The sequence below is a fragment of the Nyctibius grandis genome, chromosome 6, assembly GCF_013368605.1.
Source record: "Nyctibius grandis isolate bNycGra1 chromosome 6, bNycGra1.pri, whole genome shotgun sequence".
Taxonomy (NCBI): domain Eukaryota; kingdom Metazoa; phylum Chordata; class Aves; order Nyctibiiformes; family Nyctibiidae; genus Nyctibius; species Nyctibius grandis.
Window position 1 is genome coordinate 2,200,760 of NC_090663.1, and position 273,612 is coordinate 2,474,371.

The following is a 273,612-nucleotide window of genomic DNA, read 5'->3' on the forward strand; positions in this document are numbered from 1 at the left end:
CACCACCTCCAGAGATGGTGACTCTACCACCTCCCTGGGCAGCCCCTTCCAATGGCTAATGACCCTTGCTGAGAAGAAATGCTTCCTAATGTCCAACCTGAACCTCCCCTGGCGAAGCTTGAGGCTGTGTCCTCTTGTCCTATCGCTAGTTGCCTGGGAGAAGAGGCCGACTCCCACTCTGCTACAACCTCCCTTCAGGTAGTTGTAGACTGCAATAACGTCATCTCTGAGCCTCCTCTTCTCCAGGCTAAACACCCCCAGCTCCCTCAGCCATTCCTCACAGGTCAGACCCTCCAGACCCTTCACCAGCTTGGTCGCCCTCCTCTGGACTCGCTCCAACACCTACAGCAGCAAAGGATTTTGCAAGCATGTTCCCTTCTGTAAACACCACCAGTGTGCTATTACATCCCTTTTTGCCCTGAATATCTGTGCTAATCTGTCCCATTTTGCGCTCTCACTCCATCAGGTCACGCTACGCAGAGTTCCAGTTCAACTGCCAGCCGTCCCTGCAGGCTGCCAGCGGGTGCCGGAGGGACAGCTACGCTGCCTGTCTGCTGGCGTACACAGGGATCATAGGTAAGAGGGTGCATCCTTCGGCTGGTCCCTCTCCCGCTCTCTGGGTGGGAAATATCTCCTCTGGGTGGGAAACATCTCCTCTTAAGCTGGCCAGATAAAAGCTATGAGGACAGTAAGGTGGAGAGCTGAGACTGGGATGTCAGGGAGATGCTGGGCTTTCTCTCTGCAGTGACTAGAGAAGGAGCCTAAGCCATGAGCATGGGGTAACTTTAGGATCTATGCAGTGGAGGGAGAAAAACCATGCACGATGGGCTGCTGCAAGATCCCAGCTTCTCTCTCAGGTGGAAACAAATGGACTGTGCCAGGGCATCTGCTCTGTCAGGGGTTCCCTAATGCCATCACCAATGATGCCACTGGAAATCACCATCCACTGCCACGTTGTTGACTTCAGAGGATGTCAAATTGGGTTTTCAGATGCTGCAGAGACCCAGGTGGCAGTTGTTAGCAAAAGCACATAGAGAGTCCAAAGGGAAGTGCCCAATGGCCATTGGACTTAGTCCATCCTGACGGATGGGATAGATTGACAGCTTTTTGGGTCAAGATTTCATTCTGGTTTAATCCTTCCTTTGTTGTCTATGATGATTCTGGAGATTGAGTTTGGCTTTATCTTTGACTGTGTGGAAACCTTTATGCACATTTGCATATAGTTTTTGAATGTTATTAAGGAAGGAATGTTATTGTAGGAAGCATTTCTTCTCAGCAAGGATCATTAGACATTGGAATGGGCTGCCCAGGGAGGTGGTGGAGTCACCATCTCTGGAGGTGCTTAAGAAAAGACTGGACATCGCACTTAGTGCCATGGTCTAGTTGACATGGTGGTGTCAGGGCAATGGTTGGACTTGATGATCCCAGATGTCTCTTCCAACCTAATTGATTCTGTGATTCTGTGGTTCTGTGAACCTGAGTTCCCAGGAGCTGCCCATTCCTTGGGCTGATAGCACGTTGTAATTGACTGAAGGCTTTGTTGGTGGTGGGGTGAACAAAAGGGTTGTGGCTGCCCCTCTTCTCCTCCCTGGGAGCAAAACAGACTTGTGACACCAGCACTTAAAAGGTACCATCATGGTGGGGCTCAGCTGAGGCTGTAAGCAGAGCAACCCAGGAGAGCTGCAAGGAGGGAATCACTGTTCCTTCTTGAAGTATCAGCCTTGTGGTAACACTTCTCCATCCTTGCTGGCAGGCAGCCCCATCACACCCAACTACATCGACAACTCAACTTCCAGCATAGCTCCCTGGTGCACGTGCAACGCCAGTGGCAACCGGCAGGAAGAGTGTGAGAGCTTTCTGCATCTCTTCACCGACAACATCTGTCTCCGTAAGTATCGCCCAGCCCATTGCTGCTCCAGCAGCACTGACCACAAGCCAGTGAGGCTTCTTCTAAGTGAGGGTATGAAGATGCCCTGGTCTTCAAGAGCCTGTAGGTGTCCAGCTCCCTGTGTTTTCAACAAAGGAGCTCTGAAGGCCCTCAGGCATGCGTTTGGGTGATGCAGTCAAAGGAGGCTGGAGAAGGGATGTGTGAGCTCTCCCTTGGAAATACCACCCTGACAACACTTTTCTCCATCTCTTTCCCACACAAAGAAAATGCCATTCTGGCCTTTGGCAATGGGACCTACCTGAATGCAGCTGTGGCCCCATCCATCCCCCCCACCACACAGATGTACAAGCAGGAGAGAAACACCAACAGAGCCGTGGCGACCCTCAGAGAGAACATCTTCGAGCACCTCCAGCCCACCAAGGTAGGAGAGGGCTGACCTGGCCCTAAGAGATGCTTGGCCATGTCTATACCTCCTCCATCCTTCCAGCCCTCCTCACCTCAGCTCCCACTTCCATCTGTGTCATTTCAGCTACGTGCAGACATCCAACCTCCCCTCCACCTCCTGGAGTCCCTGATTCACCCTCTTCTTCATGCCCTGACTTATTCTTTCCCAACAACAAGCACAGGGCTACATGCTCCTATCCCTGACTCAGCCCTCCTGCCTGTTGGTCACCTTCTCTTTTCTTTCATGGGTGCTACAGAGAGATATGGATTTTCTAGAAGTACTGGGAAACCCATGGGCTTTTCAGGAATGCAGAAGGGCAGCCAGGGCCACTGGTTTGGCTCCTCACCCTCCTGCAGGGCAGCCCCACAGCTTCAGACAAGCATTTCAGCTGCCTGGGATGCAGGTTCTTCCCTTGTTAGGTGAGGATCCTGGAGGTCATAACATTGAGGCTTAACTGACCAAGGTCTGCTAAGCACTGGAAAATTTCATCTGAAAGGTTCTAGTCATCAGCAGATTGTTAGTATCACGGTAATATTAAATTGAAATTATTTTAAAACAAATAACAGTTTAGTTTACTGATGATGGCAGTAGTAGGCATTAAATATTTTATTTTTAAATAAAAAGCAATGACCTTGATTTGCCACTCACCAAGGTAATTTTCAGATTGAATTATTTTACTATTGAATAATTAATAGTGACCCTGATTTGCTGAACATTCAGGTAACAGAAGCTGTCAGTTAACTAGACTCCAGGGACTGAGCGTGGGCTTTGCACTGGGCTAGCCAATACCTTCAGAGAACTTCCACACACAGGTTTTTTTAAAGCCTTTTCCCTGTTTCTTTTGCTGGGAAAACATCCAGATGACCTCCCTCCACTCTGTTTTCACAGAGCAGCAGGTCTGGAGGTGCAGAAATGTGGCCTCAGCTTCCCTCACTGCTTTTCGGGGCATTGGTGACCATGCACAGCACAGGCATACTTTCATCAGGCCATAAACTTTGCACCCAGGAGATCTGGAGGATTTGCCGGTGCTCCCCAGACCTTAGTACAATCCAAGTAGTGGTCTGAGGTCCAGACCTTGCAGTGAGAACTCTTTATCCTGGAAGTGATGGAGAAGCTGTGAACCTCCCTCATCACTGACAGTCCAGCCCTGATAGCCAACTGCTGCTGCCACCAGCAAGTGGGAAGCTGGAGGAAGCAACTGCAGTCAAGGATTGCCCTACCACATCGCCAACCTCCACGTGACACCAGCACACACCCCTCTGCTGAAGCAGGAGTGCTGTTGGACCATGGGCCCTGATGACACTGCAAGGGAAACTGGGGAGTTGGGGCTTGACTTTGGACTCAACTCCAAACCTAGACCCTGTTCAATGTTTAATGAGGTTGGTGCCCCTGGACCCGAGAAGGAAAGCTACGATGGACCAATTAGTTCATCTGCTTCCCATCTTCATGGCAGTGCGGAGCCTTGGCTCTAAATTATCTCAGTTATCAACTAATGCAAATACAAGTCTCTAGTAAAGCAAATTTTTGGCCACAGATGTCAATGCACTGTTAAAGGAGAAGGGTGCAGTTTGTCTGCAGGTTGTAGGCACTCAGGGTAGGACTCAGTCGCGTAAACACATGCACTGTATTTTGGAGTAACCTACCTGGCTCCCAGCTGCTGTTTGGTGAAATATCTGCCATCCCCATGGAGATGTCTTCAATACCCAAGGGACATCTCCACCTGGAGAGGCCACTGGGTCAAGCCACTGGCCAGCAGTGGCTCCATGGGCTGCATGGATCTCCATTGACTGGTGTGAGCATCCAGGCACAACCCGCCTCACACAATGACACCTCCAACCAGTGTCCAAACTTGTGGGCTGCAAGCCCAGTGCTGTGCCCATGAGATGACCTTGCTGTATGCCATGGCACTTACCACCACCTTCACCACCATGTCCAACAGAGATAAGGTGACCTCCAGACTAGAGCTGGGGTGTTGAGATGGGCCCTGTATCCCTCTGCACATGCACACACATAGGAAGGCTGCATGGTCCCCAAGCCCTAAATCCTCAGAGGGACCAAGGTGGGGAACAACCACACCACTCACCCTGTGCCGCCTCCTTTCTCTTGCAGGTGGCCGGAGAGGAGAGGCTCCTGCGGGGCTCCAATCGTCTGTCATCAGGGACCTCCAGCCCAGCAGCTCCCTCCTGCTGGGCAGCCTCTCTGCTGCAGATGTGGTTTCTCCTCACTCTTGCTGCGCTGAGCCTCTCTGAGATGTGAAGCTGGGCAGGCATATGCCAGGCAGAGACTCTCTTCCTGTTTGTTTCTTTACAAAACAACCAGACCAGTAACTTTTTCCGGGTGAGGGAGGGGAGGAGGGAGGGGATGAGAAGGAGAGGTGACCGTGTGGGCATCCCTTCCTCCTCCTCATCCACCTGCCAATTTATTTGATTTTATACAATCGGCATTGTCGACAACCAGCTCATTCTTGGTCCTGGCCACCTTTCCACCCCACAGTTTGTTTGTTGTCTCTCCAACTCTCTGTGGACAGTGTTGGAGCTATGGACCATTCCCTTGGAAAAGGTGACAGAGAGAGTCGAGCCAAGAAATGAGAGCTGCAAAGGAAAAGCTTTTGCCTGCCCCAGCCAAGAAGGGAAAGACTTTTGATGGATGAGCTGTCAGTAAGTTTCCTGAAGCCCTGACTTATGTTGAGGGGCTCTTGACAGGACATGTCAAAGGATGTGGAGTTCTGACTGTCTCCAGGGTTGCTCAGGACCCAAAGGACAACCCGCCTGATTCAGACTGAAGAAACCAGAGCACTGGCAAGAAGGTGGTTGGTTTTGTTCAACGGAGAGGATCCTGAAGCACCTCTGGGGTGGACCAAGTAACCATGCTATGAACTGGCTCGCAGGGATTATCCACCCACTTGAACCTGTGGCCAGCGTGCAACCAGTGTGTGTCTCCAAGCTCTCAGCTACCCCTCGAGCCCTCCTTTTTAGAGAAACATGTGTCATGTATTGATGGTGTTCAGGAAGAAACACATGTTGCGTTTTGTTTACAGCTGGCTTGCGTCGTGTCCCAACCCTAGCATCAATATTCACGGTCCTGTAAAGTGTTTGGAGTAGGTATTTTTTTTGTCACATCCAAACAACCAGAGGCCAACTTTGTCCCACTCCAAGCTAACCTTCCTCCATGAGGGATGAAGGCGTGAGCCCGTGGGCAGGACTCAATGACAGCCCAATGCAACCCCTTCCCACATGTTACTTGAGCATCTGCTGGTCTCGCAGAAAGGTAGAGGGTCTTCAATCAGGGGGTTTCATTAGTTATGCAAGGAAAAGATAGGATAGAAAAGGTTTGCTAGATACCACCCTGGGAACATAAATATCCAGCCAATTTTTGGAAAGGCTGAGTCAGGTATCATGTCATAGGAAGGGAGTAGATTGCTGACATTCCCCTCCTGGAAAAGCTGGTGGAGGCAATTGCCTGTGTCCAGATTAGCATGTGAAGGACATTGTCTCCTGCCAAGTGCTAATTACTCAGCTGAGAGGTGGTTTAAGCAAAGGCTGGTGAAGTGACCCACTCTACTGAGCTGCAGCCAGAGCCCAGCTGGAGGGTGAGAGCAAATGACTCTCTGGTCTCTCGGGGCACAGGAAGGCAGGTGCGTGACCTTGGACTACCTGAGCGTTCAGAGGTCTTCCCTTGAGGAGGTAAGCTAAAGACTCCCAGCGCTTTCTTCGGGGGGGCTGAACCCCTAGTTAGGTCAAGCCAAGAAAGAAGATGGTAAGGAAGAGTGAGAAGGTTTCCAAGGATAAATGCTTACCGAGATTGACCACCACAGGAGGCACAGGAATAGCTCCAGATTCTCCCTGAGTATTCAGGCCTTGGCTTTGCAGCAGCCTATTTATTCCTTGGTTTGTGCTCCTTCAAGGAACATTGCTAGTTCCTAGCATTTGGATGCACAGAAAGGCTTAGCAGCAGCTGATCCAGGGCTTTTCATTCACATTCCCTGCAGAACACCTTTCATTGCTTTGTTGCTCCAGATGTTGCTGAGAAATGGCAGCAACTTTCTTGGGTTTTGGTCCAATATGAAACCGCTCTTGTTTTCAAATGTACACCTGTGGATGTGTAAGACATGCACAGAAATCCTCCTGGCTGCCTCCTATCCAAAGTTCCGCTCCTTGAGGTCCTCAGGGCTGTAGCACCTGGTTGTCTTAATCCAGCGCTGTGCAACGGAACATGCCAAGATCCAAGTCTTGTGTTCAGGGGGCCAAGTCACACCCTAAACTGAGACTTGCATGTGAAATCTTCACTGCCAAGAGGCTCACCCAGATCAGAAAAGCAGGCAAGGAGGTAGCACTACAGTCAGGAAAGTCCCTCACCTCCCTTCAAAGTGCCATAGCGATGCACTGAGCTGCTGTGAACATCTCCCCTTTATGTCTCTCAGAGGACACATTGGTGTCCTCTGAGAGACCACGGAGCCATCTGTGCACCAAGTGACACTACTAGCTGCAACTCTGCAAAACTTGTGTCCTCTGAGCCACAGGTGAGAAAGGGATTAAACCCTGACGCTCAGCTCTTCAAAGGCAAGGAACTACCTCAACATCATGAGGTCATGCTGTGAATTGCCTTCTGCTGCTTTCCTTTCAAGTCCTGTAGTCATGCTTTATTCTTCTACACAACTGGCTCCAGCAAGCCAGGTCTCCACCGGCCTTTAATCTTCTTGCATGGGCTGAGCCTCTGTGTAGGATGGGCATGCACGTGGCAGCTGCTTTCCAGGAGTACCCACTCCTGCAGTCTCTCATGGGTCCACTCCTGTGTCTCTTACAACTCACTAGTGGTGTTGTTGAAATGCCACTTTTTGACGTTTCCTTCTGTGATTGACAGCCAGCAGAGACAGACTTTTTCTAGGTGGTCAGGATGATGGCCAACCCCGCACTACCTATCCTTAGGACTGGTATGATGTGAAAAATAGATGTGGAGTATCCTACTCATAGACTACCAGAGATGGAGGAACCTCCAGAGGTTACCTAGTCCATTAGCATGTCCCACATCAGGACCAATGGTCTGTTTACACTTTCTGGCAGATTTATCTTAAATAAAAAAAAAAAAAATCCAAATAAGAGACATCATCACATCCCCTAGATTTATATCTTGCTTTAAAGACTCCTTAGGATGTTAGCTGTCCATAAGCATCACAGGTCAACGAGACCCTCGATTCCCATTGCAGTGTCTTCTCAAGTCCTCAGTTTTGTGAGGATGGCAAACCAACAGCTCAAAGTGCCCTGAGGCTATGAAAGGTGCCAGCCAGCTACCATGGGTCATGTCACAGAGGCATTGCATGAGAAGCTCAAAAAACATGGCAATGATCTGCTGGGATCCCTGGAAAAAAAATCACACAGTGAGTTAGTGTAAATGGGTGTCTGCTAGAGGGGTTTTCTCCTCGTGCCCTTCATTGAGGGACTTCATCTGTGGAGCTGAGGTTGCAGGTCTGAAAATGCGCTCTCTGTCCTCAGCCTTTGTCCTGTGCTGTGAGCTTGGATACAGCATCCTTCAAGCGCTGTCCCAGGCCAGGTCCTGCACTCCCGAGGGTTCCCCGTGGTCTGGGGATGCTTCAAAATTAAGAGAAGAAGGCACGGAGCAACCAGCTTCCTGCCCAGCAGGGCAGAGCCGGCGGGTGGGATGGGCAGTCGTGTTGCGTGGAATTTAAAAAAAAAAAACCATCCAAAAACCTGCATGACTTTTTCCTGATCATTTCACCCTTTTTGTCAATATTTAATGTCAATTCTCCCTCCAAGCCTGTTCACAAATCAAACTTTGCAAAAAAAAGGCTGGCTTCTGAGCAGTCCTTTTGGAGGCAGGAAACCCAATTACATTCCCCCCTCCCCGAACACATGAGTGCACAGGTCATTTCTTTTCCCTTATGAAAAGTCAGTAATATTTTTAGATGAAGTTTCATCTCTGTTGAACTCTAAGTGAACCACGGATCTTCATTTTTAAGCCTCTTGACTAACCACCAAAGCCGTAGCAGCTGCTTGTGAAGGCAAAGGAATGAGCGAGCCAAGAAGGAGAAAGGGACACAATTTTTTTAGGAATTACTCCATACCTGGGGACTTCCATAAGCACAAAGAAGAGCCATGGGAAAAAAAAAAAAAGAAAAAAAGAACCAGCCAAACCTTTCTGTAGCCACCGAACTTGATTTTTTCAGCTGCTCAGCACCGTTCCCAGTGGCTCGGCAGCCCTGAAAGTCCTTGAAATATTGTGTATGTACAAATACTGCATCGTTGTCAAAGCAAGAGCATCAGCAGGGATGGAGGCACCGCGGCAGGGAGCCAGTGTTGGAGCAATAACCCTGGAGGTAGCAGGGTGGTGGTAAAGGCTGTGTGCGTATGTGTGCGTGCACGTAGGGGAGGGTGGTCGATGTCTGCCTATACTACTGGGCTACAACCTGTACTTATCTCTTCTGTACATGTCAATATTCAAACATATCCATGAATAAAGCACACATGCATTTTCCTGACCCCCTTGCTCCTGTCTGTGATGCCAGCCTGTCTGTGACCACACATCCAGGCTGGTGGACATCTGCCCAGCTCACTGGTCCCACACCATAAGGGCAGCTGGAAGAAATGGGGGTTGTTTTTTGGGGGGTTGGCAGAGCGATGGGGCCCAGATGCCCCGTGCTTGGGTGGAAATCCAACTCTGATCTACTGCCTACCAGCAAGGAGGGGCAGCTGGTGACAAACCACCTCTGCTGAGATGGAGAGACATCAATGCCGCCTGGGAAGGGGACATGGACCCACACGAGTCCCGGGGCTGCACATGGTGGTGACGCACACAAAGCTTTGGGAACAATTTGGGGAAGATTTAGCTCAAAGCTGATGTCAGCGCAGGAGGAGGGAGGCATTGCAAGACGTAGCAGGGATGGGAATAATTGCACCCGCAATTAGCGGCACGTGGAGCCACTAACGCTGAGATGCCGCCGCGTAACCCGGGTGGGTGGAAATAACTGGGGGCGGCTGGTGCTGCACCGTCCCGCAGGGCACAGGAGGAGGGAGGATGGAGGAGGAGGGAGGGTGGCAGTTCATACCAGCCAGGGAGACTTCTGTTCATGCCACGAACATCTGTGAGTTATTTTTGGCAACTTAAAAAAAAAAAAAAAGAAATCACAGGAAAATTGATTAGAGGCAAATTGAATGTTTTCTTGCCAATTTTGTGTGGAAAAAATAATTCTAGAAAACAAAGACATATAAAATTTATACAAAGATAGTGAGTGAAATTCAAGTCGGTTCCCAAACACAAGGTAAGTTCAAGGTTGAACCCAGAAACGTTGCACTTTTTCTGTCCCAAAATCCTGGTTGTCTTCATGCACGCACGAAGCAGCTGAGGATGCAGAGGGGGAGTAAAGCCTGAGGGTTAGGGCCAGCCTCGGGACGCTCATCAGAGCCATTTCCTTCCCCACAACGCCAGGCTGTTTCAGCTGCTGAGGTTTTTGCCGACACAAAGAAAATTTCCTGGGGAAGTTCCAGCCGGTTGAACATGAAATGTGCTGTGAAAACGCTGCGGGTCTGATGTATTTTCCCTGCTTCTTGGCAGGCGGCCGCTGGCCCAAGGTCAGCACCTGAAGAGATGGTGGGGGACGGTCCAGGGCCAGACGGCGATGGGGGGTGCCAGCAGCCGCTGAGTTTCTGGGGGGACCTGGCCTTGAAGGACACCACGGGACTCCCGTGGTCGCAGGGTCTGTCCTTGCTCCAGCATGTGCTGGCTTGATCGATACCAGTCTACAACTACCTGAAGGGAGGTTGTAGTGGAGTGGGAGTCGGCCTCTTCTCCCAGCAAACTGGTGACAGGACAAGAGGACACAGCCTCAAGCTTCACCAGGGGAGGTTCAGGTTGGACATTAGGAAGCATTTCTTCTCAGCAAGGGTCATTAGCCATTGGAAGGGGCTGCCCAGGGAGGTGGTGGAGTCACCATCTCTGGATGTGTTTAAGAAAAGACTGGACGTGGCACTTAGTGCCATGGTCTAGTTGCCATGGTGGTGTCGGGGCAATGGTTGGACTCGATGATCCCAGAGGTCTCTTCCAACCTGATTGATTCTGTGATGCGGGGTGAAGGGCTGGTTAGGACATCTTTGCTTTGGGTCATAGCAACTGGCTTCAGGCAAGCCTGGAAATCACCCTAAATTTAGGGTGACGAGATTTTGGCGCAGGAACACCACTAATAGCTAGAGAGGGCTTTGTTTGTCCCTCACTTCTATCACATCTCCAGGTCTGGGTATGGTTTTCTGGGGCACAGGCTGTGCCCACAACTAAACTGAGCCCCTCGCCCTCTTCCAACCAGGGACATCAGTCAGGGACAAACACTGAAGCAAAAGAAGGTGAAGTGACTTTCCCGAGTTCCCAGAGAAAAAGTCCTACAACCTCTGCAGCCCCCAGGGCAAACATGAGCCCGGGGCATCTCTGGAGGTTCAGAGGAGAGACCAGCAGACAGGACCCGATGGGGACCAACAATCCCCTGTCGCGCTGTGACTGCAGACGCAGCACGAGCACAACCCTGCAGCTGATGTACAACCGCTGAGAGGGGCCGTTTAGAGCAGAAACAACAATTCACTATCCATTATCTCCATGCAAACGGTGCTAATGTGCTGATAGGGGTGGGTGCATCTCGCTTCGGTTATTAAAACGTTGTCTTTCCTCGCCGAGCGCGGGTGTTAGCCAAAGGGAAGCGCTGCAGAATTAGCTCTGACATGAAAAATGTTCAAAGCACTGCTTTTTTTTTTTCTCCTAAGAAGAAGTGGAAATGATTTCTGGTGGGAGCAGGGATCCCAGGGGACGTGTCAACGGAAATACTGCCAGTCACGCTGTCGGAGGCACATTGTGGCTGCAGACTGCAAAGCAGAGCTGATAAAACAGTCAGCGAGCTGCCGGTGGGACGGATGGAGAACCGTGGACACCAGAGTTATCTCCAGACTCTGCTTTAATCCCCCATCATGACGATGCTTCGGGATCAGCTGCCACAACTCAGACCTCCCCGCTAAACCTCTGCTTCCAAACTAAATTCAGGGGTCAGTGCAAGGACCAGGAGAGATTAAATCCCACCCTCCCACTGGTCACCACCGGTGGGGTGAGATCAGAATCAGCCCTGGTCCCGCAGGCTGTGTGCATGAAGAGCTGCACCCTGGGCTTCTCGCCAGCGGCAGGATAATAAAAGAGGAGCAAGTTGGTATCCTCCCTGTTAGAGACAGACTTTTGGCAGTGTTTTTTGGCTAAATTCCCTGCAGATGTGGCTTCTGGGAGGTGAATGAGAAGGTCTGAGTGGGGACCCAGGATCACACGGAAGCAGAGGGGGAAGGAAGGCTCCAAAGGGGCATCTTTAGATAGTATGAACTGTTGGATCTTGCTCTTCTGTTTGGGGGCAGATCTTCCCCTAAGACATCCCTACTGCAAATCCCATAACCCAAGCTTGTCATCAGGTCTCTGGAGTCACTGAGGACACAGCCCTCCAAAGGCATCATGGACCTGACCTCAGTGTTGGCCACAGAGTGATGACTGATGTCCAAAATTGTGTGACGGAGGGTGTTGGGGCTACCTATGCTACAGACACAGCTTGGGGAGATGTTGCTCTTCCCAGCCACCTCTGCAATAAGGAATGCTGGAAGCTCAACCTACCTCTAACTGATGGTTCTGAAGCACCACCACCAGCCTGTAAACTCATCAGCAGGTCCCATCAGTCATCTTATTAAAAGATCTCCCCTCGCCTATTTTACCTTATGCCTTTGAAAATGTCGCTGAGTTTTCATTTTGTTGCTCTGTCCCCTGCTTCGTTGCTACTTAATTAGTTCAGAACCCAAAACCCCCAAGGAGAAACACAAAAAGCTTCTGCAAATTGCTTTTGCCAAAACAGTAAGCTGTGCTAGCTGTGGAGCTCTGCTCATTTGTGCACCTCTCTTTCCTCCCCTTTTCCAATTAATGGGGGAAAAAAGCAAGCATTTGTGCTTCCACCATACCAATAGATGGTTTTACTACCAACCAGTGATGTGTAACCCATCCAACACCACCTTTTACTTGGGTAAGGAGAAACACCACCCAACCTCCAGTCTAGGCTTTCTGTAGGGTGGTTGAGTTACATTGGTTGCTTTGTAAAAAGACTCAAAATTGCCTCCCCTCCTTCTGCAGATGATGGATATTTAAGTCTTGTGGAAAGAAAAGCTGCGTGGCAAACAGCTCTCTGGCTCGTTATCCAACTACATTCACTAATGACAGGTGACAGCAAAGAGTGTCATCCTGAAGGTACACAGAGCCTTGGAGAGCCTCCACACTCTCTCCCATTCCCTCCCTGCAAACCTCTTTTCTTTACTACAAGAACAAAAATCAGAGCAGGGATGAAATACGGCCCCATACCTCTACATTTTACCCTGCTGTCCAAAACGAGCTTCAACTAGCTTTAAAACCACCACCCCCTGCCCAGTCCATTTCAAGTCTGGACACACCACGCTGTGCTTTCAGACTGGCCACGCTCTGCTCAGCCCAGCAGCAATTTCTGAGAATTGGGCTCCTGCATCCAAGTTTAACGCCATGGGATGAGGTAGCACAACAGTCTTAGAAGACGGCGGTGACTGAAACCTTCATGGCTCATAAATGTCAGGTTCAAGTCTGCTTCATCTCAGCAGTGCTTAATTTCAAAGCTGAAGAGCGACATAAAAATAAATGGAGAACAACGGATTGCGTCTCAGCAGGAATCTGTTTCTGCATGCGGGGTGTGCTGCATGAGGGCTTCCATGGGGTGGGAGAGGAGAGGTCACCTCCGACTTCGCTCTCCTGGCTTTTGTGTGCATCTGAAACACCAGCTGGCACCAACATTTGGTAAGGTTGCAAAACTATTAGCAAAACTCTTTGGTGATACAGTCTCCAGGGATGTCAGATTTTTCTCTTCCAATTCAAAGGAAGGTGAGGTTTAGCGGAAAAGTCAGCAGTGAGAGTAAGAAAGGGAAGAGGCTGAGATTTTGTGTTTCTGCTGGGCTTACTTAAACCCTGAATGCAGAAGCCCTGAGCTTTGGGACAGTAATACAGTTGCCAAACTAAATAAATACCAGCTGTATCACGACAGCAAGGACTCATGATCCCAGCACTGAGGAGGTTGGAGCAAATAAATTCCCTCTTCAGCCCTGACCATCCCAGGTGACCTGTATGGAGGATGAGTCCCTTTTTCTCTACAATGAAGACTTTCACATCTCTTTATGATGCTCCTCCCTTTCCACCACGCTTCAGAGATGGTTGTGGAGAAGATCAACGACCAAGAGCTTCCCTAAGGCATCTTAGGGAAGATGATAGAATCACAGAATCGTTTTGGTTGGGAAGGACCTTTAAGATCATCGAGTCCAACTGTTAACCCAGCACTGCCAAGCCCACCACTAACCCATGTCCCTCAGCACCACATCTACACGGCTTTTAAATCCCCCCAGGGATGGGGACTCCACCACTGCCCTGGGCAGCCTGTTCCAGTCCTTGACAACCCTTTTGGGGAAGAAATTGTTCCTGATCTCCAATCTAGATGTAGGTGAGGGTGATGGGTTTGGGGATTGGAGGCAGTGTGCGGACACAGCGGTTACCTCCATACTTTAGTGGAGGACACGTTGTCTTTTTCCCCCTCTCAAATCCAATACCTGGCACAGGGTGAACACAGCCTGCTCAGGGAGCCACGAACACCTTGAGATCCACCACCGCCGTAGGAAAAACTCACCCTCACCCCAGCCAGGAGTCTAAAAACATCTTGAGTTATTTCTTCCCCCTATGGTAAGAAAGGAGGGAGAAAAGGAAGAAGAAAAAGCGGAGGAAAAAAATTTTAACCAGATCATCTACTTTTTATTTCAGAGGAAAGATTTGCATTATTTACTTTTATTTATATACAGGTACTTCACATTTGTATTTAAAATGCACAGACCTCCTGATAATTTTCTCGTTCCTGCTTTAAATTAGCTGTTATTTTACAATACAAAAAATTATACCAAAAACTGCAGTCCTAAATGTGTGTATGTATAACACCCACAACCCCCAGCAATGAAATAGTTTACAATACTTGCTCATATTTACATATGAATGCAATAAATGCTAAATTATACATATTAACAAACTAAGCTCAAGTCTGAACACAGATAAGAATCGGAAATAATTACAGAATAAAGAAAAATCCAGAATACAATTAATTCAAGGATCCTAGTGTAAAGAACATTTATTGTGCACAAATTTCAGAGTAATATAAAACTCTATTTTTATTTTCTTTTTCCTTTTAAAAAAAAAATAAAAATGGACTGACATACGTTACACTCCTCCACAATTTTTTTTTCCTTCTTTTTTTCTGGTGAGGTTTGTGGAGTCAATGACAAATGTAGAGGACACGTCTAAAGAACTATAGTACCTGGAAGACGCACAAAAATAGTCCATGTGTAGTGTTAGAACAAAGCAATAAACTGAACAAAACCTGCCCTGATGATGCAAAAGCAGAAAAAATCAGCGTATACACATCATTGAGTATTCCTAGCATGGGGAACTAACCTAATCTAAGCAGCAATCAACAGAAAAGAGTGTGAATTTGACTAAAATTGCCAAGAACACGTCTGAAAATGAGAAACACACACCCACCCCTCCCTCCCCTTGGCTCCCGCGTCCCCAGGCGCTCGCGGGTGCATCTTCCAGTGGCACTTTCCATCTCCTTCTCCCAACTGGTTCTTGCACCTTAGCTCAGAAGGCTCCAAAAACCCAACCCCCCCTTCCCCTGGGGTATTCCCAAATGAAGACAGAAGGGAAATGGGGAATGAAGAGACACCTGCAGCTCACTGTGAGGTGGGTGGATGAGTTGAAACATCACTCCTGGCATGTAGGGTTCGTTCTTTGCTTTCTCACAAGCTCAGTGCCCAAATCCCTGGTTGCAGGAAAAAAGGGGTTTTTTTTACAGGTTCAGAGATGCAGCTGATGCTCTGTCCCTAACTCAGGGTCTCGGGGAAAATAAAGAGCAGCTGCTGACACGGGGAGCAGTTAAGGATGGAGGATCAGCCTCATCTTTGTGGCACTGGACTTTCCACGGGTTCTGGGAAAAGCCTAAAGTTTTCTTTCAGCCTCTCGAGTGAGGGTATTTCATCAAAAGCTCGTTTCAGCTAATTGAGGGCCAAGCAAGCTGAGCTGCAATTTTAAAACCATACTATAAACCCAGTGACTACGTATTTTGGTAAACATTTACCGCAGAGAAAATCATGTTTCTGAGCAATATTTAGGATACAAACCACCCCTAAGGAAGCGTGTACCTGCCAAGAGGGGCCGTCATGCTTTTACAGTACCATATCATCACATTTTGGTACATTATATGCTATGACTTTATGCTAATCACAGGCATTACCCCATCATGTACAGCTTTATTTTGGCAATTTCAATACAGCGCATTTTAAGCCCAGGGAGAGTGGCAATAACTCACAAGTTGTGTCCCATAAACCTTCTTGTGTTCAACATATTGACCCATGCCGTGGCAGGGTCTCCTGTCACTCATGCTACAACAGTCCAGAAAAAATCCTGGGCTAAAAAGAATGGTGAACCAAAAAAATGGATGTTATTTGGAGATCTAATGGCACTGTTGCTTTCTAGAATAAAAGGGCTACAATATTTCTGATTTTCTCTTAATTTTTTTTAAAAGGCTACTTTCAAAGAATAAAGATGTTCTGAGGCTTGAGACCTTGAATGCTGAATTTCAGCCAGTTATAAACGCTTGAAACTAGTGACTTTGAATGGAAATCATCGGCACAATCTTAATGGTAGAGGCTTAAACTGCTGACTTAATCCTCCAAGTAATGACAACTATTAAGTACATTTACTACCTGCCTTCAAGCTGGTTTTTTTTTCCCCTTTCAAATGGAAGAGCCGTGTTTTACTTTGCTTATACACTTAAGTGAAATGCATCTGAATACATAAAAGTCAACTTATGCCTCCCTGCTTTATACTGCTAGATATCACGAATATAATTTGATGTTTCTTTAAAGCTCTGAAAAGTTATCTAATACTCATCATATGAAGAAGTTATTAAGACAAAACTCATACATCATTTAAAATGCATCAAAAATACATTCAATATTTTTCTGGTTTATATACACTTTAAATCTTTCAATGTTCTGCACGCTACTGTATAGTTTATGTACAAGTGCAAAATCGGTGTGTTATTTTTCATTTATTTACAGATTCTCCCATGAAACAAGGTTGCTCTTTCCCCCTGTCACCTCCAAAAGAAATGAACCCACAAATCCTTCACTTGTGGTATTGGCCTGGTGATAAACCACCAGCAATTCTTCTTCCCCCCATCCATTCCCACCTTCGTCTCTATTTTACCTTTAAGCTGGGATGAAACTGTTTGCAGCAGAGATATGTATGAGAGTTCTCTTTTTCCCTCATCAGTATGGAGAGAAGATGCAGAGCAGAGCTACATCCTAAAGGAGCTGTTTCGTTTTATTTATATAAATAAGTCTCGTTCCTCTATTTACATTTTTTGGTTCTGCTAAACCTCAAAGTTTGATCAGCTTTGCTCATCTTTCCAATACCCAACGCCCAACTTTGTGGTTACTCTTCAGGGGACACTCCACCATAAGCTTTTGAGACCAGACAACCCAGCTCTCCAGGGGGGAAAAAAACCCCATTTATGTCTTTTTGTTAATGTAAAAATATACCAGCCCTCCAGGCCTACTGTTCTGAAAGCTGTTTCTGTTCAGGAAAACCTAAGCAACAACTTTAAGCACCTGCTTAAGCGCTGTCCTAAATACGGAGACTTAAGCACAAGAGCTTTCTCAATTTGGGTTGGCAGTTCTTCTCCCAAAAAAGCATCGGAGAAGAAAGAAGATGACATCTCTGAACATGAGGATGTGCATCACAACGAGAAAGATGTAAAGCAATAACAAGGGAGGGATTTTAGTCCACTATTATTTCTCTAGTTCAGGTTAGCCCTACACACATAGGAAGTTAGGAAATACTTTCAGGAGATGAATCTGTCTGAGGTAATCTGTGCATCAGTTAAAACTTAAATTGCCTAAACCCCTTCATTCTAAAAGACAAAGCTCACCCCTTTCCCTCCCATAATTTCTTTTCCCCAGAGGGCATTTAAACTTCTAGTTCAGAAACAGATGCATTTTATATATATATATATATACACACACACACACATATATATATAAAATGCATTTTTTCCACAATATTTCTTCTGCAGTCCTGTTATATTTGTTAAATGACACATTAAATCAGAATTATAATCCACCACAGTCTTCAAACCAGCAGCCTGTCCCCCATCGTTGCTGTCTGGACATGCACAGTAATTCACGTCTTTACTGCGATGCCGTCGTGCTCCGAAGAGCTTCTTCAAAAAAAAAAAAGAACAAGAGGCTGATACATGATCAATCATCAAAATGTGCATAAAAAAGATGCAGTTACTTGGATTTCATTTGGGAAAAGGGTGCTACCTGGCCAGAAGATTCAAGAGCACTTTCCTTCACCCCCCTCGATTCGTTACTTGTCCATTTCATGAATACTAGATGTCCTCATCAGAAACCAGCGACCTGGCGACCTGAGTGAAACCACACTTACTGTGATTAAGCAACAATTACACGCCTCGTTTGGCGCCTTCACGTAACATCTTCCTACCAGCTTCAACACCACTACTTCGCGTGGCCCCGGCACTGCGCCACATTCCAGAGTCAAGGGAGACACTGGGCACCAGCATGCACAGACTGATGGGGTAAGTCCAACCTTGAACCTCAAAATGTAATCCCAACTAGTCAGAGGACTTCAGATGGGTTTGACACGCCCCCAAAAGCCAAGTCTTCTCTTTGGTGTTTGCAGGTCCCTTCCTTTCACCAACAAGCCACCTCCTCCAACATCTAAGAGAGTTCAACCCCAAGGGGAAATATCAGTAACTGATCATGTACAAGTCAAACCTGTGGCCAAACGACGCTGCTCTGCTTGCTTTTTATTTAAAGTTCTTTTTTTTCCTTCATCCTCAAATGATCTGGCACCCGGAGTGTTGCTTTTTACACCCTGTAAGGAGATGGAGCAAATCTTACTGGTGAGGAGCGATGCCTCTGAGCCCCAGCACAGCTCAGCTCTCGTCCAGAAGAATGGTAGGAGAGAAGGGGGAGGGAAAGAGGCCAAATGGGCAGAGAAAATCAGAAGAAACATAATGTATCTGACCTGGAACACAAACTGCTTCTATTAAAAGCGCTGGTGAAACCAGGAGTTTTCTTATGAGATACTGAAACTGTACTTTCCCTCCAGATATTTCCATCTGGTTGAGTAGTCTGTTGGTCAGGAAAATGCCATTTTCCCCTGACTGCATGTGATAAAATTACAAAGAACACAGACTGCCTTGAGTGACTATATATATGTGTGTGTATGCATATATTTAAAAGGAATATAATTATGTTAAGAAGAAACGTGTGTAGCAGTCTCCTCACTCCCTAGATCTGTTCAAGTCTAGGCACTTGTGTGTGGTGTACTCCAAGCAGATTAAGACTATGTAAACACTGAGTCCTTCAAAAGTAAGATTCAACTCCTCCAGGTACTGGATGTAGTCTGAGCAACACGCGACATCAACCTTTAAACCATCCCAGCTTCTGCGTTCCTGATGTTCTGGACCATGATGACTACAAAAACGCTGTATCTGGAAGAGAGTTCTACTTAAATAATGAGGGAATAAACACATAATAGTAAAGAAAACAAAGGATGAAGATGCTTTGAAGATTAATAGTAGTGTTTATGTGTTGAGAGCTGACACCTGTAAACACTGCATCTTTTTCTTTTTGTACAGTTTGATAAATACATGAAACTACAAAGCACTTTCCATGTATAAACCTGAGTGTCATTCATATTGGACTACTGTTCTATTTACACTGACCATGAACGGCGGCGATCGGATGTTACTGGACCAGCAATAAAATTATTTTACTTTAGACTTGAAGAAAACAAAGGAGCAATCTGAAGCCACGTGTCAGTAAAACTTAAGTGGAGCAGTTGTCAAATAAAGCCAACTATCACGTAGATGAGAGAAAAAGTTGGGTTCAAGGAAGTCGTGTTTTTCTGAGTGCTTCTAGTCTCTTGTGACACAACTTGGAAATCTTTCTCCTCCTTTTCCTCTTCCTCAGTATTACTTTTCCATTTTGTTTAAAACCCTATACAGTTTCTGATGTCCATGCATCAAATACAGGTTCCTGGCTGTGCAGGGGGTTGCTGTTTCCGATTTCGTATCGCACCCGATTTCTCTTTGTAGGCAATTGGCATCTGTTGTGAAATGTCCACCAGCGCGCTGGCCACTGCAAGACCTGAGGCAATAAAACACAACAGTCACGGAAAACAATGGTCACAGAAACAGAATCACAGAATCAACCAGGTTGGAAGAGCCCTCTGGGATCATTGAGTCCAACCGTTACCCTGACACCACCCTGTCGACTAGACCATGGCACTAAGTGCCATGTCCAGTCTTTAAAAACAAACCCTTCCGCCACAGCTGAGAAAAACCCTCCATGCCACAAAAGGAACATTATTTTCTGAGTTCTTCTTAAAAGAAGCAAACCAGGGAAGCATTGTGGCTTAAGAGATTAAACTCTAGTGGCTATTCTGAAACAAGCTTTTAAATACTGCATGTTTTATTGAAAGCAACTGCAGTAGAAAAAGCTGGCAAGAAGAAGTGTTGGCATTAATGGACGTGAAACCTGTAACACTGAAGGGAGGTGTCTTTCTCTGCACCAGCAGATGTGCTAGAAGAAATCCTGAAAGCACACGTGAAGGGAGGTTTTGCTGCACTTCCCGGACATCCGTCATCTCTGCGACCTCCTCCCGGCAGATCCACAGACAAACCACCCTTGGCCATCTGGGATTCAGCTCAATACAGCTCACAACCAAACCATCCCATCTCAAACCCAGCTAATACTCTTTCAAGATTCTGTGCTTCACCATGCTCGCTGGGCACTGGAGAAACTCCAGTTAAATCACAAACTGCCCAGGAGATTATGGCTCGGTGCCCTGCAAGCAGGTTTAAGTGAGAAGGGGCTGGGAACAAGGAAACCTTAAGCTGGATGGAGAAAACTTCTCTGTCCAGAGCTGCTAAAAGGAGGACAGGGACGCTTTGAAAGGACTTGATGTCTCTTTACAAATCACAGAATCACAGAATCAATCAGGTTGGAAGAGCCCTCTGAGATCATCAAGTCCAACCATTGCCCTCACACCACCATGGCAACTAGACCATGGCACTAAGTGCCATGTCCAGTCTTTTCTTAAACACATCCAGAGATGGTGACTCCACCACCTCCCTGGGCAGCCCCTTCCAATGGCTAATGACCCTTGCTGAGAAGAAATGCTTCCTAATGTCTAACCTGAACCTTCCCTAGCGAAGCTTGAGGCTATAATGGCGCTGGGAATGGAGGGAATAGGCTGGGAGACAAGTTACTTTCATAAGTAACAACTGCAAACCTGTCTGTACCAGATCCCCCTTTTTCCCCAGCCATAAATTAAAGTGTAATCCAAATACCAAATATTCATCCATCAACTGACCCAAGAAATTGAAAGGAACCTCAGGTCAGAAGCTAGCAGGGCCCAAGCTAGCTAGCTTAAAATAACCCGAGCACGTCCTCAGCCGTGGTGTGGGTACAGCAATTACTGCAGGATCAAGTCTGAAACTGTAAAGTGAATCTGTAGGGTTGGGGAAGGAGCACAGAGTTAATACCAAGCCAACTGGAATGGTTTTAAACTGAAACAGGGTAGGTTTAGATCAGATATTAGGAAGAAATTCTTCCCTGTGAGGGTGCCGAGACACTGGCCCAGGTTGCCCAGAGAAGCTGTGGCTGCCCCCTCCCTGGCAGTGTTCAAGGCCAGGTTGGATGGGGCTTGGAGCAACCTGGTCTAGTGGAAGGTGTCCCTGCCCATGGCAGGGGGGTTGGAACTGGATGATCTTTAAGGTCCCTTGCAACCCCAACCATTCTGTGATTCTATCTATGATTCTATGAACTGAGACAGCCACGTTCCTCACCTGACTGTCCTGGTGGTGGTATACCCCCATGTCCTCGAGGCAACCTCACGAATACAGAGAGAACGGCTGCTTTGTTCCCAAAGCAGGGCTCCAGCGCTATCGGCTTCGGTACAGTCTGCAGCGAGGGAAGGAAGAGGAGAAAACAAATGTCACACAGTGTGTTACACCCTCCCTCTTCTCTCAGCATCGTCTTTTTCCCTGATCGTACAAGCTCCAGGGCATGGACCATGTTTCTGCGCTTGGCCAATGTCCAGCACGTAGCTATCAAAGCTAAAACCAACGGTAGCAACAATCAAAACCCTAATCATCAGGAAAAAACAGATTTACTTAATAAAATCTAGCTATTACAAAGTGAAGTACTGCACAAGGCTTGTATTTCTCCCTAAATTCAATAACAAAGGAGCAGCTCATGCTGAACAACAGGACTGAGATTTTTTTTCCTTCCAACCCATCAGCAGCATATCATGAAGACCGGCACGGCTGACCCCTGCGATTTGGTGGTTCAACTTCTATTTCCAGAGTTTAACGCCCCATAACACCTTCACAGCACTGTATGCATTAACACGGCAAGGAACATTCACCCCCCAACCCTTCTCTATTTCACTGCTGTTTGCTTTAAGCTGTGCTCCCCCAATTTTGTCTTTCATTTCTGTTCTTTCCCAAGGGGTTGTGTTCATTTTCCAGTGACCAGACCATTTCCATTTTCTAGACCACTGTGGACTATGTTCTTAGGTAGCTGGTTGCTCTGGGAGCTGGAAGTGCTTTAGAAAGTCTATTGGATTGTACTGTAATTTTTTAAACTGCAAAGCAGGGGGTTCAGTAGAGCAGAGGAGCTGTTTGTGATCCTGTCTCTGGATCTCATTTCAGTGATCTGTCGTATCACAGAATCACAGAATCAATCAGGTTGGAAGAGACCTCTGGGATCATCGAGTCCAACCATTGCCCTGACACCACCATGGCAACTAGACCAGGGCACTAAGTGCCATGTCCAGGCTTTTCTTAAACACATCCAGAGATGGTGACTCCACCACCTCCCTGGACAGCCCCTTCCAATGGCTAATGACCCTTGCTGAGAAGAAATGCTTCCAAATGTCCAACCTGAACCTTCCCTGGCGAAGCTTGAGGCTGTGTCCTCTTGTCCTATCGCTAGTTGCCTGGGAGAAGAGGCCGACTCCCACCCCGCTACAACCTCCCTTCACGTAGTTGTAGACTGCAATAAGGTCACCTCTGAGCCTCCTCTTCTCCAGGCTAAACACCCCCAGCTCCCTCAGCCATTCCTCATAGGTCAGACCCTCCAGACCCTTCCCCAGCTTGGTTGCCCTCCTCTGGACTCGCTCCAACACCTCAACATCTATGATGGACTACTCTTAACATGCTTTACTGAAGCCTCTTTACTTTGAAGATGAATATTTCACACTTACATCACGAACATTGACATGAAATAATGTTTTCAGATAAAATGTGAATTGATAACTGTGAAGATATAACGGGCAGCCAGCTTTCTCCCACCCTAGAGGAGCAGGGGACTGAATCCCTTGCTGACCCTCTGTGCCTCTGAACATCACCCTCCCACTGTACTCTTGAAAAAATTTTATTTGAATGATCAACAGCTAATTTCAAGATGTCATTAGAAAACCAAAACGGAACAGCACAGCCCAGAAACTAAAATATGTTCTTACCTGAGCCGGGCCCCAATCCCACACACAACTACACACGATCAGCATTATTGTGGGATGGCACAACAGTAAGATGAGGATGCGAGTCTACGTCTATGAGTACAGGTACAAGAGAGTGCCTTCTTTTGGTCCACATAAGCAAAAAAAGCTGAGAAACACTATTTTACCTGATAAGCTCAGTGCCTTCTGATTTCTTGTTTAGTATGGACAAATTCTACCCTGGTATTAATGAAATAATTATTGCTTTTTTCATTAGGCATAAAATTGTACTACTGTACTTAAATGTTCAAGAGAAACTCAATACAATGCAAGATACTGAAAAAAACTCGAACAGGAGTCAAACAATGCTATTAAATTACTGCTGCTCAATAAAAAAGAAAAAAAAAGAGATGACAGCAAGCAAAATGAAACTTAAAATTGTTTTCATATCTCATATTTACTGTAATGATCGCAACAACAATTTGTTAGTCTGTGCAAGGTACATAAATACGTATTCTACAGCCTGTAACGACGTGAGCTGCTGTCTGTCTGGTTTATGACTGCAGATTTCTTCATCTTCTCCCCACCCCCCAACAAAGGGATCAAACTCCAAATAATGCTTTTCCTGCAAAGCACCCAAGCATACCCTGGTGCTATAGCCCACCGGCGACTCAATTACCAGAGGTAATGGAGAGAGCACAGAGAAGGCAACTGCAGAAATACAGCCCACGGCCTTCTGGCGTGTGAGTGGGAGCAGGCACCGAGCACAAGGTTTATTTTCTTTTGGAGAGAACCAAGTACCTTAGATATCCCACTGCTAATAAAACAGTCCTGCTGAATAAGAAGGACATGAAGCTTGTGGAACGAGTCCAAAGGAGGCCAAGAAGATGCTCAGAGGGCTGGAGCACCTCTGCTCTGGAGACAGGCTGAGAGAGTTGGGGCTGTTCAGCCTGGAGAAGAGAAGGCTCCGTGGAGACCTTCTAGCACCTTCCAGTACCTGAAGGGGCTACAGGAAAGCGGGAGAGGGGCTTTTTACAAGGGCATGGAGTGACAGGATGAGGGGGAACGGTTTTAAACTGAAAGAAGGTAGATTTTGATTAGATATTAGGAAGAAATTCCTCCCTGTGAGGGTGGTGAGACCCTGGCCCAGGTTGCCCAGAGAAGCTGTGGCTGCCCCCTCCCTGGCAGTGTTCAAGGCCAGGCTGGATGGGGCTTGGAGCAACCTGGTCTAGTGGAAGGTGTCCCTGCGTGTGGCAGGGGGATTGGAACTGGATGGTCTTTAAGGTCCCTTCCAACCCAAACCATTCTGTGATTCTATGAATCCCAGAGGTTGGAGCACGACGCTTGATGTTACAGCGAGCACACACGCTTATCCTCAGCATCGAGCAAAGTGAGCAGCAAGGACTGAGCAGAGAAGAAGTAGTGGGGGGGAAGAGAAGGGTGAAGAAGCAACTGAACAAGCCAAGAAGAGATTATCTTTTCTAATACCTTTTTATTGTATTTGCTTTTAACTCCTACTGGATTAATGGCCACAAAGATGCTCAGAGGGCTGGAGCACCTCTGCTGTGAGGAAAGGCTGAGAGAGTTGGGGCTGTTCAGCCTGGAGAAGAGAAGGCTCCAGGGAGACCTTATTGCAGCCTTTCAGTACTTAAAGGGGGCTTATAAGAAAGATAAGGACAGACATTTAGCAGGGCCTGTTACGATAGAACAAGGAGTAATGGTTTTAAACCAAAAGAGGGTAGATTCAGACTAGACATAAGGAAGAAATTTTTTACCATGAGGATGGTGAGACACTGGCACAGGTTGCCCAGAGAGCTGGTAGATGCCCCATCCCTGGAAACATTAAAGGCCAGGTTGGTCGGGGCTCTGAGCAACCTGGTCTAGTGGAAGGTGTCCCTGCTCACTGCAGCGGGGGTTGGACTAGATGACCTTTAAAGGTCCCTTCCAACCCAAACCAGTCTGTGATTCTACGATTCTAATCAAAACGCTTCTGCAACTCTGTTTCTTCCCCAGCATAAATTGTTCAGTGCAATTCTACTCCAACATGCTTTGTAATGCCTTGGGGATGCTCAGCAGCACGCTCATCATCCTCCAGCCAATCGACAGAAACAGGAGGCTGGAAAATCCTTCTCACGGTCACCGAATCCAGCTCTTCACTAACGCAGGTGATTGCACAGAAAAGTGCAGTGCTCTGCTTTAAATGCTGTTACACTTTCAGCCTTTGCCATCACCTCTGTGAGACCTTTCCAGAGGTTCCCTGCTCCTGGATCTCACTGCTCTTGACACCAGAAACTTTCTTCTAACCTCATTTCTTTCCCACCTAAATTTATTCATCTATCTGACATTCTTCTGTGCCTTAACCCTCGCCCTGTGCTTTACCCTGCTGTACATTTTGGCCTTCATTTGTCTCATGCGAATGAACAATGCTCTGAATTTCTTCTCTGAAGACACACGCGACCTTCTCCAGCTCTCCTAACAGTCCCTCTCTGCACCTCGTCTGCTGCTGTGGACCATGGGTGACCTGAGAGGTGTTTCAGGCTTTGACAGAGCCTCTGTAAAGGTACCAAAACCACCTTGATTCTCCTGCACATCATAAAAAGGTAAGGAAGAGAAAAAGTTCATTATAGAGCTCTCAGTCACAGAGCTGAAGGGACTTTGAGGGTAATTTAGCTCATCTCTCAGCCCCAAGCAGGACCCTTTCTCCTCCTCTGCCCTTTCCAACTAACGAACCCTGAGTGTGCAGCAGAAACTCTCATTATGAGTCCCTGGGGGAACGACCTTTCCCTTTCCATCAGATTTTTATTTCGTTCCTCAAGGTCACACATCTTCCTCCTCTCTGCTCTCCTGATCCCACCCTGAACCATGAGCAGCTCCTACGCAGGTGTCACTGGCGCTGAAAGAGCCCCAAACAGGCAGCCAGTGAATTTTGTAATCTACCTGATGCACCACGGATAGTTGGGGGCAGAGGACATACCTCTGAGCCTCCTTCCTTCCCTTGTCATCCTGCGCAGAAAAGCTGAGCATTAGTAAAAAATCGTTAACATTTCAACACATGCGGAACTTTGTTTCTATTAACCACGCAAAGGAAGTTTACTTTCTATAACGATGCATCTAAATCTGTCAGGCAGTTGCAAGCTAATTTGGAAGGAATAGATTAAGCACAAGATCATCTTGCTGCAGCTAATCCCGATCTTAAATCTAAAAGGGGGAAAAAATGGCCTCTTGTCCGTCAAAACCAGCCGCCTTCTTGAGACAAGCTGCAGTTAATAACAGCAAAAACCAGCATAAAGAATGAAGTCCTGCAAATTTTTGACAGCACCAGTTCAGGCACCTGCTTTTTGAACTGTGACTCACGCCGCATCTCATCTCCAAGCGCGCGCTCGCCGGGCCAAGAGAGAAAGCGCAGCCTGATGAAATGACTCACACGGCGAGTGACGAGAATGGTGAGTTTGATGCAAGCAGGAGGGCAGCTGGGAGTGAAGGGCAGATTGTGCCCTCTGTGAGACATAGAGCAACCCAGTGGTGGAGCCTGGGGACCATATTCTGCAGACACGGAGGAAAACATGTGGGTAATTCAAACAGCAACTTAATGGCTATCTTGCTGGCTTTGCCATGGGCCTGCTGGTCTTTTGACGTGACCTATGTAGGTGCCTCAGGGGTCGGGATTGGGACTGGTCCTGTTCAACATCTTTGTCGTCGACATGGACAGTGGGATTGATGTGCCCTCAGCAAGTTTGGGGATGACACCGAGCTGTGTGGTGTGGTGACACGCTGGAGGGAAGGGATGGCATCCAGAGGGACCTGGACAGGCTGGAGAACTGGGCCTGTGCAAACCGCATGAAGTTCAACAAGGCCAAGTGCAAGGTCCTGCCCGTGGGTCGGGGCAATCCCAAGCACAAACACAGGCTGGGTGGAGAATGGATTGAGAGCAGCCCTGAGGAGAAGGACTTGGGGGTGATGGGTGACGAGAAGCTCACCATGAGCCGGCAACGTGCGCTGGCAGCCCAGAAAGCCAACGGTGTCCTGGGCTGCATCCCCAGCAGCGTGACCAGCAGGGCGAGGGAGGGGATTCTGCCCCTCTGCTCCGCTCTCGGGAGACCCCCCCTGCAGTGCTGCGTCCAGCTCTGGGGCCCCCAACATCAGAAGGACATGGAGCTGCTGGAGCGAGTTCAGAGGAGGCCACGAAGATGCTCAGAGGGCTGGAGCACCTCTGCTATGGAGACAGGCTGAGAGAGTTCGGGCTGTTCAGCCTGGAGAAGAGAAGGCTCCGGGGAGACCTTCTAGCACCTTCCAGTACCTGAAGGGGCTACAGGAAAGTGGGAGAGGGGCTTTTTACAAGGGCGTGGAGTGACAGGATGAGGGGGAATGGTTTTAAACTGAAAGAGGGGAGATTTAGATGAGATCTTAGGAAGAAATTCTTTGCTGTGAGGGTGGTGAGACACTGGCGCAGGTTGCCCAGAGAAGCTATGGCTGCCCCCTCCCTGGCAGTGTTCAAGGCCAGGCTGGATGGGGCTTGGAGCAACCTGGTCTAGTGGAAGGTGTCCCTGCCTGTGGCAGGGGGTTGGAACTAGATGGTCTTTAAGGTCCCTTCCAACCCAAACCATTCTGTGATTCTGTGATTCTACCACAGCACAAAGCAGCTAAAAAGAAGTTGGCTGGCTCCATCAAGTTTAATTTTCACGGGTAGATCTAAGAGGAGCTCACATGTCCTTTCCTTCCCCACTTCTGCCTCCTGCATGGTTTCTGAATGCTCTTGTTGCAGATCCAAGCTGGTTTTCTGCAAGAAGGTTTGGAGTGGACATGGGAACCAGAGATCAGGTCATTCTAAATGCGTGTCTGACAGGTGGCTTTTAATGGCCCACTTAAAAAAAATCAAAACCCACAAAACATGTAGATCTCCAAACTTTGTAACACCTTTCATCAGATGGTTAAAACCAGCCTCTGCCAGAGACTTTCATTTAGAGTGTTTTGATAAACCCATTGTTGAATTATAGAAGCAATTCTTTTTTATTGAAGGCTTAATGGCACAATAAAGTAGGCATTATTCAAATCTATGCAAATAAGGTGCATCCCTCACACACTTGGCACATGATCACTGCTTTGCGTGGTGCCTGAACAGCACAGTCCCACACCAGGAAGGGGGCACAGAGGGGAGAGCAGAGCCCAGCCGCTGGAGGGCATGGAGGAAGACCACGATTAACGGTGGTGGGTCAACCCATACAAGCCAAATTGCCCTCCAACAGCCCATCAGGCAGGAGCCGTGCCCTTGACAAACACAGAGCACGCTTGCACGTAGCCAACATTTCTTCACTGAAAGGGTTGTCAAGCATTGGAACAGGCTGCCCAGGGCAGTGGTGGAGTCCCCATTCCTGGAGGGATTTAAAAGATGAGTAGATGGGACATGGGTTAGTGGTGGGCTTGGCAGTGCTGGGTTAATGGTTGGACTCGATGATCGTAAAGGTCCTTTCCAACCCAAATGATTCTGTGATTCTATAACACGCACAGCAGCAGTAAGAAACACGTAGCCAGAAGAATATCTCCCTGCTGGTTGTAAGCAGGATGGAGGTCAGCGAAGGGGACGCTGTGCTCTGTGCTACGAACAGACAACGCAGCTGGTGACCCGCCAGGCACCCTTCCCTAAAGCTACTCCTTGTCCTCAAAGAAACATTCTGAGTGAGCTGGAGTGACAACTTCACAGAGCTGATAGCCTGAACCTTTCTTCTGCAACGGTCTTTGACTGCTCATCTACACCAGCAAAGTGACGATCAACGGGAACGGTGGAAAGAAACCAACAACTGGGAATCAGGATAGTGCAAACGTCAAACAAGGACCAAAAAAAGCCAGCAGAGACCTCCCAGCCCGGCACACAGATTTAAACACGCTTTACTGGGCAATGTGCAGCGTCAGGAAGGGGCACTGCAGCATTTCATTTTTAACCGTTCTGTGTTAGGCAGTGCTTGGAAACAGCGACGACCCTTTTTTGGATGAAAAGATAAAGTTAATGGTATTTTACTAAGCGGTGACACAATCCCATTGTTCCTGGAGGCAGAGAAATGTGTTCTCAGCTATTTCCCGTAGATGACTTTACTGGCCAAAACCAGCACTAAAAAGCCAAGCAATGTCAGCTGTTTATGAGTTTTGATACACAATATGTGTAAAGCTTAAACAATTATAGAAGTTAAAAGCAGTAAGAGATCTAGCAGGTTATCTAATTCATCCACCTTCTCCAGGAGGAGTTTCTACACAAACAGGTCATTTTCCAGGACTTTGTCTAAGCTACTTCTAGGTGACCCAGGTGGGGAATGCACCACCAGTTCCCTTGGGACACAATTTCACAGCCAAACGCTTTCTGCAATCAAGTTGCACGGCGTGATGTTCAACCTGAACATTTCTTTTTTATTTCATCTCGTTATTTCTATTTACGCTGCTTATATACGACAAATTCTAAAGGTTAATAATGTGTCACATAAAACTAATGGCTAGAACAATAAATATTCTGTGTAATTTAAAAAACACAGCATCAATTTTATGTAGGTTCTGTAATATACTGCCAGCATATTGCTTTTCAAAATGTATTAAAAAAAATACTGTAGAGAATTTTTTTTCCTTAACAAGAAAACATATTTCTGTGGTTTGATCAAATAACTCTCACGTGGTTTTCAATTTCCAGTAAGGAAATTAAAATAAGGCAAAAATCTTACGGTGGGGGAAGAGAAGAGGAACGTTACTGAAACAGTTCAACTTTATTATTTGATTCCACTTCTTCAGATGATTTCACTCTGTAGAAAAAGGGTCAAATTCCATTTGCAAGTTTTTAAATTTGCCGTTAAAAGCTGACTGAACATTTGTAAAATAAGTTACAGGTAATTTTCTATAAAAAATAGAGTATTAAGTTTTAAAAATCATATTCTCAGGGTAATATGTATGTCCTCCAAGACAGAGATGAATGAACTTCCAGCAATAATGTGCAGTAAATGAGTCTAGATTAAAAATTTAGATTTACCTTGTCTCTGATTATCTACCTTGGAAGTGACAGAGGGGCTGGGGAATGAATTACAGAATCACAGAATCAACCAGGTTGGAAGAGCCCTCTGGGATCATCGAGTCCAACCATTGCCCTGACACCACCATGGCAACTAGACCATGGCACTAAGTGCCATGTCCAGTCTTTTCTTAAACCCCTCCAGAGATGGTGACTCCACCACCTCCCTGGGCAGCCCCTTCCAATGGCTAATGACCCTTGCTGAGAAGAAATGCTTCCTAATGTCCAACCTGAACCTCCCCTGGCGAAGCTTGAGGCTGTGTCCTCTTGTCCTATTGCTAGTTGCCTGGGAGAAGAGGCCGACTCGTCCCCAACACTGGGTTCAGGCCTGTGAGGAACTAAATAAAGAATCATATTCAAGCTTTTAGATGAATGCTAACAGTCTGAAATTGAAAACACAGATCCGAGCACCCTGAGTTACCACTAACTGGGAGCACATACACAAACCACCGAGTTCGCTCCCAACACATTTAGCAACTGCTTTCTATTTTAAAATGCGTGTTGTCGATCCAGCAAGACACAGGCACAAGCTCTCGGTGAAGGAAAGGATTTCGCTAGGCAAGTTTGTGTTTCAAAAGCAGTCACCCTGAAATGACAAAATCTCACGTCACGCCTTTGAGCATCGCCGCTCACATAAGCCAACGCTCGCCCTTCTTTTTCAATTCTCTGCTGATGCCCTGGGGAGGCGATGGGATGGACGAGGCCATGGGTAGCAAATCTGGGCAAAATCTATACAGCCAACAGTGGATATCTATTTTGATTTTATACGAACGAAAAAGCAGGATTTTTCTGGTTCTTTTTTGACCACTTGGTTGGTTTTTGCACATGAAAAAGTATAAGTAAAAAAACCCCAATGAAATAGGACAGTTGGATGAAGACTGCAAACACAAGACACACAAAACAACGACTTGGCATAAAGGAATGCAAATAGGTCCCCTATAATGTTTTTGAGAAGCTGCGGGTGTTATTAGTCCTTCAATCACAAGAGACACTTGTTTGCACTAGAGGGATAAAAGAGCTTAGAAAACCCTCTCCTGTGGGAAGCTTCGCGCTCCTTCCTCTCCCTCCAGCAAATTCTTCCTTATCAGCTGAAATCAGGGTCCATCCTGCTGAAAAATTTAGTCTTCAAATCTAAAACTAGTTAAATCTCAATTATCAACCAAATATTCCCTAAATACAAGGCAGGCTTAACAGATGTCTCTGTTGATCTCGTGGGAGCTCCCTTCCAAATATTTATATTCCATATTATATTATGGAAGTGGCAAAAGTTTCCCCCCGAGTCCTTAATTTTGCAACAGAAATCGAAACAAGATACCCGGTACTAGTTAACTGGAAATAATTCATTAGGTGAAGGTTTTATCACGTATTTTTGTTGTTGCTTTCGCAGTACGGATCACAGCCAGACTACATGCAATTCTAGTGCGGCTAATCCCCGCACTTCAAGAAAGACGTTGAGGTGTTGGAGTGAGTCCAGAGGAGGGCGACCAAGCTGGTGAAGGGTCTGGAGGGTCTGACCTCCGAGGAACGGCTGAGGGAGCTGGGGGTGTTTAGCCTGGAGAAGAGGAGGCTCAGAGGTGGCCCTACTGCAGCCATGGTGATCAAGGCCCTCAGCAGTTAAATGCAGGGCAGCTGACCCAGGCTGGCCCACAGGTGTATTCTGTATCATTGACATCAAGTTCACTACAAAAGAGAGGGTTTGCTAGGAAGAGGGGGGGGTTCTTCCTGCTCTCTTTGCCTCTCCTTCCTTCTCCCTCGTCCTCCTTGTGATTCCTGGAGCAACTTGCTGGTGCTCTGTAGATCAGTATAGTTTTGTGTTGTCATTTCTATTGATTTCTTCATTTCATTAAATCTGTTCAACTTCAGCCTACAGGTCTTCCCTCCTTTTCCCAATTCCCTTCCTCATTTGGGGAAGGGACATTGGGTGAGACAAAAACTGTTTATTGTTTAGCCCCGGGCACGGGCTAAATGTGGACAAAATGGCATTTGTAGTTATCTAAACCAAGAGGAGAACAAGTTACTCCTTATATATTTGTGACTTCTATAAACGGCTAGACACAGGAAAAAAATTCTGGAGCTACAGTTTGACATGAGGAAGAAAACCAGCCATCCCCTATACAATTTAAATCATAGAATCACTTTGTTTGGCAAAGACCAGTTCTGGGCCCTGCACTTCAAGAAAGATGTTGAGGTGTTGGAGTGAGTCCAGAGGAGGGCGACCAAGCTGGGGAAGGGTCTGGAAGGTCTGACCTACGAGGAACGGCTGAGGGAGCTGGGGTTGTCTAGCCTGGAGAAGAGGAGGCTCAGAGGTGACCTTATTGCAGTCTACAACTACGTGAAGGGAGGTTGTAGCGGAGTGGGAGTCGGCCTCTTCTCCCAGGCAACTAGCGATAGGACAAGAGGACACAGCCTCAAGCTTGGCCAGGGGAGGTTCAGGTTGGACATTAGGAAGCATTTCTTCTCAGAAAGGGTCATTGGAAGGGGCTGCCCATGGAGGTGGTGGAGTCACCATCTCTGGAGGTGTTTAAGAAAAGACTGGACATGGCACTTAGTGCCATGGTCTAGTTGCCATGGTGGTGTCAGGGCAATGGTTGGACTTGATGATCCCAGAGGTCTCTTCCAACCTGACTGATTCAGTGATTCTGTGATCCATTTTACACTCCTCGGTTGCCCAGATAACGCTCCCTCCTTACCACTGGCAACTCCTTCAAAGGGGATCATACACTTGTCCATGAATTAGAAAGTGGGCCAGCACAAGCAGAATTAATACCAAATATAAAGTACAAGCTGGGATGCTGCTTCTCGTTGTGTGTCCCTCGTCACCCTGATGCCACGGGAGGGCTCCTGCCACGCGCTCACGCACACGGACCGAGTCTAATGAGAGGAAGTGCTTTTGCTAAAGACAAGGAGACAGCTACACGCTGACATGCTTTGAGCGCCTTAGCTTTAATGCAGGGAAAAGCTCCTAGAAGCAGCAAATTCTAGAAACCCCAGAAATAATACATTAGAAATTAAATTGCATTTCAAAAGGCGAGCTAACAAGCCCGAGCAGCCTGCCTTTGACAGGTCAGGCGAAATAAAACCAGACTTTCTGGCCTCGAAGGCTGCGCGTGAACCATCTCCAGCAACTGCCACATCACATTAAGATTATTCAGTTTATGTTTTCCCCCCTCTGTTTCATCCCCTTCTTCCAACTATAATGCTTTTGAGGATAATGAATGACTGTCCCTTCCAGCTTATTTATACCACCCTTGAAAAACCCTACCCTGCTCTGTCCCCCCTCAATGCATCTTGATAGCGTGGCCATTTCTACTTAAGACTACTTTTATGTATCACAGCTCAAGCCTGCCATCCTTCCAACTCTGCCTGCTTGCACAAGGACCCTCAGTTTCAGCTCGGTGGCACGGTGAAGTGGGAGACTTTGTGCTCGCCGTGCTTACGCTAACCTGGCTCATTGTCAGCGAAGTGGGTTGGAAAGGGGTCACGGAAGCTGGTCCATCAGCAAATTTGATGGACTAATAATAGGTCAATAACACGTGAACTAAGGGGGAAATGAGTCACCAAGAGTGACAAGCAGAACAGGATAACAGCCCTAAAACCAATCGGTTTCTTGGCTGTTAGTTGTTCTTCACTTAACTTCTCTCATCGCATTCAACAGCCCAACATAGAGCTACACGTGAAAATGAAGATGAAGTCATGCTGTAGAAATGCTGGAGCTGGATGATGTTCACTTCAAACCATTCCTCACCGCAGTGGTACCCCCGCAGCTTTCCCAAACCCATCACCCTCTGGCACAGGACTTCTGACTACTCACTTCTCTGCTCATTACTGATGGTTCCGACTTCATTGCAACGTAAAAGGAATTTAACAAGGTCACCACTTACATGTGAAATACAAGTTGACTGAAAATACAAATGTGTGGAATCCCTTGCCCACTCCTCAATCAGCCCACCACTTCATCCCTGTACTTCTTGAACAGATGGGACCTTCTAGCAGTCTTTAAACCACTCAACAGCACTTTCTTCCATAACAAAGCAAACTAATTACTGAAGTAAGATGCTATTTTCCATCGATTTTTCTGCTATTTTTAAGGAATCAGACAGCTTGGTGAGCTGGTGTCTGATTAAGGATTTGCAGCGAAGCTATTTTGCCCTCAGAAGCCTAACACAGCAGAATTAAATGCACATCGGCATGAAGGTACAGAACACGCTAAATGAACTTCACAAGGATTTTGCTCACCAAATACTTCTCTCACTCCATTGAGGCAACTATAGATGTGGACAGCCTGTCAATCACAGATGCAAAAATCATCACCTCTTAGCACGGGCTTCACACGTTGGATCCCTAAACACAGCACAGCAAAGGCAGCTCGACGGACCAGCTCAGCTAGGCAAATGTTTTACAAGTGTGTTTATCAAATCCTTTAACAGCTTCCAAGACAATTTTTTTTCCAACTCAAGGATAAATTTTTCTAATGCAACAATTTTCTTGTTGATCCTGTAGGTGTTTTGCTCAAGCTGAGCATTTGCTTGCTGTGTATGTGTTTCTCCCAAGAATCTACAAGCCTTAGCTTCATGCTTATACCAGCTTCAAGATACCTGGAAATCAATGTCAAAATTAAAAACTTTCCGAATTCTTTCAGGAAAGCTTCTTCTAAGAATCATTGCAAAGGGCTACACGACTTAGATTAATTACATAACAAGACCTCAAAAAGCCTGAGTTACACTAGTACCAGTTCAGACACTTGGATGAGTCCCAGATACCCAGAGACAGTAAATACTCTTCGAAAAAAAATTGCAATAGGCAGCACCTCAGAACACACAAAAAGCTGCAGAGAAAAGCCAATGGATTTTGTAATAACTAAGCAAATTTAGTGGTAGATTTGTGATCCACTGGGTATTTGTTGTGTGGAAAATAAACCAAAGCAGCTAGTTACGTGTTGCCTAGCTGCAGACTGTAATATGAACAGTTTCCCTGCAGGTAAATCACTTTCTATTACTTCTAAGTACCCCAGGAAAAATACTAATTGAAAACACTGTTCTAATACTGTCCAGCTGGAAAACATTAGCTTAGGATGAACTAGCCTGACACTGGTTGCCAATTGGCTATGCACAATGGAAAAGGAAATTAATCTCTTGCAGACAAGACGTCCCATTTTCCTCTTCTCCTTTAGTAACCCTCAAATAAACTCGTTATTAACCATAGGCTTTGATTCACATGGGGAAAGAAAAACATCAATGTATTTAGGATAACTCAAGTCTGGATTTTTTGCATTAAAACGAACGCTCTCAAATTTTGATACAGCAAAAAGCAGAGTAGCTGGAGGATGGCTTACAGTCCAACAACCTAGCAACACTTCTCCTCACTCTTGGCTAATAATTAAAGAACAGACAAAACACACAGAAAAATGCAATTCCACATTTCTGTGTCATCTCAACCCATCTTCCTGCAGCTCCCTCCTGCTCAGAGCTTTTCTCCCATGCAGGTGCAAAAGGGATAAGGAGAAAACCCAAAGCTGACACCATAGATATTGAGACTGCTTTTTCACTTCTATTTAAATTAATTTATATACAGTATCCAACAGGCCAGACTTTCTCAGAAGGGTCATTCTCCAAGTTGCTCACAACCCACAAGCTTCCTGAGTCTCAGGTGATTTCAAGTTTCCTGAAACACTCCAGACTTTTATGCATACTTTTATCCCCCCTCCAAATTCTCCAAGACGATAAAAAATTATATAAAACCCTCCAAAATTTAGTGACTCTCCTTGTCATGGAAAAGTATCCTTGTTCTGCACCCAGATCCTCCAGCAGATGAAGTTGCCTGCTGGCACAATCATCCATGTCCACGTTCCCTACTTGGCTTCAGGTTCCTGTACAAGGTTTGTGCTATTTGCCTGAATCAGACCTTCTCATTTATGCTTGAAGTGGATTAAGAAACATTTGTATGAGTTATCAGCACAAAGGGCAATTAGCAGTTGGTAACGATTTCTGGGCCTGAAAAAGGACATCTGCCCACAGTCTTCTTGTGTTTAAAGCCAGCTTCTCCATCCATTCTTGAGTAACCCAAGGAGGCCAGACAATGAGATGTGGAAGATGACTCCATTCCTGAGTAACCCAAGGAGGTCAGATAAGTGAGATATGGAAGATGATGACAGACATGGGAAAGCAAGGAGGCTTAGCTGCAAGTGAGAGAAATATGAAATCCTTTCTGGGGTGCTGTCTACGGAAGCACTTCAAAAGAGAAGAGTTCAACATTCCTATAATCAAAGAAGAAACTGAGAAGAAAACAAAAAGCAGAGAGGTATGGAGGAGAGAGCGAACAACAAAGCCCAAATGAAGAAGGTCAAAGCACTGCCAGCTGAACAAGAGGAGAAATAACACACTAATCAGAACATGAGAGATCCAAAGTTTACTGTCTTCTCTGTAGTTTTTGAGTGTAGACAAACTTGTCAGAGAGATCAAAAAGTTTGGGACAGCTTTGTTCTGGCCTGATCCTAGAGGAGAGGTGCTTTTAGTTAGCTTATTTCCAGAAAATGGAAAGAGGGGAAGGGAATTGCCCCCAGACAGACAGATTGCAACCCAAAACCATCAGCAGCCAGGCTACAGCCTCACAAATCCACCTCCAGCCCGATGGGAACATCCATGCACATCCCATGGCTTCTTCGATGAAGCAATGAAAAAAAGGCTCGTTCTAATTTGTTGAGTGACAATCCAATTTTACAAGCATATATTTCCAAGTCTTGGTGAGCTATTAGCAGCTAATGACTGCCAGTGCCTACCGTCCTTGTAATGGAAGTAGAGAAATTATAAAAACTCAGAAAAATTGAATGATCTGGAGTCAAATCGAAGTGAATGGGGAGTAGAACCACTCAGAGCCTCCAAGGAGAGGTCCCAGAGACAGGGCAGCTTACCAGTCGCTCAATTACCCCGAATTACTGAGTCCCTTTGCAAATTTTACTTTATTTTCACTACTTTCCAAGGTTCATCTCTGCAAAACAGGGACAGTCATCCCTGACTTCAGAGAAAGGTAACAATTAAGTCATTGTTGCACTCAATTAATTCATTGAAGCACTCAAATGTGGGGCAATCACAGGAATCATTTAAGCTTGGGACTAAAGGTTTGGATGGAACACCGTAAATAACCAGAACAAATAATTAAACTAAGACTATATATTGAAAAGCTGCTTCTACATAGGGTCCACCCAGAACATGGTGCAGGACACCAGTCAGGTGGAAAAAGTACTACAACTTGCCATGAAAGACCATATTCACACATAAATAAGGAAGAGCTAAAGCTACACAGGCAACCTTAATTGTGGCATTTCCTGATACTAAGGCCAAGACTCAAATATTATTACTCACCAAACAGAAGTTCTGGGGGCAGATTGTTTTCATGTGCTTTACAATAATTAAAATACACACTTTTTTTATAGAAAAGCATAACTTGCTTTCTTGTCACAGTAACAGAAGGCGAGAAACTTAGTGCCTGGACTAATGAGGAAGACTTCCAAAAAACTTAAGTCTAAATAAAATAAAAAAGCCAACTACCTTAGACAGGAAACAAAAATAATCACTGTTCTCAGGTTCTTAATTTCTTCTTTTTTATATATAGGTCTGCTAGTCAAAGCATCACATCAAAAAGATCTTTTAATACATTAACCTCCTTTTAAATATGCTTTCCCTAAAAATATGCGTTGTGTCTAAGAACATGCCAGCCTGGTGCAAGACAATGATTTCTTCACACTCCTATTTGCTCATCACAAGATGTATTTGAACATATATTTATGATCAGAAATGTGTTAACGCAGTTACAGTACATACACACGATTATATTTCTGTTTGCTTTGAGAGATAACAGAAAAATGGTTTCTATTTGCAGCACCTACAGCTATTTCTAGCCAAATGTTCTACCATGTAAAGCTCTATTACAAGGCATAAAAACTAACAAGGCAAACATAAAATCTCATACCCTACAAACAGTGTAACTTTTATCTAAACCAGCCCAAAAGTTGTACATGTGTACCTGAAAGGGATAAAAGCAAATGAAAACGATCTCTGTTGGCTCTCCTGGACTTATGGTTTCTTGCAGGTATACAACCAAGAGAGGATTTGGGATTATTGCGTTAACCACAGTTTAAAACAAGCATCCCTGATTAACTGTGGGAAGGACCACAACCTGGTCTGGTGGAAGGTGTTCCTGCCCGTGGCAAGGGGGTTGGAACTAGATGGTCTTCAAGGTCCCTTCCAACCCAAACCATTCTATGATTCTATTCCACGACCACCCTAAAGCTCCAGCTCTCACCTTTATGCTTCCCCCAATGAGATCTGGCGGCTCTTCATCTGTTTCTAAGGCAACGTTGATGGAGGCGAAGGGGCGACTGGCCATCTGTTGCATCTCACGGAGTAGTTGCTAATTTAATAAACAGAAAAATATTGTTATCATATTGTTCCAACAGAAAGATGAAAAAAAACATGTATCTGAGAGGTTTTATCCAATAAGAAGGGATACCAATGAATATGGAAAAATAACCTCCTGGTGTTTTAACGGGCTTAAGGGTACAGACAGATAACTGTAAATATTCACATTACTACAACTTAACGAGTTATTGCAACTAAAGCTACATGCACAGCCTTAGCCTGACTCGTTTGTGAGGGAAAACGCATCTGCTCACGTCTCCATAAAGCAGTTATTTGCTTTTTAAGCCGTTATACCCCAGTTGTTTGTCAACACCTGTCTGGGGCATGACAGGACTCCATAGGATTTGTGGGAACCATTTTAGAACTAAAGTAGCAGCAGTACGTAACTACCATGAGAAAGAATTTCGTATTTTTTATAACAGCACTAGCAAAATGCTGTCAGGCATCTATTGAATAATCCCTTTTATTGTTTGTTTCCTTTCCGAACACAGCAAATGTATCAAATGGCAAGCATGCCCTTGTTGCAATATGTTTTATTAAAATAGAAAACCTTTTCCTGGGTAAATCTCTGCAAGCCTTCATGACACAAGACATCTTTTGATTGTATTCTTAAGCACTTTTATGCGTTATGATGCAGCTCCCTTTTTTTTTAACACAAAAAAAAGACACTTCCTATACGCTTGGGTTGGAAACAGCATTTTGATTTTAGCTGAGCTGGGGACACGCTTCTTTTTGGCTTCAGTGGCTGATCTCTAATACTAACAGCAAGCTACACAACCTGTAAGTGGATGCAGAAGCCATAACCCTAATTCCCAGAAGCAATGGGTCTGATGTGACTCGGTGCCCCTATTTAATAAGGCAAGCAGCGTATACTTTGTATAGCTTGTTAAAAACCCAGCAGTCTTACCCTTAAGTGCAGCAACTTGTTGTACACAGCTTTACACAGAATCAACCAGGTTGGAAGAGCCCTCTGGGATCATCGAGTCCAACCATTGCCCTGACACCACCATGGCAACTAGACCATGGCACTAAGTGCCATGTCCAGGCTTTTTTTAAACACATCCAGAGATGGTGACTCCACCACCTCCCTGGGCAGTCCATTCCAATGTCTAATAAACCCTTCTGAGAAGCAGAAGCATCACTACTTAGCTGCAGCAATACTAGTTATACTCTTATTTTTAAGCTAGATTGAGGCACCCCCAAATGCCCTCTATACTTCCCACCATCATCACCCGCATTTCCCCACTAATTCTGGGCAATTTGACACTCCAAGCCCTAAGTGATCATTTACAGCACTCAAAAAGAGCTAAAGAAAACACCACAAAAAGCATCGTGCCCTAAATAACCCCCATCCAGCCCAGCAGAAGGGGACACAGCACACAGGTAAAAGGAAGATGCTGCTATCCAGCATGCAACTCGTTTGGACAAAGCTAATTTTCTTCTCAGCAAGGGTCATTAGACATTGGAAGGGGCTGCCCAGGGAGGTGGTGGAGTCACCATCTCTGGAGGTCTTTCAGAAAAGACTGGACATGGCACTTAGTGCCATGGTCTAGTTGCCATGGTGGTGTCAGGGCAATGGTTGGACTCGATGATCCCAGAGGGCTCTTCCAACCTGGTTGATTCTGTGATTCTGTAATTACATCACCATTTTCCTAAACTCTTAAACCTTCTATGGTCTTTTATTTGTCAAGCCATCTTTTGGGTTTGTTTGGGGTTTTTTTTGGTGCAGAAAACTGTCTCTGCAAGCCTGGCGTTCAGGCAAGGTGGCAAGAAGGTACGATGAGGTCGATGAAACTAAGCTTGAGGTGGGTATTATAAGCCTGTATGGTTCTAATGAAAAAAAAAAAAATTTCACTGCCATAAAAGGCACGTGGCAAAAAAGCATTTCAGAGCAGATTGTAGATACTGTCACAAAGCAAAAAACCCAACGAATTCACACAAACGGAGCTGTACTAAGCATCTGCAAGCAAACTTGTGTGCAACTCACACTTGGGTAAAAGAACGCGAGGGGTTTTCGAATATTTAAAGCGCACCAGCAGATTGCAGGCTAAGGCAAGTGTGAAACAGATTGCTGGGTTGTTGTTCCTGCAATTGTCCCCCTCAGCTATCATAAAGCGCTTTGTTTAATGGCTATAAAATCAAGGAACAAGCTGTCCTGATGAAGATGTCCAAGAGACTTACGAACTACAAGCTATTAGCTCTTTGAAGGAAGTTTAGTTTATTAAAGAAAATGTGCAATTTGGCAACACGACTCCTCGTGAAGCCAATAGTAGCTTCAAGAAATAAACCCCCGAGCAGCGCTGCGAAGGCAGAGATGCCTCTGAGTGCTACTACACGAGCAGTGGGAAAAGCAATGCTGACAGCAATGTTATTGCCTTCGCTTTCTGAACTGGCCAAGGAAAGCCATCGCCTTTGGGGTTGTCCCAAAGCCAGCCAACACTCAGCACAACAGTGGCCAAGCCAGGTAAAACCGAAGGTCCAAGCTACAACCAAAGTAGCAAATGCCTAAGGGAGAACTTCCTTGTCCAAAAGTCTGGTGTAGCACAAGTCATGCCACAAAATCAATTCCCCCCCAAAATTAAGAATAAATTTGAGAAAGAACTGTTCTGTAACTAGAATGCCACTCTTTCCCCCAAGGCACGCACTGTGCATGTTTAACCTGTGCACGTATATATCCTTTGATATTTGTTTGGCGTGCCAAAATTTTAATTAAACGATTTTATTATGTTGTAAGGGAGAAATTGTGGCATTTCCCTAGCCATGACATTGAGCATGTCATTAGAAATCAGCAGCAGTTAAGATCAAGATACCCCAGAACCTGGCTTACCCTCATTCTGACTGACTGGCTCTCTGAGATTTAAAATAATGAACCTCAACGCTCTTTCAAGCAAACCTTTGGTTTCTACATCACACAACTAATAGGACAACCTGGGAATATTTTAGACCATGTAGGTCTGAAGAAGATCTTAAAAACGTTTGACAGGCTTACAATAAAAACACATCAAAAAGCATGTACTGGAACACACCACTGGCCTTTAATATTTAAGTAATCACAAACTGTGAGAAGCTGAACAACTTTCACTTGCATTGGGTTTTTTTCTTCCCCTACTATCAGTAGAAAAACTCCTTCCAAAAAAAGTCACAAGTTCAAGCAATCACAGAATGGGAAGTGTTGAAACAATGCCTGGAGGTTCTGGTGCAACCAGACACTAAGAGAACCTGACAATAGAACTCAAGAGATGGTCTATGGTGGAGGAGAAAAACAGCCAGGAGGATGGGGGGACCTTCGAGGTTGCTCTTCTCATAGCGCCCAGGACTAGAGACGCAGATCCAGGAGCGAACAGTGCAGAAATGCAGTGTTTCATACCAATGATTCTTTAAATTCATACACGTTGAGTAATGGATAATCCAAAATGAATAGTGTGCTGCTGACGGGAGAAAAACCGCCAGAGGAGTTGAGGAAAACCTTTCCACACAGTAGCACGGGCTCTCACGCAAAAGAAAAACAGCTCTTCAGGTTACCAGGTTAATTGACTAATATAACCTGTGCTGTGTTTTCTGACAAGAAAAGCCCCAACATTTTATTCACGATAATAAAGCAGTCACCAGTCTCTGTCTAACCATCCTGCTACCATCCATCTCAGCAATTGCCCCCTGCAGAGTCTCTTTTATGAGTACAGGGCTACAGTACCTTTTGTGATCGGGCTCTGGTATTTTCAGCTATGAAAGGATGACAAATTTTCCAGAAGAAAGCCACATGTTTTGGATTTTATTTGCTCCTTATAAAGAACGGCTTTAAAACAAAGCTAACCAAAACAGCTCTCTAGAACTTGCAATGAACTCAACTTTTACACGACTATTTCATCTCAATTTTCAACAGAGATGAGAAGGAAAAAGTAGAAGCTCAAGGAGGGAAAAAACCACGGGTGTGCTAAGCAAACAACGGGCATGGATGAGCTTTCATTTCATAAAAACAAAGCAAGCAGGACCCCACAGGAAAGGGAGCAAAGGATTTCCAGCAGACAGGACGTATTCAGGCAGGGTATCAGCAGGAATGTCTGGTACCATCACATCAGTCTACAGTCGAAGGAGGTGAACTTGAAAAAGGGGAGCCAGAAAAGAGCAATAGTCTCCTCAACATTTTTTTTTTTCCAGGAAATTTGTAGATCTAGTCCTTCAGAGTATTTCTGAAATTCGGATCCTTCTGGCCCTAGAGCTTGTTTTATCCTCAGGAGATAACGCTTTGGGTTTAGAGGAACTTTTGCTGAAGATATTTCAACAGAGCAAGCTACATGTTCCTTTACTTTGATGAGACAAGCGCAATTAAAGGTCATCCTTTGAGAATTCATATTACAACCTTCAAGGTTGCAATGACTTTGGGACGGTGCTCCAAAGCTAAGGCTACAATCAACCTCCTGCTGAACTGTGTCTCTACTGCCTTTTTCTGTATCCCCATGGAAAAATCAAGCTCCACTCTCTTATGAATGAGCAAAATCACCAGCTGTGTTCTCCATGCTGTCCAGAGTCAACTTTAAAGATCAGGATACTCTGAAATCAGCTGTGTGTTTTGAACCACTACCCTGGTTGTATTGCAAAGAAAAACTGGTCCAATGGGCCAAAACTCAGAGAACTCACAAAACAACAGGGAGTCTAAAGAAAGTAACAGCTCCAGTGTCATGGAAAGAGAAGAAAGATAAAGATGACAAGGAAACAAACCAATTTGTACTCTTGTTGTTTAAGACATTTGGAAAAAGAAAAGATTTTGGGGCAGAATGGAATATTTGGGATTTTTCCATATCACTCTACCACGCAGAGTGTAAAGATGCTATTCTCCAGCGTGGATTCAGCAGCTCTGGTTGCTGTTCATCCCCCCTAACAGAAGTTAACAGAGGGTGATAAGGAAACAGAACAAAGTTGTCTCCTTCTTCCTGACCAGTCTTGTAAACAGCATCAGTTCTGCGAAGTTATTCAAGTGTGTCAGGCCCCTTAAGTGCTCCCTCCAAGGCTCTGCACAACATATAAAACACACAATCCAATCAAATACCTAAAGGTCTCACTGCGTACACTGAACAAAAGGTAACAAAATTCTCCCAGCAAGGCTTATTAGCTCTGACTTGGCCACTCGCTAACTGAAGTCACAGCAATTTTGTTGAGGTCAGCGGATGGAGAGCACTCCTGTCCTTCCAAAACGTACTGGGTAGAGTCATTGTGCTGGTAGACAGGCATTTTGAGCTTAATCCTGCACATCCTGGATTGTTCACAGAATCACAGAATCGTTTGGGTTGGAAAGGACCTTTAAGATCATCAAGTCCAACCCTTAACCCAGCACTGCCAAGGCCATCACTAACCCATGTCCCTCAGCACCACATCTACACGGCTTTTAAATCCCTCCAGGGATGGGGACTCCACCACTGCCCTGGGCAGCCTGTGCCAGTGCTTGACAACCCTTTCAGGGAAGAAATTGTCCCTGATCTCCAACCTAAACCTCCCCCGGCACAACTTGAGGCCGTTTTCTCTCATCCTCTCACTTGTTGCCTGGGAGAAGAGACCGACCCCCCCTCACTACACCCTCCTTTCAGGCACTTGTAGAGAGCGAGAAGGTCTCCTCCCCTCAGCCTCCTTTTCTCCAGACTAAACACCCCCAAGTCCCTCAGCCGCTCCTCATCACACTTGTGCTCCAGCCCCTTCACCAGCTCCGTTGCCCTTCTCTGGACTTGCTCCAGCACCTCAACGTCTTTCTCATAGTGAGGGGCCCAAAACTGCACCCAGGATTTGAGATGCGGCCTCACCAGTGCCGAACACAGGGCGACGATCCCTGCCCTAGTCCTGCTGGCCACACTAGTGCTGATACAAGCCAGGATGCTGGTGGCCTTCTTGGCCACCTGGGCACACTGCTGGCTCATATTCAGCCGCCATCGACAAACACTCCCAGGTCCTTTTCCACCAGGCAGCTTTCAGGCCACTCTTCCCTCAGCCTGTAGCGGTGTGTGGGGTTGTTATGCCCCAAGCCTGTAGCGGTGCATGGGGTTGCTCTAAGGGCTTCATTTGAATTCAGAAGTGGTTCATTCCTTTTGTGCACAAATACATATTTGCATATGCACATAAACTATCAACTACCTATTTCCAGGCACCGCTGCACAACTAACTTAGAAAACCTTGTCTTGAGAACTCGTCCCAGAACTCTCCTGTAATGACATCTGCCAAAACTGCAGCTCACAGGCTGCTGACAGCCAGCATGGGAAGGAGACACCACCCTCCTGGGGTTCCCAAGGGCCTTTGGAGAAGGTGCCCTTCCTGGTGGCGGTGGCAATGGCAGCTAGACTAGCTGCATGTCTACATGGCCAGCACTGATGGGTGCTCAGGCATCTCTGGGCATTACTTTGAAGGAACACATATATCCTGGTGTGGGAACCTTTGCTTTATATTACAGTTACCTGGTGACCTTGGGGGAAAGGGGAGAAGTCAATGGAATTACCTACTCCAAAATAAAAAGGGCATCAGCAAAGAAACAAACATGCAAAATATAAATATTCCACAAAGATGAGCCACGTTGTCTCAGAAATAAGTGATTTAAAGCATTTAGCTCCAATTACATTAACTATCATGTAAGTCAACAAACAAACAATTTTCTCTGACACTTCCATCATCATTGAAAATTAAGTTTTTAAGCCCCTAGAGCAGTGCACATATTAATGTTAGCTAATTCGTCTTGTAACTGACTTTGCAGGCTGTGTTGAAAGAGAGAGGAGGAGAGAATTAATATTCAAATGCTTCTCAACAGGCATTTCCACACTTCAAAACTACAACAAACCAGAAAGCAAAGCTGCTGGGAAGTTGCCTCATGCTGAAATGACAGAAGATATTTAATTCAGGGCTGATTAAGATAAGTAAGTTATTCATCATAATCATACCCAGTAGGAGGGCACAGAAAACTTGACCTTTAATAAGAAGAATAAGATATAATTTCTTTTTAAAAGACTATAAATATATAGTCCATCCAGACTAAAATACACACCAATACCAGATAATTACACAATAGCAGACCGCAGCTTTGATTGACTAGAGCTCTTCTAGAGTAATTACACAACGCTGCTTCTCTCCCTGATTCTTCCAAATAGCTAAATTAGATACCTGTACCACTGATTCCTATCATCAGAGAGAGACCCAGGAGTCTGAAATGACAACAGCTTCAATATACATACAGTTGTGGCCTTCTTTAAACGAGGCTGAACTCTCCTAGAGCCAGACTTGGTAGTCTAGCTTCATCATCCCAAATATTGGCCAACAGCTCTTTTTTGGGATATACTAAAACCAACTTAATTCTCTAGCGGCAACGCCACTAAAGACCATGTGAGAAGAGCTCAGCTAGATGCCAACACTGTGTATGTGACTGCCAACTTGATCTGATGGTGTCCTACATGGACACATTAAAGCTACGAATGGTCAGCTGTAACTGGCCATCTGCAAGTTCAACCAGAGATGAGTTCAATGAGGAACAGAAGTGACAGTAGCATGTTCAAACAAAAATGGACCATCAGTTTCTGCCTGAGCTGGAATCTCTTGTCAACGTTAATATTTTGGGATGTTTTTCCTCTTCAGGGTATCTCTTATTCCTGCTATGATTTCCTTCAGTTGGTGACCAAAGCCACACAGATCACTACAGAGAGCACATAGCGTTTGTATTTTGGAAAAAGCCTCCAGGCACTATGAGTTGGTTCCCATTCATAGATTTTAAATTTAGGGGTAGCAGAAAAAGTTACAATTATTTGATCTGACCTCTCGCACAATACGAACCACTGAACTGCACCATGTGATTTCCCCAAGCATGTGACTTGGATTGACCTAGAAAAGATCCTTCCAAAAACACTCAAATTCTGATCTGAGAGCCATGTTTCTAAAAAATAATGTTGGCATTGCTCCTGTCACCATTAAAAAGCAGAGAAAAACAAAACAGTCTGACTTTTTTACCCCTAGTTGCAGACGCTGGGTGTTATGCCTTTGGCTGATCATTTAGGAGACCCTCATCCTATCATGAATCTTGTACGATTCCTTTTCACAGACACTGACTCACATCATCAAATCTCAATATGTTCTTCCTTGGATAAAATGAGTAATTTGTGACGCTTTAGTCTCTCGCTTATCTTCCAGATAACAAATTAATCCTGCAGTTTTGTTCTGTACCATCTGCAACACCCAAGACACTGCTGAGCCCAGAGTGGACACAGTACTCCAATAACCGGTTACACACAATACTAACACTATGCTCCTATTTTATTACTCTACTTACAAACACAGGAACTGGGAATTTACATACAGTTATTAATTCACCACGGCCACCACCATTTCAGTCTATTTTCCAGGGAACAGGTATTCTGGGAACTAAACCCACCCTAACTGTTTAAAAAAATACATACACAGACTTATGTTTCACCCTGTAATGAGATAACCGAGCGTGCTGACCCTGTAATCTAGACCTCCATAGAAGTCATCTGCTCGCCGTGATTTCTCACTCCTCCAATTCGTGTTTCCTCTACAAATTACATGAACAGCAAGTTAATATTTTCTCCTTGGCTGACAGACACTGAATAGCACTGTCGGTGCTATCGACCAAGAAGGTCTACATGCCAAACGACTGCTGGGAGTTTGAAGAAAACAGCAGCGAAGCTCGGCACCAGCACATCTCATTCTGGGACAGGAATTAGCAGGGCTCATTCGGAGAGCTTTAAACTAGATTCGAAGGGGGATGGGGTGGTAGCTGGGCTTGCACCACTGGGGCAACGCTCTAGTGTTGAGGTAGACCAGGAGGCCCCCCATCCCCCTGGGGTGAAATCAGGGGGTGAATCTGGGATGAAATCGGTGTGTCCAGCTCGCTCCCTGAAATGCCTGTACACCAATGCACGCAGCATGGGGAATAAGCAGGAGGAGTTAGAAATCCGTGTTCGGTCGGGGGGCTGTGATCTAGTGGCAATTACAGAGACTTGGTGGGACGCCTCGCATGACTGGAATGTGGTCATGGATGGCTATGTCCTGTTCAGGAAAGACAGGCCGCTAAGGAGAGGTGGTGGAGTTGCTCTTTATGTGAGTGAGCAGCTAGAATGTATTGAGTTCTGTCCAGAGGCGGATCAGGAGCGAGTTGAGAGTTTGTGGGTGCGAATTAAGGGGCAGGCTGGCAGGGGTGATACTGTTGTGGGTGTCTATTACAGGCCACCGGATCAGGATGAGGATGGTGATGAGGCCTTCTACAGGCAGCTGAGAGCAGTCTCGCAATTACAGGGCCTGGTTGTTGTGGGGGATTTCAACTACCCTGATATTTGCTGGGAGGCCTACTCAGCCAGCCATCCCCAGTCCAGGAGGTTCCTCCAGTGCGTTGATGATAACTTTCTGATGCAAATGGTGGATGAGCCAACTAGGAGAGGAGCGCTGCTGGATCTGATCCTCACTAACAAGGAGGGTCTGGTTGAAGAGGTGAAGGTTGAGGGCAGCCTTGGTTGTAGCGACCATGAGATGGTAGAGTTCAGGATCTCATGTGGCAGGAACAGAATAGCTAGCAGAATCGCAACCCTGAACTTCAGGAGGGCCAACTTTGGCCTTTTCAAGCAATTGCTAGGGGAAATCCCATGGGACAGGGTACTAGAAGGTAAGGGGGCCCAAGATAGCTGGTTAGCATTCAAGGACTGCTTCTTCCGAGCTCAAGATCAGAACATCCCAACAGGTAGGAAGTCAAGGAAGGGGACCAGGAGATCTGCATGGTTGAACAGTGAACTGCTGGGCAAACTCAAGTGGAAGAAGAGGGTGTACAGATCGTGGAAGGAGGGGCTGGGCACTTGGGAGGAATATAAGTCTGTTGTCAGAGGATGTAGGGAGGCAACTAGGAAAGCTAAGGCCTCCTTGGAATTAAACCTTGCAAGAGAGGTCAAGGACAACAGAAAGGGCTTCTTCAAATACATTGCAGGTAAAGCCAACACTAGAGGCAATGTAGGCCCACTGATGAATGAGGTGGGGGTCCTGGAGACAGAGGATAAAAAGAAGGCAGAGTTACTGAATGCCTTCTTTGCCTCTGTCTATACTGTTGGAGGCTGTCCTGAGGAGCCCCGGACCCCTGAGGCCTCAGAAGAAGTCAGGATAGAGGAGGAATCTGTCTTGGTTGATGAGGGCTGGGTCAGGGACCAATTAAGCAACCTGGACGTCCATAAATCCATGGGCCCTGATGGGATGCACCCGCGGGTGCTGAGGGAGCTGGCGGAAGTCATTGCTAGGCCACTCTCCATCATCTTTGCTAAGTCGTGGGCAACGGGAGAGGTGCCTGAGGACTGGAGGAAAGCGAATGTCCCTCCAGTCTTCAAAAAGGGCAGGAAGGAGGACCCGGGTAACTATAGACCGGTCAGCCTCACCTCCATCCCCGGAAAGGTGATGGAGCAACTTGTTCTTGGTGCTGTCTCTAAGCACATCAAGGATAGGGGGATCATTAGGGGCACTCAGCATGGCTTCACCAACGGGAAGTCTTGCTCAACCAACTTGATAGCCTTTTATGAGGATGTTACCCGGTGGACAGATGATGGTAAAGCTGTGGATGTGGTCTATCTCGATTTCAGTAAAGCGTTTGACACGGTCTCCCACAGCATCCTCGCAGCTAAACTGGGGAAGTGTGGTCTGGATGATCGGGTAGTGAGGTGGATTGTGAACTGGCTGAAGGAAAGAAGCCAGAGAGTAGTGGTCAGCGGGACAGAGTCCAGTTGGAGGTCTGTGTCTAGCGGAGTTCCGCAAGGGTCGGTTCTGGGACCAGTTCTATTCAATATATTCATTAATGACTTGGATGAGGGATTAGAGTGTGCTGTCAGCAAGTTCGCTGATGACACAAAACTGGGAGGAGTGGCTGATGTGCCGAAAGGCTGCGCAGCCATTCAGAGAGACCTGGACAGGCTGGAGAGTTGGGCGGGGAGAAATTTAATGAAATATAACAAGGGCAAGTGTAGAGTCCTGCATCTGGGCAAGAACAACCCCATGTACCAGTACAAGTTGGGGACAGAGCTGTTGGAGACCAGCGTAGGGGAAAGGGACCTGGGGGTCCTAGTGGACAACAGGATGACCATGAGCCAGCAGTGTGCGCTTGTGGCCAAGAAGGCCAATGGCATCCTGGGGTGTATTAGAAGGGGTGTGGTCAGCAGGTCGAGAGAGGTTCTCCTCCCCCTCTACTCTGCCCTGGTGAGGCCACATCTGGAGTATTGTGTCCAGTTCTGGGCCCCTCAGTTCAAGAAGGACAGGGAACTGCTAGAGAGAGTCCAGCGCAGAGCCACGAAGATGATTAAGGGAGTGGAACATCTCCCTTCTGAGGAGAGGCTGAGGGAGCTGGGTCTCTTTAGCTTAGAGAAGAGGAGACTGAGGGGTGACCTCATTAATGTTTATAAATATGTAAAGGGTAAGTGTCAAGAGGATGGAGCCAGGCTCTTCTCAGTGACATCCCTTGACAGGACAAGGGGCAATGGGTGCAAGCTGGAGCACAGGAGGTTCCACTTAAATTTGAGGAAAAACTTCTTTACGGTGAGGGTGACCGAACACTGGCACAGGCTGCCCGGAGAGGTTGTGGAGTCTCCTTCTCTGGAGACATTCAAAACCCGCCTGGACGCGTTCCTGTGTGATATGGTCTAGGCAATCCTGCTCCGGCAGGGGGATTGGACTAGATGATCTTTCGAGGTCCCTTCCAATCCCTAACATTCTGTGATTCTGTGATTCTGTGATTCCTTAGAAGCCTTCCAAAGCACCTGGGACTGCCCAAATCTAGGGACATTTGTAGCCTAATTTTTTAATGTTCTTGCATAAGGCCAATACCAGATCCTTCCAAGACACCGCTGGAGACTCTAGGCAGTGATAAAGATACTGATTTACAGTTACAGCTTGAAAATATTCCAATCCTGAATCCTTTTCTTTGACAAAGGATACCCTAAATCACAGTCTAACAGAGAAGATACAAGAGATCACAGAATCAATCAGGTTGGAAGAGACCTCTGGGATCATCGAGTCCAACCATTGCCCTGACACCACCATGGCAACTAGACCATGGCACTAAGTCCCACGTCCAGTCTTTTCTTAAACACCTCCAGAGATGGTGACTCCACCACCTCCCTGGGCAGCCCATTCCAATGGCTAATGACCCTTGCTGAGAAGAAATGCTTCCTAATGTCCAACCTGAACCTCCCCTGGCGAAGCTTGAGGCTGTGTCCTCTTGTCCTATCGCTAGTTGCCTGGGAGAAGAGGCCGACTCCCACTTCACTACAACCTCCCTTCAGGTAGTTGTAGACTGCAATAAAAGATGAATGAAATACTAACAGGTGAGAGCAGGAAGAGGAAGAAAACGAAGGCAGGGCAATAAATAACACACAGCACACATCCCTTGGAAAGGCTTTGCTGTAAAAACGAACACAGAAAACCGCCTGCCGAAATGGTATTCAGTGTTCATGGATGTTACAGCAGACAATGCCAGCGAAAAAAAGAAGCGCTGCTCCATTTTGAATACACTTGGGAGGGAAAAAGGTTTCAGCAATGAGGTCAAGAAGGAGAAGGATAATCCCTGCAGTAAATCAATACCCAAAACCCATCCTGAATAAGTTGGGCAGTGCACAGAGTAAAAATGTTCAGTCCTGGATAGTCTTGGCAAGAAAGGAGGCAAAATGTTGACGATTTTATGCATGTTAAGGGTGCAGCTGAGCTCTAGACACGCAAATTTAGTTATCTCTGTACGTGCTTGGCGTCATGCTCCCAGCACATCCTGGTGGGGCACAGAGAGCGATCCAGCTGACCCTCACTCAGACGGTTACACTGGGTCGGCCAAATCACCATCCACGCTCCATTTGCTGGCAAGGTTTAGAGGAACTATTTCTCACTCAAAGTGGAGGAGACGAAGCAGACTGAGGGTGACGAGAATAGGAGTTGGATGCTAAAATAAAACAAAAGGACAGAAAATTCGCGACAGCAGATGAGCAGATTAAATTTCTAATGCCACCCTCGTATTTTGTGCATTATTCTCTATTACCACCTTGATACATTTAAAGTGTCATTTTCTACAGACAAGACAGAAAGGTTTCCCAGCCCTATTTCCTAATGTCATTCACCTCATTCTAAGCCTCCTATAAAAGCTGCCTTTTTATTTCCATTTTTGCGCTTTAAGATGTCTGAAGATACTTAAACTTGGTGCTCACTGGAGAGGGAATAAACACACAATTTACAGTCCCATCTCCTCCATGCCTGACATGACACAAATTGTTCTCACTTTTACTTCAGGTCAAGTTTTACACTCTGCAAGGCCTGAACTTCTGCTCAGTGCTCCAAACTCATTTCCCTACACCTATACATTTGCTACGCCGTGTTTGCACACCCAAAGGACTCTTTAGCCTTAAGGCTGAGGAACATCAGCACTGACATGTGCAAGTAGCCGGTCAAAGAGGATTAGCTGCAGAAAGGGAGGGGAAAAAAAGTCATGAGAATCTTATATATAATTTAGTTTCAATCAAATGATGCTGCTCTGTTCCATTAACCTGACACACCAAGCACAGCTGTACAACTTCTCCCAGCACATTTTCCAAGCAATACTGTCTGAATAATTTTGACTACTAGACCTTTCAACACACTCCCTTTTCTGTCCTATACGTATCGCAGATTAAGCTTCAGCTATCTGCTTTTCACTCCGCTGCGATAAGAAGTTAGGCACTTGCAAGGCTTATCCTGGAAGCAGAAGTGATTGATAGCTGGGAATTACCTGCAGATTGCATTATATTTTACTTACTTTTGGGTTAAGATTAGAGAATAAGCGCAGAATTACTACAGCACAGCCCATGGGAGGCAGGCGACTGTAACTTGACTAATTCTAAAAATACAGCCCCAAGCAGAGAAATATCTTCCTCCAGGGCTGCAGCATATATTAATTTAAAGTTTACAATATGCTGTCTGAACTGGGTGTCCTGCTGCTGCTGCTGCTTAATCACCTTTCCTGTCACCCTGCCTCTAAACTGTAATATGGTGGGAGGAGGTGGAAAAGGTGAGTCTCCATCAACTGTGTCAGTAGCTTAGAGAGGGAAAAAAAAAGTGATAAAACAAAATCCATTTTTCCCAGTCCAGCCTGAAAACTCTGTGACCCAAGACTCCTGTAAGGGTTATGGAGAAAACCAAAGAGAAGGAAGAATGGCAAATCTAAAAATCACACGCTTCAAAAACAGAGGGGTAAACTCGTGTACACTTAAAACTTGCAGTGTAGCAAATTGCTATTAATCATAATTTTAATTACTAATGTTTAAAGGGAGCCTTGACAGGATTTATTAAGAGTCCATACAAAAAAAATCCTGAAAGCTATAAAATCATCTTAGATAACAGCAAAAAAGTCAAAGAATTTTTGGGCAGACTGTTTCTGGAGACAGTCTTTTATTAATATAATTAATATTGGCACGGCAAAGATTTAAAACAGTTTCCTCAAGTTTTACAAGTATTTCTAACAAAAGAATAATGGAAGAGCAGAGGTCTATGAACTACAAGATAAGAATCACTAGATATAAAGAAGAAGCAAGACAAATAACAGCAAAAGACAGGAATCTGCCAGGAAAAGAACACACTGATGAATTGCCCGTCAAATAGCCACACAGGTAAACAGAACTTAGACTAAACCACACAAATATATGTTGTTAGTGCTCCAGCTTTTTTCCTCAAAACATGCATCAGACTGAAAGTAACTTAATTTATAGAGACATTTTTAATTTAGGCCACTGCTAAAATATTTTCACTGAGCTCCAAAGCACGGTATTTACTTCTCAGTCTGTGTTCCTTATACATTCCTAGATAACATTTAACCCCAGGAGCCAACAGGGAATATTATGCTGACTCTAGCTTACTTTCTTGCCAAGAAAGTGAGAAGGAAAAAACCAGCCACCCTAGTAAAAATTTATCTACCTTCAGAGAATACAGAAAACCTCAAAGACTTAAATTATTTCAAAGATTAAGGGTTATCTGTTTGAAAATGACTGATTATATTATGCATTTGAGCTCACTAGTAAGAGCAAAAACTTCTGAAGCAGAAAGAAGAAGATGAGGAAAAGAGTTATCAGACACCATCCTACTTTGTTATAAGAAAGGAGATCCTCAGATTGAATAAATTTATATTATTCCCACTACTGCGCTGGAAAGTACAACCAGATACAGATTTTTGAAGATATGCAAGAAATGGGCACTTGCACAGAATTCTAGCACTGTACAAATTAATCCCCAGAATATTCTTGATCAACTACTACGTATGAATAAAATGCCCTTGAATAGAACAGTGACATGTCTGGGTGCCTGCAGCTGCCAACAGCTTCGTCACAGCAGGACAGCTGGGAGGAAAATTGGGCTCAGTCTTGGGTTCTGTTCAATATCTTTATCAATGATCTGGACGAGGGGATCGAGTGCACCCTCAGTCAGATCACAGATGACACCAAGCTGGGTGGGAGTGTTGATGTGCTGGAGGGCAGGAAGGCTCTGCAGAGGGGTCTGGACAGGCTGGATCGATGGGCCAAGGCCACTGTGTGAGGGTCAACAAGGCCAAGTGTTGGGTCCTGCACTTAGGGCACAACAACCCCACACACTGCTACAGGCTGGGGGAAGAGTGGCTGGAAAGTGCCTGGTGGGAAAGGACGTGGGGGTGTTGGTCGATGGCAGCTGGATATGAGCCAGCAGTGTGCCCAGGTGGCCAAGAAGGACAATGGCATTCTGGCTTGTATCAGCACTAGTATGGGCAGCAGGACTAGGGCAGGGACTGTCCCCCTGTGCTCGGCACTGGTGAGGCCACACCTCGAATCCTGGGTGCACTTTTGGGCCCCTCACTACAAGAAAGACCTTGAGGTGCTGGAGCGAGTCCAGAGAAGGGCAACAGAGCTGGTGAAGGGGCTGGAGCACAAGTGTGATGAGGAGCGGCTGAGGGAACTGGGGTTGTTTAGTTTGCAGAAGAGGAGGCTGAGGGGAGACCTCTACAACTACCTGACAGGAGGGTGTAGCGAGGTGGGGGTCGGTCTCTTCTCCTGGGTAACCAGAGATAGGACAAGAGGAAATGGCCTCAAGTTACATCAGGGGAGGTTCAGACTGGATCTTAGGAAGATTTTCTTCACTGAAAGAGTCATTAGGCATTGGAACAGGCTGCCCAGGGAGGTGGTGGAGTCACCATCCCTGGAGGTGTTCAAAAAACGTCTAGATGTGGCGCTTCAGGACCTGGTTTAGCGGGCACGGTGGCATTGGGTCGATGGTTGGACTTGATGATCTTTTAGGTCTTTTCCAACCTTAACAATTCTATGACTCTATAAAAATCTATGGGAATGGGCAGATTTCACCCTAAAAACGAACAGCAGGGGAGAAACACACCACGCTCTTTAGGAAAAGATACCTGCTCTTGGGTGATGACATATAGATGCATATGGGAAGTATACATGGATTGACTTGAATGAAGTCTGGCTTCTCTCATTTTTGCATACAAGCAAACAGACTGCACAAACCAAAGCTCCTAAAAATAATCCCAGGCGCAGCCCAGCCTAACCTCTGCTTAGCTGTACATTACAGAGAGCTCTGCCTACCGTGGTTTTAGCACTTACCACAGCAGGAAACCCCCAGGAACATGTGGTTGGGGCACACAGGACTTGCTTCTCTACAAACACAGCTCTGCTATATATTTAAACATTTGTGCTTAAAAATGAGAAATAAGGACACATTCTGTATGCTACTGAATGACGATATGTTGGCCATGTCACCTCGGTCACCCTCAGTGCTTTGGGTGCAACATGAAATTAGCTTCAGTTGAGAAGCAGGAAAAAAGGGTGGTGAAAAAAAATCACCAAATGCATCAGGGATAAACAAGGAGGAACCATATTTTGGGGGTGTAAAGCACTTATTTTTTTTACACGCTGCAAATAAGTTGGGAACCTGGTATGGTCCATGGCTGGGTGAGGAGGAGAAAGCTCTGGCACTAAAAGTTGCCTTTTTAAGTAGTACACGACAGATTTCCAAACTGTGTGTGGCTTTTCCCACCTTTCTATTACGTTCCAGGGGAAAAAAAAAATAACAGCAAAAAACCCAACCCCAGAACATTTAGATAAGCTTTGAATTTGAAAATGGGGATTAGCGTTTTTTTTTTAACAGATTAAAGTGGGAGCTAATGTGGCTCAGAGCTTCAGCACAAAAACTTCCTCTTTAGAAACAGATATAAAAAATCTCCTAATTTGCGGTGGTTTTGTATTTATGCTGTTTAAAACCCGAGTTCTGGGAAGGCAGGACATTCACCCCTGTTTTTTGTGCTTCACAGAAACTGCAGCATCAGGATACTAAAATAGCATCATTTGTCACTGAAACTGTAATCGAAAGTACACTCTTAGAAATCCCTAAACAGAAGCATTTATAGATTAGTGGAGCTTATCCTTAACTGAAGGTTAATGCTATGCACATGTGAATAAATACAAGAGAGAAGAACTATAAAAAAGTCATTTAAGAGATAGCATTCAATTTTGTCATTTCAACCTCTCTTCGTCGTGACGCCCAGCAACTTTGTTTAATCTTCCAAACCACAGCTGCCACCAGGAGCAAAGACAGGAAACAACTGTAAAGGGAAAAACAAACAAACAAAAATCTTATTGTCTTTGTTCATAACATAACGGCGGCTGAAAAACTCAAATCAAAACAACTAGACTGAAAGTTCATATAATACTTGGATGAAAGATAATACAGCAGTGCAAAATGTTTTGCCCAGTTCAGTGCTCATGATGCCTGGTGAGGAATGATGTACACCTATTTTCAGAGAAAACCGTTGTTCCAAAGTTACCTATTTGACCTCCTTATGCGACATCCACCAATTTTCACTAGGGAATCACAGAATCACAGAATGTCAGGGATTGGAAGGGACCTCGAAAGATCATCTAGTCCAATCCCCTGCCGGGGCAGGATTGCCTAGACCATATCACACAGGAACGCGTCCAGGCGGGTTTTGAATGTCTCCAGAGAAGGAGACTCCACAACCTCTCTGGGAAGCCTGTGCCAGTGTTCGGTCACCCTCACTGGAAAGAAGTTTTTCCTCATATTTATGTGGAACCTCCTGTGTTCCAGCTTGCACCCATTGCCCCTTGTCCTGTCAATGGATGTCACTGAGAAGAGCCTGGCTCCATCCTCATGACACTTGCCCTTTACATATTTATAAACATTAATGAGGTCACCCCTCAGTCTCCTCTTCTCCAAGCTCCAGCTCCCTCAGCCTCTCCTCATAAGGGAGATGTTCCACCCCCTTAACCATCTTCATGGCTCTGCGCTGGACTCTCTCTAGCAGTTCCCTGTCCTTCTTGAACTGAGGGGCCCAGAACTAGACACAATATTCCAGGTGTGGCCTCACCAGGGCTGTGTAGAGGGGGAGGAGAACCTCTCTTGACCTACTAACCACACCCCTTCTAATACACCCCAGGATGCCATTGGCCTTCTTGGCCACAAGGGCCCATTGCTGGCTCATGGTCATCCTGCTGTCCACCAGGACCCCCAGGTCCCTTTCCCCTATGCTGCTCTCCAACAGGTCTGCCCCCAACTTGTACTCATACATGGGGTTGTTGAAATGGTAAGGTCAAAAGATTTACTCAAATTGGAAAAGCCAGCAGTGACTATATTTGGTGATATTTAAAGTGAGAGGAAAACCCAAAAAAGAAAAGCCTTGAAAGAAGCAGAGAAAATTGATTTTTTTTTCTTTTCCAAATTACAAAAATAAGATAAAGTGTACAGTAGTTGGATTCTTTTTAACTGGCTGTTGCAGAACTATAGGCATTTCTTGATTTCCCCAAATCTATATTGCTTTTCTTAAATCTAAAGAGGAGAAAAGGATGAATAGATTTATCAGCTTCTAGGGAAAATGCAAAGCAGCAGACACAACAAAAAGCAGTTATAATAATAATAAGAATAATAATAAAAGCTGATTTTATTGACAGTTACGATCTTATCACACTGAATACTTAATGAGCAACTTCAAGGCACACAAGCTTTCTAACATGAAAATTTTTCCTTTTGTGCATCTGAACCCCAGCGAACACCTCTCTTCTCAAGTACCACGTTGATGGGTAAGAGAAAACTTCTCCAAACCCCCTTTCCCCACGCTCTAGCGTGTGTTTAAAGAGAGTGCTTAAAGAAGATTAACCAGAATAGATGACGTAGGTCCTGAAGTGCACGATTTACACTGACTGCTGTGCTCTGCACGCTTGAACAGGGATTTCTGTTGAAGGGGGAACCTGCATGCCCCTATCCCTGCCTCTGGTCACGGCTCGGTTCTCGTCGTTCCGGGGCTCCCAATGGAGACCCACAGCCACGAAGGAAAGACTATGGTGGGAAGAAAGACCCAATGCTCCCTGCCTTTGAAAACAAACTCAACTCTGCTTCCAAAAGTCGATCCTTTTTGCAGATCCCCAAATCCCCTGTTTCCAAACAACGCTGTGGTTTGCGCTGTGCTCTCCCACCCTTACTCATACAAATGTCCATGACCCCAATGACTTCTTCTACTCGGACGTGAAGCCACAGTTGCACTGCTAATGGAAAAAACACAGCTTATGATGATGGATGGCATCTCATCCCACCAGCTCCCTCTTGTCCCCTCCATAAATGCCGTGCCATTTGCCTTGTATGATCTGTGAGGGACCGCGCATTTTCTCCTTCAAGCACTACTTCAGCAACTGGGAGTCCTACTCTGCAACGGCAAATTCTTCAGCAGAGAGCAGTGAAAAGACTTGGAAATATTTATCATTAAAAAGATGCTCAGAGGGCTGGAGCACCTCTCCTATGAAGAGAGGCTGAGAGAGTTGGGGCTGTTCAGCCTGGAGAAGAGAAGGCTCCAGGGAGACCTTAGAGCACCTTCCAGTACCTGAAGGGGCTACAGGAAAGCAGGAGAGGGACTTTTTACAAGAGCAAGTAGTGACAGGATGAGGGGGAATGGTTTTAAACTGAAAGTGGGCAGATTTAGTTTAGATATTAGGAAGAAATTCCTTCCTGTGAGGGTGGTGAGACCCTGGCCCAGGTTGCCCAGAGAAGCTGTGGCTGCCCCCTCCCTGGCAGTGTTCAAGGCCAGGTTGGATGGGGCTTGGAGCAACCTGGTCTAGTGGAAGGTGTCCCTGCCCGTGGCAGGGTGGTTGGAACTAGATGGTCTTTAAGGTCCCTTCCAACCCAAACCATTCTGTGATTCTATGAAAAAAAGGATAGAGAGCAGGAACCACTCCCTGAGATGAAGAAGGAGGAGGGCCTGTTCCTGATGACTTATCCCTATCCACAGCCTATATATTATAAAAACTGCGTGTGATCGGGCACCAAACACACAAGGGGCAGCCAGTAGGCAACGTGATTATATTTTTCAAGTTTAGATATGTAAGAAATAAATGTTTAACTATCATATAGTATATGACATTAAAAAAATGGCACTTGTGTGACTTCAGCATTAAAACACCTGCACGGCTTTTAAAGACTCCTACGGTGCCTATTTCTTTATAAGTTTAATCAGGATCATGAAGAGATTTGTTTGGCCTTTTTCATTTTAAGAGGTATGCATTCCAAATCACTTCCCCCACATTTTCTCTTTCACTGTAAAAGCCTGGCCATTTTCCTGCAAACACAAGGAGTTTAGACAAGCCCTTTTAATGGCTAATTTATTTTCCTTTTTGAGAGGTACTGGATTACTACTGACTTTTGCAGCAGAAAACAATGTGCCCCCATTAACTAGTAGTGAGTATATATTAAATCTTTAATTGCTATTTTGGTAAAGAAGGTAACACGCATTACAGAATCACAGAATCAATCAGGTTGGAAGAGACCTCTGGGATCATCGAGTCCAACCATTGCCCTGACACCACCCTGTCAACTAGACCATGGCACTAAGTGCCATGTCCAGTCTTTTCTTAAACACCTCCAGAGATGGGGACTCCACCACCTCCCTGGGCAGCCCCTTCCAGTGTCTAATGACCCTTGCTGAGAAGAAATGCTTCCTAATGTCCAACCTGAATCTCCCCTGGCGAAGCTTGAGGCTGTGTCCTCTTGTCCTAGCGCTAGTTGCCCAGGAGAAAAGGCCGACTCCCACTGCACTACAACTTCCCTTCAGGTAGTTGTAGACTGCACTAAGGTCACCTCTGAGCCTCCTCTTCTCCAGGCTAAACAACCCCAGCTCCCTCAGCCGTTCCTCGGAGGTCAGACCATCCAGACCCTTCACGAGCTTGGTCGCCCTCCTCTGGACTCGCTCCAACACCTCAACGTCTTTCTTGAAATCATTATTGATGATTGAGGACTTCATACCTTCAGCTTTCCCTTTCTTTCCCAGAGCTCCCTGCCAGTGTATTTAGTGCGAGAGCAGACTATCCATCTCACCTGGAAACAGTATTTCTCTCCTGGACAAGGTCACGTTTGGACTAGATGGATTTTCACTTATGTCACACTCGAACAACCACAAGTGAATGATGGACTAGCAAAATTTTTGAGTGCCCGCATTTGTCTTGGGACTCCTGTTAGCTCCCCACGGTATGAATTTGACTAGATGATCTCCAGAGGTCCCTTCCAACCTGAACCACTCCGTGATTCTGTGAATGCCACCACACTTACTCAAGGGCTTTGGTAAGCTTTTTTCTTCCTTTAAGCTCCCTTTTCATCAAAGAAACCTAAAGTCTTTCTAAAGTGCAATGTTTGCTTTATCTCTGAGGCCCAAAGAGGACAGTGCTCCCTGAAGAGCAAAAATCCAAAATGTATCCAAGCAAAACCAGCACAGCAAAGACCACGAGCTAAATTTTCAGCCTGCTTTGTTTTCAGTATCATTTTAACATAATTGTACAAATTGAGGGTGGAAATAAAACAAAATCTTCAAGGCAGCGGGGAAAAGTGTTCCTGGCTCCACACTGAAGTCCTGGCTCCATGAAAACAACAACATTCAAAACATCTGCAGGAGTCCCCAGGACAGGCTGCCAAAGCACAACGCCTGCCAGGCAATCGCGTTCACGTCGGGACTCCAGCAAGAAGTTTCAGCTCAGGATAAACCATTTTAGATGCAGCTTATGGGCAACAGCTACTGCCATGGCTTATCCAGGTCTACCTCCTTGATGCCCCTTTATTTGGGGAAAGGAGATGGAAGTCCGAAGGGCAGAGGGAAAGGGCCAGATGCTTCGTCAACCTCCAGCACCTCTGTGTCATAAAGACCCATTTCAGAGAGATTTACGTTCAGGAGGAGTTTCTCGGGAGGTCAAGCATACAGATGAACCTGTGTTGTGCCATGCACAGCCAGGAAAGTCAATGAGATCTCCACCTTTCTGTAGGTGACCCTTACAAGATGTATGTGCTCCATTCACTTGTATCTATCAGACAGCACCAGGGACATACACACTGAACTGAAGAAACACGTCAAAAAATAGAATCACAGAATGGTTTGGGTTGGAAGGGACCTTAAAGACAATCTAGTTCCAACCCCCCTGCCATGGACAGGGACACCTTCCACTAGACCAGGTTGCTCCAAGCCCCATCCAACCTGGCCTTCACCCCTTCCAGGGAGGGGGCAGCCACAACTTCGCTGGGTAACATGCTGAACTCCTATAAGGATGGCTCCTCTTTAGGAGAAATTTGACCTCAGCGAGTTGTAAACGTCAGGTACGGACTTCTTATTTTTGGTTGATTTGAACAACCACGTCTCCCTACATACTCATTTAGTCCCTTGAAGAAGAAAGCTAGAGTGGAGAACTAAGAAGATCACCTTTATCCTTATATTAAATCCCTTTTCCGAAATGGAACATGGCACAAAATTGTATGTGCCAGAGTCTTTCATGGGTTTCTCCTTCCTGCCTCGCTTCTGGCACCACAGCCAAGACTTTCTGAAGAAAAGCACAGAGAGGAATTAACAATTAAAGAATAATAAAAACTCTTTCTAAAACGCTCACCATGGTACCCTGTATTTCAAAAGAACAGCACCATACATCTTTGTACCGTCACAAGGAGGCAGCAAACACCCACAAAAGCTATAAAGCCACTTAGGAAATACATTTTCCCTCTTGCACTACCTCCCCTTGGCAGCTCTCAGGGAGGAAGAAAAGGCAGCGCCTGCTTGCTGGGCTGCAGTCCATCACCTGCTGGAAGAGCCCCGGGGTTAGAGTGAAGTCAAGATCTATCTGCTGGGATTACTCAGCCTAAAACTTCATGAAATACGTTAAATAGACCTGTCCTCACGTCAGCACCTTCAGAGAAGCTTTTTTTCCCCCCATACCTTCTCTTGGAAAGCAACTCTGTAAATATGGAAGCAGTGGAAAGAAACAGTCATGTGGAATGAGAGACGTGTTGGAAAATGATTTGGAGTGAAAGCCTACGGTTGACAGAGTCCTGGTCAAACGCCGTGCTCTGCCCTGCTTTCTTCTAAACAGCCTCAGTGATCTCTCTGCCAGCTACAAACATCCACCCATTTCCAAATGGCTTTAGAAATAAACTTTTGCTGCAGGACTTGCTTTACCTTCACCTTCTGTTTCTTTCTCCTCCAAAAATAACAGCCCGTCAAGAGCCTCATTCATCCCTGAAACCCACTGTTCATTCAAGTCTTCTCTCTACACCTCCTCCCATCTCGAACACTTTTGTATCATTTCTCCTCATCCGTCTTCTGAAAAGAAGGTAAAGGGGACAGAAATGTCCTTGGGCTCGTAACATCCCAGAGCAGTATGTACGCAGGCCTGCAAATGTCACGTACAGGAGAAGCAGCACATCCAGTAGCTGTACCTGAACTATCAGTGGTTGCATTTGTTTTCCTAAGGCCAATAATTTGTCCAGTTTGAGAGCAGGTCAATTTTTCGTGTAGAAAAAGAGGAAACCAGAAAACTGCGATGTGAAACCAGACTGGAAGGAAGAAGAGCCACCTAGAGACATCTAACACCTCTGAAGAGTTTTTCATCTGATGGAAATTTGAACATGACTCCTCATTTGGGTCAGGTTCTACCAAATGCAGCTTTCATTGGCCTATACAAGTTACAAAAGTTTATGCTTATGCAGCATAAATATTGCAGTACCAGAAGTTACATTTACATTTTATGGACAACATGCTATTTGACAAATAGCTTAATTAAGTAATTCTTAATTATTTATTACAAATAAACAAATGAGCAACACAGTTATAAGTAACCTCCCCTCAGCTGGCCTCAACACATTCATTAATCGTTGGTTGATAAGCCTTCAGCGACCTTTATACCACAGGGTATTCCTACCCTGACACAAAAATCTGAACTTAGACACCCTGCCTGTTTTTTTTCTGGACTCTAAGCTCCTTTTCATAGCAGAGAGGATATTCTCTCTACTCCAGGTATCCCTAAAGCTGTTCAAACAAGTACACTTTCATTTTTAAATGGCTGGAAAACTGCCTCTTCTCCCAGGCAACTAGTGATAGGACAAGAGGACACAGCCTCAAGCTTCGCCAGGGGAGGTTCAGGTTGGACATTAGGAAGCATTTCTTCTCAGCAAGGGTCATTAGCCATTGGAAGGGGCTGTCCAGGGAGGTGGTGGAGTCACCATCTCTGGAGGTGTTTAAGAAAAGACTGGACGTGGCACTTAGTGCCATGGTCTAGTTGACATGGTGGTGTCAGGGCAATGGTTGGACTCGATGATCCCAGAGGGCTCTTCCAACCTCATTGATTCTGTGATTCTGTGATCAGCACTTTGATATGATGCATTCTCACAAGGAGAGAAGAAAATGCGTCTGGTGCATCAGGGCCCAAGTATTAAAGTCTCCTACAATGTTTATCAACATCAGAATTGCTGGCAAAAAAAATGGCAGTTTTAAATGCCAAAATATACAGCAGCTTCAATACTAATATGCTTTAACATATATTGGTCACTTAATAATTTCAGAAAGCACTGCAATGATTACTAGAAACACATCCCAAATTATTTTGATGAATTGGAAGGTATTTAAGCGCTATTTAAAATTAAATTTTAATATGCTGGAGAGTTATAGGACACATTTTTAAGCACTCGATGCATTAAACCTTGAAATAATTGGAACAAGCACATAATGCAGAAGGAGCGCACAGGGTTTACACACTTGGCCTTTGCCAAACAGCTATCGGCAGCCAACAGCAACCCAACAGATCTGATCTACAGATTAATGACCTTATCTTTCTGCTGAAGGCGGCACCAAGGCTTAACGAGCCACAACCCGCCTTATTTGCACCAGGTGATATTATTTTTCTTTCATGTCAATTTTAAGAGTCTACTCACTTGCTAGCACAACCAATCTGACACCCTGTAAAATCGTGAAAGCTTCCATAAACACAAGATCAGTCTAACTAGAGGTTTGAGGTCTTTTGGGAAGGCAGGTATTAATATTTGTCTGTTTCTTTTGTGTTTTTTTGTTTTTTTTTTTTTTGTTTGTTTGTTTTTTTAATTTGTTTTTGTTTTGCTTTTTAGGGTTCAGATTTGCAAGTCCTTCTATGCTATCACAGAATCACAGACTGGTTTGGGTTGGAAGGGACCTTAAAGATCATCTAGTTCCAACCCTCCTGCCATGGGCAGAGACACCTTCCACCAGACCAGGTTGCTCCAAGCCCCATCCAACCTGGCCTTGAACACTGCCAGGGAGGGGGCAGCCACAGCTTCTCTGGGCAACCTGGGCCAGTGTCTCACAAAGGGTATAACATTAAATAAAGGGAAAAAGTAATCTTACAGGTCTAGAAGATGGAGCTTTAAGTAAACACACCAAAAATCGTGGGACACATGATGATACTGGAATGAGAATCAGTGTTATTTTGACCTATATTTTGAAGGTTTTTCCCTCATACTATTTTCAGGCATGAGAACAAGCTACTTTGAAGGCAGGGACGTCTGAGCAGGCTGTAGGTACAAGTGGGACGGGGGACCAAGCATGGCGTTGGCCCTGTAGACTCCTTCCATTCTCAGTTCTCTTCTGTAGTCTCTGCACTAACCTGGTCATCTTGTCAACTCAACTCATGAGAAATACCCAAACAAATTACAGTTAGTGGTCCGTAGAGAGCTATGTGGCTCACTCTAAAGTGGACACCTATGTCTGGTAGCTGAAGTGCTCTTTGGTGTCCATCACCTGCACTGACTAGAAGAGCAGCTTCACCACAACACACACAGAAACCTAAATTAAGGTGTCAAAGTATAAACTAAATCCCCCTCAATAAAGGTTTAAAAACCCAAAGTGCTTGTATCATACCCCAAAACCACCATGCTGTCACAGGAGACTTCAGAGGCCAAAAGCACAAATGGGCACAGATAATGATGGGACTAATTAATGGAGGAGAGACCAAATGGCCTCACTGCTCTGGTCCACATGTGACCATTGTGGAGGACAAAGTAAAGAGTGATGAGGACAACATGGAAAGAAGTAAGTCATGGATGCTGAACTGTTAAATTTCTTCATCTTCTTAGAAATAATGTGAAGATATTCTCAAGCTCTTCCTTTTTCTTGGAAAAAAAAGTGGTGGTTCAGACTGTATTTTAGGCACATATTTAGTAATGCCATTTCTGCTGCAGTAAGAAATTATTTAATAAGCAAAAAAGTAAATATCTGCAGCACAACTCCAGATTTGAATTATTGCAACAGGCCATTCCCACTTATTGAAAACACCGGGCAAATGTTTACAGCCAGGAAAACCAATACACAGCACATTAAACCATCTGTCTGACTGTTGTATAGAGACAAACACCGCTCCCTCTGAAGTTTTTCTGAGTCCAATTATTTGCACCAAAGTAAAACTCCACTATTTGATATTCAGACCTGAGCAGAGGCACGTGAGGTTTCATGAACCACCATGAAAACTGGCAACTTTTGTTCCATTTGTGAAATATACCCACTTCTCTAATAATCATGGTAAGACTACGATGGTACTAGAGAGAGTCAGTATTGACCACCTCTAGAAGGACGTTTCAAGGGCAGATATAAAAAACGAGACATCCAGATGCCGAGCCATGGGGTGAACTGTGTACATGAGGACACAGAACAGAAGTGCAGTAGAAGACACCAGAGGCCTACGGTAAATCAATGTAACAAAGTTCAGGATGAGATGATAGAATAGAATCATAGAATGGTTTGGGTGGGAAGGAACCTTTAAAGGTCATCTAGTCCAAGGCCCTGCAATGAGCAGGGACATCTTCAACAGATCAGGTTTCTCAGAGCCCCATCCAACCTGACCTTGAATGTTTCCAGGGATGGGGCATCTACCACCTCTCTGGGCAACCTGGTTCAGTGCTTCATCACCCTCAGAGTAAAACATTTATTCCTTATCTCTAGTCCGAATGTGCCCTCTTTTAGTTTAAAACCAGGACCGTAACAGGCCCTGCTAAAAAGTTTGTCCCCATCTTTCTCATAGGTTCTCTTTAAGTATTGAAAGGCCACATAAGGTCTCCCCAGAGCCTTCTCCAGGCTGTGATTATATTTAACAAAACCTCAGGGAAAAATCAGTTATACTCATTCACACTCTCACACCCACAAATGCCAAATGTATTGGCCAGCTGGTCTGATCAACATCACTTGTGTCCAACACTGCCCTGGGCAGCCTGTGCCAGTGCTTGACAACCCTTTTGGGAAAGAAATTGTCCCTGATCTCCAATCTAAACCTCCCCTGGCACAACTTGAGGCCATTTCCTCTCGTCCTATCGCGTGTTACCTGGGAGAAGAGACTAGAACCCTCCTCGCTACACCCTCCTTTCAGGCAGTTGTATACAGCAATAAGGTCTCCCCTCAGCCTCCTTTTCTCCAGGCTAAACAACCCCAGTTCCCTCAGCCAGGAGCAAGACAAGCTGGAGGGTTACCAGCATGATCCTCGACTGCTTTACAGCCAGCTGTGCCCCCAGTTAGAATACAAGCCATGCTTCCAACTCTTGTTCTCCTGTTTCTTCTGGTGCTTACACATCCTTATTCCATTCAAACCATTCTTAATGCTCCTCTTATAAATCTCTACAGAACTGGCCAATAAAGCAAAGAAGCACAGAAGAAATACAGATGTACTTTTTTTTTAAAATAAAAGGAAGAAAAAGGATCATTGGTGAGCAATATGAGGTCAGAAGGCCAAATATTCAAATTAATAAATATTTTCACGTCTTCTGTATGCAAAAGTACACTGGTGAGAAATACATATGATGGATAGGTGTGGTGGCATACATAGATTTTTTGGAAGACAAGGAGGCACAGATACTAATAAAAATATTTACTAGAGACTGTCAAAATAGCTCAAACTATCTTTGCAAATTAAAGAACGATGTTAAGGAAAGCAGAGGAGGAAACAGAAAAAACACAGTTTGCTTGTTGTTCATTTAGCTTTGCAAAGGTTAACAACGGTTAGAATATCATTTCTCCTGCGGCTCCAATTATAATGCAACATTAAAGACCCTGTAACTTCATGGTTCTACCCAACCTTTATCCACTGACATTTTCTTAGCTTAAAATAAAACGTTAACATGTTGCAAAAAATAACGGTAATGTACAGCCCTGCATCTGACTTTGTGATGAACACTGACTCCAGAAGGAGCTCCAAGAGTCTAGCAGCACCTCTACATATGAGGCACGCTCCCTCTCACCCAAAGAAGCTCAGACCTTAAATGAAATGGAAATCAAATTCAGCAGTCACATTTTGTTCTGCCCCACAGGGCCTGATGTTGTTTAAATGCATGGCCAGGCTCGTGGCTTCTCTGTAACTCTGGGTGGCTCATAGAGGGGCCATCCAGAGGGACCTTGACAGGCTTGAGAGGTGGGCCTGTGCGAACCGCATGAAGTTCAACAAGGCCAAGGGCAAGGTCCTGCACATGGGTCAGGGCAATCCCAAGAACAAATACAGGCTGGGTGGAGAATGGATTGAGAGCAGCCCTGAGGAGAAGGACTTGGGGATGATGGGTGAAGAGAAGCTCACCATGAGCCGGCAACGTGCGCTGGCAGCCCAGAAAGCCAACCGTGTGCTGGGCTGCATCCCCAGCAGTGTGGCCAGCAGGGCGAGGGAGGGGATTCTGCCCCTCTGCTCCAACTCTCGTGAGACTTCCCCTGCAGTGCTGCGTCCAGCTCTGGGGCCCCCAACATCAGAAGGACATGGAGCTGTTGGAGCGAGTCCAGAGGAGGCCACGAAGATGCTCAGAGGGCTGGAGCACCTCTGCTATGGAGACAGGCTAAGAGAGTTCGGGCTGTTCAGCCTGGAGAAGAGAAGGATCTGGGGAGACCTTCTAGCACCTTCCAGTACCTGAAGGGGCTACAGGAAAGCGGGAGAGGGACTTTTTACAAGGGCATGGAGTGACAGGACAAGGGGGAATGGTTTTAAACTGAAAGAGGGGAGATTTAGATGAGATCTTAGGAAGAAATTCTTTGCTGTGAGGGTGGTGAGACCCTGGCCCAGGTTGCCCAGAGAAGCTGTGGCTGCCCCCTCCCTGGCAGTGTTCAAGGCCAGGTTGGATGGGGCTTGGAGCAACCTGGTCTGGTGGAAGGTGTCCCTGCCCGTGGCAGGGGGGTTGGAACTAGATGATCTTTAAGGTTGCTTCCAACCCAAACCATTCTATGATTCTATGATAGAAAATCGGTCCAGCCAGTTCCTGCAATACTGCATAAATTAAGCCGCGCTGGCGTTTAGCAATCCAGCTTGCACTCCAGTGCGCGTTGAAGGGACTTACTTGATCTAAATCATCACAAACATCAGCAATGAAACTGAGAATCCAAACCCCCCATTCCCCTGTATGGTTCCCCACGCAGCTCAAGGCTCACCTGTTTCTTCCAGTAGCACAGCAGAAGAGCATGTTTAGGATGGGGTTACAACAAAGTGGAAAGAGCAATTTAGAATCACAGAATCGTTTTGGTTGGAAAGGACCTTTAAGGTCATCGAGTCCAACCATTAACCTAACACTACCAAGCCCACCACTAACCCATGCCCCTCAGCACCACATCTACACAGCTTTTAAATCCCTCCAGGGATGGGGACTCCACCACTGCCCTGGGCAGCCTGTTCCACTGCTTGACTACCCTTTCGGGGAAGAAATTGTCCCTGATCTCCAATCTAAACCTGCCCTGGCACAACTTGAGGCTGTTTCCTCTCATCCTATCGCTTGTTACTTGGGAGAAGAGACCGACCCCCACCTCGCTACACCCTCCTTTCAGGTAGTTGTAGAGAGTGATAAGGTCTCACCCTGAGCCTCTTTTTCTCCAGACTAAAACACCCCCAGTTCCCTCAGCCGCTCCTAAGACTTGTGCTCCAGACCCTTCACCAGCTTCACTGCCCTTCTTTGGACTCGATGGACCCAAACTTCTAGAAGATGGAAGTGTGCTACATCACCAACACAGAAAATTTTTCAAAATTTCCCACAGAATGGCAAAATGAGGCAAGACTCTTGAAGGTAATAAGATAAAGTTATTCTAAACATCCATTTTCCAGAACAACGTCTCTTCTTGTGTCCGTTGCACTCAAAGAGACATATCTCCATTTTCGACTTCGAGGTGGCCTGTATCAAAAAGGTGGTTTTACCAACTGTTTTTAGGCTTTGCAGAAAGTATTTTCATTGCCTCTACTTAGTGTGCAAATTTTCAGCCAGCTCTATCTCATTAACATCACAGAGGGCTATCAGATATTACTTATTTATGGTCTAACTCGGATTCAACTGTAATTATGAAATGCACCCTAGAGCATTAAAAATGCAAGTGTTTCAATAGTTTCCCCTACAAACAGCAGAGATGAATCATGCTGTTCTAATACACTGGTTATTTAGTGAGTTATAGGGACTGTAAAATAAAATACTGGGAGAGGAACTCAGCAGTAGTTACAGTTAAAGAATCGAAGAATTTTTAACGCATCATAAATGCTTGGTGGGAAAACACCAATAAACTGTCTTCTCCCAAATACACACGTTCTTATTCCGCTGGCATCTTAGGATGTTAAATAATATTGCAACATTATTTCTCAAGGAGACCCATGTGATAGCAGCGAGGGAGGGAAGGAAAAATCACTGTTGACTATCTTTAATCTGCCTAACTTTTGGACATGTATTTTCTGCTGCATGTGCTCATTGAGATATATAATGCACATATCTTCTGCTTCAAACTGTGATTATCTTCCAGTAATGGAACTGGAATCACTCATATTGAAGAATTTCAAACTCTCATATGCAGGTGGACCTGGGTCTGTAAAGAACTAAGGAATAGTTTTTAAAGTGCGGATTGATCTTATGCCATTAAAAAGCAACTGAGGAACCAACTTCTCCCCTATTCATTCTCCTTATTCATGGCCACTTAGTGCCATGGTCTAGTTGACACGGTGGTGTCAGGGCAATGGTTGGACTCGATGAGCCCAGAGGTCTCTTCCAACCTGATTGATTCTGTGATTATTATAAGTAATTACCCTGTCACAAAGATTTTTAGGGAAGACCTTGACTGTGATGGACTCAGCAAAACAAATGCTTAAGTCTGATCCAGGAGTAAACACGTACTCCGTATCAAGGTGGTGGTTTGAGCCTGCTGTTTACCTGGGACTGTATTAAAGCACACTCTACTCCGTAAAAGCTACATACTAAAAAAAAAAAATTGATATAAACCACTTGTCTGAAGGACTCATCTGGAGCTCCGTGCTTTAATTAAATTTAGCATGGAACCTAAAGCAAGATATTATTCCCACTGCTCATCTTGAAATAGGCATAATTTTGCCTGCTGTAGAACAGGTTGTAAGACCTGGTCTACTGTTTACTCCATGTACATCCCTCCCAAGGGAGCTCTCCTTATTGATCAAGTATTGGTTTATATTTGTGGAGTATTAACAGTTCCTAAAATAGAGGCTAACACATTAGATTTTGAAACTTAAAGAGATGGCCTGCTAGGCTTCAGGAGACATTTAACCTCCTTGTTAGAACTTTACTTTTTTGGAGGATGGAAGAGGAAACAAGTATTGAAATTGCTTCTGTTGGTTCCAACTCCTAGGGAATCATCAGTCTGCTTCACACGAAGAAATGAACTTTACCAAGCAGTTCATGAATGACAGAAGGGTATTTGGCTTCAATTGCGTTCAAACGTATGTTTCTATTTAACTTGACATGTTTTCAGAGTTCACTTTAAAATCAAAAGGTGCTACCTAAAGAGTTTGAAATTAGTCCATGCTTAACTCTTTGCAAAATCACTTCCTTAATTTATGATTTCTGTCTGATGCTGTGTGAATACCTGCAATTTCTCTAAGCCATATCTTATTTGTATGATGAGGCAACTCAAAAGATGTCTTCTATACCATCTTAAAAGTAACTTCTCCAGTTCAAAACGCCTTCCCCCCACCAACCTCCCTTTCCCTGCAGGCACAGGACAAGAGACATTTGGAAAGATGGGGAGACAATTTTCTTAACATATTACATAGAATCATATAATGCTTCTATAAAATATGTTAAGAAAATTGTCTCCCCATCTTTGCAAATGCATCTTGTTTAATTATTTCCTAATGAAACACTTTAAACATAGTAGGGATTGCCATTTTCTAGGACTGGATGGATGCTTTAATTAAATGATGTTTAATTAAAAAAACCCAAAACAACAAAAAATCAAACACTCTACTGAAAAACAAAACCCAAAGATCTTCCCTAAGGAAGAAACATTTAGCTGTCTTCAATTAAAAGTACCTGAAAAATGTCACAAAGAACTGTACCAGGTCCATAAAGTTGCTGTGTTGTGAGAAGGCAATCTGCAAAAGAAAAGCAAATTATTTCTATTACTTGCTGAAAAGAAAATTCATATTTAAGATGCATTGTTGCTGGGGTGAAAAAATTGCTATGAAATACATCTTTACTTAAGTCAATTAACATTTTTGAACACTGTTTTCAAAAAGCACTGAAATATTCTGAGGGAAAAGAAAACAAACTATAACTTCACATCATTTTGAAACTCATATATCCATATATCATATAATCCATATATAATATATCCATATATCATATATCCATATATCATATAATCAATATATCATATATCTATATATCATATATCCAAAAAAAGGAACCTAAACAAGTAACATCTCTCTCTCCCAGCAATGTTCAAGGAATAGTCTTCAGTCTCCAACTACCTTGGAGAAAACACTAGTTCAAAAAATTAGAGCACAGAAGTTTTAAAGAGCTAAAGGAGAGCGTTTTTAATTATTGTACACACAGCAACCCAAAGTACACCATTAAAAAGTTTAAAAAAACGCATGCTCCTATTCAAACAATATTGTTACATCAAAATCTCCTCGAATAAGTAACTTACACCAAGAGCAGCAAAAAGGCATGAAATACAGAAGATAATAGATACTGTAAAAACAGCTGTGGCATTCATCTTAACTCACTGCCCTGCGAGCCAGGCAAATTGCAAAGCAAAGTGAAAAACAAGCGAATATTTTGGACAAAAAACAGAGGGAAGAAGCGAACAGGAAACTGGGAGGTGGTTAGAGGCAAAGGGAAAGATTAGGGAGCCTGGTTAAAACTAACAAAGCAGAGGGGAGGGAAGCCAACAGAAAGGCAACTTGGGCAATATTAGGAATCAGAAGTTCTTTCCAGGTACCTCCTATTTCCTCTGACTATCAATCTCAGCACCACACCAGGATATTAACTCTTTCAGGAAGCAACCGAATTTATTTCAAAAATAAAACTCAAATCTGCACTTCTGTTACAAAAGCTTTCCATCAATATTAAATTCACTTAAGGATTCATTTGTTGGTTTTTTTTTTCCTTAATAAACTGTATGTTGTGATACCATTACCATAAATACCAACCTCTCCTCCCAGCAATAGTCACATTCAAAAAACCATAAGTATATGCAAAATGAGTTATTTTCTGGACTCCTGTTGCTCAAGAACACCTTCTATTATCATACTTGCTTTAAATATCCGTTGCAACTTGGTATAGAAGCTGAATAAAATTATTTTCTTATGATTATATTGAAATGCTCTTAAGTTGAAAGCCCCTTTACGGTGCATAACTTCTGTTTCGCTGGAAAACTAACCCAAAACCTGCAGACCAGATGCTTGTGACCTCAATAGTACTGCCCACAAAAGACAAGAAAACACATAGTTTCTTGCTGATTTTTTCCTTATAAAGTCCTTCCCAATAGCTTTCTGATGAGAAGAGGGTCAGCATGATTTCACTTTTTATTTTAAACCTCAGTGCATGGTAGCTGAGGTGGTTTTATATTTGCACAACTACTCTGGCAGTTCTTTAAGGCAAAGATTTTTTTGTACTAAAATATCCCATCCCAAAATACAAACATGTAATATACGCAGTATTTCGGTCTGAGAATAACTACGATGCTGACAGACGCATTTCAAAACAAAGACCTTCTTATGTATCAACAGCTTATATTTAAAAATCCTTTTGTAGAAAAAGAAAATTAAAAGCACAAAGAAATCATCAACGGGACAGTTGCAGATGATCATTAGGAGCAGTTTCAGTGATGGAAACCAAAGCTTGCTCCAATGAGAAGAAACAAGTATCTGCTAATTTTAAAAAAAGGACAGATTGTATGAAAGATTAATGAGACTGCGAACTCATCACTAAACTGTTACCAGAGATTTTTTCTCATTTTTTGGTGATACAAGTGGAGGAAAGAAATGAAACAGAGAAGAAAAATTTGGATTTATTTCACGCAGAAGCACTACAAATGCTTTACCAGTGGTGGTTCCTTTGCCTGCCTGTTGGAGCTCTTCTCTTGCAAAGACCAACTGAGGATCTGTACCTCACACACAGATTAAAAAAACACCCTAGGTTGGTTTCTGCAATTTCCTTCTCACAAGCTGAAAACACTTCATGCTATTAAACCTGATCAATCTGTGTCACAGGCAATTTGGTATCATAATTGTTAATGGTTTGCTTATTTAGAGCTCAATTTCCCCTAATGTAATCTGTTCCTAGGACTTACTTAATTCAGTTACATAGAAAGTTTGGTTAGAAATAGCTGTTAAAAGAAGACTCTTCATTCTGAATATAGGAAAAAATATGGCACAAATTTCTTAGCGGTACGGATTTTTAATTAAGTTTAAATGACAGTAGAAGATTCATTTATCCATTCTCAAAAATCCTAATTTTGTACCAAAGGAATAAGCAGCGTAACTGCAGGAAAACACCGCCTATCTTGCGCTGGGGACCGGGAGAGCCTCCTCCAGGTGCTGAGCAGAAGTTCAGCTCAGATGCAAAATCAAACCACCATTTTCATAACATAGGCGTCCTTCAAAGATCTTTTCTACTATGTTCTTAGGAATAATGCAGTATCCTTAAATAGTTAAGATCAAAACAGATCAGAAAATTAATGACGCTAATTCCAGAGAATGTTATAAAGCTGGCATTATCTGATCTGAAAAGGTACCTGAAAAAGCACACCAGCCTATCATAGAATCACAGAATGGTTAAGGGTTGGAAGAGACCTCTGGAGATCATCCAGTCCAACCCCCTGCCAAAGCAGGGTCACCCACAGCATGTTGCACAGGGTCGTGTCCAGGTGCGTTTGAATATCTCCAGAGAAGGAGACTCCCCACCCTCCCTGGGCAGCCTGTGCCAGGGCTCTGGCACCCTCACAGTAAAGAAGTTCCTCCTCATATTCAGATGGAACTTCCCGTGTTTCAGCTTGTGCCCGTTGCCCCTTGTCCTGTCACTGGGCACCACCGAGAAGAGTCTGGCCCCTCCTCTTGACACCCACCCCTAAGGTATTTGTAAGTGTTGATAAGATCCCCTCTCAGTCTGCTCTTCTCCAAGCTGAACAGACCCAGCTCTCTCAGCCTCTCCTCATAAGAGAGATGCTCCAGTCCTCTGATCATCTTTGTAGCCCTTCGCTGGACTCTCTCCAGTAATTCCTTATCTTTCCTGAACTTTCTTATCTTCACGCTTTTCTAATGCCACATCATTTCAAATATTAAAAAAATTTGGCTGCTTTCCAGATGAATAAATATAATTGGCTATATGGACCGATAAAAATGTATAATTAAGAGCTTTACTTTCTTTACCATTTGATTAGCATAAAATATTAAGCCAAGGAGAAACATTGGCTACCTTTAACTACTCAACAAGATCTAGAGAAGTGCAATAGTTTTGAAATCAGGACGCACATATTTCAAAGGAGTTAATGGAAAAGTACTTGGCCACAAAATATTTTGTGCAAAGGAAAAGCAATTTGAACCCAACTGACATTTCAGTAACAGTTGGTATTTCAAACTCAAAATACTTCTGGAGTTAAACTACAGCCTGTGACTGATATAAATTTTGACAAACAAATTAGGATGATTACATACCAGGAATTGGTTTGCATTAGTACCCCAGTTTGTGCTCCAAGAGAAAAGAAACTGGAGAACAATTTCAAGAGAATAATTTTGTGCAAAAATGGGTCCAGCTGACTCTTAGTCAACTTCTTATTTTGAAACAAGTTCACCTCAAGCCTGGAAGTGCAACCACAGCTAAAGTGATTTAACCCTCCATTCTTTTGATTTACAAGCGCTTTGAACTCATTAAAAAGTACTTGAATTTCACATACCACTAAGAAAAATTAGTATCACCGAACCAATGAGAAATTCTATAGAAATATTTTTTGGTTAAATATAGCAAGAAACAAATTTGAGTAACTCCCCTCCCTTACCTGTAATAAACAGATTTACAGATAAACCACCACAACACAACTCCTTCCACTTGTGCTGGAAGTTATTGCTTATTTTGACAAATAGAAGCCAAACTATTAGCTACAGTAGGGATGGGGCAAAACTCTCTCCAGACCCAAATAATTTCTTACATTATACATAACCCGTTTAGACTAGGAGTACTAATATTAACTGAAGAACTGCTACTGTAATGAAGAACATTTCCAGTATGGCATTTTCACAGAATCACAGAATCAATCAGGTTGGAAGAGACCTCTGGGATCATCGAGTCCAACCATTGCCCTGACACCACCATGGCAAATAGACCATGGCACTAAGTGCCATGGCCAGTCTTTTCTTAAACACCTCCAGAGATGGTGACTCCCCCACCTCCATGGGCAGCCCCTTCCAATGGCTAATGACCCTTGCTGAGAAGAAATGCTTCCTAATGTCCAACCTGACCCTCCCCTGGCCAAGCTTGAGGCTGTGTCCTCTTGTCCTATCACTAGTTGCCTGGGAGAAGAGGCCGACTCCCACTCCACTACAACCTCCCTTCAGGTACTTGTAGACTGCACTAAGGTCACATAATTTGGAGCATTTTGGGTATCTAATGCTTAAGAAAACACAAATGAACACAGAAAACGTTGTTTCTGTAACTTTCTTTCCCTGCTAACAATTCAGGATTATTTACACGCCGTATTTTTGCCTTTCTCCACTATTGTTTAAAGTGACTCAACTCCCATCAATGCTGCCTTTCTTTTCAACCCTACTTCATATTAGGGATAAGAAAAAGGGAAATTGGAAATGATATCATGAACAGGACACACTCCCAGAATCGAATTGTAAAGGAGAGAAAAATAAAATCTAATTAACTCATGAAACTGGAGAAGTACAACAGAGAAGGAGCAACGTGAAGCAGGCTACTGGAGTTTGGGGCTTGCTGTGAATTCAGAAGATATCAAAAGGGTCCCTACTGCTAGATCCATTAACCTCACCTAGCAGGTGGAAGAACACTACAGCACTCGTGTTTTGAAAGTCTACAGCACTGAAAATGAGGGAAATTCAGAGATTTCATGCTGCTTTGCTTTTTATTTAAATATAGTCCCAGCATCAAAGTTAACGAACAAAAAAGCCGCATGTAAGACTGAAAGGCTGGGAGCTCCAAGGGCTTCCAAAGAGATAAAGCCAACAGCCAAACAAGCTGCAGGTGACATTTATGTACGTCTTCCTCTATTTCTTCCTCAGCACCTCCATTTTCTCTTCTTCTTTTTTTTTTTTTTTATGGTTAGAGGCAAGGATTCAATCTGACCTTGGAGAACACAGACAACAGTTAACAGGCGGCCGTGGCCTGAATGCTGAGTGCCTGCGCTTCTGTCAAAGGACCAGCTGAAAAACAAATGGTTTTTAAGTATTCTTGAGTGATGCCAAAGTCATCAAAACATTCCTTTTGTCCTCTGTGATAGCAATGGCGGGGAAGAGTGCTCTTCTGCTCAAGAGAAACATCGTTCCTGGTTGCAGTTCTCCTTTAAACACAAATACAACGTGCCCTAGTGAAATACATGGCAGAAAACCACATGTTGTTGGTACTCTTCACTCTCAGGAGCAGCGAGCCAACTCCAACAGCCTTGCGGTGAGGTTCTGGGAAAAACCGAGCCAATCTAGCAATCCAGCTCCACCACCTAAAAGGTGGCTCCGGCTCTGCCACATGCTGCTGCTGCTGTTTCACGTGGTCTGTGAACATCTTTAATGAGCCAAGGCAAGTTGTTAAGCCAGCAGAGAGCTAACCATAGGAATGCAGGGCTTTTTACTGGTATTTTTGAGCTGACCCAGCTCACTGAGGGATGAGGCAAACTCAGCAGCAACCCAAGGGAGGAGCAGGGCAACATGAGCCCTTTTGGGCAGCTGGCTCTTAAATCGTCTTGGCAATGTTAGCTCCCAGGACAACTTTTCAGAAGGAAGCATCTGTTCACCTCTGCAGATGAGATTTATGGGATTCAGACACAGATTAGGACATCTAAATATAGGAACGCAGAGGTATATGCCTATTGTCCCTTTACACTCAAGGGGAACCTCATCTGTGATTCAGTTGGCCAGTGCAGGAGTCTAGTACAGGATTACCTGAACATTTCCAGATCTAAGACTCCATCTATAACGGGACCTTAAACACCTGAGGCACATGAAGACATCTATTTGTAGACCCCTACATTTAGATGGTTTACCAAGTGCATCCTTGCCCTTGGTTTCATGGATGCACGAGAAGCTCCATTCATTGCCTAGGTAGGGGCAACCTATTGCCGTTCATCTGGTCCTATGACATCTCACCTGGCCTCCAGCTGCTGCTCCAGAAGGGCATGAGCCTCATAGGTCTTATGTCCTATCTGCCATCCTCATGGCACTACAAGCCCATGTTTAGGCATTGAATATCACCACACTGCTGGACTGAATGCAGCTACAATTGTGGTCAGACATACAGAAATTGGACCAGATGTTGAACAACAAAAAGGAAGCGGCTGCTGATTTAATGAATCTGCTTTCAGTATCAAGAAGCACAGAGAGACTGGAAACTGGGTCAGCACATCCCAGTGTTAAAAGCTTAGATGATTCAATGAAAATGATGGAAGAACTTCACTGAGTGGAAGAAGAACTCAAATCCAAGATTTGAGCTTACAAGAACCACTTTGCAAAACTCTCTGATGTGGTGGTAAGCTTTAGAAGTAGCCCTTAATTTTTCTAAGTCTGATCCAGAGTGGCAAAGCATAGGAAAAGCTCACGCTAGAAGCCTGATAAGCAGGTTAAACAGCCTGCATCCCAGTTCTCCCCATCCTAAAATACAAATCCGCAAACTTGACTAAGTTGAATCAGATAAATTCACAGAATCACAGAATCACAGAATCAATCAGGTTGGAAGAGCCCTCTGGGATCATCGAGTCCAACCATTGCCCTGACACCACCATGGCAACTAGACCAGGGCACTAAGTTCCATGTCCAGGCTTTTCTTAAACACCTCCAGAGATGGTGACTCCACCACCTCCCTGGGCAGCCCCTTCCAATGGCTAATGACCCTTGCTGAGAAGAAATGCTTCCTAATGTCCAACCTGAACCTGCCCTGGCGAAGCTTGAGGCTGTGTCCTCTTGTCCTATCACTAGTTGCCTGGGAGAAGAGGCCTATTCCCATTTCACTACCACCTCCCTTCAGGTAGTTGTAGACTGCAATAAGGTCACCTCTGAGTCTCCTCTTCTCCAAAATATTTGCATCTCTAAGGGAATGAAGCAAAGCTTGTTATAGACCACAATTTCACCACCATTTTAACCCTTCCGTAAGTGCTGCTGGTGCCCAAGTGTGCATCCACACCCTCCCTTTAACCACTTGTTCCCATATTTCCCATTTCCCAGCAAGAGCATACAGTGCATTTGCAGCTGTATAGTAAACCAGATCACACAACTCACTGCAGCTGAAAACTAATCTTTGCTGAGCCAGCTTTCAGGTGGATTCATACCCTGGTCACAGTCACTGCACCAATGGGCAATGTGGTGCCACACCACAGAAGCATGGATCTATTTTAAATGAACAACAAAGCTACATCCCAAATTTCGAGGTTACAAAGAAAATTTAAGCTGACTTGACCCCTGTGAGTCTTCAAAAGCTGCAAGAACCTGTTCGACAGGGAAAGATTTTCTAGACAGAAAAGTTAAGCCATAAGTTTGAGAGAAGGAAGGGTCTTACAGGAATTAATTGTAACTTGAAAAACTCCGACACACAACAAGTTAAAGTGGAGCATGATTTGGAGGTGGGATATCCCAGAGAGTTTGTAATGCATCTGGTGGTGTAGGTGTGAACATCAGAAGGAGGACTTGTGATGCTCAATTGAAAGCTGACAGATTTAGAGTAGGGGATAACCATCCATAGCTGCAACACCAGCTAAAGGTCCAGGACAGGTGGATCACAGAGAAGCAGAGGAGTCCCAGACGTAAGTCCAGATTGATCTGTTCCTGCTTGCATTAAAAGAATTACTCATTGATCATCAGAAGCTCAAAAACCAATTTGCATCCAAGCACACTCAGACTGCTGCTTTATATTTTGTAGAAGAAAAACTTCTGGCCAACTTGGTGCAGCTGAAGAGGTTCACGTGCTCAGATTTACGTTCTACAACAAGTAAAAATAAAATCTCCACTAAAATTTGATTTTCACACCGATTACTACAAGCCACATTGCTCCTGTGTAAAGGACCAATGAAAGAGATAAACGACTTACTCCTCACTTGCTGCAACACTAACTAAGCCATTGAGCTTTACGGCACAAACACTTGATACTGTGCAAATATAAAAACTAGTTCACTTCTGAACTTACACCGATGTGGAAATCGATTTATATTCCAATACTGCGCCGCCTTACTGCAGTAGTCACAAATCGTCACTTTTCAGCTAATTGGCTGCAGTCAGCAGTTGGCTCAGAAATGCCAATTACACATGCTTTGTCTCCCCATGTGAGCTCTCAGATTGCTGTGCAGAGCAAACACGGGCAGAGCTGCCTCTCAATTAAAAATAGTGCTTAAGATTTAGTCCCCCGTTTCTCCGCACCAGAAAAATTACTACACAAAGCTGACAAACGGGAAGTATTTGTTCAATAAACAGCCAGGTGTTGAATAGCGATGCTCATCTAAAATTAAGTGCACTAGCAAACAATGTTCTGGAAAGTCTCATAATTGGAACAGCAATCTCAGATCAGACTCCACACACCTACTAATTACACTAACGCAATACCAAGTGTCATGAGAAACCTGAGGCAGGGCCAGAAAATACTCAGCTCTTCCAAATGTCAGGCAAATACCTTAAAACTAAAGATCATCCGTTCCCATAGATGTCTGCCACATCCATTCTCTATCCTGTCTGCACCCTGGAGGTGGCAATGGTCATGCAAGAGAATCACAGAATCATTTTGGTTGGAAAGGACCTTTAAGATCATCGAGTCCAACCATTAACCCAGCACTGCCAAGGCCACCACTAAACCATATCCCTAAGCACCACATAGAATCACAGAGTCACAGAATCAATCAGGTTGGAAGAGACCTCAGGGATCATCGAATCCAACCATTGCCCTGACACCACCATGTCAACTAGACTATGGCACTAAGTGCCATGTCCAGTCTTTTCTTAAACACCTCCAGAGATGGTGACTCCACCACCTCCCTGGGCAGCCCATTCCAATGTCTACATCTATCCATCTCGATAAGGTAACTGGAAGCTATTGTAGCAATTTTGCAGGAAAGAAAAAAATAGAGATAAAGACAAAAATAGAAATAAAGACAAACCAAAACAAGCTCTTGCTTTCAAAGCTATTGCAGTAAGAAGGAGTAGCTGAAGTACCAGCAAAAGCAGGGCTGCGGTGGTGGTGAATCTCATGGGTTCTGCAGGCACTGGCGGTGGTGTCAGGCTGCAGGATAATACAGGCAGGAATTTACAGCCTTGTAAACTCTCTTTTGACACTGGAGTTTGGGGGCAGTTGCTGGATGCTCCTTCCTGCGAGCTCCTGCTCTGTGGCTGCTGCCAACAACAGCGGCACGCTTGTGGGTGGCATTAAAGAATTGTGGAAGATGATTGCTGACAAACCTCGCTGCAATGGGTTAAGAGGTTCTGTCCCAACTCTTCTCTCAACCAGGAATTAAGTAGACGCCAAGGAGGGTTAGAGAAGGAATTCACACCTATAATTCTGCCCCAGAAATGCAAAGTACAACTTCTCAGGTTGATCTTCCAGATGGTGGCTTTCCACCAAAGTCCTGTGTGCTACGTTGCAGCAATGTGGCCGTCCTTGCAGGTGACTCCATAGGCCCAGCAGCCGAGGTGAAACTGCAGATTCAGGTAGCAACTTCTAAAATAACTTCAGCAAAAACCCCTGTTGGCTTTGTAAAGTTTGAGAGAACATTCAGTGAAGAGGCATGAAGAGTAGATCCAACCAAGGAGTAAATCCATTCAGGAGGATGAGAAGTAGATCCAACAAGCTGAGATGGCCAAGTTATAATTAAAAACTTAGTGAGGTGGATTTCCGTGGGAAGAGGACCTCTATGGTGCATTTCAATGGTATGAACCCTCCCCAAAGCAGAGAGCACAACGCACAAAGAATTCTGCTTCATTTGGGTTCTTGGTTGTTCTTGGTTGTGAACTGGTTGTTCAGTTGTTGCAACTTGTTGAATTCTGGTGAATTTTTACATAATAACTCACTCTTAAGACTGAAGTTAAAAATAGTGTGTTTCATGATAACGGCAATTAAGTTCAGGCAAATTACTATTATCAACTGGAGACAAAGACTAACAACATTAATCACTTCTAGCAGTAAACAGCACCTCAGACTTCAGTTATAGAACAGAAATTCCTTTAAACTGTTTTAAGGGTTTGCAAACAGAATTGAACGGTCAAAACTCTCCCAACCTCACATACTGCTTGCAGAGAAAAATCTTTACTTACCGCTGACCTCTCAAAATCTAGGTACTGGTAAGTTTGTCCAGCTGCATACCTTTGGATGCAAATTTTATGCTTGGAATTCAAAAGGAAATGGTATAAAAAAAAATACAGAAGAGATGTCACATTGCTCCTGCCCCCAAACAACTCCCTTCCAAAGTGCTTCCTTTTGTCCCAGAAGGGATTTCTTGTTTCTTAAAAACTCTTGTCCACGCCTAACCTTGAACACCGACCTACAGGTTTGGTAGAAGTCATCTGAGAAGGATTCTTGGAGCAATCCTGTATGTTGCCTGTTTTAATCCTACAGCCTCTAAGCAACACCTCTAAGTACCTTCGCAAGCACCGCACAAAAACTTCATGCCATTTCTACTTTAAATGTTTAACTAGAGAAAAAGAAAACTTATTTGCTCAAAGGTCTTGCTTATTAAATGGAACGCAGGTAAGGAATTCACTGCTTTAAGAGGAATTCAGCTGAGAAAACCAATGGAAAAAAATCCCTCATTTAAAAAAAAAAAATGCACATTTTCCACTGCTCGGTTTAAAAGCAACAAGTTCAAAAATAGGAGACTTCTTAAAAACCTATATAAAATACCAGACCTTACACTGGACCTCAGATGTGTTTATGCTGCAAAGCTGTTTTGAGTTATCTTGAACTTGGCAGTAGGGATCCGGCGCTCGTGTGTGAGCCCGAAGGGTCCTGCTAGCTGAGCCCCAAGCCCCCAGACAAGTCCCAACAGCAACACTCGGCTGCCTCACAAGAAAAGAGGTTATAATCTGCAGCTGAGAATAATATTTTGGTTCTAGAGTGAGTTTTCTTGCCACCATATGAGTCTTTTAAGAGAAAAATGTTCATGTATTCCTTATTTTAAATGGATTTGTGTTCATATGCACTGCAATAATTATTCTGGAGACGAGGCAGTTTTGAGCTACTTTGAAAAAAAAATTGTTAAAAATTAAAATGCCAAAACTAGACACAGAAAGTGAACCTCCAGCATTAAAACACTCCGCTCTTCCCAAGTCCTCAAGTACCTCCCTCCAGTATCAGATGCTGCTGCGTGGATGCGTTTGTGAAGGGTCCCGTTGGCTGGATTTGTGCTGAGCAGAGCCCTGACACGATCTGTGTGCAGGGCAAGTTACGTTCGTCAGCAAACCAACTATTTATGGAGAGTTTCAGCATGGAAAAAATTAAAACTTCAGCACATAACAGCTCAAACACTCTCTGAGACCCCATAAGTCCAGCAAAAAGATGAGCTTTATGGTCTACAACTACTGTGCCAAAAGCTTAAAAGGAATAAAAGTTGTTTTCCTAAAGAGCTTGCAATGCAAGTACACAAGAGGGAATCGGGAACAGAAAGAAGAGTAAAGCAGCTAAATATGTATTAGCAATTTTTTTTTAGGCTGCAAAATAGCTGACAGATGGAAATGGGCAAAACCTTCTGCCTTGCATCATTTCTGCCCAGACAAAACACTGGCAGTAACACAAGCCAGAGCTCGGTGGTGCAGTGGTATTAGTGGAAAAAAAGCTCTGTCTCCCTCTCCGAGGAAGCTGTGATTTCTAAGGATCACATGGGATGAGGGATTGAAAATGTTTAGCAATCTCTATCACAAAGGTTTGCAATATGCCAGCCGCAGAGGTCTCTACAGAAATTCTAAGGATTTTACATCTTTAATAAAGTAGTAAAATAATTATATATATTTATATATATTATATATATCACAGAATCAACCAGGTTGGAAGAGCCCTCTGGGATCATCGAGTCCAACCATTGCCCTGACACCACCATGGCAACTAGACCAGGGCACTAAGTGCCATGTCCAGTCTTTTCTTAAACCCCTCCAGAGATGGTGACTCCACCACCTCCCTGGGCAGCCCCTTCCAATGGCTAATGACCCTTGCTGAAAATAAATTCTTCAGAATATATATAGTTCAAATATATAGTTCAAAGTAAAATCAGTATATAGTTACATAAATAACCAACTAAATACCTTTTAGTGACAACATTTCTCACATTACTACACAATACCAAAGCCACATGTCTTTTCAAACCTGGTGTCATACCACTACATGATGTGGCAGTAATAAAAAAACTCCACAAGCTTACTTTCAACAAGCTACCTATTTGCAGGAAGAAAAAAAAACAAGACAGAATAACAAAAAATTCATGCAATAATTGAAAGTTCAACCTATCTTAGGATTTTTTAAATGATGCACTTGCGTGGTTATTAAATAAAACGTTGGGAACTTTAACAAATGTATTTTTCTCCACTGCATCCCCATGAGCTGGAGAACTGGCAGCCTGATCTGTGTTTCCAACATAAATCCTGAGGAAAAACATCAGGTAATTTGGAAGGAAACTTTATGCTGTGGAGCACAGGGTAGGCGAGCTCCTGTAAGGGCTGATCAAAGGGCTGCAGCATCAGTACCAGCTCTGAAAGAGCTCTGAAGTCAGAAATCAGAGGCTGGGCTGTTCTACTCATCCAGGTTTTATTTGTTGAGAGCCTCGGCTGTGATTTTGTGTTAAAGAAATGTTAACAGGAAAAAAAAATAACACTGCTGGCTAGGGAAAAATGAACAACCTATATATATAAGCTCTTATATTAGCATTTAAAAAGGATGGGTAGTTACTACCTAGCACTAAAGGCTTTCTAGAACATGTATTGCACCATTTTGTCGTGAAAAACTTCCCAGTAAAAAACTGAATGACAAATTCTTGTATTGTGATTTATTTCAATCCCCGTAGTCAAAATATTCATGTAATTTAAAGATACTTTGGGTCCAGGTGTAGGAACCAGGATGGTGCTAGTTGTGCATGGAAAACAGACTGTTTTAAGAAATAACTATACATGACACTCATAATTAAGGAAAAAAAAAAAGAAAAAAGAAACTAATTTAGAAAAAAAACACAACAAAACCCTCCAATCATCCCAGAAATTTATTATTATACAGGACTGTGATAGTACTACACCTCCCTGACCCCAACTCTCCACGTTGCTTGCCAACACTGCTGCGAGCAAGATTTGCCAATACGATTAAAAAAAAAATTCTTAATAATACAAAGTCAGGAAACTAAGTTGTAGTGCCATTCCAGGAATGGTTTGTTTTTAACAAAAGCAGAGCCGCAGAGCCACCTGAGAGCTGTTATTCCAGTGCTGGTGGCTCTGCCTTCATGTCAGTTAGCTAAATAAGCCAGGGGCTTTCTGGTTTTGTCACCCTGTGTTAGTACAGGATATATTTCCCCCCCGTGGTTTAGCTGCGCTGTATCTACTGTTGCATTGGACTATCCTGGCTTCTTATATTTTATTGGCAGTGCACTTTTCTCCTCTTCATTAACTCTGCTTACTATTCTTTGACTCTTTAAATAAGCTTTCGTACAAGGAAATATATCTAGCTCTTCTGGTAGCTGTAAAAGCTTCCCAGCAATAGCCCACATCGCTCGTTTTTGGAAATATATTTAAATTGAGGTTTACATTTACATTCAGTGGTAGCACACTGTATATTCAAGAGCTGTTCAGCATAGAAGTGCAGCAACTGCAAGCAACCAGCACAACACCACCCTGGGCCTCACCCAGAGGAAATTAATTGCTTCATGCGGTCTTTGCTTCCATAGAAAATTAATTCTGCATTTTTTTTTTGATATTATGCTTTCCAGCCCTGCATCATAAAGAAAAAAAAAAGCAGTTTCCTTAAAATAAGACAATCCACACATATCTTACTGTCATAACAAAAATCCCCCTCATCCTAAGAAATCCTCCTGGTATTATTAAATCTGAATCTCAGTCTGTGTCTCTCCATTCTCCTATAACTTTTCTTATTTATGCAGTTCAAGTTTTGGAACAGCCACACGAGCAGATTTCCAGTGCTATATGAACATCTCACAATAAACCTCACAAAGAATCGGGAGTTACTACTGTTCATCCCAAGCACAGTTCAGGTTGTAGATATAAAACCCCACGACTTCAGTGGTTGGGTAAAAAGATAAAAACTCCATTCAACAATACAGCCCTTGGGGAGAATTTAGTGTGAGCAATTTTCCAGGTTGCTGAAGCCACCACCTCCAGTAAAAAGGTACTGATGTTGCAACACATCCTAGCAAGGGTTAACTGCCTTTGAGAGAAACCTTAGCTTTTAAGGATTTTTTTAAATTACTTTTTTAAGATTTAAGAAGCTGCTAACAAAAACACTACTTAATATCACAGAATCACAGAATCAACCAGGTTGGAAGAGACCTCAGGGATCATCGAGTCCAACTGTTGCCCTGACACCACCATGTCAACTAGACCATGGCACTAAGTGCCATGTCCAGTCTTCTCTTAAGCACCTCCAGAGGTGGTGACTCCACCACCTCCCTGAGCAGCCCCTGCCAATGGCTAATGACCCTTGCTGAGAAGAAATGCTTCCTAATGTCCAACCTGAACCTCCCCTGGTGAAGCTTGAGGCTGTGTCCTCTTGTCCTATTGCTGGTTGCCTGGGAGAAGAGGGCGACTCCCACTGCGCTACAACCTCCCTTCAGGTAGTTGTAGACTGCACTAAGGTCATCTCTGAGCCTCCTCTTCTCCAGGCTAAACACCCCCAGCTCCCTCAGCCGTTCCTTGGAGGTCAGACCCTCCAGACCCTTCACCAGCTTGGTCACCCTCCTCTGCACTCGCTCCAACACCTCAACATCTTTCTTGAAGTGCGGGGCCCAGAACTGGACACAGGATTCAAGGTGCGGCCTCACCAGTGCCGAGTACAGAATATGAAAAGGAACAACTTCTAAAAGGAGAAAAATGTCATTGGTTGATGCCAAAAATAAGGCAGCAGGAGCAGATAAAAAGGAAGCAGCTGTTTCGTGTTTTAAAGTATCATTTCACTGCTCTGTTTCAAATCTTTCCGTCCCCAGCAAAAGATGTCGGTTTGCCTGTTCTGAAAAATCAGCATGTAATCGCTTGTCTCCAAAAGTAATTACATTCGACAGCAAATTTCATCAGATTAACAAATTGCTTCACGTTTCGTTGTTCAGTTTGAAGCAAACCCCTCACCACAGCGAGAGAGATGCAGCGAAAGAGGCTCGGAAGCACCTGCAGTTACATCGAAGCAAAGGCAAAGGACATCATTAGCAAATAACTTTGGCATTCCAGTGCTTTCAGAAGCAAAAGCAAAAGAACATTTTTTGGAACAGAAGGGTCCCAGAGAGCTATAGATGATCATATCTCTGCATCTCCATCTATTCCTAATTAAAGGTGCATGAGGCACACTGAGGACCTGGCAGAAAAGCTATCAAGATCCCCATCCTCAGTACGGTTTCAAGCCTACATAATTATTTAATCAAAGCAATCACTACCTATCTACATGCATTTTATTCTCTTTAGCCAACAATAAAGACATCTTTTCTTTCCCTTTACCCTTACCGAGAGCTTTCATTCGACTAGCCTGTGCCTTTGATTACGGAACGACATTAATTTGGAGAAAGGCTGGAAACCTCCACGGGCCACGTCCAGTCCTCAGGGATATATATGCCCTGTATCAAATGCCTAATGTTTCCTCCAGAGACAAATCAGGGTATTAGAGTCAGTTACAGACTCTGCTTTTGAACTGCGGTACGGTTTCTTCACTCTACCTTATTACGTGCATTATCAAAGCCTTTTAGTTCGGCTGTAAACCTCAAAGATGTAACCCTAGAGAGCATCACTGCTGGCAATATTCACGTCACCTTAAAAAGGTCGAGAGCCTGAGATAAAAGGAAGGTGGAAACGTCGGATCTGACATTCCTCCAGCTCCGTTTTTAAGCAGAGGGGTACTGTCTTCCTCACCTGGCAGGAGCTCAGGGTACCCAAAGCTTTCCTTGGCTGTAGCAAAGTGTCATCCATCACTTAGCTCTGCAAGAAAACAAATGCTTCCCGGATCACATTAAACACTGAATGGCAAGGAAAATGAAAGCTTAATTGAAACTGGTATTAAGATTCATGCTAATGGAGACCACCTGTTTAATGAGTAACACTGCCAATAAAAATAGCAGGATGGGGAAAGAGGATCAGAAGAAGAAATTTAACCCAGAACTGCTTTAATGAAGGAGATTTCCTTTGAAAAATGAGAACTTGGGAAGATTTCAGTATTTGCATATACTGCTGGACACAAGAACCATGAAAACATTAAAATAATGATGATAAAGATCAGAGTAAGAGCTTTGTCTGAGGATTGTGAAGACCTTTTAGGAATGTAATTCCTGGCACTTTATAAAATACTGGCTACTATTTCCCACTTAAATAGCCATGTTCAGCATAAGAGAAAACGAGCCTGTTTTAATGAGCCAGAGAGCCATCCTTTAGAAGAATCTCAGTCTAGTTTATAATTCATCTCTACACTGAAATACAGCTGACACCAGCAGCATATGGCTCCACATGAACCGTGCCTACACACTAACACACAAAATATCTACTGGCTTAAGAAAAAGACATATTTACAACACTATGGCCAGCTCTGCAAAGCCAAACAGACGTGAAGGGACCCTGCTTTTTTATGTTCCTACGTACATTTAAGAAAAGACTGGACATGGCACTTAGTGCCATGGTCTAGTTGACAGGGTGGTGTCAGGGCAATGGTTGGACTCGATGATCCCAGAGGTCTCTTCCAACCTGGTTGATTCTGTGATTCTGTGACATTTTCAGCATATCATTGTAAACCAGCGGGAAGTGATTTACAGGTCAAAGGAGGCCATCAGTGAAAATAATACAATCCCAGAGCAAACCCTTTGGTTGCAATGAGAGGCAGAGCAGAAAACTTTAGATGCATGGGAATAAACAGAGCTTAGGCTGCTCCCTTAGACTAACAACTAAGGAAAGAAGAAAAGGTCACAAAAACGTATCAAAATTAGCAGTCGCAGGTCTAATATACAAAGCACTCGAATCCAAGGAAGTGTCATTTCTGAAAGCTTTATTCAGAGCAGAATCATACTCCCACATCTAGTTTGGACATCGATTTGGACACTTTTAAGATTCAGCTGGACACAGTGCTGGGCCATCTTGCCTAGACCGTGCTTTTGCCAAGAAACATTGGACCAGATGATCCTTGAGGTCCCATCCAACCTGGTACTCTATGATTACAGGACCTGTTTGAAATCTTATTCAATCATAGCAGTGCAGCTCTTAACTGGAGCGCTAAAATGTGTATTTTCCTTCACAACTTGGATGCAGTCATCCTGGCAACATCTGTGCCAACGGTAAGTTAGCAAAAGCAACAGCAGGCAGTGACAGGAGGGCCCCAAAGGAAGGTAGTTCATTAAAAAGTACATCATCCAAGAGGTTTGCACGTAACGGTTTACATTTCATTCCCTGGGACAGCAACCCGGTCCATCACTGAAAGAAAGCGCTGCAAACGAAAGGCTGGTTTAATTACAGCACGTTTGAGGCTGTCCTCAATTTTCAGGTCTCCCATTTGTCCCAGTCGCTGTGCTTGAACTTCTGGGAGCTCGTCGAAAACCAGCGATCGGTTTAAGGGAGATGAATTGTTTCCACCTTTCGGTTTACCATTCACCATTTCAGCAGATGAAGGAGACAGCAATTCAACGGTTTGAGTGGGTTCACAAATATTTTCCTATCACGGTAAACAGCATCTTTTGATACATCTAGAATAATTAGGACAACACATTATGTGACTGAGTTAAGCTTTCCACAGAGCATTAACTTTCTGTGTAGAAAGGAATAAAGCTTCAGAAGAGACTACACAGACCCACAGTCCTGAGATAAATCAACTGAAGGAATCCAGAAAAAAGCTTCAACAGCCCACGCAGACATTTGAGAAACTAAAAAAATGTAGATAGCAGAGGCAATTTTAGCTATATTTCCACTACAGCCTTTATGAAATCAGAGTGGAAGGCAACAATTTAAGTGACTTGAAAATTTCCCACCGGTTATCAAATACTTCCAGTCCTCAAACAGCGTTAAGACGTCTAACGCTGTTGCAGAACTCCACCAAGCAGCACGTGTGGCGATGCTACGTAGTCAGGGTGGCACTTTTTTGAAGCCCAGCACGACAATGAATTACCCAGCAAACAACGTATAGCGAGGTTTTGCAAATGGTATATTTTGTATGCAAGAGGCTGCAAAATCCATTCGCCTCTTTTTGTTCCTTGAAGCATTTGGCTCATAATTAACGTTTAAGCGCATTCAAATTAAAATACTTCAACCAACGCGAGGGAAAGAGAGGAGGCAATTGCCAGTTAATGATACAATTACGAGCTGTGTTTTTTCCTTAATCAGATCCTAGGCGTCTTATATATACTCAGAAAGCAGAGATCAATTCAAAAAGGCTTCGTAGTGAGGGCTCTGAATCTGGGAGAAAGATATCTAAAATCAAATGGGACAGAATGTTAATGAAAACAATAGTTTGGGTACGAAACAAGCCAAGAACACAAGTTTATATCGAGTGGTAGCAAACACCATCAACAGAAAGGTGTAAGGGAGCAGAAAGCTTACAGCCATTCAAAAGGGGTTGAAGTAGGAGCAACGTTAATTTTCACCCCCTGTGCACTCAGGAGAGGGACTCACTCGCTGCAATCCGCTCCAGGTAAATACACGTTAGTTTAAATGTTGTTAAAAACAGCTGACATTTACACAAGTTTCATATTCTCACCATTAACTACTTGTCAGCTCCAGAACTGAAGTTTCACCTCCGAGCGAGCTGACTTTTGTCCGGACTCAAACCCATGAGAAGAAGCCCTCTGCAAGTTTCTGCATTGAATTTCCTTGCTTCTTATTGCAATATTCTATAGCTGATTATTTGTATTTTATAGCTCTTTTCTAATCTGAGATATAATTTGAATGAGTAACAAAGCAAACTTACAACAAAGATTAAAACCAGAAAAAATAGGAAGGGAAAAGATCACGTTACATTTACACGACTACAGAAAAACAACCCCAACAATATTCACTGACGTCCTTTTCTAAAGATAAGGAAAACTTAGGGCAGCTCTTTCCAAGCCAAAGAGAGCAAGGTGAACAGATGGGGTTTGCACGACGCTTCTGAAGTTACTGTGGCTGTGCCAGAGCAAGTGTGTGAGCAGAGAGGAGCCGCAAAGCAGAGAGAGTGGAAATATCGAGGCGTTTCTGACAAGACCTTACCTGGGTTTTCAGGACAGCTTGGCAAGCTCAAGTTCTAAGTGAACTCCGCAACGTAGTTTTCATACTCAGAGACCACTCAGACAGGGGTTAAGCAGCAGATTGTTTTGAAGGTTTGCTGCATTTTGCAGTATTAATTCTTTTACAAAATAACCACGCCATGAAAGCAGGCAGGGAAAGACATGCTAAACCAATATACTTAACAAAAAAAAAACAACCCTGAACTGAAGTGGTTTGGAAGAGAGGTGGAGCAAGAAGGGGGGGAAAAAAAGCCAGAATTCAGCGCTGGCAGGGACACAGCTATCTCCAACACAAAAGAGCATTTATACTCTCCAAGTCCAGATTTTAACATGCAAGAAGACAGGGAAAGAGGCAGATTTCAATCAAGCCCTTCAGAATAAAGTTTCTAATATTTAAAATAAAATTAATGTGGATTGTAGATTAATTGCTCTGCAGTGAAGACTCTGCCTTTGTGAAGTTTTCTGTTGCAAGATTTTGTATCTACATAAAAATTCCTGTTTAGAGAAGTCTACTGTATCTAAATTGAAAATAAGCCAGGATAAGAGAGTGTACATACAATGACTGTTTATTATGATATGCAAAAAATAAAATTAAAAAAAAAATACCAGTTGGAAATGCTGCAGTGCCCAGGACCAGCCCAAACACATGCGTAAGCTGCGAGGTGACGCACACGAGGAGCGAATATTTTCCAGCAGTTTGGCACTAGCAGAGTTTACTGACTTCATCATAGTTCTTCTATTAAAAACATTCTCATTTCAAAAGGGAAATTGAAACATGTTCTGTAGCTGCAGAAAGTTTAATAGCACAGCTGTGATGAGGGGAACTGTAGGAGGCAGTCTCAGAGACAAGAAAACCAATCAATCAATCAGTCAGGTTGGAAGAGCCCTCTGGGATCATCGAGTCCAACCGTTGCCCTGACACCACCCTGTCACCTAGACCAGGGCACTAAGTGCCATGTCCAGTCTTTTCTTAAACACCTCCAAAGATGGTGACTCCACCACCTCCCTGGGCAGCCCCTTCCAAAAACCAGTTTGCATCCTGGCCATAGTGCAACATGTCGTTTTAATTAACAAGTCAGCTTGCCCTGAAGGACTAAACCCAATCGCTTAGGAACTTTGATGCAGTGAAATAAGGGATGACCACTTAGAAAAAGAAAGAAGGGAGGGAATATGGGAAAGGTCTGAATAAAAACTATTCCTGTGAATATGGGAGCACGGGGGGAGTGCTGAAGGAGCAGCTGGGAAAGCAGAGAGGTCAACAAGTGAGACGTCACTCCATGGCTCTATTTTAAATCTTGTAGTGAACTCCAGTCAAGGATCAGAAGGCTGGAGCATCTCTCCTATGAAGACAGGCTGAGAGAGTTGGGGCTGTTCTGCCTGGAGAAGAGAAGGCTCTGGGGAGACCTTCTAGCACCTTCCAGTGCCTGAAGGGGCTACAGGAAAGCAGGAGAGGGACTTTTTACAAGAGCAAGTAGTGACAGGACAAGGGGGGAACGGTTTTAAACTGAAATAGGGCAGATTTAGATGAGATCTGAGGAAGAAATTCCTTCCTGTGAGGGTGGTGAGACCCTGGCCCAGGTTGCCCAGAGAAGCTGTGGCTGCCCCCTCCCTGGCAGTGTTCAAGGCCAGGTTGGATGGGGCTTGGAGCAACATGGTCTAGTGGAAGGTGTCCCTGCCCGTGGCAGGGGGGTTGGAACTAGATGATCTTTAAGGTCGCTTCCAACTCAAACCATGCTGTGATTCTATGATCAATTGCTAGAAAGCCTTCATGCCAAAAATCCGTAGCTTAAGTTACCTTCTATTTTATCTTATTGAAGATAAACTTCTACAGAGAGTCAAGACTTTACAAAAAAGGGAAAAATAGGGAAAGGAAATAGGAAAGAGGTACAGAAAGGACAGGTAGGAACACAGACTGCAATTAAGGGCAATTGAGGGCAGCTCAATCCACCACGGAAGATTGCACAAGAGCTGAAAGGACACAGGGAGTCCTGGAGACAAATCATACTTTTTTACTGGCTTTTCTCTAGTTTTTCTCTATAGAACCATTACTTTTTGTAATACCATCTCCTACTCATCAACTGCTCTGAAAAAAAATTATCAAGACGGTGAGGAGGGAAAAGAAATGTTAGAGTAAAGCAGCACCCCTGGGTGGTGTGAGCAGCACAGTGTCAAACTGTAGAGTGTCTTAGCATCCACTGTGAAAAAGCTTCCATGTGGCATCAAATCTGACAGCACACTTAACACCAGATGGAGAATGGACTGAAAGTAAAGCCAAAAGCAGATCTATACGGCTACAGGCTCTTTGTGAAGGAGACATGACATCCCTCACAAGGGCAGACCTAGCAAATATGGGCTAAGATTAGGACATAGTGAGGTGGGTTGAAAACTGGCCAAATGGTCGGGCCCAGGGGGTGGTGAACAGTGGCATGAAGTCTAGTTGGAGGCCAGTAACTAGCAGTGTATCCCAGAGGTCAACATTGGGTCTGATCCTATTTAATAACATCTTCATTAATGATCTGGATGATGGGGCAGAATGTACTCTCAGAAAGCTTGCTGACAACACCAAAGTGAAAGGAGTGGCTGATAAGCCAGAGGGTCGTGCTGCCATCCAGAAGGACCTTGACAGGCTGGAGAAAGGAACCTCAAGAAGGTCAGCAAAGGGAAGTGCAAAGTCCTGCCCCTGGGGAGGAACAACCCCAAGCACCAATATATGCTGGCAGCCATGCAGCTGGAAAGCAGCTTGGCAGGAAAGGACCTTGGGGTCCTGGTGGACATCAAAACGAATGTGAGCCAGCAATGTGCCCTTGCTGCAAAGGCGGCCAATGGTATTTGCTTACCATGCCATGGCTGCATAAGACAAAGTATTGGCAGCAGGCTGAAGGAGGTGATCCTTCCCCATCTAGTCAGCACTCCCACACCTGGAGTCCTGGGTACAGTTCTGGGCTCCTCAGTACGAGACAGACATGGACATACAGGAGAGAGTCCAATGAATAGCCACAAAGATGATGAAGGGACTGAAGCATCTCTCCTATGAAAAAAGGCTGAGAGAGCTGGGACTGTTCAGCCTGGAGAAGGCTCGGGGTGGAACTCAATGTATGTGAAAGAAGGGTGCAAAGAGGACAGAGCCAGGCTCTTGCCAGTGCTGCCCATGACAGGACCAGAGGCAACGGGCACAAACTGAAACACAAGAGAGTCTGTCTGGACACCAGGAAACACTTTTTGACTGCGAGGGTGACCAAGCACTGGCACAGGTTGTCCAGGAAGGTTGTGGAATCTTCATCCTTGGAGATATTCAAAAGCTGCTTGGACATGGTGCTGGGCTACTTGCTCTCGGTGGCCCTCTTTGAGCAAAAGGTTGGACCAGATAACCTCCAGAGGTCCCTTCCAACCTCAACCACTTCAGGATTCTGTGAAGAAGATCACGCTGTTTGTTGAATTTAGGAATGCAAAACGCAGTCTGAAGTCTCCAACGGTTGTTAAAGGATGCAGAAGAAAACTGGTTTTATCTCACACTCAGATGAGCAATGCTGCTGGGTTGCTGCGAGAAAGGAGGGAGGAATGCTATGTTGAGCTACGATGGGATCTCCAGTGAAAGGAGATGCAGATGGGCTTCCTGGAGAAGGACGACAAAGTCATAGCAAAGTAATGAAGAATTGCTATTGCAAACATGAGAAAGGACTGACACATTCAACACCAATGGGTATTCGGAGAAAGATGACAGAAAAACATCAATTTGGGGAAAAAAGTTTCTTAGCTATGAATTGAAGAGCAAGCTAATAGAAATCGTAAGGACCACATATATCTGGATGTGACATCGCTGCCAGACTTCTTCACAAAAAGGGTCTCTCAACCAATAAGAGATGATGCTATTTTAGACTTTGTTTTGGCAAGTAACAAGGACATCAAGAAGAGCTGGTGATATAAGATCACCTTGGATTGAGTGCACACAAATTCATATTAAATTAAGGATAAAATGAGGTAAGTGTTGTAAAAGAATCAAAGTTCATTCTTTTTAACTATGAGAAATTACTGTGTCCAGTTCTGGGCCCCGCACTTCAAGAAAGATGTTGAGGTGTTGGAGTGAGTCCAGAGGAGGGCGACCAAGCTGGTGAAGGGTCTGGAGGGTCTGACCTACAAGGAGCAGCTGAGGGAGCTGGCGGTGTTTAGCCTGGAGAAGAGGAGGCTCAGAGGTGACCTTATTGCAGTCTACAACTACCTGAAGGGAGGTTGTAGTGGAGTGGGAGTCAGCCTCTTCTCCCAGGCAACTAGCGATAGGACAAGAGGACACAGCCGCAAGCTTCGCCAGGGGAGGTTCAGGTTGGACATTAGGAAGCATTTCTTCTCAGCAAGGGTCATTAGCCTTTGGAAGGGGCTGCCCAGGGAGGCGGTGGAGTCACCATCTCTGGAGGTGTTTAAGAAAAGACTGGACATGGCACTTAGTGCCATGGTGTAGTTGCCATGGTGGTGTCAGGGCAATGGTTGGACTCGATGAGCCCAGAGGGCTCTTCCAACCTGATTGATTCTGTGATTCTGTGAAATTAAATAAGACAGTAAAATCAAGTGGACTAAGGAGATAAGGAATGGGAAAGCAGCTATCTAAGTATTTCTCTCAGGTCAAAGATGCAAGACTATTCAAAAACTGTATCCTCAGAACTAACCTCAAAAAGGACATTAGCAACAATTGAAGAATCTACGTATTATGGAGAGGGGAAGGATTCATTAGCAAGAAACCAGCAAGTAGTACAGAGATAAAATAAGAACTGCCAAATGTCAAGCTGTGCTAGACCTCAGCAAATGGTAAACAAAATAACAAGAGATGTTTCAGCCATACAAGTAAAGGAGACCAGAAATGGAAAGGGAAGAGGGTATGCTGTAAGGATAGGGAAGAGATTAAAACCAATCAACTGCATACCTAAAACTAAATTAGTTTTCATTAAGTACAATGACACTGAACATTGGTGCAAGACAAAGACCCTGTGGCAGGGGGGTTGGAACTAGATGATCTTTAAGGTTCCTTCCAACCAAAACCATTCTATGATTCTATAATGGGAATGAGGTTATAAAAAGCTACACAACCAAGGTGGAGAAAAATGCAAATGTTTCCATGCGTTCAAAGCCAGTGAAAGCAGAGAGCATGCACCCCAGCGCTCCAGAAGAAATGGCACACGAAATAACCCCTCTGGTAGCAAGGCTGTTAGAGCCATCTCCCAGCTGAGCGTGGCACTATGGAAAATTTAAAACTTGGATTTAGAGGAGGAGGGAGAATCTAGAAATTCATGCTCCCAAGACCTCAATAGTATGCAAAGTTTCAGGACAAGTTTTGAATAAAAGAACTGAAGTGGTATGAAAAACTGAATTCAACATGCAATAGAGCTGTCGACGGTAAACTGTGATACCCCAGCCCACTATTTCCTTCTCTAAAAATAATTAGACATTGGAAGGGGCTGCCCAGGGAGGTGGTGGAGTCACCATCTCTGGAGGTGTTTAAGAACAGACTGGACATGGCACTTAGTGCCATGGTCTAGTTGACAGGGTGGTGTCAGGGCAATGGTTGGACTCGATGATCCCAGAGGGCTTTTCCAACCTGGTTGATTCTGTGATTCTGTGGTTCTGTGTAATTAATTGTATAGACCTAGGAAATACAGCTGAGCTAATGCAAACTTCATTACAGATTTCAACACATTGGAAATTCCTGGGCAAGATAAAGATGGTGAGGATTATTTCAAGAATCATAGCTGTTAAGGGGGAAAGAAGTTAGTTCAAGGGTGGCACTTGGACAGACTTTGACTGATATCTTCATTAATGATGCAGATCCAGAAAGAAAGTGCGCTTAACTGCACAATCTGCTGACAAAGTCGAAGTAGATCATCAATAAAAACACGGAAAAGAACCACACAGAAGAACAACTAGATGATCTTCAGGACTTGCAATATTACCCAGTAACAGCAGCAGGATAGCATTTTATGATGCTATTAGGGACTGAGAAGAATGTTTGCTATCAAGACTGCGAGTTCATTAGTTGGAAACCAAGGATGTGAAAGAACAGGGTGCATTAGTCCATATTAAAATGAATAAAGACTATTAATTGCTGCAGCCATGAGAATGAGCAAAGCAAAATACTGCCATAAAAGGACCTAGAAAGGTCCATAAAGAACCTAGAGATACCGCTGTACAAAGCAGTGGTGAGACCTGATCTCCATCACCTTATACATGGCTGATCAAAACTGGTGGTCAATGGGACAGAGTCCAGTTGGAGGTCTGTGTCTAGCAGAGTCCCTCAAGGGTCGGTACTGGGACCAGTACTATTCAATATATTCATTAATGACTTGGATGAGGGAATAAGAGTGCACTGTCAGCAAGTTCGCTGATGACACAAAACTGGGAGGAGTGGCTGACACACGGGAAGGCTGCGCAGCCATTCAGAGACCTGGACAGGCTGGAGAGTTGGGCGGGGAGAAATTTAATGAAATATAACAAGGGCAAGTGTAGAGTCCTGCATCTGGGCAAGAACAACCCCATGTACCAGTACAAGTTGGGGGCAGACCTGTTGGAGACCAGCGTAGGGGAAAGGGACCTGGGGGTCCTAGTGGACAACAGGATGACCATGAGCCAGCAGTGTGCCCTTGTGGCCAAGAAGGCCAATGGCATCCTGGGGTGTATTAGAAGGGGTGTGGTTAGTAGGTCAAGAGAGGTTCTCCTCCCCCTCTACTCTGCCCTGGTGAGGCCGCATCTGGAATATTGTGTCCAGTTCTGGGCCCCTCAGTTCAAGAAGGACAGGGAACTGCTAGAGAGAGTCCAGCGCAGAGCCACGAAGATGATTAAGGGAGTGGAACATCTCCCTTCTGAGGAGAGGCTGAGGGAGCTGGGTCTCTTTAGCTTGGAGAAGAGGAGACTGAGGGGTGATCTCATTAATGTTTATAAATATGTAAAGGGCAAGTGTCAAGAGGATGGAGCCAGGCTCTTCTCAGTGACATCCCTTGACAGGACAAGGGGCAATGGGTGCAAGCTGGAACACAGGAGGTTCCACTTAAATATGAGGAAAAACTTCTTTACGGTGAGGGTGACCGAACACTGGCACAGGCTGCTCAGAGAGGTTGTGGAGTCTCCTTCTCTGGAGACATTCAAAACCCGCCTGGACGCGTTCCTGTGTGATATGGTGTAGGTAATCCTGCTCCGGCAGGGGATTGGACTAGATGGTCTTTCGAGGTCCCTTCCAATCCCTAACATTCTGTGATTCTGTGATTCTGTACAAGTGAGATTAATACAAGCGAGCACAGTGGAAAAACAAATGAGGCAACTGAACCTGAATAACCTGTTTCACAGGACCAGATGATGAGGGTTTGTCTTGCTTAAGCCAACAAAAAACCCACTAAAGGCTGAGAGAGGATATGACCTGTCCAAATGCATCCAGGGAAAGCGGGAGACCCAGGTGCCAAACGAGAAGATGGAGGGGACATTTAAGCTGAATGACAACAGTGGCATAGGAAAAGCTAGCAGAAATTCACCATAAGCACAGGTATGGAGACCGGAGCAAACACAGGAGAGCTTAAGGGACAGGAGACAGCACTGATCTTAAACATCTACAAAGTCCTAACACACAGTTCTGCATCAAGAAATAGCAAATAAATAAATCAGAGTAAGGTGCAGTCCAGCATTGATTACAGAAAGTAAATTACAAGCCAACATAATGTGTAACTTAAATAAAATATGATATTTTTCTGACTCTTGTAATTACCAATTTGATAAAAGAGAAGCCTGAATATTTAAATAAATCCTTACGCAAGTACCCACCTTTGTACACAGGATGTTACTTTCTCTACTGAAAGCCATACGTATCTTAAATGAAAATAATGAGGCTTAATACTTGTCATTGTAGCCAATGACATAAAGGTTCTACCTTTCAGCTCTTGCAAACTCCTCCATATCTAAAAATTAGGACTTGACAGTAAACTAAGACTTTATCAATTGGTAAAGTAAAAACCCTCCAGCTGGAAAATTATTACCAATATTGTAAGTGATATTAAAAAGAACCAAAATGCAGTCCAAAGTCACTCTATCAAATCTATAAGTCTGCAATCAACAAGACAAAGTTTCCCGAGTACTTAAAACCCACTGTCTTTACCAGAAGGTGATGGTAAAGTACTCACAAGTATTCCTAGTATTTTTTTAAAAGGAAATACCTTGAAAAATATCACTAGAGTTTAAGGACCTTTTTTCCAGGTGGACCTCATTTCCTTGCTGAATATTATCATGTGCATTGTCTTTGTTGGAGGTGACCCCTACAGGGAGTTTGCGTGACCGATATGTTTGAAATATCAAGTAAATTAATGTGAAGTTGTCAGCTTTCACATAATAATTGGTTGAATAAGGGTGAAGATGGAAGGATTTAGGTTCCCACGTTTGACCAAGCTTCTTAATAAAGGCTGAATTCAAATACACAGGGCCTCATTTGAGATCTCTGTTCCAAACCTAGAAGTCCTTTTGTCCTTCAAAGTGCACCCGTAACACCGAGTACACTGCGGGCTGATACTTGACTTAGCCCAGAGCAAGAAGGTGGCCAAGGTTTCTCTGTATTATTGGCTGCCGCAGCAGTTGCAAAGTCTCTGTGATTGCAGTCTCTGATCTAGGAGTGTTTTCATGATCCACCAGGCTTTATCTGCTGCTTCTTCAGCACTGGTCTTATCATCACAGTCAGTCGGACACCTGGGGCAACGTGTGTGTTAACTGACTGCACTGAATTACAGGAGAGAATGAGCTTTGTCTCATCCTGCAGGTACCACCAGCCTTGGGCAGCACAAGGAGAAAGGAGGATGGCCCTCGAGCTCTGCCTTTTGAGAACAGGACATTAAAAAGAGACACTAAGAACATCTCCTCTGTTTTCTCATTCCAGGCTTGTTTTTTTTGCCTGAGTCTTTTTCTTCAACATCAATATCTACACATTTAAAGTCAGAGACCTCATTAGTACAGAGCCCTGTTAATAAGCAAGCGTCCTGCTTTATTTCACAGCACATTTTCAGATCCACCGGGCTGAGGCAACATCAGAAGATGACACACCTTTTAATCAGGAACATCAAACCCTTTGTCTGCTGCAGGATTACACTGAGAACGGATTCAGCTTGGACAACCCAAATCACACTGAATTGCCACATCGCTTGAGAGAAAGAAAAAAGCACTTTTAAATAATTCTACGTGCTTTAAGAGCTCCTACCTGTATTTTTATCGGCCAGGTGAAGTTGCTGACGTAAACGAAGAAAGTGATGTTTGGATTGTTGCGGAAATCAAATTTCTCATGGGAGAAACTGTCCTTGTATTCTTTTACATTGGTTCTTGAAACAACTGGAATCTCCTCCCCAGCCTGCGTGCCAGCTGTTTTCAAATGTTAAAAAGCAGCAAGAAAAGATGTTTCAATGAACATTTGAAGTGGCAAACGAAAAGGGTGAAGCATCCTGAATTTCAGTGTTATAAAACTGACTATTCACCTGAACACTACTATTTTAAGCTGCATTTCATTATCAAAATCACTGTATGCCAAAATACTGCAGTGCTAAAAGTGAAATCTGCACCTCTGTTGTTTTCAAAATACACTATTAAGATGGAAAAACAGTTCTTTTTAACATTTTACCTCTGCCACCAGGCCGAACACTTTAGAAAACTACATCACAAGTTCACAGGTTAAAAAAAAAATGTTGCCTCAATTACATTTGCATTTGTCAGAAACTGATAACTGAAACAAGCTACCAAGCAACTTAGATCATGGTCATTTTACCTGCAAAACTTGTGGACCAAGTAATGTTGAGGTTGAAGTTTTTAGATGCATTGATAAACATGTCCAGGTCTCTGTTTTGCTAGTGGGGGAGAAAAAAAAAAATTTCAATTAATTTTTAGGACAAACAATTTTACTGTACTGTTTCCCAGAAAATCGTCACTGAAAAAATATCTTGGAATTTGTTATTTACATGAAGCAAATACATCAAGCACAAAACTACTGACATTTCCTGAAAGCAGTTATCTCCTCCCCAAGGAAAGCATGATAAAGAACAAACCAAGTCACGTGCACAGAATAAAACAGGAAGAACAGAGACACAAGGTATGGGGTGAACAACAAGCAAAACTAGAGTTCCTCAGCAGTTCAAACAACTGTAAAGAATCAACTGTGGTTTCTTATGAAATTTTACCATGAAGATTTGAAACTGCATGGCCAAGCCAAGCTCAAAAAGTTCTGGTTGCTTTGTGGATGTTGAGGTGTTGGAGCGAGTCCAGAGGAGGGCGACCAAGCTGGGGAAGGGTCTGGAGGGTCTGACCTACGAGGAGCAGCTGAGGGAGCTGGGGGTGTTTAGCCTGGAGAAGAGGAGGCTCAGAGGTGACCTTATTGCAGTCTACAACTGCCTGAAGGGAGGTTGTAGTGAAGTGGGAGTCGGCCTCTTCTCCCAGGCAACGAGCGATAGGACAAGAGGACACAGCCTCAAGCTTCGCCAGGGGAGGTTCAGGTTGGACATTGGGAAGCATTTCTTCTCAGAAAGGGTCATTAGACATTGGAATGGGCTGCCCAGGGAGGTGGTGGAGTCACCATCTCTGGAGGTGTTTAAGAAAAGACTGGACATGGCACTTAGTGGCCTGGTCTAGTTGCCATGGTGGTGTCAGGGCAATGGTTGGACTCGATGATCCCAGAGGGCTCTTCCAACCTGATTGATTCTGGGATTCTGTGGAGCTGGATACACACACCTCATTAAGAGATTATACCCGGAGACCCGCAGAACTGTAACAATTCATCATCTCCACAGCCAAGAGATGACAAACATCTACCTAAAAGACGAAGTTTAAAGGGCAAATAGAAAATTTACCTCTTCGGGCGTTGCTACAAAGTTGATTGCTGTGTAATAGCGATCATCCTCTTGAGAAAGGCTGAAGGTGAACTGATAGTCAATGAGTAGAGTATCTGTAAGGAACACATGGAGAAAGTTACCCCACATCTTGGAATGAAACAAACTTCTGCAAAGCAAGGCATGACGTCACTGAAGCGTTTCTTGCACCGAGAGCACAACTAGGAGTCACCACGCTGTTACAAATGACTCCAACCTATGTATGATCCCACACAAAAGGGACAAAAAACTCTAAGTTGAGTCTAGAGGGGAAAAAGATTCTGCTTACATTTTCCAGGCAATAGCCTCCAGTCTTTACCTAAATGACTATTCGTACCTATACACTGTAAAAAAACATGCCAAGACATTTAATTTTTAAATACTGCAATACCTCCACGAGCTAAGGGAATACCAGCAAAATAAAATAGACTGTATCATCCCCACTTGGGAGGGGACTAAGTTCCACGCCTGGTATATTTCTGTACCTCAGTGGACTGTACAGGGAGGATTTCTATGGAGCAGCTACTTGTCAATGGACCCAGCTGCCATCCAACTCTGAATCACATCATGCCCGGGCATGCCAGGACCATTTTTTGGTTTACCTGTATGCCCTCCTATGCTCCTGTCTGACTAGGGCTGGGGTATCACCTCTCTGTTAAGCGACAGTGCACAGCCAAGTTTGGCGATACACCCACCAGCCTCGGTATCCTTTTAGTAAAACGCAGTGTCATGGCTTGTACATATTACTGAGATAGTCCCAGCAATAATAAATATGAAGCTATACAGAAGGTGTTAATTTTCTCCTATCAGGAATAACCCCATGCACCGGTACAGGATGGGGGCTGATCTACTGGAGAGCAGCTCTGCAGAGAAGGACCTGGGTGTTCTGGTGGACAAGTTCACCACGAGCCAGCAATGTGCCCTTGTGGCCAGGAATGCCAATGGTATCCTGGGGTGCATTAGGAAGAGTGTGGCCAACAGGTCAAGGGAGGTTATCCTGCCCCTCTACATGGCTCTGGTGAGGCCACATCTGGAGTAACTGTGTGCAGTTCTGGGCTCCCCAGTTCAAGAAAGATAAGGAATTACTGGAGAGAGTCCAGCGAAGGGCTACAAAGATGATCAGAGGACTGGAGCATCCCCCTTATGAGGAAAGGCTGAGAGAGCTGGGGCTGTTCAGCTTGGAGAAGAGAAGACTAAGGGGGGACCTTATCAACACTTACAAATACCTTAGGGGTGGGTGTCAAGAGGATGGGGCCAGACTCTTCTCAGTGGTGTCCAGTGACAGGACAAGGGGCAATGGGCACAAGCTGAAACATGGGAAGTTCCATCTGAATATGAGGAGGAACTTCTTTACTGTGAGGGTGCCAGAGCCCTGGCACAGGCTGCCCAGGGAGGGTGGGGAGTCTCCTTCTCTGGAGATATTCAAACCCGCCTGGACACGACCCTGTGCAACATGCTCTGGGTGACCCTGCTTTGGCAGGGGTTGGACTAGATGATCTCCAGAGGTCCCTTCCAACCTTTAACCATTCTGTGATTCTGTGAACCCTTGTTGGACAGACACGAGCTAGACAACCTACAACTCCTATGATGTACTAAGACAGAAATTTTCAAGGCAGAAAAAAAACAAGTGAGCCTGAATCTGCACAGCACAAGGTTGCTCCTGTAAGAGTTGAAAAGTTCTTCTTTTCCCCCTTTTTTGCCCACTTTACCACCCCTGCCATTGGCAGCAATGAATTAGGTCATCCTTGCAAAGAGACTGCCATGAGGAGCCATCAGTGCCCTTGTTGGGCTACACAAGCAGAAGTCAAATTTGCTAAAAAGCACGTTGATAATTTCTGTGTTGCGCAAAAACACTATTTGAGACTTGCACCTTTATGTAATTTAAGATCACATCTATCCATGCCTGCCAGTGCGCTGATTGCTAATATTTGCAAATAGAAGCTGGAGAGTTTCCATTAAGTAATGTGAATCTTGGCAAAGGATCTTCTCGAATTGCATGGGAATCCAACTGTTTATTTCAGAGGAAGTGTGACAATTTTGAAACCTCACCCATTCTAACATGGAACAGATTTTTTTAAAAAAAACAGTATTTTGCACTTACAAAAATTGTAAAGATATGCTTTGGTTTTGACTTATTAGGTATATATTTTAAGAGTATTCTCCAGAAGACCACATTTCATTTCGAAGTCACGTGAAAAATATTCAAAACCTTGTTCTGAAAGATCCAATCATCACACAGACCTTATCAAGAAGAGTATTTTCCTTCTCTTTAAACAATACTTTTGTGAAAACTGAAGTTTTTTTAAACTACTTTTCAGTCCTACCAATAGTCCCCTCTATTTTAAACAGATGCTGAAGCAACGAAAACTAGTTCTAAATAAGATATTTTAAACTACAAACACATTTTTTATCTCCAAACAAAATCCCAGAGTACTCACAATAACATGTTCCTTTAAGTGGATTTCCCTGATATCTGTTTTCGACTTCACACCTGAAAAGAATACATATTATTTAATAAATGGATTTTTTTTTCAGTTCTATTTATTCCCAGCCACTAAAAAATCAGAAAACATCACATGTGATGATAACTGTACACAATTAAAAATAAAAGATGCATGCCTGAGCTATACTGGGCTGCTGAAGAAATTCCACGATCCCTGCAAATGAAACTAGTATGCAGTAAAAATGAAATATAAAATTCTGGATATTAACCTTCTGCATTCACTTGGAATGTATTTATTAGCTCTTCACAATGCATGGAACTGGATTACTACAGTTGAAAACTAAAGTTTCCATTTACATTTATGGCTGTTCCAGGATCTAGTCCTACAAACGTTTATTCATGTGTGCAACACTTCAAAAATAAACCTGGCAATGAAATTATTTGGAATGAAATTATTTCCACTAACATTACACTAAAAGCATTTCTGTTGCATTACAGAGGAACCTCCAGCAAATTTGTTGCTCTGAAACTGCTCCATTAAAATGCTTGAATGTCAAAGTCTTATTTCAGATATATTTACACTCCCCCAGAACAGCAGAGTGCACAGATAGTAAAAATCTACCAATTAAATAGAAACTATTGAGGGATAAAGCCAAGTGGTATGTACAGTTTGGGGGGTGAGGGCATTATTTTTTCAGCCCATCCCTTCTGCGTGCCATTCCCAGTTGATATTCTTAAACAACATCATCTTTATGTTCTTAAAGATGGAAATCTTCAGGAGATAATTTTGTTCACATTTCCCCCCAGGGGAAGCACGGCTGGCTGCACCGTCACCAAGTTAGTCAACTGTCAGCAGTAAGAGATGAGCAGAGCCATCACAAATACAGTCATTAAAAAATGTAGGGGTTCCACACCAGTATGTGCACGGCCTTTTGATTTCAAATAACAAAGTGAAACGAACTCACAGTTGACATTCGTCTCCTTTTATTCCCTTGGTGGTGCAGAAACATTTCCCCGTGTTTGTGTTGCAGACAGACGCGTGGCCGTTGCACTTGCAAGCTGTTGAGCAGAGGGGGAAAAAGATGCAATGTTGAATGAAGCAAGAGAAACAGATTCGACAGCAATTAAGTCCTTTAGTTGCCAAATTGAGATACATCAACAATTAAAGCGTATATGAAAACCCATTTGGTACTCCTTGGTTTCTCTGTGACACAGAAGGCAGCCAAAAATAGAACCATGCATCAAAATGGAGTGAGCGTGGGCTCCAGGACTGATGTTTTGTATGAAATCATGATCAGATTGTGCTTTTTAGCCTCAAAAGTTTATTTAACGTCCTCTCTTGTTGTTAGATAGCACTAGGGATGTCATATCTGGTAAGAAAAAGACAATATTTGGAATAGTTTTGGGCTTGCTAACACATTTCAGTCAAACCCCAAACTTGAGAGAGAAGACTTATTTTTGCAGATAAAGCAAAGCTCGCAGTGCTTTTAGGGCTTTTTCTAGAAATAAATAGTCCTTTGAGAAAATAATGTCGTTATCAACAACGTCAGCGTATCTGCAGTGTAAAAATGGCTGGTGCTAAGAATACAATGCCCATGTTGTAAGTGGTTTGGGGCACGTGCCCTGGTATGATTTACAATACCTTTAGCCTGGTCTCATGAGCTGAGGGCCACTGAGTCGTGGTTGAAGCAAACCAGCATGCCCCTAGACTACATCAGGTTTGTTCATGCCCCAAACAGACCAGCTCATATACTCTGAGCCTGCTCGAGATGCAAACCAAGGTATGACAGTGGGGACGTATGGGAGATTTGCTTCAGAAGAACGCTCTTGATTCAAATTAAAATGTCAACGCTGACACACTTCGAGACCTTTATTCATAAACTAGAGGAGGTACATACAAAAAACCACCAAAACCAAAAGAACAACCAACAACAAAACCAACACAAGCAGTTGTCTTTGATATAATGTTCACAGAATGGATATAATAACTTTTCCCAGAAGGCACGTTCCTTTTAGAAGTTCTTCTACCAATGAACTGGAAGGTCTATTCATCTAGAGCTGTGCATGGGAGAGTGTAGAATATAAGAAGGGAAAAAGTATCCAGAGAAGATTTTTTTCAGTCCCTGAGCCTGTTGGAAATAGTACGCTTTAAAGGCTGGTGCCTCCTCATTAAGATGTATGCCTTCTCATTAAGAATGTCCCAATGTACCAGGAGATCTGTTTAACATCGTTGTTGGTGACACGGATAGTGGGACTGATGCACCCTCAGCAAGTTTGGGGATGACACCGAGCTGTGCGGTGTGGTCGACATGCTGGAGGGAAGGGATGGCATCCAGAGGGACCTGGACAGGCTGGAGAGTTGGGCCTGTGCAAACCTCATGCAGTTCAACAAGGCCAAGTGCAAGGTCCTGCATGTGGGTCGGGGCAATCCCAAGCACAAACACAGGCTGGGCGGAGAATGGATTGAGAGCAGCCCTGAGGAGAAGGGCTTGGGGGTGATGGGTGATGAGAAGCTCAGCATGAGCCAGCAACGTGCGCTGGCAGCCCAGAAGCCAACGGTGTCCTGGGCTGCATCCCCAGCAGCGTGGCCAGCAGGGCGAGGGAGGGGATTCTGCCCCTCTGCTCCGCTCTCATGAGACTCCACCTGCAGTGCTGGGTCCAGCTCTGGGGCCCCCAACAGAAGGACACGGAGCTGTTGGAGCGAGTCCAGAGGAGGCCACGAAGATGCTCAGAGGGCTGGAGCACCTCTGCTATAAAGACAGGCTGAGAGAGTTGGGGCTGTTCAGCCTGGAGAAGAGAAGGCTCCAGGGAGACCTTCTAGCACCTTCCAGTGCCTGAAGGGGCTACAAGAAAGCTGGAGAGGGACTTTTTACAAGGGCGTGGAGTGACAGGACAAGGGGGAATGGTTTTAAACTGAAAGAGGGGAGATTTAGATGAGATATGAGGAAGAAATTCTTTTCTGTGAGGGTGGTGAGACACTGGCCCAGGTTGCCCAGAGAAGCTGTGGCTGCCCCCTCCCTGGCAGTGTTCAAGGCCAGGCTGGATGGGGCTTGGAGCAACCTGGTCTAGTGGAAGGTGTCCCTGCCCGTGGCAGGGGGGTTGGAACTAGAGGATCTTTAAAGTCCCTTCCAACCCAAACCATGCTGTGATTCTATGAGTCTCAGACATGAGGTTCCCATTCTGAATATCGTTGCCAACCTTGGACCTTATTTTATGAATCCTTTTGATATCTTCTTTATATTGGCACGTAATGGAAGCTATACTGTATTGTGCTTCTCAGATGTGGATGAGTGGTTTCCTAGCAGCAACACGAAACAAAATATGAAGGAGTATAAAGGCCTACTGTGGGAGTAAGTCGACTGAATGAAGATTGGACAAAATAGTTGTATTTTTGTGAAACAAACACACTTCTCATTAGTGGAAATTAAAAAAAGATAATACTTAATATTAGTGAGGATGCCTTGTACTGCCTTCCTTAAGCTTTGCAAAAGGTACGCAAAGTGAAACTCAATCAATAATCAACACTAATGTACATAAAAATTAGGAGAAATTTCAAGTTTCCTGTTGTTTAGATGCAATCACAGTATCTTGAGTGCTAACATTAAAGCTTCCTCACCCTGCTCTTTAGCCACATGCTGATCAAGAAGACTGAACACTCAAACATCTTTATTTAAAACAACAGTCTTATTTATTTATCCATTTTCCTACGAGCCCCGTAACTGCAGATCGTTCACTAAAGGACTGGAACATGCACAAAGAAAAGAAATTTTCTCATGGCTTTTCAGACAACTGTGAAGTTCGGAAACAAACTCTTGAAAAACTGTGCTAGACACCCTTGCTGGAGTCTAAAGCTTCCCTCCAGAGTCTGATGCTACAGCAGAAAGTCAAAATTATTGGAAATGGCTTTTTGACTGTGAAGCATGGAAACAGTGTGATGATGAACCACCTCGCAGCAAGTCTCACTGAATCACAGAATGTCAGGGATTGGAAGGGACCTTGAAAGATCATCCAGTCCAATCCCCTGCCGGAGCAGGATCACCTAGATCATGTCACACAGGAACGCGTCCAGGCGGGTTTTGAATGTCTCCAGAGAAGGAGACTCCACAACCTCTCTGGGCAGCCTGTGCCAGTGTTCAGTCACCCTCACTGCAAAGAAGTTTTTCCTCATATTTATGTGGAACCTCCTGTGTTCCAGCTTGCACCCGTTGCCCCTTGTCCTGTCAAGGGATGGCACTGAGAAGAGCCTGGCTCCATCCTCATGACACTTGCCCTTTACATATTTATAAACATTAATGAGGTCACCCCTCAGCCTCCTCTACTCCAAGCTAAAGAGACCCAGCTCCCTCAGCCTCTCCTCAGAAGGGAGATGTTCCACCCCCTTAATCATCTTCGTGGCTCTGCGCTGGACTCTCTCTAGCAGTTCCCTGTCCTTCTTGAACTGACGGGCCCAGAACTGGACACAATATTCCAGGTGTGGCCTCACCAGGGCAGAGTAGAGGGGGAGGAGAACCTCTCTCGACCTGCTAACCACACCCCTTCTAATACACCCCAGGATGCCATTGGCCTTCTTGGTCACAAGGGCACACTGCTGGCTCATGGTCATCCTGCTGTCCACTAGGACCCCCAGGTCCCTTTCCCCTACGCTGCTCTCCAACAGGTCTGCCCCCAACTTGTACTCATACATGGGGTTGTTCTTGCCCAGATGCAGGACTCTACACTTGCCCTTGTTATATTTCATTAAATTTCTCCCTGCCCAACTCTCCTTCCCCCTTTTTCACAAACCATGGGTCACAGACTCATTCAGAGATGGTCATGGGGATCACCACTCCTCTTCCTACATTCGCGATGGGCCAGCATGCCAATGGCCACTGCATCACCCACCTGCCCAACAGCATTTTTCCATGCCAAGTGCTTTAGCCGTCCTCCAAGGCCCCCGTGCAGCCCTGGGAGGGGGGAGCAGGCAGGACCATGGTACCAGCAGCTCATCGTGGGCCACCAGCAAACGTTCCATGGAGGCGTCCAGAAGCGCTGCCGCAGCAGCAATCTGATTTCAGGCATAATAACGCCTTCCGTTCTCTTGCAAATAACTTCCTTATCTACCGCTAGCATATTTTCATGTGAAACTTTAATCAGAAAATTCAAAAAATCCTGAATGCAGAGAAATCACCTTGCAGCTATTTTTACATTTGATGTGCTGCATTTCCTGCCCTTCCCGATTAACACTCGTCTGTGTTGGACACTTCCTAAAAGCAACCGCTGAGGAGTGATTTACCTACCATTTAGTGATTATCTGCCCAGCTCTGCAAACACCAGTGCCTATGAAGATACGCAAACAATTCTTTCACAGAAATAACTGCAGTTTGTTCAAAATTTCTCAACACAAGCGATATAGCAACGTTCACCTGCCCTGGTGGCACAGAGCAGCAGGAAAAGGCATCTCAGTCCATCCGCTCTTTTTATTCCTCCCTGGCTTTTGAACCCCATCGCCACCACTTCCAGCTCTGCATAGTCTTACCTGTTTGAAAGGCTACTGCTGCCCCAACAGTGTGGCTCAAACTCCTGATAGCTCAGCAGAATGGGAAATACTGAACACTAACACTTCTTCCAGCACTGAATATTTGCCATTTTGAGAATATTTATGGTCCCCATGCTGCTGGGACCATTGGGCTAAAGCTACAGATCTGCACATCAAAGCACAAGGCCTCTTCTCCCAGGCAAATAGCAATAGGACAAGAGGACACAGCCTCAAGCTTCGCCAGGGGAGGTTCAGGTTGGACATTAGGAAGCATTTCTTCTCACAAAGGGTCATTAGACATTGGAAGGGGCTGCCCAGGGAGGTGGTGGAGTCACCATCTCTGGAGGTGTTTAAGAAAAGACTGGACATGGCACTTAGTGCCATGGTCTAGTTGCCATGGTGGTGTCAGGGCAATGGTTGGACTCGATGATCCCAGAGGGCTCTTCCAACCTGACTGATTCTGTGACTCTGTGACTCACACTAGGCACTAAATGTGCAAACAAACGGCTGCTTGTGCATCAGGATGGAGTGCACCAACAACCATCTCCAGCACAGATGGGACCGCGGGCTCTAAAAACAGAGTGGCACACAACATTGCACACAAATGTACAAAAAGAGTGGAATCAGCGCATCAGTAATGGGAAAGGAAGGAGGGACCATGGCTCAGAGGAGGGAAAAAGCCGGAGCTGGCTCTGTTGCCCGTCAGCCAACCCTTATCTGAAGAATTCCCCTCTGGAAACCTTTTCACCGAGCAAAAATTACTAATGGCCAGCAGTTGCTCTGGCTGCATCAGATAGGATGATTTCTTTTCGCTTTCCCTCTTCCCGTCCACCTCGGTCTTTCTGCCCAGCGTCCTGCTTCCCTCATTCTTTCGCCTTCACAGTAAGTAGCGTTAAATCACAGCAAATTAAAAACCTGGGCCCAAAGCACTTGAGAGCAAAGCACTTTTGACACGAGCTACTAGTTTCATCAGATAACGAATGAATGCTGTTCCACAGTCTCTCAACACTTTTTCTAATTTCTTTTTCAGGCGTCTGGATGACTTTAGTCTATCATTCATTATTTCAACAACAAACTATATTTGGTCAAGAAAGAGTCCAAAGTAACTTACTCTCAATTTCCACACGCATAGAAAAGCAACAAATATCAGAAGGCACGTTGAGATCCAATGATTAAACCTGATTGCTCAGAGTAGAATTATACATTTTCTCAGGCCAACTCAATTTATTCATTCCTGCACTTCAAATTATCTTCACACAAGATGAGTTTAAGACTATCAGTTGTATTTAATCTCGCAGATAATGTTCTTAAATAAAGTGTCAGAGATGCACCTTTTCCTTTGTACCCGTGCTGTTGTGCTGTCTGTTGTAATTTCATATCCCAGCTACCACAACACCCTTTTCTCTAAGTAAATCAGCCTTGTCCCTGTCTGTGATCTTTTTACACCCTTCCTTGAATCTGTCTGCTGGGAGGTTCTTATTCGTAGCCTCAAACCTCACCTACTTGCTCTTGCTTTAGGAAACAGGACATTCATGCTCCACCTACTGACTCTCATCTTCATCCAAAAGGTCGATGCTACTTCCAGTAAGCACACTAAATGAATTTCCAAGTATTTTCTTGGGGAAAAAGAAAATTTGTGGTTGTTCAGCCTGGAGAAGAGAAGGCTCCTGGGAGACCTTCAAGAAGCCTTCGAGTGCCTGAAGGGGGCCTACAAGAAAGCTGGAGAGGGACTTTTTACAAGGGCATGTAGCAATAGGACGAGGGGGAACGGTTTTAAACTGAAAGAGGGGAGATTTAGATGAGATCTTAGGAAGAAATTCTTCCCTGTGAGGGTGGTGAGACACTGGCCCAGGTTGCCCAGAGAAGCTGTGGCTGCCCCCTCCCTGGCAGTGTTCAAGGTCAGGTTGGATGGGGCTTGGAGAAACCTGGTCTGGTGGAAGGTGTCCCTGCCCGTGGCAGGGGCGTCGGAACTAGATGGTCTTTAAGGTCCCTTCCAACCCAAAGCATTCTAGATTCTATGATTCTACTGGATTGCCTCCACACTTAGGAGGAGAAACTCAGTCTTCAATGTCCCCTCATTAATCACCTTCACGTATTTCTTCCAGGGTGCCTACAAACCACCCACACTCATTTCATGGAAGTACTGATACCACTCTGACACCAATATTTGTATTCTACCTTTTCCATCACTGTACCTAATGGTATCACTCCACCTAAATATATTCCATCAAAGCTCTTCAGAGCAAGAAACACCTTCCCTTACATCCGCATATCAGCTATCACGGCTGGATTCTGGTTTACAACTAGAAATGTACAACTAGAATCACTAGTCTCCCCATGCTGCACTACAAAATTCACCCTAATTCAGAATAATGTTGCAAGGTTTAAGGTCAAAACCTCACATCTTACATGTTCATTTCTCAGTATTACCCATATTGGTCCTTCAAGAAAGATTTTTCTCCCAGTTTTTAACTGGATCTTGCACAACTGAAAAATGTTCTTTGTGCCAAAGAGTCTCAAAGCACTTTACAAACTTAAAATGCAATTTTAACAGGGATCATCTAATCCTCAGCTGAAATCCAGCCAACTCCTCAGTGAAATATGGCAAGCCTTTTATGAAGCAGACAATTGTAACAATAAACGCACAACACATTAACCAAATGTAATAGAAGGTAGAATTTAGATAAGCAGAAATTTGTTCAAGACATTGGGATTAACACTGTTTCTTTTCAAATCAGGACTGTCAAACACTAACACGAACACATTTTTCACTGTGGTCATTTAAAGTTTACAAAGGAGGGTAAAAAATCATTTTTATCTTCCGCAATGAAAGTCGAAGAATTTCATCAAGCAGTTTCTGTATCTTTGATTTGAAGAAACAAAGATTGTGCCTTGCTTGCAGGAAAGAAAAACATGTATTATAGGGATATAATTTCAGTTAAGACAGCAGAGGAATGAGTAAAGAGTGAAAAACAGCAAAATGCGTCAGCACAGGAAGATTTAAGGCATCACTTACGCTGACATGTTCCTCCGTTAGTAGGATCACCGTAGTAGCCCGAGATACAAGTTTCACAGTGTTTGCCAGTTGTCAGATTTTCACACTTCTCACAGATGCTTTCATTTACACACTTACTGTGCCCGTTACACTGGCAGGCTGAAGAAAACAGAAAAGGATGAGTATTTGTGCCCAGATATAGCACTTCACAGAGAGCGTCAGCAGCCTGTGCTCTGCAGAGGCTGAATGACACCATTTCATTCACCTTCCAAAGAGGTTCTTCCAGTCTTGCTAGCAATACATGAACTCAAAGAGAAGTGCATATTGAAAACCTAAAATTTAAAGCAACACACGGAAAACTGAACTCCAAAATGTTACATGTGTATTGGACAGACAGGACTGGAAGCAGCTGGTGTGACAGATTTACAAGGAGCAATGGGGATGAAAGGGTTTAGCAGCAGTCCAAGTAATTTTATTCTACATGTTTGGTGTCAAAAACATTATTTCAGAATCACTCTGAGCATTACTGACGGTTAAATCAACCTTCAAAGAAATAATTGTCTTTCTTTTAAACAAGCCTAAACCAAATAAATAAACAAAAGTTAAAAACTTGGCAAAGGTTTGTAGGGAAAGGAAAAATGTCTCTAGAGTAATGCATAGGCAAGTCTTCATGCAGCAAATCTCTGCAGCTCACTTAGAGATACCTACAGAACTCCTTCCATCTCAAAATGGACATTTTGATTGGACATTAGGAAGAATTTCTTCTCACAAAGGGTCATTAGACATTGGAAGGGGCTGCCCAGGGAGGTGGTGGAGTCACCATCTCTGGAGGTGTTTAAGAAAAGACTGGACATGGCACTCAGTGCCATGGTCTAGTTGACATGGTGGTGTCAGGGCAATGGTTGGACTCGATGATCCCAGAGGGCTCTTCCAACCTGATTGATTCTGTGATTCTGTGATTTCTCGTTTGTCTTCCAAGCTCTTTTCCTCTCTCCATTAACAGGAGGGAACACAGACATCACTACAGCCTTAAAAAGTCTCTCCCTTTGCACTTAACCGTTGCTACCATCAAAATGTTCGAACAATTAAACGCTGCTCATTTACCTGGGCACTGAATAAAGGACCAGTTATAGTTGTTCTCCACAGGACACATGCTGACATTAAGGACGGGCTCCAAGCTGTGTTTCCCTGTTGAGGACGGGGTTGGCATCTTGACTGGACCTCTGTAAGAGCCTTCGATGCACTTCCCCTTGCCGGTGTTGCTGGGATCGGTGCACCAGCCGCAGCCGGGCTGCTCCAAACAGTGAGCACACGTGCAGTAGCCTGAACAGTTTTCAGCTATAAAAAAACAACCAAACAAACAACAAATTGTGGAATAAATCAGTGTCCCGAAACACAGGCGACAATGAATGCAGAAACCCTTGTATGGTTTTTGTGACCTTAAGTGGTTATGCCACCAAATCTGTAAATATTCTGATATTCATGGTAACACATATATATATATTCCCTCCTATCAGCATATTTATTCTAGAATCTAAGATAACTATTAACACAAAGGTTGAATTAATCAGTGAGTTATGAAACAACGCAATACACAACGTTTTTTTAACCATTAAACACCGCCCACTACAATCAGAGGTCAATGTTCCCAGCTACAAAAGATTTACAACAGATCAGCTTACAAAATGAGCCATCTGGAAGCAAAGGCTAAAACACAGTTTGTTTACTCGCTTTTGAGTCTCTTCTTACCACACGTTTTAATATCACACACTACTATTTCGAGTATTTATCTGAGCCAAAAAGCCCAGAATACAAATAGAGAATGGAATTTGTCTTCTTAGGATGCTCAGAGTGCCACATGCAGATCCCCCGGGCCCAGCAATCAACTAAATCAGGGAAAAGCCATCGCCATCCTTTAACTGTTCCTTTCTCCAATGGGATTGTATTTCAAACAAACTCTTTATATTTAGGAAAGTTTTTCTATTCCTTTCCAAATACCATCTTAAAAAATATTTTGTAGCTTCTTGGTGTTCTAAGATGAGCAGACTTTCTATCTTGAAATTTAAATTGACAATATTTGACTTAAAAAAGTAGTAGAAAAACATTGTTTTCCATTATTTCAGCTTACTCATCTCCTGCCTGATGCTTCCTCCAACTTTTGACCTCCGGCAACACGGGAAGTTCACACTCTCATGTTTGAAAGTTACCTAAAACTAATTTTCTCCATCTCTTATTTTGCAACACTCAGAGCTACCCAGGCTTATTCTCATCAGCTTCCAAAAGTTCCTGGTGCAACTGCAGCAACTTAAACTGCCCAACTTCCCTCCTGTGGAACAGATGTACTTCTCTCCTTCTGCTACCCTGAGAGCTCTGGCTTTCCTGACGGCCCTGCCCACACTCAGCTCCTAAAGAATTCAACAGAAATAAAAATAATTTCTAAAACCATTTGAACACTTTTTGAATTTCTAGACTATTTCATCCCAGTTTGAAAACAAAAAGCAATATTCCAAAGCACCATAAATCTTTTGCTCTTTGCTCATATCTACATAACAAAATCATTTATTTAAAGTAAGTCAGAAATTCCTACTGTGGGCTATACATAGAGAAGATGAAGACTTCAGAACAAAACACTCGTGTAAACCCTAATTTGAATTTGAAAAAAGATAATCTAATATTAAATTACATGGCTCCATAAATGAATAAAAGAGATACAGAAGAGACACAAGCAGAAGTTAATCACATGAAATTAATCACATGAAATTATGTAACAATTAATCTGAAGGGCAGGAACTCAAATAATGAAACAAGTACTTCTCTGTCTGAAAAAAAAGTGGAGATTTCATCATCTCACTTGAAAGCCTTCACTATCTGCCATTTAGTTTAATTGATAGTTCCCGTAACCAGGACCTAATTCTGTTTAACGCTTCGCTGAGACCAACGGCATGAGGTTCAACAAGAACAAGTGCCGGGTCTTACACTTGGGCCACAACAACCCCACGCAGCGCTACAGGCTGAGGGAAGAGTGGTTAGAAAGCGGCCCGGTGGAAAGAGACCTGGGGGTGCTGATCGACAGCCGGCTGAACATGAGCCAGCAGTGTGCCCAGGTGGCCAAGAAGGCCAATGGCATCCTGGCCTCTATTAGGAATAGTGTAGCCAGCCGGTCTAGGGAAGTGATCGTCCCTCTCTACTCGGCACTGGTGAGGCCGCACCTTGAGTACTGTGTCCAGTTCTGGGCCCCGCACTTCAAGGAAGATGTTGAGGTGTTGGAGCGAGTCCAGAGGAGGGCAACCAAGCTGGGGAAGGGTCTGGAGGGTCTGACCTACGAGGAACAGCTGAGGGAGCTGGGGTTGTTTAGCCTGGAGAAGAGGAGGCCCAGAGGTGACCTTAGTGCAGTCTATAACTACCTGAAGGGAGGTTGTGGCGGAGTAGGAGTCGGCCTCTTCTCCTAGGCAACTAGCGATAGGACAAGAGGACACAGCCTCAAGCTTCGCCAGGGGAGGTTCAGGTTGGACATTAGGAAGCATTTCTTCTCATAAAGGGTCATTAGCCATTGGAAGGGGCTGCCCAGGGAGGTGGTGGAGTCACCATCTCTGGAGGGGTTTAAGAAAAGACTGGACATGGCACTCAGTGCCATGGTCTAGTTGACATGGTGGTGTCAGGGCAATGGTTGGACTTGATGATCCCAGAGGTCTCTTCCAACCTGATTGATTGATTGATTGATTGACATGACGCAGGACAGAGCTGCACACAGCAAGCTCCTGGGGTCAGGCACTTCTTTTTTTTTTTTAAAATCCCCTGGAGAGCATGACCGATGTGCAGAGTTTGATGGCTTTTGCTAGAGAACGTCCCCAAACACAAGACTCCAGCCCACCCGTCAAGACGCAGAAGCAATTACTCACGCGGACAACTGCTCATGGTGTACCACTCCATGCACTGCCCGTAGGGGAAAGAGGCCACGTAAGCGTTGGAGTCCACGCACTGCTTCATGTTGCTGCACCACATGCACTCGGAGCTGCCGCTCGTGCACTCCCCACACATGGTCCGCAGGGCGCAGGGCGTGCGGCACTGCTTGGCGCTGTGATTCGCTGTGGGCGGGAGGACAAGAGTCAGCTTTCCTCACGAAAGAAACAGGTAATGAGCCCCGAGATAGAAAGGCAGAAGATAAAAAGCCCTGTCTATTATTCAGGTTGAAAACCAGTTCGATCTCACAGACTTGAAACACTTCGTTTGGGGTGTGGTGTTGCTGGATGGAGCTGGAGATACGTGATACCACGGTGAACATGAGGAATGCAGTAAGTACTGTAAAATCATTTCTCTTATTATGTATCCTCAATGAGTGTTAATGCTTTTTAAGGTATCCACCTTAAAAATAATTTAAATGGGGTTATGAATGGGGTTATGGGGGAGGTTCAGGTTGGACATCAGGAAGCATTTCTTCTCAGCAAGGGTCATTAGACATTGGAATGGGCGGCCCCGGGAGGTGGTGGAGTCACCATCTCTGGAGGGGTTTAAGAAAAGACTGGACATGGCACTTAGTGCCATGGTCTAGTTGCCATGGTGGTGTCAGGGCAATGGTCGGACTTGATGATCCCAGAGGGCTTTTCCAGCCTGGTTGATTCTGTGATTCTGTGAATGTGGCCTTTATCTTTCTGCAGGTCTGTTGATGTGTTCCTTAGCTATTCTCCCAACCGAAGTGTTGGGAAGAAACCTCATGTTTTATGTGGGGGATGTATTTTAAGTTGTTCAATCAGTTCCACACATGAAATGAGTATTGAAAGCACAACTAACTCAGGATTTCTGGTGTGCCCCAGTGCTTTATCATCTATTTCAAGTAACTATTCTCCGACCATAAAAAACAAGTTAAAGGTTAAACCAATTCAAAGTGCTGCAAGTTAAAATATACAAAATTTTGAGTTCAGGTTCCACGTTTGTGATCTGCATCCTGCACTTCCTCAAAGAATGATTCAAAGTGGTGAGGCTTACTTAGAAATTTTATGTAATCGGCCAACGTTCTTAAAACTTAAAGAGTCAATAATTGGTATTCAGAAATAATCAGCTATAATGGAGAGTTAACAGACCAAGCCATTTGAAAAGACATGCAGCTCCAACAAAGGTAGAAGAGTTTTCCCAAAAGCCCACAGCTTCTTTTTCAAAGTTCTCCTATCTCCAAAGTGTCTTGCCCAATTAATTTCAAACTTTGATAAAATCCTCCTCTGGCTACGGAGCAGAGGAGGGGAGAAAGGGGAGTTCAGTTGGAAAGTAGCTTTTATTTAATTTATTTTTTTTTAAACAGGAGATTGCTCCATACCATAATTAACCTAAATGTCACATTCAGGTATGCAATTTAGAGAAAAATAATTAAACTACAATGTACTTCAAACATTTTTACAGTTAACAGCGTAAATGTAGAGCTATTTTTAAAATCTCCGATTCCTGTATGAAATACCTCCACAAGACACTTTTTCAGAACTATTTTTCTTCGGCAAAGTCATGATGCAGCTAGTTTTAAATGTCATGATGATCCTCTTTACTCTCTAGGAAATATAAATATTTATTAGTCCACCCGCTCCCCATGAGAGACACAAGTCAGCTACCGTTACCTGGCCTTTCGCAGACACTGCCGTTGACTTCGTTGATACACGTCGCTGCCTTCAGTCCCTGCTGGAAAGGCTCGGCTAAATAACCACAAAATCCAGCATCGCTCGGTTCGTCGGGGAGCCACTGGAGCAGGGTGTTGGTGAAGGGAGACATGTCTTCCCAGCACCAATACGAGATGTTGATTTTCCTCAGTCCAACCCACGGAGTCAAAGTTTTGGGCTAGAAACAGAGGGAAATGGTAGATTTAATAGCCAGTTTTATTACCTCAGGTATTAAAAGAAAATACACATCACCATGTAGTGCTCATAACAACTTTGCCAGGTTACGTGTTGCAAAGATGTAATAAGGGAAATATTTGTTTCTCAGTGCTATCACAATTAAATGCCACGGAGATAGAGAAATCCTGCAGGAAGCACCAATACTTTTTTTTTTTAAACATGTCCTGGTTTCATTGGGATTTGGTTTCAGTTTGGGGCCAGCCATGGTGATCAAGGCCCTTGGCGGTTAAATGCAGGGCAGCTGACCCAGGCTGGCCCACAGGTGTATTCTGTATCATTGACATCAAGTTCACTATGAAAGAGAGGGTTTGCTAGGAAAAGGGGGGACTCTTCTTGCTCTCTTTGCCTCTCCTTCCTTCTCCCTCTTCCTCCTTGTGATTCCTGGAGCAAATTGCCAGTGCTCTGCAGATAAGTATAGTTTTGTGTTGTCATTTATATTGATTTCTTCATTTCACTAAATCTGTTCAACTTCAACCTACAGGTCGTCCCTCCTTTTCCCAATTCCCTTCCTCATTTGGTGAAGGGACATTGGGTGAGACAAAAACTGTTTATTGTTTAGCCCCGGGCACAGGCTAAATGTGGACAAAACGGCATTTGTAGTTATCTAAACCAGGAGAGGAACAAGTTGCTCTTTATATATTTGTGACTTCTCTAAATGGCTAGACACAGGAAAAAAAATTCTGGAGCTACAGTTTGACATGAGGAAGAAAACCAGCCGTCCCCTATACAATTTAAATCATAGAATCATTTTGGTTGGCAAAGACCAGTTCTGGGCCCCGCACTTCAAGAAAGATGTTGAGGTGTTGGAGCGAGTCCAGAGGAGGGCGACCAAGCTGGTGAAGGGTGTGGAGGGTCTGACCTCCGAGGAACGGCTGAGGGAGCTGGGGGTGTTTAGCCTGGAGAAGAGGAGGCTCAGAGGTGACCTTAGTGCAGTCTACAACTACCTGAAGGGAGGTTGTAGCGCAGTGGGAGTCGGCCTCTTCTCCCAGGCAAGTAGCGATAGGACAAGAGGACACAGCCTCAAGCTTCATCAGGGGAGGTTCAGGTTGGACATTAGGAAGCATTTCTTCTCAGCAAGGGTCATTAGACATTGGAAGGGGCTGCCCAGGGAGGTGGTGGAGTCACCATCTCTGGAGGTGTTTAAGAAAAGACTGGACTTAGTGCCCTGGTCTAGTTGCCATGGTGGTGTCAGGACAATGGTTGGACTCGATGATCCCAGAGGTCTCTTCCAACCTGATTGATTCTGTGTGACCTTTAAGATCATCAAGCCCAACCGTTAACCTAACACTCTACCTACTCTACAGTCTGGCTAGAAGAGCTCTGCTCTTCAAGAGTGTGTATATACAGAGGGGTGCAGAGACAGTAGGTTAAATCTAAGTTAGTGTTGCTGGCAATAAAATTCTCAACATGAAGAATCCTTAACACAACTATTCCTCCTGGCAATTTATTTTTTGGCCCACTTTTATTTTGGGGAGAGGCATTTTAACTGTATTGGTAGGATATGTTATTTTACTGTTAAAATCTTTTCTCCACCAAAACACTTTGGTGGCACAGCTGTCCTAGGAAGGCTTTAGACCATATGTCCTCCCTTACTGCTATATATAACCATCACCTACTTCAAACTGATTTTATGCACTCTTAAACCTTAGAGCTGCAACTTCTAACAGCAACAGGGTTACACAGCACTATGTGCCAACACCACCATGTTTTCTTATTATTACAAAACATCTACACACAGCTGACTTAAAAAAGGAGTAACTGCAAAATACAGCCTCCCCAGCACAGCAGCAAAAATTCAAGCACCAGATACACGATGGCTTTTTAGCAAAGGCATTTTTCCACGTTACAAGCAGTCAATACTACTATCCACTAAAAAGGGCCAATAGTTTCTTTAGATTTCTAAGGCTCGCTTTCTAAATGATAATGAAAAAAAAAACAACCCACAAATTAACAATTTTTTTCACCCCAGTGTAAGGGTTCAAGCACTATGAGGGAAGGGTTGCCATGTGTCTTTAGGAATTTACACTAAACTACCACGATATCCAGAACCACCTGGAGTTGTTCAAACCACGTACTTTTACAGTATCCCGGGCTTGGCTTCCTCTCTTTACAAAAGACTTAACAATCAGTCTCATCTGAATTGCACCTTACCTCATCTTGGCTAAACTGAATCCCCTCTGAGACCCCGTAATTTTTGAAATGCCACTTAAAAATTACAAAGGGAATCAAAGCAGGAAATGTTCTCGTTTCAACAGGGGAATATTTCTCTTTAGTACTGAAGTACATTCTCCTCTGAAAAGTAGCAATCCTACTGTCTCCAGTCTCATTTTTCACAGAATCACAGAATGTTAGGGATTGGAAGGGACCTCGAAAGATCATCTAGTCCAATCCCCTGCCGGAGCAGGATTACCTAGATCATGTCACACAGGAACGCGTCCAGGCGGGTTTTGAATTTCTCCAGAGAAGGAGACTCCACAACCTCTCTGGGAAGCCTGTTCCAGTGCTCAGTTACCCTCACTGGAAAGAGGTTTTTCCTCATATTTATGTGGAACCTTCTGTGTTCCAGCTTGCACCCATTGCGCCTTGTCCTGTCAATGGATGTCACTGAGAAGAGCCTGGCTCCATCCTCATGACACTTGCCCTTTACATATTTATAAACATTAATGAGGTCACCCCTCAGTCTCCTCTTCTCTAAGCTAAAGAGACCCAGCTCCCTCAGCCTCTCCTCAGAAGGGAGATGTTCCACTCCCTTAATCATCTTCGTGGCTCTGCGCTGGACTCTCTCTAGCAGTTCCCTGTCCTTCTTGAACTGAGGGGCCCAGAACTGGACACAATATTCCAGATGTGGCCTCAGCAGGGCAGAGTAGAGGGGGAGGAGAACCTCTCTTGACCTACTAACCACACCCCTTCCAATACACCCCAGGATGCCATTGGTCTTCTTGGCCACAAGGGCACACTGCTGGCTCATCGTCATCCTGCTGTCCACTAGGGCCCCCAGGTCCCTTTCCCCTACGCCCAGGTCCTTTTCCCCTATTTTTCCTACATAAAACTCTTCCCAACCGCCAGCCCTGCCCACAGTGGCCTCTGGGACCCAAGAGAAGTTACTCTCATGTGCTGTCAAGCCACAGCACCTCTGCAGCCCAAACCAGGATTTCAGCAAAGCTGTACAGAGTCATTCTTTGTTAGGGCTTTAGCACCACCTACACAACCTGCTCTGAATACCTCCACACTTGTGCCAGGGACTGGGAAAAAAAAATGTATTTATTTTATTGGGGCATGAAGAAGGACAGATTCCAATTGACTTCTCACCAGCTCTGCCACTAAATCAAACATAAATAACTCCAAATAAGCCAAGCAGCTCTATGGAGTAAGAAGCCGACGTTTTAAACAGCTGCTTTTCTGAGTGGAATAAATAACTTTAAATGCTTTACATTAAGCACCTCCGGTGCCCCTACGAGACCTTTATTTATAAAATATTGTGTACAAGTCACGAGAGGACTCCTGCCGCAGTCATGTATCCCACAAGAGAAATGCGTGTGTGATTTCATTACAGAAAGCGATACCTTTGAGGCACCGTGTGTGTTTATGTTTATCTTTCCCATTTACATTCTCTACAATTTCAGTTCAAAAGCACCCATAGGGTATGTTGAATTTCAAAAGAAAAATCAGTCCTTTTCAGTTAAGAGGCATGTCTGTTCTGCACAGAACAGACAATACCACAGCAAGGACTTTTCCACAGTCAGGGCTTAATTACTCAGGGGACATAAAAGAGAAGCACTCACCGAAGACTGCATCTTTTGCAGCTCCTTTAGAACAAATTCTACCTTTTTCTGGGTCGTGAGGGAAGCCAGCAAAGCACCGTTGGATCTGCAGGACAGTTTGGCATGATCATAGTTCTCCTTCGCGTTTGTAATTTTCAAGCAGGAGTTGCCAACCAAATGCCAGCTTGTTCCGCAGATATTCTCTGGGGGGAAAAAAAAAGAAATAAATCCAGAGATGTGAGCGACCTTCACAACGTTTAAAGTAGTGAAAGAGCCAAAATAAACCAAATTAAACCCTACAGCCCCATCCCAAACCAGCATGACTTATCAGCATGCTCAGAAGTATCTTTGTATAATAGTACCAGAGGAAAAGGAAAGCTGTTTAGGGGAGCTGAAGTGCGATGTCAGCACTTAGTTATCTGCAGCAGGTAGTAAAAGCACTTACTACAACGTCAAACAGTAAAATCATTGTAGAAGAAAGAGCAAAGGGAAGCAAATGAGTATTTTGATGATGGCTTAAAGCCACTTCTTCAACCACAGTTGCTAGGATCCCCTTCGACAGAAGAGGGTGGTTGTGCTAATCTTGTCCACAGCACCGAACTTGCAGGATTAATCCCTGTTTCATCTTGAGCACAGCCATGCCCACTACTGAAGAACTCTTTCTACTTTGTGGTTAATTGTTTCCCTCGCTCATAATTACCCTTACACAAAAACCTGATGGACATTTTCAGCGTGAATTTCTGCAGAGCTGATGTCTGGTTGCAACGTCTTGGTTTAGATTTATCCAACAGATTGAGAAGCTCTCAAGTGGCAATTTTTCAGGTGGGCTTTTTACACATATGATCAAGTCACCCCCTTTTCTACAACAAATCAAACAGACCAAGATCTTTATCTATCTCATTAAAAGATGTTTTTCTTGCTCTAATAGCTCTTCTCCAAAGTCTCTTCATTTTTTCACTCTTCCAGACCAGCAAATTTCAGACATGGACACGTCCAGACCTATCAGAGTTACTAGGGGAAGGCTTCCATGCCCAGTAAAAGGTCCTGTCTATGTTGGTTTTTTCCCTTTCTCTTTATTTTATGAACTGCAAATGTTAACCACTAAAGATGCTGTATTTTTCTCCCAGCCACTGGGGAAAAAAAAATGTTACTACAGGAGGACTAATAATCAACTCCTATGAGCTCCCACTGGAAACACTCTAATAAGAGAATTTTCCTTATACACTTCAGGTGTTATTTGCCTAATTTGTCCAGTATGTGCAATTACGCTTTTGCATATTCTAGTTTCTAAAATTAAATAGCATGCCTTATTGAATCTAATATCTTGCAGAAGCCTATTATATCAACAGTACTGCTTTTATCAAATGGAAAGAGAGAGATGAAATACAGCCTAATAATTATACAAATGATCATACTCCTCTTTGGACAATTGGGACTGAAAAATATTCCATCAGACTTTCTGAATTTACTAGAAATAAAGTTTCATACCAAAGCTGGTATGATTAAACAACATCATTTACTCCACTAAAAGATTACAGATTTGAGGGTAAAAAACCAAAACAAACCAAACCAACCCCCCCATAACTTTTGGACTGGGTGAATTTGGGTTTTTTTTTCTTAAACAAATACAAGCAATACCTACCTGGTAAAGCGATGCACTCCTGATTTCTAGGTTCCCACTGACAGTTTTGATCCATGGCACAGCTTTTACAACTTGTCTTTTTGTTACAGTAATAGGCAGGGTTATCCTTAGGACAATTGTCATATAAAGTAATAGGAACCTAAAATAAATAGCACAGATGAGGTTTTTTCCCATCCAACCAATGTCGGTTTATAACAGCCATGACCACCACCCTAAACTTCACAGCTCAGACCTACAAAGCAACCTAAATATTCAAAAGCTGTGACACTGGACGTAGCCTGTACTGTGCAATATTCCCCCAAGCCACCATCTGACACATTTTCCTTACTAGAGCTTTTACAAAAGGGTTTGGGTTTTTTTCTAGGGGAAGGCTCTATTGCTAGCAACCCAAATGGCTACGTGCCTTACTGAACAATCACACCATCGGGAAACCTTCACCTCTTCCCCTGCCCACAGCCATCCTCCTAACCTAAGTGGCAAGTCCCATGAAAAGCCCTTGGACCAACTTAAAAAATTCAAGCATGTCAGCAGTTTAGAGCTAGACATGCACTGGAAATAACGAAACAACAGGGGTCAGAATATTGACAGATGAAGGCATCTGGATATTTGATATTTCAAAGGCTAAATTCAAACTACAGAAGTATTAGAGAGACTTTACCTGGTCCTCTGTGCAGTTGTTATGCATTGAGATACACTGGTCAGTGCACCATTGACAGTTGTTTGTATTTGCTGTACAGCTATAGCAGTCTGTAATCTGATCACATTTTTCATTGTCTACAACTATTAAAGAAAAAAACCTGCATGACCAAAAACAGGCATTTCCTGACAGAGCTCTAAGAACTTGATTATATATAGCAAAAGATATAACCAAATAGTAGTGCCTGTAGATTTTCCATTATTGACTACTTAGTAAATCAGATACTTTCATGTGATTGAACTGACAGAAAACGGCATTCATTTGCTGCATCAATTATTTTTTAGTGCCCAAGGAGCCGTTAAACACACCACCAGAAAATGTACCAAGACATGGAGGCACATGAACTAAGACTGGGCATGCACGTTCAGTCAACGCCCGTGCAAATGCTGCCAGAGGACATTCCACAAGGACACTGAACATCTCCCACCGCAGGCCCATTTTGCTGCAAGCCCGGCCTTCAATTACACGAGGCATTTTCATGCAAAGCTTGAACTTTCCACTTCATTTTTCCAATTGCTTATCGCCTGTGTTTTGCGAAAATTTATTGTACATTGAGAGCCCATCAAAGCAATGTCCCTTTACATCAATTTCTTTTAAATAATTAAAGGCTGCCATCTATTACAGAATCAAGGTTCGTATAATTCAATTCAGAGCAACGAATGCATCGGGATAAAGCGCTGAAAAGTTGCTTAAAAATTATCATAAGTGAGAACACAGGAATCAGACCTTAAAATAAACGTTCTTTTTATAAGCCCCTATCCATATAATGCTGTAGAAGGGCGAAATAAAGTGTTTTAAGATGACACTCTTCCTGCTGTCTCTCTTGAAGAGCACAGGATAACACCACAGGGCCCAGATCCCCGTCCCTTGCCCTGTGGTGCTCATCAACGAATTGCTGGCTCTCACAAGGTCAGTTCTTGGAGCAAACATCTACAGAGCAATGGTCCAGGCCTGATTCCTGACTGGTGATGTCTGTTTGGGATAGGAAAGTACATACAAGCAGTACAGTAGGAAAAAAATCTAATGAGCAAGCAGCTTCAGGGGGAAGGAGAGGTGGAAACATCTCCAAGCCGCTGCAGACACTTGGTCAGAGGAAGGTCTCCCAGGGCACATATGGAAGCAGAACTACAGGCCCTCCATCTTAAACTTGATCTGACAATGGCATACAACTAGCGCAAGGCAGAATTTGGAAAACAAAAAGACCCTACACGCCCTTTGGAAAGGGAAACGGAAAGAACGTGACACATACCTGGCTTGGGAGGACAGTCTTCAAAGACCTTTTGCTGCTGCTCTACCGTCGCCATTTCCCAGGGGACGCAGCGAGGAGGGCTGGCAGCCCACACGCACCTGACGCCAGGGCCTGCTCGCAAGCAGGCCGTCTCGTTGTCAAAAGCTTCACATCTCTCGGGTGTGTACTTCAGTATGTCACTCAGGAGGAGGCTGTTGAAGCCTCCAAATACATACATGGTGCTAGACAAAATGTAACCAAACAGAGAAATATTTGTGCCTGTGTTTATAGACCACGCACCACTGCAAGTCAAGGTGTGAGCAAGGTGTTTTATTACATTCCAGCACGTATAAATCCAAATAAATAGCTCTCGGTTAACGAAGGCACTAAAGAAAAGGTCAGTCACTGTTTCAGAGAAGCCAGAGCGTCTCAACACGTGGGTGTTGAGATGGAGTCAAACCATTCCAAGGTCATGGACCGACCTTCCCCTTCAGCCAAAATTCTGATCCATGTGACTACACGTGAAATGCTGCAGAAATGTGGGATCCTCCCGTAAAGAAGAGTGGCAAGAGAGGAAGGAAGGCTAAAAATTTGGGACATGGTATCACACCATTAAACTGGTGTTCAGATGTTATGACAAGACAATTCAGTGTTGTCACATCTTCCCACACCGCTGTGAAAAACCCACAGTTGTTTTCATGGCTGTTAGCAACTGAGCAGAGAGTCATTGTGTCAACTAAAAAAAAAACCCGAAACAAAATAATATTTTGAGGGGGGTAAAAAAAAAAAGGTGTTTTTTATAAACCTTTAGTATCACAACTGCTTCAGGCAAAACATCAAATTTCATTAGTTACCCAAAAAACCCTGTGCAACCATGTTTGTAAAGGTACATTTAATAAGACAGTGAAGAAGAGTCAATGCAACTGAATAAAAGTTTTGGTTGAATAAGAAGTATTTTTAATATGATTTTCATCCTAATTTAGGAAAGAACTAAAGTCTAGGCTTAATTGTCCTTCATGGGAGCCAACGCATAGCAGGTATTCAGTATACACTGAAACAGATAGTGAGGGAGATTTTAGAGACAAAAAAGTATCTAGAAGCACACCTGCCTTTTCAAGGCAGTGACAGTTATCTGCCTGGCTTAAACTGAGCTTTAAATAATGTTACTGATTTACAGAAAGTATCCTCAAAGGATAAAGGAACCAGAACAAAAGACTCCTAAGAAATATCACTTCTCGAACGCAGTTCTGCAGACTCAAATACAATAACAGATGCTCACCTGAGAGCACGGATATTTTTACAGCGATATAATGCTTAACAGCAGAAAACCCACCTATGATTTCACCTAAATACTGTACATCACGTGAATGGTAAAGAAGAGCCACACAGCATAAGCTATGCAAACTGAAACACGGACACATTTAGAAACCATGAGGGAAAGTATGATTTGGATACAAAAGTTGTCAGTGCAGCTAAATAAGAAATAGAAAGATATATATAAATGAGAAAAAAGAATAGAAATATGAAAAAATAAAATTTTTGAAAGACCTAAATGAGCTGAGACAGTTTAGTCCAGTGAAGAAGGGCTGACAGGAAGAGGTAGATACTGAAGACATGACAAGAGTGAAGATCTGAGAACTTCGAGAGGTTTGCAACAGATCCTCAACCCTGGTCTCAGTGTTACTGATCTACATGTATCAACACACACGTGCACTGATACACAGAGGTGTAGAAGGCCATTAGGGTATGAAAAATGCCAACATCGCCCCCCCCAGTTTGTTTGTAGCCTTACCTGTTGTAGAGCACGGCAGAATGTCCAAACCTGTTCACGTCGTGATGGAGACCAGGGCGAGGAAGAACAGACCACTGATCGCAAGCTAGGATCAAGGAAAGCTCATTTCAGAAAAGTTCCTCAGTACAATTAATGACTCAACTTACATAGCACATTTCTTCCTGAGAGATCCCCAAGTACTTTAATAACTATGGAGAGACCACTCCACCCACCACCAAAATTTTTGGCTCTAGATGGCTAAGATTGGATGTGGCCAGATTGGATGATGGTCTGGTGGAAGGTGTCCCTGCCCATGGCAGGGCGTTGGAACTAGATGGTCTTTAAGGTCCCTTCCAACCCAAACCATGCTGTGATTCTATGAAAATGCAAATCTTGAGTGAATCAGGACAGTTTACAAAAGCGCTGTGTTATCTTCTTGTGCAAGACAGAAGACTTAGTCTTCACCCCAGCTGCCACGGTATGACGAGAAAGGAAAGGAAGGATGTAAAGGCTCTGCTCCACCATTGAAACAGTTCATGAAAAAGGAAAGTTGCCAGGCATTGTGTCGAAGGGGTTATCAGCTTTTTGGCAGTCATGTGTAATTAAATGGCAGTGGCTTGAGTTGCTGTTTCTCCTTTACTAGTGGTTTTTTTCACTGCATAACAAGTTCAGTTTTTATCTGTTTATGTGCGAATTATTTGCAGTTTTGCCTCAAACCAGTATCACTGAGAACAGAGACTTATCTTTTTTTCTTTTTTTTTTTTTTTTCATTGCAATTATGTTCCTAGAGGGTAGATATCCATGTTTTTAAAAGTATTTTTCACTCATCATAGCTTAAGGATTTGTGGTTGTTTTTCTCTTTTAATATAATGTGAGATTATTCCATCTTTTTCTATTAGCATAACATTTATAAGTTCTGCTTCATTTTTTACTCGGTTTCTCAGGTAATTTCTTCCTTTAGGCAGCATGAAAAAAAAAATCTAAGAAACATATGACCCACTGAGCAATCAAAGGAACAAAAGCAGGAAAAGTCAGTCCAATTCATATCGCTTAAACAGAATCACAGAATCCCAGAATCAATCAGGTTGGAAGAGCCCTCTGGGATCATCGAGTCCAACCATTGCCCTGACACCACCATGGCAACTAGACCATGGCACTAAGTGCCATGTCCAGTCTTTTCTTAAACACCTCCAGAGATGGTGACTCCACCAACTCCTCAAAGTGAATGCGATCACCTTGGGGCTAATGTCCCGGAGGCAGTTGGATGCAATTTATGCAATTAAGACAGAAAAGTCAATCTGCTGTAAAGACCTACAGAGCCCTCAAATACTTGCAGATTCTTTAATACAAGATAAAACTGTTGTGCCATGGACTGAGAATGAAAAAAAAGGCCACAAACCCAAACTAGCATGTAAATAAACTGAGAGGAAAAAGAAAAACCACCTTATTAATTCTTTACCAAATTTAATTGGAGAATTGTTGGGTAAAACAACTGATCCTAACCTCTGCTCCAGCAGAAACTTTTATTGAAGAGTGTTGATAAATAAAAGACATAGGACCCAGTTGGTTAGATTTAATACTTTGACAAATCTTGATTTTGAAGTTTATTTTTAAACGTCATTTGCTCAATTTTCAAAGAATTTAACCTATCCCAGCATCGCTCTTGAGACAAGCACGCATGGTTCAAATTTTTAGCAGGAGACTTCAGCAAAATTGGAGAGTAATTTGCCATTTTTTACCCAGCAAGTCGTGAGTTATGTGAGGCCAAGAAACATATTTTTCTAGATTAATAGAAGGCCTGGAATGTTTTGCTTTCTAAGCTTCTTTTCCATCTTTAACTGAAGATCAAGTATTGGAAAAAACGAATGATTCTGAAAATACAAAGAATCCTCTCCTTCCTGACTTAGGAGTTAAGCCAAGCCTAAAAATTAAAACGCACAGGATTTATTAAATATCCTATTCAAACAGAACACACATGCTATGAAAACATCCAGCCTCTTTCTATGTTTGTCATCAGTGCTGAATTTTTGATGGGGTAAATAAAAGAGTTTTAATTTCTCTCCTGTGGGGAGAAAAGATCATTATATGAGGATAGTCTTCATATGAATATTTCATGCTGATTTTCAAAAAAAATTAAGAGTTAAAACTTATTTAGAAATTAAAAAGAAAGCACAACCCTTCCTGTTGCACTCCTGGAGATGAACACACAGCAATGGAAGGGCTGCAACTCACACGTGGCTCCTTTGCTGCTATGAACCGGGAGAAGGAGGTAGAGGATTCAAGCGAGGCATTTGTCCACCCAGAGACAAAACTGCTTCAGAGCAGGAAACACTTCTATAGAGGCCAGAGACACAGTTTTGGGTATAGTAAGTGCTAACTAGTCCTTGTAGTGTGCAAAACATAGGAAAAATACTGTGAGACTGCTCTACCCGAGTGCTCACCCAACCTCAACGCCACCAGAATCCAGAAGTTTGTCCTGAGAAGCAACAAGAAATGCACACGCACACAGACAGCTGGATTGCTGTCCTGAACCCTTCCAAAACTGGGCATTACCTGGACAATTTGAACTGAATAAGCTCCAACCTGGTCAAGTGGAGGATAAAAGGATGAGAAGCATTAATGCATTCTCAGATCTACCTAATCTGTGAAACCTCCAGAGAATCTCAGCACACATCTCAGTGACATCTGTTTGCATCCTACTCACACACAAAAAAAAAGAAGATAATATGTCCTCACAACACTCAATGCATGTAGTCTGATTACTTCAAAATTTGAGGAGAGAAAAGCAGAAAAATTTGACTAGGTAAACAGAACAAGTTACTGCAGAAATAAGTTTTAATGGCAAAGGCTAAAGAGAAGACCTGGTTTTGAAGCCTTTATTTTAGACTGCATTTTAATCTCAGTTTTCTCCAGTCTTCCAACCATCACTATGATCATTAAGATACTACCTTCACCAACAAGATGTTAAAAATGAGCAAATTAGCCAGATACTCCCTAGTTTTATAGTATGCTAAGACAGCCAATTACTAAGCCTCTCCTCTGAAGGCACTCAGTAACAATTGACCTTGCTGCTTGGTCTTCTCCTGGGTACCTTGAGCCTTGGAAGCATCAAGGGATAGATAACAAACACTTAAGCATGTTAATATTAAAGATGTGGCACGGCCACAATGGTCTTTGATATTCACAATGCTTCCCCAGAGACCAACATGAACATGATCAATATAATTTCTGCAGAGATTGTGCATGAAGAAGCACCAAGTAGGTGTTTCTGCTATGACACTAATGATCAGCCAGCACCCTAACACATTCCTGGTAGTGCTCATGGTCCAATGGATAAGGCAAATCATGCATAAGGTGTCCTGGCATGAAAAGAATGGAAAAAGTGGACTTTTTTCTGAAAAAAAACCCTGCTCTTTCCAGCCTGGGAGTCTCTGCCCTAAGGAATCAGGGTACCCAAGAGCACCAGAACACCTCTCATCATTGTCATGTGAAGTATAATCAACGCAAGCTCTAAGTGTAAAACTGGTAAGGACTGGGCAAGTTGAGCACAACGCTTATTTCATGTAACAGGAACCTGCCTGTTAACTAAACCGCATCAAAATGAACATCATTATTGGCGTATTTTGTCAAATTAATGCAATTTGTGGTTTACACCTAATAGACAGTTCAATGGGTCAGGGAAAATAACAAAATGTAGCAAGAAAAATCTATCATTATTGCTATCAAAGTTAAAAAAAATTACTCTGTCTGTGACTGTCAAAATATCTTGTTTTAATTCTTCAAGAAATAACTCAAAATAAAGCTAGCTAGGCACACACAATAAATTCCACAGGGATATGGCCTGAAATCACAGGGAGCAGAAGGGAATGATCCCTGTATCAGACAACGAAACAGCCCACTGACGCCAAACCCTGCTGCTGAAAGCAATCCATTCGCTTGCATATTCCTTTCACAAACCTGCAGTGACATCTCAGTGGACAGTCACTCCGCGAATTCAGGTTTACGTGATTATTTCATGGAATCAACCACGAGAGCCCACATTTAAGGAATTCTGAGAGCAGAAGGCAGAATGCGATATGAGTACAGGATGGTGGTTTTCTCCAGTGTGAATTATCTGGATGTGCATGCACCTTCTTTTATATAATTTCATCTTTTTCTTTTCTTCTTCTCAAATGCACCATCTCCGGACTCCAAATTCACAAATAAATGCTGCCCTCTTCTGACTATTCAAACACATCAAAACCCAATCCTTCCAAATAAAATCTAATCGTTTGGCTTTACTGTTAAATAGTGCTTATGGGGACATTTATGCTTATAAAGTGTACACATAAACAAACCAACATTACAAACAGCACAGCAAGACAAGTCAGCCAGTCTGTGGTTAAAACAAGAGCGTGCAACACCCAAGTCGAGCTTCAGCAGGGGCCAGTGCTTGTAACACTCCTAACAGCCTGTATTTTTATACATCATAGATTAAAACACGCTCAAAATAGAATCATAGAATGGTTTGGGTTGGAAAGGACTTTAAAGATCATCTAGGGACACCTTCCACTAGTCCAGGTTGCTCCAAGCCCCATCCAACCTGGCCTTGAACACTGCCAGGGAGGGGGCAGCCACAGCTTCTCTGGGCATCCTGGGCCACTGTCTCACCACCCTCACAGCAAAGAATTTCTTCCTAAGATCTCATCTAAATCTCCCCTCTTTCAGTTTAAAACCGTTCCCCCTCATCCTATCACTCCATGCCCTTGTAAAAAGCCCCTCTCCAAACAGTAGGATAGCTTTATGCCTGAGATGGTAGAACAATATGCTTTCTAAGAAATAATTTTTAATGCCCAGGTTGTGTATAAACTGTTGACCAAATAACCACTGCTGTATTTGCCTAGAAATCACTGCACCAGCTCATTTGCTTGGTAAATGAGCCTCTCCTGATTACACATTCTTCCGCAGTACGCATTTGGTATAATATACGCAGCATGTAAATCAGTTGTTCTGAAGACAGCTCTTTTTGAATATCCAAGAATTGTTTTATTGTTATTTCTGCAGGAACTTACCAATATCATACGCCATAAAATCTGAAGAAAAGCACTTGGCGCCGTGGCTCATGGAGGTGTCATTGTGTGTGTTTCCTCCAAACACCAGCATAGTTCCACTCGTTATCACAGCCGTGTGCAAATAGCGAAAGAATCGACTGTCTTTAAGAATAGTCCTTCAGAAATAAAAATAGAGGTCTTAATGAAACTGATTAGTACCTGGCAAAGACAAAACAATCCATAAATCCAAGTTGAAGAAGATTTCGGGGGTGTGGGGAGGAGGAGAGGGGATAGTATTTAACTACTTTTCCTAATGAGATATTTAACAACTTCCTTTCCAGACCACAGAATCACCGAATTCCAGAATCAATGAGGTTGGAAGAGACCTCTGGGATCATCGAGTCCAACCATTGCCCTGACACCACCATCTCAACTAGACCATGGCACTAAGGGCCATGTCCAGTCTTTTCTTAAACACATACAGAGATGGTGACTCCACCACCTCTGTTCAATTCCTCCTATAATTTCATTCTCTCATCTTTCCATCTGCTTGCCAGTCTATAGGAGAAATATATCAATGAAAGCCTCTTTCCAAGGCTATGGAGCTTAGAATTATCAATTCCTTCCCTAGGGATTATCAAGTTTTCACACTAACTGGGCTTTTGAGGTGTTGGAGAGAGTGCAGAGGAGGGTGACCAAGCTGGGGAAGGGTCTGGAGGGTCTGACCTATGAGGAATGGCTGAAGGAGCTGGGGGTGTTTAGCCTGGAGAAGAGGAGGCTCAGAGGTGACCTTATTGCAGTCTACAACTACCTGAAGGGGGGTTGTAGTGAAGTGGGAGTCGGCCTCTTCTACCGGGCAACTAGCGATAGGACAAGAGGACACAGCCTCAAGCTTCACCAGGGAAGGTTCAGGTTGGCCATTAGGAAGCATTTCTTCTCAGCAAGGGTCATTAGCCATTGGAAGGGGCTGCCCAGGGAGGTGGTGGAGTCACCATCTCTGGAGGGGTTTAAGAAAAGACTGGACATGGCACTTAGTGCCATGGTCTAGTTGACATGGTGGTGTCAGGGCAACAGTTGGACTCGATGATCCCAGAGGTCTCTTCCAACCTGGTTCATTCTGTGATTCTGTGATATGGACACTGCCTGGGAGGGCTCCAATATTCTCTAGTAACCTAAAGAATTCTTTCAAACTGGGCATCACCTGTTGCTCAAAACTAAAAAACAACCCTATTTCAAGGAAATCTATGCAGCTGTCGATGATGAAGCCTTGCAGCTTAACTCTTGCAAAACTCATCCATGGGACGCATTAATCAAACTCACCACTGACCTCACTTTTAATCAGCGTGATTAACAGCACAGCCGGATTTGCCCACTCCGCGGCTGAAGTGGAGGATCAAATGAACCACAAAAGGAAGCGTGGTTATTACTGCATGTACAAGGGAGCAGGAAGGAAGGGTTTGGAAATTAGTCCCTAGTTACTTTACTCACCAGTGGAGACTCACAAACAGTTGCTGCAGAAATACACCTATTTTAATCTCTGAAAAAAAAGGCTCAAATTGTCACCAAAATGGTGACTTAAATTTACATGTGTTAATTCAAAAGATCAGTCTCCTTTTTGTCAGGAGCCTTTAAAAAAATCTTTAAGAAAAACACAAAATTGAGGGAAATGTATTTCACCTCTGCAGCTCAAAGTTGTGAAGTTTTGCTATAGCTTTTTAATAAAACTCACCTTTGGGCAGAAACAAATCACAGAAGATTTCAGCTTAAGAACTGAACGTTTCAAGCAGTTACAGAGCCAGAAGAAAATGGGGTTATAATAGAAATTCTTCTGCGGTCTTAACTGCAGAATGAATTATCACTCACTCGACTGCAGTAACTGCACTCATATGCACAGTCTGTACTGCTGGCAAGAAAATCTCATCAAATATTTTTCTTTTGAGCTTTAATACAACAATAGATTAAAATGGATTTCTTGGCTCGTCCGCAGCCTTGATTATATGTGATTATATGATTCTCTATTCAGAAAGGCACATAAAAATCACAGATACAAGAGCACATCTATCCTGAATGCAGGTAACTACGTACAACCGTACCCTTATCAAATACCCCATCCTTTTGTCCACTACAAACAATAACGATGGGGTGGTACGCAGGAGGAAGAGCTACTTACCACATACGGGAATCAACTTCATACTTGTACAAGTCATCTGCCAGCCTGTATTTGTTGGCACTGAATGCTTTGTAACCTCCATGGATATAAATCGATCTTGTATTTGGATCATAAACACTACTGTGACCGTACCCTCCTTGCACCAAAGCTCCGCTCGTCTGTAAAATGCTCCATGTATTTGTGGCTGAGAAATGAAAAATGTGAGTGACAGAACACGGTTAATTTATCTCCATTAATAACTTATCAACAAATCTGGTGGTGAAACAAATTGGGTTTCCCCTGACTCAGATCTAGACACTGTCTCTATCACTTCACATCCAAAAACACTCTCCTTTATTAGTTTATTGTCAAGGAGGATTGTCAAGTTTTTTTAATTAGACCAGAAACAACTCTTCTACAGTCATTTATTACATTTTGCAGACAAGCTAAGTAAATGAGAGATAACAAGTACAGAAATAATATATTGCATTTCAATGACATTAAAATGCCAGCACCATGGCTCAATTTGGAATGGTACCCAAGGGCACTTTTATTTTATATATATATAAAGTCAGACAGCACTGAAACCAAGTCTAGTCTGACTGTGAAGAACACTGCAGCTAAAAACTGGTATGTGATTAATGGTCCTATGTCTCACTCACTACAATAACATTGGTTTGAAGCACTCTAGACATAATACAAAGGCAACTGAAACAAAAATTCCAAATTACACATCAAATCTCTGTAGCAAGTGCAGAATGAAACCCTACACAGGCTTCCTAACTCCAGGGCAGAGCAGGCACACAAAAGGCAAAGGAAGTGAATAGTCTGTGTCCTGGTTGGGCCTAAACCAGGCCAATTTTCCTTTCAGTGATTTTTACTCTCAGCTAAGTCTCTTCTAAGTAACTGCACTTTCTGAAACTAACTGCATGTTTTGCAGACAGTGTCTGCTTCCAGGACTGATAACACTCAAAGTTTGTAGTTATCGCTGAGGCACCGGTAGGGATGTTGTGCAGAAAGGCTCTTGCTGTACTTAGTCTTAGAGAAACCAAGGTCACTGCTAAATTCCTCACTGCTTACGAGTGAAGAGCCGCAGGGGGGTCGCACCTGCAGGGAGGAGCGGACAGGGCAGGTGACCAAAAATTGACCAGCGGAGGTATTCCATCCCATACACGTCATTCTCAGTGTAAAGCAGGGGGATCACGGGGGTCTCGGCCCCTTCCTCCCTTCCTCTCCTGCTGTTTTTGTGTGCTTCTGCTGCTTTGGGCTGCTTCTGCAGCTTGAGCCTTTGGCCAGTGTCCAAGGAGGATTCTGTCCATTTTCCTGCTGCCCCCGATCCCGATCTGTGCATCCCTGAATCCAGCTCTCGACCGTCGCTAGGCCCAGCCTGGGCCTTCCTGGAGCCTGCCCTGCAGTGCCGGGGGTGACATGGCCAACACCGGGGGAGCTAGATCTTGGGTTTGTATATATTTGTATATATTTGATTATTCCAATATTATTATTATACTCTTTTTCATTATTATAGTTTATTAAAACTGTTTTAACTTTCCAACCTGTAAGTCTCTCTCCCTTTTCCCTTTCCCTTTGGGTGGCAGCGGGGGAGGGTTAACAGAGAGCATCTGCCACAGGTTTAACAGCCGGCCCAGCTTTAAACCATGACATCTGCAAGATCACATGTGGGAAAACCAGAACAGTGAAAAACAAATCACTGCCCCACACATCCTGGTTTTCTCTAGCTTTCTCCTGAAGGAAGGAAGCTTGCTCATGTGGACACCAGCGAACAAGAGCAGGCTCCAGTAGATCCTCTGGATCAGGATGACTGAAGGACAAGGACAACAGGTTGAAAGTGCAGATAGGGCCACTATTTCTGACAATAACCAGCACATTCACATCGTGAACTTCCTGTGCTTAACCACGTTCTCCACCCGGTCAGTGGAGCAAGGCACATGCCTCCAGAGAGCCATTTCAGAGCAGTTTAAGTTAGGCAGCAGTTCAGTTCAACTGGAGAGCTTCCTACGCTTTTCCACTGATGATACTGGAAATCTCTGGATCTTAAAGTCAGAGTCTGGACTATTCCCAGAGATATGGGGCAAATGGAAGGTCAGAAAGGCCAGAAAGGCCAGTTCCCCTACGCATTCGCTAATCACCACTCCTGGAGACAGGGGTATCAGGTTAAGTGGCTACTTGGTTTGAATTGTTACAGCCATTCTTGTATTTGCAGGATACAAAAATAATTTCAAAAGCGTGAGAGGAAAATTAATTTAAGTTGTTCCACAGTCATCCTGCTTTGTCCCTCAATTACAGCTTTTTTGTCTTTGGGACCTAACGAGCTGTATAAAGCTGGAGGCACATGGCTGCACTGGAAGTTAGACTGAACCTCTTGTAGATACAAATAGAAGGAGAAGAACGTATCTATCTTTGTTTTGCTATGTGAATAGGGATGATTTAAATAATTTTCAAACTAATTGTTAAAATTGAAGCAAATGGTAGGCAGGGCCCCACTCACCCAGGTTGTACTCCTGGACGTTGCTGATATACCCATAAAGAGGGCAGTGCCCGAAGATGACGAGCATGACCGCGCTGCCGTCTCGCAGGGTGACGATGTGAGCCGAGTGGCCAACAACAGCGTACTGCTCCTTGGCTTTCGGCGTCACCTGAGCCCAGGTCTGGGTGGGAATGTGGAACACCCACAGCTGGCTGGTCACGTTCCCCGTCGCATCTATTTTTCCACCATACATGTATATATTATCCTGAAAGAAGTCAGATTTAAAATGAGGCCAACGAGTTTGGCATTTAGGAAACTGCTAATATGTAAATAATGAAGTTATTATATTTTAACTTCTCTAAGTTTTTCTCCTCTCTCAAGGAGAAACATATCTCCTTCACCAGTCATATTTGACATGAAAGCAACCACGACTGCCCGAGTTTGTACACAAGTCCGTATGTCAGAATACCTTCAACACACACAATTCACCCTACATCAGGGTACAGAAGGGTAGGGGTGCATGGGGCAGGACTGACCTTCAGATGACAAACATCAAAATTTAGGTGCCTGTATGCTAGCTGAGAGTCTAAGCATCCACTGTAAAATATAGTGGAGCCTGGAGAACAATTCAACTGACCAAAAGCAGGAAAGGTGTGTCGACTTTTGGGTGAGCTCACTTGCTTTCCAGATTTCATTACCTGTACTGCCTAGGTCTGTTTTCACTATGAACTGAGCTCAGAGGCTCCCAAAGGCACCCACAGTTGGGCACCTGAAGTTAGGTGATTTAATAAGCAAGGTGAATCGCTCCCATATCTTGCAAACACAAACAGCAGAAGATAACTGGCAAGAAAGGCAGTTAAGATGGAAACTCCTCTGTGTCTGTACACTAAAAGCTTTGTCTTCCAAGTTAATGCACTGACAAAAAATGAGGATCTTTTGGAAAGAAGGGAGCCAAGATAGTCAGACAGGGGTTTATTAATCATCCTGTAAGAGCTAAATTCCAAAACTCCATCCAGTTTCCTTTGTGGGTTTCTCCAGGCATCTCAAAGTCAGCCACAAATCTACCAAAGTGTGTAGTGGAGCCCTGTTTCCCTTCTGACACGATGGTAACCTTGGAAAGAGAAATTCTCTACTATAGCTGGTGGTTCTTGGGAAATTCCTGAGAACCACTGCCTGTCACTGATGGGAAACCCACTTATCATACCCTGCTTTTGAACAGTTATTTGCAGAATGTGCATCGAGTCCTCACAGGTAGGAATTTCCATCCTTCTCAGGTTCTTCAATCGTTCTGTTTGTGAACAGTGCTGCGTGGAGTTTTTTAAGCGTTTGTAATTATGTTTTATAGAGGTTTGCACTGGGATGAGCTAATTAACATTCCAAAACCAAAGGTCAGTAAAGGATTAACTCCTTTCCTTTTCAAAGACTTTGCCATTCTGCTCTCACATGGCCTGCACCCACAGCAAGGCATGCAGGTGAGAAATGAGGTAAGAAACAGCCAAATCCACTTGTTATTTCAGATGTTGGAAGAACAGATTCACAGGTCTAATGCAGAAGCAGAGCTGGTTCCAAAAATTCTTAATTCACCAGCTCTGCTTTGGTGCCCTGGACAACGGAGCTCATAAAAATATTTATGTGGTCTACATAAAAGGTAATTGGGGAAGCAGATGAAGTCCAGCAAACTCTAGCCATCAGGCATGTCTAGCAAGCACAGACAATAAGAAGAAAATAATGGACTCGCTGACCTCAGTCAGTCTTAAAATCTCTCAGAAAAGGGCAAAGGAGGAACACATAAGTAAAGGCACTACAGACTTAGAATCATTTTGGTTGGAAAGGACCTTTAAGATCATCGAGTCCAACCATTAACCCAGCACTGCCAAGCCCACCACTAAAGAACTTCCAAGGCTACCAGTCCAAGGACTCCCTGGGTACAAGTACACAGACTGGGATATCTATGGAGAAGCCTTTGAAGAAGAAATCCTTCTCCTAAAGCAAGGCTGATTTGTGGAAAGGGGTGGGCGTAGGGGGAGAAAAGGGGGAAATCAGCTGGGAGATGAGTCTGCAGCACTGAACTTACCTTATGTAATGCCAACGAATGACCATATCTCATCTCTACGGAGTTCACAGTGTTGTCCAGGGGAAGCCACTCTTCAGAAATAAGATCATACCTGTATAATAAAAATTGAATTAATTATCTGAGAAGGTAGATAATAAAGTCGAGAAAATTACTGCTCATCCTTTCCAGGATTTGTGGGAAATTATGTTATTTAACAAAAGTCTTACTGCGATTTCAGCATGCACAAAGCACTCAGACTACTCATGGAGTAAAAAATCCAGTCGAGCCTGCTCTGTTACTTAACGTCCTCGTATTGATTTGCTTTACCCTGAGTTTTCTTTCCCAAAGAAACCAAGAGCTTGCAATACCAAGAACTAATGCACTGTCTACTAAGCCATGATAACTTATACCACATGATCCACCCAAAAGAGCAGAAAAAGTTTACACTGAGCTCTGATAAGTTCCAACTATTTGATAAAAATGCCTGCCAGTGTTTAAAAGGCACTTTTTAATTATGTCTTTGTCATTCAAGTGTATTTTTTTCTGTGAATTTGAAACAAGATAAACCCTCCGCCCTGAAAATGGTCTGTGGTTTTTCAGATAAAAGAATGACCTACACTTGCCAGGCTTAGAGCCTTACACGATAAAATCATCTCTGAGAAAGTGTTCAACGAAGCCACAGGGTATCTGTTGAAAAATCAGGCATGATGAAGAAGAAATTGTGGATGTAATCAGCAACTATTCTACAACTAAGTGTGCATTTTCAGCTCTTCGTTAACTTCCCCTACATGAATTATTACCTCTGGACATGAGTGCAGAACACCCAGCTCTCGTTTAGGTCCATAAAAGCAAGGTATGTGGGTATCCCTGCGAAAAAATCCAGCTTTTGCCTAGATCTGCCCAAATACTAATCAAGCTCAAGAGGAAGCTTGAAATCTTTTTTAGGGGCGGTTTCCATGAGGTACACAATTAGTATTTGATATCTTAGTTACTGTTAAATCTTCTCAACTAACTGCATAAATGTCATCATCCTAAATGCCACTCCCTGTTTGGTACCCCAGCCATTATGTATAAACATCCACAGTAAGCAGTATGTATTAATTAAGGAGCCAATTAGCCCAAGGAAGGGCTACAGAATCACAGAATCAATGAGGTTGGAAGAGCCCTCTGGGATCATTGAGTCCAACCATTGCCCTGACACCACCATGGCAACTAGACCATGGCACTAAGGGCCATGTCCAGGCTTTTCTTAAACACCTCCAGAGATGGTGACTCCACCACCTCCCTGGGCAGCCCCTTCCAATGGCTAATGACCCTTGCTGAGAAGAAATGCTTCCTAATGTCCAACCTGAACCTCCGCTGGCAAAGCTTGTGGCTGTGTCCTCTTGTCCTATTGCTGGCTGCCCGGGAGAAGAGGCCCACTCCCACTTCACTACAACCTCCCTTCAGGTAGTTGTAGACTGCAATAAGGTCACCTCTGAGCCTCCTCTTCTCCAGGCTAAACACCCCCAGCTCCCTCAGCTGTTCCTTGTAGGTCAGACCCTCCAGACCCTTCACCAGCTTGGTCACCCTCCTAATAACACAGAAGCAAAACTACCCTCTTTGAACACGAGGCCAGATATAATTTAGAAGCTAGCCTAGGAATATATAGTGAATAGTTAAATGCTGCCAGAACCAGATGAATCAAAAATTCACTGAACATCAGGAACCTCACACTTTTACTTTTCCAAAATTAGCATCCCTTAGCAGCGTTTTCCCACATCTCAAATGTGAGTCTAAGTTTTTATTACTGCTGTTTTCCCCTGGAGATGAAGCGTAGGCCAAAGCACAGCACGTCAGATGGCATTTTCTAAAAATAATTCTCAAATTTAAGTTCCTCTGCTTAGACTTTATTATCTAGGTTTCTACTCACGCTAAAACCTTCTGCGAGTCAGAATGATTGAAGACATAGCCTCCAACAATCCACATTTTATTGTCATGGATTACGGTTTTGTGAGATGCTCTAGGAAGTTTTGGAAGAGAATATTCCTCACGGGTCCAAAACGACTGGTTTGCAGGAACAGGAATTGAACAGCCAGGACCTGGGAAAATAAGGTTTAAAAATTAAGTTGATTTTTTTCCAAAGCCTGTAGTTCAGCTAGAGGTCAATATCCTGCACCACAGGTGACAAAGATGGTGCATAGAGAGGTAACAGGTGAAAGCTGTGATCTTTGTTTCCTTGCCCACACCAGCAATCTGTGATGGACCTGGTGTGTGATCTCCCAACCTTAAACACATACTTCAAATTTTAAATTTTTTTCAGAAGTAAAAAGCAATTCCCGACTAGAGGAATTAGTGATGCAGCAAAGCAGACACTTTGCTCTATTCTCCCCAACTGTGATTATAGGGGGCAACGGTGAAGACCTCTTCCCACTCCACACCAAGAGGGTACCTTCCAGCACTTATCTAGCTACCACATGCCCACGGAAGCCCCAACACAACCTGAGAAAGCCTCAGGAGACCTGCTCAGCAGCATGCTATAAAAAAACAAGGACCTACGGCTATCTTTCCATCTTTTCATTCCTCTCCTCCTCAGCAAAACTTCTTTGCGATTTCATAGAATCACAGAGTGGTTTGGGTTGGGAGGGACCTTAAAGACCATCTAGTTCCAACCCCCCTGCCACGGGCAGGGACACCTTCCACTACATCAGGTTGCTCCAAGCCCCATCCAACCTGGCCTTGAACACTGCCAGGGAGGGGGCAGCCACAGCTTCTCTGGGCAACCTGGGCCAGGGTCTCACACCCGCACAGTAAAGAATTTCTTCCTCATATCTCATCTCAATCTCCCCTCTTTCAGTTTAAAACCGTTCCCCCTCGTCCTATCACTCCATGCCCTTGTAAAAAGCCCCTCTCCAGCTTTCCTGTAGCCCCTTCAGGTACTGGAAGGTGCTAGAAGGTCTCCCTGGAGCCTTCTCTTCTCTAGGCTGAACAGTCCCAACTCTCTCAGCCTGTCTCCAGAGCAGAGGGGCTCCAGCCCTCTGAGCATCTTCATGGCCTCCTCTGGACTCGCTCCAACAGCTCCGTGTCCTTCTAACATGTGATTCTAACATGTATGTTTGGTCCAAACCGTTGCTAAGACTGACATGGCTGACGAGCATACCTGGACATGAGAACAAGGCATTTTGTGTGTTCAAACAGGCTAACTACTGCCACCAGGCTCCAATTTGCTTTAGGTGCACAGGAACGAAGTTTAGAGTTTTTATCTGTTGCCTGCACACAACAGGTTGGTACTGCTTTGTACGGCACCTTTTAAAAGCATTTGTTAGAAATGAAGTATGATCTTTTGATATGAAAATCTAGATACTCTGTTCCTAGTCAAAATGCTAACACTTGTCAAGCAGAACATTCACAAATATTCCTGATTAAACTGTAAGAGCCAAACATAGAAAAGGCATCCAAGAGCTTCTCCATATTAATCAGGAGACTTACCTTGCCAGCCTGCAGAGCACAAACATGCCTTAGTGTCATTAAAGTTGCAATGCCCTCTCTCGGGCGCCCCACAATCGTCTGTGCAGTAGGGAATATCACAAGCTTCTCCCTTCCAGTATTTGGCACATTCACATTCAAGGGCATCGCTGCTGTTATTGAGCTTGCACTCTCCTCGGCCGGAGCAATTATTGGGACACATATTGAAACTGCGAACATCAGGGAAAGAAGGTTTGTCAGTAAGGAAAGAGCCTCCCAGGCTGTACCTCTCGTTAACGAATGCAAGAGCGATGTTGAACACAAGTTGATACAGCTGTTTGTTAACACACAGAATCACAGAATCACAGAATCACAGAATCACAGAATCAACCAGGTTGGAAGAGACCTCTGGGCTCATCGAGTCCAACCGTTGCCCTGACACCACCATCTCAACTAGACCATGGCACTAAGGGCCATGTCCAGGCTTTTCTTAAACACCTCCAGAGATGCTGACTCCACCACCTCCCTGGGCAGCCCCTTCCAATGGCTAATGACCCTTGCTGAGAAGAAATGCTTCCTAATGTCCAACCTGAACCTCCCCTGGCGAAGCTTGAGGCTGTGTCCTCTTGTCCTAGCGCTAGTTGCCTTGGAGAAGAGGCCAACTCCCACTTCACTACAACCTCCCTTCAGGTAGTTGTAGACTGCAAACCAACGAGATACGCTCATCTAGAACCTGACGTGATGGACCTGTAGAGATTGGTTCTCTATCATCTACAGAGCTGCCACACTTAATGAGTTAAACTCGCAGCTCCTCTGAAAAATTACCAATATGATTTTTAGCCATTTTGTAATGCAAATGAATTGCCTTAAAACACTCAACAGTAAGTGAAGAATTTCATCAGCCCATAAGGCTTTTGTGGTGTCTGTGCAATTTATACTTAAACTACTCACAATTAGGTGCTATTCTGGGATCTGCTTACCAAGGGAACACACTTGAGATGAATCCCAAGCCAAAGATGTGCCCGTTTTGAATCATTTCTCATTTTATAATATCTGTAACATAGTTGAGGCAAAACCAGACACATCCTTGGTGAAGACCCACATCCAGAGACCCTATTCATTTCCAAATGCCAGTTTTTGCCAGTGTATCAACCAGTATAACTCACAGATAGGGATTACTACCCAATATTCTCACTGTCATGAGACAGGTGGAGTCGTTGGCTCCAAGACCATAATTTCACAAGTGTTTATCGAGTACTTATGTCCAGTAGTAAGTATAGAATCACATAATCACAGAATCACAGAATCAATCAGGTTGGAAGAGACCTCTGGGATCATTGAGTCCAACCATTGCCCTGACACCACCATGGCAACTAGACCAGGGCACTAAGTGCCATGTCCAGGCTTTTCTTGAACCCCTCCAGAGATGGTGACTCCACCACCTCCCTGGACAGCCCCTTCCAATGGCTAATGACCCTTTCCATGAAGAAATGCTTCCTAATGTCCAACCTGAACCTCCCCTGGTGAAACTTGAGGCTGTGTCCTCTTGTCCTATTGCTGTCTGCCCGGGAGAAGAGGCCCACTCCCACTTCACTACACCCTCCCTTCAGGTAGTTGTAGACTGCAATAAGGTCACCTCTGAGCCTCCTCTTCTCCAGGCTAAACACCCCCAGCTCCCTCAGCCGTTCCTCGTAGGTCAGACCCTCCAGACCCTTCACCAGCTTGGTCGCCCTCCTCTGGACTCGCTCCAACACCTCAACATCTTTCTTGAAGTGCGGGGCCCACAACTGGACACATAAACACTGTTAAACTGAAAAGAAATAAACATACCCTTTTATCTATTCTCTGCAAAAATCTTAGGAGGAAACCTAACGACCAGAACACACGGAAGAAACAAAACACAAAACAGTACTTGAAAATTGTTTGAAATGATCAAGGAAGTGAAGAGTCAAAGAAATATTAAAATATCTTAAAGGAACTTAAAAAAGGCAGGTTAATTCTTTAAGAGAATTCTCTGTTGTACTGCAATGATGCAACACCAACAGCTGGCAGTAGATGGTGTCATGGTTTATGGTATCAACCAGACTTTCAAAACGCTACTGCTTCAGCTGCTGTGTTTCAAGTAACTTTGCAAAGGCTCCTCATTTTCTTCCAGAGCTTTCAAGGGGTGCTGAATGTTCCGCATTTTTCAAAGAATCCGCTGTATATTTAAGTGCTTCATAAGCACCAAGATGGGTATTCAAAAAACTAAGCACCTCATTTTAAGAAAAACTCAATTTTTGAAAAAAAGTCAGTTGTGACCAAGGATTTTGCAGCTGATTTTTATGAGAGAGGTGAGAACTTCTGCAAGTTACACCCAAATTAAAATCTCCCAGTGCAGCACAAACATAATTTGTACCTGTAGGAGCAAAAAATTCACAGCCCATGATCCCCATAAGAAGCAAGAAATTCCATCTCTGTTAATATGTCCACATTGAGAACATTTGCTTCAAAACAAAACCTTACCAAAAGAAGCCGATGAGTTAGGGAGCACACTGGAATTATTTTTTAAAAGCTTACCAAGGAGGACTAAATACATGTTAGTGAACAGAAAGCCCCCACCTATAATATTTAAAATACGAACCACAGAACATAACAAAATCATCCCAGACTAAAAAGGAGCCAGATTAAACAATTTGATCCAAGGACTGAAATAAAAAGAATATCCAAAAGAAAACTGCTTGAGGACCCTGAACAGCAGGTACAGTTCAGTAGCCCAAGCAAAACATGTCTGCTTATGCAAAAGCATGTTTGTGCAGAAGTATCTCTGCGGAATGGGTAAGAACACACACACGCAAAAAACACATCAATCCTGGTTGACTGAATATGATCAAATATGACTGAATTTGATCGTCCCTCTGTACTCGGCACTGGTGAGGCCGCACCTTGAATCCTGTGTCCACTTCTGCGCCCCGCACTGCAAGAAAGATGTTGAGGTGTTGGAGCGAGTCCAGAGGAGGGCGACCAAGCTGGGGAAGGGTCTGGAGGGTCTGACCTATGAGGAACGGCTGAGGGAGCTGGGGGTGTTTAGCCTGGAGAAGAGGAGGCTCAGAGGTGACCTTAGTGCAGTCTACAACTACTGAAGGAAGGTTATAGCGGAGTGGGAGTCGGCCTCTTCTCCCAGGCAACTAGTGATAGGACAAGAGGACACAGCCTCAAGCTTCGCCAGGGGAGGGTCAGGTTGGACATTAGGAAGCATTTCTTCTCAGCAAGGGTCATTAGCCATTGGAAGGGGCTGCCCAGGGAGGTGGTGGAGTCACCATCTCTGGAGGTGTTTAAGAAAAGCCTGGACATGGCACTTAGTGCCATGGTCTAGTTGCCATGGTGGTGTCAGGGCAATGGTTGGACTCGATGATCCCAGAGGGCTCTTCCAACCTCATTGATTCTGTGATTCTGTGAAATAAGTCTAATAACATAAAATAAATAATATGAGTCTTTTGGAGCAAACATTTGCCCACGCTTACAATTGACAACTGAAGTTAATGCTGAGCATATTACAGTTATTAGCTGCTGTAAGGGTATAATAAAGATAAAAACCTGAATTCAAGTATCTACTCATAATTCCATGCTTCAATGGCAATTGCTTATTTCAAGACAAAACTCAGAAAAGAGGAAACCTCTTTTGCTCAACCTGCAACATCACTTTAAAGCGTTAATACTTACTTATATGTGATGTTAAACCCTGTTAAATTATAGGCAGCATCGCTGAAGAAATGCAGAAGGGCATGGCCAGAAGTAGCTACAACTTCTGGTACTGTTTCATTGCTGTCTTTCTCAGGAACAATAAGACCACTGGAAGAGAAAAAAAAAAAACAAAACCATGTTAGAAGTGAAATAAAACAGAGCAAAGCAACAATAGTAAATGCATCAGTATTAAGAAAACAATTGAAACTCAAGGTTCCTATTTGAAGTGCAAAGAATTTGCGTAACGTAATCATCATTTTCATCGAGGAGTGTTATCAGATTGTTTTTCCTCAACAGCACTCCTTAAACATTCAAAAGGAAATGTCTCGACACTGTGAGTACGGATACTTAACCAACCCTCACAACAACTCCATTCTCAAAGGCATAAGAACCCTCAAGACCCTCTCAGAAATATAAAACCACATTCTTCAGGGGCCGGTTTAGTAAGCCCTCTTGCTTGGCTTAATTATCTGCAATACAGTGGCCATGTCACCAGCCAAGGAGTGCAGACAAATTAGGATATGAAGGCTACGGAGACTGCTGCCCTCGATATGCATGACTTTGGTCTGAAAGCAGGAATGGCTGCAGAAAAGAATGCAAATAGAAAACCCTGAAGTAATCAACTTGGCTCTTCTGAAAGGTAGGTGTGCATTAGAAGTGTTTAAGCTGAGTAAACCTGAAGCTGTGACCTTATTGCAGTCTACAACTACCTGAAGGGAGGTTGTAGCAGAGTGGGAGTTGGCCTCTTCTCCTAGGCAACTAGCGATAGGACAAGAGGACACAGCCTCAAGCTTCGCCAGGGGAGGTTCAGGTTGGACATTAGGAAGCATTTCTTCTCATAAAGGGTCATTAGCCATTGGAAGGGGCTGCCCAGGGAGGTGGTGGAGTCACCATATCTGGAGGGGTTTAAGAAAAGACTGGACATGGCACTTAGTGCCATGGTCTAGTTGCCATGGTGGTGTCAGGGCAATGGTTGGACTCGATGATCCCAGAGGGCTCTTCCAACCTGACTGATTCTGTGATTCTGTGATTCTGTATAGAATTCCAGTTATTATTACCAAAAACCTACTGTCCCTCCCTTATTATTCTTCCAGGATTTAAACAGGACCCATTCCTAAAACAAGGTGGCATCTTTGGAAACAGAAATTACTGTGTCCCAAAAGCATAAAACCTGCTGTGCCAAGCCAAGCTAAAGGTCTGCCGAGCCCAGTATCTCCTCCTGACTATGGGCTACAGAAAATGCTTGAGAAAGACTGTGACAAATAAGTACGGAGCATTTTGGCGATGTATTATCCAGCTTCCAGAAACCCACCATTCAGGTGCTTTGGCCTGGCAAATGCACCCAAGTCAGCACATTTAAATAAACCATTCATCCATGAGTCTATCTAAGTCCTTTCTCAACCATTTATACCCTTTTCACCTGGAAAATCTGCAGCAGGAAGGTTGACAACTGAACTCCACAATGGCACAGAAAGGACTTCCTACACTCGCTTTACACCTGCTGCCCGATCATCCACCGCTGCCTTTTGGGCTCCTCCTCATGAGAAACAGGTACAATCACCCTTACTCACTGTCTTCCTGCCAACTCACTCTTTTATAAAGCTCCATCCAACTCATCACATCCACATTTGTTGTCTTTTCTGTCCTAAGAGACTGTCACACTCGCTGTTCCCACCTCATTCATTGCTTCACGCTCCTGGTGTGTTTCCCTATATCCTCCCAGGTTCTGCTAGATCCTCCAGCCTTTTAGTTTTCCAGGGGTGGTGGAGAGAAAGGAGGACAGTGGGGAAGACTAAGTACAGTATTTGAGATTGGACACAGCACAGATTTATCTAATGGTTTGCCAAAACACTTGGAGTAAGCTGTAAAGGAGACTAAATGTCTCTTGAAAAGAACTTACTTTTCCTCTTTTCAGATTAATTCAGAACAGAAAGTAAAGGCATTTGAGGACAGTTCCCTAGGACAGGGTAAATGAGTTTCTACACCCAAGGAAAACCCTCACAGCTATCCACAGCAACCCATTCACATCGCCTGTAAAGCACTTTCTTGTGACCTGAATTCTTCTGTCCTCAAGATACAATACCATGGTGTGCTCGAAGAATAACACAGACACCCAGGGAGCCTTTCCAAAAGCTTCTGCTACAGAAGCTGTGGATGTTTGCACCAAGAGTAACCGATGAACGTGTTACCTACGGCAGGGTAAATCTGCAAACTGTACAACAGCCCTTCCTGCACAACAAGTCTTACTGTGGACAAAAAGATATCCTTCATTTTAGAACCACAGAATCATTTTGGTTGGAAAGGACCTTTAAGATCATCAAGTTAACCCAGCACTGCCAAGGCCACCACTAACACATGTCCCTCAGCACCACATCTACACAGCTTTTAAATCCCTCCAGGGATGGGGACTCCACCACTGCCCTGGGCAGCCTGTTCCAGTGCTTGACAACCCTTTCAGGGAAGAAATTGTTCCTGATCTCCAACCTAAACCTCCCCTCGTGCAACTTGAGGCTGTTTCCTCTCGTCCTGTCACTCGTTACCTGGGAGAAGAGACCGACCCCCCCTCGCTACACCCTCCTTTCAGGCAGTTGTAGAGAGCAATAAGGTCTCCCCTCAGCCTCCTTTTCTCCAGACTAAATCCCCCCAGGTCCCTCAGCTGCTCCTCATCACACTTGTGCTCCAGGCCCTTCACCACCTTCGCTGCCCTCCTCTGGACTCGCTCCAGCACCTCAAGGTCTTTCTCACAGTGAAGGGCCCAAAACTGAACACAGGATTCGAGGTGCGGCCTCACCAGTGCTGAGTACAGGGAGACAATCCCTGCCCTAGTCTTGCTGGCCACACTAGGGCTGATACAATCCAGGATGCTGGTGGCCCTCTTGGCCACCTGGGCACACTGCTGGCTCATATCCAGCTGGCCATCGACCAACACTCCCAGGTCCTTTCCCACCAGGCACTTTCCAGCCACTCTTCCCCAGCCTGTAGTGCTGCGTGGGGTTGTTGTGCCCCAAGTGCAGGACCCGACACTTGGCCTTGTTGAACCTCATGCAGTGGCCTCGCCCCATCGATCCAGTCTGTCCAGATCCCTCTGCAGACCCTTCCTGCCCTCCAGCACATCAACACTCCCGCCCAACTTGGTGTCATCTGCAAACTTACTGAGGCTGCATCCAATCCCCTCATCCAGATTGTTGATAAAGATATTGAACAGACCCGGCCCCAATACTGAGCCCTGGGGAACACCACTAGTGACGAGTCGCCAACTGGATTTAACTCCATTCACCACAACTCTTTGGGCCCGGCCATCCAGACAGTTTTTTACCTAAAGAAGTGTACGCCCATCCAAGCCATGAACAGTCAGTTTCTCCAGGAGAGTGCTGTAGGAGACTGTGTCAAAGGCTTTACTAAAGTCTAGGTACACAACATCCACAGCCTTTCCCTCCTCCAGTAAGCAGGTCATCTTGTCATAGAAGGAGATCAGGTTAGTCAAGCAGAACCTGCCTTTCATAAACCCATGCTGACTGGGCCTGATCGCCTGGTTGTCCTGTATGTGCCTCATGATGGCACTCAAGATGATCTGCTCCATAACCTTTCCCAGCCCGAGGTCAGACTGACATGCCTATAGTTCCCGGGATCCTCCTTCCGGCCCTTCTTGTAGATAGGCGTCACATTTGCTAATTTCCAGTCACCTGGGACCTCCCCCGTTAGCCAGGACTGCTGATAAATGATGGAAAGTGGCCTAAGTGGTGCAGCAGATCTCTAACCATTTCCCCGTGGATTATGGGGGCTTCACTCTGCTCCCTGTTCCTGTCCTCCAGCTCACGAGGCTGGGTACCTGGAGAGCAGCTCATCTTACTACTAAAGACTGAGGCAAAGAAGGCATTAAGCACCTCAACCTTTTCCTCATCCTTTTTCACTACGTTTCCCTCTGCATCCAATAAAGGATGGAGATTCTCCTTAGCCATCCTTTTGTTGATAAGTTATAGAAACATTTTTTATTGTCTTTTATGACACTAGCCAGATTAAGTTCTAGTTGGGCTTTGGCCCTTCTAATTTTCTCCTTGCATAACCTCAAGACATCTTTATAGTTCTCCTGAGTGGCCTGTCCCTTCTTCCAAAGGTCATAAACTCCTTTTATTCCTGAGTTCCAGCCAAAGCTCTCTGTTCAGTTCAGTCTTCTTCCCCACCAACTTGTCTTTCGGCACATGGGGACAGCCTGCTCCTGCGCCTTTAAGATTTCCTTCTCAAAGAATGTCCAGCCTTCCTGGACCCCTTTGCCCTTCAGGATTGCCTCCCAAGGGACTCTGCCAACGAGGCTCCTGAACAGGCCAAATCTGCCCTCAGGAAGTCCAAGGTAGCAGTTCTGCTGACCCCCCTCCTTACTTCTCCAAGAATCAAAAACTCTACCATTTCATGATCACTATGCCCAAGACGGCCTCCAACCATCACATCACCCAAAGTCCTTCTCTGTTCACAAACAAGAGGTCCAGCAGGGCACCTTCCCCAGTTGGCTCACTCACCAGCTGTGTCAGGAAGTTATCTCCCACACACTCCAGAAACCTCCGAGACTGTTTCCTCTCTTCTGTATTGTATTTCCAGCAGACATCTGGTAAGTTGAAGTCCCCCACAAGAACAAAGGCTAGTGACTGTGAGACTTCTGCCAGCTGCTTACAGAATATTTCATCTGCCTCTTCATCCTGGTTGGGTGGTCTATAACAGACTCCACCATGATATCTGCCTCGTTGGCCTTCCCTCTGATTCTTACCCATAAACACTCGACCCTATCATCACCATCCTCAAGCTCTAGACAGTCAAAACACTCCCTATCATACAGGGCCACCCCACCGCCTCTCCTACTTTGCCTATCCCTTCTGAGGAGTTTATCACAACCCATCACAGCACTCCAGTTGTGCGAGTCATCCCACCATGTTCCCGTGATGGCAACTATATCATAGTTTTCCTGCTGCACAACGGCTTCCAGCTCCTCCTGTTTGCTGTCCATGCCGCGTGTATTGGTGCAGATGCACTTCAGTTGGGCGATTGATCCCACCACCTTTTTCGGGGCAGAAGCCCTAATTCCTACATGATGATTCTCAGGCACTTCCATGGTTTCTAGCAAATCAATAACCTTTGAGTCTTTGCTGTTGCATGGATCTCCATCCCCTACCCCCACTGAGAAGGCAGATCGAAGGACCTCACTAGCAGAGCGTCCCACAAACACTGGCGTGCCACCCCCAGGCTTACCTCTAGCAAGCCTGGTTTTATCTCTTTCCCCCTTCAAATCTAGTTTAAGGCTCTTTCGAAGAGCCCTGCTAACTCCTGCACAAAGCTCCTTTTCCCCCTGCGAGACAGGTATACCCATCTGACACGAGCAGGCCTGGTGTTGTGTAGACTGACCCATGATCAAAAACCCCAAATTCTGCTGGTGATACCAGGCTTGGAGCCAGGTATCGATCTCCTGGCTCTTCCTGTTTCTTCCCTCATCACTCCCTGCAGCTGGAAGGACAGAGAACACTACTTGTGCTCCTGATCCCTCTACCAACATGCCGTAAAAACGCAGGAACCTGATCCCATGTTTTGGCTAAACAACTCCAGCACATTTGCTGATATGCAGCTCAATAAATATTTTCTTGTGAGAAAGGCAATTATTTCTTCCTCTTTCAGATCTCAAGGATGTGCAAATTTCACTGCCTGTTTCTCCATGTGGAAGAGGTGCCTGTTTCATTCTAAAATTTAAGACTTCTGATCTGAAGATGATCTCTCCCAAAAGACCGTCTCCTGAAACATCAAAGAACAAGAAGTCTAATGAACTTCTAGCTATTTGGTTCATAGTTTTCCTTTGTAATGCAAACCGTAGGACGCTATGTCTCCGCCACAGGAAAACAGACATCTGAATATAACTCAGGGTAAGGCAAACTACAGCTCAGGGACAAGATAAAAATCCTTTGTTCTGGTTTATTCTTCTTCGGTCTTATTCTTGCAGCACTTATCGCTGATATTACAATCTAACTGGAAGGCCCTGGAGAGGGGAGAATAATGGCAGCAAAGAATGAAAGTACAGAGTGAATAGGGGTAGTGAGAGAAGACAACCTCCCCCCCCTCTAAATAACTTTTCCTAAGAAAAAGACTAGCACAGGACAATTATTTGTTTTCTCTTAGAGATCTCGATTGTGGGATTTGTTTGGGAAGAACACAAGTTCCTCCGTAGTGGATGCTCTCATCGTGTCTCCCACTTCCTCCTCTCTTTCCACCTTTTTCTGATGACTCGTGTGTAAATATGCTAAAGAGGATGTTATCCCACCTACACAAGTTTAAAACAGCCTGATGAAACTCAATAGATAGATTGTAATTTTGTTCAGAGAAAGCCACGAAGAGAACACAACACAATAACAACAATCAGGTCCCTAAAAAGCTGAACCTCGAAAATCGTGAATAAATATTGCATGTGTATAGCATCATTTTGAATAAACCAGCACAAACAGAATTTACATTATCTGCCACGAAGAAAAAAAACCAATAGGCAGAATCAGAACGACAAAGGATTATGCAAAACTTCCTTTAAACGACAATCCAGAATCTCTCAGAGAGTCAGCTCTGGCCAAGATTAGCCTGTTTCACAATGTACCGCTTCTATTTCTTTTTAGAAGGTTTCAAAACATTTCGCAATCTTCACTACTCCAAAGCAAACAAATACTCCTACTCAACTAAGCTGTCCAATGACACGATTTCTTAGACATTGAAAACCTCTATTTTGCCCTGAAACAACTTCTATTTTCTGTGCGCTGGATCTGCAGAGTCAGTGGACTCCATATCCAGGAGACCCGACTTCTCTATCTCCCTGCACACACCTCCTGCCTTGCTCTCCCCCACACACCATAGAAAAATGGAAATTGTTTAAAACAAAGGGCATCTCCTCTATTACTTTTCCTCGATTTGCTATGCAAGCACCAAGGCCTCTTCTCCCAGGCAACTAGTGATAGGACAAGAGGACACAGCCTCAAGCTTCACCAGGGGAGGTTCAGGTTGGACATTAGGAAGAATTTCTTCTCAGCAAGGGTCATTAGCCATTGGAAGGGGCTGCCCAGGGAGGTGGTGGAGTCACCATCTCTGAAGGTCTTTCAGAAAAGACTGGACATGGCACTTAGTGCCATGGTCTAGTTGCCATGGTGGTGTCAGGGCAATGGTTGGACTCGATGATCCCAGAGGGCTCTTCCAACCTGATTGATTCTGTGTGATTCTGTGATTCTGTGTAATTACAATGATACTTATAAAAGAAAAAAAGACTCAATATTGAGAGCTGGCAACACCCCAAAGTACATTTTTTTCTTGAAACCATCTTCCCTTGTTGCACTGCAGACAGACCCAGCTGCTGCAGCACCAGCACAGGGAAGTCTACCTGCCCGCAGAGCCCTCCAGGTCAAGGGGGCTTACCCCAAAAACCTCTTCCATTAAGATGTATCTCATGAGTCATTCTGTAATTTTTAATGACTGTGTCACACGGTGAGTGTGACTGTAAAAGTCGTATTTCAAGAGAACGTGGCCTGAAAAGCCTCAATAAAAATAACACCTTTTTTGTCAGTACAGTGAAGAAGGACTTTAAAAGTTAAAAAATCATTTTAGAGTCTAGTCCTGGCAAGACAGATCATGCTATTGGCCACGGTGCAAATGCCTTTTCCTTTTTTAAAGCCTAAAGTCTGTTGCCTGCTTAATACCTGTGAAGCTCAGAACAGGATATTTGAATTAATGAAAAAAAAAATCAAAATCTAATTCTTCAGTCTATCAGAAACGGTTTAAGAGAAAAGAACCGAGAAAGTGAAGAACTGAAGAAACTTTCTGCTCTAAACTTCCTTTATAGGCCTAGATTTAACTCAGAGGATTTATGCTTTCAAAACTCTAAAGCAGAAGCTCTCTTTGTCCATCTCGTCACATTGATTTGATGTTTGGAAGGGATTACAGGTTTAGAGAACAAAAGCTATTTTGATACAATGCTTTTACATCTCTCTAAGAAATCTGACTTTCTACCACAAAGACATTTTGATTGATCAATTCTCACACATTCGAAGGATCAGCTGGCTTCACTGACGGGCTCACGGAGGAAATGTAAACAAGGGAACATCATTCAGCAGGTACCCTTCCAGCAAAATCCCAAATGCATTTGCTCCTTACTTTACACCAAACCCTGTTTTTTTTCAATCAATATTCTGAAAGTTAACGTGGATGCGAAGAAAATAATAGAGCGAAATAATAAATACATAGAGGACAAGCTGCTAGGACAAAAAGCCAACTGGACTGCTCCATGAAGTGAGTGTGTGCATGATGACCGTGCTGCAAAACAGTCCAGCACAGGGCTGGAATATAATATATCCCCTATCCCCTATCTCAGGATGCAGAATAAAAACTGATTTGAAAGGTGATGGTTGGTTACGTGCTGAGTGCCAGCTCCGTCAGAGGAGGGCGAGAACACAGATAGGAAAAAAACAGGTTACACACATGAGCGAAGGTCACCCAGCAGATGCTTTGAAGCAAACAGAGCAATAAAACTTAAGCATTCAACAGTCCCTTCGTCTTCTTTCATAGAACCACAGCATGGTTTGGGTTGGAAGGGACCTTTAAAGGCCATCTAGTCCAACCCTCCTGCAGTGAGCAGGGACATCTTCCACTAGACCAGGTTGCTCAGAGCCCCATCCAACCTGACCTTGAATGTCTCCAGGGATGGGGCATCTACCACCTCTCTCTGGACAACCTTTACACAGGGCACGTACACTCGCAGTTCATTCTCTGCAAGGACTGCTTCTTTCTATAAGTCTATATGACATCAGCTCTAAGGTGATTAGGGCCTCTGGACATGCTCATAACACAAATAGCACTGACTCAACATGGTTTGTACCTTTCCCAGTGTAATTAATCCTCGTTAGCAACCCCCCTGCTGTTATCAGCTGATCATTTGCTCTAAGCAATATAAGACAAGTCGGTGATGAGGAGTGAGCAGGGCTTGCAGGTTAGCTCAGGAAGGGCACTGAGGACAGAGAGCGAGCCTTTGTGTGCGCCCACAGCATCCACCCAGCGGGTTACGATTTCTGGTGAAGAAATGAGGGAATAGAAGGAAAAAAAACAGAAGGGGGACAATCATACAATGTGTGAGGAGATGTAGAAGGAGTGAGATTTGTTTAGCCTGGAGGAGCGATGGCTGAAGATGGGGAGAAATCGAATTGCTGCCTTCAACTGCTTAAGGAGAGATTACAGAGGAGAGCACACCAGACACATCCACAGAGAAATGACATGAAGCAACAGACACACGCTGCAGCAAACGAAGTTCTGATTACATATAAGATTTTTAATTTTTTTTTTTTTAAACCATGAGGGTGGTCAAGCACTGGACCACTGGCCCAGAGGATCAACGAGATCTCCATCCTTAAGAGATATTCACAACTTGACTGGGAAAGGTCTTGAGTAAGGGCCTGATCCCACTCTGAAGCTGGCCTTGCTTTGAGTGAAGGATCAGACCAGGGTCCCTTCCAATGCGACTCACCCCACGTCCTGTGCCTAGACTCAAATTTGGGTGTACGAGTGCCATATTCACCTGCAAGTAACGAAAGGAAGGTGAGCTACTCCTGTTTTCTGAGGGTACGAGAGCTCACGTGGAGGCACCGGAACGGCCTCACCCCCTGCGCCAAGCGCAGAGCCACGGCCAAAGGTCGTGCAAAAGAGCGATTGTTTCTGAAAACACCCCCTGCGACCAGCGCAAGATGAAAATAAAGGTGCAAAAGCAGCTCCAGTAAATGTTTAACGTGGAGTAAAGTTACAAACACAACCAGCAAAGTTCACAGACGATGAGTGTAGTTTATCTGCTTCAGATTCCTTCATTCTGTACAGACAAACATGCTCGATTTCTGTTTCCTCCACATTCTTTTATTGCATTTTTGAAGCAGCACATTTATACAGTCTCATGTTCCCTACGATTACAAATATAAACCAGCAAAGATATTTTTAACCCTGCTTAATTGAAAAAAAAAGCTTAATGTACAGGACCAGATGGCCCTGGGGGCACTCAGACTACGAGGAGTTTAGTAAACAGTTTATGCAGACACTCGCACTGTGTAAATGTTTGCATTATGCAAATATTTATCATAGTTAAAAATTGATAAAACCAATTTAAAGTTTCTCCGTAGTGCAGTGCCGAGGATTTCCAAGATCATCTTATTATATTCAGGGTAAATACCATATTGTGAACAAACATATGTGAGCATCAGAAGGTCGAGAAAACACGATCAGAGCAGTGAAGGAAGTGAGAGCTCAGGCAGCTGCTGTAAAAAGCCAGGGAGGTAACAAAGACTGAGCTGTAGAGAGGGAGGAATTTACAGTGTTTATCAACAAACTCTGAAAGTTGACAGTGTCCAACTGTACAAAGTTCAATCTTGCAAATCCCCCGGCACAGTGCAGAAGTAGTGAAGAGTGAAATATGGTTATGGTTAATAGTAAAATTTAATATAAGGCAAGAAAAGAGATAAAATATGAACACTGCTCTTGAAAACTTCTAGTGCATCTGTTTTTGTATCAGAGAAAGGTATTTTTTAACAGTTGCTTTTTTGCCCTTCATCAAAATTAGAAGCATCTGCTATTTCCTGAACTTGGTTTACTGAACAACACAGCTCACTACTAATGGAGACTAAATTCAAATGTCATCTAAAGAAGCACTTAAAAAAATAATTGAACTTTTTTCCTACCTCAAAAATGTTACTGTATTAAGCTCACGCTTGCTTGTCCTCAGGCACAGGCTTCTTAGTGATTTACAGATGATTTTAAAGCCTGAATCATAATTGTTAATGCAGTGAACTACTTATAACCTCAATTTAAAAAGCCTATTAATTTTTGGAAAACACACAAGAAACTGCAGGCACAAATCATGATCATTTCACCTTTTCAACAGCGTATTAAAAATTAGCTCGATTAGAGCAAAATTACTACAAGTCAAGATGACATTTCTTCCTCTTCCTGCATATCAATTCAGCACATGATACCAGGAGAGTGCTTCCATGTTGTGCTCCCAGGTTTTGGGGGGTTTTTTAGAAGATAAATGTTTCTTCTTCTTCAGAGGCGGTGAGAATAACCTAATAATTCATTTTTGTGTCGTGTTTTGACCTCAGGTTAGTCTGAAGCTTTACAGGGAGCATTCTTTCACTACAAAACAACTCTGCGTTTTCAATTAAAGACCAAAAACAACACGTGGTGTTTGTAATTTGCTTTATCAACGTTTTGTTCCTATGCTGATCTTCTCTTATAGAGATTACAAGGATTTTTTAGAATAAACATGAAGTATTTTTAGAACTTCATTTCAGAAATGAAAGGAAGCGCAGCAGAAGGTTAATTCTGGAAATAGTTAATCAGGCAGAGTCCAAAGGGAACCATTAGTTTTTCCATACACCACTTGGGATTATTTTTCTAATTTCAGCTAAAAGAATAGAAAACATAAGATTGTGCTTGTCCCTGCAAGACCGAAGTACATAAATGCACAAGTTATATTTAGGTCTCTTTGTGAAATGTCAACTATTAACCAGCATCCACAAATTAGTCTCTCACCACAGACAGATGAGCCAAATACCAGTCCTCCATCAGAAGAATAGATATTTTTTACACGTTTTTACAAGGTTGTCCAACCCATCGTGTTGTTTCTGAACACGTTCCAAAGAGTTTAAAAATTTACAGTTTAAGCTACATAAGGATATACATAGTTCTGCAAGACCTACGTGTCTGTAATGTTGATTGCTTGGCTATTGCCTTCTGTCAGCATTGACACACCATGAGTTAAACTTAAGTCATGTTCAAAAATGATAAATGGGGCAGTTTTCTGCTTTAGGAAGAGCCTGCATACCGGATTATCTCAAGCTCAACCAGATGACAATAATTTTTTTGTCTTTCAAATAATCAGGATTTGGAAATGCAAACATAATACTTACATGCTACAGTGTAGTAACATGATCTGTTCATTGTAAAGCAAAAACAACTCCTTAATTGTTTATGCTGACGGTGACTGCACAAAGGGACACTCGCTATATGTGCTGCATTTGCAGTATTATTGTCCTGGTTTGGCCTAAACCAGGCCAATTTTCCTTTCAGTGATTTTTACTTTCAGCTAAGTCTCTTCTAAGTAACTGCACTTTCTGAAACTAACTGCATATTTTGCAGACACTGTCTGCTTCTAGGACTGATAACACTCAAAGTTTGTAGTTATCACTGAGGCACTGGTAGGGATGTTGTGCAGAAAGGCTCTTGTTGTACTTATTCTTAGAGAAACCAAGGTCACTGCTGAATTCCTCACTGCTTACAAGTGAAGAGCAGAAGGGGGGTCGCACCTGCAGGGAGGAGCGGACAGGGCAGGTGACCCAAAATTGACCAGTGAAGGTATTCCATCCCATACACGCCATTCTCAGCATAAAGCGGGGGGATCACGAGGGTCTCGCTCTCTTTCTGGTATGGACAGTGTCCAAAGAGGACTCTGTCTGTTTTCCTGCTGCCCCCGATCCCGATCCGTGCATCCCTGAATCCAGCTCTCGACCGTCGCTAGGCCCAGGCTGGGCCTTCCCGGAGCCTGCCCTGCAGTGCCAGGGGTGACGTGGCCGACAGCGGGGGAGCTCGATTTTGGTTTTATATATATATATATTTGTATATATTTGATTATTTCTATTATTATTATTATACTCTTTTTCATTATTATAGTTTATTAAAACTATTTTAATTTTCCAACCCATAAGTCTCTCTCCCTTTTCCCTTTCCCTTTCCCTTTGGGGCGGGGGGGAGGGTTAACAGAGGGCGTCTGCCACAGGTTTAATAGCCGGCCCAGCTTGAAACCGTGACAATTAGACATTTAGATTAATGGGAGCTAGAAGCTGCATTTGATTCAGGCTCCAAATTAAAGAAATATCATTGCATACAGTTAGATTCTTACCATGGGGAACTTACCTAAAGGCTGCCAGTAAGGGAGCGTAAATTGAATCTCCATCATACACATACAAGTGGTCCCAACTGCACTCTGTGGCAAAGTGATTGAATCGAAGCCTGAGGATTGTGTTTGGCCTGTAAAATGAAAAAATAAATAGCAGATTTGTAATTAGCCACTCGACACACGTGGCAAAGTCCCTCCAGCAAACTCCGGTGTGAAGCTCTCCTCTGAACAAGACTAAAACTGAGTGATTCAGTGTAACTGTAGATGCATCAAACACGCTGTAGCTTTCTTTTTTGGTGTGCACGCTCCCCTGGTATTAAGCAACAGATTCTTTACGGTCAGAAAAACTGTGTACTTAAATCTTTCCCCACCACCAACAGCAGAATTTGGACTGCCAACCCCCTGCTCTTCACCAGTACTGACTACCCTAATAACAGGGCTTTGCAGGGGTAAGAAAGGAAAATTTACATGGACGATACATTTGAAGAATCACAGCCACCATAAGGGAAATAACCAGAGCTCTTTTTCTTGTTCAAGGGATTTTCTGCAGCTTGATATGATTACAATGGCCTGAGATTATTTAATTGCTCAGAAACTGGTAGAAATCCTTCTTCTATTACTTGTGCAGTACAGGTGGCCCTCCTGAGGGAAGCCCCTCCAAACTGGAAATCAGAAATATCATAGAATCATAGAATGGTTTGGGTTGGAAGGGACCTTAAAGACCATGTAGTCCAACCCCCCTGCCCCAGGCAGGGACACCTTTCCGCTAGACCAGGTTGCTCAAAGCCTCATCCAACCTGGCCTTAAACACTGCCAGGGAGGGGGCAGCCTCAGTAGACACTAACTAAAGACATTATCCATCTTGGTCTCCACCTTCTGGAAGCTGGAACAAACAGGTCAAGAGAATGCAGAGGAGATCCGTCTCTGCAGGATGGGAGACCCTGGGTCTTTAACTTTTGCCAAAAGGAAGGTCTTTGTTTATTACTTGACTGTCAAGATACACTAACCACTAACTGCCCCTCATCCTTTACAAACGCTAATGAGGTTGGTTGATTTTCTTCTGGAGATGTATTACAAAAAAAATGCTGGGACCAGCTGAGAATGAATGAGTTGGAAGTCCTGAGAACAGACTTGCTACTTTCCACCTGAATGCAGCGGACCCAGCACACCCCGATGTTAACACCACCCTTCAAGAAGCATCTACTCTGTTGACTTACTAAGTCAAGAGAAGACCATCAAAAGGCCTCATCATCCGAGATGTATCAGCAGGAAAAAGGTTTTATTTCCTTGATGTGGGGAGGGAAAAAGTAGTTCAGACACCAAAGCTGGTCAGCATTTCTTTCGCTCCACACACAAAGGATGCCCACTAAGCCATAACCAAGTAATGTACATTTAGATACCATTAGCTTCATGGCTAATATGCAAAGATACATCTAAAGAGAATCATAGAGAAGCCACAGCAGACATCTAACATTGTGGTTGGACCCTGAGATAAAAAGAAAATGAATCTATAGCAGCACTGCTTTTTCCTACCCACAGCTGCAGCTGTTGAAAGGATAGTGATAAGGATCTCTTCAACAGCACTGCCCTTGGGTTCAGATGAAATCCTTGTTCATTCTAATCAAATAAATTAATAAAATGTCAGCCTGCCATAGAGTCCATCCTTGCCACAGAAGGGGTATTCTTTAGGGAGTTATTCTGCAAAAGAATATTTTTTGATAGGCATAATGATCTACTCCAGGCCTTTGGAAAAAGAGCAGCGGGTCTAAGGCAAGGATAATGTCTTGCTTAAAGAAAAGGTACAAAGAGTATTCATCATTTCACAACTGAGCAGCGTATGAAATCGTAGGGGGTTTGCTTCTATTTTCATGGTCTGGCAGCTGTAGAGCAGAAAGAAATACTTAATCAAGAAAAGCTTTAGACCAAGAACAAAAAGAAAGATATTATCTTTGCTACAGCGAACAACTCATTAACAGACAGCGCTCCTTTGCAGAACCGCAAGGCACATGGCTCCAGGTTCTGCCTCAGACAGGATCCTCAGGCTGACTGGATCTCACAGAATCACAGAATCACAGAATGTTAGGGATTGGAAGGGACCTCAAAAGATCATCTAGTCCAATCCCCCTGCCGGAGCAGGATTACCTAGATCATGTCACACAGGAACGCTTCCAGGTGGGTTTTGAATGTCTACAGAGAAGGAGACTCCACAACCTCTCTGGGCAGCCTGTGCCAGTGTTCAGTCACCCTCACTGGAAAGTTTTTCCTCATATTTATGTGGAACCTCCTGTGTTCCAGCTTGCACCCATTGCCCCTTGTCCTGTCAAGGGATGTCACTGAGAACAGCCTGGCTCCATCCTCATGACACTTGCCCTTTACATATTTATAAACATTAATGAGGTCCCCCCTCAGTCTCCTCCAGGCTAAAGAGACCCAGCTCCCTCAGCCTCTCCTCATAAGGGAGACGTTCCACTCCCTTAATCTTCGTGGCTCTGCGCTGGACTCTCTCCTGCCTTGTCTTGTGCTCTCAGGGAAAAATGAAAAGGACACCCTGGGATGAGGGCACAGCACAGACACCAGCCAAGAGGAGTCAGGAATGGTGCAAAAAGGAAATGAATACCATAGGGAGCACCTGGCTTATTTTACATGTGAATTTATCTAGCGTCTTCAATTGCATGTTTGGGTTGCACCCTTACTTGCTAACCTCAAAAGCCCTCCAAATGCCAGTATTCTAGCACCGAGGTGAAGGCACTCAGCAGAATTTAACAGCTTTGCAAACACTGTTTTCCAAGTCCAGATCTCTCTGGGAATTTCACATTTGGCAAAGAGCTTGGGCTGTTTTCACAAGGGTGCATATTTCAGGTGTTTTAATCAGCGGAACTATCTCCTTTCTGTTTACCATCATCCTCTGACAGCACAGTGCAAACAATCAGAAGCAGGAAAAGGATAGAGACTTAAATGCCTGGCTACGAAAGGAAGAAGAACATTTTTGTACACCTCTCTACAGCAAGTAAGACGTCACTTAAAACCCCACAAAGTGCGGAAGCCTCTTGGCAAACAAAGACTGAAGGAGCAGTTATGGTGACATTATCGGGGACCCGTGAGCAGCACTTCACTTCTGATAAAAACGTGAGTCACATTATGGTTTTAAACTGAAAGAGGGGAGATTTCGATTAGATCTTAGGAAGAAATTCTTTCCTGTGAGGGTGGTGAGACACTGGCCCAGGTTGCCCAGAGAAGCTGTGGCTGCCCCCTCCCTGGCAGTGTTCAAGGCCAGATTGGATGGGGCTTGGAGCAATCTGGTCTGGTGGAAGGTGGCAGGGGCTTGGAACTAGATGGTCTTTAAGGTCCCTTCCAATCCAAACCAGTCTGTGATTCTATGATTATCCTTCAGAAAAAGAAGCTGTGAGGGTTAAGCTGGCTGTACTGGAATTGCCGAGGCTGGTTTGTCTGTAATAACATTCTTGCATAACATTTTTTAATTATTTGTAATTCCAAACGGGCTGCAGTTGTATTTTTATTACCTACAAAAATTAAGAGGTGTTGCCACTTACAGCATCTATCTTTTGATCTTAACCATATTAAAGAACTGAGCTCCTTATATAGTTAATAGTGAGTGGTAGGCTCCCAATTTCAGTGTTCTGGATGGCTCTCTGGAACAGCTTAGTCCGCACGTTTGAATATCTTGGGAGCTCAGGTATTTAAGTTATTCATCCAAAATAAATGTCTGAAGTAGATGGAGTGAATACCAATTCCCTCCTACCCATCAGACCTCCCAAACATAGAAAGAAGACTAAAGAAAAAAGTGTACCCCGGGCTTTTAGTAAGTTCTGATCCTCCAAAATGCCGAGAGACCTCAGCTTACAGGTGTTCAACACGAGTTCACGCTCTCACATAACTTGTTCCTATTCACGAACTTCTCTACTTACAGATTCAGGAAACAGTACGGAACAGAATCACAGAATCAATCAGGTTGGAAGAGACCTCTGGGATCATCGAGTCCAACCATTGCCCTGACACCACCATGTCAACTAGACCATGGCACTAAGGGCCATGTCCAGTCTTTTCTTAAACCCCTCCAGAGATGGTGACTCCACCACCTCCCTGGGCAGCCCCTTCCAATGGCTAATGACCCTTTATGAGAAGAAATGCTTCCTAATGTCCAACCTGAACCTCCCCTGGCCAAGCTTGAGGCTGTGTCCTCTTGGCCTATCGCTGGTTGCCTGGGAGAAGAGGCCGACTCCCATTCCACTACAACCTCCCTTCAGGTAGTTGTAGACTGCACTAAGGTCACCTCTGAGCCTTCTCTTCTCCAGACTAAACAACCCCAGCTCCCTCAGCCACTCCTCGTAGGTCAGACCCTCCAGACCCTTCACCAGCTTGGTCACCCTCCTCTGGACTCACTCCAACACCTCAACATCTTTCTTGCAGTGTGGGGCCCAGAACTGGACACAGGATTCAAGGTGCGGCCTCACCAGTGCTGAGTACAGAGGGACAATCACTTCCACAGACCGGCTGGCTACACTATTCCTAATAGAGGCCAGGATGCCATTGGCCTTCTTGGCCACCTGGGCACACTGCTGGCTCATGTTTAGCCGGCTGCCGATCAGCACCTCCAGGTCTCTTTCCACCGGGCTGCTTTCTAACCACTCTTCAACGTATAGGTGTTAACACACAGCAACATATCAGTCCCTGCAAAGTTTTAGAGACTAAACAAATTGATTTTACAGTCCTGACATCACCTTGGTACCATGAAAAACCTATTTTAACAAGTCAGATGCTCTGAACATGCTGTACCATCGATCAGATGATAGTCAGAGGATACGAACTAAATAGGCCACTCCTAAAATCTCTGCAAGAAATCACTATAAGCAATAAAAACATCAAATACAGGAAGGATAGAGAAATGAGGGGAAGAGGTCTAAGGGACTTCTTGCAGTTTAGAAGACCTTTGCCAAAAAAGGGCCATGGTCTAGTTGACATGGTGGTGTCAGGGCAATGGTTGGACTCGATGATCCCAGAGGGCTCTTCCAACCTGATTGATTCTGTGATTCTGTAAAGCCTTCATTGCCTAGTGAGCAAATAAGTATCTGAAGACCATCATTACAGAAAGTGATTCTTCATGAATAAGGGCTTTAATAGAGTTTGCTCTATTTTTTTCATACTGCCAAAAAGTCCCATACATAGTGAATCCCAACATCTGACTGGCTCACCATGATAACAGTTAAATAATTCATAATTCTTTATTTATTTACAGAAATGCATTTACTCCCATTTTCCATGTGCTATTTCAAAGTGAATGACATTTTACACAGCAAACCTCTAATTCACAAGTCAGTTTGGAGAGCTCACTCGCACAAAAAACCCCAACTTATTTACCAAGAATACCTAAGTTCTGCCCCATCTAGTTTTAAGAATAGCAAAATTAGAATCATGAGATCTAAGAATACTCAATGAAGACAAACCTCACCTAAAAGTCACACTAAGCAACACTAAAAACCAAGATGTTTACTACACTCACCTTCCTTCAATGAGCCAGGTGCATTTTGTTTTGTATTTGTAATTTCCAGGCCCATCCGTTACATACCCTGAAGGTTCAGTGAGTCTGTAAATAAAAACAAACAGATAAGCATTAGTCTCCAATGATAGTAAACATGCATAAAGGATTTCCTAAATTTAGAAGATCCACCATTAGATTTTCATTTACTGAAGAGCCACTGTGAACAAACCAACAACAACACAACACAAAGCCATCGGGCGACTGGGATTCTCCTGTTAAACTCTCTGGACGTTCTTGCTGATGATTGTCCTTAAAGAACGACAGTTGAGAGCGACGGTTTCTCTCTCAGATTGATGGTGGTCTTTCAAATCAGCACCATAGAGAAAAAAAGACCTTCCTCCACAAACAAAGACTAATTCACCGACTAATACCAGCCAGCCAGCAAAAGAAATTCCTGAACAGAAAAGCTAAAGTTACTCCTAAACTATTTATTCAGACAAACTACACAATTCTTGCAAGAAATTCAGATGAAGTCCATGGGCACAACCTCTTGCCCCTTCTGTATCTGACTCTTCACAAAGCCCTTGATGGCCTCCTGGATGGAGGACTGATCCCCAAAACCCTCCAGTGCAAAATAAGCCCTTAATTCCTCATGCATCAAGGGCTGCATAACTCAGAACAACGTCAGAGCATGGCAGTTCCAGGCAGCCCCCACCTTCAGTAGCATGTTCCCATCCCCCTGTCACCCTACATCAAGTGATTGAAGTCAAAGAGGTGAGTGGTCGCCACCCTGGGACGGTGCCAGGACTATGCTATGAACATCCCTTCCCCTCTGTGCCTATAAACAGGAGGTGACAACTCTACAGTAGCAAAAGACTCTGGAAAAAGGATGTAGAAGAAGAAAGTACAGTTGGAATCATTCATCCCAGGACATCCAATGAACACCTCACTTACAATCATTAAAAATTCAAGATGCCACTGAAAGAGAGAAGGGAACAAAGCCAGTAGAGGACTCGTTTTTGTCAACATCTGCAAAACATGGTACAGTGCAAATTCTGGGCAACTGCATTTGTCTAGACACTGCTCACAGGAATGTCCAAACAAGCAGCAGCAAACCCAGTCTGGAGCTCAGAAAGGTGTTTTGATGAAAAGTTCACAACATATTTCAGAACTATGCTTAACCCTTTGTTGTGGTACAAAGGAAATTGATACCTGGAATGCTCATTACTTGTGAGGAGCGACAATACAGGTACTGGAAAGAGCGAGCCCAGCCGTGCAAAACCTGCTTTCACATTTCCATTATTCCTACTCGAAATGTGACACCCAAACACATCCACAACATATCATTCTGTAAGAGAAAATGAAGGTAGCAATCTACTGGCTGCAGCTGTAACTTCTTCTGTCCATAGATTTTAATAAGGTGTGTTTTCTCCAAAGACCATGGGCAACAGAGAAGACAATCACATGTCATCAAAGCTGAGGGAGACAGATCTAGCAGGAGTTTGGGGCAGGGGATCATAGAATCATTTTGTTTCAAAAGGACCTTTAAGGTCATCAAGTCCAACCGCTAACCCAGTACTGCCAAGCCCACCACTAACCCACGTCCCTCAGCACCACATCTACACGGCTTTTACATCCCCCCAGGGATGGGGACTCCACCACTGCCCTGGGCAGCCTGTTCCAGCGCTTGACAACCCTTTCCATGAAGAAATTGTCCCTGATCTCCAATCTAAACCTCCCCTGGTGCAACTTGAGGCCATTTCCTCTCATCCCATCACTTGTTACCTGGGAAAAGAGACCGACCCCCACCTCGCTACACCCTCCTTTCAGGCAGTTGTAGAGAGCGAGAAGGTCTCCCCTCAGCCTCCTTTTCTCCAGGCTAAACAACCCCAGGTCCCTCAGCCGCTCCTCATCACACTTGTGCTACAGACCCTTCACCAGCTTCGTTGCCCTTCTCTGGACTCGCTCCAGCACCTCAAGGTCTTTCTTGTAGTGAGGGGCCCAAAACTGAACACAGGATTCGAGGTGCAGCCTCACCAGTGCCGAGTACAGAGGGACGATCACTCCCTGCCCTAGTCCTGCTGGCCACACTAGTGCTGATACAAGTCAGGATGCTGGTGGCCTTGTGGGCCACCTGGGCACACTGCTGGCTCATATTCAGCTGGCCATCAACCAACACCCCCAGGTCTTTTCCACCAGGCACTTTCCAGCCACTCTTCCCCCAGCCTGTAGCTTTGCATCACTTGGGCTCCCAAAAAACAGGCACCGAGATTCTGCACCTTCTGCCTTAGCATGGAGACTGGCATGAGCACACATGGGCTGAAGAGAAAACCAAGAGTCAGACTGTTGGGATACACGCTCCCATCTCATGTGCATTAGTCAAAATATTCCAGATTGGTTTCAACAAATAGCTGAAGTATAGCAGATACAGATGAAAATAAATTACCAGGGAAGGATGACATCAAATGGAAGCAGTATCTGAAGACACCCAAACACCACTTTCTGGCAGAGCACATACTGGCACCTGACCACCTAGAGAGGGTATGAACTCCACTGTCAGCACACGGCTGGAAAAATCGCAGCCTTCTGGCACAATTAAATTGTCCTACTTAAACCACAGTTTCAGTAAAATAAAAACAGTGTGCAAAATCAAATTTGGCAGAAAAGAGAAGGAAGCAAGATCAAAGTTCCCAAAACGGGTATCTTGGAACATTTTCCTGTGTCTTTTCCGAGTGATCTGTTAATGTTATCATCTAATTGTTTTAAAATATTTTGACTGAGTCAAAATGGTTTTACAGAATCTTTTCCATAGAGCACTTCTAAGTTCACCTCTGATTCAAATTAAAAAGACAAAACCCACACATTTTGAAAACCACCTTCCTCTTCCTCCGTATTAATTTATTATAATCCTTTCAACCTCAGAAATTTAGCTTACGATTTTTAAAAGTCAGTTACTGAAGGTCTTCAGGAGATCTACATTTAAGCAAGTGAAGAAACAGCTCCAGTTTTCAGGAGCACAGGAAGCATCTGTACCTTCTATGGAGACACAGAAAGATGTAGATCACAGAATCACAGAATCAGTCAATCAGGCTGGAAGAAACCTCTGGGATCATCGAGTCCAACCGTTGCCCTGACACCACCATGGCAACTAGACCACGGCACTAAGTGCCATGTCCAGGCTTTTCTTAAACCCCTCCAGAGATGGTGACTCCACCACCTCCCTGGGCAGCCCCTTCCAATGGCTAATGACCCTTGCTGAGAAGAAATGCTTCCTAATGGCCAACCTGAACCTCCCCTGGCGAAGCTTGAGGCTGTGTCCTCTTGTCCTATTGCTAGTTGCCTGCGAGAAGAGGCTGACTCCCACTTCACTACACCCTCCCTTCAGGTAGTTGTAGACTGCACTAAGGTCACCTCTGAGCCTCCTCTTCTCCAGGCTAAACAACCCCAGCTCCCTCAGCCGTTCCTCGGAGGTCAGACCCTCCAGACCCTTCCCCAGCTTGGTCACCCTCCTCTGGACTCGCTCCAACACCTCAACATCTTTCTTGAAGTGCGGGGCCCACAACTGGACACAGGATTCAAGGTGCAGCCTCACCAGTGCCGAGTACAGAGGGACGATCACCTCCCTGGACCGGCTGGCTAAAGCAAAAGATGCCCTGGGAAAGGAACATAAAATGAATACATGTGGATATAGATGTAGATAAACACACACACACATATATATTTTAAGCCTTCAACATCTTTCAAAATCCAAATTACTTATCTACTGACCAGGAATCTGCAAACCAGATGCAAATTCCAAGTTGTAGGCAATAACATCTAGACTTTTTGTCTAAATATTCATCCTTTTGAAAACAGTATCTGTGGAAGAGCTGGGACTCAAACTCTATCTGCACTGACAGCACTTTGCATGCAACCGAGAGTAAACAGACTCTGGAAACCCGAGCAAGTCTCGCAAGCTAAAAACAACCTTATGCAATCTGCCAAGCTCGCAGAGAGCCTCTGCTCAGAAAACTCTTTGAACAACTTTCTCTGGAAACAATTACTAAATCATTCACCGCAGAAACGCTATCAAGAGTGATAGAAAAATAAAATCCCGTTAGTGCTGTAGCTCCAGCCATGTCACATCTAGGGGAAAATAAGGAGCATTTCAGCACCAACATAATTTAATCATATTTCAGCAATGTAAAAATAAAACACAGGATTTAGTTTTAAAAAAAAAACATAGTCGAATTTCTTTGATGTACTATTAGCTAAGGCACTTAGTGCCACGGTCTAGTTGACATGGTGGTGTCAGGGCAATGGTTGGACTCCATGATCCCAGAGGGCTCTTCCAACCTGGTTGATTCTGTGATTCTGTGACTCTGGGATCTGTCAGTTACTCAGATTCCTCACTCAGCTTCAGAAGCTGCTGCCATTAAAAGCAAATAACGGATATTAAAAAAAAAAACAGAGTTAATGTCTCTGAAAGCAAAAGACATAGGAACTAAGTTCTTATCCCTGGCACGGCCAGGGCATTAGCAGATCTGTGTTAAACTATAAACACACCCACAGAGACATGTTCCAAGACAGACAGAAATAAATACTAAGCACTAAAAGCAAACTGAAGCTGGAATTTTATCTTCATATTCCATAGAGAAAGCTAAACTGATCTTCCAGCTCTAGTTAAAAAAAGCAAACAAGACCCCTTGTCCTCTCCAAGTCGGTCCTGTTTGCGCTGTATGTGGTAGTGTCTCATTCAGTGCTGGTGGGCACTGGCAACTTGGACATGTCCTACACAATGTTTTGTCTTTTTCTGTGAGCAAAGGCTCGGGAAGGGAATACGTGAGTAACTCGAGGGGGAAAAACACTCCAGGAACGAAGTAACTCCCCTATGAGGACAGGATGAGAGAGTTGGGGTTGTTCAGCCTGGAGAAGAAAAGGCTCCAGGGAGACCTTAGAGCACCTTCCAGTACCTGAAGTGTCTGCAGGAAAGCTGAAGAGGGACTTTTTACAAGGGCATGGAGTGATAGGATGAGGGGGAACGGTTTTAAACTGAAAGAGGGGAGATTTAGATGTGATATTAGGAAGAAATTCTTTGCTGTGAGGGTGGTGAGACACTGGCCCAGGTTGCCCAGAGAAGCTGTGGCTGCCCCCTCCCTGGCAGTGTTCAAGGCCAGGTTGGATGGGGCTTGGAGCAACCTGGGCTAGTGGAAGGTGTCCCTGCCCGTGGCAGGGGGGTTGGAACTAGGTGGTCTTTAAGGTCCTTTCCAACCCAAACCATGCTGTGATTCTATGATTCTGCTTCAATGGGACATTTTCATGACGTACACTGGGCTATGCACTAGAACTACTCTCAGGACACACACTAAGACTCCTGCCTCTGGGTAACCTGCTCCCCACGCCACCAGGCTCTGAGGTCTTTTGCCCTACTAAATGCTTTGTGAATATTTATAATTTTATCACTCAGACGCAAAAAAACAGCTTCCATAATGTATGGAAAGGCATCGATTCCCACTTGTCTTTGCTAACTTGGTAGTAGATGATGCTACTCTACAAGAAGCACTTCTGTACTACTTGGGTGTTATATCTACTACCAGTTGCTACACCCTAAGAAAACAAACAAGCAAGGTCTTCTAAGTATTCTCTGTGATGCATAAACACAGATACACGCAGGTGGAAAAACATACACAGGCAGGTGGAAAAACATACACAAAGCACAGGTAACACATTTAGCACCTACGAAGCTACAATATTGACTTTACAACCTCCAGGGTAGAGAAACAATTGCAAGGATCTGTTTACAAAACTGAGATTTGAAAATATATATGTACCCTCATGTGCACATACACACTACTTAGGGCTTGTTTCAAACACTACCAGGTGGCAACAGTGTTACGTACAGCTTTTGTAAATATTTCACTGATTTTCAAGTGCACTGCAATATTTAAGAATCAAAGGGAAAAAAAGGGAGTTAGGGAGCTGAATCTACAGCGCACATATTCAAAGGGCTCCAACCTCGACTGCTGCTTATTTCAGCTTTTAGTAAGGCAAAGTCAAAAGCGAAGTAATGAAAAGGATGAAGATCTCACAAAAGGGAGCCTGCTTCAAAAAGAAATGTTTTATGTAAAAGAATTCTGTGTATTTAGCTACTTCCCTGTAGTCCTGGGAGCCCCCGAAAAGCACAATGCCAACACAAGAAAATCAGACAGCAAACAATGGCATCTCCTGTGTAAAAAGCTAAATCTGAGTACAGGAGCATACCAGGTACATCCATGTGTGTTTAGTAACACCACGAGTAATACCAGCAGTATATATTTTTCAAATACAACTTAGCATACACTGACAAAGTTCGTACAGAGACAGGAACTGCACATCTAGGCAAAGACTCAAAGCTGTTATCTAATTACCATCTAATCACAGAATCACAGAATCAATCAGGTTGGAAGAGCCCTCTGGGATCATCGAGTCCAACCATTGCCCTGACACCACCATGGCAACTAGACCAGGGCACTAAGTGCCATGTCCAGGCTTTTCTTAAACACATCCAGAGATGCTGACTCCACCACCTCCCTGGGCAGCCCCTTCCAATGGTTAATGACCCTTGCTGAGAAGAAATGCTTCCTAATGTCCAACCTGAACCTCCCCTGGCCAAGCTTGAGGCTGTGTCCTCTTGTCCTAGCGCTAGTTGCCTGGGAGAAGAGGCCGACTCCCACTCCACTACAACCTCCCTTCAGGTAGTTGTAGACTGCAATAAGGTCACCTCGGAGCCTTCTCTTCTCCAGGCTAAACACCCCCAGCTCCCTCAGCCGTTCCTCGTAGGTCAGACCCTCCAGACCCTTCACCAGCTTGGTCGCCCTCCTCTGGACTCGCTCCAACACCTCAACATCTTCCTTGAAGTGTGGGGCCCAGAACTGGACACAGGATTCAAGGTGCGGCCTCACCAGTGCCGAATACAGAGGGACGATCACTCCCCCAGACCGGCTGGCTACACTATTCCTAATAGAGGCCAGGATGCCATCGGCCTGCTTGGCCACCTGGGTACGCTGCTGGCTCATGTTTAGCCGGCTGCCGATCAGCACCCCCAGGTCTCTTTCCGCCGGGCCGCTTTCTAACCACTCTTCCCCCAGCCTGTAGCGCTGCGTGGGGTTGTTGTGGCCGAAGTGTAAGACCCGGCACTTGTTCCTGTTGAACCTCATGCCGTTGGTCTCGGCCCATCGATCCAACCTGTCCAGATCCCTCTGTAGGGCCTTCCTACCCTCCAGCAGATCGACACTCCCACCCGGCTTGGTGTCATCTGCAGATTTGCTGAGGGTGCACTCAATCCCTACGTCTAGATCATCTATAAAGATATTGAACAGCACCGGCCCCAGAACTGAGCCCTGGGGAACACCGCTAGTGACTGGCTGGGGTGTTGAATATATTTATTTTCATCAGAAGAAATACAAAAGAGAAAATGAAGATTGCCTTTTCTTCATTACTCACCAGAAAAGGTAAGCAGGCTGGTTTGGTTTACGAAATACAGTAAACTTTAGCCTCTAAGAGGTCATCAATGGATCTCAAAGTTTGTATTGCTTTCAGTAAAACTGCAGGGACACTTACAACACCACAGAAGACTTATCAGCGCGTTGTCTGGAGAGTTTTAGCGCAGCCTTTCCACTTAAAAAAACAAACAAACCCAAAAAATAAAAGCAAAAAAAACCCCAAACCCAGTTGCTCATCTTAATTTTGAAGCTGCTAAATCTAGAGACTGATGCAAACCATGAGCATTCCTCCTCTCTCCCCTTTCCTTCCGAAGTGTTGCTGCCTCAAGCACATCACAATTAAAAGCCATTGTTTTGGGTAAATTTGAAGTTGAAGCCAATAAAGAAAGGGCTGTTACAGCCTATTACCAGAACAATGGCATTCTAGGCTAAACTGATTAACAATTTAGCTTTGTTCATTTTCTCACACTGAGGTTGCAGGATATTCCTTCTAGGGTTTGCTACAAGGCAAAGCCCTAATTTATATAGCTGTGGAATAGTGATCAGCCACAGAGGGGATGAGAGAAGCAGATAAACAAAATCTATGCATCTATTTCATGAATTTCTAATGTATAAGAGCTAAATGCCCTCTTCTGCCAGCTAGGTGCCACACCACGGGTACAGCTGGGAATATATAATTAATTACACACCAGGTCTCACAGCACTGAAGGTAATGTGGGAGAGGTTCGCCAGGGGAGGTTCAGGTTGGACATTAGGAAGCATTTCTGCAAGGGTCATTAGACATTGGAAGGGCTGCCCAGGGAGGTGGTGGAGTCACCATCTCTGGAGGTGTTTAAGAAAACACTGGACATGGCACTTAGTGCCATGGTCTAGTTGACATGGTGGTGTCAGGGCAATGGTTGGACTCCATGATCCCAGAGGGCTCTTCCAACCTGACTGATTCTGTGATTCTGTAATGACATTACTGCGAAATCAAGCTTGATAAGGATGTAATCTATGCAGTAATAGGTACCTAACCAAAGACTATGAAGTACTCTGGGTGTACACAGAGACGCCCTCCCACGTCCAAAGCCTCCAGCGCAACTGAGATAAGAGAGCCCTCAACATGAGTAAACTCATGCACAAGCCATTGCTGCCACCGCAATCCCAGAAGTGTCGTATCTGATCACCTTAACTCTACAACTAAAGGTGCAAAGTCACTGCTCGTTCACCCTAACGCTTTTTCAGTTACTCCTCCATGGTGCTATCACATCAGTTTCTGCATCGCCTTGAAGACAGCTCTACCCTGTGATTTCCAAAACTCTGAGGTAAGAGCTTCTGGATGGTGCAACCCTCCTTCAAGAAGCAGCCCAGCCCATGTCCTCCTCCTCGGGTGGTGGCAGGTTGACACAGGATCTTAAAAAAGGTCACAGCCTCAAAGGGGACACTCAACAGTTCTGGCAAAGAGCCACTTAAGCAATTCCCATCGAGCCACAAGGTGCACAAAGTGCTGGTGAAGGTGCACCCCAGCAGTTTGCCACAACCCCAGCCGATCTGAACACACAGTTTGGAAAGCGAGAGCTCAAAATACCCCCAATAATGCCATTTACTGCCATATCGGGCAACAGAGAGGCACGTAGCCATGAAATGCCTAGAAAATCTGATGGCTTTGCAAGCAAAGAGCATCTTCAACCATTCTCACAGCAACATGCCGCTATTCCAGCACCATGCTGTGAATTGCCTTCATCAGGGTTTTCCTCCCAGAATCACGTATTTCAAGGTCACTCTGCACCGCTCTGCCAATCTCACCATGGCAAAGAGGTCAGGGAGCAGTGATGATCACCCTCTACGCTTAATAGCTTCTGTTTTCATCCCACTTTCCACGGTACAGTTGAATTGATGCTAATGAGCTGTCCTGTGTCCAAAAAAAAATATTGAATGACTGGCACAATTAATTTACTATGGGAAACACTGTTTCTTCAGAGGAAGAGATTAGCTTTGCCCTTCTGTGTCAGATACGTAAAAAAGTGATTTCCTGGCTGCTGATCAGAGATAAGGGCAGAGCCTGAAAAGCCCCGGTGAGGTCTGAGAAAGGATGCTCAGAGAAACTGCAGCAGGTAAAACATATCACCGCAGCCTCTCCTGCCTGAGTCCCAACCTGCAGCACCGATGCTCGCAAACCTGCTAAATCCCTCTTTGTTCCTGAAAAATACGCCTTGATCTGAGAAGCTGCTGTGCTCCAAAGGAAGACTGAATGACCATCGAGAGTCCCAGAGAGCAGAGAAGGCACAAATGCTGCCACAGTGTTAAAAATCACAGAATCACAGAATCAATCAGGTTGGAAGAGACCTCTGGGATCATCGAGTCCAACCGTTGCCCCGACACCACCATGTCAACTAGTCCAGGGCACTAAGTGCCATGTCCAGGCTTTTCTTAAACACCTCCAGAGATGGTGACTCCACCACCTCTCTGGGCAGCCCCTTCCAATGGCTAATAACCCTTTCAGAGAAGAAATTCTTCCTAATGTCCAACCTGAACCTCCCCTGGCAAAGCTTGAGGCTGTGTCCTCTTGTCCTATCGCTGGTTGCTTGGGAGAAGAGGCCGACTCCCACGCCGCTACAACCTCCCTTCAGGTAGTTGTAGACTGCACTAAGGTCACCTCTGAGCCTCCTCTTCTCCAGGCTAAACAACACCAGCTCCCTCAGCCGTTCCTCGGAGGTCAGACCCTCCAGACCCTTCACCAGCTTGGTCGCCCTCCTCTGGACTCGCTCCAACACCTCAACATCTTTCTTGAAGTGCAGGGGAAAAATCATCAAGTCAACAAGCTAGAACCGACTATTTTCAAGCACTGCCCCTCTCCAGTTGGCCACCAGCATCTCCATCAGGATCCTGATCTTGACACACTCTCCCAGCTGCTGCTCTTCTGCTGTCACCGAAAATCAACGCCACCGAAGTCGTCTCCTTCGGGGCTGGCTGGTGCCTCTGCCATGATCCTGCTGGAGCTGCCGGCTGCTCTCAGCATCAGCAGCAGTGCTGATCTTGAAATGCGTCCCCTCCTTGGCTTAAATAAGCTGAGCCACACCTGGAGCTCCTCCCCATCCTCTAGTTATTCCTTTAAAGTCGCACTCGCCCAGACAGCTCTCCTGACGGGGAAGGAGAGCAATTTCAAAGACATTTAATCTAAAAACACACTTCAGCTCCTCTTTATGGAAGAAGTTTGCTTTCTCTCCTACCCTGCTAACCCAAAAGTTATAATAGTAAGTGAATTATAGAGAAATCATTTGACAAGACACCAAACTACCCAACCTCAACACGCACACAACAAAAACAACGAAGGAAAAGCTGATTTCCCTCCTCCAATCCCATTTCCTCATGTCAGAAGCACTGGGGAAAGAAAAACACAAACAAACAAACTGTGCTGGATCCCAAAAGACACCAGCATTTCACTGGTTTCACAAGCACTGGTGAGAGAGGCTGCCTTGTAATAACATCCACGTTTGGATGCACCAGAAACGCAGTGTAGCTCCACCTGATGTTCTTGCCTCTAAGTTTCTTTAGTTATAGAATTACAGAACGGTTTGGGTTGGAAGGGACCTTAAAGATCATCTAGTTCCAACCCCCTGCCACGGGCAGGGACACCTTCCACCAGCCCAGTTGCTCCAAGCCCCATCCAACCTGGCCTTGAACACTGCCAGGGAGGGGGCAGTTATTAAAGCCAAACTGAAAATATCCCAAATTTAGATATATCTTTATTTCCAGCACCAGCAGAGAGACCACAAATCAACATTGCTCACTGCATAACCTCAGCTTTACTTCTGTTGAAACAAACACCCACGCTGCAGTGTAAATATAAACCTTACTGTGCACCTTGACTACTGCAAATTCTTCCCCGCATTCAAATTTACTGGGGAAACAATAAAAGATATTGTTATGATCATTACACCGCAGGAGCCTGTTCTTCACCCAAGCAGTATGTTGTAAATGCAGATTTCTGTGGCTTTGCTCCACTATCTCCATATTATCATTGATCTCAGCCTCCACACCGCAACAACTCCAATCTTATCAGTCTTTTCTTCAAAGTGCTTTCCCCCGTGCCTGTATTATATGCAGAAATATATGCAGTCTACAACTACCTGAAGGGAGGTTGTAGTGGAGTGGGAGTCGGCCTCTTCTCCCGGGCAACTAGCGATAGGACAAGAGGACACAGCCTCAAGCTTCGACAGGGAGGTTCAGGTTGGACATTAGGAAGAATTTCTTTTCAGAAAGGGTCATTAGATGTTGGAAGGGGCTGCCCAGGGAGGTGGTGGAGTCACCATCTCTGGAGGGGTTTAAGAAAAGACTGGACATGGCACTTAGTGCCATGGTCTAGTTGACAGGGTGGTGTCAGGGCAATGGTTGGACTCGATGATCCCAGAGGGCTCTTCCAACCTGGTTGATTCTGTGATTCTGTGATTCTGTGAAATGTTACCGTGACAAAGGCCCCTTCATCACGTCCCCTTGAAGCCCACCATTATCCAACGCCCGTACCTGAGACCACAGCCATGCAGATGGTGTACGTTACAACAGCTGTCCGTTAAACTGATCTACCAGTTGCACTACGCTTTCCCCATCTGTTTGCAAATCCATGTATTGGATCTTGGTCTAGTTCTTTGAAATAAAGAGAATTTAGCTGCAAGTGTTTGTAATGCCTAGAAAAACTCAACTCATCCTTCAGTGGTGCTCCTGAAATGCTCCTGGAGTTTATAGCAGTAAGTTGTCTGCTTCACACCAGGCAGGAGGAGACAAGAGTGCAGAGCAGAAGAAAATACAGCTCACACATCATAAACCACCTAACTTTGCAGACGAAAAATGAATGTATCAGCCTCTCTCCTTCCCTTGCACACCATGAATCCTTACAACCTTCATCCAAGAGCCCTTAAAAACATTCTTACCCCACACAAATTGCCTCAGCATCACCCCAAACTCAACTCCCTGCAAGACGAAAGTAAGGAGAAAGCACATTATTGCGATCGTCAAAGAGAATCATCAAAGGCTAATGATGACAGATCTCCAGAGCTACACAGGTCCCATCAAGGTCTATCACTGGAAGACCAAAAAAGATTCATTGTATTAGATGATCCAGCCTGACTTCAGGTAATATATAAAACAAAGACTATAACCTATGCTTAAATAAAGTGCATCTTCTAGGAAAAATAATGGTTCTAAAGATACTCAGAAGGATTAAAAAAAAACTCATGTCATTTAATTCTTTTTTCTTACTCTGTGTCCAAGTCCCAGTTTGCATTTATCAAACTTTACCTCCACTTATTAAGTTTTTGGTTAGTTTTCTAGAGGGAGGTGAGAGCAGAATCATTTATTATCGAAATTCATCATCCCATTCTGGAAGGTTACAGAGTCTCTTTTTAAAAAATAACATGTTGCACTAGTTAAATTCTGGTTAGAAATTAAAACTATAACAAATTCTAGGCAAGATTCTAGTTTAATCATTTCTGCTTGTATCATCTGTATTCATACGTGCAAGATTTCCAACTCATACTGGGGTAAGTCACAATCAGTGTAGTTTTAACAGAAAGAGTCTACAAATATCCGGTCTATGCAGAATCTTAAACGAACTTAACATGTATCTACATAAATTTTTTCAGATCTTCCAAGCTCAAAGCTTTAATAATCCACAAAAAAATAGTATTTTTTAAAAATAAACTATTTTAGTCCATTTCATAATGCACTTTGCACTTCTGATTCGACCAATTTGAACCCATTTTTCTAGCAGTCAACATCTTTTCACTTGTTATTCTGCCCTCCCTTCTGTTTCAGACGTTAATTGTGATTCACACTCAGTTGCGAATAGCACACGAGGTTTGTTGGGTGACTTTTCAGCACTTTCCCCAAATTAGAAACATTCAATCACAGAATCACAGAATCAACCAGGTTGGAAGAGACCTCTGGGATCATCGAGTCCAACCATTGCCCTGACACCACCATGGCAACTAGACCATGGCACTAAGTGCCATGTCCAGTCTTTTCTTACACACATCCAGAGATGGTGACGAGTCAAAAATGTATCTTAAGGACATGGACAGACATTTAAATCGCAGTACACCACACCTGTGTACCTTGTAAATAAGGCATCATAATTAGAATTTTTAAAGCTCATGCTCAGAATTGACAGACACGTCAATATTCTGCTCCAGTTGAGGAGCACTTTACTCTGATAAGCTTTCACGTTCCTAGTCCTACATTTAAACCCAGGCAAAAAGCGTTCATTGGTGGGATGTGTGTTGTACTGCGAATGAAATGGGGTTGAGCTGCCGACTTAACCTTCCAGTCAGCAGCAAAGGAGATACATGGATTCAGCGAGACCCGGCCAGGCTGGAGAGCTGGGCGGAGAGGAACCTCATGAAGTTCAAAAAAAGGCAAGTGTAGAGTCCTGCACCTCGGGAGGAATAACCCCATGCACCGGTACATGTTGGGGGCTGATCTACTGGAGAGCAGCTCTGCAGAGAAGGACCTGGGGGTTCTGGTGGACAAGTTCCCCTTGAGCCAGCAATATGCCCTTGTGGCCAGGAAGGCCAATGGTATCCTGGGGTGCATTAGGAAGAGTGTGGCCAACAGGTCAAGGGAGGTTATCCTGCCACCCTACACGGCCCTGCTGAGGCCACATCTGGAGTAACTGTGGGCAGTCATGGGCCCCCCAGTTCAAGAAAGAGAAGGAATTACTGAAGAGAGTCCAGCGAAGGGCTACAAAGATGATCAGAGGACTGGAGCATCTCTCTTATGAGGAGAGGCTGAGAGAGTTGGGTCTGTTCAGCTTGGAGAAGAGAAGACTGAGGGGGGATCTTATCAACACTTACAAATACCTTAGGGGTGGGTGTCAAGAGGAGGGGACCAGACTCTTCTCAGTGGTGACCAGTGACAGGACAAGGGGCAATGGGCACAAGCTGAAACATGGGAAGTTCCATCTGAATATGAGGAGAAACTTCTTTACTGTGAGGGTGCCAGAGCCCTGGCACAGGCTGCCCAGGGAGGGCGGGGAGTCTCCTTCTCTGGAGATATTCAAAACCCTCCTGGACGCGACCCTGTCTAACGTGCTCTGGGTGACCCTGCTTTGGCAGGGGTTGGACTAGATGATCTCCAGAGGTCCCTTCCCTTAACCATTCTGTGATTCTCTGATTCTGTGAAATGGAGTTTTAAGGTCATCCTCAAGGAGCAGAGAACCATCATCCTGCTGCACTTTGCTAAGACGTACTCAAAAACCCAAGTGTCTACAACAAAAGTAAAATCATCAGCATCAATCTTTCCCCTTTCAAAAGCTCTGCATGAAACTGCTGCCCAGTTCTTCCTAGCCAATGCACCCCAAAATACCCCATTTCAACTCAAGAAGCATGTTTAAAGTCTGTTTTAGCTGCAAACTTGCCCCCCTCCACCACCACTGATTCCTAGGCCAAATGCAGAGCGCAGTACCTGCTAGCAGCACTTACAGAAAACCTCAAGCCAAAGATCAGTCAGTTCTGCAGCAAAAAAAAGGAAAATATTGAGACATCCTATAAATAAATATCACAGCCTGACCCACTTTCCTAACAGGGATAGAAATCATTCCTTTTATTTCCTGCCTGACATTCAAAAATTTCTAAGCTCCTACGTATCAGTGTTACCTGCTGGGAAAACTGTTCCCTAAAAAGAAAAAGTTAGAAAACAGCTTGGTGTGAAGGTTAACTTCCATTTGGTTCCCACGTGATTTGGATGCAGATGATACACATACACATAGAATCACAGAGTCACAGAATCAATCAGGTTGGAAGAGACCTCTGGGATCATCGACTCCAACCATTGCCCTGACACCACCATGTCAACCAGACCATGGCACTAAGTGCCATGTCCAGTCTTTTCTTAAACCCCTCCAGAGATTTGTTACTGCAAGAGTTTTTACTGAATATTCACAAGACCTTCTACACCCCAGAAAATGCAACAAGTGGCACATATTTTTATTCTGCCTCTTGACACCAGTGACATATCGATGGAGCGTTTGACAATTAAGTATCCAAAAACAAACTTGGAAGAAAATATTATATTTATTAATGAAACAGATTTGATAAACATGCTAATAAGGAAACTGTTCTCAAGGATGCCACTAGTACGAATAATGCGACATCCACAGGAGCCCTCATAAGCATTGAATAGAAGGACTTGGGGCTGATGGGTGACAAGAAGCTCACCATGAGCCAGCAATGTGCGCTGGCAGCCCAGAAAGCCAACTGTGTCCTGGGCTGCATCCCCAGCAGAGTGGCAAGCAGGGCGAGGGAGGGGATTCTGCCCCTCTGCTCCGCTCTCAGGAGACCCCCCCTGCAGTGCTGCGTCCAGCTCTGGGGCCTCCAACATCAGAAGGACACGGAGCTATTGGAGCGAGTCCAGAGGAGGCCACGAAGATGCTCAGAGGGCTGGAGCCCCTCTGCTCTGGAGACAGGCTGAGAGAGTTGGGGCTGTTCAGCCTGGAGAAGAGAAGGCTCCGGGGAGACCTTAGAGCACCTTCCAGTACCTGAAGGGGCTACAGGAAAGCAGGAGAGGGGCTTTTTACAAGGGCATGGAGTGACAGGATGAGGGGGAACGGTTTTAAACTGAAAGAGGGGAGATTGAGATTGGACATTAGGAAAAAATTCTTTGCTGTGAGGGTGGTGAGACCCTGGCCCAGGTTGCCCAGAGAAGCTGTGGCTGCCCCCTCCCTGGCAGTGTTTAAGGCCAGGTTGGATGGGGCTGGGAGCAACCTGGCCTGGTGGAAGGTGTCCCTGCCCGTGGCAGGGGGGTTGGAACTAGATGATCTTTAAGGTCCCTTCCAACCCAAACCAGTCTGTGATTCTGTGATTCTACGAATATTAAATTTAAACTTGAGAGAACAAGTGTGGTCCCATAGAAATAAAGTGTATGTGTTCGTATAGTACATGGACATACCGTCTGCCCCAAAAATGTCACAAGTATTACCTTAAATAATGAAAGGCATGTAAATATTATTTGGCTTTAAGGAGGGGACAGAGAAGAAATTAATTGAGGGGAGATGGAAGCCCACAGAGCATCAATAATAAAAACAACTCAACCTTTTTGATGAATAATCTTCTAAAATCTTATGAAAATATTCCATTTTGTGCCTCATTTCAGTGAATTTTGCTCCCAAACATACTCTCTCCAGCCACATGAGGGATCTTTCCTAACAGTCCCTCCAGCACATACACCTGAAAGGTTATGAACGGTCATTCAACCAGGGACTATGACTGCAGGGGAACCCAGCTCACAGCTGATTCTTGACCCCAGAGTCTGGTTCTGTTTCCATCTCTGTTCCTCTCCCACTGAACATCTTCCAGCACCTGCAGAAGCAATTGGAGACGAGCACCTACCTTCATAACACAAATAAGCAACATTTATCTTGAGATTGCCAATATCCAGGAGAAAGAAAGATGAAAACAAAAAACACTCTTTTCTAATTTCTGGTTTTACACTCACTTCCCATTTCCACATACATATTGGTACAGAATTGTAATCATCTTCCATAAACACTGTATCAGTCCTTCTCACAGAACCACAGAATGGTTAAGGGTTGGAAGGGACCTCTGGAGATCATCCAGTCCAACCCCCTGCCAAAGCAGGGTCACCCAGAGCACGTAGCACAGGGTCGTGTCCAGGTGGGTTTTGACATCTCCAGAGAAGGAGACTCCCCGCCCGCCCTGGGCAGCCTGTGCCAGGGCTCTGCCACCCTCAAAGGAAAGAAGTTCCTCTTCATATTCAGATGGAACTTCCCATGTTTCAGCTTGTGCCCGTTGCCCCTTGTCCTGTCACTGGGCACCACTGAGAAGAGTCTGGTCCCTCCTCTTGGCACCCACCCCTGAGGTATTTGTAAGTGTTGATAAGATCCCCTCTCAGTCTTCTCTTCTCCAAGCTGAACAGCCCCAGCTCTCTCAGCCTCTCCTCATAAGAGAGATGCTCCAGTCCTCTGATCATCTTTGTAGCCCTTCGCTGGACTCTCTCCAGTAGTTCTCCCTTTCCCTTACATTCTCCAGTTCAAGCCAGGTGTTTCTCTATCCCATGGACCACTGTGATAAATTCTTAACAACAGAGAGAAAAAGAATAATACGTCACCCCTTGCAGAAAAGCACGAGTGGTATTTTCCCCAAATGACTCATTTTTAATGAAACCAATTTCACAGCAAGTAGAAAAAAATAGGAGCTAAACATTGAATAATTCAAGTATTTAATCAAGGCAGATGTACACAGCTTCCTCGAGAAGCTCCCCTTTGTTAAGCAGAACAAAACTCGAAAATAAAGAAAAACCCAGATGACTTGAATTGAGGCAGGACTCCATTTACACTCTAGAAATGCAAATCCTGAGCGCTCGTACAGCAACGTGTTCTCACCCCTCTCGTGCCTCTGCTGCAGCAGCACAATACACCCCCAGACACAGTCATGCTGCTGCCAAAATAGGTTACGTATCAACATGAAAAAATCAGGCATTACGATGGTAAACAAAGTGGGGGGGGTGGGGAAAGAGCGTAATGAACTGTAAGGCTTCGCCAGGGGAGGTTCAGGTTGGACATTAGGAAGAATTTCTTTTCAGCAAGGGTCATTAGCCATTGGAAGGGGCTGCTCAGGGAGGTGGTGGAGTCACCATCTCTGGAGGGGTTTAAGAAAAGACTGGACATGGCACTTAGTGCCATGGTCTAGTTGACATGGTGGTGTCAGGGCAATGGTTGGACTCGATGATCCCAGAGGGCTCTTCCAACCTGGTTGATTCTGTGATTCTGTAAGGCTCCTCAAGAATTAATTTGCCATCAAAACACACAACTATATATTAACACCAACCTGTATGTGCAACTCAGCACCAGAAATGCTGATGCTTAAGCAGGGCAGCACAGTACAGCCATTCATTTGCATGTATGCATGAAAACCCACCGGCGCAAACCCTCTGGTGCGCAGACTTTTATTACGGGTAGTTAAACGGCTGGTGGAATTCCTCTGAAAGAGTCAACAAATGTGATCAACTCCGTGAATGCTCTACAAATCCCACAGTTAATTGTCGCCATAAGGAAATACACAGAATCACAGAGCGGTTGGGGTGGGAAGGGACCTCTGGAGATCATCCAGTCCAACCCCCTGCCCAAGCAGGGTCACCCAGAGCACGTTGCACAAGGTCACGTCCAGGCGGGTTTTGAATATCTCCAGAGAAGGAGACTCCCCACCCTCCCTGGGCAGCCTGTGCCAGGGCTCTGCCACCCTCAAAGTCAAGTTTTTCCTCATGTTGAGATCGAACTTCCTGTGTTTCAGTTTGTGCCCATTGCCCCTCGTCCTGTCGCTGGGCACCACTGAGAACAGTCTGGCCTCATGCCCTCGACACCCACCCCAAAGGTATTTGTGTATCGATAAGATCCCCTCTCAGTCTTCTCTTCTCCAGGCTAAAATACAGTTTTTGATACGCTGCTGTTCACACCTAAGAGATGAGAAGACACCTGCTCTGGTTTACACCCGAAGCCAGAGCCATTATCCTGCTTCAGCGAATGGAGGAAAGACCAGACTTGACGTAGATTTGGTTAAATCCCCTTAATCCCGTAAGTGAAAACTTTCTACTGCTGGCACAGGTCGGTTTAAGCACACGCAGCTTACTCCACCAGCTAGCCTAAGCTTTTCCACCAGCTTCTTGCAAGAATGAAGTAAACCCACGCCACTCAAACCACCACAATATTTATTTAAGAGCCTGAGAAAATAAACCAAAATGTGAAAGACATCCAGTAACTCAACAGCTCTGAACTCAAAGAGGTGAAGAGCTGGAGTGATTTTCAAATACCAGAGCGTGTGTGTCAGCCTCGCTGTGACCAGCAAGTATAAATCCCTTAGGAAAAGGGGTGGGTTTAGCCACTATAAACTGCTCTGCTTTATTAAATGCATCTGCACAATAAATTTTACAATCCATATCAGATGTTTCACAGAATCACAGAATGGTTAGGGGTTGGAAGGGACCTCTGGAGATCATCTACTCCAACCCCCTGCCAAAGCAGGGTCACCCACAGCACGTTGCACAGGGCAGTGTCCAGGCGGGTTTTGAGTATCTCCAGAGAAGGAGACTCCCCCGCTCCCTGGGCAGCCTGTGCCAGGGCTCTGCCACCCTCAAAGGAAAGAAGTTCCTCCTCATATTCAGATGGAACTTCCCGTGTTTCAGTTTGTGCCCATTGCCCCTTGTCCTGTCACTGGGCACCACTGAGAAGAGTCTGGCCCCTCCTCTTGACACCCACCCCTAAGGTATTTGTAAGTGTTGATAAGACCTCCCCTCACTCTGCTCTTCTCCAGCTCCTCAGCCTCTCCTCATAAGAGAGGTGCTCCAGTCCTTTGATCATCTTTGTAGCCCTTCGCTGGACTCTCTCCAGTAGTTCCTTGTCTTTCTTGAACTGGAGGGCCCAGAACTGCACACAGTTACTCCAGATGTGGCCTCACCAGGGCCATGTAGAGGGGCAGGAGAACCTCCCTTGACCTGTTGGCCACACTCTTCCTAATGCACCCCAGGATACCATTGGCCTTCCTGGCCACAAGGGCACATTGCTGGCTCATGGTGAACTTGTTGTCCACCAGAACACCCAGGTCCTTCTCTGCAGAGCTGCTCTCCAGTAGATCAGCCCCCAACCTGTAGCGATGCATGGGGTTGTTCCTCCTAACCCACTAAGATAGATTCTTGGCTATTAAAACACCAAGTCTTGATTCCTTACTGAGATGTAGGAAACAGCCAGAAAACTCACTTTAAAAAAAAAAAATATCCCTCCAAAGAAAAGACTTTTATAGTGTATTTTAATCAAGCAAAGACTATGAGAAACCATTTTATTTTTGGAATAAATGTTGAAAAGTTGGAAACAACGCACTCATTGGCACATAATACCGAATTCATGGTTTGTGTCAATGCAGCCTTAGCAACACCCTTGCTCCATTACCTTTACAACCCAGGGTCTGTTAGCATTTCTTGCTATGATAAGTAGCTCGAGTGTTTGTCTATGAAATAGCTCGGCAGTGCAGGGAAGGTCACAACCGCCAGCCTACTGATTTCTCCATTGCGGAGGCGGATATGCACACAGGTTTATTTTTATTTTTCTCTTTTCTTGTAGTAAGGCAGTGTCTAACATAGAGCTTTCTTGATAATCACTACAGAGCAAAGAAACCCTCCCTTAAAAAAAAAAAATGAACTGTTTAGTGAACACTGGGGTCAATCCAGAAAATAACGCAATCACGGGCGTCCTTGGAGCGCAGGAGTCGGGGCGGGTGCTGCGGAGGGGCAGGTCGGCAGAGCTTGCAGCCGCCCAGCAAAGAGCCAAACTCCCCGAGGGAAGGCGTAGCTGCAAAAATCATCACTTCCATCTCCACGTCTGCCATATGCACCTTCCCTATTGCCTCTGAAATGACTTAGAAAGGAGTTATTCTTGGACAGTAGCAGGAATAAATGAAATTCCATCTGCTCCCAACAGATTTATAACAACAAAAACAAAAACGGTGGCTCAACACTACTTATGCGGAGCTTTGAAATACCCTCTCACTTCACTACCTGGAGAGGTTTAGCCTGGAGAAGGGGAGGCTCAGAGGTGACCTTAGTGCAGTCTACAACTACCTGAAGGGAGGTTGTAGTGAAGTGGGAGTCGGCCTCTTCTCCCAGGCAACTAGTGATAGGACAAGAGGACACAGCCTCAAGCTTCGCCAGGGGAGGTTCAGGTTGGACATTAGGAAGCATTTCTTCTCAGCAAGGGTCATTAGCCATTGGAAGGGGCTGCCCAGGGAGGTGGTGGAGTCACCATCTCTGGAGGGGTTTAAGAAAAGACTGGACATGGCACTTAGTGCCATGGTCTAGTTGACATGGTGGTGTCAGGGCAATGGTTGGACTCAATGATCCCAGAGGTCTCTTCCAACCTCATTGATTCTATGATTCTGTGATTCTACCAAGCTGAGCAGGATTACAAGCCACCTCTCAACTAAATACCTCAAAAAAAAAAATCCCACCTCCTTATTTAGGAGTTAGTCATCACAAATTCTTTCCTCACTCCAGTAACATCCATAGGAAAAGCATGTTTGCACTAACAAGGAATTTTGCACATAAATTTGCTCTGTTCATTTTTTTTTTAATTAAGAAAACCAGGAAAGGAAAAGGTTTTGCCTCATTCTAGTTTCCCCAGTTGGCTTCTTACATTTTCATTCAGTTACCTCTATTCATCACCAAGACGTCTTAAAACATTTTTTGTAAGAGCAACACTGACCACCTACTGTGAGCACCCTCAAGCCCTGTAAGAAAAAGCTCATTCCTGCCTGAAAATTGCTGAAATTAAGACGTGATACTTCGATGTACCCTACCAGGAAGGATTAGGAGAGCCACTTATGCGGACTCCTCCGGCACAGAAAGCAATAACCCACTTCACGTCGAGTGCTTCCCTCCGGCACGCTCAAACACTGCTGCATTGTCTGCCCGGCCGCGCTCTGCGTTCGTGGGAAGGATTTCAAGGTGTTGATGTGACTTGTGCATCTACAAGGCTGTTCTGCTCTTGACTCTGCTTTTATTCCTGGTCCAAAGCAGCTCTCTGCCCTGTTGTGGGGCTGATGAACGCGCACGGGCATAGCACTGAGGGCAATTTTGGTGGCTTAGTAGTGATTTCTGCTATTTAACACAATAAATACCAAACTTCAGATTATTAAAAGGAGGAAATGTCAAGCTGAATGCTTTCCAGACCTAACCATAGACGTATCAATGCATCATAAGGTCAGTATCTTCCTCTCATCTCCTGTGCTTTAAATTAATCTGTCAGAGATAATTTATAGAACAAGGAATGAGAGGTGAAGCAACCACAGTAATAAATTCCTTTTTGACACATGAAAAATACAAAGATATCAGTCATTGGCTGTAACAGTTTTCAGGACCCATTTTCATAGAGTATCACAGAATATCACAGAATCAATCAGGTTGGAAGAGCCCTCTGGGATCAGCGAGTCCAACCATTGCCCTGACACCACCATGGCAACTAGACCATGGCACTAAGGGCCATGTCCAGGCTTTTCTTAAACACATCCAGAGATGGTGACTCTACCACCTCCCTGGGCAGCCCCTTCCAATGGCTAATGACCCTTGCTGAGAAGAAATGCTTCCTAATGTCCAACCTGAACCTCCCCTGGTGAAGCTTGAGGCTGGGTCCTCTTGTCCTAACACTAGTTGCCTGGGAGAAGAGGCCGACTCCCACTCCACTACAACCTCCCTTCAGGTAGTTGTAGACTGCACTAAGGTCACCTCTGAGCCGCCTCTTCTCCAGGCTAAACACCCCCAGCTCCCTCAGCCGTTCCTCGGAGGTCAGACCCTCCAGACCCTTCACCAGCTTGGTCGCCCTCCTCTGGACTCGCTCCAACACCTCAACATCTTTCTTGAAGTGCGGGGCAAAATTTGTTCTTAATGCTAAAATTATCTATGCAAAGGTATAAATAAAAACTCCCGCGGCTGGTGGGTTTTTCAGTTTAAAGGCAGCCGGACACACTTAATAGACTTGGTACTTGAATCACGGCTGATACAGTCAAGAAGGTTCATAGAATCACAGAATCATTTTGGTTGGAAAGGACCTTTAAGATCACCGAGCCCAGCCGTTAATCCCGCACTGCCAAGGCCACCACTAACCCATGTCCCTCAGCACCACATCTACACGGCTTTTAAATCCCTCCAGGGATGGGGACTCCACCACTGCCCTGGGCAGCCTGTGCCACTGCTTGACAACCCGTTCAGTTTCAGAGTAGACGCTACAGACTTCTTTTAACTATGAGCTTCAAAAGATTCACATGTAGCAGTTTCAAAGACAAAAAGAAAACATGAAAATGAGAGCTGCCCAGTGTTCCCTCGGAAATCTTAAACTCACACGTCCAATTTCGGAGCCCCTCTGAGCATCCCAAGTATCAGGACCACAAAGCGCTTGCCTGGGTGGGGTTCCTACAGCACCAGTCATGCCAGAGCCCTTTTATACTTGAATACACATAGCTGCAATCTCAAAAAGCAAAATGATTCACAGGAAAGCAAAGAAAAAGGTGGTGCCCAGCTCTTGGGAGCGTCACCGGCCAGGATGAGCTCTGGGACGGAGAGCTGTCACGGCAGAGCGCCGCAAGGCAAAGAAAGATGAGGATGGAGACCCAACTTGTTTTTCCCTTCCACCCTGCCTGCAGACACAGATGTTTTCTTGCCTGCCAAGAGCTCTGCGGTACTATTTTGAGCTTTTTGCATCTCATTATTTAATTTATTTATTAAAGCCTGATTCGGGAAAAGGGAGACAAAACTCGCTCAAAGCATTTGGGTTTTTTTTAGATTAAGCCAGGCTGTTCAAACTGGCTCACAGTCAAATTGTTCCACTAATTACAATCCTTATTTTAAAGAAGGTGGAAGTATTCAGTTAGCTTCTCCAGCTGCGTAACTCTTTACTTAGGGGGTGTGTTTCTCATCTCAGCAAGTTTAACGAGCAGAGTTTGAAGCATCCGACAACTCTCAGTCCATGAAAAGGCATTCCCCAGGAAATAAGGCGATTTAAATTTTAGCTGTAAAATTAAAGCACGTTAACTGCTCGCTATTAATTAACTATTACAGGTAAGAAAGCAGCAGCTGCCTTAGGTACAGCATGTCCTCGCACTGCCACCTGTCCCAATTGAAGGTTAATGGGCAATAACCCACCAAAGCACTTAAGGATCAGCAGCATTTAAACCCTTGCCATCAACTACATCACAAATTACATAATGATTTTCTTTTTTTTCCCCCCTCTCCTAAATGACTGTTTGGAAGAGCAGGTATTTTAAAGACAGAAAAAGCCAGAAGTGATAAATATGGAATACTCAGCATTTTTAAGAGTTAGGCCGTTAATTTAAAAGCTTAACTTGAGCCACCGTGTATGGTCAACAGTTTTAATGCAGAAACCAAAAGTGTTTCACGAAGAGCAAACATACAAAATCCTTGAAAGCAGACAGAGCTCTGGCCAAAGAAAAGAGGAGGCTCAGAGGTGACCTTAGTGCAGTCTACAACTACCTGAAGAGAGGTTGTAGCGGAGTGGGAGTCGGCCTCTTCTCCCAGGCAACTAGCGACAGGACAAGAGGACACAGCCTCAAGCTTCACCAGGGGAGGGTCAGGTTGGACATTAGGAAGCATTTCTTCTCAGCAAGGGTCATTAGCCATTGGAAGGGGCTGCCCAGGGAGGTGGTGGAGTCACCATCTCTGGAGGGGTTTAAGAAAAGACTGGACATGGCACTGAGTGCCATGGTCTAGTTGCCATGGTGGTGTCAGGGCAATGGTTGAACTCGATGATCCCAGGGGGCTCTGCCAACCTCATTGATTGATTGATATTAAACTGGCCCATCCACCACAGGACAGGACCTTTCACAACAGCCCCTTTTAACACCAGAGAGCAAACAGGACATTTTTACACAGTTCATACAAGAACTGCCAGTTAAACAAAGCAGAGGTTGCTGTTGCTTCCAAACGCAAATGAATTTAGTTACTATTTGCATGACAGGTTTACTAACTCAGCGAGACAGAGGATTTCATACTGTTAATGTTGGTTGGCATAATGATCAATAAGTAATTCATGCATGGAGAGCGGGTAGTAAGAGTCACAGCCGATTCATTTATTACGGGTTCAGTTCAGAGCTGTATTTTGCCTGTGACCCTCACCACTCTGTATCGAACTGAAAAGCAGACGTTTTCCCATGGCTCTTTGTCCTCTTTTCTCTGGAGACAGAATTACTTCTACATGAGCAGTGCTGTGACTTGTCAACAAGCATATATTGCTCTGCCAAACGAGCGCTGATACTCTAAAACTTCGTCCGGCCACTAATTTGCTGCAGAGCATTTAGTATCCTGCCTAACCTAGTCCCATTTCCACATTTTCCAAACACGGGGGCATTGGCAAGAGAGGTATTTTATAAAAGTCTCAGCGTAGTAAAGTGTTACATAAAAATTACACGTTAGTGCAAAACCATTGCAAGGTTACTAACAAGGTCATTTCAGAATTGTATTAAAAATAATCACTTTTTGACGCAAAGAGGAAGGTTGCAATAAATGAAAAATCATTTATGTAAATAAATCGGGGTAGGGAGGGGGGGAAAGAGTAATTTGCAAATATGCCTTACTGAAATTTTACAGAAAAACTATAATATATAATCGCTGTTGCACAGGTTCCACCATTCCTCACCAATAATGAGGTGAGATCACTTAGTGCCATGGTCTAGGTGACATGGTGGTGTGAGGGCAATAGTTGGACTCGATGATCCCAGAGGGCTCTTCCAACCTGATTGATTCTGTGATTCTGTGGGATTTTGTTTGCATTTTCCAAATCTTTAAAAGCTAAAATGGTTAAAATTATTGTTTCAATTACACAAGAACTTAAGCACATAAACTTTATCACATGAACAGTGACTACATGTGCTGTTGGGTTTGTCACCCAAGCAACCGAAACTGGGATAAGAGTTTCCAGCAGAAAGCTGGAAACATAAAACCTTGCACTTAAAAAAAAAAAGCCCTCAAACATCACAACATTGCAAGCAACTAAAAAACTGGACTTTCTGCAAATTGATTTTATATAAAAAAGAGCTCCTGAGACTGCTTGTGAGGCCCCCAAAGGGTCAGGCAGGGTTTGGGGTTAACGTCAGCTCCAGATGGAAAGCACAGAACACCCAGCCTGCTCCCTGCCGAACAACACCGAGTGATAACATAAACACATTATTTTGCTTTAATTGTTTCCATTCGAGACTGTTGTTCTATATTAAGAGTGTTACAGGCCTTTATATAACTTTTCACATAGTTAAAATTTAATATAAAAATATTTTTTTCCATTTGGGAAAATATTGACATAGTACCAGTTAGGAAACAAAATATCTGTATGTGATCCCAGTCTAAGCTGTGGGCTGGAGAGCTACGGGAAGAAAAAAAAAAAATACTTAAAAATACTTTAATACAATTAAATAGTTTTTAAAAGGGAAGCCTGCATGACAAAAGGTTCTGCAATTACTGGCTTCCAGGTTGTAACGCATCTGAGCAGACGGCAGCGTCACTGGGTCGCGCGGCGAGCGATGCATGGGATCATCGAATGACTGGTGCCAAAGTGAATCATCAAACCCTCCGGATTAAACGTTGGGACTTGTCTCATTTCAAAAAAAAAAAAAGTTATTTGTTCCATTTTTCCAACTCACGAGACGAGTGTGACACGCTTGGCAAAGCGCATCTTCAGCAACTGAAATAATAGTTTCTGTCTAGCACCCGTGAAGCGTCATTGAACAAATCCTACCTGCTGCTTATGCTGATAAGAAAGAGCTGCAGGCAAGAGCGTTCCCTAATCAATAAAGAACTTCAGTGTAAGTGACAACCAGACCCCCTAAAAATAAAAAGAGTCCTCTTTGCTAACGGGTGATTAAAAGAGAAAACATCTGATCAGAGGGTGACGTATGACACAGGAGATGCTCGTGCCAGCGCTTTGAACCGTATCATCATTTTCCCTCCTTCTCCTCACTTGCCTTTTCGCTTTGTCTTTCAAAACGCATCATGCTGACAAATAACTATTCAAAGACCAATTATTGTTTCTGGGTCTTTTTTGCATAACTTCATCTTAACAGGCTTCTCCCGTACGTCACCACGAGCGTAACGCCACATTGCGCGATGCTGTTTCATCCTCGTCCCGTCACTTCGTTCCCCCTCGCTTTTCCAGGGTCGTAGCGTGATCTCCGTACCCAGGCTCCCCGCTGACCTCATAAGTGATGTAATCAGTGCGCATCTCCGCACTCTACCCAGGTCATGAATACAAATATTAAATCAGGTTCCAATTCCGATGTCTTACCAACACTCCCGGTTCAAACTCCACCTGTTTAACACCTAATCAACGGCTGCCCTTCGATACCTAATGTCCGAGAAGGAGGCTGACTAATTTTATGTCAATATAAGTGACAGAATGGAAGATAAACTCGCTTGTCTGCTTACTCCAGTTTTCCTGGCTACCACACCAAAGGTGAAAAGTTCTTTACACGTCATGTAGTGTAATCCAGCTTCTCTGTTTCAATAATACTCCAGGTGACAGAATCACAGAATCAATCAGGTTGGAAGAGACCTCTGGGATCATCGAGTCCAACCGTTGCCCTGACACCACCCTGTCAACTAGACCATGGCACTAAGTGCCGTGTCCAGTCTTTTCTTAAACCCCTCCAGAGATGGTGACTCCACCACCTCCCTGGGCAGTGACACTGAATCAAACGGGTTTCCCAAGTCTGCAGAGCATCTATCTGTTACAGATGCCTTCATCCTAAACGATGCTTAAAAAACATCCCCCCCACACGAATCATGAGCACGCTTGCCAGAGATCTACTTTGTTTAAAACAGCATCATCTACAAACGGCAAACCTACCTGGCAATTCCTGTCTGTCTTCAACCCTTCTTTCCTTTCACGTGCTCTAAAGCCCCATCTGCTCTCAAGGTCTGTGGATATACAGATCATCTTTCCCACAACTTTTGTCTAAAAGATAACTTTTTCGTCTATTTTTTTTTCAATAGACACTGCACATCACTATTCCACAGTCCAAAGACCCAACTAATGCTACTTTCTATTGTTAAAGAAAATCGGCAGAGTCGGGGTCTCGAGGTTTGCTGATTCTTTATTGAATGAACTCAAGAGTTGGACCACCACCGCAGTGAATGGTACCTGACTCAAATTCATTATCAGTTTATATAGAAACTAGTAAGTAATTACATCACAAACTTCTCACGAGCTTCTGTTAAAATTCCACTATTTCAATCCCTCTTTCTTCACTTGTCAAGAGTCCACAAAAGTCCATTCTTCTCCATTGGTCAGCTGATCTTTATCTTCTGGTTCCACTCCAGGTCCGGTCAACACTCCATCCTTAATGCTCCTGCTGTGATCAGCGTCCCGTCTTGATCCAGGTTGACCAGAGTCTGGTTCCCACTGCCAATGTCTCCTAAATATTAACCTAAAACAGCTAAAGTCTATTTAGAACATTATTTCTATTCACTCTTATTTCTAAGTGTTCTATATTCTTTTAAGGTAAAAGAAAGGTTAACCATACATCCTTTTTACTAGAATCATCAGAAATTAATACTTCTAGGCCTACTTCTGCTTAGCTACTCATTATGCTTTGACTGATGATTTGTTCAGTCATCGGTCAGGATTATACAAAGGAGCTTTAAGAACAATATTTATGGATTGTGAAAAGCCACCTTTGTTTATTCAGATAGACTTAATTACTCTATTCTTAATTCTATTTCATCTCTATTGATTCTTATTTGCTTAATTCATGAGAACTTCTACAACAATTATGTGAAAATTTCTACAGCATCTATGACCAGCTCTTCACCCTATTTTTAAAAGTGCTCTTAAAAGATTATGAGTACACTTGCCCAAGGGCAAAATTCAATTATAATTACGTAGAGGAAAGATTTAAAAAGTGAAGCAAGGATATAGAGGATATGACACAACTCCTGAACATCTAACCAAAGCGTTAAGATAAAAAGAGTAGCAATGAAAAAGGCAGAAAACTTTACTGGAACCAGTGAACGTGAATCCCATCGGTACAAATAATCAAGACAACTTACAACATGGACTATTTTAGGGGGAACACAATCCAAATGTTATGACTAGGACTCCTACTTACTCCCTCAGTACAAGTAATACGATATGTATCCATATGTACCATGCTCTCATTTCCAGCACTCATGATGAGCTCTGCAGTTAAACAGTCGGCTTGGGAAAGGACTCTGCATCCTCCAAAACACGGGTGTGGAAAACAGCTCTCTAAGATCAGTTTTAGATTGACAGCTAAAACTTTGATTTGCATCAGAAGTCTGACAACACCCCAGCCTCAGTCTACAAGGGTTGCAAAGTACCTACTCGTACCGACTCAATTAGGCATCAAAGCACTTAACAGGTTCATAAATCAAACCTGTAATTCTATCGTGCATTAATTCACTTGGAGAGGGAAGTGTGCTACACCCTTCTGAACTGAAACTTCATTGAAAACACCAGGAAGAAGTCAAGGTACAAACCATGACTGTGAGACAAAAAAAACGAAACAAAAAACCCCAAACAGACCAAGTGATGCACAGCGATTTCCTCTCCCCATTTTCAATCCAGTTGCAATTTGCTGCCATGAGTTTGCTATTGACATCACCTGGGAGTGAAGATGGCAGAGACGCAAGCTGTGCTCTTTGGCTTCATCTGCACACGGTGAACTCCTGCAGGAATATTTCTGAAGATGACCTGGAATAAGGCTGAAGGTGGCACATTGACAACGTCTAACTTTAGTCATCTGAAATACTCAATGCCTACGTTAGCATGGTCATCTCTCATGCAGTCTATGGATAGTGTTCCTCAACAGGCAACTCATAACATTTTACTTACATTTTTAGATCCCAAGCAGGGTTTAATTTCAAAATATCACACATTAAAAGTTTGGGGTTAGCTTATTCCACATGTAAGCTCAGGTCTCAAACAGTATCAGTGCCAGCAAATGTGTCTTTAAAACATTTCATTGTTCAATCAGTAAGACCTTTGCTAACAAGATTAGGATGAGATGACACATAATATACTTCACATTACACATATCAAAACTACTTGGACAACTATTTCACACTGCTGACCTGGTCTTCTTTCCTCCTTAGGTCCATCACTTATATATTAAGGAACATCAAGTGACCTGCACAATAATTAGTTTAATTCCACACCCAGGTAATTGTACAGCTTTACCTACACTACACGTGTTTTACACGTAAGAGGCACAGAGGTAACTGCCAAAAGAACATCCCAACACGAATATTTAGATATTCAAGAGCTAAGAATGAACATGTACAACCAGGGGAAAAAGCTTATAAAAGACTTTTAGCTACAGAGTGATCTCCACTCTAAGCCATTAGCAGAAAGGGGAACCTCTGTCAAAGTGCCAGACAGTCGCTGTAGAGAGAGAGAGATGTATGTATGTGTGTGTGGATATATATTTAACACAATTAAAATTATAGCTATCAGGGGTTTCTTATTTAATTGGAGATTAAAGGGAAAGCAACTTGTGCCAAGTCACAGTCCTGACCTGATGTAAATCTTTAGCCCATCACAAGCCCATCAACCACCCAGACTCCCAAAGGGCTTCCGACCCTCAGTCTGTTCATTAGGCACAGCACCTTGTACTACTCTTATCATACGTGAAAATTAGGAGAACTTAAAAATTCTCCACAATACTTTTTCACTTCAAAATGAGTGGCTTTTCTTCTTCAGAGATGACACACGTGCCACAGAAATCATTCTTAGCGGTTTATCTCCTCCATTATTGACAGATAGTGGCCTTAAATCCAGCTACTCTTAAATTTTCAGTGTGAATTTGTTGCTTCTGGCCACACCAGTCACAAAACTTTTATACTACGAGACAGTACAGGAACCAGCAATTCCAGTTGTGTCTAAAGCACCCTATAAGTCTTCCTAAACCTGAACAGTAAGATTTCCTTCAGTAGGTGACAGGAGTTCCCTTATTATTTATTGACCTTGAAAGAAAAGCAAGACAGCCTTGATGCCCAAAGAGGACTCCGCGAAGCCTAGCCATGAGGTGCTCAGGCTTTTGCAAATTTGTTGATGTCCAGGACTCCATCATAACCAGCTTTAGCCTGGAGAAGAGGAAGCTCAGAGGTGACCTTAGTGCAGTCTACAACTACCTGAAGGGAGGTTGTAGTGAAGTGGGAGTCGGCCTCTTCTCCCAGGCAACTAGTGATAGGACAAGAGGACACAGCCTCAAGCTTTGCCAGGGGAGGTTCAGGTTGGACATTAGGAAGCATTTCTTCTCAGCAAGGGTCATTAGCCATTGGAAGGGGCTGCCCAGGGAGGTGGTGGAGTCACCATCTCTGGAGATGTTTAAAAAAAGACCGGACATGCCATTTAGTGCCATGGTCTAGTTGACATGGTGGTGTCAGGGCAATGGTTGGACTCGATGATCCCAGAGGTCTCTTCCAACCTGATTGGTTCTGTGATTCTGTGATAACTGTAAATCAATAGGAAATGTATAAAAAATTAAAGTGTAAACCAAAACCAATGGAGATGTACACCATTTTCTCCTAACAGAATTTCTTTTTCAAATCCACAGGTAAAAGCAAGGAATCCCTTTCCAAGAGCTGCCTTCTCCTGTTCTCCAGCCTCAACAGAGGAAAAATAAATCTCTTTTTCAGGTAATGCTACAGCATCAGGGTTTACAGAGAAGAGGGGAAGCTCACTATACTACTGTTTCCAAACTGCAGGAGGTCTACAAAGCAACAGGGCAGAATGTCCTTCCCTCCTCCTCACACATGGTGTAAAGAGAAGCTTTCAAATCCTTCCTCAAGAGATTATAGAAACACAGCTCCTTCCTGGAAGGCCACATAAAGCCTAAACATAGGGAAAGATTTAAGGACTGAGAAGGAACACAAGTGTTAGAAGAAGATGGGAACAGCCGAAGTATTTGGATCACAGCAGTTGTGCATGCCCCGAGCCCCACGGCACAGTCTACATTTTTAGCCCAGTAGCTATGTTTTTACCCCCGAACAAGATGGATGAACTTACATCACCCACAAAAAACAGGGAAAACCTCCCTCTACCTCCCCTGGGAGAACCTCCAGCCCAGCCATAGTGACTTGCTCTGGAGGATGCTCCTCGTTCTCCAGCCCAGCAGGTCTACGGGCTGGTATCACCAGCAGCCCACCTCCTGCAAGATCTCGCCAGCTTTGGTGAACCTCGTGGTAAAACACGGCTCATGGTTCACTGCTCGAAAATATTTTACTATTTTATAGTGTAAGCCACTAATACCTTCATGTCTGCATTCACGTTCCACCACGTTTCTGTCCTAGCTGCCTTGAGATGCTGAAAGATCAATAGGTTTTAGGAGGCCAAGTACAGCAAAGGATGTCTTCTTCAGCACGATGTCTCAACTCGTGCATACTCTCATCCATACACATCTTGTATTGAAAACAAGCAAACCTCAGGCACAAAAGATACTCTGATGTCTTGACCAGCTTTGATCAGATAACATGATCTTCACATAGCGATTTTTTTTTTCTTTTAATTCCACATGACAAATTCCTGTCAGCACTGAACAGAAAAATTAAGATCACATTTAAACTCCACTTTTAACACACAATATCCTTTTTCATAAGCTTCAGTGAAGATGATTTAGGCATACTTATAGTAACACTAACCACATTTCTTCTGTAGGACAGTATTATTCTCAGAATAGACAAGTTGGATACCAGTTGCCACGAAAAACTGCCATTAAAATACGCTTCTAAACCTCTAAATTCCTATGTAAATAGCATCATCATCAGAACATCTTCAAAACATATAAATAACTTGTCCCTGTTTCACAGACAGGGAAACCAAACCAAGAAGATCAGATGATGAACCGTACTTCTGTTTGATTCCTAAAGTTCTGTGGTTATTTATTCTCAAGGGACTCGCGCCGGATGAAAGCTAAGGCTACAGCCCAAACTTTTTCAAACTAAACCACAGATAAACTGATACGGTGGTACTTAAAGAGTTCTGCACAGCCACCCAGCGACAGGGCTCAAAAGCAGAAGTGGAGAACAAAAACCAACCCGCTTCGGTCTCAACTTCAGACACGTTTCAGAAGAAAGGACTTGCGCATTTTATAACACCAACCAGCGTGCCAACCTTGGGCAGTTCTTCATTTATTCATTCCCTTCACCCTTTCAGGACTGAACCCCCCTCGCACTCTTTTTATTCTTCCTCAGGTGCTGTTAGGAAAGTTACAGGTCATAAAGTCACGACAGCTTTTCCAGCTGCATCACACGTTCCTCTTTTCCACCAGAAATCTGAATCTCCATCCTGTCATATTCAAAAACCAAAGCTGCACACAAATCGGTAGTTATGCCACTCGCTTTGAGGAATTATGCAAGTATTGAGACAACATTTACCTGCTGTCCCAGAAATCTTCACCAGCTCAGGGTATTGAGAACAGCAGCAAATGATTCAAGAATTACTATTTTCACGTTATTATGTTTTACACAACTCTGCATTTTCTTTGGGCTCACCACAGAAATTCAGATAAAATAAGTTAATAGAATCACAGAATGGTTTGGGTTGGAAGGGACCTTAAAGATCATCTAGTTCCAACCCCCCTGCCACGGGCAGGGACACCTTCCACCAGACCAGGTTGCTCCAAGCCCCATCCAACCTGCCCTTGAACACTGCCAGGGAGGGGGCAGCCACAGCTTCTCTGGGCAACCTGGGCCAGGGTCTCACCACCCTCACAGCAAAGAATTTCTTCCTCAGATCTCATTTTAATCTTCCCTCTTTCAGTTTAAAACCGTTCCCCCTTGTCCTGTCACTCCTTGCCCTTGTAAAAAGCCCCTCTCCAGCTTTCCTGTAGCCCCTTCAAGTACTCGAAGGTCTCCCCGGAGCCTTCTCTTCTCCAGGCTGAACAGCCCCAACTCTCTCAAGCCTGTCTCCAGAGCAGAGGTGCTCCAACCCTCTGAGCATCTTCGTGGCCTCCTCTGGACTCGCTCCAACAAATCCAACAAAATTAGCAATATCCACTAGGAAAAAAAAAAAAAAAAATATTTCCAGCAACATTCAAATGGATATTTTAGAAAAAAATGTGCATAGGCGGGAAGTCATGTTCTGGTTTTGACTTTGAACCACTTCAACACCTCCTCACAATGATTCATACTGCAAAAGTTGAACGAGGGCATATTTAAACACCCATCACCATTGCCGAAATGAAAAACACTGACTTTAAAGAATTGCTGCAACCTGTGAGAACCAGACCCCGACTGACCCAGATTTAAAAGATCTGCCTGTTACGTGTTTGAATGCAATAAATCAATCAGTTAACAGAAGTGCAATAACATACTGTCAGGCAAGCAGGAGGCAACTATAAATAAATGCATCTGGCAATACAGAGTGTATCTTGTTCAACAATAAATTTTGTTCCAGATTTTTCAACAAAAATAAAAGCAACTGACCCTATAGTACGCCTGTTCCTAATCTCCATTTGAAACAAATAAAATCACAGAAGCCTCAGTGACCTCAAAGTAATTATTTCCCAATACATTACTCGGAATTCAATACTTTTCTTCCAGCAACTCCAACGTCTGCTCACAATTTGGATACAGTAGAACATTTTTTTCGAGCAGCACAGAAGTCCTCGATGGGAAATAATGCAATTTTCCCTGATTTTTTTCTCATAACACTGACCTGCCCAGTCAGCATTTCAGCCCCACGCTACTTTGCACCTCAGGTCTTGCAACAGCTAGAATTTTTTTTCTTGGCATCGCCTTTGCTGATTCCACACAAGATCAAAGTATGTAAGAAAGGCAGACATTGCAGATAGCTCTGAAATCGCTATAAAATTCCTGTGACACTCTCCGCTCTGCATTAATGGGGTATCAGGCGTGTAAATTAATGATTAAACAGGCAGGTGCACGACTTTGGCAGGGAACGTGCTGCACGTTGCTACAAAAAACCTTCACAAAACCATCTTGAAAAGTTCACTTGAAGAACTCAAAACATGTTCTCGATCGTAACAAGCAGTGAAATCCAAAAACTGCGCTCAGGGTGAACCTCAGTGATAGATTTTCTCCGGATAAGGCAATTACATTCAAAATATCTGGCAAGAGCGCCACAATACCAGCGCTCAGAGCATTATAAAACCGTGAAAGGAAGGATGTAATGACACATGCACAAAGACATTGGGGAGAAAAAAAAAAACAAAACCCACTCAATACACAGCGATACATTATACGAGCAGCAACTCACCAAAGCTCAATGCACTGGAGGTGTAATTTTGTTTTTCATAGCTCTACTAATGACTGAAAAACAGCGGGGATGAAAACTACCACAGCTTTCAAAGCAGAGCCATTGACGACACAGTTATTCTTTCACTTCACAATGAAACAATATTAAATCCAACCGAAATTTTCTGAATGGAAAAAATAGTTCTCACCTTCTGTATTTGAGTTCAAATATGAAAAGTGCTAATTCATCTGTGCCAAGCTTCTTACACTTGGAGCAGACAAGCACCACCTTGGAGACGGGTATTAAATTTTCATGCAACACAAACACTGACTAATAAGAAAGTCTTCAAAAGGGTGTTTTCCTGATGTAGCCTTCCTTATTTTGTGCCCTTTGAGAGTACAGAAACTAGCAAAGAAAAAAACAAGGTTTCTGAAAAATGGGAAATAGAAGACAAATAATAGAAAAACTGGGATTTTCACAGCTGCATTCGCACATCTTGTATTAGTCTCTACAGAAAGCTGAGTGGCACTGGCTAAAGGTAAAAGCCATTACAGACAATCTTCACCCGTAACGGGATATGTAACGCCCTGTACAACCACCCCTATCTGAATTTTTACGACATGCAATAAGCACGTCCGAGATGACTGTTATGTACAGCAACGCTGTTTCTTCTGCAGCTACGAGCTCAGCAGGCACGATAGGGAAAACAAGGGAGTTTACACATTGGAAAACCCTTGGTTCAAACGCCCAGACCACCTCCGCTAGCACCTCTTACACCAGCTGAATTCTGCTTCTGCATTTTAGATTTCGATTAGATTTTAGGAAGAAATTCTTTGCTGTGAGGGTGGTGAGACCCTGGCCCAGGTTGCCCAGAGAAGCTGTGGCTGCCCCCTCCCTGGCAGTGTTCAAGGCCAGGCTGGATGGGGCTTGGAGCAACCTGGTCTGGTGGAAGGTGTCCCTGCCTGTGGCAGGGGGTTGGAACTAGATGGTCTTTAAGGTCCCTTCCAACCCAAACCATGCCATGACTCTATGACTTTTAGAGAACTGAAAACTCTTGACAATACTGCAGGAAACCTGTTTCACCAAATTAAGCCACAACCAATACAAGGAACGTTAACTAGATCCTTGGGCTAGAAGTAGTTCGTACAATCTGATTTAGAGATCAGCTGCCCTTCTTGAGCAGGAATATTGCTCAGCCAATCAGTAAAACATTTAAATTCTTCTTCATCAGGTGAGATGTGCTAAGGTTACTATCAGCCCAAAACACGTGAGTTCATTTTCTTTAAAACATTATTCTAAAAATCCTCACTGTTATGATGTATTAAATTTAGCTTATCAGATTTTCACATCAAGACTTTTCAGTGTGCAATTAAGGTCTCTGACCATCCCTAATGACTTCACTCCTCTGCAATCAGGATGGAGCCCTTCTGTTTTGAGAATCCCAGGGATTTCAGGTTCTACAAGCCAAAACCGTGCCCTGAATCGTATGCATGAAGCACATCCATCAAAACCCTTGCAGCAACGTGCATCTCTATTAAATAAATATTTATTTTAAGCAAAGGGAGGAAAGGGCATTAGTGACAGTCTCAAGTAGACTCTAAAGGAACTCCATGTCCATCAGCCACAAACAAAGGCAGGGAACAAAAGCAGGAAACCAAGCAAACATCATTGCTGGTTCAGTATTTCAAACTAAATGAGTATTTGATTCAAAGCCACGCACAAAAGCAAATTATCATCTCTGCTACATGCTGTAAAATTGATTACCAAATTTTCCAGCCCTGCTCTCAAGACACTGCAGGGGCTACACGGGCAGATGTTAGCACATGGCTATACAAGAACAAAGTACTCTAATAAAATTGTTGCAGTCCTTATGGTGAATTCCTGTTCGTAGCGGCTCACTCTGCCTCCACCAAAACCATTTATCCTACAGATTACGTAGTTCTTAATCCCATCTTCTGCATTTTTTATTATATCTTTTCACTATGCTTTAGAAGATGTGATTTAAGAGCTCCTAAAGAACTACTTGCTGAGAATATTTTGAGTGCAGAAAAAAACCCAAAGCTCTACCAGATCAAAAAGCTAATTCCATGCGCTGTGCTTGGAACTTCAAATTGGAGTAAAATTCTTCAAGGAAACCGGCTGTTTAAGAAAAGAGCACCCAAGGGTATCGGAAATTAACGCAATAATACAACAATTTGGTCAGCAGCAGCATTGTCACAGAATCACAGAATCAGTCAGGTTGGAAGAGACCTCTGGGATCGAGTCCAACCATTGCCCTGACACCACCATGTCAACTAGACCATGGCACTAAGTGCCATGTCCAGTCTTTTCTTAAACACCTCCAGAGATGGTGACTCCACCACCTCCCTGGGCAGCCCATTCCAATGTCTAATAACACTTACATTAGGCTCAGGAAGCTCATGGTTTTAAATTTGATTGCTCACGAAAGCTTCAGAGGAACAAGTCAGGACAGTGAAATCCATCACACGCATTCCAAATGCTGTTTAGCAGGACACACGATAAAAGCATTGCTGGTTCTTTTGAAAGCTTCAAAAAAAATGCTGTTTCTGTGAGAACAGTGCTAACCTCAGTCATTTGTTGATATTTCAATAGAAGTCATTTATGTTAAATGTCAATTGACTAAGATGGTAACGAACACCCAGTTGGACACGAGCTTATTTTGGATCCATAATGAAAGAAGCAACTGAGACTGGGAAATAATGGAAAAATCTAGAGCAGTGTCAGACAACTTCTGCTAAGCTGACTCAGGCAGCTATTCCCTGATATTCAAACAGACATAGAGAAATGAGACAGAAATGTCTCTCCTGTTGACCACTGCAGAACAGGGGGCATTTGCAATCACGTCTGAGGCAGCGAAACCTGCCCAGAATTGACAGGCAGAGGAACTTCACCCTCTACCTGCGCCTTTCCCTGAGGTCTCAACGCTCAGACGTGCTTAGCAAGAAGACAGAAGCTGGACACTCCTCACTCCTCTCTCTCACGGGTTGAAACCATGAGCTGTTCAATAATTCCAACAACTAATGCTCCAACGGCAAAGATGTTTGATGCGCACGAAGCAGAGATCACAGGGAGGATCCAGCGTGCGCTGCATTGTCTCACTTCTGAATTTTCTATCGACTCCTTGCTATAAAGCAGACTGAAAAGTGATGGTGAGAAGTGAGCTCATTGCAAACATTAACAAAACCTCATGCAAGTCAAATATTTATGTTGGCCATTCAGTGCAAGGCAGAAAGTGTAGAACACCTCAGATATTTCAAAAATACTGAATTATTCCACGGATTAATTTTTGTTCTTAAAACAGCCCTAGTAAAACATCAGACAATAAAACAGTGAGAGCAACAATAAAACAGGGGGAATTCAGATGAAATATTAGCCATGAGTTTCTCTCTCAATGAACAGATCATTTAAATATATGTATGTAGACAGCAATATAGATATGCATAGGCAGATACACACACACACCTCCTAGCAAAATTATAAATCCAGAGTTGGAAATAATGCCTCCAAGAACTAACTGAAAGCATACAAAGGTTCTTTTTTCCCCAGTGTATCCTTTAAAATTGATAATGCTTAAATACTTCCTACTCAAAGAGCTTATTCTTTTATTACCAGTGCACCATTTGAGCGAGCCTTTCACTCAGCAACATGGAAGAGAAAATCATTTTAAAGCACGATAATGCACTAATGAAAAGAGAGCAGCAGAATGGGGATCAGGCACAAATGCAGCACCCAAATCTAATTTAAGCATTTAAACTGATGTGATTCAAATTGCCAACATCCTTAGATATATTAAGTAGTTTCCTGACTTTCCTAAAGCTTTAAACTGCATCAGGTAGCTTTTTAAAGACAGTGGGTTTGTATACCAGCTTTTGACCAAAAGTTCCCGTTTATTTAAAAATGGGAACTGGGATAGTTCTTTGCCAGCTAGCAACTCTCTCAGGTTATGATTCACCCAAATCTTCCAGAGATAAAATCCCTCTTCTCTCTAATATTCTTTGGCCAAGGACACTGTATTACCACCGACTCCATAATAATGTTCAATCAGCAGCCCATAACTGCCTCCATTAAATTAATAAAAAGGTAGTTTAAAAGATACACTCTCATCTTTTTTTTTTCCCTCCAACCATCACGTTGCATTGTTAAGCACAGCTCAGCTTTTCCCATCTCCCACCATCACCAGGAAAGGAAAACCAGTGTCTTTACACACAAAAACCAGTTTTCTGGAATCATTTGGTATTTCATTACACAAAAATACAGTCTGCTCGTATTTTCAGCTACAATCCTACATCAAACTGCCCATCAGTGTGCCACACAATTCACTTACAATCACCATTGCAGAAGCCAAGCACAATGCTGAATTTGTTAATCAAATCTTCTACAACTTCTGGCCAATAAATCTATGTAAAATAGTGGTCATCTCTTAACCTGTGCTTTACCTCCCTCAGCAGCCCTTGTCTGCTAATCAGGCAGCTGGCTGAAACAATTCAACTCAAGCACGACAAGAGGTTGTGTCACTGAGCTACAAAAGCGCTTTGAAGTCTGTGGTCTCCAAGCTCGCAGCATCCTTTTGACTGTACAACACCCAACGCTGGTGCTCTCGAGTCTGGTGCTCCTCAGCTCCCACTGCTTGAACACATTCTCTCCAGCGTGCTGCTGCAGCTCTGTGACTGGAGATCCCTCATCCCTCCCAGCAGACAGCCTCACAGCAGCAGTCCTCTCCTGCCCAGACTACGACAGCTTGAAGCCTCCAGCCAGCACCGAAGCCCGCTGGAGGTTTGTACAGAAATAGAAAACACAAGCGCATCAGGCACGTCCTACATTTTCTATTTCAGCTTCCCACAAAACCAAGATCTTTATCTTTAAAGAACTCAAGTGGCTGGTTCCACATCTTAAAACAAGTCACCTGAAGTCCTTCACAACTCAATCTTCTACCCCTCCAAGAGCATCACTGATCTGTGCAGAGGTCAGTTTTCTCAGAAGCCATTCCTACAACCAAGAACGATCACACACGCAGGTAACGCTCCTGCTATGCCTCTTTCTGCTTAAGTCACAGCACATGCTTAAAAAACCCCCACACATCCGTGTTAGAACACACTGCATATCACCTCCCCTTTTGTTCCACCCTTGTTTTGGGTGAAACAAGAAAGAAACTGGCCGCCTCCAGGCTTGTTACCTCTATGTCTAACTGCAGTCTGACTAAACAGACTTTCCCAACGAAGAAGACACGTAGAACATCACCATTCGAAGCTACAACATTTGTTCTTCGCTGCTAACACAGGAAGACGTGAGGTATTCGCAGGTCAGTGAGGCACAAGTTGTATCATGACAACCCCAGTGTTCAACATAAACAAAAAAAGTCAAGGCCACAAATATAGTCATCATATACATCTAGATAAGGACAGGAAGATTAACGTGCCAAATTTAATTACACCTCTCAGTCAAGCAGATAAGCATGTGGAATATACCACACTTACAAAATAATTTTCACCCTTCTACTTCCCATTTGTATCTACAGCATCTAAGACCATGTCAAGCTTTTTAAAGCAAAGCTCTGGACAGCCACGCACCAAAAAAAAACACCCCGGCAATGCCATTTCTGACAGGAGACAGAGTAAACCCAAGGCATGGGAAAGTTGTGACTGCAAAGCTGTAAATATTGCTAAAAACACCTGCTTGCACTTTCCTCAGAGCTCAAAGTTTAAAAACATGCCTGGAAACTTCAACTCACTAAGAAGTAAATAAACAAACAGCTCAATAAAACACCTAGAGAGAAAAACATGCATTATATTTTCAGTCAAAATTTTAGACCAGAAAAACAAACAAGCAGCTTTATGAAAACAGATCAGAGGCTTAAAAAAAAAAAAAACAAAAGGCCATTAGCAGTGGACATATACCAACTCTTTTTTTACTCAGCAGCACCAGTATTGCCATTCAGAAAAGACAACTCTGCCTTTATTCAAATCTAGTCCCCTTAAAATGAGCAATATCTTAAAGCACTCAAGAAAGTAACAGGTAAGTGGCTATTTCACAATGCTGTCTCTCAACTAGAAGAAATTTTTTACCACAACAGTGTCAAAAAAACCATTAATAAGGAAGCTGTCGACTTCCCAGGGCTTGCTTAGCCAGGCATCGCTTCCACACAAAAACATTTTCAAATTAGCTGGATCACACACCCATCTACAGACTGTCAAAAAAATACAAATAAAAAAACATAGAAACCTCAACTCCTAAAGCACACAAAGGGTTTTTCCTCCTCAGCTCATACAGACAGCTCACCGTCCCCCAAATCTACAGCAAGCATCACCGAAGGGTGGTTGGTACTCTCCATCAGGAGCTCCCCCAGAAAGCAATCGCTGCCCAGAATAATCACCCTTTTTTCATTTCCTTCTTTTCCAAGAATCAGCTCTGCCCAGGGAATTCACCTAACACATGCAGACACAAACACCGGCGCTCTCGCTGCCACAGCTGACAAAACTAGAGCAGGTAACCATCTTCCAGAAACCCCTTCCACTGAAAACCTAAGTTTATATAGAGAAGCCAGGGTGCACCTCCAGTCTGTTCCCATGAAGATTTCCAATTTCTCATCCTATGGGATAGGCTTTAGCCACACAACCCAAATGAGTATCCCATCACCACCAGAACCAGCCTCGGCACTGCAGGCAACGTGCTTTCCAGCATCACACAGCCCAAAGACCACCTTCCTCCTGTGCAGACAGCCCTCGCCCCCGCACACACACACATGCACACAGCCTGGAGGTCTCCATCTCCCTGCCCAGAATCACCCTTCAGCCTTTTTTCTCAAAAAAAAAATGACCCTGCCCAGAGGCAGGACCCTCACCCCACCCCCTGTCCTGTTCGATCCCCTCCAACTGCCCAGCTCTGGCCTTGTTCTCCACCAAACCCAGGAGGTTCCTTCCTCCAGGTTGTTATTCCCACTGTCCCTCCCTACGAGCCAGCACCACTCCTGCACGCACTCCTCTGCCCCAAGAGCTGAGGATCCCCACAAACCAGCTACCCCCTTGAAGATGCTGCTTCTCTCCCCCGCGCACACCTCTCCCAAATCCACCCTTACCCAAAACCAACACCTGCTTACGCTACCTGCCTACATGAGCCTGCCTAAACCCCCCCAAACGCCCCGACTGCCTCCACCCAGCCCTGACACCCGCTCGCACACCCTTCCTCTCCCACTCCAACCTGCTCCCAGCCAGATCCCATCCCCATCCACACGTCAGTGTTCCTCCTGTATCTGCGCCCGCCCAGGAACTGGCCCCACACCCATGCTGTCCTCCCGCCGTGGCACCCGCTCCTCACTGCTCCCATCTGCCTCCAACACCAGCCACTTCCACGCGCACCCAAAACCAGCACTAATCGGGCTCATTCATTCATAATCCTTCAGACTTACGCAGCCCCCAAACCTACCCCTGCTGCCCCCAATATGTCCCCCTTGCCCAGTCCCCCCCAGCCTTACTTTCTCTCCAGCCCTACTACAACATAAACCCAGTGACTCGCATTCACACCCCATCACCTCCCAGGCTCCCACTGCACCCAGACCCACACCTACGCAGTGCCCTACACCCACACCCCTGCTCCTACACAGCCACGGCCCCTTAGATACTCACAACTGATCCCCAGTTACCCCCTGTGCAACCCCAACACCCAAAACTGTCCCCTCAGAGGTGTCTCTGCAGTACAAACACCCTGTACTCACCAGCTGTTGCTCAGTGGGGCACCCGACACCCACACCCCATTACTCCCAGACCTCCCCCACGCAGCCCCAACCACTTAGACCCCCAGACCTGCCCTTGTGCACTCTCAGCCCATCACACCCATGCTCCTGTCACCCTCTGTCACCCCTCAAGCCTGCCCCCTCTCCACCACATGCCCTCAGACCTTCCCCTCCGCACCCAAACCCCTGTTGTCCCCCCACCTGGCTCCCACCCAGCCCTTTACACCCACACCCCCCAGATCAGCCCCTCACACCCACACCTCTGTTGCCCTCAGACTTGCCCCTGCCCAGACCCAACCAGGGACACCCACGCCCCTATTGTCCCCTCAACACGCTCCTACCCAGCCCTTACACTTGAGCCCTTATCGTCACCCGGATCTGCCCCTCGCACCCACGGCGCCGCAACCCTCACACTCGCCCCGGGAGCCTCCCACCCCTTTTGAAGCCCCAAACCCACCCTGAACCCCAAACCTTCTCACACCCACCCCCGTTTACCCCCTGACTGTCCCCTTGGGCAGCACAAACCAGGGACACCAGGCCCCTCTTGTCCCCGCTCCTGCCCAGCCCCACACCCCCATGTCCTCCCGCACCTGCCGCTTGCCCACACCCGCCCCCCGGTGCCCCCAGCGCGGCTCCCGCTCACCCCCCTCCCGCACCCCACACCGGCCCCTCATCCCCGCACCTGCCCCTCACACCCACGGCCATATTGTCCCTAAACGTCCCGGACCGGGGACCCCCACAGCCCCCCCCCGCCCCCCGGGACTCACCTGAAGCGCCCCCCGCAGTGCTGGCACTGGTCGCCCACCCAGCCGGGCTGGCACTCGCACTGCCCGCTGGCCGGCTGGCACCGCCCGCCGTTAGCGCACGGCTTGTCGCATTCCTTCGCCGCCTCCTCGGTGGCGGCGACGGGCCCCAACCCCGGCAGCCCCGGCATCAACAACACCAGCAGCGCCGCCAACAGCAGCGGTGGCGGCGGCGGCCTCCCGCTCCGCCAGCCCGCACCCCGCCACGCCGCCATCTGCCACCACTGACAACGACTGCGGGCGGGGGGCGGCGGGACGAGGCGGACCATCCGCCCGCGGCGCCTCCCGGGACGGCGGCCGGCGAGGGGCTTCCGCCGCGCCCGCTACGGCGGCCGCGAAGGGCCGGGGCGGGGGGCGGGAAGGCGCCGGGCCGAGCGCGCGCAGCAGCCAGGCGGCGCCGGCGGGCCGCGGCCGATGACGTCACCCGCACGCCGGCCACTGGCGGCGGGGTTCCCCCCCCCTCCCTACCAGCGAGTGGGGCCGGGGAGGCGGAGAGAGCGGCCCCGCGCCGGGCGCCTCTGCCCCCCCGCAGAGCATAGAGCGGGGTGTGTCCCCCCCCCCGCGCTGGGGGTGTCCCCGCGCCCGCCGCCCCGGCTGGCCCCGGGCACAGGCCGCGCAGAGGCGGGGCTGGCACCCCCCCACCCGGGCCTACTTCCCTACTAAACCCTGCCCCTAAAGCCCCGTGGGGAGCGGGGGGTGTCCCGCTGAGGGTGGCACTGAGGCGTGTGGGAGGCCTCGAGGCTGAAGGGGAGGGAAAAGAAGGAAAAACAGACGAGTTTTGGGCACGCAGCTGTGTGCGCAGGTGGCCGAGGGCCACCAGCATTCCGGCTTGTATCAGCACTAGTGTGGCCAGCAGGGCTAGGGCAGGGATCGTCCCCCTGTGCTCGGCACTGGTGAGGCCGCACTTCGAATCCTGTGTTCAGTTTTGGGCCCCTCACTACAAGAAAGACCTTGAGGTGCTGGAGCGAGTCCAGAGAAGGGCAACGGATCTGGTGAAGGGTCTGGAGCACAAGTGTGATGAGGAGCGGCTGAGGGACCTGGGGGGGTTTGGTCTGGAGAAAAGGAGGCTGAGGGGAGACCTTCTCGCTCTCTACAACTGCCTGAGAGGAGGGTGTAGCGAGGGGGGGGTCGGTCTCTTCTCCCAGGTAACAAGTGATGGGATGAGAGGAAACAGCCTCAAGTTGTGCCAGGGGACGTTTAGATTGGAGATCAGGAACAATTTATTCACTGAAAGGGTTGTCACATGCTGGAACAGGCTGCCCAGGGCAGTGGTGGAGTCCCCATCCCTGGAGGGATTTAAAAGCCGTGTAGATGTGGTGCTTAGGGATTTGGGTTAGTGGTGGCCTTGGCAGAGTTAGGTTAATGGCTGGACTCAATGATCTTAAAGGTACTTTCCAACCAAAACGATTCTATGAATCTCTATGATTTTTTTAAATTATCACTTATATTTCATTTGCTGCAGGGTCTTCCACCCACTCTACACACACCACCAGCTCCTCACAGCGGGGGTTTCAGTGAGGAGAGGTGTGTACCATCCACGAGGATCTCCACACACGACTGAGGCGGCTATTGCCCGGCAGAGAGGGGGCTTCCAAATTTATGGGATGACAAGGCTTGGTTAGCTGCAGAGACTCAGGCGGTGGGAAGGGGTGCTGCGTTACATGGCTGGAAGTGAGAGCAGTTAAAGCAGGAGTTGTTCATGCTTAGGTTATGCTATGGGGTTTTCCAAGTGACAGTTTGGTTAGTGCTGAGATCTGCCATCGTCGGGTCTGGCTTAAGCAACATAAGCAGTGTGCTCTTCATGCAAAATTGCAGTGGCACAAAAAGCCAAACTCACCAGCATGGGACGTTTGTCATTGCTTGGTAGTAAAGGTTTCCTGTTTAAAACTGGAAAGATGCATCTGTCTTATTATTTAATTATGTAAACAAGAAAACAGGGATCTGCCAAAAGGGATACCTTCCTACCCTGGAAAACCAGTTAAGCTAATGCTCTCCAAGGATTTCTAGGCCTTCGTTTGTAACAGCAAAAACTGAGGGAGGAAGAAGTAAAGCAGTTAAACCTCTGGTCCTCTCCTGAGTTCGTGGGCAAAGCAGCAGACTCTTTTCTATACACACTAGCAAGGATGCCATTTGCGGCAGGAAGGGTGGAGCAGAAACACAAATGTTATTCGAAATTTTCAGACCTTTCGTTTTCAGCGGGAGTGAGAGTGAAGGAGGAGTAAGAAAGTTGATGATGTTGGAGTTCTTGGGTACATGTTGCTTTTGGTCTGTCTCCATTAATCTGTTTCATTGTGACTGGAGTTACTCAAGTAGTTAATTTAATACCTTGTTTCAAGCGTGGAAAGATGTCAACAGCTGATAATTTTTTTTTTTACAGGAAAGGCAAAAAAAAGATAGTGTTCATATTTTTCCCTATAAAAAAGGGTGACCGGGGTTTAGGTACAGTAATGCAAAGGCAGACAACAGAGTAGATGGAAATAGCCGACTCACCTTATTTAAATAGTTCATTTGTATTTAGAAATCAAAATATTACTTACCTGAAGGAGGTTCTTCCGTGGGAGCCTCAGTGGTTTCTAAAAGTGAGCTACCAGGGATAATGAGCAGATAGGAAACAAAACAGTCTAAAGACCAGTTTGTATCTTCTTGTCAGTCAAGCATCTGTCTAACAAAACCATTGTTCATATGTTTTGCCTTTTCTGCTTGAGGCCTCAAGAAGGAGAATGAAATCTTGCGTTCAGTTTAAACCTTGGGCTGACCTGGTATCCAAAGGAGATGTAAAACCAAAAAGATGCGAGAGGTGGGAAATAGGTTACGAATACCTTCTAGGCTCTACAGAGGTGGAGGCACAGAGAGGGTATTTTTATATATATGTGTGTATATATAAGTTCCTGGGACACAAACGACTGCCAGCATGCCCTTCGTCTGCGGACTCAGATACCACCCACTGCCGTTATCCGAGGTGCCACCAGCAAAAGCCAGTCTGTCTCCGAGCCTCACCCAGCTCAGGACAAAGCCAGCGCAGGATGCTGCTCTCTGGATTGTCCTCTGTGTGTCACACAGATGCTGCCAGCGCAACTTGCTCCCACCAACTGAAGCCAAAGGGTTCCCACCAGTGGAAACTTCTCCGGTACAGCTTCTGTGCCGCTGTGCTGCGTGCGTCAGTTAGATATTACCAGCTCAGGCCTGGGGTGGGCATCTGCTGTCAGATATCGCCTCCATCCTCTGCATTGTCTCTCCCCACATCTGTTTGCATTCACTTGCAGTTATCAGAGATAACAATACTTGTATTTTCACACCACCTGCTCTCCCCTTTCTTGCCAAACATTGCTAGTTGTTGCACAAGAGATTGAAAGTAAAAACACTGGTTAACATGGTGAGGATAAACTTGGAGGAATTGTTCCCATCCTGGACCTCAGTTGAACTTCTCTGCATCAGTGTCAGCCTTGAAGAACTGCTTGTGTGCTCAACAATTTGTGCTTTTTTTTTCCAGCGAGGTGGAAAAACACAAGATGCCATCTCTCCTTACATCTCTGCCCACACTTTTTCCGATAGTTTTTCCTTAAAATTAGTAAATCGAAAGGTTTCCTACCAAATAACTAAAACAATCAGATCTGCGCAGTGGTTGGTTGGTTGGTTTTTATCAAGCAAAGTTTAACTCTCTTAAATGAAGAGTTAAGAAAGGTCATCCAGCAAATGAGAGTAGGGAGAGAGAGTTCCTACATCATGACAAGCCAACAGTCCAGCTAATAGAGCATTCATCAGCTGCCGGTGGCCGATCTCGAATACTTTGGAGAAGACTAACATCCGTGAACATTGCACAATAGAAGTCCTTTCCTGACCTTGTTAGTGCTCACACTGTGCCCTGTCGCTGTCTGCATGGAACATTAACTGTGGGAGATCGTTATTGTTAAATTAAGTTTAATCTGTTCAATTTTAACATGCAAAGAATGTTCAAAAATGCTTATTATTTTTTTAATTAGCAGGCAGCTTTCTGACATGAAAATACAGTTTGGGAGGGGAGGAGTTAGGTTAGCCCAGAGTGCAGGCTAGGCTATTTTTATTTCGGAAAACAGAAATATTTCATAACAGACGTACGAGAATGATTAAAACACTCTTTCCTGGCAACAAGCACAGCAGGACAATGGTGTTTTTGTAAACCGTGCATGGTGAGGGTATTGCACTGAGGGGTGGAAGAATCCTGGGTATTAACGGCATCAGAACAGCACTTAAGTGACTCTCGCACGACTTCATGCAGCACGTGAAATCAACAACTGATTATTAAGCAAGCATTTCCTTGGACATTGATTTCAGACAAGACTTTACCATGAGCAAGCGCCACCAGCCCTGAGTTATGTTTGGAGTGAGGAGCTACACTCGCCTCTCTTCACTCTTGCTGCCAAACGTTTATGGCCCTGTATGTTGTTATACATGCACTTGAATCCATGTTTACTCAGCACATATTTGCTCAGTATATAAGAAGTCAAGTTACTACCCTCTTCATATGCCCGATGACAGGATAGACGGAGATGCTAATTAATGAATTGGCCTCTGGGGTGAAATTATATCCTCGTTAAGAAAACTCCCATTGGTATTAATAAGGTCAGGACATCATTGCTGATGGCTGAGTCATGGCTGAGCTGGGTATCACGGGTGTGTAAACAATGGAGCTGCCCTGGGAAGCTGGTTGCTTGGTCTGTTTATCTGCACGACTCAAAACGGATCAAGTCATGGCGATATCTGGGGTCAAAAATCATGAGAAGCCATAACCATGATGCTGCATTATATGTGCTTTTTTCCTTCCATTGAGATGAGCTGTTTCACAGGAGCCCTAAACTCCAGAAATAACTCCCTTCCAAGGGCCTGGAACCAGATATTTCCAATTAGCTCATAACCCAGCATCGCCAGTTTTTCTGTTCCTCACCCGACCTGCTCTTTCCACCCATTGCAACCTCTGCCCACGTTCCCAAATCCTCAGCATCTCCCAGCCCTGTCCCTTCTGTTGAAGGTCCTTCCAGCTGCCCTGCTTGTATCCAGATGACATGGGGCGGTCTGGCTTCAGCAGCATGTCCTTGCTCCCCATCCAAAACATCCTCCTTGCTCTACAAACAGCAGGAGAAAGGAAAAGGATATCCTGCCGTCCAGCACTGAGATCATCCCTTGCACCCCACCAGAAATTCCTCGCCTTCCCAGGCTGAAGAAAACAGCAAGAAAGAAATTACTGCTGTTGCAAAAAGCAGCTCACACGTAGCGCTAAAGCCTTTCTCATTAAATGCAACTTCAGGCCGAGCAACTGAGATGACTCAAAACAAAAACTCATTTTCCCCAAAGCTCCTCTTCCCTCGGTGCTTCGCCTCTGCAGCGCTGGTGAAGTCTGAGTCTCGACAGGATTGGGCCCAGACCAAAATATATTCACTGGAGATGCTCAGTCGCTGTCTAGGGAGGTGTGTGAGCCAATCCTACACTTAACTGCCACGTGATCTTCCTTCAAAACACTCTCTGGGTCATTTGAAGGGCTTGCTTATTTTCTTTTTCCTCTCCAGAATTCAGACTTCCTGCAATCAACTGACCCTTGTTTTCTTTTGGTTTCTGTGATCATGTCCCACACCTCACGCTGCGACAAGTCCTCCTTCTCTCATGCAAATCAGGAGCTTTTCTGTCGAAGATCTGCAGCTGATACAAGAGTCAGAACAGCAGGAGTAAGCACGGAAACCCTCTATTTTCTATCCACCCACCTGGAAATCCTGCCATGAGCAGGTTTGACAACACACATCCATTTATTAAGCACATTAAGGCATAAACTCAGAGCTTGCTAGAGGTCTAGTTAGACCTCTCTTTTTCCTTCATTTAGATGTGGGTGTAATGACCAAAGGTCCTTCGAAAATATGCTTAATAAGGAATGAAATATAGTACCTAAGTGCTGCTGGGAGCAAAGGTCTGATAGGTTTGCAAGCACGGTAATGATGAATAGCTGAAAAATACCTCCACGGCTGCTTTAGAGCCTTCAATTTTAGGGTAAGGGGAAACAGATAATAAAGTTTTATTGGAACTGCAGAAATTAGAAGAGAAAATGAAGAACCTTACACCCTTGCAAAGATAATTGTGGAAATGGTAGTTAGTGAAACGGTAACAACCACACATAGACCTGGGTTGTATCACCTATCTCTGCGCAGAGCCCTGTAAGAGCTCTAGTGATTACAAATATTAGGACCTTGGTTTTATACCTAGTTCAAAAGAAACAACGTTTCATACTGTACAATTCTGTAGCACCACAAAGGCTGCTGGATTGATCCAGGTTCAGCAAAGAAGCGTCGCAGTGGCCGAGTTACTCGCAGTACATCTGCTCTGCTTCTGTTTTTCTTGTAGACTTTCTATTTTCAGGTCATGTCTTGAAAGAGCTTTAGGGAAATATTTGACCCATCTACTTCCATGTGATTTTAGTGGGAAGATGTACAGGCTGTGAAGACCAGCATCTGATTGCCTCAAGTCGGGTAACTATGAAAACACAGCGTCTGTTTGGGAAAATGTTGATTTGTATAGACCAGGGACTAAAGTTAGGTCCAAACCTGGAAAGTGTGGCTCCCAGCCCAGAGCCATAATCTCTGTAAAGCCACTCCTCTGAACTCCTGGTGTATTTGGAGATAACCACCAAATCATTATGAAAATCAGAGTATTGTATAAAGAGTAAGGAGGAAAAAAAAAAGTCAAAAGAAAGTAACTTGCACTTCTTGAGAACAGAAAAATCCCTTCAGCGTGCCATCCCTGACAGATATTTTTTGAAAACTACTGCAGAAGGGTAAATTTGCTGCAGAAAAACATCCCAACTGCATTTCCAAACTCTGATATTTATAAAAAGAAAGGCTTTGTTTGTGAGCAGCTCTTCTGCGCAGCCTGATCGTCACATTCCAGCCTGCTCTTTGGGAAGAGCGTGTTGAATACATCAGCCCTTTTTTTTGCAAGAACAGAGCAAAGTCCCGAGTGTAGCAAGTAACTGAAAGATCATTGTCCAACAACAGCAAGTTAGATGCAGTCTGGGGAGACCCTAGATGCTATAAAAATAGCTCTGTCTTCCCTCCTTCCTTCCAAAACAGAGCCCAGTGAGAGGATAACGAAAGGCATTCAGAGCTGCCGATGAAGCCCTCCACACGTTCAGCTGGAGGGCAGGGGCTGAAAAGAGAGGAGCTGCCACGATTATGCGGGGTATTCTTGGGAGGAATAAAGAGAGGCAAGGCCGTTTTGTATGTTCAGAACAAAAACCCGAACAAAAGGGCCAGGACAGGCTGTGTATTGTTAGGGGCCGCGCCAGACGCTGCACGTTTCTCGCAGAGAAGCATCTCTGCTATGTCTGACCCCGGCGACTCTCTCCTCTGACGTCGGGGCTGGGGGGGCAGCTGGTGCCCGCGGTGGCGTGGTGAAGTGAGAGCCTCGGCAGCCCCGCGGTGGGTGCCAGACTCCTACCCCGCTAGCAACACCCTCTCAAGGGCACATCGGCAGGCAGGGAAGCAGACGGTGCTGGGTGTGTCTGAGGAGGTCTCACCTCCCAAAGAGAGAGCGGATTGGTGAGGAAGAGGAGGAAAGGAAGGAGATTTGCAGTCTACAACTGCTTGAAGGGAGGTTGTAGTGAAGTGGGAGTCGGCCTCTTCTCCCGGGCAACTAGCGATAGGACAAGAGGACACAGCCTCAAGCTTGGCCAGGGGAGGTTCAGGTTGGACGTTAGGAAGCATTTCTTCTCAGCAAGGTTCATTAGCCATTGGAAGGGGCTGCCCAGGGAGGTGGTGGAGTCCCCATCTCTGGAGGTGTTTAAGAAAAGACTGGACATGGCACTTAGTGCCATGGTCTAGTTGCCATGGTGGTGTCAGGGCAATGGTTGGACTCGATGATCCCAGAGGTCTCTTCCAACCTGATTGATTCTGTGATTCTGTGAGATGCTGTTGCATTCGTGCCTCCCCGTCCTCTCCTCTCCCCCAGCTCATTTGTAGAGGCTCTTGTGAGCGTGCTGCTTCCTCGCCTTTGCCCTTCCTGGAGGGAGTCAAACGGTGCTGCCCAACCCTCGTCAACACTGGTACAAGGAAACGCGATTGCTGCCCTTGACACGCAGCCTGGCTCTGGCTGACTCACGTACCCAGGATGGAAACACCTTCCCTAATCAGCCCCTGGCACCGCTGTCCCAGTAGCAGCTTTCGCTGCCTGGGAACCAGTCACCCCGTCAGAGGGATTACGGGGAGGTCAGGCATCCCTCCGGGGATGCAGCACACAGACCCTGTGCAGTATCCACTGCTGGGTGCAATTCCACCAACGGGCAGTAATTAACTGAGGGATTGAAGCATAAACAACCCGTAGACACCAGTTAGCTTTATTTCTGTCTCAGCTCTGCTACCACTTCTCCCTTCTTCTCACGCATCAAGCTGACTCCTTCTAGCTCTTCGGAAAGACGACTGTATGGTCTTCACCACCTGGGAAAAGATGCTAATCTCCATTTTCTCAGCTGCTTGAAGCCTTGACCACCTTTCCCGGCTACGACCAGGAAAGCAGCAGTGGCAGGAGACACCAGCCCTGGGCTTCAGGGCTGTTTTGGTGACCCCCTGTCAAAAATCACAGCGGGAGCGTACACCTCTTGCACGCTCACTTCTCCCTGCCAGATCTCCCAGGGGGATGCAGCAGGGCTGGCTGCGGTTGTTTAGGCACCTGCCCCTTGGCTGAGGCTAACGATCCAGTAGGTTCATTAGCAGCTCTCAGGAGAGCCACTCCTGCTGAAGACCTGATGTGGCTGTACACGAAAACACCCTGCTAAAAAGCCAGCCGGTGCAAAGTCCTTTCCACAGCTGACTCCTCAGCATTCCTGGAAAAAACAACCCCGGGGCTCCATGTCTCCGGCTCCACCGCGCTCCATCTGGTCACCTTTCTCTGCCGTGCTGGGCTGCTGGGCCACGAGCTCTTGCTTAGCTCTCACACAGGGCGGGTAGTAGCTATCAGGAGTTTGGCTTTGTGGTGGAGAAAAGAGAGACCATTAAAAAAATAAAGTCTCTGAAAGCACAAATGCTGTCATCCTGAATTTTACGAGGAGAGAAACGCATGAGTCCAGCATTTGGGCTCTTCTCCATCAGTAGCACCTTTCTTCTCAAAGCCTTAATATCCTTTTTTAATCATAGAATCATAGAATGGTTTGAGTTGGAAGGGACCTTAAATATCATCTAGTTCCAACCTCCCTGCCACGGGCAGGGACACCTTCCACTAGACCAGGTTGCTCCAAGCCCCATCCAACCTGGCCTTGAACACTGACAGGGGGAGGGGGCAGCCACAGCTTCTCTGGGCAGCCTGTTCCAGTGTCTCACCACCCTCACAAGAAAGAATTTCTTCCTCATATCTCATCTAAATCTCCCCTCTTTCAGTTTAAAACCATTCCCCCTCATCCTATCACTCCTTGTCCTTGTAAAAAGCCCCTCTCCTGCTTTCCTGTAGCCCCTTCAGGTACTGGAAGGTGCTAGAAGGTCTCCCCGGAGCCTTCTCTTCTCCAGGCTGAACAGCCCCAACTCTCTCAGCCTGTCTCCATAGCAGAGGGGCTCCAGCCCTCTGAGCATCTTCGTGGCCTCCTCTGGACTCGTTTCAACAGCTCCATGTCCTTCTTCTGTTGAGGGCCCCAGAATACTACTACCCCCTTAGTGGTAAAGTCCCTGAAGTTTCTTGCACCTTGCTTACTCTCAGACAGATTTACACCAGAGGCTGTCGTAGCAGAAGTGCACTGAATCTATATGTTCATGGCTGAGGAACTGAGTTAAATTATGTGTTAAATTATGTTGTCTTGGGTTTCATAGGTCTCATCCTTGAGATGTCTTGCAAACCGCACAGCACACGGACACCGGCGAGTCTCTGGGCTTTGGACCGTTGCCTGCCCAGCTTTGGAAGAGCCTGCCTGATGGTAGCTCCTGTTTCACACCAGTCTAACACCATCAGCTATGGGAGAGCTGCTCCTTTTTCATAGTATAATGGAAAAGAGAACTGAGGCTGTGGCATTCAGTGCTTCATATAACCCAGGCTAGGCTGCTGGCTTCCCTGGATGAAATTATGCTGGTTTTATAATTGGCTGGGGACTGTGTTTGCAGAGCAGATGTAAACCCTGTTGTTCAGCCACCTCTGGCTAATTTGGTTTCAGCAGACGTGCGTCCTGTGGGATCTGTGTGAGCCTAGCATTTGCACAAAGTTTATTAAACTATCCAAACTTTTACACATGAGCTTGTAATTAAAGAGGGTGAGTGGTCTGGCTGACTTCCGTGGGAGTGGCTGGACGTGTAGTTAAACTTGTGCCTGCAGCTTAACAAGAGTGAAACTTCCCTGTGGGCTTGCCCATGCCCTGGTGAAACACCACATAAGGAACTTGGCTTCTAGATTACATCAACAGGTTTTGCTTCCTCCTATCGTGACAGGCCAAACCAGTAAGGAGTTACTGATTTAAAATTGAAACCAGTTCTCCAAAGGCCTCTTGCACCTCGGTACAAACTAGTTATGCAAAGTGTAATTGGGATAATAAAGCACAGGATAGTAACATTGGAGCAGGTATTTTGCTAGAGGTTGTATGAACAGCACTAGGGAGTAGGAAATACCTAAAAGAGGAGGATGCACGATTGCACACAGAGCACACACAAAATACAGGGATGTGTTGTCTTGTGGATGGAGCAAGCAGAAACGTGGAATCACAGGAAAATTTAAGTTGGAAGAAATCACCTGGTCCAACCCTCCCTTCTTCCTCCAAGCAGCTCAAACCACCTCTGAGCAATATTTGGGGCTTGAAAATAAATGGCTAGTCAACACCTCTGACCACTAAAGGAAGATTAATAGTTTCATGCTACTTAACTCCAGTACAGCCACAGATACCTACATATTATAGGGCTTAACAAAGGATTAAACCAATTTTAGGAGTGAAAGAAACTTGGAAGGAAGAATGCTCACTCCTCACTTGCTTAAATCAGTGTAAGTCCATCAAGAGGAGTATCACCGGGGCACAGTTTTCAGGAGGCACGGGGAGGAGGAATAAACTGCTGGGAGCAGACCCTCAACAGCCTTTGCTCAGCGGAGTGAGTTGTTGTAAAATCTGGGGTGTGAGGGTAGAGTGGTCACACGGGAAGGGAGAAGGAAGGCGAAAAGAAAAGGGAACAGATGGGACTGCAGGGCTCTGTTTTTTGCAGGATTTATGGGGTACGGTTCATGGAGTCAGAGGCAAGGAGGGACCATTAGATCATCAAGGCTGGCTTCCTGCATCCACGGCTATTTGGCTCCATCCTGTTGCCCCTGCCCGGGGTGCGAATTGTACTCCCACCCCATCTGCAGCCCCAGAGGGTCTCGCATCTCTGGGCTCCCAGGTGCTGCTGTAAAAGCTCAGCTCCGTGGCACAATTTGGAGTGATTGCCGCTGCAATTTGAGCCCTGTGCAGCTGTTCAAGGAAGCGTAACGTTTGGCTCATGAAGAATATTGCTACGTGATCCTTTGGGCTTCTTGGGAGGAAACAGTGTCTCATTATAATCCAAAAAGGTCTGGGGGGGGTTGGGTTTGGTTTTATTTTTTTTTCCAGTTTAATATTACTAAAATGCAAAATGTGTCGTGAATCATAAAAGAAATATAAAAAGGCTTTTCGGCTTTTCTTCCACTGCTTTGAGCTCTCCTCGGCATCGTTATTGTGTGAGGGTCCAGTGTGAGCAAAGGCAGCAAAGGAGGAAAGGTGGGGGGCAGAGGAATGGGGAAAAACCAACCCCAATTCAGCACGTTCCTTGGTGCACATCCCTGCACAGGGATGCTGCAGGGGTGCTCCGCCGGTAAAGGCAGCCAGCTCGGAGGTGGCTTGTGGGCACCACGTTTCCCTTGACGTGCAAGTGCAGGTTCAAGACTATTGGGAGCTGAGGAGGCACCTGCCAAAACAAGAAATGTTGGTTTGGAAAGAGTGGGGCTGTTCTGTGCAGCAACCGTTTGCTAAAAGGATCTCCTCCACGCACACAAAGGCAGCTGCTGCAGCAGTCGTGTGTGAGAATGCAGATGGAAAGGAGAGCGGGGTCTTCAGCAAGACACTCCCAAGAGGTGTCTTTATAGCAGTATTGGGTGTTTTAGAGTCAACGTTGGATAGAGGCGTTATCTGGGGATTTGTGAGTCAGCTTGTGCAGCACTGGGAGATAAATATGCTATTTAAGCACATAGAATAGTACCAATCTTGAGGGAACAGCTCTGAGACTCAGGCAGTCTGTGTGACCAGCACGTTTGCTAACGGCGTGCAGAAATCAGCGTTCAGAAGTTGTTGTGGTTAAGCCCTGAACAGTCGGGGAGAGCCAAGAAAACGCATTCCTTGGCTGAACTGTGTTCCAGCCATGAGTAGGCGGCGATGGCCTCTGCGAAGCCGTGAACGCCGTCCTTGCTCCAGCCCAGAAGTGCTGCGTCGGCTCCACGTTATTTGATATTTTTTCAATAGTGCTGCCTCTGTCTCGAAGGGTGGGACTCATCTCAGCTGGCCCGAGACATTGACAGCACAGATGTCTCCATTTGAGCTAGTCCCAGGAGTTTTCTCTGTAGTCAGTAGAGAACTGCAGACGTTTCAGCATGGGATTTTCTTAAGCTGCTTTACACGGGTGTCTACATTGCAGCCCTGCAGCTTGGACTCTCTCCTGGGACTGTAGAGGTTGTCTGAACATGACAGGTACCTGGATCCCAGTCACAGTCATCTACAGACCGAAGCATGGCAGAGTTTTGCTTTCACAGAGGAACACTCATTCCTATCTGGGGGCAACCTGTTACATCGGCCCCATGGCACAGGGCAAGCTCTAGCCCTCCTGATTCAGGTCTCAGCCTTGCAATGCCTTGGGCTGCTGGTAACGAGTCCTCTTCGCTGGAGGACCATGCTTTCCACAGTCCTCACAGAATCACAGAATCAACCAGGTTGGAAGAGACCTCTGGGATCATCGAGTCCAACCATTGCCCTGACACCACCATGTCAACTAGACCATGGCACTAAGGGCCATGTCCAGTCTTTTCTTAAGCACCTCCAGAGATGGTGACTCCACCACCTCCCTGGGCAGCCCCTTCCAATGGCTAATAACCCTTTCTGAGAAGAAATTCTTCCTAATGTCCAACCTGACCCTCCCCTGGCGAAGCTTGAGGCTGTGTCCTCTTGTCCTATCACTAGTTGCCTGGGAGAAGAGGCCGACTCCCACTTCACTACAACCTCCCTTCAGGTTCAAATCAGCTTCTGCTAACTCTGGTGGGTTTGGGCTGAGATTATGTTGCTCGGGTGCTTTAGCAGTGCAGTGTCCCACCACTGTGGCGGTGGGAACTTCTGCCTGTGCAACTGCGGACTCTGAGGATCGCTTTCTTGAGCATGCTGTCTCCAGTACAGGTTTTTACCTATAAAGCACACTCACTGCTCTAGATTTACATATGCTCCTAAGCAATTCCAGGATGCAATCTTAAAATTATATGGCTGTAAGGGACCTTGGAAGGTCTCTAGCCCATCCTCTGTCCCATGGCAAGGCTGTTGCACTGTTACAAACCTGGGGCACATCAGTCTGCTCAGTTACTGGTCACTGAAAGCAAACATTGCCCACTCTGTGAACTGGAGGTGAGCCCGTACTGGTGATTGTCGTGGTTTAACCCCCACTGGCAAATCAGCCCCACACACCCACTCACCCACTCCCGCCCAGTGGGATGGAGGAGACAGATAATCAGAGGAGTAGAAGTGAGAAAACTCATGGCTTGAGTTAAAGGCAGTTTAATAGGTAAAGCAAAAGCCATGCACACAAGCAAAGCAAAACAAGGAATCCATTCACTGCTTCCCATGGGCAGGCAGGTGTTCAGCCATCCCCAGGGAAGCAGGGCTCCATCACATGTAACCGTTACTTGGGAAGACAAACGCCACAGGCAGGGACACCTTCCACCAGACCAGGTTGCTCCCAGCCCCATCCAACCAGGCCTTGAACACTGCCAGGGAGGGGGCAGCCACAGCTTCTCTGAGCAACCTGGGCCAGGGTCTCACCACCCTCACAAGAAAGAATGTCTTCCTAAGATCTCATCTAAATCTCCCCTCTTTCAGTTTAAAACCGTTCCCCCTCGTCCTGTCACTCCATGCCCTTGTAAAAAGCCCCTCTCCCGCTTTCCTGTAGCCCCTTCAGGTACTGGAAGGTGCTAGAAGGTCTCCCCGGAGCCTTCTCTTCTCCAGGCTGAACAGCCCCAGCTCTCTCAGCCTGTCTCCAGAGCAGAGGGGCTCCAGCCCTCTGAGCATCTTCGTGGCCTCCTCTGGACTCGCTCCAACAGCTCCATGTCCTTCTTGTGTTGGTGCCCCCAGAGCTGGGCGCAGCACTGCAGGGGGGTCTCCCGAGAGCGGAGCAGAGGGGCAGAATCCCCTCCCTCGCCCTGCTGGCCACGCTGCTGGGGATGCAGCCCAGGACATGGTTGGCTTCTGGGCTGCCAGCGCACATTGCCGGCTCATGGTGTCCACTGGGACATCGAGCTGTTGACCGTAACTCTTTGAGTGCAACCATCCAGCCAATCTTTATCCACCGAGTGGTCCATCCATCAAGTCCATGTCTCTCCAATTTAGAGACAAGGATGTCATGCAGGACAGTGTCCACAGAGATGGCCTTCCAGGCGTTGGAGGGGAGTTCCCCAGGCAAGACTGGGCAGACAGTTAAGGAAAAAGCAGACAAAAGTGTCAAACTGTGGAGGCTGCAAAAGGGTGCAGCTACATGGAGAAGGGAATTAAAGTTGAAAGGAGGGAGCTGTTGTTTGGTGCAGCCTCGGACTGCGAGGGGGTGGAAGGATGGTGTCACAAGGGGCAATGTGTTTGAGGGATGAGCTGGGAAGACGATCCCAGCAGCGATGCTTTATGGAGGAGTCCCAACATGCTTCTGGAGAGGTGCCATAAATAACCCTGCCCCTCAGGCCAGCTTTCATTGCTTCAGCTTGCACAGAAACCTCATGACCGTATAAAGTGCCTCTTTTTCATAACGAGGCCCATGAATTATTTTTATTTTTGTTATCTTTTTCACTCTCCCTTTGCTCAGAAATGAATGGATTACCTTTGGGGCAAAAATAGTGAAAAATAGATGATTTGCCTGTACGCAGATCTCAAGCTGAGTGAGGAGCACGAGGGGGAAATAACTCAGCTGGAGCCACGGGGAGTTATGAGTGGGAACGGGGGGTTAAGAACAGTGGAGTAATTTTAATGACACACAACAAGCACTCTGCTATAATTAAGTGCTGAAAAATAACAACCTACCATTAAGTGATCGTATTATAGTCTCAAGAGTGATCATATAGCAGTCTCGATAATGGTGTCAAACCAGGATATGCACTGGGGGATTAATGAGCGGTTAAAACACGAAAGCTCCTCGCCAGAAGGTTATCTCCAGGAAATGCCTGCGAGCTCGATTGTTATTACTTAAATAAACAGTGAATGGCATTGTTGGATATAAAAATTTTTACATTGTCTTATAAAAATGTCAGAATAGAGGTAAAGGGGAAGTATTTTACAGCAAATATCCAGATACAAACCTCTTTTCCACATCTTTTGCCATAGCTTTAACACCCCAAACTCCTTCAGCCTCTTCAGCCTGGAGAAGAGAAGGCTCTGGGGAGAACTTCTAGCACCTTCCAGTACCTGAAGGGGCTACAGAAAAGCTGGAGAGGGGCTTTTTACAAGGGCAAGTAGTGACAGGACAAGGGGGAACGGTTTTAAACTGAAAGAGGGGAGATTGAGATGAGATCTGAGGGAGAAATTCTTTGCTGTGAGGGTGGTGAGACCCTGGCCCAGGCTGCCCAGAGAAGCTGTGGCTGCCCCCTCCCTGGCAGTGTTCAGGCCAGGTTGGATGGGGCTTGGAGCAACGTGGTCTAGTGGAAGGTGTCCCTGCCTGTGGCAGGGGGTTGGAACTAGATGGGCTTTAAGGTCCCTTCCAACCCAAACCATTCTATGATTCTATAATTTGCCCACCTCTACCATGCCATGAGCAATGAGTGTCTGACATCAATTTAGGGAGTCCTCTGCCCCGCAGAGTGGATGTTTCTGCAAGAGCTGTTCTGTGAGGGATGTTAATATATTGTTCCCATTTCTATATTATTTTTCTCCTGGTGTGAAAATACCTTCTTCTTCCGCACAAGCCCACAGAGCGTGACGAACTCCTGGCTGATGGTTGGAAAAGTCTCAGAAGCTGCTGGGGGACACCTAATCCAAGAATTGGGGCTGCTGATGTTATTTTCCTCAGCCTGCTATCTCACGTTAGAGGCATGAGGATTAAAAAGGCTTAGGGAGAGGAGCTGGTCTTGTGTTCGGATGAGCATCGCTGTGGAGACGGTGATTAAATGCTCGTCTGACTGTTTGTAGAGGATTTGCTTTGTGTGATACAACGCTGTAAAAGTCATCTGTCTACCCGGAAAGTGCTGATGGCTGATAAAGGGGCAAGGCAGGAGGTTGGATGAGGGTGACTCAGGAGGCCAGGTGCTCTCAGGGAATTTAACTCTCTCTGGAGACACTGAGATAATGAACTTATTTTGACCTCTGTCATCCAGGGCTTAGTTCTGTTACGTGAGCCCAAACTCCACTTAGGAGGCAGTGGTGGACAAGGTTCCTGGGGTGAGAGGCCATGGGATTTCATGAATCAGTGACCACCCCTTGTCCCCAGAGAGAAGCTGTCCTCCATGCCCCACTGGACAGGACAAACTCAGACTTAAATTGAAACAAATGAGATTCAAGTTAGTCATTGGAGGAGTATTTCTTAGGGCGTGGTCAGGATAACAAAGCTCTGCTATCAGATGGGTGGAGAAGCCACCAAAGCAACGTCAGTGGAGATGACCAGGCACAGGGTTGACAAGCACTTGTTAGGAAGATTTCAAAGTTCGGACTGGAAAAGCTCTCCACAGTGCCTGAAGTCTTCCTCACTAGGACTGCAAATCAGTGCTGGAGCAGAGGACCTGTTTCTAGTACGTGAGTCTTGAGATCTTCAGCCTGGGCTGCCCTGACTTGTGTGTTTCCTGCCTTAAGCCATTGTACGCAGGCCACTGAGTTGGGATAGTTCAGCCCAGACACAGTTCAGGTCACCGTGACTTTGGCCTGTCCCCACTACAGGGTGACAGAATCAGGACCAAGAACATGCAGTTGGCCAGAAATTGGCCTGTGAAGTTCTCAGCCTTCCAGCTTCTCACCGCTGAGTTGAACCAAGCTACATGTGAGCAGATACACAGAGAGCATCTCAGTGGCTCTGCCAGCACCCAGTGCTCACAAACGACAACCCCCTGTCATCTTCTGTGTCCCTCACATCTTCTGTAACTACCATGGGGACTTGTCCATCCCACCAGCAACTGACTCTGTGATGAAAGAGGTCTTGTAGAGACAGGATAAAGCCCTGTGCTTTGCCATCTCCTCCTGAGAGAGCCCAGCAGGAAATGCCCTCAAGAAGGCTTCAGCTCCCACCACCCTCGCAACCTCCCAGTGTCTGGCAGAGCCCTTGTCCCCTCCAAAGCGCCATTCAGCTGTGGCTGGCTGGGAGGTGCTATGGGTAGGCCAGGTGGAAATTTGTCACATGGGATTTGGTTCCCTTCTGGTGTAGCTGGAAGGAAAAGGAATAGAAGGGGATGAAAAGCAAAACCACGGCCAGGACAACAAACAAGAAACTCCAGGCCTTCAAATGTGGGTTTGAAGCTTTGTTACGTTCTTCAGTCCCCAGCTGGATCTATTTTTGGTGCGGTGGCTCCTGCTCCGTGCATCACACTGAGCACCACTGATTGCCTGCTCTGGCTGTTGCAAGGCAGGAGCACAATATATCTTCTCCCTATAACAGCTGAATTGGCCTGGGCTTTACAAAGCTAATCAGCCGTGAAAATGCCCCTCCTTGCCATCCTGGAAGAATTGACTTTAATGATGAGAGACATTCTCTTTTGAGCCTGGTCAAAAGGGTAGGAGGCCTTTTGGGGAGATTTCAGCTGTCCTTCCCTCCTTCAGAGCATCCCATGTAGTCAGAGAGCACAGGGCTGGCTCAGAGCTTTCTCTTAACCCTCTCCTACCCTGGAGTCAGGAATTTCCAAAGCTTAACTGCAGGATTAACACAAGACCTGTGCATTTGTTTTTTTTAATTCCTTGTCTTGGAGATCTTCTTAAGGTGTTTCTCCCAACCCTGAGTGTCTGCAAGTGCGAGTGACTCCATCCTCCCATCCATCTCCTGCACCCACAGTGCCCTTGGCATCCTTGACCATCAGGGTTGAGTGTATTTCACATGCATTTGGCCAAAGAAAACTGGTGGGAATGTCATCGATTTCTGGGATATTTGTCCCAATAACAGCACAGGCAGAGAGTCTTCTCCACGGAGCAGAAGTGGTTACCATGGGATGTCCCACAATTGTTCTGGAGGTCTTTGAAGAGGCAATGTCAGGGTGTCCCTGGTGGGGGCCACCAGTCATGGCTGGGGCCTGAAAAGCCCAAAGGTGATTCTGTTCAGTCACCTGTGATGGAGACCCACGTAGTGACGATGGCACCTATGGCTCTCTCAGCTGCACAGAACCAACGAGCATCCTTCCTGGTGTCTGGGAGCAAATATTGATAGGCCTTTCTAAGCACAAAAAAACAGGCTTTTGGTTTGAAAGCAGATGGTGGTAGATGATACCAAGGATTGTCCTGATGAGGGACCTCCTGCAGTCTCTCACTGGAAGTGTTCTTGCGCATTGGGTTTAGCCCAATGTCCTGGCACAGCTAGAAGGGCACAGCTCCTGGCTCCTGCCCTTACACCCATGTCCCACATCCAGTCTCACATCCACACAGCCCACAGATGGGGATTTATCTCCAGCATGTGCAGGGCTGTTATCTGTGCCTACGTTTCGATTGACAATGCCAGCAGGACCCTGTGTTGTAGACACCTCAGCCATATCACTATTTTCCCTCATTTCTCTATCTCTCTAAAGCATCATTTTTTTCTCTTGCTTCCTGTCTCCAAGCATAATCTCTCTTAACAGCCCAGTCTCAGCCCTGGGGGCTCTGAAACTTGATGGAAACGATGAGTTATTTCTCCTGCTGGGAGAAATGATGGGTTTTATTCCCAGCTGAGCTGTGCACACCCTCGGGGCTCTAGCTGGCAAGCCCAGATCTAGGACATGGCTGCAAAGAATAATGCAGGAGTCAGGGGCTGAGATTTTCAGGGGGTTGGTAAAGCCCCCCCCTGCTAGTGAGGTGGTCAGAGGGGACCGTCGGCGTGAAAGCAAATGGTTGTAATTTACGCTGGAGGAAGATACTTACCCTGGAGGAAGATATTTCTCTCTGTGAGGGCAGCTTGATCTCTCTTACTAGTTTTTAGTAATATTAATAATAATATTAACTGTCTTTGCAGCAGCATCCGAGGCTACGACCACAGAGGACAGGCTGGCTGTGCCACTCTGGAGAGGGTAGTCCCTCCCATGGGGCTGTCGCACGGGGGCTGATAAGGCAAGCTGTGCATTTTGGGTCACCATGGGCAGCCACAACCTCCCAGCCTCGGTCGGAGATGGCTCACAGTGTAGGACCAGCAGTCACATCACCCCGGTCTCTGGACACAGCCTCAAGCTTCGCCAGGGGAGGTTCAGGTTGGACATTAGGAAGCATTTCTTCTCATAAAGGGTCATTAGCCATTGGAAGGGGCTGCCCAGGGAGGTGGTGGAGTCACCATCTCTGGAGGGGTTTAAGAAAAGACTGGACATGGCCCTTAGTGCCATGGTCTAGTTGCCATGGTGGTGTCAGGGCAATGGTTGGACTCGATGATCCCAGAGGGCTCTTCCAACCTGGTTGATTCTGTGATTCTGTGTGATTCTGTGGCTATCTATCAAACGCATATCATGAATCCCAAGCAAAATATTCGTATCTCGAGTAACTATGGAGAGCAGGGAGGAGAGGACTGGTATGTCTGCAAGCAGTGCTGGAGTGTAAATCCTTCCACAGGCGCTCCTTTTTCCTCCACAATCTTCAGGTACAGCAATTAACAACGTAATGGGAGTAAAATGATAGATTCAGCATGATTTGAAGACAAATCTTTCCAATTCCTCTGCAAGTTCTTCGTGCCAGACTGGCTCGAGGTAGAGGGTTATGAATTTATCATAGAATCATAGAATCATAGAATGTGAGGGGTTGGAAGGGACCTCTGGAGATCATAGAGTTCAACCCCCCTGCCAGAGCAGGACCAATCTAGGGCAGGTCACACAGGAACGCATCCAGACGGGGTTTGAAAGTCTCCAGAGAAGGAGACTCCACAACCTCTCTGGGGAGCCTGTGCCAGGGCTCTGTAACCCTTACAGTAAAGAAGTTCTTCCTCATGTTGAGGTTGAACTTCCTGTGCTCCAGCTTGCATCCATTGCCCCTTGTCCTATCGCAGGGCACAAGTGACAAGAGGTTGCCTCTTTCCTCTTGACACCCAGCCCTCATCTATTTATACACATTAATCAGATCCCCTCTCAGCCTTCTCTTCTCCAGATTAAAAGCCCCAGGTCTCTCAACCTTTCCTCCTAAGGCAGATGTTCCAGTCCCTTCATCATCCTCATTGCCCTCTGTTGGACTCTCTCCAGTAGATCTCTGTCCCTCTTGAACTGGGGAGCCCATAACTGAACGCACTACTCCAGGTGAGGTCTCACCAGGGTAGAGTAGAGGGGGAGGAGGACCTCCCTCGATCTGCTGGACACACGCTTCTTAATGCACCCCAGGGTACCATTGGCCTTCTTGGCCACAAGGGCACATTGCTGTCCCATGGATAATTTACGGCACATCTGAGCTCCCAGGGTTTGCACGGGAGACCATGGGCTGCTGTACCTTGGCGCTCTTCTCCATGCTGAAAACTAGTCACCCCTTGCTGTGGGTCTGGAGAGAATATTCTGAATATTCCCAATATAAATTAGTTTATATTATATATAGATGAGTCCCTGAAGGACTCGCCAGCAGAACAAGTCTCTGTCCAAGTAGTTCATCCCACACCTGGCCTTTCCAACACGGCTCTGCACTTTATGGGGAGGGAGGGGTTCAGTCTCTATCACCAAATCCTCCTGGTATTAGCAGGAAAGGAGGCAATTACTCACGACAACTTCACTGAAGCAGCCTGTCCCATCTAGGAAGGCCACTAAATTCGTCACACAAAGCTAATGGTCACCTGGTGGAATGATGCTCAGTCACTGCCCAGCCATTGTGGATTCTGCTCCATTCTCAGCCCTGATGATTTCTTGCAGTGATTTATTTAAGCCTGTATCAGGATTGCTCAAGAGCCAGGTCTGCAAGCCAGGTCCATCACTCCTGGGCCTAATTTTTTATCATGGGACAATCCATCCTGCCATGACGGTATCTCTTTATCATGGAACAACGTTGCTCAGAGTGTGTCACCGCTTTATTTTTCATTCATGGGTCATCTGGTTTTGTTTATCGCTCGCTAAGAGGAAAGCATGTGTTCAGCCGTTTAGGTTAATTAATAGATGATGTTGCTCTTCAGGGAGCGAGACGGGGAAAAAGCATACGGGGTTGAGAAGCATCGGTCAGACAAGTGTGCAGCAACATGCGCTCATAAATTTTACATCCCCGGATCTCTCTGCCTGCAGAGTGGTGTTCTCAGCTCTGCTGGGCTTTAGCAGTTCAACCGAGGAGACAAAACCCTGAGTTTATGTCAAATGCACCGTGTGAGTCCATGTGCTGGCAGGAAGTCGATGCTGCAGAGTAACAGATAGCTGCGCATCTTCCTGCTCCAAGCAGTACCTTTGCCGTGTCTGAGCAGCCCCAACACCCTTTCCTCAAAGCCCAAGGGTGAAACTCTTCCCAGGAAACCCATCCCTGCTGCAGAGCTGGGATTTTGGCAGCAGGATTCATCTGTTGGGGTCAGGGGACTATCTGCCATCTCCATGTTTCCCCACGCACCGCAGGTTGTGTTGCTGGTGGAGTCACCATCTCTGGATGTGTTTAAGAAAAGACTGGACACGGCACTTAGTGCCGTGGTCTAGTTGCCATGGTGGTGTCAGGGCAATGGTTGGACTCGATGATCCCTGAGGGCTCTTCCAACCTGATTGATTCTGTGATTCTGTGATTCTGTGATTCTGTGATTCTGTCCTCTGAAATGGCCCTGGCAGTGTTTAAGGCCAGGCTGGATGAGACTTGGAGCAACCTGGTCTAGAGGAAAGGTGTCTCTGCCTGTGGCAGGGGGGTTGGAACTAGATGATCTTTAAGGTCCCTTCCAACCCAAACCATTCTATGATTCTATGAAGCCCAGCAGGATTTCTGTCTAGCTTGCTGAATTACTTGACAGAATTAAATTGCGAAGAGCATCGCCAGGTGATGCCAACTGTGCTCTGAGGCCCTTGGGTTCCACAAGCAATAAAAAAGTTTGCAACAAGGATTCAGCTGGCAGGGATGTTTGCAAAGGGAGAGGGCTTGCTTCCCCTGGGCAGCATCGTTGCAGAAAGGCCCTTGTGTGCTTCAGCAATCAGATGTGACCTGAAGTCACAGAAGAAGGAGCTCTGCTGGGAAAGAAGCAGCTATTTTCAGTTGGAGGTCACAAAAAAAGCATTTGTGACCGCAGCCGCCTTACAAACAGAGGCCCCTTATTGTTTGCAGAGACACCCTTGGCAACCTTTCGTAGCAGCCTGGATGTGAACCAAGAAGGGCTTTGTGAAGCCTTATAAAAGGGCATTATGAGCGGGGGGCCCCGCGGGCGGGCGGGATGTGCCGGGGCGGTCCTCCCTAGAGAGAGCTGCGGGAAGCAGGAATCTCCAGGAGATGTTTTATACTGGAGCTGCTCTGGACCCAGGCTCCCATGTGCTGGGGACTGGACCTTTGCTCCCACCACCCTGCTCAGAACATCCTCCTGGTCAATAGAGAAGCTGTTTGTGAAGCTGAGCAATCGATGTGGGTGATCCACCTTGAAGAGCTTCACTGAAACCCACCATAGTATAACCATGTAATGGCTGAAATAGGGGTGAAGGAGTGTGGGTCCTGGGCTGCTCTGCTGCAGAACATCTGAGCAGCACTGGTCAGATGTCCCAGACCAAGAAAATCCTGCTTTCCTGTGAAAATGGTAAAAGACCACGTGGTGAAATCCAGTCCTTGTTGCTTAATGGGATATTACTGATCATACCCCAACCCCAAATCAGATCCTTGGGCTCTGGAAAATATTTTCCTTATCTTTGGTCACTTGACAGCATGAGTAAGGTCTAAGAGCCAAGAGGTGCTACTCTCTGGAGGGAAGCATGAGTGTGTTATAGATGAGAAAATAAAGATGGCTTCATCTGAGACTTATACATGTGGTCTCCCACTGAGAGGGGTCTCCCACTGTTGGCTCTCTGGCTGGAGGACCAGCTGCCTTGAGATGCTGACACAGGGCAACTGCGTGCCCAGCCATGGCAAGAGGCACGTACAGGTTTCCTCAGGAAGGATGATCTAAAAGTCAGGGCTGTTTTTCTGTCTCCGTATCTCCATATCTCATTGAGCCAGGAAGTAATGACATGGAAGCTCCCAAGTCTTGTCCATGTGCTTGTCACACCAGAAGGACGCATCACCTTGTCAGTGGTGTGAGCAAACAAGCCTTTCAGGAGGAGGAGGTCAGTTTACACAGCAGCCACAGCCAGGACTGATGCTTCTGCAGACAGACTCAGAGCAGAGGCAGAGACACTCCTTCTACTTAGCTACCAGGAAGAAAAATCAGGCCAATGCCAACCCTGGTGTATCCGATGAAGATGACAGCAGTGGGGAACCTGCCAGCTGTGCTGGACCACAAACCCAGCAAGGTGAGGCCACAAACCCCATAGAGGCTCTGGGGAATGGTGCTCTTCTTCCTTCTTTCCTTGGTTTTGTGACAAGGTCTACCCCAATGCCAGCCCTCTTGTCACAAGATGAGTGGGGTGCGGCCACACAGTGGGGGACCCTCTATTTTGACACAAGAGCTGCACACCTCTCCTTTTACTCAGACATGCAGGCTGAGCCCATCCATGACCTGGCGTGTGCCTGTGACACCGTGCAAGGAGGCCACATTTGGGTCATTTGATCCACGTGACAGTCAGGGGTGTTGAGAGCATCAACAAGAAGAGGCCATCGGTGGCTCTTTGCATGTATCTGGAAGACCCTGGAGGAGATGGGCAGGTGGCATGAACCATTCTGCAAGCCCCCTTATGTGAGGATGCCCAGGGCCGCCTCTCACCTGAGCACCCCCACGCCAGGCTGCTGGTCTCCATTCACTGTGGTGTGGCAGGGGTGAGATCAGGCTCCATCCTTGGTGCCTTGTATGTGGGCTCCATCTCCTGGCTGCTCTGCAAACCCTACTGCCCCCAGCCCTGCTGCTGTGCACAGTCCATCTCCCAGTGAGGACAGGACCAGCCAGGCAGGCACTGCCACCACCACCTTCTCTCCTCCCTCCTGGGCACTTCTTCATGAAGATGTGCTGTCCAGCCTGTCCTTTTCCTAAAGAGCTGTGGAATCACATCCCAATTCCCAGGGATTTCCCCAGGGTGTGCTCCTCTTGCAAACCAACTGGCTCCATCTCGTCCTCTTCTGACCTTCCTTTTGGAGCTGGATCTAATCACCCTGTACCTCACCACCTCACCCATCGGGTTGGATCTGTAGTACCTTCCAGCTGAGTCGATCTTCACCTCTCCAGGGGATTTGGCTGATAGCTCCAACCTCCCCGTGGTGATAAGCCCTGCCCAAGCCCTGGGTTCTCCTCCAGTGCTGCTGGGAGGAGGCTTTGCAACCCACCGTGACAGTATTTGGAGCAGCCCAGTTTCCACAAGCTGTGCTGGAGCCAGGAGAAGCTTTCTCAGCAAGGATAAATTTGCCAAAATTAAGATCTCAGACTATTTACATATTCAAGCCAAATTATTTTTGGCAGGCGAAACCCCTGCAGAATCTGGGCAGAGAGGTTGCTGGAGCGACTGGTGAAGCCCTGTTTTACTGGTAAATTCAGAGGTGGCTGCACCAACCTGCCCCTGGCCCTGACTCTGTGGGTTCATAGGACGCCTTCAACCCCACGCTACAGTCTAAAGGGGCAGTCTTAGGGTCCCTACAATCCATGCAGAAGTGCTTAAATTTAAACCACTTCTCCCTTGCCGTAGCAACGAGGCTGGCTGGTATCTTGACATGGATCAGGGCTCCCTCGTGGTCTGTCCTGATCGAGCTGTTCAACCGAGTGTGAAGCACTTAAGTATTCACCAGGGTGATGCTGGGAACAGCTCCAGCTGGTAGTGCAGGACCTTCTCCCAGAAAAGAGAAAATTGAAGCATCCTTCTCTTCTCTCTTTCATTACTCACACAAAATTGCCCAGTGTCAGCTGAGAGATGGAGAAGAGCTTCCGACAGCTCCGACATCTGCCTGGGAGCCTGGGATCTCCCTGGGCAGTGCTCCCTGGACCATGTCTCCCACCGGGAGATACTGCATGAGTAGGGAAGCTACAAAGACCTGAGCTCTTTGCGTGTTGTATAGGGACCCACGTGGTTTTGTGTCAAGTGAAACATTCCTGACAAGCGTAGAAATAAATGAAGATTTTGATTTTTTGGGTTATGACAAGAAATAAAAAAAACAGCGCAATTTTCTCTTTGGCACTTGGGAAGCAGACAGAGGCTGCCAACAAGAAATAAGTGATTCAGGGGTCACACAGATGAGAGCAAGATGGGAGTAACGTGATTAATATAAGAAGGAGGAACAGGCTGGTGAGGAAGATGTATTTTCTAACAACCAGGAGCAGCTCTCCAAGAAAGGGATGAGAGTCCCAGCATGGGGAACTTGCAATTTCCATAGGCACAACCCCAGAAAACATCCCGCTGAGGATGGTCCTGCAAACCCACACTGGTGGGCAGGGCTGAGCTCATCAACCACTTGCTGTCTGCAATTTCTTCGATTTTCACACATGCTCCAGACTTGTAAGACTGGCTCTGAAAGTGATGAGCAGTTGCAAGATTAATTGCTTTGAAAGCACAAAAGGAACAGAAGATGCCTGAAGGCACTGGGACAGATAATATGTTGTATTCATAAAGGTTTTAATAATTTATTGCCAGCAGCTGTATAAAGTTATTCTGTCCCCTTCCACTGCTCCTCTTCAAGGACGACTCAAGGCAGCTCGATTCCTGCTCCAGGAGCGCAAATCAAAGGATGCCTCGAATCCTTCTAAGCGGAGTCATATTTTATTAACCAAAGAAACTTGTTTGCTGGTAGAGAAATTAAAAGCACTTTTACCGAGTTCAGGGCTCATGAACAATTCACAAAATCAATCAGGTTGGAAGAGCCCTCTGGGATCATCGAGTCCAACCATTGCCCTGACACCACCATGGCAACTAGACCATGGCACTAAGTGCCGTGTCCAGTCTTTTCTTAAACACCTCCAGAGATGGTGACTCCACCACCTCCCTAGACAGCCCCTTCCAATGTCTAATGACCCTTGCTGAGAAGAAATGCTTCCTCATGTCCAACCTGAAGCTCCCCTGGCGAAGCCTGAGGCTGTGTCCTCTTGCATGTCTTTAAAATTAAGCATGTACCTAAATGATTTCCTGAAATCGAGCCCAAAATGCTGCACGGTGCAGCCCTGCAGGACTCTCCTTTGCTGCAGAGCCCCACGTCCTTTGGCACTGAGAAGGATGGACATCTGTCTGGGGTTACCCCATTGGATGTCAGCGCCTTACGGGCAATTCCTGCAACAGGGCATTCGGTTTCTTAGAATCATAGAATCACAGACTGGTTTGGGTTGGAAGGGACCTTAAAGATCATCTAGTTCCAACCCCCCTGCCACGGGCAGGGACACCTTCCACTAGACCACGTTGCTCCAAGCCCCATCCAACCTGGCCTTGAACACTGCCAGGGAGGGGGCAGCCACAGCTTCTCTGGGCAACCTGGGCCAGTGTCTCAAAACCCTCACAGGAAAGAATTTCTTCCTAATATGTCATCTAAATCTCGCCTCTTTCAGTTTAAACCATTCCCCCTCGTCCTGTCACTACATGCCCTTGTAAAAAGCCCCTCTCCCGCTTTCCTGTAGCCCCTTCAGGTACTGGAAGGTGCTCTAAGGTCTCCCCGGAGCCTTCTCTTCTCCAGGCTGAACAGCCCCAACTCTCTCAGCCTGTCTCCATAGCAGAGGGGCTCCAGCCCTCTGAGCATCTTTGTGGCCTCCTCTGGACTCGCTCCAACAGCTCCATATGTTGGGGGCCTCAGAGCTGAACGCAATATTCCAGGTGGGGTCTCACGAGAGTGGAGTAAAGGGGCAGAATCACCTTCTTCTTTAATATGATCCCGTTCATTTACAGCCATAAACCTGATGATCAGCCATAAAAGACAAGAAAAGCTTTCCTAGAAGGGTGGAGGAGTGGAAGGGGAAGATACTGGGTTGAAAATATGGGGAGAAAAATAGAAGTGTCCTACAAGCAAGCCTAGAGCGCCTCCCATTTGCATTGTGTGTTTTATTCTCTTTGGAGGCATTTCCTTCAGAAATATTACCCTGGTTGTCAAGTGGAGAGCAGGATATTGCTGTGAAGAAATGAACTCGGCCCGACTGTGCCTGGGGTAAGCGGTCGTCCTGGCTTAGCTGGCAATGCTGCGACGGCGCTCATCACACAGGGGATCTGAAGATGGGGTTTTGTTGGGGCACTGGTGGTTTGATGAAGTCCTGTTCAATGTCTGTGATTGTGCTCAGAAGCAGCGGGCGCAGAGTGTGGCTGGCCAGGGAAAAGGGATCTGTTGTCCTTCGCTTTTTAGGAGAAAATTAATGAAATTAGAAGTAATGAGAAGCAGGAAGGAGTGTGAAGGCCAAGGGCTCATTGAATGCCAATGAAGAAGATGACCAAGCTAGGCACCACTTGGAGAAGACCAAGCTAGGCACCGCTCCTGGAGATGGGAAGGGTTTCCATGCTGACCCTTGGGTCCCACCACCACATTTTGTCCAGTTTAATCAAAGCTGAGGGGTGAGGAGGTCCCCTGACCTGGAGGGGCCTGAAGGGACATCCTGGAGGCAGTGGGGAGGGGGATGGCAGCTGGCACACACAAGGTGCACCAGGGACCCCTCTCACCACCAGTGGAGTAGAAACTGGGGAGCCCACAGACACACTAGTGACTACCGAGGGAGGCAGCAGAGCAGGACAGGCCACAGGGGGAGGATGAGACCACATCAAGACTTGGGCAGGATGGACCAGTGTGCTCCAGGGTTGGGGCTCTGGGTGGTTTCACACATAGGTCCAGGTTTGCAGCTGAGAGGAAGAACCTGTCTCCTCTGACCACCAGCTATATCTTAACACAAGTGTGATGAGTTCTCCAAGATCAAAGTCGGGACTGGCATGTTTTTCCTAAAGGATGTGCTCCTGAGAAAAGGCACATGGAGGTGGCCGGCCGTCCACACCATTCATGGTACAACAGTTGAGGGACATCATCAGGAAGCTTTAGGTTGATCCACTGTGGCCCTTTTAGGATCTTCCATTTTGAAACCTCCACGTTTGAAATGCAAATTAATTCAGCCCAATCCCATGGCTTGAATTATTCTGGGGGTCCAGTTACACAAACACAAGGATCCCTTTCAGCCTCAAAATCTGTGAATAAAGCCAACAAGGACCATTCTTTTATCTGTCAAAGATCTGACCCACAGAGAATAATTACTGCTTTAAATTGAGCCTGCTTCAGCTCAGACAAGCCAGAAATTATGTGAATAATTTATGAAACTAGACAGGACACGGAAGGAAAAAAAAGATATTTTTTTTTTCCCCTATCACACTTGACAGTGGAAGATGCAAAGAGCAAGGCTTCTCTTAATGAAGGGAGGTTGAACTCTCTGGGAGGAGGGTTGGGTCAGGTTAGTTTTGAAGCTGGGCTTGGGTTAGCATGACTTGCCGTGACTGCCTTTGCCAAGTTACAAGTGACTCAGGAGCTCAGCTGACTGAGGGGAAAACCAGATGGGTTAGATCAACGGAAAAAAAATTAACAGCATTCCTTCGATGGGCAGAGACCTATAGGAACAGCAATCCTCAGACTTTGCACCTATGTATCAATCCGTTTAAGTGTAGCCTTGTCCAAGGCGATGCTCTTAGTGCTGGGGGGCAGAGCAAGATGAAGAGGTCATCCCTTCCTTGGCCACTCCACCTTCAGAGCCAGGAAGAACTGCCTTGGAGCCTCACACTGCCACACAGAGGGATTTTGAGGAAAAAAAAGCGGCCAAATTGCCATCAAGGATCAACTGGTGCCATTGAGCTGATTGTGGAGGTGTCTCTCCCACGTCCCCCAGCAATGGACGGGCTCCCCAGCTCTCAGCGCATCCCCACTCCCCAGCAAGGCGAGTGCTTGCCAGTAAAGCCAGGCTATAAAACTGCTCACTATTCCCGTGGGCCGCCTCATTTCCATGGAAATAACGTGTTCATCACAAGTGTTTTGCTATTGCTGCTCCTAGGCTCCTCCTGAGACGCTTCCCTGATCTCTCCAGGCCTTTTCTTTCTCCTGCTGTAATTAATATCCTCATTCACATCCTCGTGGTCGGCATAAAGACCTTGGCATTAAATATTTCATTACCAGGCAGTGAAAGATATTAATGGGGATGGTTAATAGTAAATGTCCTCTTTGTGAAGGAAAGCAAACTAATTTATGACACACTGCCTTGCTTGTTTCCACAAGGGAAGGGCAAAGTCAGGGTGATATCTTTCCAGCCTACATTCAAATGCCCATTAAAAATGAGGCTTAAATCCTAAAGAAGGGTTTGCCCAAAGACTTCGTGTATGATAGAAATTCCTGGGTAAATAAAGATAGGCTGCTGTGTCTATACAACAGCAAGGATTTCTGGTCAGGTCTGAGCAGGTCGTATTTAAAACCTGGCTGGCTGAACCAAGGCACGGGAGACTGCATTCAGCATCTTTCTAGAAAGAAGACACAGAAATCTGAATCTCTCTCCTCTTCCCCTTCCCTTCGCCAAGCCACACTATTACAACCTCTCTGCAGCTACCTGAAGGGAGGTTGTAGTGGAGTGGGAGTTGGCCTCTTCTCCTGGGCAACCAGTGATAGGACAAGAGGACACAGCCTCAAGCTTCGCCAGGGGAGGTTCAGGTTGGACATGAGGAAGCATTTCTTCTCAGCAAGGGTCATTAGCCATTGGAAGGGGCTGCCCAGGGAGATGGTGGAGTCACCATCTCTGGAGGGGTTTAAGAAAAGACTGGACATGGCCCTTAGTGCCATGGTCTAGTTGCCATGGTGGTCATGTGACATGACGTGGTGACATGACGTGGTGACATGACGTGGTGGTGTCAGGGCAATGGTTGGACTTGATGATCCCAGAGGTCTCTTCCAACCTGGTTGATTCTGTGATTCTGTGACCCACGGGCAGGACCTTGCACTTGGCCTTGTTGAACTTCATGCGGTTCGCACAGGCCCAGCTCTCCAGCCTGTCCATCTCCCTCGGGATGGCATCCCTTCCCTCCAGCGTGTCACCACACCGCACAGCTTGGTGTCATCGGCAAACTTGCTGAGGGCGCATCAATCCCACTGTCCATGTCGCCAACAAAGATGTTAAACAGGACCAGTCCCAATCCCAATCCCTGACGAACGCCACTTGTCACTGGTGTCCACTTGGACATCGAGCTGTTGACCGTAACTCTTTGAGTGTGACCATCCATGGTTCTACCATGACAGTCCAGTGGGAAAAAGTGCAAGGTACCATGGATATGAGACATCTTTGTACAAAATGCAACCAAACCTGAGATGTTCTCGTTTAACCACCTGGGTAAAAAAATACCCTAGTCCCAAAGCATTGAAGAGGAACAAAAAACAGCTGGACAACAACTGTGTGCCTTGAGTTTCTCTCTTCTGATCTGCTCACTCTCTGCACTGGAGAGGTGTGGAGGATAAAGCTGAAATCACAATAAACCTTTATTGTGTGTTAATTGAGAGCCATCGCCTAGTTAAATTGCAGACATGAATCTCTTTTTTCCCTTCTCCTTTTTTTATGTCCCAGACCAATTTTCCTGTCTCCAAGATTGGTGAAGTGATAATTGCTCCAGCTGCACCATGCAGCCTACTCCGGAGAAAGCTCCTTGTCTTTAACTCGGGCAGTGATGAGGCGCATCTGTATGTTCATGTATTCACAGCCCTTTCTTGCACAGGAGACAAAATAGCTGGTAGAGGACTGAAGGAGAAAGAGGGATTTCATTTTCATTTATTTGGGAAGGGAGAATATTTAGCACAGTAAGACAAAGGAGATCGTTGTTGCTTTTTGTTGTTTTGTTTTTGAACTAACAAGACTGAAAACAGGAGATAAAATACGCAACGACTTGGTTCAAATTCCATTTCAATCCCTTTTTTCTCAACTAGAGAGTGTCTGGTGCCTGACACACAGACAGAGATGGTTGCTGTGGTTTTCACCCAAATGTGTCACCCAGCTTGTCAGCTTTTTGCTTCTTTGTTTATCACTTTTGATGTTTCTTCCTCATCTTTCAGGACTGACTCTTTCAGGACTCCTTTGCTGCCTGTTACTCCTCAGATCATTCTTCCTCCAGTTTCGGTGGATGTAAATGTTGTTTGACACATCCAAGGGCTCTCCTCCACATTAAACCTAAACCAAATGGCCATGTCCATGGCTGAAAACCTCCTGGTAGCACTGACGAAGAGGCAATGAGGCTCAAAAACTGTCGTGTCTTTTCACCTGTCCCTGCTGCATGACGTGCCAAGCAGCAGATGAGCAGCATCAACAATGGAAAGTAATTGAATTTTAATTTGTATTCGCGATCATCTCTATAGGCAGGACAAATTCGACAGGCAGATTTCAACCCAGACATTCTCTCTTGCGTGATCGAGATGAGGAGGGTGCAAAAATGCTCACTTACATCTCCTTTAGCCTGGAAAACAGAACCCTTTCTTTTGGTTTTACACTGAAAGAGGGGAGATTTAGATTAGATCTTAGGAAGAAATTCTTTGCTGTGAGGGTGGTGAGACCCTGGCCCAGGTTGCCCAGAGAAGCTGTGGCTGCCCCCTCCCTGGCAGTGTTCAAGGCCAGGTTGGATGGGGCTTGGAGCAACCTGGTCTGGTGGAAGGTGTCCCTGCATGTGGCAGGGGGGTTGGAACTAGAAGGTCTTTAAGGTCCCTTCCAACCCAAACCATTCTGTGATTCTATGATTTCTTCCCTGCCCTCCTTGCATTTCATAGCCCCCAGGTTTGTGGCCCCTTTGTGACACCCCACATTTTGGGAAGACTGTGTCCCTGGTGAACAGGAGACACAAAGCTGAAGCACAACTGATGAAGGTGCCTGCTCACATCCATAGGTATAGGTCCCTGCAAGTGTGAACTGTAATCCTTCGTTATGAAGGATGCTGATGAGGTTCTCTTTTATCCAAAGACCCTTTGAATCCCTGTTTTCTTCCCCCATTGCTACTTTCTCTGCTTCTCCTCTTCCCTGTTCACAACAACACAGAGACGCCAACCACCTTTTACAGCTGCTTTTCTTCCCGTGACCTTTGTATACTTTTATATTCACTGATGAAATGTTTGAGGAGGGAGGGAGGGAGATAAACCCGCTTTGCGGGTTGATTTATATCTTATTGATGGGATTCTCTCCAGTGTTTTTGATACACCGACTCAAGCATATCGATCTCTCTGGCTGTGTTTCCCCCCCACCAGCAGTGACTCAGGCCGTCTCCACGGCGGGTTTGTTTTCATGTGCAGGCTGCACCGATGCTGGCTCTGTGTGTGTGCGAGCATCCGCAAGATTAATTTGCAGAACTGCAATGCAGGTAGCGTCGAGATTGTTCCAAAAAAAATGTTGAGGCTATAGAATTGTTTTTATTTCCAGCTTAGTCTTACAGGAAGAAAATACATAGGGACCGTCTCGTGGCTGCCAGCAGCCCTCGGAGCACGTCTATGGAGAGAAGAGGGGAGGAAACCGGTTGCTAGAAGTGTGTCCCCATTAACCCAGTCTGGGATACCAGGGTTTTTTTTGCACTGTGTCCCCTGAGCCAGCCGGTCCAGGGAAGCGATCATCCCTCTGTCCTCGGCACTGGTGAGGCCGCACCTTGAATCCTGTGTCCAGTTCTGGGCCCTGCACTGCAAGAAAGATGTTGAGGTGTTGGAGCAAGTCCAGAGGAGGGCGACCAAGCTGGTGAAGGGTCTGGAGGGTCTGACCTACGGCTGAGGGAGCTGGGGTTGTTTAGCCTGGAGAAGAGGAGGCTCAGAGGTGACCTTATTGCAGTCTACAACTACCTGAAGGGAGATTGTAGCAGAGTGGGAGTCGGTATCTTCTCCCAGGCAACTAGCGATAGGACGAGAGGACACAGCCTCAAGCTTCGCCAGGGGAGGTTCAGGTTGGACATTAGGAAGCATTTCTTCTCAGCAAGGGTCATTAGCCATTGGAAGGGGCTGCCCAGGGAGGTGGTGGAGTCACCATCTCTGGAGGTGTTTAAGAAAAGCCTGGACATGGCACTTAGTGCCATGGTCTAGTTGCCATGGTGGTGTCAGGGCAATGGTTGGACTCGATGATCCCAGAGGTCTCTTCCAACCTGATTGTTTCTGTGATTCTGTGATTCTGTGATTCTGTGAGCCTGTGCAGGACCATCACTTCAGTGCTGTGTTAGGGGACGTGGTGGGGTGCACTGCTTCTGGGTGAAGCTGAGGACTCAATGGCGTCACAGCACTGACAGATCTACGCGTTGTTTCCGAAAGCTGGAGATGGGAAACCAAATTTTCCAGCCCACTTCCCAGCCCATCATTGTCTTGATTAGATAAAATATTCTTTGCTTCCTGCCCTAAATGGCTGGGTGGTGTTCCACTGTGTTTCACTCAAGCCCAGTATCTAAATCATCTGTAATCACCGGTGGGTTACAGGGAGGGCATAATTTCAGTATGAAAAAATGCCACACTTCCAAATCAGGTTGCTCTGAGTCAGAGAAAACATTGCAACCTCTCCTGGAGAGTCCCACTGAAAATCCCCCAAACCTTCTGGTCAACCAAAATGTTCTGTTTCTAATTTGACTGTTTTCTTTTTCGGTACGTAAGACACCAAAATAAAAAGCCCTTCTGAAATGAAAAATGAAAAGCCTTCACTCCTGAATGTTAAAATGTTCTGTTTTGATACCTTTAAAACACCGTGAGCTTTTTAGATTTTTTTCCAAGCTGAGTTTTAATTAAATCTTCAGTCTCAGGGAAACTTACCTCTTCAATTTGCCTCAGCAACTTTTTCAACCTGGTCCACTAGGAACTACCAGCTGTTGAAAATATGTATCTGAAGGATTCGCCTTGTATCCTGCAGATAGAGGCTGCTTTTTTATTCCTCCAAATTGCAGGCAAGGCCATTGCAGGCAGAGTTTCTCTGCACAGACCCATCCTTCCTCCAAAGCCAACAGGACCGAAGCAAGGTCTCCTCCAGAGGTGCTCTCGCCTTGCTGGAGCTTGCAAGTCCTGTGCCTTCAGATCAGAGCTTTCTGCCTCCACATGTCAGGGGGCAAGCAGAGCTGGATGCAAACAGCCATGGAGAAAGAGCAGCTCTTGATATTAGTCTCCCAAGAGTTGAAGTGCATGGTCCACGGGGCTGTTCAACAATCAATCAATGAATCAGGTCATCGAGTCCAACCCTTGCCCTGACACCACCCTGTCAACTAGACCAGGGCACTAAGTGCCATGTCCAGTCTTTTCTTAAACACCTCCAGAGATGGTGACTCCACCACCTCCCTGGGCAGCCCCTTCCAATGGCTAATGACCCTTTCTGAGAAGAAATGCTTCCCAATGTCCAACCTGAACCTCCCCTGGCGAAGCTTGAGGCTGTGTCCTCTTGTCCTATTGCTAGTTGCCTGGGAGAAGAGGCCGACTCCCACTGCGCTACAACCTCCCTTCAGTAGTTGTAGACTGCAATAAGGTCACTTCTGAGCCTCCTCTTCTCCAGGCTAAACACCCCCAGCTCCCTCAGCCGTTCCTCGTAGGTCAGACCCTCACAAGTACAAGTCTGCTCATGGGAGATGCTGGGCTGCAGCCACTGTTCAGGCTCAGCCTTTCTTGGTGCAAACCCACCACGGAGGAGAAGCACGGCCGGCTCTCTGGCTAAATTAAATGTTTGCTTGCGAGTTATTTCAAAGTGCCCAGTTTGCCCTTTCAGAGTGAAATATCTCCTGGGTGATTTAAATATAAGGTAATGGTTCAGAAGCTCTGTGAAAGAGTGTTTTGGGCAGGGAAGGATTTCATGCCATGCTGGTAGTTGCTAAAGGTCACTTTCTGATAATGTTTACATAGACTAAATGCAGCAATTAAAATAACCAATCTGCTGCCATTATCTCTCACAGGAGACTGTCCCAGCAGTGGAAATAACTTATTCAGTGGAAAAACTCCTTGGAAGTGTCTGTCTAATTGGCCATCTGAGGCTCTGCCTAATTGGAGCCTCTATTTGCCTTGACATTTGGGATGCAGTGGGAGCAAAATGCTCTTTTGAACCCTGGCTGTCCGGGGTTGCTCTGTTGACTGTGCAGGCTCAGAGGGTTTGGGCATTCCCATACAATGCTAGAGGCAAAAAGTTGCCTGCAGCCTTCATTTCTGAGCAGACTGGCAAGAAATGGAAAACCTCTCCCTGTCTCAAGCTATTTCACAGAATCACAGAATCAACCAGGTTGGAAGAGCCCTCTGGGATCATCGAGTCCAACCGTTGCCCTGACACCACCATGTCAACTAGACCATGGCACTAAGTGCCCACTGACTGCAAGGGGGTTAAATCTTGCTTGTTGGAGGAGCTGAGGAATTGCACAGAGCGCGCTCCATTTAGCTGGATGAGAAATCTGCAGGAAGAAAACAGATTGGAAGTTGGCTGCCACAGTGAATTTGCCTTATGTTGCACTTATCACACTCTTGACGCTATATAAATAATAACATTCTATGATTTATTTATGAACAAGCCTGGAGGTGACCTCCAGCTGTAGATTTGTGAAGCTGCAATGATCACACAGACGTTTGGGTATTGATCTCTCAGATAAAATGAAATCTGTGGAGCTGGCACCAAAGGAAATTAAAAAGACAGGTTGATTTTTTTGGAGGCGTGATTGCGTGGGGAAGAAGGCCAGGGATCTTTCATCATCGTGGCCATGGGAAAATCAGTTGTGGGGAGGCATCTCAGAAATGGGGTTGGGGAGGTGGTCGGGGAGCTCTGGTGTCTAAAGGTCAAAGAAAGGAATTGAAGATGTTGCTCCACGTGGACGAAAAACCCATGCAGTAAGGAATGAATATACTGGAGACAATGAAAGAAAGACTGGAAATTTTCAGCTGAGTGGTGCCTAAGGGCTAATATCTATAGTCACTGCAGAAGAAGAAGTCCCCATGTCTTGTGTGCACCTTTCTGCTTCCGCACCTTGAATCTCCTTGGAGGGCCCAGCTAAGGGCTCACCACTAAGCTCTGCTGGGACCAGTCCTCACATCTCTGTCCTCCAGCACCCTCGGGGAAGCAAAAGGCAGATGTGGTAGAGCTCCACCATAAAAAGAAATCAGAGAGACAGCCAAAGCCTAGAGACCTGAAGAAAACCCCACCCCATTTCACTCAAATTAACTGAAGATCCCAGACACCAACTTGGAAGTCTGGAGACTCCTGATTGGTTTCATTTTTCCTGTGGTTCCCCATCAATGGGGTTAAAGTCACACTATGCTGGGAAGTTGTCAACATTTGTTTTCCATAAGAGCCACCAGACTGTCCATATGGGACACCCCGTGATTTATTCAGGATGGGGAAGAGGAGCCATGGGGGCTGTAGACCTCAGTCCTGTACCTCCTGTCCATGCCCTACTCACCCAAATCCACCTTGCATCCAAATCTGCCACTGGACAATGGCCAGGGTTGGCATCCGCTGGACCACAAGCCAACGCCTCCACCAGCCAGACCCGTCTCCCTGGTTCTTTGGTTTGATTGATGCTGACAGCGCAGATCTCCTCTCTGCAGCTCCCGCGGAGGTGGGGAAGCAGGGCTTCCAGCAGATTATTTATAGGGCACATCATTATTTATGTTCCACTTATCTTTCTACTGTCATCATCCCAACTGCATTTCAACATCACAAGTGAATGCCGGTGGCTCTGTGATGGATCTTCGCTTACACGTTCTTAACCAGACACAATGTTTTTTTGGCCTGTGCAAATGTAAATCAAAAAAATAAAACTGACTTTCATTTCACAGTTCCTTCCCTGCTTTCCTGTGCTGTTTTCTTTTTATAGTTGCAACCAGCATTTATTTCCTGCCGTTCAGAAGGGGGCTCGCTGTTGAAGGCACCAGCACTCCTGGATCTAACTGGCTTGGGGAGAAACCACACAGTGTGTGCTCAGAAGGTGATCTGAAACCCCCTCGTTTCTCTAAAGCTGGTGGGACAACCCCAGAAAGCATCTGAGCAAACTGAGCAGAATAGCCCTCGGCTCTCAGAATCACAGAATCACAGAATCAATCAGGTTGGAAGAGACCTCTGGGATCATCGAGTCCAACCATTGCCCTGACACCACCATGGCAACTAGACCATGGCACTGAGTGCCATGTCCAGTCTTTTCTTAAACACCTCCAGAGATGGTGACTCCACCACCTCCCTGGGCAGCCCCTTCCAATGGCTAATAACCCTTTCTGAAAAGAAATTTTTCCTAATGTCTGACCTGAACCTCCCCTGGTGAAGCTTGAGGCTGTGCCCTCTTGTCCTATCGCTAGTTGCCTGGGAGAAGAGGCCGACTCCCACTTCCCTACAACCTCCCTTCAGGTAGTTGTAGACTGCAAATAGACTCTCGTGTAGAGGGAGGACTATGGGGAGCGTGACATCCCCAGTTCTTCCTGCTTTCAGTAAATTATTATCAAGCCAATTAACCTGTCACTTTAAAATCTCACTATATGTAAATCGACCCAGATTCCACACTGGTATCAGTCCCTCCGTACCCAGCTGACACTGGAGTTATTTTTCCTTTATGTTTTATGCTCTGTTATTAATGGGAGAATAAAAAAAAAAAAAAATGCACTTTTGCTTTTGCAGATGCCAGCTAGTGAAGAAGCATAAAAAAAATAGAGGATGAAAGATTAAGTATTTTTATTTATGTAACATTATTTTGTGCCTGTGGGTTATTTACCAAAACAGTAACTCTCTAAAACTATCACCCTAAAAGATACAGAGCAGTTTATTTGATCACTAACTTAAACTTCCAGATGTTTTGCTGATGCACGCTTAAAATATCCACAAGTAGACCATGTATTATTGTACTTCTAACCAAAGAAGACAGGATTTCCAGTCATTAGTAGCATCAGCAGAGCTATTATTTAAGGCAATTCATTATTTAATGCTGCTTTAAGACTGCTCGTTCCTGCAAAAATACACAGAATGACACGTTCCAAAATGCAACATAAAAGGCCACAAATAAACCTGACTGGAGGGTGGATTTGTCTGTGTTTTGTAAGAGCCAGAGAATGAGAAATAGCTGGTGCTTCCTAAATCTGCCCAGGAACCACACGCTCACTGAAACCTCCTTGGGCCACGGTGAACAAGATGCTGCAAATCCAGCAAAATTGCATAGGGGCTTTGAGGGACGGGCAGGAGCAAAGGGGGAAAAAAGGTGTTGGGGAGGAGTTTTGCATTTAAATTGATAAGAATCACACAGAATCACAGAATCAATCAGGTTGGAAGAGACCTCTGGGCTCATCGAGTCCAACCATTGCCCTGACACCACCATGGCAACTAGACCATGACACTAAGTGCCATGTCCAGTCTTTTTTTAAACACCTCCAGAGATGGTGACTCCACCACCTCCCTGGGCAGCCCCTTCCAATGTCTAATGACCCTTGCTGAGAAGAAATGCTTCCTTCCAGAAGGAAGCACCTTTGGCTGGCAGCACCTTTGCTTCCTTCCGGAAATAACCGTGCAGGAGAGTAGGTGTCACATGCAAGACCCTTCCAAGCATCCTTTGGGAAAGCAGTGTGCTGCTCACCTCCATTTGCTTTCTGTGCCTGGAAAAGCCATTTTTCCTTCCCGTTTCCCTCTCTCACCCCCTGTTAGGACTGTGCCTGTTTCGAATGATTTTTTGGCTCTGAAGCATAAGTTCAGGCTGCTCAGCTGCTGTCCCAGTTTACCAGTGCTTTTAGCCTCACGGGAACAACCTGTCTCCAAAGTTACCAGAGCATCTCGCAAAGCCGTAGGCACTGGCGATGCCAAGTGCATGGTGGTTCGGGGCGGTGTGCTCAGATCCCAGATGGTCCCGGCGTGAGTCAAACCAAACAATATATGTTTTTCTCCTCTCCAAACAATAAATTTTAAAAACTTTTCCAGCCTTGCAGAGAGACTTGATTCTTTTTATTTCTTCTATGGTCTTGTGGTGCTTTTGGCAAAGAGGCAGGTCCTCCAAAAATCCCTCCCTTGACTGTTCTTCTCCTCCATCCCCTGTTAGATCATAGAATCACAGAATCACAGAATCATAGAATTGTTTTGGTTAGAAAGGACCTTTAAGATCATCAAGTCCAACCATTAACCCAGCACTGCCAAGCCCACCACTAACCCATGTCCCTCAGCACCACATCTACATGGCTTTTAAATCCCTCCAGGGATGGGGACTCCACCACTGCCCTGCGCGCTTCTTTTTGCATTGAAATGACTCTTCTCTTGATGGATGACAGACAGAAGGTAAAAACTGACCTTTCCATCTCTCCTTCTCTCTGCCACGTTGGACTGGACCTCTGTGATGCCTGATTTCAGATCTAATGACTGTTCCCACTGGCAGTGATGAAGTGCAGCCCATCACAGTTCGCTCACTTTCTGCCTAAAGAAGCAAGTAGCTGTGGGATGCCAAAATCTGAGCTGTGCGTAATATCAGAGGGTTCTGAAGGCATCCCATCACCTGACTCCTTGGGGACTACTGGTGTTTTTAATAGCTGGCCACCTCCAAGGGTTCTGGACCACATGCTGTCCTTTCTCTGTTTGGGACATATAGATTGCATGTGCACCCAGTCCTGCTTCATCCACAAACCCTGCTGAAAGGCTTCTCCTTAAAAATTACTCATTTATGCTCTTTTTCCTGTTGTGCAATTCCTGTCTTACAAAACCACCCATCCACTCGACTGTGCCATCGACATTTGTTGCGAGGCATTTGCAATGAGTGATGCATCGTCCTCCTGGGAAGCAGTTTGTGTACCACCATCCTTCCTCCTCCTCTCATCCCCTGCAGCACAGCCCTCATGATTAGCACTGTCCACGTTGGAATAACCTGAGTCTGGCTGAGGTTGGTGAGAAATGTCAGATCTCAGCCTGGAAAAACACAGGGACTCAAATTTACTGATTTAAGATGTTAAATTTAGACTTCAGATCCTGAGAACCTTTGATATAAATTGCATTTGTGGCTTCATTTGGACACAGTACTCTTCATTGTGACCAGGAATGACCGTGTAACAGTTTTTTGGTTGGTTTTCAAATTCTGCCTTTCCCAGGAGGAGGTTGCATCTTCGTGTTTTATGAAAGCAGTTTTGAAAACACCAGTGATGGAGCAGATTCCTACATAGTGGTCATTTCTGCCATGCTTTGGGTTTCCCTTCTGGTGAAATGCCATGAGGGACATTGCTGAAGTCCCTCAAGACAAGAAGGGCTTTAATAGTGAGCTTTCCTTAGGCTCATCTTGTCGTCACCACTGATCTGTCCTTCCAGGACTTGGTCTCCCTCCCAGTGATGGCCAATGATTAGGTGCTCCACAAAGCCGAGCAAGAAGGAAGATGATGTAAAAACTCCTGGCTTGCCACCAAACAAATCTTCTCACAGAAGCACCTTGTCCCTTCTTGTGAGGCATCTGACAGAGGTTCTGACAGTGACAGCCATGGACCTGGACTGGTGCAGCAGCTCTTCGACCCCTTGACTTTTTCTGGCTGTAGGCAGACGTCCTGTTGCAGCTGGGAACATCTGAGCTCATCGTGATCATAAATGGGGAGTCTTCATTGCCCTCTAAGAACTGGCACCCAGATCAAGAGTTTCTTGAGATTTGCAGGAGAAAATTAAAAGTGTAATGATTTTAACTGCCCTATACAGGACGTTGGAATGAGGCAGAACAGAGAAGGTACAGGGTGAGTTGCACAGGAGGTGATGGACTAAGTGGACAAGCTGATTATATTTGCAGGCATCAACGGTCTCCCCCAATATACAGAGCCAAGAGCTGTGCATCACTTCACGACAACCTCTGTGCAAGCAGAACCTCCGTTCCTGGAGGAAGGAGTCCAGCCTTGCCCAGCCCCGTGGATGGGGAGCGGTGTCAGGTGCCTGCTGGCTTTGCAAAGCGTTTCTGAAGCGAAACATCTGAAGCTTGGGTCATCATCCACACTGTTCATGCACTGCTGCACTGGGCCATGCTGCTGCGAATACAAAGTGTGTTTTACAAGGGTTGGGTGTGAAAAGGCTGAAAGCTGGACCTGGAGGATTGGCCCACGCAGTTGTAGGGGATGTTGACTTTCATTTTAGAGTTGACATGTAAATATATTGTCATATATCACAGAATCACAGACTGGTTGGGGTTGGAAGGGACCTCTGGAGATCATCTAGTCCAACCCCCTGCCAAAGCAGGGTCACCCAGAGCATGTTTCACAGGGTCGTGTCCAGGCAGGTTTGAATATCTCCAGAGAAGGAGACTCCCCACCCTCCCTGGGCAGCCTGTGCCAGGGCTCTGCCACCCTCACAGTAAAGAAGTTTTTCCTCAGATTCAGTTGGAACTTCCCATGTTTCTGTTTGTGCCCGTTGCCCCTTGTCCTGTTGCTGGACACCACTGAGAAGAGTCTGGACCCATCCCCTTGACACCCGCCCCTGAGGTATTTGTAAGCATTGATAAGATCCCCCCTCAGTCTGCTCTTCTCCAGGCTAAAATGTCAATATATGTCACTATGAAAGCTGCTGGGCAGTGGTTAGAGGGTATGGGGCAGAGCTGTCTCCACCAGCTAACAGCTTCCACTGCTGCCAGATGGGCACGGCTGGGAGAGACTGGTTGAGAGGAGAGGCAGATGGCAAGATGGGACCGACTAGGTTACAGCTCAGATGTGCGGGGATACGGTGCTGTCTCATGAGGCTGCAGATCCTAAACTATAAACAGAAAAAACGAAAGCCTGAAGAGGGAGGGTAGCATGCAAGCAAGGCAGCTCCTGATAATCTGGATGAGGTTCCTGCTGCTCTCAGGTCCTCTGCAAATCTCCAGCTTGGTCTCACCTGCTCAGTAAAGATCAGAACATCAGTGACTGCTCCTAGGAAGCACTGGAAGGGGTTAAACCCCATCTGGGGCCCCTATGGATCTTCCTTCCTCCAAAATTATTAGCCCCCTGTAGAGCAGATCTGTAGGGTACCCCATGTTTTTCACTGGTGGCCCTGGGTAGACCTTCCCAAAGAGGACTTGTGTATATGTCTGTGTATGTACATGTGCACGCTTCCCTGACCAAGTGATTTCATTCCCTCTCTAGCTAATTAAGAGGCTGTTTGTGTTAGTTTGCATTCAACTGCAGCAAATTCACTGCTACCTTTATGGATCGATTTTTCCCTCCTAGTTTATGTGGTTGACGAACACAGTACAGCTTTGAACCGGCCAAGTTCATACTCCATGTACCCAGAGAAGCTAATGAAATTACACTGCAGGATGTAACCTGCCCAACATTAAATGTAGGGAATTGCAGATCTTCCTGGTAGAGTGTTGAACAAACAAGAAAGTAAAAATATTAAACAGGCAGCACGTTTCTGGTTCCCGTGTAGCCTATGAAGCCTGGCCCAAGGATAACCCCGCAGATGAGTATAACCAGAAACACACCTGCGCCAGCTGTGCCTGCTCAGTGCTTGTGCAAATAAATCAAGTCCTGCTGCATCTTCCCTTCTCTGCTGGAACATCAGCATCGCTGCTTGTCTGTGTCCTCCTGGGTTGTGGCTCTGTACTCGGCACCGGTGAGGCCGCACCTTGAATATTGTGTCCAGTTCTGGGCCCTGCACTTCAAGAAAGATGTTGAGGTGTTGGAGCGAGTCCAGAGGAGGGAGACCAAGCTGGTGAAGGGTCTGGAGGGTCTGACCTCCGAGGAACGGCTGAGGGAGCTGGGAGTGTTTAGCCTGGAGAAGAGGAGGCTCAGAGGTGACCTTATTGCAGTCTGCAACTACCTGAAGGGAGCTTGTAGCGCAGTGGGAGTCGGCCTCTTCTCCCAGGCAACCAGCAATAGGACAAGAGGACACAGCCTCAAGCTTCACCAGGGGAGGTTTAGGTTGGACATTAGGAAGAATTTCTTCTCAGCAAGGGTCATTAGCCGTTGGAAGGGGCTGCCCAGGGAGGTGGTGGAGTCACCATCTCTGGAGGGGTTTAAGCCTGGACATGGCCCTTAGTGCCATGGTCTAGTTGCCATGGTGGTGTCAGGGCAATGGTTGGACTCGATGATCTCAGAGGTCTCTTCCAACCTGATTGATTCTGTGATTCTGTGGTGCCCATCCTGTGCCTTCACATGGGCGATGTTCACAGACACTTTTGGCATGAGTAACAGTGGCATGAAAACGATGCCATGTTTATTTGCTGAGCACATAAAAGCATGACTGAAGCTGGCTTAATCCTGTAGTACTCCTGTTTCCTTGGCTTCAAATGAACCGAGCGATTTTTATCTGTCAGACAAGGGGCCCATGTGTCGGCGACTTGCTGCGTGTCAAGCGTGCTGAGACTCTTGGGTGGCTGATACTAGCGTGGAAGCTGTAATAGTTTATGGCTCTGTGTGGTTATTGGGCCTCAGAAATGTGGATAAACTGCTTTTCTTTTGCATGGCTGACCCCCTTCACCTGCACTCTGACTGCTAATCCGTCTCCACCAGGATTGCTTGTTCCAGTGCAAAGCTCTGAGTAGCTTGTAAGTGGAGCCATTGTATTAAAGCTGGCAACGCAACCCTTTTTCTTCCTCCTCTAGAGACAGACATCTAGATCAGGTGAGAGCAGAATCCCTAAAAGAGCAGGATTTATTTTGTTCAGTGCCGGACTCCTCTGAGACAAAGACTTTGCAGAGCCACGTAATTTGCAATTTGCTATGGAGAGAAACGCTGGCTTTATTCCCGCGGGAGCCCAGCGACCCGAGCAGTCCCGGGCATCACTTTGTGTAGCACATGCAGCCTCTGACCCTAATCGGGGTCGTGATTTATAGGATCATGCAAGTGCCCTGATTTACTGAGCAGCTGTCTGGGAGCTTTTCACAGACCTTGCAGTTCAGGGCCGGCTTTCCTCCCGTTGCCTTTACACGAGATTTACTAGGCTGGGGTGAGCTGTCTCTGGTAAAGAGAGAGACAGGGTCTGGAAATCACGTTCAAACATAATTTATACCTGGGTGGGTGGGTGGATGGACGGACAAAGAGCATTAAACACGTGCGCATGGGGAATAAATAGGTGTAATTATGCCTTGCTGGAGTACAGTGTATAATTCACTCACTGCCTCGCTTGGATTTTGTGGCTATCCCAAACTCATGCCTTTAAGAGAAATGCTCATATGATGTCAAATGGTGTCTGCGTGTGGATAGAATTAAAATCCAAGCATGAACACACAATTATTTGAAACTTGTTTCTTCCAGCTTCCCAGCCCCACAAGGCCAGGCTGCAGAGAGCCTAGTGAGACCCGAGTTTAAATGCTGATTCACTGTATCATCAGTTTCTGGCAGGTTATTATTAATTTTAATGACTTTTGTTTTCCTAGAGGAAGCCTGCTTTGGTCTTGGCAGTTATGAACACTGCTTCCAGCAGCCTGGGTGTAATTGGTGTTCAGATCCTGGCAGCAGAGAAGGGAAATACATGGACAGATGGCAAAAGCCAAGCAGGAAAACTCTCTGAGCCTGCAGGAGGAAAAGGTTACGGTGAATCCCTTCTCTCCAGGTCCTGCAGAGACCAAACCTTTCTCCAGGAGCCAGGTATTGCCAGCAGAAGCTGAAGATATGGCTGAGATTTCTGTGCAAGCCTACCATCAAACTTCAAAGAGCGCATGAGGATTTGTCAAGAACCCAGGTGGTGAGATAGGAATCAGAGATGCCTGAGGAGTATACGAGAGGCAACCTAGCCAAGATGGTTGTCATTATTAACACCATGACGAGGCTAAAAAGACTTGCAGGTTGGGACATGGACCCAGCTCACAGCGCTGCGAGATGGGATTGACGAACATCACATTACACTGAGGGTGTTTTTGGTTTCTACCTTCAGGTATCTGCAATCAAACTGAAGATCCCAGCCCAGCAATTTGCCACATAGTGGTGGATCGTTTGCTGCTCACGTGCTTGTGCTTCCCGACAAAGTCTCGCTTAGTGCAGTTAGCAGAGACAGGAGCAGATCCAAACCTCAGAAGCTCAGGTCTGACTTGGCCGCTCAAGGCAGAGCCACTCCATGTTATCCCAACCGTTGCAATCAGCCCAGGGACCATGGTTGTAGGGTTCTTTAGGGCTGAGAGACAGCAAATGTCTGCAGAAAGGCGGTCCCAAAGGGAGCTGAACTCCAGGAGAAAGAATAAACCTCAACACATAAGCTCTTGGGGTGTCATTAAGATCAGGTGATTTGAACCCAAAAGCAACATCCCCTTTTTTTCACAGCCACACAGTGCAATAGGCTAGAGTGGAAGGGAAAGGTCTGTGACAAATGTGTAGATGTGACAACCAGGCAACACAGCAGGACTCTGAATGCTAACAGAATCACAGAATCAATGAGGTTGGAAGAGCCCTCTGGGATCATCGAGTCCAACCATTGCCCTGACACCACCATGTCAACTAGACCATGGCACTAAGTGCCATGTCCAGGCTTTTCTTAAACACACCCAGAGATGGTGACTCCACCACCTCCCTGGGCAGCCCCTTCCAAAGGCTAATGACCCTTGCTGAGAAGAAATGCTTCCTAATGTCCAACCTGAACCTCCCCTGGCAAAGCTTGAGGCTGTGTCCTCTTGTCCTAGCGCTAGTTGCCTGGGAGAAGAGGCCGACTCCCACTGCGCTACGACCCCCCTTCAGGTAGTTGTAGACTGCACTAAGGTCACCTCTGAGCCTCCTCTTCTCCTAACGCTGCTAACTCCAGTGCAAATGAGGGAACAATCCAATGTCCCGTGAAAAGCAGAGCTTCAGAACTAAATCCTGAATTACTTAACCTGTACGTAAAGGCAATTAACCACGTCTTTCCAGGCTGTCCAAGGCCTTTACACATCTCAATGTGAACGAAAGGGTTAATTGCAGTCCGTGGGATGCTGTGGGCCAAGGTTGGGTAGCTGAGGGCACGGACAAGGCACCAGCATGCTGTTTTGCAGGAATATCTATAACAAATCATCTTCAAACTGTATCAATGAACCAAAGTGGAGAACAACTGTCTTCTTCATTGTCCTTCTGCTGTATAGTGCAACCCATCAGAAATTCATCCCCAAGTAGAGGGACGCAGCCCAGACTCTCCTGCTTCAAAAGAATGGTGTCCCTCTTGATTTGGTCTGGAGATGGATGCAAGGGAGTCACCAGGACAGCTCAAATCAGCCATCATGGAGGTCCAGTCCAACGTGGCAGAGAGAAGGAGAGACGGAAAGGCCAGTTTTTACCTTCTCTCTGTCATCCATCAAGAGAAGAGTCATTTCAATGCAAGAAGAAGTGCGCAGGGAAGTGGTGGAGTCCCCATCCCTGGAGGGTTTTAAAAGCCGCGTAGATGTGGTGCTGAGGGAGGTGGGTTAGTGGTGGCCTTGGCAGTGCTGGGTTAATGGTTGGACTTGATGATCTTAAAGGTCCTTTCTAACCAAAACAATTCTATGATTCTGTGATTCTATAAGAAGGTCCATGCAGAGCCAAAATGCAGGCTGGCATTGTTTAGTTGGGCTGGCTGCAATGGGGATGGTTTTTGGGAAGTGGAGAACATTTTTTTTTTGGAGTTTTCATTCCAAACCAGAAACCACTTCCCCCTTCCTCTCCTTTGGAAAGGTAGAAGCCCCTAGATTTGGCAGCTGCTCATGAACACTTCCAAAAAGCCCAGTCTCACTGCGCAAAAGCGTGATCCTTAGCTTCGAGGTAGACTCACTATGGGTGTCACATGCAAGGCTGAGCAAAACATTGAGGTGAACCAGTGATTTTCAGAAGCAAGCCTATGATATTTCCAACCAGCCCAACCACTTACTGGTTGGATAGCCCAAACCGACTCCCCTGAATCCTGTCTCTTCTGGTCCAGCCCATGGTGTTCGCAGTGGCTGTCAGGCGCGATGAGGTGTTACTTCTCTACTTTGCTCCTGCAGCTGAAAATCTACTCCTCAAAACTGAAATCCGTGTCCAGTTCTGGACAGTGTCCGTGTTCTGTTCTGTCCTGGAGCAAAATGCATTCCCACCTCCTCTGCATCCCGCAAGCATGTCCAGTACAACCCCTCCTGATCCAGGGCAGGGGGAATGGAAGGAGAATGCATGCTAAAGACTGGACATGGCACTTAGTGTCATGGTCTAGTTGACATAGTGGTGTCAGGGCAATGGTTGGACTTGGTGATCCCAGAGGGCTCTTCCAACCTGATTGATTCTGTGATTCTGTTGGTTTCTGTTCAGACTTGGAAGAGGCTTCTCCTCTAACTGTGGGCTTTCTTGTACCTCCCACTGGTGCAGCTCTTACAGGGCAGGTTGTGTTGATGCTGAAAAAAACGTCTAGATGTGGCACTTCAGGACACGGTTTAGCAGGCATGGTGGCATTGGGTCAATGGTTGGACTTGATGATCTTTTAGGTCTTTTCCAACCTTAACAATTCTATGATTCTATGATTCTATGCCACTGCTTGTGATTCAAGGATAGGGAAAAGCTTCTCTAATCCTGAGGGAACTGTAGGAGATCAGTGCCAAAAGTGAATTTCTGAGTCTTTTTGACATGCTGTGCTCTGTGGCTGGTCAGACACGTAGCTTGTTGGGTTTGTTTATCCTGTCGCACCAGTAGAGACGCTGATGGTGTGATGTGTTGCTCTTGTTTCTTCTTTTTTTTTTTTTTTTTTCAATTACCTTGAATTTTGCAAGCATTAAAGGCTTCACAGTGGTTGAATAACTTGAAATTGGATTTTCAATCCCTGCAAAGCTCCTGCAGAGGTATGGCTCCAGCACAGATGAGTTTAGCCTCCGACTAGTCTAACAATGAAAACTCAGTTCCCACCCAGCTGCAGCAGGTCACTCAGCACTAATCCTTTAAAGCGAGGAACGGCTGAGGGAGCTGGGGGTGTTTAGCCTGGAGAAGAGGAGGCTCAGAGGTGACCTTAGTGCAGTCTACAACTACCTGAAGGGAGGGTGTAGTGAAGTGGGAGTCGGCCTCTTCTCCCGGGCAACTAGCGATAGGACAAGAGGGCACAGCCTCAAGCTTCGCCAGGGGAGGTTCAGGCTGGACATTAGGAAGCATTTCTTCTCAGCAAGGGTCATTAGCCATTGGAAGGGGCTGCCCAGGGAGGTGGTGGAGTCACCATCCCTGGAGGTGTTTAAGAAAAGCCTGGACATGGCACTTAGTGCCATGGTCTAGTTGCCATGGTGGTGTCAGGGCAATGGTTGGACTCGATGATCCCAGAGGTCTCTTCTAACCTGGCTGATTCTGTGATTCTATGAAAGCGTTTGGGTGCAAAACTTCTAAGGGAATCCAGGAGAGACTGAAGCTTAAATAAATTTGGTATTTGTTTTAAAACGCTTTGAGTCAGCTCTGTAAGGCAGGGATGAGAGCATCTCTACCACATCTGTGTTGGGAAGACAAGTCCAGCCCATTGCAAGGACCTCAGCAATATTAGAAACTGTCACGAATGTGAGTTGCTCTTCACCACGCCTTTAGTTTTCAGTTCTGCCTCTTGCAGTGATTTATTCCAGTGAGGTGTTGCCCTTTGGAAATAAGGCTGAAATATTCAAAGAAAAGAAGTATGGGCCTGGAAGCTTAGGTGCATATTAACTTTTTTTTCTAGATGCAATAGCCAGCATCAATATTAGGGCAGTCATCTTCAACCAGCATGTTATGGTAAGTGTCTCCACCTTCCTCCTCCCTGGCTGCACTAAGGATGTCATTCAGCACACTAAAATGAATAAGTTATAGGCGTATTTATTCAGCACAGCATCTGTTTAGTCTGCAGATGATCTAAGACATACATCAAGTTAGTGAAACTCGTATTATCCTGTGCTGACAAGCTGAATTGCACGACAGGAGAATTTGGGCAGAATCCTAAAGTGTTTGCGCATTTCCATCCGACTTAACTCTGGCCATGGGCTCAGCTGTCCTGATGGGCTCCCTAGAGCTGTGCCCAGCTCCTGGATGGAAGGATAATAATTTTCATGGGGAGGAGGAGGAAATACAATTTTTCCCTAATATAAATTAGGGAAAAAAAAAATGGGATTGGGTCCTCAGGGCTTTTGCACATGCTGCAGGGAGCTTAGGGGAGCGCGCGGACGTTATTTCAATCCTGCTGTTTGCAGTTGGCATCGCTCAAGGTCCACAGAGAGACCCAGCAGTAAATAGAGGAATAACCGATATCTCACAGCGCTGCTGTTTAGTTCATGTTGTGCTTTACCCAGTCGATAGCTGTTACGGTACCTCCCTAGGGAGGGAGACGGAGAAAGAGCTTGATGCTCTGCTCAGACCTCCCAGCGCTACGGACTGCAAACACCCAGAGACCTCAGGGCTGTGTTTGCCGTACATGTTTGGGGCTCCAGGACCTGAGCTAGGGCCTTCTGCAGGAAAGAGAAAGTGCCAGGTCGATGCCCTCTGGATAACCAGGGATTTATTTACACCTGCCTCTGGTGCTGAGAGCCCAGGGATCCCAGGGGCACGGTGGAGCGATGGGTCCTTCTCACTAGAAACTACGTGAGCCAGCAAAACTCTGCAGACCCAGAAGGAAGAAACTGCTGCAATTAAAAACGGGGACGTGGTGGTACATTTTGCTACTTCCCCAGCTAAGCAACAGCGGCAGGAGGCAAAGCAACAGCCAGGATATATTTTTCTCTTTGGCTTTGCACCTTTATTGTGTATTTGCTGCCTCCTGGTGCCTGCGAAGCAAGGAGCCAGAGCAGCACTTCTCCGTGCGGGCAGTTCTGGCACCACGGCAGCAAAGGCGAGAGGCACGAAGCCGCAGGAGATGTGGAAATACCATCTCACAACCCAACGCACGTCCAGCCTCAAATACTTTATGCTATTTGATAGCGAATTTGGGCCACCCTCCACTGTTGATGCTCTTAGAAGCTGGGAGCGTACCCATCTATGCACATACAGGTGCACCTACAGGGAAAGGGTTTTTTTATAAATTCAGATAGTGGGAGGTAAAAATGAGTGGAGCGAGTCCAGAGGAGGCCACGAAGATGCTCAGAGGGTTGGAGCACCTCTGCTGTGGAGACAGGCTGAGAGAGCTGGGGCTGTTCAGCCTGGAGAAGAGAAGGCTCCGGGGAGACCTTCTATCACCTTCCAGTGCCTGAAGGGGCTACAGGAAAGATGGAGAGGGGCTTTTTACAAGGGCGTGGAGTGACAGGACGAGGCGGAACGGTTTTAAACTGAAAGAGGAGAGATTTAGATGAGATATCAGGAAGAAATTCTTTGCTGTGAGGGTGGTGAGACCCTGGCCCAGGTTGCCCAGAGAAGCTGTGGCTGCCCCCTCCCTGGCAGTGTTCAAGGCCAGGTTGGATGGGGCTTGGAGCAACGTGGTCTAGTGGAAGGTGTCCCTGCCTGTGGCAGGGGGGTTGGAACTAGATGGTCTTTAATGTCCCTTCCAACCCAAACCATTCTGTGATTCTATGATTCTATGAAAACCTTCCCAGTGCAGAGAATTTCTTACATGAGCAAAGTTTTCTCAGGTGTGCAAATATTTCTGAGGTGTTATTTAAGTTAATAACAATGTGATATATTTGTTAATAAGAATGTTAATTCCAGAAGCATTTTGTAGCCCATCTAGGGAGAAAATATACCCTGCTCACATGAGGGTTTTGCACATGCAGTTGGCACTCGAGTCTCATCCTTCTGACTCATCTGCCCTTTCCTATGCTTTGGCTCAATCTTCTTCAGATCATAAACGTGGTCAAGAAATGACTGGTCACCAGCTTCCAAATCCCTGAAAAATAAAAATTCAGAGAGAAAAGAAAAGAAATGCTGCCTCCTCTTCAGTGGAGGAACAGCCAGCCCAGTGTAATCTGCTCCTGAAAGCCTCCCTGCATCCTCTGCATCCGCTCTCGAATGCTGCATCGTGCCACCGGCTTGTCCTCACCTCTCACTGCTGTAATCTCCTCTCTGTGGCCAGGAGATGGTTCATGGTTTTTTCTGGGAAGTTCTTCCTAAGAAAATCCTTACATATTTTTTCCTCTTTTTTTTTTTTTAAGGAGAGTTTTCTAACTGCTTTTGAATACCAGGAGGGACCAGAGGGTGCTGTTTGTGGCCGTTTGATTGCAGGAAGATTTACGATGCAATTGCAACGCTAGCAACATGCCCTTGGGTAGTTTTAACTTATCTGCATCAAGAGCTTTACAAAGGCTGACGCATCTTCTTTGCATTTTATGATGGGATAAGAGAGGTGTGGCGATTTCATGGCTTTTTCCCCAAAACAAAATGTTAGGAGTGAAATCCCATCCCCTTGGCCCTGCTCCTCTGCCTGAGCTCAGCAATAGCACTGAGATCTTCCAATATGAAACTAGAAAGACTAGATATAAAGAAGAAATTTTTTATGCTGAGGATGGTGAAACACTAGTGCAGGTTGCCCAGAGAGGTGGTAGATACCTCATCCCTGGAAACATTCAATGTCAGGTTGGACGGGGCTCTGAGCAACCTGATCTAGTTGAAGATGTCCCTGCTCATTGCAAAGTGGTTGGACTAGATGACCTTTAAAGGTGCCTTCCGACCCAAACCACTCTGTGATTCTATGAAACCGTTCATTTTATATTTCTGGTTCGTCTCTTAAACCCATGACAGCAAAGTTATCTTGACCAACTCTGGTAAAGGCTTCTTCCAAGATGGCACAGCAAAAGCAAAGCTCCAGGCTTTAAAAAACTCAAATGGTTTTCTAAGTCAGTGGATGCTTTTAGACCAAGTGACCTGACTTGCTGTAACTAGCTCATCCTAAAGCTCTCATGGACACATGGACACCATGACTTCTCCTTCATGGAGAAGGTCAGTTACAATGACATGGTTGAAGTAAAGCCTGCTTGGCTCTAGTTGTCACAAGGAGACTTGGGATAACACATAGATCACTCCTACTGCCCGTGGAGGTGCTGCAGGGGTGGGTGTAAGGTATGTGTTAAAAATTAAATGAGTTTCATGAAATGTCCTCCTTCCCAAGCTGTTATCTGAAGGTACATTTTTACAGGCTTTTGGTTTCATCGCAAGTTTCGCACTGTTGGGGTTTTGTAGAATTTCAACATAGGTTTCCAAGATGTTGTCACAGTTTTAATGGAAGGACAAAAAATGCTGTGATTTGCACTGAGAGTAGACACAAAGTCCCGATGGAGACAGGGCAGAGGCAGGTATCTCTTCACTGAATATCAGCGTGATGTTAACATTGCCCTTCCTCATCCATGGGGGCTATACACAGCTCTGTGACGATAAAAACTATCTATCTCCAATCACAGAATCACAGAATCAATCAGGTTGGAAGAGACCTCTGGGATCATCGAGTCCAACCGTTGCCCTGACACCACCATGGCAACTAGACCATGGCACTAAGTGCCATGTCCAGGCTTTTCTTAAACCCCTCCAGATATGGTGACTCCACCACCTCCCTGGGCAGCCCCTTCCAATGGCTAATGACCCTTTCTGAGAAGAAATGCTTCCTAATGTCCAACCTGAACCTCCCCTGGCGAAGCTTGAGTCTATGTCCTCTTGTTCTATTGCTAGTTGCCTGGGAGAAGAGGCCAACTCCCTGCTACAACCTCCCTTCAGGTAGTTGTAGACTGCACTAAGGTCACCTCTGAGCCTCCTCTTCTCCAGGCAAAACAACCCCAGCTCCCTCAGCCATTCCTTGTAGGTCACACCCTCCAGAACCTTCACCAGCTTGGTCGCCCTCAATGAGCCATCTGACTGCAAAAACACCCCTTTTGACAAAAAATAGGGCACTTGGCCTTCGCAAGATTTTGTATTGTTTGCTTTCAGAGCGGCAGCTGAAGGGCTGTGCCTTGCACGCGCGTTCGCTAATGAGACCAGTGGTACGTTTTCATTTAATGGGCTGCAAGAGAGAACTTTGCTGAAGGGCTGTGCTTGAAATTAGCGTTGCCATCGTGTAAAAGCCCAACTCCTTTGTTTCCAGCGTGGGCGACAGCTGTAAATTGACATCTCAGTTCCTATTGTTCCCTCTTGAAAGATCAAGCAAGGTAAAACACTAGATGAAAAGCTCAGGATGACACGAGGGAGAAGGCAGATAAGGTCAAAGTCAAGGTCAAAGGCAGGAGATTCCCCACGCCCTTCTCTTGACAATAGGGCAATTTTATTTCTGTGCTCTCGGCGGAGGACACTTTTATATCCTAATTTTAGCTTCCTTTTAGCTAGTAAACAGTGAACATTATTGTGCTGGCTAAATAGGAGTTGTACTCACACAAACCCCACTTGCATTTTGCAGATAATTCCTCTTCAGTGCACAACCCTATTTCCTCATTTTACAGTTAGGAAAGCGAGCAGCAATGAAACCTCATTTTTTGTCACTGGACTTCAGACCTTCGCTTGTTTTATGCATCACCAGCACAGCATGGAGGAACATCGAGCTGTTTGAGTGGAAAAAAGCATCAACACGAAGGGCTTTGTGGCCGTTTCTGCAGATGCTATCTCAGCGATTATCCCGGGCAGCTTCACCCCTCCTCCCTTTTTAGCTCTCGTCTCGCTTTTATGCAGTCCCCCTCCTCTTCATAAAGCATTCCTCCACTCGAAATCTCTCCCAGCTGGTTGGGAAATAGTTTCTGATCATTGTCCCCAGACCTGCCATGCAAACACAGCATCTCTGTTGTGCCAGCCACGCTCCTCCTTCCCCTTGCCCAGCACTCCCTAGAAAACAGACCATATTTTAAAGGTATTTTGAAGAGAGTAATTTGGCCATTTTCCTGGCTCTGGGGCAAGAATGGATCATTTCTAATTGTCCATGATTGCATCTGAAGTGTCCTGTTTTGCGCAGGAAGACATCACATTTGCTTAATTTTTTTCTGTTTAGGAAAAAAAAAGCTTTTCCTTTGTCTCGCATAGAACAAAGAAATGCGAACACGCTATTTAAACAGTGAGGGCTAAGCCCATCCCCAGGGTAAAGGCACTGCCTTAATGGGGTTACAGAAGAAATTTGGCTTGGAGTGTGTAATCACTGCCTGAATTAATGAAAAAAGGGATTCTTTGGAATAGGCTGAATAGCCCAGCTGCAGCAATTATCTCATCACTCATCAGAATGACGACAAAATTAGTTCCAGATATAAAACCGGACAACGGAGGCGAGACACCTAGTGTGTATTTATTTTCCCAGTTAATGACACTTGAGGTTGCCTGTCTGGCCCCATATGTTTCATGCAGCCTGTGCCGCACGCTTGTGGCTCATAGCGAAGCGATGAACTGGATGTCAGTTTGTGCAAAAATCAGCTCCTTTTTCAGGAATCTGCTGCAGCTCCATCTCAGCTCTCCTGGCTGGTCCCCAGCTCATGACCCCTGCAGGCATCACCTGCCTTTACACCAGAGATCCCAGCCTGGCCGAGCCCCATCATTGTGCTCGTTGCTGGGGACACGGGGAGCAGCATCGTCACACCAACAGCAATGTGCACAGATATTTAACCATCCATCGGGGACCCACATCTCTCCTGTGGCTTCTAGGTACCACCACGGTGCCAGTAACAGCTAAGATGGGCAGTTGGTTTCTTGGGGAAGCCAAGAAGACTTTTCCCCCATTGCTGGGTGTCGGCCTCTTCTCCCAGGCAACTAACAATAGGACAAGAGGACACAGCCTCAAGCTTTGCCAGAGGAGGTTCAAGTTAGACATTAGGAAGCATTTCTTCTCATAAAGGGTCATTAGACACTGGAAGGGGCTGCCCAGGGAGGTGGTGGAGTCACCATCTCTGGAGGTGTTTAAGAAAAGACTGGACATGGCACTGAGTGCCATGGTCTAGTTGACATGGTGGTGTCAGGGCAATGGTTGGACTTGATGATCCCAGAGGGCTCTTCCAACCTGATTGATTCTGTGATTCTGGAAAGATGGGAGCTGCAAAAAGCTGATTTTGATTCACAGGAGCAAACCATAGAAGTCCAGTGGGGTGATCTAGCATATGGGGTGCTGTTTTCCACCTAAAATCTGTTACCAGCCCCTCTGCTTGAGCATCCAGTCTCTTTTGCACAAGAGCATTGGGACTCTCGCGTCCCTGCTGTGCTCTCAAGCCTGTGGTGATGGATTTTGCTTCCTGACCCAGATGATGGTGTATCTGTGATCTGGCACACATGCATCCTCCTCCTTTCTGTCCTCCCAGCCCAACTTTAACGTGTCCACATCATCTTGGCCGGGTTTTGCCCCGGGGTCGGTGCAGGGTGACCCCAGAAGGTGCTTTGACCCTACAGATCTCCCTTAGGTGTTCAGTACTTGCGTAGGCAGCCCCAACCCAGAAATAGCTGATAGAGGCTGTATTCCGTGTTTTGGGGGATTTCTAGCAGGTGGACACATGCTGGTGTGTTGCATCTCAGATGGTGGGGGGAAAAAAGATTGGTAGATTGTGTGTTTTCATTTAAAATATCTGCAAGAATGAAAGCTTCTGCATGAGGAAAGATTAACAGCCGCAGTTGGCTCACTGCACTCTCCCATCGAAGGAGGCTCGGAAGACGCTGGGAAGAAAAGCGTGTGATTTTTTCAAAGAGGGTTTTCTTTTCCTCTCCTGGTATTTGGAGGCATGCAGAGCCTTTGCTTAAATGAGAGCTGCCATTTCAGTCGGGCTTGTGTGCCCTGCATCCCCCTGCGAGTAGCTACTAGAGACCATTTTGTGTATTGTATTTCCAGCCGACAAGCAGAGCTACATAAATAACCCAGCTGCTGCTACCGGGTGTCATGCATGGCTTCCAGGAAAGGGCTGACAATGCCCTTTCCCCAAGGAAAGCTGGCAAGCGTGAACCGAAGCGGTAGGAAAACCCCTCGGGAAGAGGCTGCCCAGCTGGCTCCGCGCCACGTTTCTCAGGGGACGGGAAAACCAGCCGCCTCCTTTCCACGCCGCCCGTCAAACCGGGTGACCCCAGGTGACAGCGACAAGTGTATGTGCTCCGTGGGGTTTAACAGCCCCTCTTGGATCGCAGGTGGGGATGAGATGGATGCTGTCTTTGGGGTGAAATACAAAAGGACATCACTGTGTGGTTAAAGAAGTGGTGGCACCACTTCCCAGCAAGCCCGTTAGCCATTTGCCAGCTGACTGAGCTCTGGGAAGCTTTCTATGCATGTGCAGTGACTATTTTAATCTCTCTGCTGCTGTATTAGTATTAATTACTACTAATGATGATCAATAAATCAAGGCCTATGGGATTCCCCACTGAGATATCGCTCTGTTGCGTCTAGCACTTTACAAACACCCGCTGAGAAAGACGTTTCTGCTCAAATCACTGTTGTAGATAGATAGAAAGTTGTAAATCATGGTCTTGTAGAGGCTGGTGTGGGTTTAGTGCAAGGGATAAAAAGTCCACAAAGGCTTTTGTGCTCTGAGTTGGAGCAACACAACTCCTGCCCGTGCCTAGGGATGAGAAATCAGGGCTGCTGTCCCTTTTTTTTCTTGTGGAAGAGACGGCTTTGATCTTTGACCTTGGCCCATGGTGTGTGCGACAACATGGTGAGGTTGGCAAAGGGGAAATAATCTGAAATAATCCTCCACCCAAGTGCTTCATGCTTGTCCTGCACCATGGACCAACATTTCTCCCTGCAGTAATTTGGAAAGAAAACTGATGGAAGCTGCTGAAAGAGGCTGGGGTGATGCAAGACCTGAAGTTTCTTGAGTCATGAAGAAGTCGGCTCCAGCAAAGCCCAACCCCTCCAACGCTCAGCATTCAGTCCTGCAGCGGACAGCAGCCAAAAAGCACATTTGGGGCCGTTATTTGCTAAGACGTGGGGCCAAAGCACAGCTTGCAGGGAGCCTCAGCAGCTGCCTGTGCGTAACGTCGGTGCTGTGTCTTCCCCGTAAGCTCTTCATGGCTGGGTCTTACTTCTAGATGCTTTCCCTTAAGTGTTTTAAAATTCTTTAGCTCGTGAAACACAATAACAGTTGCTCGCTGGCGTTGGGATAGAGTTTCTCTGAAGCCTGCCTGCCAGCTCTGATTTTTGGTGGAGTTTTCCCCAGCATCTCAAGCAACAGGCTGTAGCGTTTCACTTTCCAGCTGTAACTGTCCTAGAGGTTTATTAGTAAACCAAGATTTACATCTGGTTATGCCTATGTGCTTTCCCAGGCTGCTTATTCCACAAGAATAATTGGGACCGGGGAAGCTCTCAGCACCTTCCCTTCCCAGGGCTGGGTTTTATGCTCTGCTTGTTGTTTCCTAAATGAGTGGTTTTGCTTTTCGTGCTGGCAGATGCGAAAACGCCGCACGCCGAAGGGCAGCGAATTGACCAAATACAACATTTTCCCCTTCCAGATCTCTGTGATCGTGTGTTTGATTTGCAAAGGAGCCTTTTGCCAGTGGCTTCAAAGCTGACCCGGTTAGAGCAGGCCATAAAATGAAAACGTCTTCCTCTAATTTGTCTCGGTAACGGAGGGACGCGGCGGCTTGCGAGCCCTGAGTGCTGCCACGCAGAGATGCTGGCTGAGCCCACCCCAGCCTGCCTGCGGCACGCTCCGAGAGAGCACCCGGATCCGTGCTGAATGTCAAAGCCAGGAATAAACAGCTCGGGGGGGACAATATGTTCATCCCCATCCGTCACTGAACAAAACGTGGGGGCTGAGCCCGGCGCGGTGCTTCGGCTGCCGGCTTTGTCCCACCCGTGGGTCCCCACCGGTTCCCACGGCCCCTGCGCTGGACCGAGACAGGATGGAAGAAGAGGATGGAGTGCTGCTGGTTTTCATTATCACTTTCACTGTCACGGATGAGCGAAAATCAGTTTAATTTATCAGAGGGTGAAGGAACACTTACAAATACCTTAAGGGTGGGTGTCAAGAGGAGGAGGCCAGACTCTTCTCAGTGGTGCCCAGTGACAGGACAAGGGGCAACGGGCACAAACTGAAACATGGGAAGTTCCATCTGAATATGAGGAGGAACTTCTTTACTTTGAGGGTGGCAGAGCCCTGGCACAGGCTGCCCAGGGAGGGTGGGGAGTCTCCTTCTCTGGAGATATTCAAACCTGCCTAGACGTGACCCTGTGCAACGTGCTGTGGGTGACCCTGCTTTGGCAGGGGGTTGGACTGGATGATCTCCAGAGGTCCCTTCCAACCCTTAACCATTCTGTGATTCTGTGAAGGTGATCGCCATTCGGTGTTTGCTGATCAGACTCCTGGCTTTCCGCTGGGCAAGCCAGAACAGAAAAAAAATAGCTTTCCAAATGATCTCATTGCTGTTTCCTTCCCCTGGATCCAACAAGCAGAGCGCACGGCGAAAACCCAAACCCAAATGCAAACCATTCTATGATTCTATGAAGTGGTCACCAAGGTCCTGCTTCACCAGAGGGCCGGGAAACTCTGCAAGAGGTCCCGGTCAGGAGCTGCATTTTGCCAGAAAAGAGGTTCAAAAGGAGATAGAAAGGCAGTGGTGACTCCCTGGGATGGAAATTAGTGATGGAGTCTGAGGACATAAATGTCCTTCTTTGGAGAAGAAGGAGGAAAGGGGTTCAGAGGAGTTAGGTCCCATTTCCCACTGCACAGTTGGTGGTTCCCTCCTCTTGCAAAGGAGGTGGACGGCACTAGACTGAACATGGAGGTGGGTGGGAAGCTGTTGAAGGCATTGGCATCGGCAACATGAATATCTCACTTAAATGAATGTTGGCAAAAGGAGATGAAAAGCTTAGGTGGATTTTCCCTTCCTGACATCCCTGGCCTTGTCAGCTCACAACCTTTCTGAGCCAGAAACCATTGCAAGCTGGAAACGGGGAGTGCAAAAGTGGGAAACTCCAGATAAGGAGAAAATCTGGCTGTTTTCTGCAAAAAGTGGTGGGTAAAAGATGGAGGGAAATGGTTTCAGAGAGAGAGAAACAACTTCTGGAAGTCTGTTTAGGAGAGGAAAACTGAGAGGAGAGGTAAACGGGTGCAGCACAGCTCATTCTTATCTTTGTAGAGCCCCTAAAAATTTTCCAGTATGATGCAATGGAGTTAAAGTGAATATAAGCACGCTGACAACTTTGCTTTCTTAGTCACCTTCTGTGACTAAGGAGGAGCCCGGAGCTCTCCAGGACCACCGGCTGAGGAGCTCTGCTGAACGCAGAGAGGCTCAGAGATGCTCTTTGCTTACACATCCAGCCTTTGAAGACGTTGCATCGCCTGAAGTTGCAGCCTCTCCCCAGCCTGATGGTCGAGGCTGACAGGTAGAGACTTGAGAGCGAGATGGAGAGCTGTGGAATCAGATGCTGTTGGCTTAAGTCATGTTTTAAGAAGTGTATCCCCAGGCAGCGTTGAGAGGCGAAGCACAGTGAGGGGAGGGATTTGAGCCCTGGAGGAAGCAAGATGGGAGAGGTGGGAAGCTGTTCCTGGAGATAACGAGATTCAGGGGAGGCCACACAGCAAGTGCTGTAGGTCCTGGCTTCCTCCATGCATCCAAGGCTGAAATTACTGTATCAAAGGGAGGAGAAAAAGGTGGGTGTAGGGCTGGTTGCCTCCAAGAGCTGGTGGCCACCCAACAAGAGGACAGCTGTAGTGCTGAGGATGGGTAGGTGGTGGCTGTGGGCAAGCACTTGGAGAGGAGCAGGTCCCAGGGAAACCTTTGAGGTTTGGGGTACAGGGCCTGGGGAGGTTGCACTGTCTTCATCCTTGGAGGACCCTGAGCAACCTGGTCAGACCTCATGGCTGACCCTGCTTTGAGCAGCAGGTTGGAGTAGAGACCTCCTGACGTCCCTTCCAGCCTGAATTTCCCTATGATCCTACGATCCTAAGACATATCCGGACTGTTCCCCCTTAGCAGAGCCTTTCCAGAGCAGCCAGGGCGTTAGGGGACAGAAGCCAGCACGTCACTCCAGACAGTTATTTCCTGTCTTTCATCAGATGAAATCCCACACTGGTAAATCTGACGTTGCCAGACAGCTTTAGCAAATGCTGCCCTTAACCTCCAGGGTCACACGGTGAGTGGGTGGATGGATGTGAGTTTTATGGACATGGAGCTGTTAGAGCGAGTCCAGAGGAGGTCACGAAGATGCTCAGAGGGCTGGAGCCCCTCTGCTATGGAGACAGGCTGAGAGAGTTGGGGCTGTTCAGCCTGGAGAAGAGAAGGCTCCGGGGAGACCTTCTAGCACCTTCCAGTACCTGAAGGGGCTACAGGAAAGCGGGAGAGGGACTGTTTGGAAGGGCATGGAGTGACAGGACAAGGGGGAATGGTTTTAAACTGAAAGAGGGGAGATTTAGATTAGATCTGAGGAAGAAATTCTTTCCTGTGAAGGTGGTGAGACCCTGGCCCAGGTTGCCGAGAGAAGCTGTGGCTGCCCCTTCCCTGGTAGCGTTCAAGGCCAGGTTGGATGGGGCTTGGAGCAACCTGGTCTAGTGGAAGGTGTCCCTGCGTGTGGCAGGGGGGTTGGAACTAGATGATCTTTAAGGTCCCTTCCAACCCAAACCATTCTGATTCTATGATTCTATTCCATGGGGCCCAGACAGAGTGACACCATGGAAATGATGCTGGGCAGAAATTTAGAAAATAGTAATATTTCTTTTTTCATCAAGAAGTGTCATAGTGTAGCACCTGGAGATGTCCCAGACTGTGTTGGGATTAAGAAGCCATGACACTAAACTATTCTCAGGGATGGTGGTTGAAGAAGTCAAAGGCAGCTTCACTGATGACCACCAACAGCCTCAAATTCAGATTTCCCTGCCTGCATGGTGTTAACTATTGCAAATAGAACATCTAATAAACCTCTTCAAGTTCATCGTCACCCTCAGCCTCATCTCTCCCTTAGCTAAACTCTTAATTTACAAAGAGCAGTGGCTATAAGAAAAAAAAGTCCGGGTAACTCTAGGTCAGCACTGCTATTTTTGTGGTACATTTCCTGTGCTTGCAGGATCTCGGTGTGTCATGTCTCCATCATCTCCTGCATCTCCACCCTGTGTTTCATGGGCACACGCTGGCAGATTCATGGTGGTATGAACATGCAGACCTCAGCTTGCTGCAGAACTAACTCATCTCTTTGTTTTCTTTGACTTGGGGGCTGCCTTCTGCAATGAGAATAAAACAATAATCTAAGGGTAGAGGAAACCTTGTTATCTCTCCTCCCAAAATAGCACTTGAGAAGAACGAAGATCTTTTAGCCTGAAGGATTTGGATAAATGGAGTAGGAGGGTTTTTATAGCCATCATAATTTATTATTTAGTTTTCCCTCATGAGGTAAAAAGTGGGAAACTTTTGTTACAGTCTTGTTTTGGCCGTGTCTGGTGCTATTCATAAATTTTTCATGAAGAGCTCTGTAGGCAACAAGTTTGTTCTCGGTACGAACATCTGCTGCTCTCAGGACACTGCCTGGAGGGTGGACTCTGCTGAAACATTTATGGGAACCCATAAATGCACCGAGATCCCATAAATCTGAACAGAAGGGAGGAAAAACAATCCTTATGAAACACAGCAAGGGACTACCTTGTTTGCTTACCATGCAAGTGTGACACACTGTTTTTTTCTCTCTGAGAAGTCTGAATTATTTCCTTAAAAGTGATGTTATGGTGGGAAAATGGCTCATTGTATTCTTGATGCTATATAGGGATGAGAAAAAAATTGAAAGCCCCAAAAGATGGATCCTTGGCTCATAGGAAGCTGGAAGCTGACAGTGGGATTTGTGTAAGCCATAAAGCTTTTCTGTTTGTTTTTATTTGTAGCCGTTGTGCTGTCACTGCCACCAGTTACCAGCTGCATCTCAGCTGTGCCTGGCACCATCACGAGAGCCAGAGCTGGAGCTGTGACCTCAGGTTTTATTTCTGGGGTTACCTTTGCCTGGGTGAACACAAGGGATGGAGACAGGTCTTGCCGCTGGTACACTGAGGTTTGACCATCCTGGAAAGTCCTCAGGATGGCTTGTGGATGGCTCCTTGGCGTGCACCAGAACATCAAAGCCTTCCTGCAGCTGACAAACCCAGCCACCCATGCCTTTTGTGGGGAAGTGTCACGCACATGCCAGTAGCATGGGATGGATGAGTTAGTTTTTAATAAAATGCAGCCTCCAGCCTCCCAAGCAGTTGCCAACCCAGGGTGAAGAAGTTTAGGTGTCTCTCGTGGTTGGGGGAACAGAAGACCTCTCCAGGTGCATGTCTCAGGGCCAACGATGGCTATTTTTGGCCTTTCTGTACCCAGCATTGTTTTCTCCATCAGTGCAGCAGGGATTTACTAAAAATAACAAGGTATTCACAGGAGAAGGTGTGAAGGCAGCTGTTTCCATAGGCAGATGCCAATGTTGAGGTACCCAAGCTGAAAGCACAGCGAGAGAGAGAGCCCTATCAGGTCAAGCAAACAGAGACTTAACCCAGATTTGGTGGTTTACTGTTGGACAAGATCTAGGTCAGGAGGATGCACCAAGGAACATCAGCAGCAGCTTTCCCCCTTTTCCAAAGTACACTGCTTTCCTCTTTCTTTCTTTGGCAATTGTTATGGATTTCATTCAGCTTTTGCAGCCTTCAAAACGTGGAACAATAGTGGGACAGCGAAGCTCAGGAAGCTGGGGAGCAGGAACAACAGTTGACGTTGTGTCCTTTCCCAGCCGTGCTGCCAGACGCCCCTTCCCCTTCACTCCTCCAGGAAGTCTGACCTCTCTGTTGGGTGTTTTCCAGGCTGTTGATCTGCTTTTGCATCACCCTGCACCCAAGGGAAATGCAAAGCTGCAGATAACAGCCTGGTGCAATGCACCAGTGGTGCAAAATGGCTTCCCTTGTTGGATGAAAGAGGAGTCTTGGGAGCAAAATTGCACAAACCCCTGTCCTGAGAAGATCCCTATCCCCTCTCCTCTCACAGAATCACAGAATCAATGAGGTTGGAAGAGCCCTCTGGGATCACCGAGTCCAACCATTGCCCTGACACCACCATGGCAACTAGACCATGGCACTAAGTGCCATGTCCAGCCTTTTCTTAAACACATCCAGAGATGATGACTCCACCACCTCACCATGGTCTTGCTGTGTTTCTGGGGCTCTGGAGCTCTGCACGCCCCTGGGCAAGCACATGGTGATGGGTCATGGCCATCAGGGTCTCGGTTGCATGCCGAGGAGAAGATGGAAGGAGCCAACACAGCACCCAGATGTTAAGGATAGTGCTTGCTGCAGGGAAAGGACAGCAGAGACGCATTGTTAGGACATGTCCCCTTCCCTACGTGAGCACTGGATGTGGAGGGAGCCTGGGAAAGCCTTTTGGAGGCTGGAGGTCCATGGACTAGGACAGGGGCAACCGGCAGGAGCTCTGCAGGAGGCTGTCCCATTCAGAATAGAAGAGAGGCAGGAGGGACGCCTTTTAGGGGCTTTCTGCAGGGAAGCCAAGGGTTTTTAGCAATGCTGACAAACACCAAAGGTGTCTGCTTCTCCTTTCGGTGCCTCAGTTCCAGCTGCTGATGTTGCCTTAGGAAGCTCATTTCAAAGCATGTCCAGGGGCTCAAAAAGTAGGGAGGGCTTGGGACGGAGACAGTGCCAACTCCCTGTTAGCACACGAGACGGGGCTGTGCAGTGTAACTCGTGGCTTAGAATCACAGAATCATGGAATCGTTTTGGTTGGAAAGGAGCTCTAAGATCATCAAGTCCAACCATTAACCCAGCACTGCCAAGGCCACCACTAACCCATGTCCCTCAGCACCACATCTACACGGCTTTTAAATCCCTCCAGGGATGGGGACTCCACCACTGCCCTGGGCAGCCTGTTACAGTGCTTGATGACCTTTTCAGTGAAGAAATTGTTCCTGATCTCCGATCTAAACCTCCCCTGGCACAACTTGAGGCCATTTCTTCTTATCCCATTGCTTGTTATCTGGGAGAAGAGACCGACCCCCACCTTGTTACACCCTCCTTTCAGGCAGTTGTAGAGAGCGAGAAGGTCTCCCCTCAGCCTCCTTTTCTCCAGGCTAAACACCCCCAGGTCCTTCAGCCACTCCTCATCACACTTGTGCTCCAGACCCTTCACCACCTTCGTTACCCTTCTTTGGGACATCTGTACATCGAACCCATCTGAGCTTTGTCGGCGAGGCCAGCTAAAACGCTTCCTGGTTGCCCCAGAGCAGCTGGGTCATGACCCAGTGTATTTTTCTTGTCTCCTCTGCTCTGCAGCAGTGAGCAAAGTCCAATTTGGTTTTTGGGAAAAAAAAGAACTTCCTTTCCTCTGGGCTGTGGTGACGAGGCAGGAGGATGGAGGAGGAGGAGGATGTGTTCCCCGCAGCTGCGGGATGCGTGATTAATGGATTTCAAGCCATGTGCCCCTGCACAGCTCATTAAACCCCGGCTCCAGATCCTTCCCCGCATCGTGTTGGCCTCAGTCCTTTAATTATAGATACTTGGAGGTGTTTGTGTGCGGGACCTCAAATCCCTGCTCCGGCATCACGGTGCTGGAAGCTGGGTGCGTTGGCTCATTTTTTTTTGCAATGATGCAACACACGGGCCCAAGGGGATGGCGGAAAGACGCAGTACCAGTGAAATGGGGAAGACTGGGAAAGGGGGGGGTTGAAGTCTGGAGTCTGTGGTGAGGTTGGCACCTCTGAACTGGGCAGGACAGGGCAGGAGGGAGGAGGGGCTGGGGGCTCTGCCCTCCTCACACCCCGAATTCCTGGTGGAAAGTGATTAAAAGGTGCCTGTGAGGGCGGTTGTGGCGGTACCAGGTCACGGCCAGTACAGACCAGTGCGATGTGCTGGTGGGTGCTGGCTGGAAAGGGGGGGGTTAGTCTGGGGTGGGGGGGTAATAAGAGAGGGATCACGGGAGATAGTGGGGGTGCTGGTGACTCCCCCCAGAGGGGTGCCCGGACGGGGCTGCCGCCGTTTTGGGGCACGGCGGTGCGGGGCACGGTAATTCGGGAGGGGGTTGCATGAGGGGTGCAATGCTGAGGGGGAGATGGGGGGCCAGGGCATGTCCATGCGCTGTAAGGCGTCTGGAGGGGGGTCTGGGGCACAGCGCCCCGCGGGGCTCCGAGGGGGGGTCGGGGTCACACCGCCCGCGGGGGCTCCGGGGGGGTCGGGGACCCATCGCCCCCGGGGGACTCCGGGGGTCGGACGAGCCCACGCCATGGCGAGGGGGGTGCGTGTGTCTGTGGTGGGAGTTGGACGC

General features: G+C 45.6%; 2 protein-coding genes across 3 annotated transcripts in view; one reads left to right on the plus strand and one right to left on the minus strand.

The window, feature by feature from the left end:
- The window catches only part of GFRA4 (GDNF family receptor alpha 4), a 14,603-nt gene extending 9,020 nt beyond the window's left edge, over positions 1-5,583 (plus strand). Inside the window, exons 4-7 of the mRNA XM_068403763.1 lie at positions 467-576; positions 1,754-1,888; positions 2,152-2,309; positions 4,443-5,583. Of these exons, the coding sequence (XP_068259864.1) occupies positions 467-576; positions 1,754-1,888; positions 2,152-2,309; positions 4,443-4,589 (550 nt within the window). The 3' untranslated portion in view covers positions 4,590-5,583. The remainder of the gene's footprint in view (positions 1-466; positions 577-1,753; positions 1,889-2,151; positions 2,310-4,442) is intronic.
- Positions 5,584-14,143: 8,560 nt separating this feature from the next.
- ATRN (attractin) lies at positions 14,144-208,754 on the minus strand. 2 transcript variants are annotated; one of them, XM_068402627.1, is made up of 29 exons: positions 208,416-208,754; positions 164,712-164,795; positions 159,211-159,324; positions 146,239-146,367; positions 142,561-142,766; positions 141,005-141,173; positions 139,114-139,204; positions 137,061-137,304; positions 134,576-134,759; positions 132,427-132,581; positions 127,397-127,481; positions 125,626-125,846; positions 124,338-124,459; positions 123,680-123,818; positions 122,059-122,240; positions 118,001-118,217; positions 116,300-116,485; positions 113,505-113,738; positions 112,422-112,559; positions 104,856-104,949; positions 103,886-103,938; positions 101,430-101,524; positions 100,355-100,433; positions 99,797-99,954; positions 71,055-71,116; positions 55,974-56,052; positions 38,341-38,448; positions 21,346-21,460; positions 14,144-19,642 (listed from the first exon to the last, which is right to left on the minus strand). In XM_068402627.1, the coding sequence occupies exons 1-29, from the start codon at positions 208,718-208,720 to the stop codon at positions 19,518-19,520; spliced, it is 4,173 nt and encodes a 1,390-aa protein (XP_068258728.1). In that variant the 5' UTR covers positions 208,721-208,754; the 3' UTR covers positions 14,144-19,517. The 2 variants fall into 2 exon arrangements, with proteins under 2 accessions (XP_068258728.1, XP_068258729.1); XM_068402628.1 differs by lacking the exons at positions 14,144-19,642; positions 21,346-21,460; positions 38,341-38,448; positions 55,974-56,052; positions 71,055-71,116 and adding an exon at positions 88,393-89,797.
- Positions 208,755-273,612: the final 64,858 nt, after the last annotated feature.

Coding starts and splice junctions, on each gene's coding strand:
- ATRN (XM_068402627.1), bottom strand. CDS start 208,720: ATGGTCCGCCTCGTCCCGCCGCCCCCCGCCCGCAGTCGTTGTCAGTGG. Junction 139,205..141,004: donor GACTCGCAGAAGGTTTTAGC/GTGAGTAGAAAC, acceptor TTTATTATACAG/GTATGATCTTATTTCTGAAG. Junction 127,482..132,426: donor TTTTATGGCGTATGATATTG/GTAAGTTCCTGC, acceptor CCTTGATCCTAG/CTTGCGATCAGTGGTCTGTT.